General features: G+C 39.8%; 14 protein-coding genes and 1 long non-coding RNA gene across 24 annotated transcripts; 11 read left to right on the top strand and 4 right to left on the bottom strand.

Moving 5' to 3' along the window:
* Positions 1-21121: 21121 nt before the first annotated feature.
* ptdss1a (phosphatidylserine synthase 1a) lies at positions 21122-34195 on the top strand. The gene is made up of 13 exons (XM_022215072.2): positions 21122-21517; positions 23072-23163; positions 23460-23504; positions 23596-23720; positions 23829-23987; positions 24221-24372; positions 25511-25652; positions 28987-29099; positions 29215-29280; positions 29653-29752; positions 29930-29998; positions 32377-32443; positions 32591-34195. Exons 1-13 carry the CDS (start codon positions 21336-21338, stop codon positions 32683-32685), a joined length of 1407 nt encoding a protein of 468 aa, XP_022070764.1. The 5' UTR covers positions 21122-21335; the 3' UTR covers positions 32686-34195.
* A 406-nt stretch (positions 34196-34601) lies between these two features.
* LOC110966461 (E3 ubiquitin-protein ligase NHLRC1) lies at positions 34602-36676 on the top strand. Its single transcript, XM_022215830.2, has one exon. It carries the CDS (start codon positions 34849-34851, stop codon positions 36079-36081), a length of 1233 nt encoding a protein of 410 aa, XP_022071522.2. The 5' UTR covers positions 34602-34848; the 3' UTR covers positions 36082-36676.
* A 1136-nt stretch (positions 36677-37812) lies between these two features.
* Positions 37813-91492, top strand: kif13a (kinesin family member 13A). The gene is given in 41 exon segments (XM_022215823.2): positions 37813-38184; positions 38418-38508; positions 52806-52818; positions 55772-55832; positions 56609-56701; positions 60239-60419; positions 62845-62932; positions 63520-63547; positions 63550-63653; positions 63761-63873; positions 65281-65392; positions 65513-65725; positions 65814-65924; positions 66018-66152; positions 67499-67629; positions 67863-67949; positions 68032-68207; positions 69491-69710; positions 72083-72245; positions 72350-72493; positions 72580-72729; positions 73822-73986; positions 74088-74261; positions 74356-74507; positions 74594-74726; positions 74819-74965; positions 76114-76146; positions 77002-77101; positions 78485-78611; positions 78718-78773; positions 78849-78973; positions 81132-81308; positions 81391-81483; positions 81564-81716; positions 81840-81917; positions 82019-82069; positions 82774-82861; positions 82962-83113; positions 84893-85057; positions 87322-88510; positions 89990-91492. Coding segments are annotated over 41 exon segments (5961 nt in total). The 5' UTR covers positions 37813-38129; the 3' UTR covers positions 90124-91492.
* A 1540-nt stretch (positions 91493-93032) lies between these two features.
* On the top strand, positions 93033-99403 carry rbm24b (RNA binding motif protein 24b). The gene is made up of 4 exons (XM_022215814.2): positions 93033-93354; positions 94298-94421; positions 95136-95190; positions 97869-99403. Exons 1-4 carry the CDS (start codon positions 93184-93186, stop codon positions 98227-98229), a joined length of 711 nt encoding a protein of 236 aa, XP_022071506.1. The 5' UTR covers positions 93033-93183; the 3' UTR covers positions 98230-99403.
* A 4638-nt stretch (positions 99404-104041) lies between these two features.
* On the top strand, positions 104042-115212 carry grinab (glutamate receptor, ionotropic, N-methyl D-aspartate-associated protein 1b (glutamate binding)). Of its 2 annotated transcripts, none has more exons than XM_022215821.2 (7): positions 104042-104186; positions 104754-105092; positions 106174-106277; positions 107350-107550; positions 108395-108523; positions 108603-108746; positions 114256-115212. In XM_022215821.2, exons 2-7 carry the CDS (start codon positions 104795-104797, stop codon positions 114406-114408), a joined length of 1029 nt encoding a protein of 342 aa, XP_022071513.2. In that variant the 5' UTR covers positions 104042-104186; positions 104754-104794; the 3' UTR covers positions 114409-115212. The 2 variants fall into 2 exon arrangements, with proteins under 2 accessions (XP_022071513.2, XP_051812998.1); XM_051957038.1 differs by having other exon boundaries at positions 104049-104186; positions 104781-105092.
* Positions 115213-115324: 112 nt separating this feature from the next.
* Positions 115325-118698, top strand: LOC110966458 (speriolin-like protein). The gene is made up of 4 exons (XM_022215822.2): positions 115325-115484; positions 117037-117246; positions 117328-117452; positions 118135-118698. The coding sequence occupies exons 1-4, from the start codon at positions 115325-115327 to the stop codon at positions 118465-118467; spliced, it is 828 nt and encodes a 275-aa protein (XP_022071514.1). The 3' UTR covers positions 118468-118698.
* Positions 118699-121027: 2329 nt separating this feature from the next.
* On the top strand, positions 121028-128206 carry smpd5 (sphingomyelin phosphodiesterase 5). 2 transcript variants are annotated; one of them, XM_022215834.2, is made up of 9 exons: positions 121028-121226; positions 123595-124307; positions 124449-124814; positions 125964-126039; positions 126129-126269; positions 126364-126453; positions 126559-126622; positions 127495-127654; positions 127835-128206. In XM_022215834.2, exons 2-9 carry the CDS (start codon positions 123702-123704, stop codon positions 127940-127942), a joined length of 1611 nt encoding a protein of 536 aa, XP_022071526.1. In that variant the 5' UTR covers positions 121028-121226; positions 123595-123701; the 3' UTR covers positions 127943-128206. The 2 variants fall into 2 exon arrangements, with proteins under 2 accessions (XP_022071526.1, XP_022071523.1); XM_022215831.2 differs by having other exon boundaries at positions 123595-124814.
* A 2307-nt stretch (positions 128207-130513) lies between these two features.
* On the top strand, positions 130514-133649 carry malsu1 (mitochondrial assembly of ribosomal large subunit 1). 2 transcript variants are annotated; one of them, XM_022215836.2, is made up of 4 exons: positions 130514-130911; positions 132041-132216; positions 132308-132389; positions 132501-133649. In XM_022215836.2, the coding sequence occupies exons 1-4, from the start codon at positions 130587-130589 to the stop codon at positions 132653-132655; spliced, it is 738 nt and encodes a 245-aa protein (XP_022071528.2). In that variant the 5' UTR covers positions 130514-130586; the 3' UTR covers positions 132656-133649. The 2 variants fall into 2 exon arrangements, with proteins under 2 accessions (XP_022071528.2, XP_051813258.1); XM_051957298.1 differs by having other exon boundaries at positions 130793-130911; positions 132091-132216.
* Positions 133650-140644: 6995 nt separating this feature from the next.
* Positions 140645-141831, top strand: LOC110966463 (peptide YY-like). Its single transcript, XM_022215835.2, has 4 exons — positions 140645-140756; positions 140909-141090; positions 141294-141383; positions 141695-141831. The coding sequence occupies exons 2-4, from the start codon at positions 140927-140929 to the stop codon at positions 141717-141719; spliced, it is 279 nt and encodes a 92-aa protein (XP_022071527.1). The 5' UTR covers positions 140645-140756; positions 140909-140926; the 3' UTR covers positions 141720-141831.
* A 3333-nt stretch (positions 141832-145164) lies between these two features.
* On the top strand, positions 145165-164511 carry pals2a (protein associated with LIN7 2, MAGUK p55 family member a). Of its 4 annotated transcripts, XM_022215815.2 has the most exons (14): positions 145165-145325; positions 147813-147890; positions 148390-148514; positions 149254-149372; positions 152658-152810; positions 153425-153574; positions 153816-154043; positions 154970-155101; positions 156176-156278; positions 156399-156470; positions 156571-156732; positions 156818-157020; positions 158353-158481; positions 163415-164511. In XM_022215815.2, exons 3-14 carry the CDS (start codon positions 148484-148486, stop codon positions 163589-163591), a joined length of 1659 nt encoding a protein of 552 aa, XP_022071507.1. In that variant the 5' UTR covers positions 145165-145325; positions 147813-147890; positions 148390-148483; the 3' UTR covers positions 163592-164511. The 4 variants fall into 4 exon arrangements, with proteins under 4 accessions (XP_022071507.1, XP_022071511.1, XP_051812904.1 ...); XM_022215819.2 differs by lacking the exon at positions 148390-148514; XM_051956944.1 differs by lacking the exons at positions 145165-145325; positions 148390-148514 and having other exon boundaries at positions 147677-147890.
* Positions 164512-166321: 1810 nt separating this feature from the next.
* Positions 166322-180841, bottom strand: gsdmeb (gasdermin Eb). Its single transcript, XM_051956504.1, is given in 13 exon segments — positions 166322-166563; positions 166641-166714; positions 169425-169496; positions 169498-169546; positions 169548-169601; positions 169690-169817; positions 170146-170203; positions 172576-172694; positions 175874-175994; positions 177315-177489; positions 177831-178023; positions 178608-178830; positions 180627-180841. Coding segments are annotated over 12 exon segments (1377 nt in total). The 5' UTR covers positions 178813-178830; positions 180627-180841; the 3' UTR covers positions 166322-166434.
* Positions 180842-183066: 2225 nt separating this feature from the next.
* Positions 183067-241539, bottom strand: osbpl3b (oxysterol binding protein-like 3b). Of its 4 annotated transcripts, none has more exons than XM_022194486.2 (23): positions 241374-241538; positions 219947-220095; positions 214114-214230; positions 213401-213454; positions 213000-213113; positions 211511-211675; positions 211168-211291; positions 208042-208145; positions 207716-207808; positions 207481-207640; positions 204297-204427; positions 203626-203727; positions 198927-199064; positions 198172-198259; positions 197080-197324; positions 192814-192951; positions 192063-192126; positions 191863-191941; positions 190868-191012; positions 187124-187268; positions 186907-187033; positions 184901-185023; positions 183067-184773 (listed from the first exon to the last, which is right to left on the bottom strand). In XM_022194486.2, the coding sequence occupies exons 2-23, from the start codon at positions 220040-220042 to the stop codon at positions 184677-184679; spliced, it is 2649 nt and encodes an 882-aa protein (XP_022050178.2). In that variant the 5' UTR covers positions 220043-220095; positions 241374-241538; the 3' UTR covers positions 183067-184676. The 4 variants fall into 4 exon arrangements, with proteins under 4 accessions (XP_022050178.2, XP_051813000.1, XP_022050179.2 ...); XM_051957040.1 differs by lacking the exon at positions 241374-241538 and adding an exon at positions 231836-231972; XM_022194487.2 differs by lacking the exon at positions 241374-241538 and adding an exon at positions 231641-231755.
* A 2579-nt stretch (positions 241540-244118) lies between these two features.
* LOC110951425 (uncharacterized protein C7orf31) lies at positions 244119-248028 on the bottom strand. Its single transcript, XM_022194485.2, has 8 exons — positions 247929-248028; positions 247759-247830; positions 247654-247683; positions 247329-247519; positions 247172-247257; positions 245698-245872; positions 245453-245535; positions 244119-245370 (listed from the first exon to the last, which is right to left on the bottom strand). The coding sequence occupies exons 1-8, from the start codon at positions 248009-248011 to the stop codon at positions 244507-244509; spliced, it is 1584 nt and encodes a 527-aa protein (XP_022050177.2). The 5' UTR covers positions 248012-248028; the 3' UTR covers positions 244119-244506.
* A 6228-nt stretch (positions 248029-254256) lies between these two features.
* pde11al (phosphodiesterase 11a, like) lies at positions 254257-274338 on the top strand. Its single transcript, XM_022194489.2, has 20 exons — positions 254257-255448; positions 256322-256480; positions 257573-257662; positions 257882-258022; positions 258984-259048; positions 259481-259601; positions 259746-259821; positions 259907-259974; positions 260076-260168; positions 261826-261876; positions 262014-262160; positions 263932-264039; positions 267620-267729; positions 267811-267901; positions 268702-268802; positions 269012-269089; positions 269181-269244; positions 269850-269924; positions 270828-270911; positions 271375-274338. Exons 1-20 carry the CDS (start codon positions 254675-254677, stop codon positions 271699-271701), a joined length of 2823 nt encoding a protein of 940 aa, XP_022050181.2. The 5' UTR covers positions 254257-254674; the 3' UTR covers positions 271702-274338.
* LOC127536507 (uncharacterized) lies at positions 262080-266917 on the bottom strand. The gene is made up of 3 exons (XR_007945527.1): positions 266245-266917; positions 264568-264681; positions 262080-262181 (listed from the first exon to the last, which is right to left on the bottom strand). It is a non-coding gene; the product is annotated as an uncharacterized LOC127536507 (long non-coding RNA).
* Positions 274339-288358: the final 14020 nt, after the last annotated feature.

Here is a 288358-nt window from a genome sequence, read left to right as displayed (position 1 = left end):
CCACAACCCTGATGAAGGCAAAATTGGGAGATAAACATGATGTATTAGAGAGCAGTTGTGCAGTTGTTTTTTTCTCTGCTTAAAGGAGAAATTGAAATGATAGCAGCCAGACCATTATGTGCTACAGAATGGGATGGCTAAGGAAGACTAGGTTCCTAATGATGGTCCACAGTTCTGGCAGACATTCCAGCTCACTTGAATTCTCTGCTTCAAGATCTTCTCATTATTGCCTCAAATAAATAAATAAATAAATAAATAAAATAAAACACTGATAAAAGCAGACTTTGGGATGTACTTTTTAAAACATGCAGATGTGAAACAGAGCAGATAGTGATTTGTGGGTAAACCCTGGAGTCAGAATAGTCCACAATCAGCCTCAGTACATGACAGTAGTGAAACTGTCATTTATTATTTAATTGTCCATTGTGAGGACTGATTAAAGCAAAACTAGTTTCATTGATACTTTACCTGCTCTAATTTGGGGGAAAAGCACACTGAAAATGATAACGGCTTTGATTCAATGCAAAATACTACAGTTTTTGTGTAAGTGTTTAGTAAAGCATCTATGAATTTAAAAATGGTACCAAGTGTGCTTATACCTGATTTCCATCAGAGCTGCAGGAGTACCAAGCTCGAGAGTTTGTTAAACTCTACGTGTTTTCCCTATATTTTCTGTCATTGGTTATATGACTGTTGCTGCTTATCTGTTTATTTTAAAAAAGCATAACACTGTGAATGTTATGCCTTGTTAGTAGAATCAGCAAGAGATAACTCAACCTTGGTGACATGTAAACCAAAGGGGCAAACCGATTACTGAGAGCCACAAATGCAAACGAGTGCAGGGTGGTGTCTCGAAGTAGGGACATACTGGTGAGGAAAGTTTGACAAACCCTGTGTCTGTCTTATGTGTCTATGCTTCTGTGTTAAGAGGAAATCAGTCTTGAACAACTTACTTCTGAGCCTCAATGAGAACTATGACTTTTAAAGTAAAGCCTCAGGAATTAAAGATGTGATATTGGACTCAAAATAAAATGTCATCTGGATATAAAGAGATTGCATGCTTTGTGTTAATAATTTAAAGGTAAAGCTTGAATATGGAAGACTGCAGACACAGCAAGAGTAAGTAAGGTTTTGAAGCATGCAACCAAAAATACAGCTTTTTTTCTCAGGACTCCACACAAGGAGAACACATTGCCACATTGTCAAAACATCACGTTCAAAGGCAATATAGGCTATCATAAGATGAACACCGTGAAAATGCTCTCAGTTGGGCTTACAAAACAGATGGACAAGTGTACACAGATATGTTGCTGTCTCTGCAGTCTTCCACTAACCCGTCCATTATTCATCCCTTGTGGAACTTTTTTATTGCTTTCCAACAATAAATCCTGGTCAATATAATTAGAATTTGACCAACTTCCAGTCAGTATTTATTAGATGCACTTGCAGCACTGCATCTTTGTAGATAGGTCATAATTACACATCTGTCCATTGCAATTTTACCCCTTGTTTCTTAGCAAAACTTCTCAGGCTCTGTCATGTTGCACCGGAGTCATGACTGGAAAACACTTTTCAAGTCCAGCCACAGATTCTCAGTTGGATTGAGGACTGGGCTCCAACTTCACAACTCCAGAACATTCACTTTGTTGTCTTCAATCATTCCTGTGTAGCTTTGGCTGTATGCTTTCATTGGTGGGAAACATACTCTCCAAAGTCACAGTTCTCTATCTCTTTCTTCCTATACTTTGCTGCATTCATTTTTACCTCTACCTTTAAAAGCCTTCCACGGCTTGCTGCTGAGAAACATCTCCACATTATGATGCCGCCACCACCATGCTTCACTGTGGGGATAGTGTGTTTTTCACACTTCTGATGAGCTCTAGTCAAGCTTTAATGAGTTTTTTTTCAACTTTTATTTTTAAAATTTCTTGTCATATAAAGGTAAATTAGATTGACATCAATTCAGTATGAAAAAAGAATTAAAAGTGAAAACTTCCAGGTGGAGTGAATCATTTTTGTAGGCAGGTAGCCCATCCAACCATGTCATATGTAGGGAATGCAATGACTGGACAGTGCTACGGGCCGTAGTGTCTGTTGTTTTCGTTCACTGCTGCCTCTGTGCCTCCCTCATTTGCTGCTCATTTCCCTCTCGCAGCAGGCTATTGAGCACAGCTGTCTCCACATGCTCATCATCACTAGTGCCAGTGCGCCACACGGGAGCTATTCCAAACTATGTCCTGTCAGAGTTGAGAGACAAGCTTGGGTGTGGTTTACACCTGTATGGAAAGAGGGCATTTTGTATTTTACATTCTTTGTTGTTTGGATTTTTAGTTAATTCTTTTTCTTTACTAGGGGACTTCATTTATTTTGACTTTAATTGTCAGTAATTAAGTTAATTGTGTGAATAAAATAGTTCCTATCACTGGTCCTTTTCTCACAGTTAAAATATAATTGGTATGTCCCTCATTCTCTAGCCTCACAGGAAAGGAACAGACCAACTTTTTACAAGCCTGTGACTGCTGTAGATAACAAATTTTAATTTATTTTATTGTTAGACCACTTGATTTTTTTTTTACCAGGGCCCAACCCGGGGTTTTTTTGCCCTGTGGAGCAGTCGACCCTGAAATTTTTAACTGTGAGATCCTCTAAAACAGTTTAGTGTTTGATAGTTATCATATTTGCTATATGTATATGTTTTTAGATAGTTTAGCTTTTTGTGCAACAGGAAAACATTAAGTTTCAAAAGTCCTAAATTCTAGATGTACCATAAATGATCCAATCAGACACCTGATAAGATCTTGTATGAAAGTTAGTGTTGCCTCTGACGGTTTTGTATGATTGAGTTGAATATTGTTACATAGATATTTGTTAAACTCCTGTTTAATTGCAAATGGATCCATAGGTATAGATTTGGTGGGGCAGACTCAGTAGAGTGCCTAATAAATTCTGGAATCTGGTAGGAAAACAAATCCTCCTCAGCATCAAATGGTACGCCATCAGAGCTGGTTATAAATATGACGGTTATAGATGGTTTTCAGTATCAATAAATAGAAGCAAGCACTGTGACAAGACTGAATCAGAAACATGTGATATCTCATTCAGTGCTTTAATAAACTTCCTTTAAGCATGAGATGAAGTGGCAAGGCAAATTACAAAGGCAGGTTAAGATCAGTGATTTACTGCCAAAACAGAATCACACTGGCATGTTGTCAGATTCTGTTGAATTCAGCACTGCAGGCAAATACCATCATTTTCACTGCAGCTTCAGGTGGGCTTGTTCAGCGCTGTCGATGCCAGATGCCAGGAGAGCTCAGCAGTCACAGCTGGAGCAGACATGACTCAACAGTTCTTCAAAGCCAGGAGCAAACACAAAAACCACAATGGAACCTATTCAATCTGCACCCACTATGATACAATCTGAAGTGTGTATGGATTTGTGTGATGGGGTTTAATCTCCCTTACATAAAGACTGCATGCAGCGGGAAACAGCTATGCTGCATTGATGAAGTTCAAAAACACCCATGCCAGCTGCTCTGATGCTTACTGATTGCTTACTGAATGAAACAAATGACACATCTTCATATCTCTAGTTTATGAGCAAAGGAATGGAGAAAAAATGACAATGTGTGTTTATGGAGGAATTACATGCTGTTTCTTGGCACATAGCTGTCAAGCACAGTCACTTTGTGGAGTCAGGTCATTACAGGATGTTTTTGCTCATCTGCTTTTATACATATGTGCAATTAATGTATTTGAAAAACAAGAAAGGAAGCAGTCAAAATTCAAAACAAAGAGAAAAAAATGCATTTGACTGAAGTGTAAAAAAATTGCTGTGTGATAAAAATAAAACAGGCTGACAGACATAAGGAATCAGAATCAAAGGAAACAATCATTTTAGTTGTATTTTTTTTACGATCCCTGCTGCAGCCCCTATTCTTCTCCTTCCTCCTGTCATTCTCTCTCCCTGTTGTCTCTCTTTTCTTGTCTTGTGCCTCTGGCTCCCTCTGTTTGCGTCGGTTGGTCTCTGCATCTGTCTCCCTTCCTCCCTTGTCTCACTCACCTGCCTGAACTTTGCTGATTGCAGTGATGCACATGAGCTGCTGTAATTAGTTCACTCCATTCACCTGTTCTCTCCCTCACCTCCACCTGTTTAAGCTCTGTGCATTCACTCACTCCCTGCCAGACCATGGACTATCAGATCCCTACTTTTCACCAGATTTTGATCTCCACATGGACTCCATTTTGCCACCAGTCCCAGCTTGCCAAAACCTCACTTGGACTCTTGTCACCCACATCCCTGGATACCCACCGGTGCTCTCTCTGTCTTCAGAGACAGATGATGCATTGGGAGAACGAGAGGCTGAATATTTCCATGGACAGTGGTGCAAGCTGGTTGACACAGGTTTTCAGAACACGGCCTATTACACCGTCAGGTCCTGGAGCTCACGTCATGCTTTGTCACGGTATGCGTCTCCGCCAGGAAGGATCCTTGCCTCTTAACTGGGAATCTCAAAGCACATGTGGAATTTGTTCAGTTCATCGGCTGGAGAGATGTCAGCACTCATCATGGGAATTGGTGTTGCTTTATAGTCCGTCACAGTTCTTAGTCCCTGCCATAGTTCCCTGGTGTCCCTCTGCTGCAGCTGTGACTCCAGCTTCTCCCTGTTCCTCTGTTTAACCTCCCTCATGGCTTTGCGGATGCTGTACATAGCGGCCCGGTAAGGCAATGAGGCAAAGCAAGAACTACAAGCTTGTTGTGACTGCACAGACTGGTGTATTTCTGAAGCTGCCAACAACAGCCTGGATGATCTGAAAGAGAATGGAAGGGGAGCTGGTGGGGAGGGCTGCATGGAGAGGGAGGGATTTCATAGATCCAGACATTGTGGAAATTCTGGAAGAAACAGTGTAGGTCATAGAATAAAGATGGACAAACCCTCCATGTTATCACCCACAGGTTTCCTGAACAGGAGTCTTGATGCTCTGTGTGGTGGTTCTGACCATCTTGGCAGATCCAGAACCTGCCAAACTGCCGGCTCACACAAAAATGATCAACGAGGTGGAGTGTGAGTGGTGTGGACGGGCCACACAGCCAGGCCACCTGTTATGATCCCTGTTCCAGCCTCTGCCCTTCTTCCCCTTCTCCCTCTTTTTCTTTCTTTCTCCCTTGGTTCCTGATCTGTTTATCTGTTTTGACCCGTCTCTTTGGCTCCCTCTGTCTGTCACCTCTCCCTCCTGTCTGTCTCTCTCCCTGTTTACTCGCCCTCCTGCATTCAGCTGATAACTGCAGGTGACACACATTTCAGTAATCAGTTCACCTGCTCACTATTTAAACTCGGCTCATTCACTCACTCCCCATCGGTCCTTAAACTGTTGAATACCTGCTTCCCCACTTTTGGACTCTGTTTTCCCTCCCTGGATTTTCCCCGCATAGACTCTGTTCCCCACTTGGATTCTGTTCTCCCCACTAAGCCCCTGGTTTTGTAAGCACTCTGTTTCGTTGCCTGCTTCACTTTATCCCCGTTTGGTTTTTGGAGCTTAGCCATGGGTTTTTGTTGTGACTCATTTTAGTATAGATTTGGTTTAGTTTTCCTTTTCTGTATTGGTTAATTTCTGTTTTGTTTAAATTAAAAACTTATTTCCCTTTGACACCTGTCTGCCACTATCTGTTCCTGCGCCTGTGTTCTCCACCCCTCCCGTAACACCACCTACCTGCAAGTCAAAGTGCCCTCAACCTTAATTATGTATTAAGAAGATATTGAAAAAGTGTACAACACACTTGTGTTCTACCACAGAGCCAGAGCCATATTTGTTTAGCTTAAAAGGCAGGCTTTCATGAAAACCCCCTTTGATGCTTAACGTTTGAATGCTTGGCAAACTAAATGTAATCTACACGATCATGTCCTGCACGAGGAGACCATTTGGATGTCCAGAACATCCAGGAATAACTTGCAACACCTTTTGAAGGATGCATAGAGTGGACATTAAAGTTGTAGTAAATATGGCTACAGCTCCCCAGAAATGCAGACAAAACATTTCAGTTGTATCTATGATGCACTGTGCCCATCTCTTGCTGATGATGTGAGAGGTCTTGGTTAAAGCACAACCCTGATGAAGACAATGGTGGGAGATAAACATGGTGTATGAGAGAGCAGTTGTGAGGTTGCTTTTTTCTGGTTAACTTGAGTGTCTGGATGTGTTGCATTAATAAAGACACTCCAGACCAAATCATTCAAGTCAAGACAATTTTATTTGTAGAACACATTTCATACAGAGATAAACTCGGTGTACTATGCAATGAAACAGAGAAACATTAAACAGATGTGCTAGAAAATGCAATGAAATATGCCACATAAATACAATGCCTGTTCAGCCACCCATGCAACTCATAGATAATATCCAGTTTGTAAACCCCCTGTCCTGTTCCTACCACAGCATTCACACATGATCTACAACAGACTGCAGGACTGAGGTTGTCCATCAGCATAGGAATGATCTGATACGAAGCACGTTTACTTGAGTACTGCATTTAAGTGCTATCTTCATTTTCTTGTACTTTGAGTATTTACATTTGATGCTACTTCACAGCACACTTTCACTACATTTAGAGGGACATGTTTTATTTTCTACTTACTACATCTATTTGACAGTTTTAAGCACCTTTAAGATGGAATTTTACAAGATTGATTCTCTAACAAGCTTTTTTTAAAAAAAAAATTTAAACACATTGTAAAATCTTAAATCAGTGGTTTCTAACTTTTTTTTTACTTCTGCTTTCTTAAAACTCAGTGTGTGATGTAGGTGACACTTCAGATGACTGAGTTGTAAACAGCTCCACCAAATAGTAATTTTCTGTCTCACTAAAATTCTCACTTGATTTCATCTCTATAAATGCTAAAGTCATGCAATATCTCACCTAGAATGATTAGAGGAATGGAATGCAGACATGTAGAAGATTTGAATGATAGCTCGGTACAGACTGTTACCTGCTTTACATATCATTTGTATAAATTTGGACAGAGTTTGTCTTGGTCATCATCGTCCTCATCCTCTTTCTGCTGGGGGTTCTCACAGGAACTCTCCACTTTTTTCAAACTAAGTTTGAAGTTGGTCAGCCCTTTGGACAACATGTGGGTATGCAACTAGACAAAGTATTTAAAAAAAGGAAAAATATTGACTATGCTATTAGCATTGATGACAATATATATTGATGTGGAGAGTTTGCATTGTGTCTGTGTTGCTTACCTGCTGTAAAACCTGCTGCTGGATCTCTGAGTCCTTCATGTTCGCCATCGATTGGAACCTAATTTTAATAATCATTTTCTTTGTCACCGCTGCAATGTGAAAACACATATGTAAAATGGAAACATTAGCATTTTACATAACAATGGCATGATACAGCATTTGCATTTTCAACTTCACCTTTGGAACAGAAGAAGGGTTTTCTTTGACTGCACATTTCATCTGACCATTTCCCCGTGGCCAAACCAAATACTGCACAGAACTTGTTGGAGCCAGTGTTGTCAGGCTGATGAGTTCCCCAGTTGGTGAATGTAGAGGTGCTGTTGTCAGACCAGAAGGCCCACGGATCTCTGTAGAGACCGATCCATACATTGTCGTGCCCCGCTGCAATCAGAGTGCTCTGGATGTTGTTTTTCTCTTCTTCACTTCTTACACTGGCCAGGTCGTTGTGGTGCTGCCTGCAGTAGGACTGAGCTTCTGACCAAGAGAGTTGTGTGTCCACCAAGACATAAGCTGTTGGACTGTTGGCTTTGAAAAATGTAAGAGAGGAGTGATGGTCAAAACAGGCAGATAGTGAAAAATCAACTGTAGGGATAACTAATAATTTATTCATACCATCATAGCACAGGAAACGATGACGTCTTTCACAGTCATCATCAAACACAGCCTCTCCATAATAAACTCCAACACAATATTCCTTTCCATCACCATTGTCTGGGTCGTTAGTCGTCCAGGGCATAAATATCGCTTTCCAGTCAACATACAGATTCTTGTGGTCCATGGACCATTTCCACATCTTAATGTTGTCATGAAGCCCTATCCATGCCCCATCATCATTAATGTCATTTCTGTTTTGTACAGTTGACAGAAGCCTTTGGTTGTCGTCGCTGTTGTCGATGGTGGCCAGGTCAATGAATTTCTCTCTGCAGTAACTCTGAGCTTCAGTCCAGGTCATTTTTTGGTTCACAAAGTGGTACTCTTTGCTGAAGTGGGTGGAACAGGTGGAAAACCCTGATGAGACAAAGACGACAAGAAGCTTTGAGCCATGCAAATGGGCCTGTGTTTATCGAGTGCCTAAGAATACTACTTGAAGAACAATAATCTACAGTCATTTTACTGGTTATAAAGTTGTGGACAAAAGTTTACATATGATTGTAAAGACCATGTATATCATGGCATTCTTGAGCAGTAACGAGAAATAGTCAGAGAAACTGAACGACAGTAGTCAGACTTGTACTTTTCATTTCATGGCATGCTCTCTCATGATCACTTTTCTTTCTAACTTGTTAACTAATCTTGTAAGGCTCCCAACTGTGGATATTATAAAAAAACATTGGCTTCTAACTGTAGCTCATTTGCATTCATTTATTTTTGTGCACTTTTCTCTAAAATATCTTCTTAACATTGAGCAAATACGTGTGACCACATTACCCAAATAACATTAGAATATCTTTTACTTAATAAAACTGACCTGAGAGCAGCAGGATGACCAGCGTGGTTTCTTCCATACTTGACTTGATTCACTGTAATGGATGCAATCATCGTGATTATTATTTACTGTAACGATCATCACCAACATAGTAATAATTAAAGCATTCATTATGCAATTTAAGTCCAGTATTTAAATCAACTGATTATGTACTGAACTGAGAAAATGCTCTACTTTAACATTCAAATCAATCTCGTTTTAACATTAACCTCTGACAGCTAAAACCACAAAATATGATAATTATTTTTCCAATGTTCTAAACATATCAACCAAGTGAATAATGCAGAACGTACCTGACAAATCCTTCTGCTTTTCCCCTGGTGGCACAATATGTGGAACTGTCTTTGTGAAGCAGAATGTTAAGGGAGTGAGTGCTTCTGATTTTCTTTTCTTTTTTTTTTTCCTGCCAAATGAGGATGCACCTGATTGGGTGTGGCTAAGACGTATTTCCAAGTGTAATGACAGCAGCTGCAATGGCTTTAATTGTTGAAATTTTTATTTAGAGGTCATGGTAACAACAATATTTCAAGAATCGAACCGGGTAAATATAGGCTATTTGCACGAACAAGTAAATTGTAAAAACATACAAAATGAGTAAATAAAAATAAATATGAACTTAAATATGTAACTTTATCACTCTTACTTGTATCAAGTAAATCTATCTGAATAAATAATAGCAATGAATAAATAATGATACTAATAATGAATACTAATGGAATTCTATTGTCAAAAATATCATTTTAAAATGTTTTTTTAATCAATATGTGCTTTGTCATGTTTGTCACTCACGGGATATTCAAATGTGACTTTGACAAACATACAAAATGCAAAACAGAGGAAAAGTGGACTTAATGTTGAATGCTTTACCTAATTCAAAACACGCCTGTAGTCAAGACCATTTAGTAACAGTGAAAGCCATGTCGTGTCGAGAATTCCCCATCAGAATAGGTTCCAGGTTTGAACATGTATGGCTGAATTACTCCAGTATTAAAACTTGCTGTTGTGTAGAGTAGTTGTACAGTGTTCCAGCAGAATGGTAGAGGAGCTGGTGTGCTGGGAGTCAGAGACCCAGGCACAGACAGAGATTAAACTGGGATGTTTTTAGCCCAATCTTTAAAGTAAAGATTGGTGTGTGCCTCCCAAAGCCAAGCTGTGAGCTGATTCCACAACAGTGGAGCCTGATAAGTGAAAGCTTTGCCTCCCATTTTACTCCTGGAAACTCTGCGAACCACACACCTGCAGTTGGAGAGCAAAGGCCTCTGGGTCATTCCGTGTGGTTTCATCAGATGGTGGTTACCGCACCATTTTCAAATTAGTCCTAAATTTGCATGCCATTAGATAGTCGCAAAAGTATTTTCTATGCAAATTTGTAGGCCTGTAGCTCAAATAGTTTGAGTTGTGGGGGTCTGACATTTTAAGAATTTGGGCTATAAAAAGCTTCACCAGCGTTTTTTGCATCTTTAAATGGTTATTTCTCAGCATCTAGACATACCAGAGAGCTGTGAGTTGGTAAACAAGGCCTCTGCATGTAGCTAGTGACCCAAAACATCCTCAGGTGTTTCCCTACACTCTGCAGACCATGGGGGCTTGCTAAAAATGCTCAAAATTAAGAGATACCGACTCACGAGTGGGGTTTGGGACCTTAAAAGTACTAGAAATACTGCACAGAAGTGTTCTAACACCCCTGGGTTCCATTCTACACAAACTTGTGTGATAACTTAGCAAACTGGAGCTTTCTAGGTACCTCAGTTCGGAAAATATGAGTTCCCAAAGTTGGACGAGATTTTTAATTGGCTATTTTTGGTGGCAAAAATCTCAGTGTGGGACAGGTACCAGAGACCCCAAATTTTTCTAAAAGACAGTTCCATCTGTCTTCTATCACTGCACAAAAAAGCAGCACGGTCATATCTGTAGTTACTGAGATATTCTTACTCAAAATGGCATGTGTAATGTCAAAATCGTTTTTCGCTTTTCAGTACTTTATATTGGGATACAAGTATTAGTAGTCATTCCAATGGTAGTATTATGTATGTTTTGTTCTTTTTGAAATGTTAGTTGTTAAAGTTGACTACCTTCAAAAAGTGTAATGGTATAACTTAGGTATACCTGAGTTATAACTTAGGTATAGGTTCTTTTGCTTGTAACATGATATTGTACAATTAAATTTAACATGTTTAATCCCACTGCACTGATACTGTAAACTTCAACATGATTGTTGTATTTTTAAATTAATCAACCATAAAGTACTACAGAGCTCCCTGAATTCAAATTAGTACATGTAATTTGTATGTGTATGTTATAATCAGGCGTAAACTAACCGTGACGTCACCCATTGGTTTCAACGGCGAGAAAATGAAGCCCGGATTTTGCTACTTCCTGGTCGCCGTTTTGGATTTTTTGGAGCCAGTGACGTAAAAAGCGTCATCAAACAGACTGGACCGGAGAGCAACTAGGGGCAGGATTGGCTGAGAACTCTCTTATCCCGCCCACGTTTTGCCGCAGAGGCTTCTGTTGCTGTCTATCAAGTATAGCCACGCCCCCTGGCTCCGCCAACTTTAACGATTTATTTAAAATTCAGTTTTGATTTATTTTAAGATCGGCCACCTGATCTCTCATTTTGACCATGAAAACTAACAGGAAAAAAATCCTGAGCTGTAGAAAATCAGTCTATCAAATTTTATTTTTTCCAAAAATGAATTGGGGTCTATGGAGAAAAGGCTTTTTGGAGCCAACCCTAGCGGACGGTGTGATATTGCAAGTTTTTGACACTTCCAGGTTTGCTTCAATTCTGGAGCCAGATGCTACGTCCATTATATATACAGTCTATGGTTATAATTACATGTATGCATTGCAAATGGGTGTCAGATAAAGGAAGCTGTCCAACAAACATGTTTAATATGCGTGTTGAACGACATATCCTGATCAAAAATTACTCCAAGGTTTTTAACAATAGAACTGGAGGCTAAGGCAATTCCATCTCGAGTAACTGCAGTAAGTGTTTAGATAATGTGTTTCTGAGGTGTTTTGGGCCAAATACAGTAATCTCAGTTTTGTCCAAATTTTAATGAAGAAAACTAAAGGCCATCCGGGCCTTTACTGTTTGTCCTTCAGACATTCCTGGAGATTGAATAACTGATTGAATTTGGCTTCATAGACAAATATAGCTGGGTGTCATCTGCATAAAAATGGAAATATATGCAGTCCTTCTTAAAAATTTGCCAAAATAATATTGGTCATAACACAAAAAAATGTTGAACTCCATAGTGAACTCTGGTATGACCAGAAGTATCATCATTCACATGAACAAACTGGAATCCATCTGATAAATATGATTTAATCCAATTAGTTTTATTGATACCTTACCTGCTCTAATTTGGGGGAACAACACACTGAAAATGGTAACGGCTTTGATTCAATGCAAAATACTATAGTGTTTTTATAAATGTTTAGTAAAGCATCTATGAATTTAAAAATGGTACCAAGTGTACTTTTACCTGATTTTCATCAGAGCTGCAGGAGTATCGAGCTCAAGGGTTTGTTAAACTCTACGTGTTTTCACTTGGTTTTCTGTCTTTAGTTATATTACCATTGCTGCTTATCTGCTTATTTTAGCCTTGTGTTGTCTTTGGGTCATTTTTGACCCTGAGGACAAGGAAAGTTCACAGGATCTGAAGACAACACAAGGGTTAAAAAACGAACAAACAAACATTACACTGTGAATGTTATGCCTTGTTAGTAGAATCAGCAAGGGATAACTCAACCTTGGTGACATGCAAACCAAAGGGGCAAACCGATTACTGAGAGCCACAAATGCAAATGAGTGCAGGGTGGTTCGAAGTAGGGACATACTGGTGAGGAAAACTTGAAAAACCTGTGTTTGTCTTATGTGTCTATGCTTCTGAGTTTTTCCTTCTTTGTTAAGATGAAATCAGTCTTGAACAACTTACTTCTGAGCCTCAATGAGAACTATGACTTTTAAAGTAAAGCCTCAGGAATTAAAGATGTGATATTGGATTCAAAATGAAATGTCATCTGGATATAAAGGGATTGCATGCTTTGTGTTAATAATTAAAAGGTAAAGCTTGAATATGCAAGATTGCAGATGCAGCAAGAGTAAGCAAGGTTTTGAAGCATGCAACCAAAAATAGTCTCTTTTTTTTCAAGACTCCACACAAGTAGAACACATTGCCACATTGTCAAAACATCACGTTCGAAGGCAATATAGGCTATCATAAGATGAACACCGTGAAAATGCTCTTAGTTGGGCCTACAACACAGAACGACAAGTGTACACAGATATGATATAAAGCTATTCTGAGAAACTAAGGGAGGATGGAGCCCACAAAGAGCACTGAAAGATGCACAAACACACAAATGAGCATGATCATTGGACATGTTTAACTGATGTTGCAGATTAAAGTGGAAGCGTAAAATGTTGCTGCACTTTGTCATTCTTGTACTAATCTCCTTGTTAGTTCTCGTCATGCGTCCACCCAACCTTCTGGAGGACTTCAGTGATGCACAATAAGTGTACGAGCACAGTCCATGCAGGTACAGGGCTTCTAAAAAATATTCACCCCTTGTGGAAGTTTTCCTTTTTCTAGTGCTTTTCAACAATAAATCCTGGTCAGTATAACTAAAATTTCACCCACGATTCTGTTGAATTTTAGCCTAGCCACGCTAGACCCAGGTCTGAAGACGCAAGGGTCTAGGAACTCTCGACAGGGAGGGAGGCGGGCTAAAAGGTTGTCTTTCAAATCACTCTGCAGCAGTTGGGTACGTATACAACCAATCAGCGCAACGAATAGGCTGACGTAGTTCCTAGAGCGCCAGAAATCAGAGGATGCGGTAGTTCGGTGAAGCCTTATTTATACAGTCAATGGGTGAAGCTCAAGTGTATTACAGACATGTTAACAGAAAGATTATTCAGAGTCGGTGCTAATGGAGCTCAACGACTGTTGTCGTTTTTGTTGTAGACCCTGGCACAGAATTAAATTTGTTGCCATGGGTTGTCCAGCGCAGCTAGGGTAGTTGTTTCCGAATCCTCGCGCCTCTGTCGTCACTTAGTTACGCCCGCCTTCTGCCTCTACACTTCATGGTGATTCGTCGGCCAGTTTTAGGAGCATCCAACCTCGAGCCTTATGGAGGGTAACTAGACCCACCCTGGCAGAGAATTAAATTTGTTGCCGTGGGTTGTCTAGCGTGGCTCGGCTTGTTGAATTTAGCACTGCAGGCAAATACCATCATTTGCACTCCATTTGCTTGTTCAGTGCTGGTGATGCCAGATGCCAGGAGAGGTCAGCAGTCACAGCTGGAGCAGACATGACTCAACAGTTCTTCAAAGCCAGGAAAAAACACAAAACCCACAATGGAAAGTGGGAAGACTTAGCCTGAATTCAATCAGATGACATCGTTGGCGAGTTGCAGGTTGTTCAACCTGCACCCACTATGGAAACACAAGCTAATTGTGGCATTTGGAGAAGAAGACTGATACAATCTCAAGTTTGCATGGATTAGTGTGATGGGGATTAGTCCCTGTTGCATAAAGACTGCATGCAGCGGGAAACAGCTATGCTGCATTGATGAAGTTCAAAAACACTCATGCCAATAGTTCTGATGTTTACTAATAATTCAATTAAACAACTGACACATCTTAGTTTCTCTAGTTTATGTGCAAAAAAATGGAGAAAAAATGACTGTGCGGTTTCATGGAGGAATTACATGTTTTTTGGCATGTAACTATCAAGCACAGGCACTTTGTGGAGTCAGGTCATTACAGGATGTTTTTGGTCGTCTGCTTTTATGCACATGTTCAATTAATGCGTTTGAAAAACAAGAGTGGAAGCAGTCGAAATTCAAAACAAAGAGGAAAAAATGCATTTGACTTAAGTGTGAAAATTGATGTGTGATAAAAACAAAACGGACTGACAGACATAAGGAATCGGAATCAGGTAAAATAGCTATTTGAGTTGTATTTTCCCCATGGTTATACTGAGGCTGCTGCTGTCTGAGAGATCTGCAGCTCTGAAACTGTTTTCAGTGCAAAGACAACAAGAACCACAAAAGAATTTGCAATCATTCTTACCACAATTGGCCTCAGAAGAATCTACTCCACACTCTCAAACAACTGTCTCGGTCTTTGGGGAAATAATGAAGCACGAGGTCATCAGACACTTTAACTTCCCCCACCCTGTTTAACAGTCTCATGCCTCAGTGCCTCATTGCCATATGTCATATCTTACAGTATTTCAGATTCAATATGTAAAGCATTTATCTGGGCTACAGGCAGTGGTGGCCCCATGGTTAAGTCTCTGGGCTACTGTTTAGAAGGTCAGAGTATCAAACCCCAAGTGTTCCTCCTGCATCATGGCTGACCCTGCACTCTAACCCCAACTAGGATATGTGTAAACAACATTTTGCAATGCATTCATGACAAATGTTGGTTTGTTCTTCTTCATTTTGTGGTGAATTGGGTGGGATTGAGAAAAATCTCTTTCAAGACCAACAACATGTCCAAACGATGCCATAGCAAGAAATTTGGTTTGACACCAGGAAGTAAAAATCCATTTTGCTTCAGTATCCAAAGTAAACATTAAATTTAAAGTAAGAATTAAATATTGTATGTACTTTGTGAGATATTTCCAGTCAATACAGAGACACTGCTGCATGCTTTTATTACCTGCAAGACTGTAATGCTCTGCTTTATGGTCTCCACAAGAAGAATATATCTCTGTTACAACTGCTTCAAAATGCAGATACGTCTGAGCTGATTGTGTTGATTCAGACCAGAGGACACTACGTTCATTTTAAAGTCTCTGTACTAGCGACTTTCTGCTCAGAAAAGCCCTTTTTGTTAGTATCTATTTGCATAAAAAGTGCTATACAAATAAAGTCTGATTTATTGATACGGAATCCTATTACACCCACCCACACACACAAAAATTACACATATACATTTTGTACACATAAAATAATTTTGGTATTGCACAGTGTCCCAGTGTTCAAATGATATTTTTTTGGAGTCAGTTTAATGTAGCAGTGGCTCTGGGGTAAACACTATTCACTGAACAAAAGGTTCTTGTTTTGATTTGCCAGTAGCGCCTGCCTGAGGACTGCAGTTCAAATAGATGGTGAACAGGATGGGACGACTCTTTCATGATGTTTGCTGCCTTCTGGAGGCAGTGGGATGTATACAGTAGATGTTCTCAAGAGCAGGGAGGGGTGACTTTGTTATTTTTTTGTGCAGCTTTTGTCACCCTCTGCAGGGCCTTGTTGTCAGTTGCCGAGCTGCTGCCATACCACACCAGATTGCCGTATGTTAAAACACCTTCAACGGTACAGTGATAGAGGACAGTAACGGGTGTTTAAAAAAGTTGATTAACTGGTGCTGTGCTTTTTGTCAAGGCAGTTTCTATTTTGAGTCCATGTCAAGTCATCTAATGAAGTTTGTCACCCTTTCTACCATTTCCCCGTTTACCTCCAGAGGCTGATGTTCATTTTGAGTTCTCCTAAAGTCAGTTATTATCTCTTTTGTTTCCTTGTGTTCAAGACCAGGTTGTTCTCCTCCCCACTGATCAGCTCCACCACCGTTGTGCCATCTGCAAATCTGATGATGACATTGGTGTTGTGGAACGGTGCGCAGTCTTCTGTGTAGAGTGAGTACAGAAAGAGGTTGTACACAGGGATCCTTTGCTGAGGGTCAGTGTGGAGGAATGATAGGGGCCCATCCTGACAGATGGTGGTCATGGTCAGTTCGTTCAAAAGTCCCAAATCGAAAGTCATCAACATCAACAGTTGTTGTGATGGAGGACGAAGTCTGACATTTTCTGGAACAATCATAGACTGTATATATAGGGGACGTAGCATCTGGCTCCAGAATTGAAGCCAACCCGGAAGTGTCAAAAACTTGCAATATCACGCCGTCCGCTAGGGTTGGCTCCAAAAAGCTTTTGCTCCATAGACCCCAATTCATTTTTGGAAAAAATAAAATTTGATAGACTGATTTTCTACAGCTCAGGATTTTTCCCCCGTTAGTTTTCATGGTCAAAATGAGAGATCAGGTGGCCGATCTTAAAATAAATCAATACTGAATTTTAAATAAATTATTAAAGTTGGCGGAGCCAGGGGGCGTGGCCAAGGGCGTCAGTTTGTTTTTAAAAGTGGGGGGGACGGAGACCACAGCACTTTGAGAAAATGTCGAAGAACTGCGGCAAAATGCCACAAGCTGGGCTCAAACTCACAACCACTGCACCAAAGGCGGAGGCTCAAGCTGTTGAGCTATCGGTACATGGGGGTAGAGCAGTCTGTGGGCCGCTATAGTACTAATTCTCCCGGGCCGAAATTTTGCCCCTGCATGCCTCTGGTCGGAGCTTCCACTTGGCACAGGCGCAAATTTAGCATCTGCGTGTTTTTTTTTTGTTTTTTTTTAACCTCATAAAGGTGTGCTGCCTGTCTGTGCAACTCTCGGCCGAGTGCGGATGGTGCGTTCATGAGCGTGGGAATTTTCTATACTACTGAAAATAACTGGGTTTACAACGGCTTACATGTAAAGAATTTGAATGTGTTGGAGACAAAATGACCCCTGACAAAAAGTGGGGGGGACACGTCCCCACCGTCCCCCCCTAAACTGATGCCTATGGGCGTGGCTATACTTGATAGACAGCAACAGAAGCCTGTGCGGTAAAATGTGGGCGGGATAAGAGAGTCCTCAGCCAGTCCTGCCCCTAGTTGCTCTCCGGTCCAGTCTGTTTGATGACGCTTTTTACGTCACTGGCTCCAAAAAATCCAAAACGGCGACCAGGAAGTAGCAAAATCTGGGCTTCATTTTCTCGGCATTGAAACCAACGGGTGACGTCACGGTTAGTTTACGCCTGGGAACAATCTACAGAGGAGGAAAGTGTTGAAAGCTTAACTGTGATCTGCAAAGAGGCCTTTTGCTTGCTGCCACGATTTATTTGTTCAGTGGTAGTAAATAGATAGATAGATAGATTGATAGATGGCTGCCAACTCTCAGGCTTTGGCTATGAGACACACACAACTCAGTCCCTTCACACGCTCTCACGCCACACTCCAAATATCACACGGGCAAAGAAAAAAAAGTTCCACTTTGCTGTTATGGGAATATATAACCTTTGGGGAAATCCAGTTCGCGTTATTACTCCAGAGAACGCCATGTTTGTGAAAATCCGGTTCGCATTTTCCGTCCTACATGCTCCCCAGTCATTGTGCAGCTGTCAGGATGGCTGTCTCTGCGTGACCACCTGTGTTTGAAATCCTGTGTCTAGCGCTGCCCGGTCAGTGGTAGATCTTCCGTGGGGCAGTGCACCCCCACCCCCCACCCCCCATGATCTGATTGGCCACCCCGTGTGCCCCCCAAAATTTTTGTTGGAAATGTACATTACTGATACTACGATTTCCGATGCTCCTGATTGCAACTTCGTTGTCCGACTGCACCTGAATGCACCAATGACGTTAGTTTGATGTTTTGATTGTATTTCGTTTGGATTTGAAGAAGCTTTGAAGACATTTTTTGATGCCGGAGGAGAAGACGAGCAGCCTTGTACCTTTGCGGGAAGAAGACTGTGGCCGTTTCTCAGTAGGTAACCATCTGTACTTGCCTTCTCACGTACTCGTAAAACGTCATCATCGAGACTGCATCGGAACAGACTAGTGTGCATAGAAATGAATCAGTAGATAGATACATATCTATGGCTGCAGTTCCCAGTGAACAGGAGGGTTTTATTAGAGGAAGTCAGACACAGTCACACAGAGAAACATTAGAGCTCACACTGAAACGGAGCTACAGCTCTGTGTCTTGTAGAAGATTTATTTTTAAAGCTACATGTGTGATGGTAATAATCCGTGTCAGAGCAGACCTCATTAGCACTTGTGCTAGGTCGGCTAACTTCCGGTCACTCCATGGATGCTGTTGTCGGTAATGTAGCCAGAATATGGATTAATATTCAGAGTAAGTGGAGCAGCTAGCTAACGCTTATTACAGTTTGATTTACATTTTCAAAGTCACATTTTTGAAGTCATGTAATTTTTCCGTAAAACAAATCACGGCCAGGGTCATCCTACACACCACCATCCTATGCTGTCTGGCTACGCTCTCACCTACCACTACTTTGCAATCACTGATCTCCTTCAGATTACACCATCTACACAAGATGTAGTCTACCTGTGTGCTCCTACCTCCACTCTTATAGTTCACCCTATGTTCCTGCCTCTTCTGGAAGAAAGTATTCACTACAGCCATTTCCATCCTTTTTGCAAAGTCAACCACCATCTGTCCTTCTGCGTTCCTCTCCTGGATACCAAACCTGCCCATGACCTCCTCATCATTTCTGTTTCCTGCACCAACATGTCCATTGAAGTCTGCACCAATGACAACTCTCTCACTTCTAGGGATGCTCTGCATCACTTCATCAAGGTCCAACCAGAATTTCTGCTTCTCCTCCAGCTCACATCCTACCTGTGGAGCATACCCACTAACAACACTGAACATCACACCTTCGATTTCTAGCTTCAGGCTCATCACTCGATCTGACACTCTTTTTACCTCCAGGACATTCCTAACAAACTCCTCCTTCAAGATAACTCCTACTCCATTTCTCTTCCTATCTACACCATGATAGAACAACTTGAACCCTGCTCCTAAACTTCTACTACCTTTCCACCTGGAAAGGTAGTAAAGGTTAAAATGAAATGATGCAGAAAAAATCACAAAGTCTGTCTTTAGTTCAGCTGAAAATATTAGTTTTTGTCTTTTTTATTGACCAAACTTTTCAGGAACTAGATGAAGAATAATTAAAGGTCTCATGTAGAAGTCAAACTTATTTTCGATCCTTGCGGAGAGTTTAGTCTTAGAGTTTGTAAAGCTGTTGAGTTTTAGAGTCACATGGATTGTTTTGACATTTAATAGAGAGTTTAGTGTCTGACTGTAATCCTGTTCATCCATCCATCCATTTATCCTCACTAGGGTCACGGGGGGTGCTGGAGCCTATCCCAGCTGACTCAGACAAAGGCAGGGGACACCCTGGACAGGTCGCCAGTCTGTCGCAAGGCTACATATACAGACAAACAATCACACTCACATTCACACCTACGGGCAATTTAGAGTTATCAATTCACCTCAGCATATTTTTAGACTGTGGGAGGAAGCCGGAGTACCCGGAGAAAACCCACGCATACACAGGGAGAACATGCAAACTCCATGCAGAAAGATCCCAGGATTCCAGGGATCTTCTTGCTGCAAGGCGAAAGTGCTAACCACTACATCAGTGTCCAGCCCATAATCCTGTTCAGTGAATGGATAATTTAAGTTATGAAGTTATGTTTTGTTTTTATTGTTTAGTTTGCTGATGTGGTCAACTTGAAGCTGTTGAGTGTGTGCATTAAAATCCTCCAAGACAAATGTTACAAAGTGGTTGCTGGAGTTATTTCAATTATGCATGTAGTTATGGAAAATACTGAAATGTGTTGTGCACATCCAGCCACAGAACTTTCATCCATATTTGACATGAAGAACCTTTTTCAATACTGCCTGCCCTTGCTCTGTTTTTTTTTCTATTTTTTTTAAGCTCAATTTTTCTGTATTATCCCTTAATGTTATCTCTATAATAAGATTTTAACAGGCAAAATGCTCTTAAATTACACCAGAATGCAGGAAATAGGATGAATAATTTTCAAAATTTTCTGGGTGGAGGGCCCCCAGAGACCAATGTCAGCATCCCACATAAACCAAATCTCACTCTCAGGCCTGGTCACAAGCTGGCAGCCCTGTAGATAGATAGATAGATAGATAGATAGATAGATAGATAGATAGATAGATAGAAGGTGCCTAAAATTCTGCTATTTACATAATGTGCATAAATTGTTAGTATCGGCAATAATGTGCATAAAATAAAGTATTAAGGCTGTGAGTATAAAGGCATGCAAGCTTAATGTTATTGTAGTGTTAAGAGGAAGAGCTAGGTATGAAAGAAACATACATCTTTCTGCACGTCTCTGCAGAAAATAACATCATTGCAAATCTGTAGAAAATTGGTGGGAGGACTTTGATGCTGTCCTATGAAAAATGACAGGAGGAGCCACAAGAGGGAGATGAACACACATCAAATCACACCAAGTAAATTCACCATTCGGTGAGAGCTGAATTCTAGGAAATGCATTCATTTGATACTGAAATAGCTGCGTGTTCGTGCTACGCTCAGGTTTCCAAAGCCTGCACGAGCTGCTAATAGCTTCTTGATAGTTTAAATAGTTCAGTCAGTCTTCGTAAATGTGTTATGCTTCGACGTCCTTGCATGGAAGTCACGCTAAAAACAATGCGCACATGATGAAGGGGAGCTCTTCCGCCTTGGACCACGCCCCAGTAAACATGTCAACCAATCAAAATCAAAAGTTAACAATTTCCCTAAAACTCTTTCCCCCTCCTGTTTAACCCTCTGCAGCTTGCCTCTGCTGCTTGCGAGTTATGTAACTTTAAATATTTATTCGGGCTGTTTCGGTGTGTTTTGGTCGGCGGTTGCTGCCGGGAGATGGATCACTTTCTCCTGTGAGAAGCTGCTGCTGCTGCTCCTCTCCTGGCTGCCTGCGTCCCGCTATGGCGTCCGTGTATAGCGGGTCCCATACCTTGAGCAAGGATGATGTGAACTATAGAATGCATTTCCGAATGATAAACGAGCAGCAGGTTGAGGATATCACCATCGAATTCTTCTACCGGCCGCACACCATCACGCTGCTGACATGCACGGTGCTCAGTCTCATGTATTTCGCGTTTACAAGGTGAGTCCTCTTCGCGGCTAACGCTAGCTAGCTTCGGGGGTGTTAGCTTAGCTCGGCTAGCAGCAGCAGCAGTGATGCTCAGGCAGGTACACAGGGAGGTTAGCTAACTGGCTTTACACCTCTTCATTGGCTTTTCTGGCTTATGGGAACCAACTTTCCTAATCCCTACTGTCATTAAAAGTCAACCTAAGCTACTGAAAACGTGTAATATAAGTTATACAACGTTAATGCTGTAGTGAACACCTTTTCCTGAGCTCACATTAGCTAAAACAACGTACAATTTAACTCAAAATCGTACACACCCATGTCAAGTTTTGATTTAAAGTGAATTTTTATTTGACCAATAAGTTTCTTCTAGCTGGAAATGATGCTTTAAAATGACAAAACGCAGTACAAGATTGTGTTTGTTAGCTGTTATTCGAAACACGTGTAATTGTTTCAAATTGTTGAGTAAGTGTAGCTTCTATACATTTTCTAAAGCATTTAATGCTCTGTAGTAATCTGAGAGCAGCTGATGCAGTAGTTCTCTAGTCAGTTACTAGTCAATTACAAGTCTTCGTTCTAACCAAAGATCTTACTGAGCTTGCTAGAAGATATATCAGTGAAATAGAGTTGACGTTTAAAAGCTATAAATTAATACTGAAGTGGTTCCAAGGTCCAGCGGCCACAGAACAAATCATTAAAAAGTTACACACTGTGTAAAAGCTCCAAGGGTGTGGTAGGAAGTGAAAGTTGACCATGTGCTGGCAACAAAGAAAAGAGGCCAAGAAGAATCCAAGGATCAGCAACCAAGAGCATCCAAATAAATCTGTACAATTCTGATAACAAGATTAGAATGCAGAGACTCCAGTATACACTGAACAAGATAGGACAAAGAAGAATGCATTTCGTCATTAGGTCTGTGGTCAGATTAGATAAAAGTTGTTTGGACACAGGGACGTGGCTTTCATTTGAGGTAAGAAAGGACACGCAATCAGCCCCAATAGCACCATTCCCACAGTCAAATGTGTGTTTCTCAGGCAGCCTTGTCAATGTAAAGGACATCATGAGAAAAGAGGATAATGGAGGAAAACATCGGGGAAATCTTGTCCTTGGACAGCATTGGAGCTTTAAACAAGACAATGATGTGAAATATAGAGCTGAAATGGTTAAGAAAAAGCAATGTCCAGACCTGAATCCATCCAGAATCTGTGGAGGAAGTGGAGATGAGTGATTGCAAAGAAGTAGAACTAGTTAAAATTGATAATTGAAATAAGGTCTTATCAACTTTTTTCGTCTGTTTATGTCATTTCCAGCAAGACGAAACCTGTTGGTTGAATAAAAATGCACTTTAAATCAAAATTTGGCATGGGTATGAGTGATTTTGGGCTTTAACTGTAGTGACAAAGGAAATCATCTGTTTCACAAAATGTTATTTATCAGTTGTGTTTTGAAGCTTGAGGATTTGTGAGGCTCTTGGCCACCACTACACTTGTACAGGGCATGTAAAGCTGTTCAGGACACCTCAGTATTACTAACTGGTCATTGAGAATTTTTTTCTGTTTTCCTCTACAGAGATGATGGAAATCCCGACAGTAACCTCTGGGTGGGACTCATTCTGGTCATCTCCTTCTTCCTTGTCATCAGTGTTTTGGCGTTTCCTAATGGTGAGCAAACGCCGGACAGGATATTTATTGCTTTGTTAAACTTAGTCAAGCATATTTAAATGGACTTTAATTCCAGTTAGCCTGTAGGCGCTACACAAGAAGTCAGGTTTTGTAACAGTAAATAATAAAACCCGCTTTACACAAGTGCCTCATTATGAGAGGGATATAGGAACTGAGCTAAATCTGAAACTGAGGGTGTCAGCATGGTGTGATGGTGTTATTTTCGGTCACTATTGTTAGCCAGATGTTCAGGGAGTCCATTCCGTGACTCATATGCTTGATATGCCTCATTTTAGGTCCATTCACAAGACCTCATCCAGCAATATGGCGAATAGTTTTTGGTGAGTATTTGCAAAAACTCTCAAGAGGATGGCAGCTTTTGTTTAGGTGTTTGTTTTCCATTTCTGAATGTTGTGCCCTTCTTCCCTTCAGGTCTGAGTGTCCTCTACTTCCTGTTCCTGGTTTTCATCATCTTCCTCAACTGGCAGCAGGTGAAGCAACTCATGTACTGGCTGGATCCAAATCTGCGCTATGCCAAGAGGGAGGCAGACATAATGGTGAGTGATTCAAAAAAAAAATAATTCCCTCCATTGATTTACATGCACCAGTTGCTATCAGGGGATTATCAATCACTGTAATGAGGCTCTCTGTGCTGCTGCCTGCAGGAATATGCTGTGAACTGCCATGTCATCACCTGGGAGAGAATCCTGAGCCATTTTGACATTTTCGCGTTCAGCCATTTCTGGGGCTGGGGGATGAAGGCCCTTCTCATTCGAAGCTACGGCCTGTGTTGGACCATCAGTATTACCTGGGAGCTTACTGAGGTACAGATTAGGACGCTTGGCATCCTGTCACTTTCTCTCTGCCTGCCTGCCTCTTTTCTCTTTATAATGGAGAGTTTTTAAGCTGGTGATGTAAGTGGTTTATCCAGTCAAGAAAAGATGGGTTTTGGCCGTTCTCTATAATTTTACATAACACACATTAAATATTTCAGGCTAAAGTGAAACCAGTTGATGTAGTTATGGTGTCCACTCTCATTGCATTCTCTTCTCCGTAGCTTTTCTTCATGCATCTGTTGCCTAACTTTGCTGAGTGCTGGTGGGACCAAGTGATTCTGGACATTCTGCTGTGTAATGGAGGGGGAATCTGGCTTGGCATGACTGTCTGCCGCTTTTTGGAGATGAGGACCTACCACTGGGCCAGTATTAAGTATGAATTTATGGTCTGGAAATTTGATCAAAGCTGTGTTTTAAATTTTATCCAGTTTTGTGTTCGTCTTTAGCTTGTATAAGTAATACTAACCCGGCTATTTTGGTTGCCTTTTCAGTGGTATTAACTGTAAGAAAACTGAATGGGGATTTATATTGTAGCCTGGTGCATGAATTCAATAATAGTACACCTCATATACTGCAAGTAATGCACTATCAGCATGTATATGTTACCACAACTCTGAGCCTAAAAACTAGGCATAACCCTATGAACTCCAAACCGTTTTTGAGGGCCTTTTGCTCATTTTTTTACTGCTATATAAAATCGTCTACCTCTATAGAAGCAGCACAACAATGACTAGAAGACAAGAAACCTCAAAATGCCTTGTTTTTTGTAGTATAACAGTTTAATTATTAGAAATCATTAAAAAAAAGTTGAGTGTCTTTGATTAATATATATTATTATTTTAGAGAAATTGAAAAAAATCAGTCACCACATGTACATTTTTTAAAATTTGATTAGTGCAACTGCTTTATTTATGGTGAATTTTTAAATGAGACTTGCAGAATGAAGAAATTTTGATTAAATGTTGGGATTTTTAAGCCTAGATGAGTAGTTCATGGACCGTTACAGATTCTTTCTATTTTTATGGTTTCTTTCTGTGATCAAGTTTGGTGATTTTAAAGATAAAAATGTCAGAAGGTTTTGGAATTTTAAGGATTTACTTTTTACTTTTACATTTTTTTTTTTACCTCTATGCTTTTTAATTGGTTAAACGAGGGTGTCATTGTCAGCCAGATGAAAGACAGATTCTCATGTTTCATGTTTTGTGTAAGAAGATCAAAAAAATGTAGCTAAGAATAAATAAAATATGACAAAAAAGCACAGTGTATTTGCTTTGATACTTAGCAATATTATAATAGAATCTATTCCGGTCTAGCAAGGCATTTTCTATACAACCTAAAGCTGAAATAGTTTTTTGGGAAAATCATCCCACGTCTTCATCAGCGAGGAGTGGACTTGAATGATTTATGTGATGGCGTTGCTTTCATCTGGCTTTGTCTACTGCACTAACATAATACTTACTGTAAATCTATCTGCAAGTCTTTGTAATCCTCCGTCTGTGCTTCCCAAACAGGGACATCCACACCACCACGGGGAAGATCAAGCGAGCCGTGCTGCAGTTCACCCCAGCCAGCTGGATTTATGTGCGCTGGCTTGACCCGAAGTCTTCCCTGCAGCGGGTCATGGGCGTCTATCTGTTCATGATCATCTGGCAGGTGGGTCAAATCCTCTCTCGCCTCCTCACGGTGACCAAGTGCTGACTAGTCGGAGATCATCCGATGTGCTCTGCGTGCTAAGTCCCGGCTAATCTAATTGGCTGCTCAGTTCCCGAAACCCAAAACCCGTCCCACATGGATGCTTATAATGAGCGAGTGTCCTGCTGTGTGCATATTAACAGCTAATCCCATAAGAGTGAGACGGGCTGGATTACTTGGGAGCAATTTATGGTAATGAGAAAACCATGGATGGAGAACTTGAGTAAGCTCTGCTGCTCTCCACTGGAGAGTCAACTTTCTGCTGCTAGAGTTTCTAGCCACAGGCTGCCATGGTGATGAAAGCTAAAGGCTGGTGTTTCTCCTGATTTTTGTTTGGTGATGAAACGCCACCAGCCTCCCCTCTTCCTCACTCAGGCAGTTGACAAGTCTCTCGAGGCCTTAAATAGTAATTACCAGCCTTTGAGAGTCAGTTGAAGTGATGGGGGATGGCTCGGCTCTGCTCAGCGTGACGACACTCTAGCTGCTCTTCACGGAGTTCAACCACTCGGGCTTTGGGCCAAATGAGTGAATAACATTGCTGCAGACCTCCCCCTCATTATCTCTGTGTGGATGAATGGGACTTTGACAAAGTCCCCAACAAATACACTGCTGTTATTGTTTTCAACAGGTTTATCCAAATCTGACTTGCATTGAAAGAGAATCTTGTTTGTGTCCCAACTTCAACTCAAATAGATATAAATAGGTGTCACATTTTTGTATGCTGTGGTCAGTGTAAAGGTGCAAAACATTCTACAAGCAATTCAACCCTGCCTTTGACCTGTTTTTATTCATTGTTTGCTCATGAGAAGTAGCACAAACAAGGCTAGAAGCAGAGAGAACTCAGACGTGTTTTATGCCATATGACACCGTTAAAATGCTTTAAATCGGTTCAATTTCTTCTTTATTTTACCAAAAGTGCCCACAGATGGTACCAATACTGGGAAAATGGAGACTTTAGACTATAAATGTCTTAGTAGTTGTGTTTTTAATTCATTTTTTATACTTGCTTTGCATAAACACAGCCTGCAGTTCAGCCGAATAGCTCCTGAATTTTAGTCCTGCGATTGTTGGTTGTAACTGAGTCAGGCTCCTCAGTTGTACCGTAGAGAGCAGAATTTTTAGTTTTTTCAGAATCTGGTGCTTTTTTTGAGGCATGTAGAAGAAAGTGATTTTGATTATATTTCAAAGCTTCGATTTGGTTCTTGTTCCCAACAAAAAATTGTCGTAAAATTGCAAATCTAGCAGTCGTTTCTGTGGTGTAACTGGTGTAATTTTGGTGATATTTCAAAACACGACATACCTTTCAAATCTGTGTGCGGGCTGTTGGGTTTGGAGCGTTCATCATTATAAATACCATAAAACCATCAGATTTCTGCCTTCATTTTGCTGTAAATGACCTTGATGTAGGATAAAAACAGTCAGCTATCACTGTTTAAAATATGAAATTGCGACAGACGACATTTTATACATTCCTATCCGATCACAATTGTCTTATGTTTTCTAAGTACACAACAATAACAATGGCTGCATTCCTGTTATGTTTGCCAGTTTCAGCGCCCTTCTTTTGTGCACTCAGTCCTACTGGCAGTGGAACAGAGACCTCGTTAAATGTTATTCACAACACCTGTGCTTGTCCTGCATGGCTGCTGTGCAAAGATTTATAGTCCCTAAAAACAAAGACTGGCATATGGTGGAACAATAAGTCAGCTCATGACAAGAGAAGATGCAATAGTTTGAAGAAACGTGCCAGAATATGAAAGATATTGTTAAATGAATTGAGAATAAACTGTCTAGTCCATTACAGTACATATTAACATAAACCTAAAGTACATATACTACCAAAAATTCTGTATTTACAACTATACCCAGCTCATTTTCTGCTTCAGCGGTATTTTTTATTAGGAAGTGTTCAACTTTAAATACGCGTGACTGTATGTGGAAGCACCATTACAGAATAATGAGTTCCTTTTCATGCAAAAAAAAAAATGTATGTGCATTGTTAAGCAGCAATGAAGTACACATTTTAATGAACCATAGTAAAAAAAAAAAAAAAAAAAAAAAAAAGCACAGGTTTTGCAAAAACTGTTAAAAAAGGCTCCATTCTGTTCAGTTGTCCCAGTAAGCTTTGAAACTGAGCCAGCATGCATAATAGCAAGAGCCTGAAACTAGAGCATCTTAAGTGGAATGCAGAAATAATTCACCCACTACTGTCTTACTCAGAACATCCCTGTTGTGTTTACTGTAACACAGTTGGCTTGAATTTAAAGAGTTCTGAAACTGAAATGTGTGACTGTCAAGTCTGAGGGCGTTTGAGCGCATTTGTGATGTTTAAACAGTAAAATAAGTGTTTGTTTCTCTTCCTGGATGGATGACTACAAAAACTAGAGAACTACTACAGGCATCTATCAGTCCTTATAGTGGGTGTCAATATGCGTAAAACAATTGCGTGTAATTGTTTCTGAACCTTAAAAGTTGTTAGTAGATGACAGTCATCATTAAAAAAAACGCTAGAGCTACACCATTTAGCAGAGCAAGAAGCTGTAAAAATGGAAATAATGATGGGATTTTCAATTCAATTCAATTCAATTCAATTCAATATACTTTATTGTCCCACTTGGGAAAATTTGTGTTGGACTTAAAGCTGTGCTACCAGTCTTGCACAAAAAACACATAAAAACAATATTGTGCATAAAAACACATAAAAGCAGTATTGCACATAACTTTCATGTGGTCCTTGAACTACTCATGAGTTGTCTAATCTAAACTTAAAATCATGATGCCTTAAATATTTGACAGCAAGTCCTCTAAAATCAAAGCAAAATAAGTGTAAAGCAGTGTGATGAGCTGCCCAGCTTGTCGAGGTTTCAATAACTTGTAGAATATCTTTAGCACGCAGGGCCACAATTATTTTATCCACTTTTGGTAAAACACTACTTTGAATATATTTTCTAAGTTGTCGGGTTTTTAGTAGTTTTTAGAAAATTACTTTACTTCAGTTTTTTGTATTTTTTCAGTGATTCATGGTGTCATAACTTTGCCTTACTGTACAGAAGACATTTTTGATTTCTTTCTACTTCTAGTCATTGATGTGCTGCAGGACTTCATATTGCTGTATGAAATGAGCCCACAGTCATGTTTGAGGGATTATATATCAAATGCAATTTTTAGTTTTTATTCTGTTTAAATGCAAAGCAAACACAAGTATTGTTCTGCCCTAGTAATTACAGACTGTAAGTGTACCTATAGCTTTCTATAATAATCTTTATTGTTTTCTGTTTTTTTTTTTCTTTCACAGCTAACAGAGTTGAACACATTCTTCCTCAAGCACATTTTCGTCTTTCCTGCGAGCCACGCTCTGAGCTGGTGTCGAATCCTGTTCGTCGGTATCATCACAGCTCCGACTGTCAGGTACCGTTTTCCATGTTTCCACAGCCTGACAGACAGGTTCGTGGTGAGGCCAGAAAGTAAGCGGGACTGCTGGTGGGATTTTCTTACGGTTGCACTGTGTTTGTTTTTGCTTCAGGCAGTACTACGCCTACCTTACAGACACACAGTGCAAGAGAGTTGGGACCCAGTGCTGGGTGTTTGGGTAAGTTAAACCTGTTTGTACACCTGAGTCAGTTCTACTACACCTTCTATTTACATGAAAACAGCGGCGTATCGTATACACATAACGTGACAGAAACAGGCAGCGATGGCAGATAAAAGAGGCGAACTGTAAGAACGTTAACTGATCTGGCAGGTGGTGTAAACAGGGGTATTTGTTCGGGCATTTCACAGCTTCAGTCAAGGTCTGAGCTGTCAGTCCGTTGACCTACATCAGGAATGCCGTTATACAAAAACAGTAGTACGTTACCCCAGCTGCTCTCGGGTAACACCGACGTATTTGTCATGTTCCCGGTTAAATTTTTCCCTGCATGTGGGTCAGAGGTGTATCTGTTTTTTCTCCCCTTATTCACAGGGCAATAGCCTTTCTGGAGGCCTTGGCATGTATTAAGTTTGGACAGGACTTGTTCTCCAAAACACAGATCCTCTACGTGATCCTCTGGCTCTTGTGTTTGGTAAGATCTGCTGTTAGTTAGACGGGCTGTCGTGTTTTTAAAATATACAAAATCTTGTGCCTTAACCACCAACACACTGTCATTTTTTTAGCATCAAAAGTTCTCCTTGCTGTAAGCTTTTGATTTTGCGTTCTCCATGAATCTTTGAACAGTCTGCCACCTTTGATCTGTTTTTAGGCCTTCATTACATTCCTGTGTCTGTATGGAATGGTTTGGTATGCAGAGACGTATGGTCCAAGGGAAAAGGTATGTTTATTGCTCCGTCGGACTCCTGCAGACTTGGCAATATTTACCAAGCAAAAGTAAATGTGCGCAGATGACTTGTTTGCCTCCCTATGATCACATCCACGAGATTCTTCTTTAGAATTTCCTGTGAAAATATTTTTCCTCTTGCGCTGTGGGGGACGACATTGTGAGTGTCCAGAAAAACATTTCACATGCCACGTGTGAAACCTAACGTATCCCACCAGTGGCGCCTCCAGGAAGGGGCCACGGTCACCCTTGAAATCTTATTGGCCACATCTAATCAGATAGGTCAAGGTCATTCGCTGAAACTCCGACGTCCAAGTTTCAGTGAGTGCAAGTGAAAGCAGCAATAAATGCCTGTAATGATGTGTAGCTACAACAAGAATGCATGATTTTCTGGCATTTCTGACCCACAATCCTCTGTGCATTTACGTCACATACAGACAGATAACAGCTGATTTTGCACTGCTGACTGCGTTTAAGATGCATTATTATGTAGACGGGGTTTCTGCAGGGCATTACAAAGCATTAATAGTCATTAAGTTGATTCTGCAAAAATTAAGGCCTTAAATGGCATCAAAAATCATTAGATTTGATTCTCATTGGCATTAAAAATTCTTTCTACGGTTTTCAAGAAAAATATTTGACAATAATATATAATTATAGACTGCAGTTTGTTGGATATGTGCATCCGCGTAAACATGCTGAAGAATTGCGATGATTGTTCCGACTGGTCGGGTCCTATTGCCAAAAGCTGCTGGGAAAGGGTCGAAATGCAAATTCTAGCAAAAATGGCTAGAAAATGTGGATTTCAGAGAATGACTGCAGCCCGTGGGTGGTCAGGTGTGGTTTCCAGATTCAGAAATAGTGAAATGTAGGGACAGATTTCATATAAAAATCATCTTTTACAAAAAAATAAACCCGTGTGATTTGTTGAGTTCGTGGTCGCGCCATTAAAATTTTTACAGTATAACATTGAAATGGCATTAAAAAGCATTAAAATTGACTGGCTGATTTGTGCAGAAACCCTGGTAGAAGTAGGATGTTCTAGTTGTATACATACTGCATGAAATACTTTGTTAGGACAGCTGGAATACAGACTGAAAGTAATAAAGAAAAAATGTGTGATGGAAATGCACAAAGACCTCAAAGCATTTACAGGAGCTGAACTTAAACATGTTGTTTCCAGCTGCTTGGAGGAGTCTTTGCACTGATTTTTATTAAATACTTGCAGGAACAGAAAGCAGCAGGATCCATACAAGCGTCTGCAAAGAGAGAAAGTTGTGCACATTTATGCACAACACAATGTTCTCTTCAATAATTAATAAGTTTTCCTCAACGCGGAGGCCAGATCGATCAGGATCTAACGGCAAAGGACAATGCGTACTTGTCTTCACTTGACAGCACTGTAGAAGGCTAATCCATTTACTGTGGTCAGTATATTTTTCTGTCATGTCTTGGAGAGTTTTCTCTTAAGACATTAATGTGTATATGGAGGCGTTAGAGAACAACTTACTCCAACTATTAAAGTAAAACTATGAAACGTGAGTAAAACTAACATAAAAATATGTCAACAGGTAGTTAAGTAACAATGAAAACACATTTTATTGCTGTAGTTGGATAAATGATCAGGACACATGCATAGAATTTTCAATGTTAAAATCATAAATATACAATATGTCCACTGAAAGGATCTCTTATCCTGGGTTATTCTCAACAGTTGTTGCCCAAATAATGTATTAGTCTGTGCACATCTGGTAAACCGTAACATTCACTGTGAAATAAGAAACCAAAGTGTGTCAGAATGTGATTTCATTTCTCTCATACTGACACACTTTTCATCCAGCCTCTGTGCTACAACTACCACAGCAGAATTCCTCGTCATGATCACTCGCGGTTTTTGTGTGCTTTTCACAATCTTCCACCTATAAATACTTTCATGTTGTTATTCTTGGTATTATTTCTCTATTTGATTAACTGGAAATAAGATTGATGAAAAGTTTTTATGGAAGTGTCGTCCCTCAAGCTCAGGACGGTCCGTTAATTACCCCAAAATAAGTTTCCAAATCCGTCACTGTGGCAGGTTGTGAGAGAACAGAAACGGCAGGGACATTTTTCACAAGCTGGTGGCTTCCTATAACAGTCTCGTCACGTCTAAATAAAGCTGTGACAAACTGACACCTATTTTTGAAAAACAAGCCGCGTCTGTGTCCAAACACTCACATCAGCAGATGCTCAGTGAGTGTGAACTCCCAGGGTTTTTCCCTTTACTGATTCTTATCAGTCGCTGCTCTGGGAAAGTTGCAAAGGGTCAGTTAGCTGTTCAGTTCAAGGTATGTGTGTCATGTGTCTAAACCCCCCTTTTTATCCTCTCGCAGAGCTTCTCAGAATGCGAGGACAGCAATTACACAGAGTTTGCTGACCACGTGTCCGAGGGATTTAAAGGTACGGTGACTTTACTCCAATTAGCCACACACTCATAAAAGTCTGCATGGATTTTTTTATCCGTTTATGTTGTAAAGGGGCGACATCTAGTGTTTGGAATGGTGTTTTACTACTATACACTCAGTTTGAAAACATTTGATGTTTCAGGAGAGACAGATGTGGACGGCGACAGCCCCACAGCCAGACGAAGAGGGAGGGGCTCAGGAAAGAGCAAATCCATTAACGGCCTCGACGGCCAGTAGGAACTGGAGCCGGTTGGCTGTGTGTGCTGGGTGGCTCCTGAACTCACTCCGAAGTGTGAAGGATTACAGGTTGAGAAGGGAGGGCTGAAAGATGAAGAAACGACCACTTCCGGCTGTAATTGAAGTCTAGAAAGGCCCCCCCCTACGGCAGAGGAAGCGCAGACAGCAGAGACTTAGGTGGATGAACGTGTCCACGCAGTGTTATTAGAGCGCACAGTGGCTCAGGCTGCAGAGACGCACAAGAGAAACTGTGCTGTGGTCGTTAAAAAAAAAAAGAAGAAAAAAAAAGCTCCTAAACCACTGATCACAGGTTTCTTTGTGTGTGAAAGAGAGTAAGGAAGAGTGGTAGTTTGCGTGAGTGTGTGTCTGGCAATAAAAACTGCCTATTGTAGGTGTGACTGCATGATCACTGTAGCTGAAAAACTATAATTTACAAACATTTATCCGATGATACAGTATCATTATTGATGTACAGTTTTAACTCCAGTATGTTGGTTCGACACATTTCTATGTTAAAAAGCCATTATGTAGAATTTATCACTTCGATCGGAGCCTCTATGTTTATAGCACAGAGAAGTCTTTTTTTTTTTTTTTCTTTTTAAATATCTGTCATTGATTGTCTAGTTCCATCCTAGATGTTCACTGTTTGGTGTTTTTAACTTGAATGTGGGCATGACTTCGATGCAGTACAGCTTTTGCTCGATAGAAACGTTGACTGAGGTTTTTGTGTTTGACCTGTAACACAGCAAAGCACACAGTTGAAGCACTTTGCAGAATGTTTTCTCTTGAAAATACTGTACATTTTTGTAATGTTGCGAGTATTTCGTGAATCGTCGTGACCTTGAGTGATTTTACTCCCCCTGTCCATCTGTGGCTGCTATTATTTTTTAATTTTTTTTACTGTACTCATAAGAGAGGGCAGTTCTTCAGATTCCTGCATGTGTCGTCGGGTTCTCCCTGGTCCGCGTGTGCAGGTGGCTTTTCTTTTACCGTTCTTGTGGTTACTGCATTTGCATGGCTGTGTCAAATCAAATGTTTTTGTAGAAAAAAGGTTACAAAAGTAGTGAAAAGAATATTGCACCACACAGCAGGACACCAGTATTGTTCAGTTTCAGTCATAGTAACATTTTAATTCACCCCATGTGCCTGTTTGCATGTTCTTTTTATTATTTTAAATCTCAGTTTGTAAGAGATTAAATCTGAGCTTTTTTGTGTTTGATTCTTCTGGCCTCGAGTGCTTTATCGATGGTTTATTTTCATTTGCTCCGCCGGCATCGTCTCAGTATAAATATATCCCTCATAATCCTTGACAATCCAGACATCGACCTCTGTGAAAAGGACCAGCTTCCAGTGCAACATTACACACTGTAAATGGTACATTGTCTCCGGATTTAGATGTCATTTGCCAAAAAAAACAATTCAGCTTAAAAAAAAAAAGAAACGACTTGTGCTGTTCTTTTTCACTGTGAATTCTGAAAACATATTAAAAATGTTTTACATTTCCTCTTAATCGTGTGTTTTTGCTCTTGCTTTCAACACTAAATGCCTTCAAATGCCTCGTTCACAATAGCAGGAGGCTGTTTCTTAAAAACGGCAAGTCCTGGGTGACCTTGTTCGACCTCTGAAGAGTGTCCTGCAGCAGCAAAGGAGTGCTGGATTGGCTGACTCAAGCACTGCCCATGTCGGGTCAGATTTCACTCCGTCTGCACGCCATGAAACCCAGACGGAAATAGCTGCCTCATGCTGACCTATGACAAGATGCATTTGAAGGTGCATTCGCTTCTTCTTTGGAAAATGGCAAATTATCCTAAACGTGAGCCGAGAGGGAAGTTTTCCAGATTCGAATCAAATTAAACATGTTTCTATTTTATCATCTAACACACATGTAAGGATTAGTTTTGCTACTACTTGCTTCTCCAATGTGTGTGAGCTGATTTCCAAAGGAGGGCAGCAGAGAGCCTCAGTGCTGTGGAACACGTCACGTGATTTTCTCGGCCTAAAATCACAGGACATGGCTGTACACACAAAACTGTTTCGGTTCTGTGCTTTAACACCGACTCTTCAGCTCATTTATATCACCAGTGTTACATTTCTGGTTTCCTGAGCTTCCTACAGAGTACATCCACTGCCTGACTTTCTCAGTAGGTTGAGGATATTTTGGTCATGGCCGAGAGTCCTGGTCTGGCACGCCGTGGCTGCCTGAGTCCTGAGGGGATCCTGAGAGAGATCCAGATCAACCTGCTGGAGTGTAAAGTCTGCTTCGAGATGTTTAATACTCAGCAGAGGGAGCGCAGGCCGCAGAACCTTTCCTGTGGCCATGTTCTGTGTCTGGAATGCATCACGGCTTTGTCCCACCCTCTCCTCAGGAAGCTGGAGTGCCCGTTCTGTCGGCATCTGTGCACTGTTGACAGCACCTCCCACTGCCAGGTTCTTGGTGACCTGCAGGAGCTTCTGTTGTCTCGGGTTCCTCCTCCTGCATCTCCTCCTCACAGGTCAAGAGGAGGATTTACGTTGGCTGCAGGCCCGACATGCACAACTCTGCACCTCCATGCTGCTTTTGGTGGATGGGGGACTCTTATTAACCCCACTGGGATTGCAGTTTTGGGGTCTTCTGGGTCGATAGTCGTGGTGCATGATGGAAAAAAAAGAGTGGTGGTGTTTAATCTACAGGGGAGGAAGCTGCAGAGTTTTGGGCAAAAAGGAAAAGCCAACGGGGAGATCTGTTACCCGATAGACGTGGCTGTGACTCCCAGTGGGCACGTGGTGGTGACGGATGCAGGGGATAGAGCTGTGAAGGTTTTCACCTCCAGGGGCAATCACATGGTGACCGTGAAGGATTCCTTCCAGCTGCCCTGGGGTGTGGACACTGACAGCTGTGGGCAGATTCTGGTCTCAGACGTCCAGGCCGGCACACTGTCCCAGGTGAAAGTGGACTACAATCATCCAGGAGTCATTCTGGAGCGTCAAACACCCATTTCGGATCTTCAGTGTCCCAAAGCCGTGGCCTGCTGTCGGCTAACCGGGAACACAGCAGTGATGGAGCATGGAGCAACAGAGCGGCACCAATACAGAAGGCTGAGAGTGTTTTCTAAAGACTTCCACCTCCTTTACCAGACTGACAGTTTCAGCTTGGCCCTGCAGTCTACGATGAAGCTGAACATGTCAGGAGTCGCGTTCGACAGAGATGGAGATGTGATTGTGATCGACTCTAATCAGGGGATGATTTGTAGTTTGGGGAAGCTCCAGAATGGCCCAGTTTTAACTCCACTTATAGCAGATCATCTTATCCGCCCCGTTGGGTTGGTGCTACTGAACAACACGCTCATCACCCTGGACAGTGGAGACCATTCAGTGAAGGTTTATTCTGCTACATCTGACACTGGACCCCTGGTGTAGATTATGCATGAGCAAACACAAAGCTGGAGTAAATTAATAGGCGATATTTACTATATGTTTCTGAGTTTCTTTATTTCTAAATGCAAGTTTAGTTTTACACGAAATGTGATAAATGAAATGAAAACACTGGTTTAGTTTGTAAATGTCAAGAAAACAGATGCTGGATTGTATTTTTCTTATGCAGACAGTGAAGTCAGTACACGGATAATATTGTGTTAAGTCTGCAATTATGTTATATGTCATAGTGTCTGAAAATAAAACATTATTTAATAAAATGTTCCGTCTGTGCCTGAGATCCCACCAAAGTAAATGTCAGAGCTCACGAGGTAATGAGGTTACAAGGAAAAGAACGCAAAAGTGAAACTATTTGAGAAGCAAAATGCACTCAAAGTTTCAACAACGTGTCCACACATAAGGCCTGACACCTGCAGGGTCACAGGTCAACATATGTTTTCAAAAATTTGAGGATCAGAGTTTCCTGTGATTGAGTTTAAATTCCACAACTCACGCAGACACTTTCTGGTTTCTTTCTTTTCTTAGTTTTGTGGAAATGGGAAAAACAAATCTATCAAATAAAAGTAAAGATTTTGTGAAATTGTTGATTTTTTTTTTAGAGTGTGGCACATAAAACAGCTCTTCATAAGTGTGCATTATCATTATTGTTATTGTTATTATTATCATACATGTAAATTCACACTATTTTTATAATTACATTGATATTTGTGTGTTTGCAGAAAAAAAAGTGACATTAAAAGGAAAAACCTATAAAATATTTTTCTTACTGCGTAGCATGTATTACAGTTCTTCTTTTTCTTTCTTTTTCATACCAATAATATTAAAAACTACAACTTTTTGTAAAATTACAGATGTTGTTTTTACAGTGTAGCCTATAATATAGCTCTTTTTATGAATTAATTTATTTGTATATTATTAATAACATTATTATACAATAATATTTAAATTTACTTTCTGTTTCTACAATTTTATTAATATTTTCTTGTATGTCAAAAATACACAAAAAATCATTTTTTATGTTTTAAAATTATTGTTTATAATAATAATAGTAATTATAATAATTTTCATTAGTCATGTACATTTAATGTATTATTTTTGTAATTTTCTAGATATGTCAAAAACAGGAAAAAAAAATCTAAAATAAATTTAGAAATCTGTAAAATTAGATAGCTCACAGTAAGGCTTATTTATCTATTTTCTTATCACACATAAAATTCACTATCTATTTCTTTAATTTTATTGATATTACAAAAATATGGGAAAAATCAACAAAATAAAAGATAAAACTCCACAAAAGTATAGATTTTTTTACAGTGTAGCACAGCTCATTATGATCCCAGCAATACATTATTGTTATTATTAGTATTATTATATGAATTTCTAAGATATTTTTTGATGTTTTTGCACACAATACAGTTATTTATAGTTGTTTTTAAATTATTATTATTGTTGTTGCAGTTTTTCATAATGACAAACAAAAATAACAGACAAAGTAGTTCACTGTGTCTGTGTGTTATATGAGAGCTGACCACCAGCTGGTCATATGTTAGATTTTAAAACTTACTGAAGCCTTTTTGTGCTTCACTTTCACCTCCTCAGACTTAAATCTTACCGTCTCTGTCTGGGATCTAACTTGTCAGCCAACCAGAGCCACGCTTTTCCTCGTCCTTCGGTTCCCCCTCCGGTAAGCGGCGCGGTGCGTAAATCCGTTCCCCCCCGTTTGGCACAGCCTCTCCAGTCCGCCAGAGGAGGGAGAGCAGTCGTGCTCCCAGTGGAAGATGGCGGTGGGGATGCTGTCTGGGGCTGGAGCAGAGCGCTGGATTTGCACAAGAACCGAACCCAGATGGATATAAAGCAAAAAATGAACATTTTCCCCGCAGTTCTCCTCGAAGTCTGGACGCTTTTTGGGCTTGTTTGACGCGCCGTTGCCCCTTTTTTTCCGGCACAAATCCGGGCTTCTTGTCGGGGGATCCTCAGACTATACATTGATAGCTCGGCGCATAGGCAGGGTGGGAGTGAAAAAGTGGACGAAAATGTCGGATACAAAGGTAAAAGTTGCAGTGAGAGTCCGGCCCATGAACCGCAGGGGTAAGTGCTTTAACGACGCTTTTGTCTTTGCGTTATTTTCTGTTTTCTCGGAATCACGCCACATTATCATAAAGTTTTTTCCATGCTTTCTTCGCCATTGCTGCTTTCAGTTTGAGTTATGAGGGTTGAAGTGAGTTATAAAGACGGTCCGAGCAGTTTTTTTTTGTCTTTTTTTGCACTCCTCACACCCCCGCAATTGTGCTTTTACTGTCCCAACAAACTTCTCTCTGCAGAAATTGAACTGAACACAAAATGCGTCGTGGACATGGAGGACAACCAAACAGTTCTGCACCCACCACCCTCCAATGCAAAGGGAGAGAACAGGTAAACAAAGCTGAACTGCTGCCAAGAAGTGTGTGTTTGCAGATGAAGAGAGGAACAGGAGTGGAGGAGGATTGTTCAGGCATCTGTTAGTGCATCGAAGTAACAGTGTTTGCAGTGCAGAGCAGGAAAAAGACACGATTTCACTCTCCAGTCCTGATTAGCACATCTATCCAGGGAGCTCCTGCACCAAAAATCCCCCCAAAACAGCACCTGCGTGATCCTGGGGTTGAAGCTGCATTGATCTTTAAATTCTCAACAAATCACGTCAATATTGCCAGTAAATGTGGTGTAACTGGGGATACTGCACTGCAGAGGACGTGGTGTCTGTCACCCCACCTGCTTGCAACTCGATATTCCGTTATGCAATTCATGTGAACTTTCCAATACCTCCCAATCATCTCAGCACAATCGCACCAACCTGATATTTTAGCACATCCGGCGGAGGCGAGGTTGGAGGTCGAAGCCTGTTTGGCGTGAAGACGTTCTTGAGATTGTTGTGTTGGCCTCAGGGCATCGGTGTAAATCTCCAGAGTCAGGCGTAATTTGTGTTTGGAACAAGGCCGAATGATGTGGAGGGAAATGTGTAATTGTGATTTTTATAACAGGTGTTGACAAGATATGGTTTAATAATCACCGTGAAGTTCATGTAAAGCATGTGATGGATGGGATAAGCGTCAAGAGTGCGACTATGACACAAGGGGGACGTCATGAAGATGCACGATTTATATCCCAGACTGCATTTGTGAGTTGCGAGTTGCATTGTTTAAAATTGCAGTTGTGCAGCTCTAGTTCAAGTTGCTATTTTTGCTGCACACTTAGCTGAGCTAAAAAGTGATGAAATCCAAAAGGAGACGTGCATATCCCAAATTAACAGCCTTTGTGATTTGATAATCGCATTACAATTGCGCAACTTTTGCTCAAAGTCGTGTTCAACCAGCGTTGCATTTTTGCTCCAGAAGTTCTCATGCTAAAGATCAGTGAAGAAAAGCTCAGATAGCTTATTTGGTGTATTAAGAACCATACAAGGTACAATACAAGGTGCATGAGGTGCAAAAAGTGTAGATATGCATCCTTTATGGTTTCAGGCACTATCTGCGCTGAAGGTCACCAGAGATCTCCGTTCCGAGGAGATGTCTACAGTCAGAAGCCAGATTTGTTAAATTTAATGCCCGTTTTCAATAGTGAGAGATGTTTCTTTTCACCCAGGGCTTCTGTACAGTTTTGGTTCGTTAGCTCTCCTCCGCATCACACATGATTAGACGGCTGACCTGATTACCCACAGGCGCAAAAATAAATCTAGAAGCATGCTCATTTAGATGAAAAACAGTGCTTTGCTGTGATTTATCATTCATTTAATTCCATTTCAGACGTACAAACAGCTCTGCAGGCCGCATCTGAAGATGAAGTCACAGAAGGTGAATAGATGTAAGGCGGTTGAGGCTTTTCTCATGACCCACATCCACTCCTGTAACACTTTCTCTGCTGCAACTAGCATGAAATGGCAAATGAGCTCAGTCCTCGTCTTCCTCCTCCTCCCCTCCAGCAGCAGCAGCAGCAGCAGCAGCAGCTCGTGTCCAAACATTAACCTGTATTTAAGGCAATTATCAGCACAGAAATTGCCACACAATGGCTGCTTTCCAGGCAATTAAGCAGAAAGGCGCACAAAGCGAACGTATGTGGAACAGAACGCTTAACAACTACAACAAGCTGTTGTGAGCGGAAAGGTCAGTCGGATGCAGGATGGCTACAGATTCTCTGTTGATTCTGTGTGTTTCCACTCCTACCTGTTGCCATGATGATGACTGAGACACAAACGCGTTTCACATTCTCATGCAGCGGAAGATTCCATATCTGATTTAGATGCAGTATCGCTCCTTCAGAGATTAGTGGATTCATTCAGTTCCACCCTTTCAAAGCTGTAAAGTGACCCTGACCTTCAGCGGCTCTGATTCACTCTGGCTTTATTATGTCACATTTCTCCTTCTATAGCGGTGTCCAGGCATATAATTACTTGTTAACGTTTGAGTGCCGGTGCTGTGTGTGTTTTGGGTCTCTGTGTTTAGGCTGCCATGGTTTTCTTAAACCATATAATTTTCCTTTCTGCTGCGTGTGGAGCCGCAGAACGGGGATACCCTGATCGCTGGAGCCTTGTTTTGAAGACACCTGTTCCTATGTGTTGGAAATGTGTCAGATTTAGTGGGTATTAGCAGACCAAATATGGCTGCAGGGGCGGAGATCATGGGAACTTATTTCTCTTTCTCTCGTGGGAATGTTCAGGCGCAGGCTCGGAAAGGGAGCAGCAGTAACGGATATTTTTGTGGACTAACTGTCTATATCTGTGTGTTTTACCGAGAAATTCTAAATATGCCTTCAAATTTTGGGCTGATTCCACACTGGATCATCAATTAGGCCTCCAGAACTCAACAGATTGTGCTTAATCGGGCTGATCAGACAGCCTAAAACATGTGAGTCGCATAAAGACATAAAGAATTTGAAGAAATATAAATGATTTCCTTTGAAGGCTCATTCTCTGCACCACGGAGCATTATGGCTCCACTCGTGACCTCCACCCTCCTCTCCGATTTCTCTGAGAAACGAACAATAATCTCAGACGAACGAAACATTGGATTGTGACTTCGGGGCGAGAGGTTAAGTTTCCCCCTAGTTTCGTCTTTCATCTGCCTGTTAAGCTGGCACCAACGGCACATTTGAAACGGGAATCTGGGAACAAGGTTTTCGGTTTTCACGCGCCACTCTTGCTCTGCTTTCGGCGTTTTAGACACAATCAAGGTGGGGGCGGAGAGGCGGGGAAATACCTGAGGCTGGTGTCTGCGTGGGGGGATGAGTGGTGGAGAATCTCGACAAGAAAATAACCTTCGACTCAACACAATGGGGCCGTATTACATCCATCATGCCCCAGCATGTCCGTCAACAACCGAATACACAGTCGCAGACTGCTGGCTTTACTGTGCATTTCACTGCAGTTACACAGAATTGCTGCAAAAGCCTCAAGAACCAACTCTTTAGAGCGTCAGAGGAAGTCTTTTGCCTTGTTCAAGCCATTTATCTCACTAAGAATTTGTCTTTATAGAGTTGACTTTCATCTCCTGCTACTGTCGCTTTCCGTATTTCAAGACGCTCACCGGAAATATGTCTTTATCTGGTAATGTCGGTGTCCAAGCTTGTAATTTCCCCTCTAATCTCTTCTTATCACTGATGGCTACAAGAGCTCAATTGGGTTTATCTCCAGCAGCCTGTGTTATCTTGCTTACTTGGGGTTTTGTAATGTGTGTGTGGTGTGGAGTGGAGCTGCAATTATGAGATCCACTAGGAGGAGGCTGCTTGTCCTGTCCTTCACCGTCCTGGAGTTATTTTATAGTTAGATGAGTGTTTTGGTCCTCAGTGTATTTTTCTTCAACCTAATGTTTGAAGGAATTCGGTTTAAAGGAACAGTAAATATATTTATTTCTAAGTACCGAAGAGGTGGATGAAATGTTTACCACTCTCCATGTTTGTGCAGTAGATAACAGCTGAATATGATACGAAATAATATGCTTTATTGCCCCTTTTATGGGATTTTTGAGACTAGTATTTCTACATGTCATGTACGGAACACATTACATTCAGAAGACTTATTTTTATCTGTCGGACAGTTAGATAACAAAGTTAATGCCACTCACTATGTCTGTGCAGTAAATGACAGCCAGTAGCTGATTATGATATGATGCAGTTTATCATCTTCCCAGGAACTTTTTTCTTGGACTCATCTTACTGCATTAAACATACATTTTACTCATGAGAACATAGAAAAGTTTCTACTGGTAGCGAGTCAGATGAGACGATTTTTAACCTTCTCCATGTCCAGCAGCCAGTTACAATATGTTACGGTACAATATAGTATATTTCCCCTCAGAAAAAAGCAATTGTGGGACTTTTTGTATCATAGTTTACATTTTTACTGTTTTCAGGCCTAAAATCAACATGGCCGCCTATAACCAAACACCACATGGCATTTTTAGAAAAGATTCTTCTAAATAGTATATATACAATTAAGTAAAATTAAAATTGAAAGTTATTTATAAGGATATTCTAGTAAACTTGTTGACATGTGATAAATCCACACTAGACTCACACACTACTTTATATTTAACTTTATATTAAATCACTCAGAAAGCCTTGGAGTCTTTCAGTCTTTTCTTCAGGAGGAAATGACATCATGTGGAGCAGGTCATGTGATCTGGAATTAACACATTTCCTTGAGAGGTGTTTTTGTAACGGGGAACTTAGTTGACAGTGATTTCTTGGCGCAATTTTTCATTTTCCATGTAAAATTTTATACATTACCAAAAAAGTAATATCTGTCATGATTATCTCAACTTAATAAAAAGAACACAATCAAAACAGTTTGTGAATAAGCTCATTTTATTAATGTTTAGCTGATTGGAAGGTGGCTGGACGGTTATTTAGTGATATCCAGTCATTTTTTATTATTAGTAAGTGACTGTTACATAATAAATAATTATGGAATTTGTAAAGACATGATCATAATGAACATAAAACACATTGGCGTTCTTACTTTTAATAAAAATGTATGCAAGATGTATCCCATGGACTTCAAAAGTCCCTCAATTTTATATTGGCTCCAATAGTTTTGGGCTTGTCTTGGTGCGTTTTGCATATATTTTACATACACAGACGTTTTTCTATCTACGGAAGAGTTACAGAAGAAGACAGCCAGCAGTTAAGATATGATACAATGTGATACAGTATACTTTATTGTCCCCAAAGGAAAGTTTTTCTTGAGCTAGTGTTGCTACCTTTGACATATTTTCTATGCAGATAACATAGACATGTAACAACCACATGCAAGTGTACAATGCATTCATGTGCTGTTGGTAGAAATGAGCAAAACATCTTGTAGTCAGACATACTGCATGATTTATTGTTGCACGTCTTAAACCATATGATTAGCTGAGCTGGAAACAGAGGAACACAAATGAGAAATGCAGAATTTGCCTCCCGACACCTCTTAACTTCTCCAATAAACAGGTTTTTTATCTCAAATGTTAAAAAAACAAAGCAGAAAATTGCCAGTTTGGTTTGACCACTGCTTGAGTGGGATCTTCCCTGGTTAGGACTTAATGAGATGCAAAACAAATTAAAAAGTCATATTTTGATTATTTTTGACGGATATTGCAGTATGACTCAGTTTTAGTGGGACTTTTCCACAAATAAAAAAGAATAGATGGTGTGATTTTTGGCTGCAGTCTGCACCAAAGCAAGCATGTTCTGTTATTTGTAGCACCACAGACTTCATTTATATCGGTATGTTGTGACAGACTGTGCCTTGAGCCAAAAAAAAAGCAGATTTTCCTTCGATTTGGGTATCACATTTGCCCATTTTGCGATAATATTTTTGATGAATTGTGCAGCCCTACCACTTGTTGCTTGACAACCGCTTGTTGTCACATAACCACCTGTAGAACTGTATTTGTGCTTATTAAACTGGATATAATGTGTTTATTAGTCAGCTTTTCTTTGGAAAGGCACACATTAGCTGTTTCCAGCTTCTGGGATTAGCTTCATATTCACCACCCAGACATGAGACTGATTCATTTTCTCATCTAACTTTTCCAAAACTTCTCCTTTAAATCAGGTCGACACAGAAAAACACGACACTTTCTGTGTCAAATAAAGCTGCTGGGTCAACCTGACAGTCTCCCATGTTGTTGTACTTTTACAGATTGGTCACATTTTCTGATCGGTCACACATGACCAAGTGTCATCGTGAATTCCAAAACAAACCTTTTGCTAAATGACAAAGCCGCCTTGTCCGGTGACTGGCCTCAGGAATGCTCTCTTTGTCTTTCCGTTTCGCTCCCTTATGCGCCAGTAATCAACCTTTTCCATTCGGTGAGATCTCGCTGGCCTGAGTCGCGCTCTATCACCTCACTTTCAGCTTATGTTCACGCTATAAGGAGAAAGTGCTGATGAAACGGTTGCATTCCCCTGAGAACTGTTGGCTGTTTGTTTAGTGGGTGGGACATTGTTTACATCTTGATCCGGAATTGGGAAAAGATGGCGCCCTCCCTCTTTGTCAAGCCTGCGCCTCATTAATCTCAGATGTGGCTTCTCATTCTGAAGGCAGCATATGTAAAAATCCAGACATTTCTCAGTTTTTTCTTTCTTTTCTTTGCATGATTCTCTCAGATGCGGCCCTTTTGAAGTGGTGTTTACATGAGTTCACTTTCAAGGACTCCCTTTGAGAGGAAGTGGAGCCATTTTTCTGCAATTTTCAGCTCGGTGCATTTAATTACGCTGGAAATATACATTCCTCTGTGCTGTTAATGACGTTTGTTTTGCACTTCATGCTTGCTCTGGCCTTTGTTGACTATTATCCTCAGCAGATCTATTCAGATAAGTGACATCCAGCAGGCAGACGGGGTCACGGGAGGTGTGTCCTGGTAGTAAATGTGTCACTTCATTTTCCCCTGGAAGAAGACGCTTCAACCATATTGAACTAATTGATGAACTTCACCTCTGTCTGGCTTGTTTGTCGCCTTTGAAACCCACCAGATTTAAGACTTCGCAGCAGATGTGGTCGGCGTCGCTCTCTACGTTTGAGCACACAGTTAACCGGCAGCCTGCTGGCCCAGCTTGTGGCGGCGGTGTCAGAAATGCCAGAGAGGATTAAATTAGCCTCAGCCTGCATCATATGTTGTGTTGTTAACATTTGTTATGGAAACTTCGAGGGTCCCTGTGCAGACGCTGGTATGAGCGTGATGCGTTGCTGCTGCTGCTCGGTGCTCTTCGTTAAGGCTGTTTTTGAGATCCAGAGTTTGGCTTTCTTATTGGAACTTTGACTCATGAGGCTGGTAGGTTGTCTCGCCTCCGTGTTTACCGCCGTTGCTTAGCAACAGCCGACGCAAGATACAGAAAAGTCCTGCAGTTAAGTTGATGACCTAATGAGTGATATCCCCCAGCCACTCCAAATATTTTCATAGGAAACTAATTTTAGAGCAATGACCCATGGGCTCAGTTGTTTTGGACTTTCACAAGTGGAATGCAACTAAACACATTAACTGCAATACTTTACATGGGTGTTTACATTTTTTGCCCCTTTTTTTTGACTTGTTAAAAACCCACATTGCCATGTTTTGTGTTTCTGGGATGTGAAAAAAAATACAGGGATTACCGCCAGATGATTCGGATAAGTCTGTTTGGAAAGAATTAATCATTTTAGAATGATTGTTGTGATTTTGCAGTGGAGCGCGTCAACCTCTAAAATAAAAAATGAACTGTATAAAACTGAAAATGTCCATGCTGCTCCCATGGTGTAACGCTGGCACGTGGATTGCTGTGGATGGCAAACAGATCTGGTTTTGCGCTCGTCATACAGAGCTTTGTTAAGCTGGTTTAAATGGTCCAGCAAATGACTTGTGTTGCATTTGCTTTGGCAACTACATCTTCCTTTTTTGTGTGTTTCCGTCTTGTTATGGTGCCATTTTGCTGTGAACATGTGCAGCCTGCATGTCAACAAACACTGTGTCTCTTAAGTAAAGCGAAAAAGGAAAGACTTGGGGAAAAAAGCAAAGGTTAATTTGCCGAAGATGACATTGCACGACCTGCGATTGCACATCAGCGTGTCGATGCTGAAACACGAGCCTTACTTGTTACTGTTCGTCTGCTCCGAATCAGAGAGAAGAATTCTGCCTTTTATGGCACATTGCATTTATCTGGCAGATGTAGTTACTAGTGATGTTTCAGATTAAAGTTTAACACAGAATTACACAGTGGTTCCCAATATTTTGGGCTGGGAGCTCCTTGTCATGTTTGAAATACTGCAGCTCAGATTAGAATAGATTGGATTCAACTTTATTGTCATTGCACATGCCACAAAAAGCAGCTTACATCCAACCAGAAGGGCATAAGAAGTAACAATATACAGAAGTTTATAATTTAAATGTGGATAATATACAATATGTACAGTGATGCAAATAGAGAAATCTTTAACAGACTATAAGCTGCATCACTGCCAAAATCTAATCACTTGGTCCTTGAGTCATTTCTGACCTTCCCTAAAAATATTTCATCCAAATCCGTTAGTCTGTTTTTGAGGAATGTTGCACACAGACAGACAAACGGACAAACCAACGCTGATTATCATATAACTCTACCATGTTTCTTGGCGGAGTAATAACGATCCTCTCTGTTTTCATAGTTCCTGGATCTGATAAATGGTGTAATTTTTTTTCTTCTTAAGTTTTGGGATCTAGGAGGTTAAATGCTACATATTCGTGTACATTATACATCCATGCGTTGCTAAGATCAACTGAAGTTTATTCTAAGGACCAGCTAAAGTCCCGATTTGCATTAGTATCCTGGATTTGTTTATTCAAATCATTACTGGTAAGATAAAGTATTGCAGCAAGCAATGGCTAAAATTTCAGTGCAGCTTCATTCCATTCATAAAAACATGCCCCACATTCAGGAACAGAAGTTTCTCTGTCTGTGATGAGTTATTTTTTTCCTTGTTAAATGAGGCCACTTTTCTGTCCCAGACACCACAACAGCACAAATATGGCTCGAAGCAAAGAAAACTGACAAATATCTTCTGTGTGGTATGACACAGTTTCAATGCCATAAATTATCTATAAAAAGGAAAAAATGAAAGTTGAGTTTTTTTTGATTATTTTACAAAACATTAAAAACTGGCATTTTCCCAAAAGCCAACAGGTGTTACCAATAATGGACACAACATGGCGGCTTTTAAATTATACATGTTATACTATTTACATTTTTACAACTTCTACAAACTCAGCATTACATCGGCTCTAGAAATACTTCACCATGCTGAATGTATCTTCCAACAGCTTGGTCCTCTGTGCACAGGTGTTTTTGAACCATGCTGCATTCATTTTATGTTCTATTTCTGTTTTATTTTCCAACTCGTAAACACTGCCTGCAGTTCAGCCAAAAGGTCAGTGAATATTTGTCGCATGACTGTTGAGTGCAGCTTAGTGAGAATGACTTCTAACTTTTTTTGTAACATATGATTAGTTCAAGGACCACGGGAATCCAAAAAATCTTACAAATATTTCTTTTTTTACAGTTTGTAGCTCTACTAAAGGGTGTAATATTGGCGGTATTTTTTTAAAGATCTCATCTTTTGAAACCCATGTTTTTTGGGTTTCACGGGGTTAAATGTAGGCGTTTTAATTGCAGCAGAGCTTTTATACGTTGCGGTGTTGGTAACAGATCTGCGTTCTAATTCCACCACTGGCCTAGATGTTGCATATTTACAGTAGACTTGTTATGTAATAAAGCCGAAGACGTTCCAGAAGTTGTTTCTGTAACGGGAGTTTTAACTGTCGCAGCAACTTGGATCGATGTCAGAGGTCTGTTTTTGTCATCAGCCAACGAACTTCCTCCTTGGAAATATTTAAAAACGTCCAACATGTAAACCTGTGACTTCACCCACTTGTCGAGTTTACTTTTAGATGCTTATAAAACTAACAACCTGGTTAATTTCGCTTTCGTCTGCGTGCTTCCTCGGCCCTTTCTTTGGTGTAACTGGTCATACTGTGACTCTGCTCGGTGCGGCAGGATGACCTCTGCTTCGAGTGGGTGTGTTCTGTTCCAAACATACTTGGAGGCTATTTGAAATGCTAGCTCGTAGCCCGTGAGAGCCCGGCGCGCTGTAACCCAACACTGGAACGCACACACAGCCGTCTGAACATTGTGTTTGACTCTGGAGCTCGTTGAGTCCTAATTGTCTTAAAGCATGTCGGCCTGCTAAACGGGGGAAAGAGTCATGAGCGTGGAAGTTAAAAGAGCAGGGGAGGTGCAGCTTAAACAACAGATTAGTGGGAGGAATTTTAAGAAATGTGATGGGGAGTGCCGGAGAAATATGTGGAGAGTGTGTGCATGGGACCGATAAATGTTTTGCCTCTCCAAAGAGGGGATGAACCTCTCCCATGTGATTTGCATATTCCATTTGAACAGCAGGATTATGTCATCAGAAATTCTTGCAAAGCCTGCTAAATCACACAGGAATCTGATAATGTAGTCTTCATTCAGTAGCAAATATGTGCATGTTTGGAGACTTCATCTCCTTTGGTTGGTGATTTGATGCGTTAGTTGAATGCAGCTTAGATTAAACCACACATAAATCTAATTGTAATATCTATTATGTCTAATACTTCTGTGACCTCGGCCATGCCATGTAATTTTTTTAAGAGATCGATGCTTCAGTGGGTGGATGATACAGTAGATTAATCCGGTGTTTTGCCTACTGGGCAAGAAGAGTGCATTTTTCAGTGGCATAATAACCCAGTGGCCTTAATCCTGCTCCATAACCACGGGGGGGGGGGGGGGGGGATTCCACTGCTGCTCGCCTGCTTTTTATGCCTTCCTTTCGGGCACCACCACACATGGATCTGGCACAGAGATATCCCATGTATGATCACAGTCTGGCACCGAGGAGATGTTTCTTACTGAGCGATTAGAAATTTAAAAGGAAAAAGATCAAAATTTGCCCCTCTAATCTGTCTGACTCCACACGCAACCACAGGGAGAGTCACAGCAGCGTGAGAGGCCGGCCTTCTTCACCCTTGGCCAAGTTAAAATCATTCATGGGTGCCTTGGCATCAGGTAGCCGGAGGCCTGAGAGTCTGAGTGTGCCCTTGATGGCACACCAACCTGTCCCCGGTGGGAGTTTTAGGCTTCAGCTGAGGCTGCAGTGGCCGAGTCCATCTGCCTCTGAGGGGGTAAGAAGCTGATGCTGGCTGGCACTTCTGTGTCATACATGTGTGGCTCACATTTGTACTGTTCAGCCACAACACAGCCTTTAATAAGCCGCCGAGACGTGACTTGACATGCGTGCTGATTAGTAAGCAAATGACCTCTGGGCTTCATGGTTGAATAATAACAATTGTGACCAAGCTGCCACTGGTAGCATTTCATAACTGGAATGATGTGGATGAAGATATTTTCCTTTCTTTGTCTCTTGCTATAATAAGCTGAAAATACTACAGTTTCCATTGTCAGCTATTTGAATACATTAGGTTTGAAACTGTTGTCTTGGGAAATCATGACCAATACTTTTCTATATTTTATGAACCGAGTTATTCATCAATTAACTCTCAAGCTGTTTCTGCTCCTGTCGCATTGTCACATTTTTACCCACTGTAAACAAATTTTTCAAGGCAACATAAACTCCCGCAGCTTTATGGAAACAGCACAACAATGGCGGGAAGTAGAGAGAGCACAAAAATGTCTTGTGTGTCGCTTCAATGTGGTAAAACATTTAAAAGAAAAAGAAAATCAAATTTCTTTGATTGTTTAATTTACAAAAAAAAACAATGAAATCAAGTGTTAATAGTACTGGAAAAATAAATAGCCATTGTTGCTTTTTAATTTGTTTCTATGTCCATGTCTAATAACTGCTCTGGGTAAACACAGCCTGCAGTTCATCCAAAAAGTCCCTGAATTGTTGCTATGTGACTGTTGCTCACAGCTGAATCAGTCTTTGCTTTCCGGTTGTGGTGAGGTGTGCAGAATTTTTGGTTTTTACACAATCTGGTAAGAGAAAATACTTTATTTTTGGTGAATTTTTAAATGAGACATTCAGAATACAGATGTTTTGATGAAATATCACCATTCTACACTTAGATGTGGTTAATTTTCCAATAGAATGTCACGTCACAGATGAGCAGTTCAAGGACAGTCAGAAAGTTGAAAATCCAATGATTCTTTCTGTTTCTGGCTCTGATAAAGGTGTAATTCTGACTGATTTTTAAAAGATAGCATACCTTTCAAACCCTAGCTAATACATCCGTCCACAATCATCTCAGAAAAGTCAGAATTTTAGCAAAAAGACAAAATGTTGTGTTGTTATCAGTAAAGAAATAAGGTGTTTCCACCACCAAGTATACATTATTAATTCACTGACAGAGCTGAGGGGGTACAGCTTCTAAAAGCTCAGTACGAATAATCTAAGGAGGACACAGATTTCTGGGGAGATTAGAGAGATTATGTCTGAAGTAGAGTGGGAGAACTGGAGCCTAATGTACTTAAACATATTTAGGGGGAGGTCTTAATGTTGTGATAGGGGGAGGAGGAGGCTAAAGCGTTGAATCCAGGTCTTAAACGAAGTCGGTTTTTTGGAGTCGAGTAAATGTCGTACAGTATGAGAGTTTATGAGGAAGTAATAGCCCAATGTAATCCTAAATATAGCCGGTTAGAAACAGTTCCCCCCATTGTCTTTTGGGCATTCCCAGCATGCCAGAACTGTGTGCATTAACTGTACGTAGTTTACATGACACAAGAGCAAGAACCATTGTAGAGATCACGCTGTAGAGTTTTATTTTATTACAGCATGTCTCAAGATTCAGACATTATAAAAAGAGCAATTCTTCAAAGAACTATAAAAAAATTAGAAAAAGCTCATAATGTCATAAACAATGCAGAAGTAGAGATCTTAATACTAAAGATTTCTGTCTCTCAAAGCCCGTTTCATGTCTTTATCATTAATTGTGTGTCTCTGGTTTTCCCTTTTAATCCCCTGACTGCTGTCTTTTTGTTGGTTATACTGATATGAAGAACAAATCTTATCAATCTCACAGAGAGCAGTCTTTGTCCACCGGCTGCTGCCGTTTAAGCCACAAAACTGGAAGCACTATTCGATTCTAACCTTTAAATCACAGATCAAAAAAGTTATTCAGTCCGCAATCCTTCAGTGAAGAAGCATCTCCAGAATTACACCAATTCTCTTGAACTCCAATCTGCAAAAAGTCTTACTTTTTCAAGACTAGTAAGTCGATCACCTCCAATGAATTTAGCTCAACTTTTGTTGGTTTTACACGAAATCGCATCACTCTAGTCTTGTCTTCTCTCCACCTGGCTCCCTATTTGTTTTAGAATTTGATTTGAAGATGTTTCTGATCACTTTTAAAGCTAGTCTGGGTCTGGCCCCGAGCGCCATAGCGGAAATGTTGACCTCACATGTCCTGGATCTTCATGTTTGTCCAAACTTAGATATAAAGGTGACCACGTGTTTGCCATCAGGGCCTTTGTTATCATGATTCCCCAATGTATTACTGGTATATTTTTGACATCTCTGTCTTTGTAGTAACTCTGAAGTTTGAAGAAGTTGCTTTTTTTTACCGTTCATGTTAAGATACTTTAAATCCTGGTCAGCAGTTGGCCTGTTGGAAGAGCAGATACCTCAACTGTATTAGCTCTGATTGAGTCTCAGTTATTGTCAGTGCCCCAGTTTAGATTCAGGGCTCTTTTATTCTCCTCTACCCACACACTTCCTTTTTCTGTCCTTTGTTATTATGAGCTTGAGTACAGTTAATGGAAAGGAAATCATTGTAGTTTAACGGCAGTCACCTTGCTTTTTTATTTTCTCTGTCACTCTAAAACTTGGGAACAAAAGATTTGAAAAGAAAGACTTTTTTGGGTTGGGTGTGTGCTTTTTGTCGTGCAGCTCTTCTGTTGTCGGTGACTCAGCTCCGTTTGTGTGAGACGCTGTGGTGCAGAGTTTCATTCCTCCTAAAGCAGCCTGCCCTGTATTATGTGAAGGTGATGCCCACCTCTGTCACGGTGCCAGGAGACGTCTGCAGGAGGGATCTGCTGACTGCTGAAGGACAGCAATAGATGGCTGTTTTCTACCCGCTGCTCGCATGTCGCAATTCTCAACCACAGTGTGCCATCGCGTCTTCTGCTTTAGGGAGTTCCCTCTCTGGTTAGGAGGAATAATCCTGCATAACTGAGGACTACATATACTATCCTTTTGTGTTTAGTTCCGGCAGCTGGTAATGCTGAGTGCAGCTTCCCCAAACTGGCCTCCGTGTTAAGTCCACAGGCATAAGAGCTATTTATTCAACAGAGTCAGTGGGACATTGAATCCTAAATCTCTTCCCTTCCTCACGCTCCACTGGCCCAATTATGAACCCAATCACAGCAGCACCTACCACCAGGAAATGCCACTGTGTGTGGAAGTGAATGAATGAGTGGATAAATGGGGGAAGGAGTGAATGAAGAAGTCACAGAGGGATTGTTAGAGTGTACAAAGATTGAAAGAAACCAGAGCTTTTAGGGAAATGAAGTATTTTTGCGAGTTTAATAGTTTCTACTTGTCAACAAAAACATTTGGAAGATTCCTGCTGAGAGAGGAATTCTATTGGGTTTGAACCTGTTTTGACTGTTAAATTATGCCAATTCTAACCATGTTATTTCTTCTGCTTCTCTGTTTCTTCCATTTATGATGGATTGCTCTTCAACTCCGACAGGAAACAGCCTAAGGTGCGTATGTTTCAGTTGCTTCTTTTTCTGCAAAAAATACTGTCTTGCATGCCATTTTGTTGTAACTTCTTCGGCTGGAATCATCCGGGACGAGCAGCTCTGAGAAGCATCGCACACAGGTCGATCCGCTGTTGTGACATTGTTTCTAGGCGCCGTGATTGAGAGCGTTTTAGTAGTTTGGTTGGTCAGCAGGAGCCGGATAGATGTCCGTGTGAATGTGTCAGCGCTCGAAGATCTCGTGAACACCCACAAAGGGCCCTACAATGCGAGAGGGATGAGCGCGGACACTGGGGCAGTGTGTGTGCACATTCAAAGCTGCATTGTTGGAGTGCACCCCCACTTCCCCCCTTGACAACACGCTGGTGACTAGCTCAGAGATGTTTCACACACCAGGGACGGGGCAGCTTTGTGCTCGCTGCGCTCGGCCCCCGGCTGGAACCGGAGGGGAGCGCTGGTCGGGGCCACGGGCGTGCACGGTCTCCAGGGGCCCTGTGAACCTGAGCTACCCCTGTAATACCCTTCAGCTAGACAAGCACGTGGCTGTCTGCTAAGCAATAGTGGTGCTCAAATTAGTCTCCCTGCATTCTAAAACCAAACGGAGGCTCAAATCCAATCGCTTTCAACCAGTGTGTGTGTGGGTTTTTTTTAATCCTATGTAGAAATGACAAAAAGGGCTTTGTGCATTTCGGCTTCATCAGTATTTGCACTGCTGATTAATAGTAATTGTCCAATCAGGAACAATTTGTTGTGCAGTCACACCCTCAGGCTCGGACTAGAAGAGATTGAAGCCCCCAGTTCCCAAAGCTGCCCTAATTGAGAATGATGGCACTTTTGTTCCTTTGAATGGCACCCACTCACTCGTCTGAAGTCACAAGAGGAGGTCTTGCTTTCAAAGCAGTCAGTGATCTCAGTGCTTCCCATGCTGACTCTGCAACCACTGCTTCCTTGGCCACCAGCCCCTATTATGATTAACAGGGAGTTCAATTATTTTGGGGTATTTGCGTTGGGGAAAGCGCTTTTGGCAAGAGCGGCAGCAGCGCCCTGAAAGCCAGGAGTAGTAGCATGTGCAGCAGCGCTGTGCTTGCAGTGCACAATAACAGTGTTGGGGCATTTGGGAAGAAAAACAGAAGTTAAAAAAGGTCACATTATTGTGCCCTTGCCAAGGTTGGCAGTAATTGCATTGAGCTGCGGAACAAAATGAGAAAAATAACATCAAATATTCCATTAAATCTGAAACGACCTGAGTGACACCTTAAAACAAACCAAAATCTTCCTTAAATTAATGAATAAAGGACAAATACTGCCATTTTACATCTAAATGCGGCAGCTTGAAGGTAGAAGGAGGAAGAGGCAAACGTGAAACTATTTTCTATTTTAGTACAGACTATTGAAACTTGTATCTTTTCTTTTTTCACAGAAAACGTCTATATTATACCTCTAAACCTAAGCTGTTTCTGAACGTTTTTTGCTCACATTTCTCACATTTTTTGTCACCGTGACCTAATTTTTCACTGCAGTATAAAGTCCTGCACCTCATTGGAAACAGCACAACCATGACTGAAAGAAGAGAGAACTCAGAAATAGGTTTTGTGTAATATGATGCTGTTAAAATGCCATAAATAATTTAAAAAGAAATAAGCTAAAGTTGGATTTCTTTGTTCGTTCATTTTATAGTGATTGAAAAAACATGGAATCAATATGTACTACATTTTCCCAAGTGTCCACAGATGTTACCAATAGTTTTAAAAAAGTTGGCTCTGCGTGCTATAAATCTTTTACTACATACATTTTTAATTTGTTTCCATTCTTGTCTCCTCTCTGCTCTGTGCGAACACAGCCTGCATTTCAGCTGAAAAGTATCGGAATTTTTGTCATGTGACTGTTGATCGCAGCGGAGTCACCAACAGTTTTCTATTTGCACCTTGAAGCCCAGAATTTTTAGCTTTTTACAGATTCTGGTTCCAACAAATAGATTATTTTTGACAATTTTTTTTAAATGAATGAAAAAAAAAATCGATTTTGATGTTTTCCAACAGAACAGCTGGTGGCAGATGGATAGTTCAAGCACTGTCGGTTTTTACAGTTTCTGGCTCTGATAAATGGTGTATTTTAGTGATCTCTGAAGGGTTTTGGGGCTCTGAGGCTTAAATACTGCATATTATTGTATATTGTGCAGCTACATGTTGCTCAAAACTACTAAACTTTATTTTAAGTGCTTGCGTGTGCCCTGATTTGCAGTGAATTTGAATATTCAAAGCAGCACTGTTGTGATAAAACCTTTAGAAATCGTTCAAACAAACAGAATAAAATCAAATTTAGGCTTCGTTAAACTGAAATTTAAGGGCAGCATCAGATACATTTAAGTGAATATGCAGCATTTTCAGCAACAGGAGCCGTTTCTGTCTGTGAGGAGTTGTTGTCTTCGGTAAATAAGGCCACTGCTCTTTCCCAGAGACCATCCTCTCTCTGTGTGTTGTCCACCAAGAGCCCATGCAGGTGCCTGGGGGAGGATACAAGGGCTTTCTGCTTGCAGAAGTCTGCGTTTTCAGAGCCGCCACTGAGGGCTACGAGCCAGCCAGCACCGCCGGGAAACAGCGCCGGCCCCGTTTCCTTGGAGATGAGGGTCACCGGGTGTTGGAATTTCTTCTGGGGAGCGCTGACCCTGATTTATGAATTCATTTAACTCCGGCCGCTGTGACAGAAACTCGGGGGCGGCTAACGGTGGATTTGGCGCGGCCTTAACGAGCATTACCGCGAACAATGCTCGATTTGGCTCCGCCGCTCAGACAAGCCCGGTCCTGCTGATTTAGCGCACAGTGCTGCACAATAATCCCGTGTTTGCGCCTTAAGAAAGACCACTACTTAGGAGCATCGGGTGGTGTTGAAGTGTACATGCTTGGACAGGTGTGAGGAGGAGTTTGTGCTGACACTCCCTGTGCTGTCTCCTCTGCAGGTGTTCGCTTTCGACCACTGTTTCTGGTCCATGGATGAGGCCAACGTTCCCAAATATGCTGGTGAGTCACGAGGCTGAATCTGATCCTTCACTCAGCCAATGAGGCGCCATGTAGAGCTCAGTGTTGCCACTGTAAGGGCAGGGAAACTCCCCACATGCAAAACAGAGCACAGTGTGGATATATGATCATTTGCACGAATTAAATCCATAGAACAGTAGCTATGTGGAATCATGGTGCGATATAAGCTCAGATTGTGCAGCTGCTCTTATTTTCCTTTCAAATTATGCTTATATAATCCATCCACCCACATGGTAAATTCAGCTACCATTCATTTCTCTAATGATGGCCCTGCAGAAAAGGTTACTGCTACAGTTTTTGTAACACCTACTGTATAAAAAACGAGGTCACGCAGATTTCCGTAATCATTGTCGATACTTTTCTCGTCATATCGCTCTCGTTTTCTGATGGAAATGCAACGCATGCATCTGCTTTGTGCTGAGAGCGACAAGGCAATCTGCTCAGTGAAGGGCCGCCTCAAGCACCAGAGCCGAGGCTTTATTTAGCTCATTAAACAGCTGTCCCATTCAGCGGGGGCACGACAGTGAGCAACGCAAAGGGATTTCTCCGCACAGCTTGGCATTTTCCACACCACCAGACAAGAATCTGCCACCTTCCATGAATCTTATGCCTTGTTTCGTGGCCCGTCGTGTCATCGTGAATACATCTCTCTGTACTAATTTTACCTTCCAGACAGTAGCGGGTCACAGCACTTATATGACTCGATTGTTCATGTGTTTACCGTCATCTCCATGGTGACCGATTCTTTTCTCCAAAAGGTCAAGAGGTGGTGTTCAAGTGCCTTGGAGAGGGAATACTTGAAAATGCATTCCAGGGATATAATGCCTGCATATTTGCCTATGGACAAACAGGTAAAGGAGAATCCAGTTGAAATTTGCAGTCAGTCATTCGTGCTTTTTGTTCGATCTGTTTTCCCACGCAGTCTTTGAAGAATTCATAATCAACTGCCTCTATTACGCTCAATGTGAAGGCCAGACATGAGAGGTGAAAAGGTTAAAAAGAAATGCTAGTTAGATTAGTTAGATTTCAGCGTGACATCTCCGGCTGATTACTTATATTAAGACATTACTAACACTTTGCTTTTTGAAACTTTGTGCTTACTCCCAAAAATCGCGCCAAATTACATGATTAATCAGAGCTAGAGAATGTAAAAACAGGGAGATATCAGTGGTTTTTACAGCTTTAAAGCTGTCTTTGACATAATTATGGTAAAAATATGTTTCTGCATAAAGTTGGGATATTCAGTTAAAAAGTCCTTTTCTCATTTCAGTATTTTGAACATTAAATATAAGACAAAAAAATCTGTGGTCTTTGGCACAACTGAGAAGCCATCAGTGAGTCACATTACAAAAATTCACAGCCTTTTCAACTGAACTGCAGGCAGTGTTTACACAGAGCAGAGAGTAGACTGAGTAATTATGGGACAAAAACATTGTAAGTAGCAAATGTGTATTAATTTAGTTTTTTCATTTTCTGTGATTATGGCGTTGTAACTAGATCATACTGCACAAATGGCATTTTTGAGTTCTATCTACTTCTGTTAATGGTTGTGCTGTTTTCCATAGAGATGAAATAGAGAGAGACATGAAGTAAAAATATGATAGGAGGAAAAAAAATGCTCCAGAACTTCTCAGATTTCAGAAGGTTGACTATTCACTAATTTAAATGGATTTCTAAAAACAAAAATCTAAACTTTACGTGAAGCCAGGCTTGAAGTTCCTGTTTCGTTTTGTTTTAAAGTTTAGACTCAAAGGTTACTACTCAGGGGATTTTGGGTATCTCTTGTTATTGCTCCTTAAACACTGTCAAATAAACTCAACAAAAATATAAACGCAACACTTTTGTTTTTCCTCCCATTTTTTATGAGATGAACTCAAAGATGTAAAACTTTTTCCACATACACAATATCACCATTTCTCTCAAATACTGTTCACAACTCTGTCTAAATCTGTGATAGTGAGCACTTCTCCTTTGCTGAGATAATCCATCCCGCCTCACAGGTGTGCCATATCAAGATGCTGATTAGACACCATGATTAGTGCACAGGTGCACATTCTTGGAAGCTGAAAACGTCCCAGTTCTTGCATGGCCGGCATACTCACCGGACATGTCACCCATTGAGCATGTTTGGGATGCTCTGGATCGGCGTATACGACAGCGTGTACCAGTTCCCGCCAATATCCAGCAACTTCGCACAGCCATTGAAGAGGAGTGGACCCCCCACCCCCCAATGAAACAAAACTGCACCTGTCAGAGTGGCCTTTTATTGTGGGCAGTCTAAGGCACACCTGTGCACTAATCATGGTGTCTAATCAGCATCTTGATATGGCACACCTGTGAGGCGGGATGGATTATCTCAGCAAAGGAGAAGTGCTCACTATCACAGATTTAGACAGATTTGTGAACAATATTTGAGAGAAATGGCGATATTGTGTATGTGGAAAAAGTTTTACATCTTTGAGTTCATCTCATAACAAATGGGAGCAAAAACAAAGTGTTGCGTTTATATTTTTGTTGAGTGTATTAACTATTTTAGTCAGAGTTTTAGGTATAAAATGTTTATAAATCAGTCTGTGACAGATGATATGAACGAAATTGCTCTGTAAGCACCTATAGAATATCACTAAGGGGGAAATAAAGGAAAATTTGTTGTATGTTGTGGTGCTGAAGTGAAAATTTTTGGCTCAGAGTTTAAAAGCCTTTAAAGATATGAATGTAATGTGGACAATGTGTTATGAAATAAACAGCTATATGTATATTCGGAGCTTTTTCTTTCCAATAGTCAGGAAAAAAAGACAAGTTGCAGAAGCAAAGTCGCCCAAAATTAATAATAAAATCAGGACAGTGTATAAAAAGACAGCACAATCCATATCTTGCCTTAAGCCTCTACTGTAGGTGTATTTGCAGGCTGAGTTGTTTCCAGGTGTGTCCTTAGAAAGCTTAAAGAAACAGGAAGATTTGCATTTCTGGCCATACTGATGAATCACTTCACTTCCTTCCTGACCCCGAATCAAATTAGCTTTTTTGTTCCACGTCCGGTCTTAGAGGGTGCACACCTACTCAACAGTCTGAACCCAGGAACACAAATACATTCTCTTATCTTCCAAGCATGTAATGTGTCAAAAAGAAAAGTATTTTTCATGCTGCAAGAAGCTTTTTAGTCATGATGGGAACTAGAGGACCTCGTGGTGTTTGGTTTGGCATTTCTAGGCAGTCTTAGTTTAATAAGAACACACATTTTATGGGATTCTAGCAGCAGTCAGTCCAGCACTTTGCTCCAAACTGGAATAAATCCTCAAATTTTTGTGGCAATCCATCTATTCAGTTTGTCTAATACTAGTGAAATTCGCATCAGCTTCTACTTGTGTTTAACAGCCTGAAACCAAAACGTAAAAAACATCTCCAAAATTTTAGCATTTAGCAGAGCCAGAAACTGTTAACACAGAAAAAAAAATAGTTCCAGTGACCTTTTAAAACATCACATGTGAGAAATTAACCAAATGGAACCTTAAAATCATGATATTCAATCAAATTTATTTTATTTTACATGTCTCCTTTAAGAATTTGCCAAAAGTAAATCATTTGACGTAACCAGATTCTGTAAAAGACCAAAAAATTCTGTGCTCCTCACCCCAAACAAGAAGCCAAGTTTGACTCTTTCAGGTGAACTGTAGGCGGTGTTTATACAGGGCAGATACCAGAGACAAATAAGGGACAAATTAGCGACATTCAAAAGAAAATAAAGCATAATTAAACAATAAAATAAAGGCAGCATTGCTCAGAAACGGTATACCGAGGAGCAAAGTGACACATCTTTTCTAGAGTTGATTTGCAGAGATTTTTTCTCTTTCTTTTTAGGGATTTATGGTATTATAGCTTTGTTATCCTGAACAAAACACCTTTTTTGAGTTGTGTCTACTAAAAACCATAATTGTGCTGTTTTCATGGAGGTGCAAGACTTTATATTGTGGTTAAAAATGAGCCTACAGTGAGTAGAAATGTGACAACAGGAACAAAAAAAAACGCCCAGAAACCGCTTGGAGTTTCTGAGTAACCTACTGCACATCAGCAAATATTTGCATGAAAATGATAAAGATTCCTGCCAGTAGATAATTAGCATTATCGCTCCAAATCTGTTAGCATTTAGCTCAAAGCATCACTGTGGCCTCACACAGTGTGCAGAACTCTTTGTCTGCGTGTTGCAACATGCAGGGAATTTGTTACAACATGATCGGGGCGGCCAGTTCCCTCCAGATGGGCTCAGTTAAGATGCTTCTAAAATCACACTATTTATGTGAAAGTAGAGACCGAAATTAAGCCTCATTACCATTAGTGTGTGACTTTCTTCCTGGAGCTGATTCGCTCATGTGCGACTGTTGTGCATCCAGGTTCAGGCAAGTCCTTTTCCATGATGGGGAACGGGGAGCAGCCGGGTTTGATCCCTCGACTCTGCTGCTCGCTGTTCGAGAGGGTCCACAGGGAGGCCAACGAGGCCCATTCGTTTAAGGTGGAGGTGTCCTACATGGAGATCTACAACGAGAAGGTTCGCGACCTGCTGGATCCCAAAGGGTGAGTCTCTGACGTGTGGTGTTGCTCTTGTGACTTGTAAAGCTCTGGACTCTGAGGTGACAGACAGACTGCGAGTTTCACAGACTTGCTCCAACTCCAGTCCGTCAGCTCCCACTCTTTGCTGGTTTTGCGTCTCATATTGTAGCTCTGTTGTGTCTGGTGGCCTGAACGTGGGGACGGCGACAGAATGATGCGAGTAGGAAGCCTAACCCAGTCATTTCCTGCAGAGCGGCAGCCAGCGTCGTCCTCTGACACTGCTGCATTCTTCGGCTCTGTGGTCTGATGTGGGTTGGCAGACAGACTGCTGGGAAGGCCGAGCTGTGAATGGGTGAATCTGTTGGCGGTGCTCGGTGCAGGAGAGGGGCTACACTGCGCTGCTCTGTCTGCTGCAGATGTCTGAAGATGCGGCCAGACTCGCTCCGATGGAGACTTCCTCCTGCTTATGTGTCGAGCCGCTCTGGATCTTCACACCTAACTGCCTGTGTGATTCTTAGCAGTAAACATTAGCTGTGGATATTAGGTGTAAATAGGCTCTCACTATGACTTGGAAGCCAGCCACGGTCTTTGCAGTGGTTGTATTTTCTTGTTTGCCGCCATGGATGGTGGAATACTAGAGTGAGAAACAGGGAGCCTTGTTTCTGTAAATCTCAGTGACTCTGAAGCTGCTTTTAGACATGGGTTTTGTAACACTGCTGCTCCAATAAAAGGTTAAACTGACATTTTTAATGTTGCTCATGGCTTCATTCAGACAAAACCACCATCAAACATTGCTCATATATGTCAGATTAGACAGAATATACAGTACAGGACAACAAATATGTGCAACTTTCTCTCTTTGGAGATGCTCAAATGGCTCCTGCTGCTGTCTGAAGCTGCAGGTATTTAATAAACTCACAGGAAATACTTCTACAAACACCTGGAGGTAACAAACTAAACTTCAGCTTCTGTTCATGTTCTCTTTTCATGGCAGTAAAGTTCTATTTTTATGAACCTTTCAGTTTGTATTAGATGTGAAATTGTAGGAAAAGTGAGAGAGGAAGGAGCACAAATTGTGGGTTTCACTGTCTGTAATGTTTTTAGAACAGTATTGGTGCTGAAATGTGGGAGAAGTGATTCCAAAAATCTCATAACTTGAAGTACATGAAATAGTCTTGTGCATGCCTGTCCTCTGAGGGATTGCATGTAGTTTAGACTTGGCCTGTAGTGATACAGAAATGCTACCAGGTCCGGCCTAGGAGCAATTCAGTGACTTTTTATGGCAAACTGAACAAGACGCTCATTCAGACTTGAGTCCAACGTGTTCAGATGTTCCTATTAACGGAAAACAAATGGATTTATTGTATTTCATCTGAAGTGGAACAGTTTACTGACCTGTGTCATCTTATGAAACAACTCGCTATCCTTAATTTGTGTCACATGCCGCAACAAAGTCATTTTTATTTTACTTTCAAGATTTAGTTTGGGGACTTTTTGGTCGTTATTTGATTGGGACGGTGAAGAGAGACGGGAAACTGGGAGTGAAAGCTGACAATGATGGTCCGTCCTGCTGGGATTTTACCCGCTTTGTGCATTTCCTTGTAAGACAGTTAGCAAATGCTAGAAAACAACATCCTGAGTTTGTGAAATCTATCCCTTATCTCTATTGAACAAATCGATGCTACTAATAAGTGTTGTTTGTTTTTCCAGAACCTCATATACTATCTTTGACCTTTATCGTTGCCTAAAAACACCTAAATGGTTTTATTTTTGTGCAAACAACGTGCACCTGTGCTGCGCTAAGTACCCAGTAGCGCACTAAACGTTACACTAATGCCAAGGAAGCCACCACTTCCTCCATGACCACAGCCTATCCTCATGTGGTATTTAATTTCCTTGATTTAGTTAGGTTTTACTGTTCATGTCCGTGTTTAAAAAGAGGGATTAGGTCAACAGAATTCTGGTTGCCGCTCCGGTCCTTTTTGCTCGGCTCCGGTGCCACTGTGTTTCAGGATGTTTAGCCTTCTTCTAGGAACAGATGGACTGGAGACCTAGAGGCGCAGAAAGGGCAGAAAACTTGAGTTGAAAAATGAATTACTGCAGTGTTCATTTTGTGATATTTGTTGGCAAAAAAACAAACTAATTTAATTGTAGTGCTTTCTCGCGAAGAGTTTAGGATATCTGAGATAAAACGTTCCATGAAATACCAAGAGGAGTCTTTTCCAACTTTCCCAGAAAATGAAGTTAAACACCAAATACGTCATACAAGCTTCTCAAATCCCTGAATCATTCATCCAATCTAATCAAGATTTCAAGGTCTCTGAAAAGATTAAGTGATCACATCAAACGGATTCTTTTGCACATTTGTCCCTGATTGGAAGCAATAAATATTCCACCCCGTCGTCTTCTTTTTATTTTACTAATTGTCTTCTCTTCTCGATGTTTTTAGGAGCCGACAGTCCCTGAAAGTTCGGGAACACAAAGTGCTGGGTCCATACGTGGATGGTCTGTCTCAGCTGGCTGTGACCAGCTTTGAGGTGTGTCTTTTATTCTTTTCTCATCGCACTGCGACCAGAAACCGGGTCTGAATCCACCCTAGATCATGAACCAGAGGGCTTCATTTTTCACACAAACATAGACGTGATTTACGACATCGAGGAGGAAAAAAAAGCATTTTTATCACATCCCCACTTGTTGAAGCCGCTGATTTACATTTGGAACAACCATGTAGGTTAAAATCCACCCAAGTGCAGAAACTCCAATGACACATATTCCTGATGTGGGATGCAGTCATGGGGTTTCATGCAGTTTATGTGCCAAGGCTTGGCAGAGTCTTCCTTAATTAAGTTTAAAACATCTCCACCCTGTTCCTGTGCGCTCGGCTCAACTCTGCCTGATATTAGTCCAGTGGATTTCCCACAGCCTTGGCCCGCTGCCTGTTGTGACCCAGCTAAATCACATGGCACGCAGCCATGTGTGAATACCTCCCTGCTTTACTGTAATCATAAACGATCGTTTGCGAGCTTTGCCTAAATCCAAAGACGACCAACGAAAACATATTAAACGCAACAGTGGCTAACAGCACCGGCTCTTTCTCCGCTGACCTTCCTCTTTATCTTTGTAGGACATCGAGGTGTTGATGTCAGAGGGGAACAATCTCGAACAGTTGCAGCCACAAACATGAACGAGGAGAGCAGTCGATCACACGCCGTCTTCAGCATCATCGTCACGCAGACGCTCTACGACCTGCAGTCTGGAGTCAGTCTGCTTTTTTTGCTTTCACACTTCTTTACCAAAATTTTTCCCATGATTAAACATGTTTTTACCTTGAATGTGTTTGTCTTGGCTGTTGTGATTGTGAACAGAATTCAGGGGAGAAAGTGAGCAAGATGAGTCTGGTCGACTTGGCCGGAAGTGAACGAGTGTCCAAGACTGGAGCTGCTGGAGAGAGGCTCAAAGAAGGCAGCAACATAAACAAGTCAGTATTTTCTCTCAGAAGTGAGAACATCCCATGCACTTAAATGTATAATGATTCCAAATTGCATCACTTTAAAGTAGCTGCATTATGACTTTAAGTTCAAAAGCCGAGCTGATTTACTCCCATGAGCAATCAAATCAACCTCTTTAGGAAGACTATATTGAAAATGCAAACCCCAAAATGCAAAAAAAAAGGGAATACATCTGTGATCACTGATCCACATGTTAGAAAAGCTGTGTTCACTGAAGCAAAATTGAGAACAAATGTGATTTCCTATTAGTCTAACTGCAGGAACATGGTTATAAAGTGACCAGAACTATGGGTTCATATCTACATCATGGCTCCACGAGGAAAACCATTTCCAGGGTTAGACTGAGGGGCTTTACAATGATGGAAAAGGATGCAGGAAAGTCAGCAAGCCAAAAATCGATGGAAACAAAGCAGCAGCAGTAATTAGGATGAACTCAACTTTTCCAGTTTTGAATCTGTGGACTGCATCTATCTGCATGTCTGCATCATGGCTTCACATGGGCAAGAACTAAAAAGGTAAAAAGCCTCAAAAAGATGGAATAGAACGCTGGAATATTGATTACCAGCTAAAAATCTGTGGAAACCAAGAAGAAGCAGTAATCAGGAGGCATAGACCGAGCCATAGCGCCACTAATCAGAGCTGCACTGATCATCCTCCTAAAATAACGCCACCGCCCTATTTGCTTAGTCTGGCTCTGAACAACAGACAAGCAGCTGTTTCAGACTTGGCAAATAAAAAATGAAAGGGGTTGTCATTGGAAATCAGAGTTTCTGTGGCAGCTCAGTGTGAAGGATATTGCAAAACGTCAACCTCTATGGAAGGTATTCAGGAAGTAGTCCTTGCTTGCTCTTTAAAACAAATCTGCAAGATTAAACTTTACGAACAAACAGCGACAAGAAGCCTAATTAATATGAGAGCACATTTTTTAGTCAGATGAGAGCAAGATAAATTTGTTCTGTTCAGTTGGGGTCCAGCATGTTTAGTATGAACCTGACCAGGACTACCACAGTGAATGCATAGTCCTGACAGTGAAGCACAGATATGGGAATGTGATGATATGGAACTGCATGAGTGCAAAAGGTGTTGGGGAGATTAAATGTATAGATGGCACCCTGAATACCTGTGGATATATCATCCTGTCTTTTGTTGCACTGAGCTCCTAATTTGGGCCTGTGTTTTTCATATAGTAAATCTAAATATTTTCATTTTGCATAACCGTAAACACTCTGCTGTTCAACCTGAAAATAATGCAGTTACTGGTGATACAATTTAGAATAGTCATTCGGTTGAATACTTTATTTGAAAGTTACATGAATGTCTGAAGTTTAGTCATTCAACATGTTAACACAGGTGGTCTTCAAATGTCTTTTTTTTAGGTCTCTCACCACTTTAGGCTGTGTGATTTCTGCTCTGGCTGATCAGTCTGCAGGAAAGGGGAAGGCCAAGTTTGTGCCTTACAGAGACTCAGTTCTCACCTGGCTGCTGAAGGTTTGAAATTACAAACCTTTATGGTTGCTACTGTGTAATGTTTGAGTTGGGCTGAAATTTTTGTGCCATACATACGTTTTTGCAGCTCTGCTTCATTGTAATATGTCGTCTGGTCTTCAGGACAACCTCGGTGGCAACAGCAAGACAGCCATGATAGCCACCGTGAGTCCAGCTGCTGATAACTACGAGGAGACTCTGTCCACGCTCCGTTACGCCGACAGGGCCAAGAGAATCGTCAACCATGCCGTGGTCAACGAAGACCCCAACGCTCGGATCATCAGGGAGCTCAGGGAAGAGGTGGAGAAGCTCAAAGTTCAGCTCTCTCAGGCTGAAGTAAGTCGAAAAGTTGGACCACAGAGGTTGACAAATTGTGACAAATTCATGCCAGATTTACCACTAAACACATGATTTTAATTCTCAGTCCATGAAGGCTCCTGAGCTGCAGGAGAAACTGCAGGAATCAGAGAAACTCATTCAGGACATGACCATCACCTGGGAGGAGAAGCTGAGAAAGACAGAGGAGATTGCAACTGTACGTACATTAGTAATAAAACCTCTTTAACCTCAGCTTTAATTTAGCAGATTTATACATACAGCTACACTCTGTTATTGTGTTTGTTTACAGGAGCGGCAGAAGCAGCTGGAGAGCATGGGCATCTCCCTGGAAACCTCTGGGATCAAAGTAGGGGAAGACAAGTGTTTCCTGGTCAATCTGAATGCTGACCCTGCCCTCAACGAGCTGCTGGTTTACTACCTGAAGGTAAAACCAGTTTTTTCTAACTACAGTGCCTCTAGTGCTAAAAATATTTCCTTTCTGCCTCTTTGGCTTTATCATTGGCACAGTGGAATCAATACTATACAGTAAACTATATGCCTATTGCTAATTTAACATAAGCATTTAATTTTTATAATATTTGTTGATCTCATAACCCGCCCCTGTCCCACACGTTTCCACTACTGGAAACCGATTTTTACAATCTCTGCTAACTAGTTGTGGGTCACGCTATTCTGCACATGAAGAGAGATGTTTCACCTTGCTGCTGAATTTATCTTTTAACAGCTTGCCCCTCTGTATACTGCTGCTGAGTCGAGCTGTATTTATTTTGCTGCTTGTGCAAACACAGCCTGCAGTTCAGTCCAAAAAAATGCCTGAAATTTTTCATGTGATTGTTGGTCATAGCTGAGTCAGTTGTGGCTTCTTGGTTGGGCCTTGGAGCTTCGATTTTTTATTTTTTTTTTACAGAATTTGTTTGAGTTTAGTGTAATTTTTTCCTTTTATGGTTAAATGTAGAAAATTACAGATTTTTGATGTAAACTGTTGTTTTGTTGTTTTTAAGGTCAACATGTTAGTTTAAAGTGATTTTTCAAGTTATTATCTCTGACAAAACACAGGAAATCAAAAACATAACAGTAAAATTTCCCCCCCAAAAAATACAGTTAAAAATAAAAGCATATTTTTTTACAGTGTATCTTTAACCGAGGCCCTGAAAGCAGCACACATAGAATCCAGATGGCTGTGCTTGACCGGGTTTCTCTCTACATTATTCTAAAGTCTTGACCTGACTTTGTGAAATGCCCTGAGGTTACTTATGTTGTGAAGTTTGGCGATATAGGCAACACCGGATTGAACTGAAGAGAGGATTCCAGTGAAGTCTGGACTTTTGAAGTAGAACAACCACCCATCCAGCTGGACCTGTAAGAGCGGAGGCATGTGAGAAAGCAGCCTGCACGGCTTACAGAACAACAGGCCTTTGTCTGGCTTCTGCCGGCCGGCCTGGCATATCAGTGTGGAATGACTATGGTTATGTGAAATGGGTTAGCTCGCTGCAGGGAAGGACATCCTCTCGAAGCCGGGATGTTTGTTTAACAACGCCCCCTCTGCACACAAGCTTTTTCACTCAGGCTCAATTTTGCTTCAGATTTTCCTGAAATTGAAGTGTTCCTGCGTGGATGCTTTTGCAACACGCTTCTGCAAATCGGTCCAATAAATAAAATATTGCAGGTTTTCAGGGTTGCGACCAAAAATGTTTGAATAAAAAGGCTGGGTGTAGTTGGATTCAGATCTGTCGGTGTAGTTCTTTTAATACGTCCTCCACCTGTGTGTAGGAGCACACGCGTGTGGGTGCAGACACGTCTCAGGACATCCAGCTCTTCGGCATCGGGATCCAGGCGGAACACTGCGTCCTGGAGCTCTGCCCGGACGGCGACGTCACCCTGCTGCCCGTCAGAAACGCCAGGTGAGCTGCTAGACAAACACTCCCATCATGCTCTCTGTCTGACTCCCCGTTGTCTCGCCGTCATGCATGACTGGACCTCAGAGTTTCACATGACCTCACCGTACAGGAATCTCATGATGAGAGCTCCTCGCTTTGATATCAGAGCCACGTCTCCCTCCCGCTACAAAAGAACCGTTTCTTCTCAATTGGTCAAGTTTTAAAGCTGAAGATTTCAATTGATGTTTTATCTGCAGAACCTGTGTGAACGGCACAATGATCGACTCCTTGGTTCACTTGTGGCACGGGGATCGCATCTTATGGGGAAACAATCACTTCTTCAGGTATGAGCCCATTTGTGTTGCCAAATTTAAGCATGTCAAGAAGCTAAAAAGTCACCGATTTGAACTCGTGTCGCTCTGTAAGGATAAATCTGCCTAAACGAAAGCGGCGGGACCGCTTGAAGGAGCTGGAGAGAGCGTCCCCCAGAGAGAGCTTCGTCGAGGCAGATGTGGAGACGGCCAGCGAGGCCTCGTCAGAGCAGGACTACAGCTACGAGTTCGCCCAGATGGAGGTCATAATGAAGACTCTTGGAAACAATGGTCTGAATTTTAATAATCTGCCTCCTCCAATCTGCATGATGCTTTCGGCTTCCAGGCCACAGCTGTGTTCAGTCAGTGTGTATACTAGTCAGGCTTCTGAACCGCCAGTTTACCACAGTAATATTTACTGTATCATAACATCTTTTAGAAATGCCAATACTGCGGTTTTAAATGTAGAAAACCAACCCAAATGTTTTCAATTTCTTGCTAGATGTGATGAATATGGTGTAGGAAACAAAGAAAAGAACCAACTCTCTTGTTTGTCTCAACCTCAAAGCTCCCCGGTGAAATGAAAAACTAAACAAATCACCAAAATTACTCCGTTTATCAGTCATTAAAAACAGAGAATGAAGAGATTGTTAATTCTGAAACAATCTTTGGACTAATCAAGTGTGACATGCTGTTCAGTTGGAAAAATTAACCAAAATCAATCCTAAAATCATGGCATTTTATCAAATCAATTTATTCTACATGTCTCATTTAAAACGCCACAAAAAAAGACCGTTTACATGAACCACATTCTGTAAAAAAACAAAAAATTCTGGGCTCCTCTCTGTAACTATGAAGCCATTAGTGATTTTGCTTTGATTTACAGTCATATGCTAAAAATTCTGAGACTTTTTGGTCGAACTGCAGCCGAGGCTATGTGTACACAGGGCAGATAGACAAGCACAGAAACAAATTAAAATCTAAGCCGTAAAATCTTTATATTATGTAGTCAAATCTTGTTTCCCATTCTTCCAAAAAATGCCAAACTTGAACTACAAATGTGTTATGTGTGTTTCCATTTGAAAAAAACTAACCAAATCTTATCTTAAAAATCAAGGCAAAATCATTTTGTTCAAAATGTCTCATGTGAAAATACAGCGTTTGCATGACAATCTGTCATAACATGCCTGTAGGCACTTGTGAAATTATACTCATTGATATATATATTACTGATTGTAAAATAAACAAAGAAATCCCACTTTTGTTTTATTTATGATTTGAGCCTTTATAGTTGTGTTATACGGCACAGAAAACATTTCTGAATTCCACAGAGGTGCAGGCCTTTAGATTGTAGTAAAAAATGAGCCCAAAGTGAGAGGGAAAAAAAAGTGACAGGAGAATAAAAAACACTTAGGAACTGCTTGGGGTTTGTATGGTTTAATAATCAAAACTAATAATTGTATCATAATTAAATGTGTGCTCTGAAGCTCAGGTTGAAGAATTTTCCGTTTATCCTGTTGGTTAAAGTTAAGACGTGTGATTGACTGAAAAATGTGTCGTTTTGTGTTCTGTAGACCCCATGCAGAACGTGGTCCAGGTGTTGGAGAAGCAGTACCTGGAGGAGAAGCGAACGGCTCTGGAGGAGCAGAGGATGATGTATGAGCGAGAGCTGGAGTCGCTACGGCAACAGCTGTCCCCGGAGAAAACGCCGCAGCACCACCGCAGCAGCAGCGAGCGCCTCACGTTCCCGACGCACACACCGCACGGCAAGCTGCGACTGTGGACAGAGGAGCGGTGAGTGGACGCACACACACACACACACGCACACACACACACACACACACACACACACACACACACACACACACACACACACACACACACACACAGAACTCCAGTGCACAGTTTGTTCCGCTAAGTGCTGTTTGTGAAAATAACAGAAAAGGAGCCAAAAGACAGCACTCACATGAGAAGCTGGTGAATGGGACTTAGGCTGGATGTGCACTGCAGATAGCTGTAATTCAATTCCTTTCAGTCAAGAAGGTCATCGCACATCTCCACTGTGACATTCTTCCAGGACAGATGACGTGTCTGAGGTTTCTTTGATCCATTTGATCATTGAGTAGTTTCAGTTCCAGTTTCAGATATCTACAGTTTAATTCTGATTAGTTATAATTCTAGTTTAAGATGTCTTTACTTTCCTTAATACCATTTGTACATTTTTTTTTTAGTTAGCAGTTAAACTCAAACTAGTCAGAATGGAGGTGTGCAAATCTTGAACTGGAATTAGGACTAATCAAAATGTAATTGCAGGTGTTTTGAATTAGAGTCTGTCTGCAGTTAACATCAAAAGCTTCGGCAATTATGAAGCAAATTAAGGTGCTGCAACCAGGGTGAAAACCCGACATTTTCCCCTAATGTTACTGCAGAAGAGGAGCTCAGTCTTCTGAGCCCATCTGGACTTTGTCGTAAGTCCACCAAAAAATTTACAATGCGCAGCCCAAATTTACAGTGTATTGTAAATTTCAACCACAAGTCTTTAATGAAAGAAGCTCTTAGTCTCCACAAAGTCAACAGTAATGAGCTCTTTCTATTTCACAGCATTTTCTAACAATGTTTACCACCATTACTGCTGCTAACAGTGTTGAATTGCTTTGCTGGACCGACATCCAATTTGAAGCCTCACATGACTATCATTCTGCTCAACAATTAGGACTAGTCTTTTTGACATTTGCAATATCTGCAGCTGTTATTGTGGCAATTCTAAACTAAATTACAGAGACTTTCTATTGTGGTTTTGACCAGTCAGAATGACATTCCAGATATCTAGAATTTAAACTCTAATTAAGGACAGACTTTTCAAAATGATGTTGTTGATATCTGTCATTTTAATTTTGAATTATTAAACTCTATTAAATTTAAAAATGTCTCGGCTTGGTGTATCTAATTACATGATTTGTGGCATCAGCAGTGAGCTTGAAAGCCACTGCTGGTCCAGTTGGTAAACTCCAGTCTGCATTGCACATACATTGAGATGCAGTGACGCAGGAGACATTGTGTGTCGAGTAGAACTGTATTTTTTGGCCTTTTGTTGGCCTTATTAGACAGGTTAGTAGACAGGCAGACAGGAAAGTTGGGAGAAGAATGAGGGGGATAACCTGCAGCAAAGGGCCATGAGTGGGAATCAAACCCAGGCCCTGTAGCTCCTGTTCATGAGTCGCCTGCTAAACCAGTTGAGCCATCTGGGAGCCTGAATAGAACTGTATTTACATGTGTTATAGCTGTTACTAGGACTGGGCGATAAATCAAATTAATTTGATTAATTCGCCTTTTTAAAACCTGACGATTTGAAAATTTGCCAAATCGTAAAATCGAGGCGAGCTTAAATATATAACAATACAGATTCTAATTCTGCCTTTCACGACTTGTGCACTGGCGTTCGCTTCCGCCTCTCATCTCCTTCCGCCAAAACACTCACACCCCCGTCACGCTGGACAGAACAGCGGACGAAGAGTTGGTCGCGAGAAAAGGGCCTCATGTTACATCGATTATATGGAAGTGGTTCGGCTTTGACAAGACTGACCCAGAGCAAACTACAGTCATGTGCAAGGTTTGCAAAAGTACTGTGAAAACGAAGCGTAGCAGCACAACTAACCTCTTTCAGCACCTCCGGCAGAGGCATCCTAAAGAATGGGAAAAGTGCCCACAGCTACGGGAGTGCGGTATGGCTAGCACTAGCCATAGCAAACAGACCGCAAAGAAACAACAAAAATCGATTGAAATCGTAATCGTCCAAGATGACTAAAAAATTGAGATTTTATTTTTTGGCCATTTCGCCCAGCCCTAGCACCCAGAAGAATGTCTGTTTTTTGGGGCAGTGTTAGGTGATGTTTATGCCTTTCTTTCATAGGGATTGTATAGCAAAACAGGAAATTTAGGTAAAGAGAGCAGGGGGAATGACAGGTAGGAACTGAACCCGGGACTCGCTGATCAAAGTATTATGGCACTTGTGGTATTTTTGGAAAAGACATGTCTCAAATGGAGCAAAACTGGTATTCAAAAAGTACTATTTTTATCAGTCTTTTAGGAGATGTATCTAAACAGACTTGATATCTCCATCTTTACGAAGGACTGATGCCTCTGTTGTGTCTTTGTGTGGCCGACAGGGATGAACTGTTCCGTCAGAGTCTCTCTCGGCTCAGAGAGCAGGTCGTCAAAGCCAACACTTTGGTGCGAGAGGCCAACTTTCTGGCCGAGGAGATGAACAAACTCACCGACTATCAGGTCACGCTTCAGATTCCTGCAGCCAACCTCAGCGCCAACCGCAAGGTCAGACACCTGAACCCGAAAACAGCAGCACAACTAGTAAGAGGAAGAATAAGTGGCGATCTGTAGTCGTAACCACATCAACGTGTGTCTCCATTTTTACGTAGCGTGGAGCAATAGTGAGCGAGCCGGCCATTCAGGTGAGGAGGAAAGGGAAGGGGACGCAGGTGTGGACCATCGAGAAGCTGGAGAACAAACTGGTGGACATGAGAGACCACTACCGAGACTGGAAAGAAGGCACAGAGGAAACGGTGAGACACAGAGGACCAAAAACAGAAAAAAGATCAGCAGAAGAGTTAATAAATGTGTTACTGACATTGTTTCTTTGTGTTTTTAGTATAACAAAGCCAACAGTAAGCAGTGCGATCCGTTCTATGAGGCGCAGGAGAACCACAACCTGATAGGAGTGTCCAACATTTTTCTAGAGTGCCTTTTCCATGACGTCAAACTGCAGTACGCTGTCCCCATCATCAGCCAGCAGGGAGAGGTAAGAGTGAACCAAGACTAGTATTTTACTAATCCAAATGTATGATTAGGAATAGTAAATAAAGTTCACATCTACAGAAAGCTCACATAAAGTTTTCAGATATATACAGGTCATTTTAAGATATGCGTTATACCTTTTAATTTCCAAGATATTTTCTGCATTTTGGCTCTTTTTTGTTGTTGTTTCTGTTATTATTAAACCGATCACACCTGCCCTGATCGCTTTTCAGCAAAAGTTGGGGCAGTAATCTTACTTAGTCGGACCTGCTAACATTTCCGTCTCACTTTTAACTACTTCTAGTTGGGTGAGGCAATGTAGAGAAGACTTTACCCACATGTTAGCATTCACTTTCTGATTTCACATTTAGTACAAACTGAAATGTTCAGAAAAATAAAACATTACTATGATGAAAAAAGAGCAGAACAAATTAATGAGACTCACCAATATTCAGTGTAATCTAGATTTTGACAAACTGTTGAAGCTAAAGTTTAGTTTGTTTCTTCCAGCTGTTTGTAGGAGTTTTTCCCTCTGAGTTTATTAAATACCTGCACGATCCATATGAGCAACGCCCAAGAGAGACAGTTTTACACATTTATTCATTGCTTATAGTTGTAAGTTATCCCCAACATGGATGAATCAGGATCTGACAGCAGGTCACACTGTGAACTTCTTGGCACCTTTAGACAGGTGAAATATCTGAAACAAAGTCACAGTTTATCAGCTGCAGTTTAATTATTTGTTGAGTCCTGAGCTCCATCACAGCTGTTGGTATATTTTATTGTACGGTTCATAAAGTAGAAATTAGATTATCATAGAAGTCCTAAATAAAAAAGGCAGTTGGTTAATTGGGCGATGCAATAAGCTGCTATTAGTTTAGACTTAGTTTTCTGTTTGTTCGTGAATTATTAGTTGTTATATATCACTGGATCTACTGTCCAATCTCACTTAAATGACAAATGTTGTACCATGGCTCTGTCTTCAACTGTGGTGTTCGATAGAAACCCAAATGTTATCATGATCTGAATGACAGAATGCCGTCACCGTTGCGTATTCCTTTCCTGAAAAGAGCTTTTCTTCTGCTTGTGTGTTCAGGTAGCAGGCAGGTTGCACGTCGAGCTGATGCGAGTTAGCGGAGCTGTACCTGAACGTCTCTGTGGAGGAGACGACTCTTCAGAAAACTCCAGTGAGAGCAGCTGCTACGAGGTCATGGACACCAACGGAGAGATCGTCCACATGGCCAAGAGGCTCACCTGCAGGGTACCAGTGGATTCTATCAGAGATTTCAAATTCTGTTTACTTTGTTCTCAGATTAGCGGCGTCCATTATTCTTATTGTGTCTGCGTGTGTTGTTGCTGCAGGTGCGGATCAGGGAGGCCACTGGGCTGCCGCTCAACCTGTCCAACTTTGTCTTCTGTCAGTACACCTTCTGGGAGCATGGCGAGCCCACGGTGGCTCCTCCCATGGTCAGCCCAGACAGACCCTCCCCTCGAAGCCCAGATGCTCAGTTCACTGTCCAGTTTGATCACTGCAAGGTAAAGAAAGAGAGCCACTTTTTGTTTCAGCTTGAGATTATTACCGCCTTACTTTTGTTGCTAACTCTATACCCCCTTTCTTCTCTTTGTCCAGGACTATGTTGTGCATGTAACAGATGAGTTTTTAGAGTTTATATCCGATGGAGCGTTGGCCATAGAAGTGTGGGGTCACCGCTGTGCAGGAAACGGCCGTTCCCTCTGGGAGTTAGATGCACTGGAGGCCAAGACTCAGACGCTCCGAGACAGGTCCGATGTCTCACATGTTGCTCTGTGACTTCATGGACCCTCACTGACATGTCACACCTCACTAATCCTGGCTGTCGCATGTTTAGGTGGAGTGAGGTGTCTCGCAGGATCGAGCTGTGGATCTCCATCCAGGAGCTGAACGAGCAGGGAGAGTACTCGTCCGTGGAGATGCATCCTGGGAAAGACATCAGCACAGGGGGAGTCTTTCAGCTCCGACAGGTCGGAGAAAAACCGATTAAGTTTCCTTTTAGCCCTACAGCAAACCACAATGAGCTAATGACGTAATTATGAGTCATGATTTGCTCCATCAGGGTCACTCCAGGAGGCTGCAGGTGTGTGTGAAGCCGGTCCAGAACTCGGGCACGCTGCCTCTGCTGGTGGAGGCCGTGCTGTCCGTCTCCATCGGCTGCGTGTCGGCTCGCTGCACCAAACTGCAGAGACCGCTGGACAGCTACCAGGTCTGCAAAACGCACACATGCAGCTCGGACTGTGAATATATCATGCCGACATCAATAGGAGGATGATTTGCATGCACGTGATAATGTGTTTTGGAAACTGTAAGCTCATTTCATGCCAGACATATACGAGATAAAGCCGATCCAGCCGAAGTATGTTTAGCCTTTCTCGGGTTTCGTCCATCTGAGTAGCTGACAGTCGGTCTGAAGGAAGCCGTGTGATATATGAAGTCATAAGCACTTTTGTGTCCTGGTGTAGGATGCAAGATGGAGCAGTTTGTTCATTCCGAATTGTCAAAAAAATCCACATTTATGATAGTGAACCCTCTGAACCCCAAATAGCCACATTTTTCACTGCAATATACGTAAAGCCCTGCACCTCTATAGAAACAGGATAATGCTGGATAGAAGTAGAGAGAGTATTTTGTGGAGTGTAAAAAAGTTAAAATGCCATAAATCACATCATAGAGAAAAAACAAAAGTTACATGTTTCTAATTATTCATTTTATAAAAATAGAAAAAGACTGAAATCAACATTGCCATCATTTTTCCAGGTGCACACAATTGTTACCAATACTGAAAAAAGAATAACAGTGCTACATATTGTAGATATTTTTCCAGTCTTACGTTTTTTGTTTTCATGCTTTCATCCTATATGCTTTGTATGAACACAGCCTGCAGTTCAACTGAAAAGTCCCTGAATTTCTGTCATGTGACTATTCATTACAGCTTAGTCTGTCATTACTTTTTAGCTGCGCAGAGGAGTGCAGAATTTTTTGTTTTTTACAGAATCTGGATAGCGCAAACAGTCTATTTTTCACAAATTTGTAAATGCAACATGTCGAAGAAAGGGATTTTTAATTAATGTCATGATTTTAGGCTAAAGTTGAGTTGAGAGTACTTTAAGACTGTTGGAAAGTTGAATATCCAATTATTCTTTCTCTGATTTTCTGTTTTGGTGTTCTGAGGGTGGTACCAAAAAATGCGGCCTGTTTTTTCATCTTGAAGAAAGTTACTCAAAAGCATGCAAACACGGACTTAAACCGTTCTTTCACATCACTGAGATTCCCAGAAAGTTACACGAGCAGTCAGTTTCCTCTGAGCTGTCGTGTCAAAGCCCACGTTTGACTGAGTGTCTTCTCTCCTCCCAGAGAGAGGCGGAGGACGATATGGATAGTTATCAGGTACCCTCCAAGTCTCCCCCTGCTGCTGCTCCCCCTGTAGTTCACTCTGCAGCATGAAGAAAACCCACTGATCATGTGTTTGTGACTAGGCCTTTTTTTTTTTTCGCTGAGGGCATGTGAGGCAGGAGGCACAGGGCTGCGCCTCGACCGACTAAAGAAGCGCTTTATTAAAACGGCAACTTGCACATGTGGATGATTTGCAGTGCTGTAATTACGAATCGCACCAGCCAGAGCGCAGTTCCACCCGTGGCCGAGCTCCCAGCCGGCGGCGTGCCTGCCAGGGTCTCGTCCTGCTCTCTCTTGCCTTTCCCCTCAGGTTTCACACACTAATGCTACTGTTTGCTTGTCACTGCTGGAGAGCCGCACAAGTAATGAGCTTCACTTCATCACATGGGCATCGCATGGCTGCATGATTTACAGTCTTTGCATGATGAGAGTGTGAAAAGCATAATCAGGCTGGCTTTAAGGTCTGTCTTGGATGTTGCAGAGGGGAATCTGCTCTGCATTCAGGTAGGAGTTTTTAGCAGAACTGCATGCAAGTGAATGAATGTGTGACGTTTGTGAATTGCAAAAGGGTTAAAGGCAAGTTTTGTGTGTTTGTGTGTTCTAAAAATTAATCAGAATTGTGTTTAGAGTTAAAAATTACAAACCTTAAGGCTTCAGTTTTTAACATCTTGGGTTGGGAGCAACTTCTCCAGAATGTTAGCGGTAGTAAGGAGCAGTTGCAGTAATCCGACAGACAGATGAGCCCTGTGCAAACTCACCATCCACTGGTAACACTCCACAGCGCCCTGCTGCTCATCCTCTGCCTCGCTGAGCCAGCTGGCATTGATTCTCGTATCTCTCTGCTTCCAGGAAGAGGATCTTAACTGCGTTAGAGAGCGCTGGTCAGATGCCCTGATCAAACGTCGGGAGTATCTCGATGAGCAAATCAAGAAAATCATCAACAAGCACGGTGAGTTCCAGACTCAGTACAGCTAAAAAGGACTTTAACCTTCTGAACCCCAAGCAGTTTCTGAATGTTTTTCTGTTCCTTTTTTTATGTTTTTACTCACTGTTGGCTCATTTTTCACTTCAATAAAAAGTCCTGCACCTTTATCGAAACGGCACAACTATGACTAGAAGTGGAGTGAACTATATAGTATACAGTACAACCCGGTCTCACGGGGATTCGTGAAACTGTTTTTGTTTCGGTTTCGTGCGCACCAACACGATTTCGTCATGTTTTTCGTGCCGCTCACCACGAAATGTTTTTCGTGTTGCTCACAACGAAACCCGCTGTGGTAATCACATCTGAAAGTGGTTTATACCGGCGGATTCATGACGATCTAAGCTGTCCATCGGCGTATACTGCTTGTGTGATCGCGTTTGCGGCCGTCGGACATTCTTTAAATTCCTATGCAAATTGGTAAGTGTCCCACCGGGTTATGGTTAGGGTTATGGTTAGGGTTATGGTTAGGGACGATGTCATGCAAAATATAGCGTTGGATTCGCCGCGGTTTTACATTAAAAATATAATATACCCATTCGTTTGAAATACGTTCTGAGTGGCACGAAAAGTCCGCCGTTTAAAATACATTGGTGCGCATTTCGTGGTGAGCGGCACGAAAAACATGACGAAATCGTGTTGGTGCGCACGAAACCGAAACAAAAATTTACGTGACAGTTTCACGAATCCTCGTGAGATCGGGCTGTACAGTAACAGTATAACACTATTATTATGCCATAAATCATAAAAAAGAAAAAACTAACATGAAAAAAACATGCAATTAATATGTTCAACAGTTTTCCAAGTATCCAAAGGTGTTACCAATACTGGAAAACACACTGGTGGCTCTAGTTATTGTAGATGAAATGAAACTTAGTTTCATACTTTGTCTCCTATCTGCTCTGTGCAAAAAGTCTGCAGTTCAACCAAAAAGTCCCTCATTTTTTCCCCATGACTTTTAGTCACAGCTGACTCACTCATGGCTTTTCCGTTAATAGATGAACACAGATTATTTTAGTTTTATACAGAATCTTATGACACAAACGGTTTAGTTTTGGCACATTTTTAAATGAGGCTGAGGTTTTGGTTAAATATCTCAATTTTTAGTTTAGATTTGGTTTTTTTCTTCTCATGAAATTGCAAGTCACGTGATTGTGCCATCAGAAAGTTGAAAATCCAGTGTTTCTTGGTGTGTAATTGTGATGATTTTTAAACAAAATAATTTGCATTTCAAACGCACTGGCAGGTTTGGGGGTTCACAGAGTTAATATTCACTTCAGTTTTGAATTTTTGCTCATTTTTTAGTCTGTTGTAACTATAATATGTCTCCTCCTCATTGTGTGCATGCAGAAAAGTCAGAGGAGGATGTTGAACGTGAAGCTCGGCTGGTGGAGCAGTGGGTCGGCCTGACTGAGGAGAGAAATGCAGTGCTGGTTCCTGCACCTGGTAGCGGCATCCCAGGAGCTCCTGCAGACTGGTACAAAAAAAACAAAAACATAAACACGCCACCAAATGCCTCACATTCGCTTTACTAATGTCTCTTTGCTGTCTTCGCCAATAAACTCACTCTGAACTGCTCTCAGGACTCCACCTGCAGGGATGGAAGCTCACATTCCTGTGCTCTTCCTGGATTTAAACGGTGAGGCAGACGCACGCTTTATTTCAGTGGCTCCTCTCTGGCTTTAAAAATACTAACTGCCTTTTATGCCACCAGCGGATAATCTGACAGTGAATGAGCAGCTGACCGGCCCACATGCTGCAGGCGTTAACTCCATCCTGCCCAAAGAGCACGGCAGCCAGTTCTTCTATCTGCCCATCATCAGGCACAGCGACGAGGAGGTGGGTAGCTGCTGTGACTTTACTGCCCCCCAGTGGAAAACACACTGGAGAAGGAAGCGTTTCCTTTATTTCTGCCTCTGTAGGAATGACACGAGCCCTTTTCAGACATGATATGCATAACACTGCTGCTTCATCAGTCTGTTAAAGTGACGCATTCTGTCAGTGAGACGTAGGCCACTTATAATGTTCCTCAGTTTCATTCACACAGAGACGCTGTGCTGTATTTGTGTTTGTCAAGTATGCAAGATTGGACAGAACGACAAATGATGGCTAAAACATAATAAAGCACAGATAAAAAAAGGACTAAATCTAAACTAATAGCAACTTATTAAAATTCTGTCCATGTGTGATGATAATTACTCTGCCAAGGCATGCGGTGAAGTTATGTGACGTTTGTCTGTCCGTCTGTTTTTCTGTCTGTGTGCAACATCACTCAGAAACGGACTCATGGATTTGGATGAAATTTTCTCACCACCTGCTACACATTTAGGGCGCATGATTCAGTGTCTGTACGTAACATACACATGCCTGTGTTCAGTGCAAGATCATTTTGTTTGTGGGTAGATCTATAGTAAGTGGCCACATTCTACGGTGCTGCAATTTCTGATCATCAGTAACTAATAAACAAATACTGCATATCTGACAATGCCATATGGGGAATGAACAGCCTTGGTGGAGTACTGCGCTCTTTGAGTGCTTTTCTTGTTTCACTCCTGCTTTACGAGCAGTAAAATAAAAGTTTCCGACAGCTGTGACGGAGCTCAGGACTCTACATAAACTGTAGCTCATAAACTGTAACTCTCGGTCCTGTCTCCATGTCGGGGATAATTTGTAATATTGAATAATGAATGAAGTTACGGATTGGTTCTATGTGCATAAATGCAAGCAACTGTCTGCTTTTTGGGATGTTTATATGGATCCTGCTGTCTGATGCTGCAGATGCTTAATAAACTTAAAAGAAGACCAACAAACCCACTTGTCAACACTAGTAAAAAGCTGGTCTTCATGGCAGTAACATTTAATTTTTGTGGATGTTTCAGTTTGTAGTAGATGTGAAACTGTAAGGCAATGCAAATGAGTTAGTGTTTTGTGATTTGACAGCAAACTGTGTCTTTTGCGCTCAAAAAATGTCACTTTTGGACCAAAATGGGGGCTGAAATGTGCAAAAATTCTTTTCCAAATCACTTTGCACACCTCACAGCCCATTGCAGTAGAGCAAGATGAACAAGAAAGGTGTTCTGCTTTGGGATTTTTTTTGACCGAAATCTGTATCTTTTGTCGTGTTTTTTAACCAATATTTCTGGCTGAATTGCGGAAAAAACATTCTCCAAATCACATAGCTCAAACTACATCGCTTGTGTATGTTTATTCATTATGTGGCTGCACACAGTTTAGACTTTTATTAACTGAAATGTTACTCAGTCCCACCTAGCAAGATTGCCTTTGCGATTTTTATGGAAAAGTGAGCAGCATTCAGACGTGAAGCCGACATGTTTAAATGCTGTTAGATTAACAGAAAGGAGTGCACATCTTTAACGCGTTTATTGGGAAAAGCCCGTGTGTACAACTGTGTTTGTAACTAGAGTGGGTGATGCTTTAAGACCTCATGGTTTTAGTGGCTGTATTTCCAGAGATGTCTACTTTGTAGTTTGTCATATAACCTCATCCTCTACCAAACTATATGTAAACTTAGAGTATTCATTCTTCCATTGTTTCTTCATCTAGTAATTGTGGTGTTTTTGTTACAATGTACTCATGTTTTTGTGTTAGTGGTTTTACAATGGCTCCATGCTGAATTATCTTCATTTTATATTCATGTTTTGTCACATTATCTCTCTCTCACACACACAAGAGCATTTTAGGGCAACATCTTTTTTTTCCTACAATTACGTGCATAATGGAATAATTGTGCATAATTGCACGAGAGCGGGCATTTAAAAGACAAGCCGTCTTAATGTCTTTTTTCTTTGATGGTGAGCAGCAGCTCCAACCATGCAGTAATCCCTTCCCTCTTAACTGAGCTGAACTGTCATGAAATGGTAATTATCCGAACCCAAAGCTGCAGCCCACCAACATCCGTGTCTGAGAGCACAGATTTTCTCTCTATAGATGAATTTGGAGCCGCATGAACCAAACCCAGCTTTTTTAAATTCCCCAGGTGTCGGCCGTGTGCTCCTGGGATTCGTCCATCCACGATTCTGTGCACCTCAACCGGGTGACGTCGCCCAACGAACGCATCTACCTGATTATTAAAGCCACGGTGCAGCTCAGCCACCCGGCGTCCATGGAGCTGGTGCTCCGCAAGAGGATCGCCGTCAACATCTACAACAAGCAGGTCGGTAATAGAAGATTTAGACCCAAAGATAACAACAGTCGATTGTTTTTTTTACTCATCAGCTGGGATTTGTTTCACACAGAGCTTCACTCAGAGTCTCAAGAGGCGAATGTCCCTGAAGAACACGCTTTACTCCTGTGGCGTCAGTTATGAGATCGTTTCCAACATACCAAAGGTACAGCTCTGGTTCTGTGCCAAAACAACGTGCTAATAACAAGTTTGAAGTTTATTAGCTCATTCTGACTTTCTTTCCAGGCCTCAGAGGAGCCCGAGGAGAGGGAAACTTTGGCCCTCATGGCGGCTCGTGGAGACACCGAGGAGACTCAGGATGGAGAAACCTACATAGAGAAATACACAAGAGGAGTTCTGGAAGTGGAGAACATCCTGAGTCTGGAGAGGCTACGACAGGTATGAAACTCTAATCAACAGCTTTACTCGTATATGATGTTTCTGCAGTGATGAAATGTGATTTAGCGCATTAACAAGCGAGTGATTTATGAAGGTACACCTGTGTTTATTCATTCTCTGCAGGCTGTGACAGTGAAGGAGGCTCTGGCTGCTAAAGGGAGACACTTAAGAAGGAGTATCAGCACACCAAATGTACAGCATGTAATTAACACACCACTCACTGCCAACATGTGGAAAAAGCTGTCTTGCCACAAAATGGAGAAGTTTCGAAAACTAATATCGCTTTGTTTCTCGTTCTCCAGTCCTCATGTAGCAAAATAGACCTGACTGGTTGTGAGGATGACGACTGTAAGGTACGTCAGATTATTCTGTAACTGCAATGTAAAGCTTTTGCTTCAGTAATTTAACTTACTGAGAACTTTCTAAAGTTCTTAGGATTTCTATGGCAGCTGGACTTCTCTTTTAGGATTCTTGAAGCCCTTTCACCTCTCATCCAAGAGGCTTCTTCAGTCCCAGATATATACTGTCACCCCCAAGGAACTAACTGAAATTCTTAGGATTCCTTTGATCTGGACGACTGAGAATTTACGCTCACGTAATGCTTACCCTTAATACATGAGCTTGAAGTCTCACAGTGCTGTGGTGGTTTCAAAACCTGACGACACAACGATCCCAAAATGAAAGCTCGCTGTTTTATGTTTGCTTCAGGTGTAAGTCGGTAAAGGAGCTCATCTACACCACTATACATGTTCAGTGTAGCCATTTCAGGAAACATGCTGGTTGGAATTAGTCAGAGAATGCATGTTAATTCCGTTTATAGCCAAATATAAAAAGAGAAAATGAAAAACCATGTTGCTTTTGTGTATCAAACACTGAGTAAGAACATCTCTGACTGTTGAAGCCTTGTCAAAATTCATTGTGTTTTTAAAAAATGCATCTCAAGTTGACTTCAGGAGTGTCCTGTAGATAATTTATAGAAGGTGTTCCACAGTTTAAGAAAACCTCTTTGCAGCAGTAGATGTTTTGGAGCTGAATGAAGCTGTGTTTAACTGTCTAGGACCACTGTGATCCTGTGGACAACACCAACTGTAACCCGCAGGATGGCTCCCTCTGTTCCACACCCGTCAAAAACAAGGAGAACTCGGGTAAACCACAGAAATAAAACGTATCTAGAAGCTGCATTCTTCCGGGTGAGAAGAGTGTGATTCCATTAAAACTGGTTTGTCACTGACTGTTCCCGTGCAGGTTTGGTTCCAGAGAGTCCTACGTTTTTCGGCTCCAGCCCCTTTAAAGTCCTCTCACCTCAGCCACCGAAGTTCCTCAAGTCTCTGCTTCCTGTCAAAGAGGAGAACAAGGCGAAGAAAGTCCTGGAGGCCCGGCCGCTACTGGGACAAGAGGTGAGAAAGACGATGGAGTTAAATCCTCTTTCTCCCGCACTGGAAATGTTTTTGTTTTTGTCATTTTATTCTTCAGTCCCACATGTCCTCGTTTTGTCAGTCCACCGTCAAACCCAGTATTTGCATTTTACCATCTGTCATATCAAATGACATTTTCCAAAACATGATGAAGATGTTGACACTGACAGACATTACTAATTGTCGCCTGATGACATCACCCGCTTTGTTTATTTGTGTCACTGTGTTGAGCGGAAAGCGCATGACTCACCGGAGCATGACTTCAACCGAGGATAACCAAACCACTCAGCCTGACAAAGCCGTGCTGTCCAAGTGTCATGTCTGATCCTGTTTGGGATATTTGGATTGTGCAGATAGAGGCTGTTCCGACCATTTAAACTAACCTTGCATATTTGTTTTCTTGAAGTGGACTAAAAGAGGTGCAGGTACTCGTGAAAAGCAGTGAAATAGTGCAATAAGCAGCACGATTAGAGTAAAATATAGAGAAAAAGCTCTGCATGTTTAAATGCAGGGGTGCAGAAATAACTGCAGCAGTTAGCAATGTTGCTCTACTGTCTCAGATATTGTTCAGACTTTCCCTGTTTGTTTTTGGGAACCCAAAACTTCTGTAAGTTCTGGAAAATATTTTGGCTGAATTTGAACAATTTCATGTTTTCAGATCTGGGAGTTTTTGTATTTTTTACCCTTAAAAAAATCCTGTAACCTGGGAAGCCATTTAAAGAGTTCAGTATCTCCAGAAATTTTACTCCTACATATGTGAAATTTGGTGAGGATTAAGATAAAATTGTTTAGCAGCAGATCCAAGTGATTTAGTCACTCTTGCAGAGACCAAATTTTTAATTATTGACCCTTGAAAATGATTTTTTTTTAAATACAGCATTTTTAAATGAGGGTGGTATTGGGGCCTCTGAAAATTCAGTTAAGTGTATATATAGAGATACAATCAAGCCCAAATTTATTCATACCCCTAGCAAATTTTGAATTAAAGATACTTTTAAATGTAAATGAAAGCTGGGGAATTATTTTCTCCACAATGATGCCGCTTGTACATAATCTTAATATCTTCTGAGAAACGCCTGTGTCATTTCCAATCAAAAAAAAAAAACTTTCTGGTTGAATAAAAGTAACTACAAGACAGAAATTTCTAGGGGTATGAATAATTTCGGGTTTGACTGTATATCTTTATTTTTTTTACAAAAACGCAGTCTTTGGTTGACATTTCATTTGAGACCTTAACATCAGTAGAATTTGATGTTTGGCATATATGGCAAGAAACAATTCCACTTTTAGAAATAGACCGATAGACAGATGTATGGATCCTAATATCCTATTAAAAATACTGTTTGTATGGTTGAAATGGAACACCAATTATTTTGCCTTATAGAATATTCCCATACTTGGACTAGAAATGAACAGAACTCAAATATTCTCAAAATGAGCCAAATGAGCTGAGTTTATGGCTCCTATTAACACAGACTGAACAAAAACAGAGACAGTGCAGCAGCCAGTAGCAGGTGCTTAAATGTTTGCTACAGACTAAACTAGTGAGAAAACGAGGGGTCAAAATCAGATGAACCTGCTGCTCACAGTAAGCATTGTTGTAATTAAAAATACCGTTCCTCCTATTTAGGACACTTCAAGCTCTGTTTTTTTTTTGTGAAATGTCAAACTGCATGGCACTAACTGTGACTGGCCTGCCCAGCTCCATGCATGCTGTGTGTGAGTGTGAAGTGTGTGCTGTTGTTCTGACCCATCCTGCAGAGCATGCGCTCATGTGTGGACAGCCCTGCACTGCTCCCCTCTCCCTGCTCCTGGCGCCGACCCAGGGCAGGCAGCGAGGGCCACTGCAAGCCTTCCACCTCCACCTCCACCCCCACCTCCACCCCCACCAGCAGACAGCTCAGCCACACACTGCCACACGCCGCTGTAAGTGCGACGCACACCAGCACGCCACGCACGCCACGCACTGCGGGGTACTGTACTGACTTTTACACAAACTGCATACACACTGAGCCGATTGCCGCTGAGTCACACTGCTGTAAGTATCACACGTGTGGACACTTTGCTTGAACCCTCCTGTTGTCTTCATTTACGGGCACCAAAAAATATTGCTTCCTTGTCTGAAAAAAAAATCCAAAAATTCTGCAAAAAAATTCCCCAAATTTCAGAAAATTTGTAAAACCTTCAGGAAGAAAACTCCAACAATTCCTTAAGTTTTCCTTAAAAAAATTATTCCAAAAAATCCCCCAAAATTGGCAAGAAATTACTCATAAATATTTTCAAAAAATGAGTAAAAATCTTCCAAAAAATGAGTAAAATATCTAAAGTGATTACATGTATATCAGTAAAACTTGACATAAAAAGACATAAAAGATTTTTTGTCAATGTTAGGAAACATTTTTAACATTTCTTCTTTTCCACCAAAAAATGTTCAAAGATTTCCCAAAAATGTTGAAAATGTGGACATCAGAAGTTTCACTGTGAAAATATTTCTTCTTTTTCCACATTTTCAAACTTTAAAACGGGTCAATTTGACCCGCAGGACAACACGAGGGTTAAGGATTTCACATGGACCCCTTTTTAACCAGTTTCCGTGCTGGTTCCTGTACTGATATGAGTCACAAACCTTTTGACAAACTCTGGTTTTCTTAGTCACTCGTTTACAAGTTCCAACTGTAGAAACGGCAGTGAGGTTAGAGAATAGTGAAACGATGTGGTTGTTAATGATGCTGATTTCCTGATCAGCTGACTTTGATCATAGGTCTTGCACAAAATCCAACAAAAATATCTTTTTGCTGCATCATCCAGTGCCACTTTTTGATTGTAATTTTTGAACTTGGCATTGTACTGCTGAGAATAAATGAAATTGATTTGCATTTCAGCTTTTTGTACAAGTTAGCACAATTGGAAGTACTTTTCAGGCAAATGCCAAGCAGTGAATCAACAGGAGACTACTGCATATTATTACACTGCTTGGAGCAAATACAGCGCTATGTTCAGACATACATGGCCTTTCGCTCTTTTCTTGGTGGAGTTGTCGGGGAAAAGGGTTTGAAAAGGGTTGCAGAGCTGTACTGCAGTGTTTTGGAGTCACTATAAAGATTCAGTGAGCATATTTAACCCTCTGAATCCCAAAACCTACCAGAGTTTTTGAAACGCATGATGAGATAAAATGCCAAAATGAGACGATTTATCAGAGCCAGCAACTGAAACAATCGACTGATTTTCAGTTTTCAGTCAGTCATTGAACAAATCACATGATGTCCCTTTGAATCAGAAAAAAATAAAGAATTTTAAACATAAAATCGTCATTTTTCGTTAAAATCAATTCTTTTGCACATTTTCTAAAAAACAAACCAACAAAAACATTTTATTAAAATAAAAATTAAAAAAAAATCTGTGCTCCTCCTTCAACTGAGAAGCCATGACTGACTCAGTTATGTGACAAAAATTCAATGATTTTTGGGTGACCTGCAGACAGTGTAGTGTAGAGTACAAGTATTGAAAAAAATTAGAGAGATTAATCAGAAACCAAAATAAAAAATACTTGTAGTTTGACTCCATCATGGCATACAGAGGAGCAGTCTGTCTGCAAATTGTTGGAAGATACGTTCATTTTGAAGTATCTTTTTAGAGTTGAAGTGCAGAGTTTGTAGAGGTTGTAAAACTGCAGGTAGTAAAATATCTACAGCATGTGGAGCCCATGTGTTTTTCCAGTTTTGGTAACATCAACGGGAGCATAAAATGTTTCAAACATTGATTCCAGGTTTTTCCAAATTTTGTAACATAAATAATCATATTCAACTGTTTTTTTTTCCTTCCTTTTTATTAATAGTTCATGGCATTGTAACTGTCATATTGCCCAGAAGACACTGAGCTCTCTGTACTTGTAGTCATGGTTGTGATGTTTCCATTGAGATGCTGGAAATGTGACACGAGCAAAAAAAAAAAGATATCCAGAAATGACTTGGGGTTCAGAGTGTAAAGAACGTACATGTGTGCATTCATAGAGCAGCAAAGTACAACAAAGAAAAAAATGTCACAAAATTCATACATGTTCATGTTCCATTGTCACATTTTACACCATTTTCACTGTCTCCATCCTCTGTAAGCAGTGTTTGTATAGACCCCATACACGCTGACATCATGTCTGGTGTCTTTTGTCCTCCTGCTGTTGTTTTGATCAGCAGGACTCTGACGACGAGGAGACTGACGTGGACATGACCCTGAATCTAACTCGGGGCTCTCAGGACCAAAGCGGCTTCCAGCCTTACATCCCGGAGGACTTTGCAAACTTTGAGATCTACAACGCCACTCTGGAGAACCAGGAGGGGTTTCGCTCTGACCTGAAGGGAAGCCGGTGCGGAGCGGGGAGCGGAGAAAGAGAGGTGCCCCGAAGCCCCACGGCCAGCAGCTGCACCAGTGGCTACTTTTCACACAGTGCCTCCAACGCCACGCTGTCCGACATGCCTTTCAGCGCCAGCGAGAGCTCCGACCACCTCAGCTGCACCTCCAGAGACTCCCAGGACCCTCCTGCCTGCCCCGCCGGAAGAGGCTGCACCCAAACCAAAAGCGAAGGAGGCGACACCCAGCAGGCACCTCCTCCATCAACTGGAAGTCAGGACCTGCTCGTCCACTCGTCCTCCCCACCCGTCAGTATTCCTAATTGCACAGACAAGCAGCAGTCGTTCCCTCTGCCTCACAACTGTGTCCTCAGTGCCAGCCAGGAGTTCACTGACTTTAAAGGGGCAGACGACAGCATCGGAGAGGGGGATTTAGCACATTTTACAGAGGGATGGGAGCAGCAGGGGTCGGAGTTTTCTACAAACCAGCAGAAGAAATCGGAAAACGCAGAAACATGTGACACTGACAATCATATTCTCAAGACGTCTAATCCTGAAAATGCAATATGCAAATATCCTAATTCTGAGGACCCTGTTAGTGTAGCTGTGTCCTGCCCAAACACAGCAGCAGTTTGCACTTCAGTAAGAACTCCGATCTCTGCCCCAGCTCCCTCTCCAGCCGTAATAATTCCCTCTGCTTCAGTCCCGCCTCCAGCTTCACCATCCCAGGTGGCACGTTCATCCACAGCCCCACCCTCTGCTCCGGCTCTGAGAGCTGGAGGAGAGCCTCCGATCCAGGAGCCGGCCCAGGGAGACCTGCCCCACGGGAGCCCCTGTCCCAGCCCCAACCCCAGCAGCACCGAGCCCAGCGGGGACTCCAGCGGGGATGAGAGCACCCCGGTGGCTCAGCTTCCTGATTGGATGGCACCTGGAGAGCAGGTGTGGGTGGGGAAGAGGAGAGGAACGGTCCACTATGTAGGAGGGGTGGAGTTTGCAAAGGGGATCTGGATCGGTGTGAAGATGGACATGGCAGTGGGTGAGTTCTATTTTGGTGCAGCTTTACCTTCATGTATGTGAAAATGATTTTTATAAAGTGTTGCATTCAGAGTTGTGAGCTCTGACTAGTTGATTTTTATTGTTTTAAGAATAACGTTTTAGTAACACTTAGGAAAAAAAACGCAAATCAACAGAAACATAAATCCCTATTTGAGGAGCCATCAGTCAGTCAAATCATAGGTTCCTTTTTGTGTTAATGTTCCTCACAGCTTCATTCAGACATACATTGTGCAACAGGGCGTCAAGTGATGTATAATATATGATAATGCACTGATATACAAAAGTCTGAGAGTCCATGAGTGTGGAGTTTAGGCCTGCATTTTTGTTTCGATCCGAGTTTCTGCTGCCCTCAACTGGCCAGCTAGTGATGTAAAAGCTCAGAAAATAGAACAGTTTAGTCATCATTTTTGGTGTAGTAGCCATGAAGTCACCAACACATGATTTATTAGAAAATATGCAATTAATCACACCAAAATAAACAAAAATAAGTGAGTCTGGGTATGGGACTCCAAAACTCAGGATTGGTTAATCATCAGTATATTTTATTAGTCATGGTTCAAAACAAACTACAATAAACCCATATTACTAGTTTTTGGAATCTTCATCCTAATGTCTAAACACTAAACCTTCACAAAAGCACACACACACACACACACACACACACACACACACACACACACACACACACACACACACAGCTGTGATGCTTGAATGTGTGGGTTTCTGAGGATTTGAAATGGTATTCAAAGGTAGAATAGGACACACTAGTGTGATTCTAGAGGTTGCTTAGGGGAAAAATGTGTCACTTTTTTTGTGAATTTGTGTTTCATTTGCATTTTCATGAGCTGCTCACTTAATTATTCCCTATTTGTGTTTTTTCAATGTTTAGACATCTTTGCAAATGACCAAAAGTCAGAAAATTTCAAAAATCGTATGTGGATGTTTGAAAGTAAATAGAAAAAACAGTCCAAAAGTGCAATAAATAACCACAGCAGTGAGCAGATGCTGTTACTGACAGATAAACCTTGAAACAAATTTCTTCCCTGCATTACCTGTGCTAAGTTTCTGCACAAAATACGTCCACAACAGACTCTCGCACACAGTCTAGCCTGCAATTATAAATGTAATAATCCAACATTTCAGTGGTAGATCTTCATCAGACAAATAGTAAATGCTGTTTGGTTTGTACCTGTTGGATGTCCTCGTCCTTCTCCTACACACATGATGTCCAAAGAGTTCCCTTATACATATATTAACAATTTTTCTGTGAACTATGGTCAGGTCCCTCAGGAAAGTCTGCAGACTCACAAAAAAGCATCACAAGGTCCACATCAGAATCCTTAAACACTCTGAGTCTGGGAGTGTTTGGATTTGGACTGGGTTGTCAGATTGCACATCTTTTCCTCTATATGAAAATTCTAGATGTGGCTACAAAGGGTCCACTTTCTCCCTCCTGCAGGTAAGCACAATGGGACTGTCCAGGGCCGAGTGTACTTCCGCTGCCCGCCCGGCCACGGTGTTTTCGTGAAGCCGTCTCGCCTCACCAGAGGGCCGCCCTCCATGGACACAGAGCCCCAGACTCTGATCAGATAGGACCCAAAGACGGACCAGTTTTCTGAGAAACAGCAGCAGGGACCCCCTAAGGATGCTCCTCACATCCAGCGTGGCTCCCCTCCGACCACTCTGAGCTGTTCTATAGGAGCGTTTCCTGAAGCATAGCTCACCTGTGCATTTAATGAAGGTATATCTGAATTACTGTCCACTGAAAAGAAAACACTATGCACATATCTGAGTTTTCTAAATGGGGATATTTTTCACAGAGAACTTAACTTTTATGTGGGAGTCCTTACGGAATATGACCCATATACATTTTCTTACATTGATTCTGGACATTATATATCATATTTTTGTAAGACAACCCCCCTCTGAGGCTCATAATGGAGTAATCTGGGATATGAAGATTAAGAATGTACTACTGTTAATACACGTTGATATTTACATCAATATGATATGTCAGGGCTAACCAAAGAACTACGGTTCCATATCTGCTGTTATGAGTAATATGTTATTTTTCTATATGGAGGTTATTCGCTATAAATCGGTGTGTCCACGTAAAGCTTAGTGCCATATCTGTAGGAGTAATGCCACATACCCTGACAAGTCTGCAAAAGTTGTAAGTTTTGCAGTTGTAGATGATCCTGTTGACGTACTGTAACACTGTGGAGGACAATGATCCCCATCCAGCACGTGACTGTTTGCTGTTTGAACGCTTGCACTGGAAAGGATTCTTGGAGAGTTCGCCGACTGTCTTCCATGTTGGACTGATGACTGAAGAACTGTGTGTCCCTGCAGATAGGCTTCTGGATGCCTTATTGCCCTGTTTGCGTACAAAGAGGCACATAAACCCCTGACCGCTCACTGAACAAGTTCGCCGAGCTATAAACGGACCAGAAACCTGTATGTACATCACCAAGCCCAGAGGTGTTCAAAACGCCATCCTGCCTTGCTGACTGATTGATTGAATACCTTTTTAAACTGCATTTTATATGTTAACTGACTGATGTGTCACACTACATGTTAAAAGAAAAGGTACTCAATAATGCAATTTCTCCCTGGGAGGATTGGATGAATGGCTGATGGACGTCATCAGGTTAGAGCGAATGGTGCGAAACTAGTTTAGGTATGGAGAAGAGGTGTCCTGTTATTTTCTATGGAAGTGGCGAACTGTGGAACTCACTAGGAATAGTTCAATATTCAAGCTGTAATTTCGAGTAAATGAAAGAAACCCAAGACCTTACTTTAAAGAAGAGAACAAAGCTGCTCTCCCTAATAAGGAGTTGTAAATAGAAATGTATTTGAACATAGTATTTACAGTATTATAATGTACAGAATTGTATTTATAATGTATCTCAAACTGTTTTAATTGGTACAAAATGTTCTAGAATAGAACGTTTACAATCAATGTATGTGTTGACTCTTCATTTGGTTCATTCAAGCCGGCTTTTTTTTAAATATTTCAGTATGTTTTAGTAGTAAGGACATTCATTTATAATAGCATTGTACATAAACATTCACTGTACATCAATTTCATGCGTTTCAAAAAGGAACTGAAATACATACGGGCCTACAAATATTCTTTCACAGCAGCTATTATGAAACACTATTTGCATTTGCAGTATAGTCCCACTGACAAACCTGTTTCAAGGACATATTTTCAAATCTGCTCTAATCGAGATTACATTTGTAAGCCATTTTGAAATTTGTAGTAATTCTGAAGCAGCACGACTCACTGTTTCTGGTTTTAGTTTCCATCTTTATTGCAAAATTGGGAAAGATTTTCTTTTCTAAGGTCTAAGGCCTACAGGACCAAATGTTTAATGAGTAGCCTTCAAAAACAATTTCATGGAACTCAGTTGAAATGCTGGGGAATGATTTTACTGATCGTCAAAGTTTGATTTGGTAATTTCCTGTCATGTCAAATGTTTTATGAAAGAAATTTTGCTTTTTCATGCTTCACATCTCACCCACAGATGATTAATTTACCAAACTTACCAAATATGACTATAAGTAGCGAGATATCAATTAAAACCCATTTTATTTGTCATTGTAATTGGCAGTAGTTAAAGTAGTCATTTGGGTATTTATTTGGGGGATCAAGCTCTGGGACTTAATGGGTGAACTTTCTCCTGGACTATTTAAAGCGTCAGTGACCCACATTAGAAGTACAATAATATTTTCAAAAGCACAGCTGTACATCTCACTTTGATAGTAATGCGGGCTGAGCATAGAAAGAAAGTAGGATGGCTTTACTTTGCAGCTCAGTGTCTCTGAAATAACTTCAAATGGTGCAATTAGCCAGTAAAAAGCTGCACATTTCTGGGCTGGACGGAGCTTCAAATGTGTCAAAATCCCAACAATGACTCTGGCCTATTTTTCCAATTTAAAGTTGTGCCCATATATTTATACACCCTGGCAGAATTATGTACCATTCTTTAACGAAAACATGAATGATCCGAGCAAATACAATTGCGTGATAATAAATAGCTTTGTCTGACCACTAACCCAAAATGAAAAGAAATGTTTTTCTATGATCAAGCATATTTTCTTTAAAAAGGAATATATTTAGCAGGCATGATTTGCTCCGCTTTTGCTTTGGGTTCATATAAATTAACTTATAAACATCTGCACTTTGGAAATTATCCAAATTTCTGCTCATTTCCAAAACTTTCTTCACATTCAAAACATTAAATTTTGTATAATTTCAATAATATATAGCACATTTTAACAATGTTTGGACATACACATCGAATATTCAAAAAAAAACGTACATATGTCTCCATAAAATCCCTTTTTGAAGTTTGGTAACTGGTTTTGCGCACGGTGCGTCCTTGGCACTGTTTTAGCAGCTGTGCGTCGGTAGGTAGCCTGAACACGTTGCGGTGGTCTGGATCTGGGTGGAGTCAAGTATCTGTGTCACACACTGACAACTGGGAAACCTTCACAACAAACTAACAGGTGTCCTCCTCCTCCCGCTGCTGCTCGCCGTCCTGCTGCTCCTTCAGACGCACAGTCACCGCAGGGCCGCCTGTCCGCGCACTAGACGCTCTTCTCCACTTCATATCCTTTTAATTTAACTTTAACACACATCTACAAATGATGCACTCGGCTCAGAAAGACACCACCTTCACCAAGATCTTCGTGGGAGGTCTTCCTTATCACACGACCGACTCCAGCCTGAGAAAATACTTCGAGGTGTTTGGAGACATCGAGGAGGCTGTGGTGATCACCGACCGGCAAACAGGGAAATCCAGAGGTTATGGATTTGTAAGTAGCGAACCTGCTGTCATTTCTGAGCTGTTTAGAGCCGATAAGACACGTGGAGAGTCGAGGATCAGGTCGACTGAACAAGAGTCGACACATGTCAGGAGCAAATGTCCTTTTCTGAAAGAAACTTTGAGCTAAATACTATTGCAGGCAAGATTTGGAGTAAAATAAAAGTTGTTCTTAGAAATAATTTAGTGAAGAAAGATGATCTAATTAATTCTACTGAAAAATGACCTGGCTGCTTCTTATAAATATCAAATTACCTAGATTTTTTTAGATGCCAAAAGAACCCTAAAAAGTAATTCTAAGGACCCATACACACCTTCAGTTAAAAGGAAGGCTGCAAAAAAATGAAATGAAATAAAAATATAAGTTGCAAACATTGTTTTATTTTGAAAGGTCAGGTCGACATAGTCTTGCTGGTGATTGCATCAACTTAATATTGTGTGTAATTTAAACAAAAAAAAGTTGAATTCAAATTAAATTGAAGTTGAGATAACTTATTGAAATTGGCTAAATAACTAAATTTGTCATTTCAAGTTTCTTAACTTGCCTGAACAGTTTCAGGCAAACAGTGGTGGTGATTGCATCAACCTAATATTCTGTGTATTTTTGAACTCAAATTTCTGAGTCGGTCGAATTAAAACTGAATGCAATTTGTGGTAACTTAAGGAAATTGGCTTGATAATTTAGTTTTCCATCACCTTGAGTTCAGGATTTGAAGTCCACTCCTCTTTCTTAACATGAATGAACTTTTTGTGTCAAATTAAGACTAGTATTTGAAAATCCCGTTGGTTTTAGAGGACAAGCTATCATGTTGGTAGAACATTATATTTATGAGATGTTTCCAGAGCTAAAAAAAAAAAAAACATGATGCAAGCATGAGTTTCTGTAGACTGTAAACTGTCCACATGGTGAATGGAAAATGTGTTGTCTCTTTTAGGTGACCATGGCAGACCGGGCCTCTGCTGACCGGGCCTGCAAAGACCCCAACCCCATAATAGATGGAAGGAAAGCCAATGTGAACCTGGCCTATCTGGGAGCCAAACCCAGGGTCATTCAGCCCGGTGAGTGGACCACAGATTTAGTTTCAGAACCAAGGTGACATACAAAGACACCAGTCCAGATATCCACATGCTGGGACTGTCACATGCAAGTAATTTGCTGGAGGCGATACAAATCTCTTAAAATATAATCTCTTAATCCTTTATTCTGCACCTGAGCCAGGTTTAAAACAAAGGGGGACCATACTTCCACTGTTTAAGCTCCCCTTTACAGTCAGAACAGCTCAGTCACTGCCTCAGCTGAAAATCCCAACCATATAGATTTGCATAATATTTCATGTTTTACTGTCTTTTTTAAAATGTTTTGTTTCTGCTCTTTTCTGTTAAGCACCATGTAACCCCAGTTTTGAAAGGTGCTGTAGAAATAAAGTCCAAATTTGATAATTTCAGCCCCTAAAATGTGAATATTTTTCCAGTTTCTTTCCTTCTTTGTGACAGCAAACTGAATATCTTTGGGTTGTGGACAGAACAAGGCATTTGAAGATGTCATTTTGGACATTTTTCACTATTTTCTGGAATTTTAAGCCCAAACAACTGATAAGAACAATAAAAACAATCATTAACGCTACACATGACATATTCTTGGTTGCACTTTGGCTTCTTTTTTTGGGGCAAAGGATGGAAAATCTTGCAAAGAAGCTGCACACTTTCTTCAAAATCACGTTTCACAGAAGTAAAACAACGGTATTTTAAACCAAACTTTTGCTTTAATTCTAGGATTTGCGTTTGGCGTGCCTCAGATCCACCCAGCGTTCATCCAGAGACCTTATGGGTACGTTACGCTGCAGAACCTTCATCTCCTTCACAATATCTGTCCAAAAATGTCTTCACTGATGTCATGTATCCGTTTTATTTTGTTGTTTTTAAAGATGTATTTATTGTTGCCTCCACCTGTTTCCATCCTGAATGAGGACATGTGAGTGTTCATGTGTGCTCCTCTGCTTGAGGTTGACTGTGAAGGACGTGAGCGTCTGTCCACAGCCACTGCAGGACTCCTTGACTTCATGTTGTCTATCTCTCTCTGATCTGACAGGCTCGGTAACGGTTAAAATAGCTGATGAAGGGACAGGATGGTTTGAGGAATAGCTGAGTCTGCATTGGGCAGAGCGCTAAAGTGTTACCTGTATACTCTGACATACACAAACGAACTGAAATGGTGACTAGATGCATGGAAGTCTTCTGTTTTTTTTCCCAGTTTTCCATAGTACATAGATTGGTGTGTGCCTTGTTTTTCCAGTATGATGTGGTGTTCAGCTTAACTGTGTGCTTATTTCTACTTGCAGTGGGGGAAAGTGGGGTGGTGCAGGAGGTTTATTTTTCAAATTTTGTCCAGATTTTCATCCGTTTTGAGAGGGAGTTACAACTCTGCAATGGGGGTGTTGATTCCTTTAGCCTGTGGTTTACTTTTAAAATTTAATTTCTTTCATGGTTTTCTAGTTAACATCACGTCGATTGTGTTTTGTTGTCAAAGGGGGGCTGATGATGATCACTCACAGTGTGTCAATTTTTCCAAAATCGATCCCCTGCAACAAAACAAAACCCTGGCTTGCATGTGGGAGTTTCTTTTTCTGTTTCCTTACCCATGATGCTGTGTTTTTTTTATTTTATTTTATCATTAACCTGTTGCTTTCACTTGTAGCTTACATCTACAGGTACGCGGTACTGAGCTTATTTTTTATCTGATAAACCAAAAATTGCAAATATTATGGATTTTTTAAATCAATCTGTAATATTTCAATGTGAAGGGGAAACATTAAAGGATACAGGAGTATGTTTGGTTGTCCAAAAAGGCTCCAAATTAAAGCTGGGTGTGACTATTTAGCTTCAAAATGAATGTTCAAGATGGTATTTTTTATTAAGAGAGACAGTCCCAAATGGTTTCAGTACTATAGGCTGGAGACAGAGATCTTAGCCGGTCTCTTAGGCAGCAGCTGTCGGCTACAGTGATCTGCACGGCCTCTCAAATTCAGATGGAAAATGGGAGTCACTCAGCAGCGCTGTTAATAATGTATGGCACAGACAGGGCCGCTCGGCTGTGAACAACAGGTGGGCCGAGCCATGCGTCCGTGAAGCCTTTTGGTTATGTGCTGGGGATTACCCATGTGTCCTGGTGATTTACAAAGCACCTTTATTTAGCTCTCAACTTGCACAACGACAAAATGTTCATCCCCTCGCGTTCAAAAGAGGTGGCTGTGCCCTTTTAGCATTTAAACAGCTGATGTCGAAGCAAAGAAAGGACGCCAGAATGTCGGTTTCTGTCCTGCCGAGTTGAAAATTATAGATGTAATTTGATTTGTCACATTAAAAACAAGCATTGTAACTTTATCTGTCGTCATTATCCGGCTGTAGAATACAAAACTGTCAGAACAGATGGTCCAGCTTCCCACTTTGTAACAAGAACACTTCTTTTTTTTTTCTTATCAGCTGGGACACCTCAAGTCTGATAAGAAAGAACAAAAAAATTAAGAAAGAGTCGCTTAGTGCAGCAGAGGCAGGCGCTGCAGTTGACGAACGCTCTGCCATGTGTTACTGAAGGAGAAGCTCAGTTTGTGCTTTGGAGATGACAAGGGGAGCAAAAAATAGCAGCGTCCAGCCTCCACTGTCAGTCAAGTTGTCGTGTGTCTGTTTGTGTGGGGGTGTATGTCTGTTAAAGGGGGAGGGGGCTCTCGTCTGAGGACAGATATATTTCACACCTGCTCCTCAGTATATTTACTGAGGGTGACTTCAACACCGGTTTAAAGTGGGCACAAGATTACCCAGATACAAAGACTTGTATTTATCCATTTATACCCTGATCTATGCAGAGTTTTGCTCCTCAAATGGAGATTTTTTTTCTATATTTCAACCAAATAAAACCAGCAGTGCCTCTGCAGAATCTAATACTTGATCAGAAACATGGTATGGTTAATCCAGCAGCTATACTGACAGCTTTGTAATTCACTGCTTTCTTTTGTCGCTCTTTAAAGACACAAAAGGCCTTTTTTTCCTTTGTGTTTAAGGACCCATTAACATGTGTGGGCATGCCTGTATGTGTGGTGTTGTATGTGGACAGAGTCACTGTCCGTTCCTCGTACTGATATGTTGTGGTGTTTTGTTTTGTTTTTTTGCGAAAAGCTCGCATTTTGTCAAATATGGTTTTTCAGTGAAACACTGGGTGCAGAGCTTGGCTGTGTCTTCTCTTAATGCCTCACTGTGTTTCAGATTCAGGTGCTTTTTCAAATTAAAAGCTGCGCTTGTGTTTCCTTTTGTGGTTTTGCTGCTTTTTTAACTTTTCATTTCTAGGTAGGGTTTTTGTTTTTCAGTTGTTAATGAATGGATTTGCTGTGCTCTGAGGACTGGATTGACATATTTGGCGCCTGCTTCTCAGTTTTCCAGAGTTTAGCTGGAAAGCGTTGGAAAGACGACCAAGCGCCGCTCTGCTCTGAACCTGTGTACTTTTGTGTCCTGCAGGATCCCGGCCCACTACGTCTACCCTCAGGCCTTTGTGCAGCCCAGCGTGGTGATCCCTCACGTTCAACCTTCTGCTGCTACAGCCACAGCAGCTGCCGCCACCTCCCCGTACCTTGACTATACCGGAGCAGCTTATGCGCAGTACTCTGCAGCTGCTGCGACTGCTGCTGCCGCCGCTGCTGCATATGAGCAGTATCCATATGCAGCCTCGCCGGCACCGACCAGCTACATGACCACAGCAGGGTATGGATACACTGTCCAGCAGCCGCTCGCCACAGCTGCCACCCCCGGAGCTGCTGCTGCGGCTGCCGCCTTCAGCCAGTACCAACCTCAGCAGCTCCAGACAGATCGCATGCAGTAAAACCACAAAAAGCACCTGAATGAGGAGAGGATGGTTGTCACTTCCAAGTTTTAACTTAGCAGACCTTCTACCAAAGAGCCTGAAGAAAATATGGAGACAAATGGGGCAGTACTGTCTATTTTATTCAAGTGAGATCAGTATTTTGTCTAAATTGGATATATAAATATTTAATATTTATTCAGCACTAAAGTATTTAACTGTCTCGCTGGACCTCATGTCAACCATTGCTGAATTTTGTACATATATTGCAGTGGAATTTGTATTAAAATCCCCAGTGCATTCATGTCTTATGATCAGGTTTCTTCCACACTATTTTGAAAACCAACCAAAACACTTGCATATGTGTGAGAGCAGTATGCCACATCATGATGCAGTTTTCAGTATTTCAGTAGTTCTGGACCACGATATTGTTTGGTAAAGCTATGCAGACACTGATGGAGACGTCAGTGTTTTTATTAGGATTGATCTTTTTCATAAATGTTTGGAGTGAAATAGATTAGACACCCTCATTTAGTCCCTTTTAAAACGTCTTGTCTTGATACTGCATGAGACAAAAAAGCTGCGGTGAAAGCCGAAGCTGCAAAAGCACTCACTTTTCTTCCCTTTAAACAACACCTCAAGTACTACTCACCAAAAAGGGAAGAAATGCTGTTGAATGTGAATCTTTCGTTTTGATAAAATGTTTCATAATGTGCCTTTTAAATTATGGTATTTATGTATTTATTAAGAAGCCTTACAGCAATAAACCCTTTACTTGTTTCTGTATGTTAGTACGAAGCCTACCGTAGAACATGTTCACATGCGCTGCTGCATTTTTCATGATCAAGAGCACATGATGGATATTTCAACTTGGCTTGACAAAGAAGCTCTGCGCTCTGTATAAAGAACAAATAATGAGTGGAAAGGTAGCAATAAGTCCAAAGCTTTTTCTATTTTTCTCTAGATGTAATGTTGTCGTCTCTAATAGATTCTTAACTCTTTAATGTCGCTTTTTATACTTGACCATTTGATAAAGAATAGTGTGACAGCTGTTAGCTTTTTGAATTTATCACATTTCATGTCTTTTGACGTTGAATGTTTTCTAATGCAGGTGCATCGCCTGTTTCACCTTGTAATGCATGACTCAAAACAATGCAGATGTTTAATTTGCGAAATAAATGGAAATTTACCTTCAGCTTCTTTATTTGTCTGTTTTATCTGTTATGTCTATTTCTACTTGTCTGATGAAAGCGTGTCATAACAAAAAAACACTCGTGTCATCAAGTATTGTAGTTTATCCACAGACATTCATGGTGCATCTATAAATGTCATCCCCCAAACACTCACTTTTCCACTCATGCGGCCCCAAATCATGACACTTCCACCTCCGTGCTTCACTGTCAGGACTATGCATTCACTGTGGTAGTCCTGGTCAGGTTCACACCAAACATGCTGGACTCAATCTGAGAGCAACAAATTTATCTTGGTCTCATCTGACCAAAGAATGTGCTCCCAACATTCATCAGGCTTCTTTTTATGTTCTTTGGCAACCTTTCCTCTTGCAGTAACGTACCTAAGAGCTACCAAAGCTGTTTCTTCTTGATGTCATGTAGTGTTCTTCACACTGTCTGCTGTCACAGAAACTCTGTGACTGTGCCAAGCCTGAAGTACTGGCCCGTTTGCTTTTCAAAGTTATAGTGACATCAAGTTAGGAAGGTGGCCGGTGCAGCTCTGATTAGTGGTACTCGGAATCATTTTATAACTCCTGATTGCTCCTGCTGCTGCATTTCTACTGACTTTTAGTTGGACTCCAATCTTCTTGTATCATTTTCCACCTTTTTGAGGCCTTACAATCACATTTTTTTAGCTTCTTTGACAATTCTTGCCCATGTGGAGCCATGATGCAGACGTGATAGTCCCAGCAGAGAACACATAGTAGTGGTGTTTATAGCTCTTTTTTGTGAGACTCATTAGTAATCACAGATGCACTGAAGTTAGTTTCAGTGATCACAGGTTTTAGTGATCACAGCTGTGTTCACTTTTGTTGCATTGAGTTTCTACTTTGAGGCCTGAATTTTCTATATAGTCTTTCTAAAGTGTTTTTTTTTTTTCTGATTGTTCATAAGAGGAAGTGCTCCATTTACCAACTTTGAAATACTGAAATTATTGAGAGATAATACAATTTCAAATCATTTGACATTTAGGTGGTATTTCATAAGGGTGTACTCACTTCTCTTGTATGATGTAACTACAAAAAAGACTGCTTCTGTTTTGTGCTGTTCTCCTACACTGATGAAGCGATGCTATGTGACAGTCACATAATCTCCTAACCTCATGCCAAGAAATATTCTAGTTATTTTTCTTAACAGAAATAGAAACTCAAGTTGCAAAATACGCATCCCAGCGCGTCAGATGCTGTTTACATTACAAATCAACGCAGGTGTTTGTGTAACATGAATCCCTCTTTCCACAAAACACAACCATAAGCTGAAAGAGGCTGTTGACAAGGTGCTGTGAAATGAAAAACTCTAAAGGCCCTGAAACAGCTTAGGCATTTTGTTTGTTATTTTGCTATATATATATTTAAATAAATACTGATAAAAGAATAATTTACATCAGTGGGACCCTACTATCCATTTCCTTTTTCTGTTCACCTCCCAGGATGTTTCTATAAAGTTCTAATGAGACTTGGGATGTGACCCGCAGTACAATGAGGAGCAGATAGGCCGGATCTGGTATATCAAGACTCTATGCTTTAGTGAAATAAATGAGTCTCCCTGTTTACCCTTTTGGTTAAAGCTGCAGGATCCTGACACCTGCTGGTAAATGCAGGTTACTCCTTCTTGGAAAGCATCAACCGGCTAAAATACCCAGAGTATGAAGCTCTGTGTGTATGGGTCAATAATGGTATGTGAGCTTACAATAGATTAATTATTAAGCATTTTATAGTCATTAAAAGAGCTTTACAACAACATGAAATAACCCCCACATCTGCAAAGGTATCGTTGACAGGGAAGTGGTGCAGGCATGAATAATAGACAGGCAACATTTAAGACTCACCAGGAGCTGCACTGTAAAAAGTTCTTAATAGAATCGACTGTAATTATTTCAACAATTTATGGCTATTCTACAGACTTTTCATGTTTTTGTTAAACTACAAATAATTACTAATAAATTCACTGATTTTTATTTTATTACTTTAGATGTTAACTGTAAAACAAAAACAGTTCAAAATTAAGTGATGTAATGTCCACATCAAAAACTACACACTATTTTTGCTGTTTGAAAATCAGCAAAAAAATATTACTATGTAGATATTTTCTGCTATTTCAAAGAAAACATATGTATATTAGGAACTAAAAAAATGCAAAAAAAAAAAACAATTTGGAAATGTTTTGTGAAATGACAGATAATAATTAATAAATTCAAAGAAAAAAAATATTACTTTAGATGTTAAGTGTAAAAAAGAAAAAAGAAAAAAACAGGTCAAAACTGTAAGTAATGTTCATATCAAAAATCTGTAATTTTTAAAATGGCAATTCATTCATTTCCAACATTTGACAGTAAATTTATACTATTTTTACTGTCTTTAAATAAGCAAAAACATTTGTATTATGCATTTTCTTTGAAATAGAAAAAAATATGTACATTAGGAATTAAAGAACTGTAAATACCTTTAAACTGTTATTGTAGAGATGTTACATGTTTTGCTAAATAACATTAACAAAATTAAAAGAAAAAATCAAGTTACACGATGACTGATTTTTATTTTTTTTAAAAGAAGCCCAAACTGTGCGTAATGTCTGAAATCAAAAACCTACATTTTACAAATAGCAATTCAATATTTTACACAATGTGTGACTATGAAATCACATTGTTTACTCTGTTTAATGTTACACATATTTGCGGTTATTTATTTATTTTAACTTTTTTTTTTTTTTACAGTTTTTTAAATATTACACGACTACTGTTTTTAAATAATTATTTCTGGCGCTTTTACCACCAGATTTTCTCAATTATTGATTTATTTTTGACTATTTTAAACTTGAAGGGAAGAGAAAATACTTGAAATACCTCCAGTTAAGCGTTTGGGAGCTGTATAGGTAGCATGCTCGCACTAACATGATACAGAAGGTTTTCGATTTGCCACACATAATGCACACGGCTTTGACGTTCTATTAAAAACATCCTCAGCACTCAGCGTGAGAAGTTTGAGAACCTCAGACTAATCTGGCAAAGAGACGTGATGTTAGGAGACACGGCAGGATATACTGACACTAGATGGGCCACAAGAGACATCAGAAATTAATCGAACCACTATAAAATTACACACAGATACTATTATAGCCTACTCGTCTGATTATTTAGGATGGGCCTGATGTGGAAGGAGGCCAAAGTCAAATTTTACATGTAGTATAGTGTTGTGCGACCGTATTTGAAAGAAAATGTTGCCAAAACTTGGAGAGTGTGACATTAAAAAGAAAAAAAGGTCACCAAATCATACATTCTAGAAAGTAATTCAAGGCGACCTCTTCCCACCACTTAATTTTAGTTATTTTAATGGGTTGGATTGACATAATGATGTTGGTAATTGCATCAGCTTAATAATGTGTGTAATTTAAACCAAATTTTCTGTCCTGGTTAATTTGAAATTAAATTCAAATGTTCTTCACCCTGACCTCACAGATTCTTATCCCATCTCCTACCCACTGAAGCAACTTATTCAGTCGTGAAAGAATGACTCTTTACTTAAGTACAACAATGTAAAATTGCTCCATTACAAGCATGATAAATCCTACATAAACAAAAGTAAAGAAGTATTTGCAGCAAAATGCAGTTTAAGTATTAACGTCCTGGTTTGGTCCCTCTGACTACTTTATTATTATGAATGATTTCATTAGGCTTTTAATAGAGAAGCATCAGTTTGTCAGCAGCATGTTTCTGTTATAACAGCTGCAGGTTTAAACCGCTTAATATAAAATTTTGCATCCAGGGACTGAGATAAATGTGAAGGCTCCAAACTTGTTAATGGAAACTTAGAGAAGAATAAACAAAGTTCTGAGACACAAATGTGTTTTCAGCTGTTGGCCTTCAGCTCTCATGTTTGATTTTGTGGGAGATATTGGAACATTTTAATATTTATGAAATTAAGTAATATGAGAAGTCTCTAGCAGTGGTTGAGACAGAGAATGACCTTACCCCTGGTGTTTTTTTTTCTCTTATCATTCTCGCCTTATCATTTAGTTATGTAATAGGCAAGATCATAAAATCCTTCAGCTACAGCTAAACCTAATTCATACACCCTTAAATTGATGACAACATGTGCAGATTCTTCATTTACATCGAAAAAACAGGTGCGTGGACAGATTGTGACACTGATTCACCTTTACTTTTTTTTAACTTCGGATTTTACTGACGCATTTCGGGCGGAGCAAAAGCTATCTGAAAAATCAAAGGAAGGCGTGGTGCGTCCATAGTACGACGGATTTATCGTAATTTTGCATTTTTAATAAATGTAGGACTTTCAAAAAGGGGTAACGACCATATACGTGAGGTAAATACGACTACAAAAGTCAGAACAAGCTCTAATGACGAATTGATAATACGGAAGTGACTGGAAATTAAGTAAACGCGTTGTTATATTAGGGAAGGTGCACATTCAGGCAAAATAAAACTATAAATAGTGACTATAGGGTTTTATTGTTAGTAAGGTGTAATTTCAAATTGACATGGGTGGCTCAATAATCGCACAGCAATGACTTTCCTGTGAATTTAATGCCCACAAACTGCTCAAGAAACAGTAAACGTACGCATCTCTCCTCGTCATCCCACGGTCCCTAAACGCCTCACATTCCGCTTCGTGGGGGCCGTGGGAGAGCAGTTTCCTGGCAGTTAGGGTGCCTTAAAAAATCACGGAAACTGCGGTGGAATAGCCATAAACTATACAAGTGAAACTCCACTGGGATTATAAATTTGAAGTGAGTAGTATTTTAAGATTTCCGCCATGATAAGTGTGTTTATCTTTATTGCCTTTCTCGTGTTTTCCCCTTTCCGTTATGGAAAAAAAACATGGCCATATTATGTATTGAAATTTTACCGAAAAACGGTTCAACGGTTCCTTATGAGAATATAAAATACAGTCGTGTGTGTCGCTTTAGCTCGGGTAGCTTGTGGGGTGTGAAATATGTGGGCTAAAAGGTCATTTAATAACCGAAAGTGAGATCTGTGGCCTAAATTGCGAGTCTCGGGGGAAACTCGGCGGTTTTAAATGCAGCTAACTGGCATCAAACGTGACATTTAATTTAGGCTTCACGTTGGTTCCAGCTTCGATTGGAGGACACAAAACGGCCTGTAAAATGCATTAGAACAGCTGTTTTAATTTTAACAATTATAATTATTGATTACGATATCTACACGGAAGTCGCCATGGTCATGTGACTTTGTGGCGTTGCGACGTAACTTCATCTGTCAGCATCATGTTTATGAGTCCTTCTGATTATTTTTCGCCTAAATATCGCTCATCCTTTCCTTTTTCTGCTTTCCAGACTTCTTTACATCCGTCTTGTCTCCAGCCTCTGCGGCAGAGATGGCCACTGAGAAGACCGAGTACACCCCTGTGGAGGTGGGACCCGCTCAGCCGCCTCCCCCCGCGTATCCAGGCTTCCCCGTCGGGTTCGTCATGCCCCCCATGCCCACCATGCCCGGCCCAAACATGGCCTCCGGCCCTCCACCCGGCGGTTTGCCCTTCCCTCCACCGACTACCTTTGCACCGGGGGTCCCTGGAGCTTTCGGGATGGCCACCAACCCCCAGGGAGGCCCCGGATACACCAACCCCTGCTCCCCATATTCTCAACCAGGCCCAGGATTTGAGGGAAACTTCAGTGGTTAGTATTTCTAATTGCAATTAACAATCCTGACATATTTTTGTAAAGTGTACAAATGCATGAATTTGCACCAGATGACTCTATTTGTGAGATCAACCTTGAGCTACTTTGGTGGTTTTGTATGAGGGTGCATGTGCATCAAAAACAATAATAATATTTTAAAAAGAAGCTATAAAAAGCCCCATGGAAGCTCTCTCATATGGTATAACACTGGCAAAGGCATTCAAAATATTTTTTTTTGTACTTTGGATGACATTCAAATCTGGCTTTACAGAGCTTCAAACAAATTAGTTGTTGCCTTGGTGATGGCAACAAGTGCAAGACACTGCCGTCACAGTACGTGTTTTGCGTCAACATCGTCCTTCCTGTAGCCAAAATACAAGACAAACACACTCTTCCTACATCTATTTCATGAGACCGGTACATATGAGATTGCTTTTGGAAGATTTAGCACCAAAATATTGTTAATCGTTGTGTTTTTCGTGCTAGATTGGGTCTGAGACTTTTTAAAACCTGTGTAGCTAAAATATATGTTGCTGTGCGCATGTGGAGCCTGCTGTCCCCAAACTCTGTCTTGTAAATAAAGTTTTTCTTTTTTTTAACTTTGTTTATGCAAGAACCCTTGAATCAGTGTAAATTATTTATAGTTATAGTTTATAGTTCTGTCAGACAGACATATCTTCTATGTTAGTCATGAAAAATGAGCACTGTGTGTTTACTTTTTGTGTCGAGCAGCAAAAAAACATTGTTGCATAATAACACTGCTGATAAAATATTTTGTGAAGCCCTAATTTCTTTTATTTTTTTGGTCTTTGTGGCTTTATTTGATAGGTCATTGAAGAGACAGACAGGAAAGTGGGGAGAAGAATGGGGGAAGACATTAAGGGCACTAAAGGGCCGTGAGCAGGGATCGAACGCATTGCGTCGAGGATTGTAGCCCGTTCATGGGTCGTCAGCTCAACGAGTTGAGCTGTCTGAGCGCCCTTGCGCAGTGCTAATTGCTGACATATTTATTTTAGTGTGGAACTATATTTGTTGTGTAAATTACTCTATTGGATGTTTTTGGTTTTTGCCACCTCAGATGATGTCTACCGTAATGAGGAGGATCCGCCGGCCTTTCACGAGAATCAGGACTTTGATTTTGGATTGGATAACAAGAGCATAAGAAGAGCGTTTATTCGGAAGGTAACTGGACAGTGTAGTTAGGGGAAGTTCAAAGAAATACTGTCTTGTAGATAATTCTGCAAATCAGAGAGCCACAAATTAATTTTTTTTTAGCTGTCCAGTGAGATACATTTAAAATAATCGATGGTTTGTTTAGCAGCACTAGTATACAGCATATGTATTGATATAATAATATGAAATTACAGAAGTAGAAGTTTCAAATTTGATTTACTTTGCTGAAACTGTGGGTTTGATAGGCACCTTATGTTTTAAAAATGGACCAAAATGACAGAATTTATCAGAGTCAGAAACCGTGAAAACAGAGGGAATCATTAGATTTTTAACTTCCCGACAGTCCTTGAACTAGTCCTCTGTGGCATGTTATTCAATCAGTTTAACATCCTCTTTCCTCAAAACCAAGTTATTCTGTGTCTCATTCGAAAATTTGCCAAAAATGAACCATTTGCTTGAATTAGATTGTAGAAAATAAAAAAAAATCTCGGTCACAACCGAGAAGCCATTAGTGTGGAAGCTGTGACCAACAGTCAGGTGACAAAAATTTAGTGATTTTTCAACTGAACTGTGCTGAAGTGAAAGTAGTAAAATAGCTATAGTATTATCTCTGTTGTTTTTCCCAGTATTGGTCACACCTGTATGTACTTGGAAGAATGTTGCAAATGTTGATTCCCGTGTTTTTTTTTTTTTTAATTCGAGGAAATAAATATTGAAAAAAATGCAACTTTATGTACCTATTTATGGCATTACAACTGTGTCATTGTGCACAGAAGACATTTTTGAGTTCTCTGTACTTCTAGTTGTGGCTGTGCTTTTTACGTAGAGGTTCAGAACTTTACGTTGCAGTAAAAAATTATGAACATAAAGTAAAAATGTGATGGGAACAATAAATGCTCCGAAACTTATTGGGTTTCAGAGGTTTAAAGCAAAAATATGTTTGTAAATTCTAGACACCTGGCTTTACTTTACATTAAATTAAAATCAAGACTAACAAGCACCACATACAACAAATCGAGACGTGGACCACCTTAAATATCGTCTGTGCTCGCTGCCTGTAATAATCCACTTTTCCCTGCAGGTGTTCTTGGTGTTAACCGCTCAGCTGATGGTCACATTCGCCTTCGTGGCCGTCTTCACCTTCGTGGATCAAGTCAAGGTGTTCGTCAGGGTGAACACATGGACCTACCTGGTGTCCTACGTCGTTTTCTTCGTGTCCGTCTGCGTGATCAGTTGCTGCGGAAGCGTTCGCCGGAGACACCCTTGGAACCTGGTGGCGCTGGTAAGCCCGCTCAGCTGCTTTTTGTTTTTTTACGGATAGGAAGCAGAGGAAGGGAGGAGAGTTACAGCTCAGGAAGTCTACTGTCCAGTGGTATTTTATCCACATTATTGAATCGTTGCTGTGTTGGCCTCCGTGTTTCTGAATCAGTGCTGTCTTGGAAAAAAAAAAAATGCAGTTTCCATTTTTTGTTAGTGTTTACATGGTTAGATAGCAGGTCAGGCTGCGTCTGTGCTGGAAAAAGCGCTTCCACTTAGTATTTTATAGGTGAGAAGCCAACTGCTAGAATAAAAATCTTTCTATAGATAGATAGATACTTTATTTATTCTATTAAGAAAAACATTTAGAGAGATTGCCTTCAGATTGAGCTTCATCGATCACTGTTGTAAATAAAAAAATCAGAAAAAAAATCATTCCCAGTTCACATGGGACTTGTGCTGTCTGAGGACTTCTAGTAGTGTGTAATAATTGCAGAGGCAATAATCCAGTGCAAAATGCCTATTTATTTTTGAGCTCACTCTTTCTGTGAATGGGCCTCTGATCTGTGTCACAAAATGAGCCTGAATTTGCATCCAAAAGGCTCCAAACTTTCTTTTATAATAGCTGGTGTAGCTGTCAGAAGATGTTTAGATTGATGGCATGCATGACACTGTCTTTCAGTTATAGAGAGCAGCCTATTGATGCCACATGCAGGAATATTGTCAGGAAATTCATTTAAACCGCAGACTTTGCTTATCCTATGCAAATGCGCCTTCAAAACATAAACTTAGGGGTGTAATTTCTAAATCACACGAGGTCCCCAGGTAATACTGGTCTGATAAACCGTGTTTGTCTTTCTCGTTTCCAGTCCATCCTGACGCTCAGCATGTCCTACATGGTGGGAATGATCGCCAGCTTCCACGAAACTGAATCTGTGATCATGGCCGTGGGAATTACAGCGTTTGTGTGCTTCACGGTGGTCCTCTTCTCTTTGCAGGTTTGCATCTGTGGCTCGTTGACCTAGATATAGGTATCACTTTGATGTGGAAATAACCACCTTTATCTTCCCTCCACAGACCAAGTACGACTTCACTTCCTGCTACGGTGTGCTGTTTGTCTGTCTGATCGTCCTGATCGTCTTCGGTTTCCTCTGCATCTTCATCCGTGACAGGATTCTGCACATCGTGTATGCTGGACTGGGAGCATTGCTCTTCACCTGTGTAAGTCCTGAGACGGTCTGCTACTGCAGTTACTTCTTGGCACTGCTTTGTGGCGTTTGGTAACCTAATCTAAGTTCAGGTTTCAGACTAAAAAGCCTGAAGTCTAAACACAGGTACACCCAGCTGCATAAACCCAGCTACATATTCTACTGGCTGGGCCTTCACATTTTCCTATACACCATTATTTAGATGCACATTAGAAGGACGGTGATACTCGGATATTTCAAACCTTAAAATGCATTAAAGATGCCTTAGCATTTATTTGTGTGTCCACTTATCGCAAATTTATTTTATAAAAGGCATTCCCAGGACAATAAAACAAAATAAAGAGGTATATAGTCCCAGAAATATGAATAAGAGGCAATAAATATATTAAAATCGCACCTTTTGGATACTTTAGTTTCCAATTTCTTAACTGGACAGCATTGAATTTTCAATTTTAAACATTCAAATATGACAGTAACGTTTGTTTTCAGAAGCTGTATACTATTAATATGTAGCTAAGCTGCTTTTTTATCATTTAAAAAATATACCGAGAGTATGAGGTTTCTTGTCTCACGCGGTGAAACTTGTACATGTATTTTTTTTGTCTCTTAAAACCACAGCTAGTCCAAAATACCAAGTCCAGAGTCGTAACAAGAAAGAACAAATTTGATCAGATCCTTTTTGTTGCCACATTCCTGCACTGGCTAATGATTAGGTACAGAAATTTCACAGCAAAACTGTATTTCTTGTCGATAAAACTGTACAGTTGTGCTCCACAGCAGCTCCTGACTGTCCTTCATAATAGGAATCCACTGAAACTCCTAGTTCTTCTGGCTCTGTTAAAACAAAACTTGTTGAAACAGCTTTCGGTATTTGTATCTAAAAACATCCTGCTTTCTAATAGCTCCACTGTGTTTAAATTGATCTGCTTGGTTGACTGCGTGTTTTGTGTTTGACGAGAAGCACATCAAATCATAGGGGTGTGTTCTGAAACAGGTTTGACAGCCAGGCTTTCTTTGTGTAAACCAGCTCAATCAAAGTAAAACCCCAATCAGAGACAATACGTATCAGGGTAGCAGTTAGAGACTGTTAACGCTTCCATAAAAAGAGGTGCTTGTCGTGTCATCTGTCTTTCCTTCCACGCTAAGGGAACCAGTTGTGTACTGCCTACTTTTTCCAAGAATTGCAGGTTTTTATAATGTGAGGAAAATAAGAACTTTATTGCGGTTAAAAGTGCTGCCACTGCAAATGACGCAAGACAGAAGTACTGGTAGAGGATTAAATTTAACATCACAGTTTCATATTAGAGGTTTCAAACTCAAAACTTCAAAGTGCATCTAAGTCTGACATTGTCCCATAATGAAGGATAAATGGAAATCAATTGCGATTTAGACAAATTAAAGTGAAATTATAGCCTAGCTGCGCTAGACCCAGCTCTGAAGATGCAAGGGTCTAGGCACGCTCGACAGGGAGGGAGGCGGGCTAAAAGGTTGTCTATCAAATCCCTCTGCAGCAAGTAGGTAGGGATACAACCAATCAGTACAACGAATAGGCTCCTAGAGCGCTGGAAATCAGAGGATGCGGTAGTTCGGTGAAGCCTTATTTATACAGTCAATGGGTGAAGCTCAAGTATATTACAGACATGTTAACAGAAAGATTATTCAGAGTCGGTGCTAATGGAGCTCAACGACTGTTGTCGTTTTTGTTGTCGACCCTGACAGAGAATTAAATTCGTTGCCGTGGGTTGTCTAGCGTGGCTAGGCTAGTTGTTTCTGTCAGAATCGTCGCGCCTCTGTCGTCACTTAGCTACGCCCGCCTTCTGACTCTACACTTCATGGTGATTGGTCCGGCCAGTTTTAGGAGCATCCAACCTCGAGCCTTATGGAGGGTAACTAGACCCACTCTGGCAGAGAATTAAATTTGTTGCCGTGGGTTGTCTAGCGCGGCTAGGCTAGTGAAATTATGTTATTAATTGGAAATTCTCTCATCTCATGTCACCGTTCTAATCCGTGTTCCATCAGCTGCAGTACCAGCAGCATGAAGTGGACAAATCAATACCAGGCATAAAAACATACGTATGCATGTGTTGATTACCTCTGTAGTGTGTACACTTCATAGTACTGTAAGCGCATTATTAGTATTAATGTACGGCTCTATAGGTTTGCAGATAAAACCTCAGCTGAGGGTTTATATTGCTCAGAGAGAATAATGTTTTTTTTTTAAAGGATTTGTGAAACACAGATGCTTCCTACAGCCTGTGCAGCATCAGTTACCATGGTGATCTAGTAGTTTACACAGAGCCACCACATTAAAAACTCTGACTTCAGGCTCAACATATCTTGCTAACTCATTATTCTCACTTTGTAGTATGTGCCCTCTGGTTTTGAATGAAAAGTGCTATTTTGATTTGAAAAGCTGTGATTTCAACTAGCTTTTGCTCTGACTATGAGATCAGGACTAAGATTTTAATAGGATGGTGTTTCTGCAGAGATACACACGTGGACAAAATTGTTGGTACCCCTCAGTTAAAGAAGGAAAAACCCACAATTCTCACTGAAATCACTTGAAACTCACAAAAGTAACAATAAATAAAAATTTATTGAAAATTAAATAATCAAAAACAGCCATTACTTTTGAATTGTTGATTAACATAATTATTTAAAAAAACAAACTAATGAAACAGGCCTGGACAAAAATGATGGTACCTCTATAAAAGATTGAAAACTATTTGACCAGAGTGACATGATTAACTCAGGTGTGTCATTTAATTGACATCACAGGTGTTTCCAAACTCATAATCAGTCAGTCTGCCTATTTAAAGGAAGACAAGTAGTCACCCTGCTGTTTGGTGAAAAGGTGTGTACCACACTGAACATGGACAACAGAAAGCGAAGGAGAGAATTGTCCCAGGACATCCGAAAAAAATTATAGACAAACATCTTAAAGGTAAAGGCTATAAGACCATCTCTAAACAGCTTGAAGTTCCTGTGACAACAGTGGCTCATATTATTCAGAAGTTCAAGACCCACGGGACAGTAGCCAACCTCCCTGGACGTGGCCGCAAGAGGAAAATTGATGACAAATTGAAGAGACGGATCGTTGGAATTGTATCCAAAGAGCCCAGAGCAACCTCCAAAGAAATTAAAGGTGAACTCCAAGGCCAAGGTACATCAGTGTCAGATCGCACCATTCGTCGTTGTTTGAGCCAAAGTGGACTTCATGGGAGACGACCAAGGAGGACACCACTGCTGAAAAAAACTCATAAAAAAGCGAGACTGGAATTTGCAAAAATGCATGTTGACAAGCCACAAAGCTTCTGGGAGAATGTCCTTTGGACAGATGAGACCAAACTGGAGCTTTTTGGTAAGGCACATCAACTCTATGTTCATAGACTCAAAAACCAAGCATACGAAGAAAAGAACACTGTCCCTACGGTGAAACATGGAGGAGGCTCAGTAATGTTTTGGGGCTGCTTTGCTGCATCTGGCACAGGGTGTCTTGAAAGTGTGCAAGGTACGATGAAATCTGAAGACTATCAAGGCATTCTGGAGAGAAATGTGCTGCCTTGTGTCAGAAAGCTTGGTCTCAGTCGCAGGTCATGGGTCTTCCAACAGGACAACGATCCAAAACACACAGCCAAAAACACCCAAGAATGGCTGAGAGAAAAGCGTTGGACTATTCTAAAGTGGCCTTCTATGAGCCCAGATCTGAATCCCATTGAACATATGTGGAAGGAGCTGAAACATGCCATTTGGAGAAGACACCCATCAAACCTGAGACAACTGGAGCTGTTTGCTCATGAGGAGTGGGCCAAAATACCTGTTGACAGCTGCAGAACGCTCATTGACAAATACAGAAATCGTTTAATTGCAGTGATTGCCTCAAAAGGTTGAGCAACAAAATATTAAGTTATGGGTACCATCATTTTTGTCCAGCCCTATTTCATTAGTTTGTTTTTTTAAATAATTATGTTAATCAACAATTCAAAAGTAATGGCTGATTTTGATTATTTAATTTTCAATAAATTTTTATTTATTGTTACTTTTGTGAGTTTCAAGTGATTTCAGTGAGAATTGTGGGTTTTTCCTTCTTTAACCCTTTAAGCTTCAGTGTACCGCCGGCGGTACACCTACTAATTTGCATAGGAATTTCAAGAATGTCCGACGGCCGCAAACGCGCTTATATAAACACTATACACCGATGGAAAGCTTAGATTCTCATGAATCTGCCGGTATAAACCACTTTCAGATGCGATTACCACAGCGGGTGAGAAAAACACATTTGTCCGACAAAAACAAATATTCATCCATCCGTTCTCTATACACGGCTTCAACGCACACAGCGCGACTCACATTTCCGGGTTCATTATTATACACAAAAAAAAAGATTCCACAAAAAACGGTCATAATCCAACCTTTTACATCAGATGACACAAGCCAGGAAACTATTTTGTCCAAAACATGTCCTGAAGTCGGTATAAAATCCCCGAATCGGTCCTTTTCAAGAAAATGCACCTCGCGATGCCCGTCCAATATTCCCCGTATTTTTCGTAATTTTTTTTATTTAAAAATAGAATATTAGCGATTTTTTGTACTGAAAACGGCTGGAATTGACTGAAGCTTAAAGGGTTAACTGAGGGGTACCAACAATTTTGTCCACGTGTGTATGTTGTTTCTGTTGAGTTTCTACAATGTACATTTTAGGGATAAATGATTATCGGCCTCGTCAATTATCGGGGCCGATATTTGACATTGTTCTAATTATCGGTATTGCAATTTTTATTAATTATTTTTCAACTACATGCAGTGCTGTGAGTCTGAAACTGACTTTCTCTGTCTATAGACACTCTGTACTCTCGGCAGTGTCTCTCTAGCAGTGGCACAACTCGAAAAAACTGAACAGGAAACACCAACTGTTACCACAAACCAGGACATTAGCTACTTTCACAGACAGACTCCTATTGTTTGCATACTTTTTCACTTATAGTAGTGCTTTCAGTTTAAGACTCATTGTAAACGACAGGTTCTCTATCACTTACTGTTAAAATACAACATATAATGTATATATGTCTATCATTCTCACTTGAATGCCATTAAACTGCACTGATATCGACCCTAAACAAGAAAACATATCTGTCAAGTACTGCATATTTGATTATTTGCCACTGTAGTGTGATAGATGCAGAGATATTGGAGACAAATATCCCGGCTGTAAGGATAGCTAGGTACTTCTTGATGTGAGAAAAAAAATAATTTGGGTGTTCTACCCTTTAAAGCTGATCTATGCAGTACTGGTATTTCCAACCAGAGGAATTTGAGCAATCTGAACCAGTACTTATCTATGTTTTTGGTTTCTATTTTATTTTTCTACTGATCTATCCTAAATCTTTGCGCTATCCTCTTTGCTGCAGAGCAAATTTCCACACTGTGAGATTAATGAACGTTCATCATATCCTATCGTGATGTTACTCCACATTATCAACAGCCATTGACTGATTTTCTGTTCTGTTCTTTCTGCATTACAGTTCCTGGCCGTCGACACACAGCTGCTGCTTGGCAACAAGGAACTGGCTCTGAGTCCTGAGGAATACGTCTTCGCCGCCCTTAACCTGTACACGGACATCATCAACGTTTTCCTCTATATTCTGGCCATCATTGGAAGAGCAAGGGGAGGCTGAGCAGGAGGAGCGGCGCGTGAGGATTCACGCAGAAAATTTGTTTTCAGTAAACGTGTAGAAGTGAGTTCCCATAGTCACGATGTTTGATTTGCTTTGTAGTGTGTATTCACCACATAGTCGAAGACTGCTTTTGCTTCATCCAGTGTAAATGCTATATTTTTATGATACTTTAGGTAGATGGGTAAAGTGGAAGTTCCAGGTTTGCGGAGTTATTTATGAGGTGTATGACCTGTTGTACAAAAACTGTATTTCAGTTTAGAAAATTGTATCCTATGCCATACTAAATCATAAAACATGGCAGGTTTATTCCAGGGTTTTCAGCTTCATGTCAGTCTTCAGTGTTGCTCGGTTCAAATGGGGATACATTTGTTGACATTGAAGCGCACAAGACTCCTTGTCTGTGTTGGATTCTTTACCAGATGATGACTGTGTGAAGCTCTTTAAACCCTGAAACAACCACTCAGTGGACTTTGGGATTGGTTAGTCAAACAGTGACTTTCCCAGGGCCCAGAGTGGACTTTGATGCTTGACCAATAAACCAGCAGGGATGAAAAGGGCTAAAACAGTGCAGTGGATGATGATAAACTTAAGTATCAACTGATCTGTCTCCACGACAACCAAGCAAACTTCATCCACTGCTTAAAAATCTAAAAAGTTGTTACAAAGTGGACCTTGTGTTGGTTTCTTTTTTTCTTTCTTTTTGTCAAACTACTATTTCTACTTTCATGCTTTCAAGTATTGAGAAACTTTTTTAAACCTGATGTCTGTTCTTTGTATTCCAGTAAAAGAATCCTGATAAAACCACATCCCAGCAACAGAGTGTTCTGTTCTGTTGTCCAGTGTTTTGATATGATTTGATTTTGTTCAGAAAGCTTTTGGGTGTTTGTGGTTCAGCTGTGAAACTCTGAGCCTCAGGATGGACCTGGAGCAAGCCCGTGTGACTTTGCAGTCGCAGAATGAACGACTCAAGCAGGAAAACGATCAGCTGAAATCATTTCTGAGTGTAATGAAGGAGAACATAGACCTGAGAGCCAGAATGCAGAGCTTCAATAATGATACAATGGAGGATATTGCAGGTATTGTGCTTTTCTTTGCCACTAGGTGGTAGCAATAGTTAATTTTTAATATGTCAGTGTGGCTGGAAGGAACCACATTGGGTATAAAATTGATCCTGATGAGGTCAGTGTTGAGGCGTTTTAAATCAGAGTTGTTTTGAGTATTTCTTTAACAAAGTCATTTTTTTGTTGTTAAATACTATAAAATATAAGCATGTACAAAGAAAATTTTGCACAGTTGAACATTAAACCTCTTAATGGGTGTAACTTTAATTGTAGTTCCACTGATCCAAGCTGTTTTCTAGCAACACTCTTCCCCAGAAAACTGTATTGTGTTTACCACTAAACATGCTCGTCTTTTTATTTTAGTATTAAGAGTTTTCAAAACCAAAGTTATGAAGAGCCTTCAGCAGCTAATAAAGTTAAATACAATGTTCAATTAAGCTTTAAAATGTCTTTAAAATGTTAATTTAAATAAAATCTGTTATCCTGAAGTGCTACGAGATGAAAACAGAAAAATTCAAGAAAAATCAGGTGAAAGCTTTAAGAAGAAGAGCTTTTTTTGCTGAAAGGCAGCACATTCAACACGTAATAAAATCAAGTGTAATGTCTAATCCATTGATGAATTAGGAATAACTTCAATATATCAAATCAGAATAAAATACAATATTTTAACCTGAAATGCTAATGGATAAAGACGTACAGACAATTCAAATAAAATTGGGCAGAAGAGCCCATTCCAGACCCCTGAGGCTCTATAATATGTAGGTTCAGATATTCAGTCAGGACTCGGGAATGGACGCATTTTATTGGTGAATTTAGAATAAATATAAAAAAAGACACTTTCAGTATTTTATTGGTAAATCTGTAATAAAGAAACAGGACAATTTCTGCATTGTAATCATGTATGTGTAACAAAAAATAGACAATTTCTGTATTTATTTTTAAAAATAGAAATCTATATTTTAATTGTGTATTTATGGTTAAAAGAAAAGAGATAATAATAAAAGAAATGCTGGACATTTTCCATAGATGTAAAAAACTAAAGTAGAAAAAAACATTTTTTGCATTTTCTTGGTAAATCTGTAATTTTTTTGTATTAATATTAAATGTATAAATATTAAATTAAAAAAAACAATTGATTTTCCATACTTTAGTAGTGCATATCTATAGTGAAAAATAGGTAAAGTTCTGTCATTTAATTGTATGTGTACAGCATAAAAACTACAAATGTTACAAGAAAAAAAAAACAATCGAAGCTTGTTTCCAAGACTTTGTCCTGTAACTAAAATATTGTCATTTTCTGTAACCTCATGGTTCACTTACTCTAAGAAAAGACATTTTTTTGCTAATATTATACATAAAACAACAAAGAACTCAACTTTTTCTCAATTAATGATATACCTATAGTGATAATAACTCTAAATGAAAAATTCAACCAAATCACCTGTGATACAAAATACTCAACCAAAACTTATAAATACACAGATATTATATAAAATGTCTGGTCTGTGTGTGTAGAGTACCTGCTCTGCTTGTCATTAATAACTTTTGTTTTTTCCCATTCGCACAGCCTCACAGCTGAAGACAACCACAGAGTGGCAAAACACCTTGACTGAAAGGCAGTTCAGAAACGAGATGCAGCAAACAAAAGTCAAGCAAGAGCAACGAACGTCGTCTCCCGTCGACTTCAAGACTCTCATCCAAAGCTCCATGAACACAGACACTGATGTGAAAGGGGCGCCTCAGAGCAGCCAGGATGAGAGTCCTCCTGACGCCGAAGGTGACTGTTACTGGACATGTAAGCATTTTAGAGCAGCATTTTTAGTAGTTTCACACTTAAATTCTGATAATTTAATCACAGGTCCAGATAGGCTGTTTGGAGAGATTTCCTTCCAGCTGGACAGGAGGATTCTGTCCTTTGTTTTCCAGGGCCAGAAGAGGCTCTATGGTTTCACAGTGCTCAACATAGCAGATAAAGTCACCGAGGTAAGAAATCTCTCAGACTTGTATTCCTTTATTACCAAGCTGGCTTCCCTTTTAATGTGGCAGTGCTCAGATAAGAGCTCACCTCATTTAGAAACTGTAAAATTCCCTTTAACCCTCCTATTGCCCTCATTTACGGGCACCAAAAAAAAAATGTTCCCTTGTCTGAAAAAATCCAAAAATTCAGCAAAAACAAATTCCTAAAAAAAAAAAAAAGAAATTTGCACAATCTTCAAGAAGAAAATTCAAAAAAATTCCTTAAAAATTTCCCTTGAAAGTTTTATTTTTAAAAAAAAAAATCCTAACATTTGACAAGAAACTAAAATTTTAAAAATAAAATAAATAAATAAATAAAAATTGTAAATATTTTAAAAAAATGAATAAAAATCTTCCAAAAAATCCTAAAATTATCTAATGTGATTACATATCTATCAGTAAAAGTTCTAATATTTTGTTTAAGAAAATTCAGAAAAAATCAACAAACTTTTTTTAATATTTCTTTTATTTCCGCCAAAAAATTTTCAAAAATTTCCCAAAAATGTTGAAAATGTGGATGTTTTCACTGTGAAAATATTTTTTCCCCCCCACATTTTCAAACTTTAAAATTGGTCAGTTTGACCCGCACGACCACACAAGGGTTAAAAGACACAAAACAAAGTCTGCAACCTTCTTTTCTGTGCTGCAGGTCTGCACACACCCGCTGACGGGGAAGGTGGATGAAGGCTATCGGCTTTATCTCACGCAGAGGTTTGCAGGCCTCATGGACAGGCTGACCCAGCTCGGGTACAAAATGACACTTCACCCTATTTTCACCGAATTCATCGTCAACAGCTACGGCATCCTGAAGGAGAGGCCTGAGAAAAACAGTGCCCAGGAGCAGGATTACAATAACCCAGACTTTCTGAAGAAGCAGATACTGACATCGGCGCCCAGGCAACTTCAGAAGGACCTGCTGCTTGTGCTCAACTGCCTCTGCAGCATGGCGGAGATGGATGGAAAGCCTCTCTTTCTGTGGTAGAAAACACTGAATTTGGAGGTTAAGGAATGCTAAAATAAATAAAAAGTTAAAATAAATCACATATTTGCTTATTCATTTGCACTTTTCATTAAACAAACTGGAAAAGCTGTTTTATTCAAGCCACAAAAGCATAATTTACTCTTGGGTTTTTAAGCAGTTTCTAACAAAAATGTATGTAGTAACAGACTGGAGCATCTTCTAAGCATAAAGGATGCACTGTATTACTCATGAGATGCTGCATGAGTGAGTTTGTCATGGATCTAACCTGATAATCAGTTAGACATGAAATATGTGGGCAGTAATGTAGAGGTTCTGAGCTTTATTTGGGGAGAAAATGCTGATTATTTGACAAGTGGTTGGCTGAGATCATTTCTCACATTGAAGAGGCACAACTTCTTTGTTTTAGTAAAATGTTGTTGGCTAAATAGTCTTTTGTTTCATTCACTTCAACATTCACTCAGGCAGGCAAGACAGCCAATTGAAGTGCACACGTATGCAGTAAAATAAGCTTTTTTTCTGTTAGTCACAGCTGATTAAAACCTTCAACGGCTGCTCAAGTTATGCTCTTTATTGCTGATTGCTCCTAAGATGATTATGGTTTAAATTCCAGTAGATTACATGACACTCTTATGTCCAAAGCGTCCTTGTTCTGCTCAGGACTCCCTCCTACGTCACATAGTCAGTACAGCCCTTTTTTGTTTCTGTCTTTTGTGCTGCAGCTTCTAGCTCAGTCTTGCATTGTTTGGCTGTTTTTGTCATTTGTTTCAGGAGCTCGACAAAGTAGGTTTCATCTTAAATGAAATCCACCGCTTAGCCTAAATCATACCCACTTTGGCTAATAAACACATGTATAGATTCTTTATTTACAAAGAAAAGCAGACTAATTTTTGTACAGGCTAGACAGAGTGAACATTTCCTGGTTGGTCAGAGCTGCTTGATTGTATGTAGTTGAATGAGAGGTAACAATAGAAGAACAGTTCTGGATGTAACTCTGGTTCTATTTAAGCAGCTCTATTGGTTGTGTGGGGGACCAGACTTTAGTTTACAATAGCTGTCACCCCCTGAACTCTGTCCCTGCATTGACGAACATGTTTTGAGGACAGAGCTATAATATCAGGGGATTTTATGTCCCTTTCGGTTTTGTCAGTATTTTTAATACTACAATATTCTTCCAGATGAATAAGAATTGAGTTTATGCTCCACATGCGGCAGTTTGATCCACAGTAGTGCAGTCATTAAGTCTGGAAGTCCAAGGCCCCCGAATTTAATAAAGTTGGTTTTTGCAAATGTAGAAATGATCATGTTTAGATCAGATTTGTTGCCCTTAACTGCATTTAGATTGTGGCCTCAGTAATGAAGAAATTAACCATCAAAATATGACACATTTCATTGCTTTATTGTAAGTTTCTGAAGAAAAGCTGTCTAATAATAGGCTAAGGATAGATTTATTTCTTTTTTGTCAGCAACACAGTAGATTTGCTGTGATTGTTGTAGTTTTTCATGTGGGGTATTACAGTGTGGAGTGTTTTCTTCTCACCAGCACCCATATCTCTTCTCCTACACTATTTCAACCCAAATTAGTATTAAATGAAATTAATATAAGCAGTCATTTTTAAGGCATGCCAATGTGTATGATATTAGCTCCGAATTAGTATAATTCCAAGCAACACAGTTTGAGAACTACCCTGCAGTAGCGAGATAAATATGTGAATTAAGCCTACTTTTCCGTGAACATGGTATCTTCCATTTTATGTTCAATTTACTCTGAAATTGTGCAATTATCAAGTTAGGATTTAAAGATTTGTGGGCTGCATTAAAACTAAATGTGTCCTAACAACGCCCGTTCCTGCATCCCCCCCATAATAATTTTAGTGTGGAATATGTGAACAAAATAATAAAAGACATAGATTAGTACTAGTTCAGATTGTTAAATTTCTTGTGATGTGGAAATAATATTGCACATATCAGTCATATTGCACTGATTCTTTCCTGACTAGAAATACTGATAGAGATATATTAATATTACAAAGATTTGCAGTATTGCATGCTATATTTTAAGTAGGAAAATACTGATACTGCACATATTCTTGTGCATATATAAAAACTGGTATTGCACACAGTTTTAAAATGTGCAAAATATTCCTAATGCACAAGTTTGAATGTGTTCCCTTTGCACCGAAATGAAGTATGGCAATTTTGAGAGGAGTGCTGGTTGTAGAGTCTGAAGAAAAACATTAATTTTACACTGGAATAACCCGAATATTCTGCAATTATCAAATTAAGATCTGAATATGTGTGGGCTTCTTTGCTCCACAGTGGACTTTACTGTACTGTCAAGCAGGAACCTTTCTTGTTATAACAACAGTTAATATTTAATTCATTGACAATAAATTAAAAAATAATACAAAAAATTGTATTAACCAATACAAAATATACAAACACGGAGCTTCAACACTGTTTAATGAGCTGAGGAAATGAATCAAACCCTTTGCTCCAGGCTGCAGGTGAGGTCACGTGTCGGCCTGTTCCCGGACTCCATGACAACGGCACAAGGGGCGTGGCTTAATAACGCCACGAGCCACTGAGAGCAGGGAGGGATTCTGTTCAAACGGACTTTACTGGGCTGCTTTTCTGCTTTCAAACTGCCAATTTCCGTTTTAGAATGAACATAAACTGATAAATAAATGTAAAAAATATTAACACACTATACCCGGCCGTTCGTTGTTTGGGCTTAGTAGGCGGACTGCCCCAGTTTTAAGGTAAGACCATCTGGGCTCCTTCTTTCACGTTAGCTGAGCGTTTTAAGCTAGCTGCGCAACATGACAGGTGACAGCTTCCATTTGGGATAATTAAAATGTGCCAAATACAGGCTGTGTGAAGCGTGTGTTGAGTGTGGCACTTCAGTGGCCACATGTTGAAATAACACGCCGACGTTTTACGGTCGTACACGTCAACGAAAAGGTGATTTCGAAAGTGTTGACAAGTGCTAGCGTACCTGCACACGGCCGCTGGTGAGATTCACCTCCGGCAGATTTACCTGTAGGAGTGTAAACAGAGAGCTCACATCACTTTACTGTGATAAGTACTGATGGGCTGCTTTAAACTGGGTCTTTGTATGCATAAGGAGGTATAAACTTCCTGATTGTACTACTTCAAAAAGGCACAAAAACCGAAAATCAGCAATGGGAGCATCTATGTACATATTAGGACACGCTTGATGTTCAATCCAACCTATAAATCTTTGAATTTTAACCTGATAATTACACCTTTTTCGTGTTACTTCAGTGGAAAATTTATTTGAAAAGTAGGGCAGTGTATTCTAGAAAAAATAAGCTTATTTCACAGATATTACTTTAACTAGATCACTACTTCTCAAACGGTGTTGCTTCAAATTAGTGCTATTTATGATGATTTCCAGGGCTGTTATCAAACATAAAGGTGTGCCTTGGAAATAATCAGTTTTATTTAATATTAATTTGAATGAGGGAGATGCAGGTCCTGGTGCCCTAAATACCCTGAATAAATAATAATCAGAGCTAATCTGCCGCCTATGCAGCTGGCAAAAAATAATCTGTCCATAGCTTAATGATTCAATATTCAGTCACAGCAGGTTGTAATAGGACAATAAAATGTGTTTAATTGTTACTCCACTTCCATTTTATTAGTTAATGTAGAGATTAGACATTTTATGTTTTATGTGTATTTATGGGTTATATTTTTTATTAGTGTCGATTAATGTGTTCATGATTGCTGACTAATTGATTAATTGTTTGGTCTAAAAATTGAAGAAAAGAAAAATGCTGATCAGTATCACATTCTCAAATGTCTTGTTTTGCCCACAACCTAAAAATATTCAGTTTGCGCTCACAGAGGAGTAAAGAAATGAGAAAATATTCACCTTTAAGATGCTGGAATCGGATTAATCGGTTATCAAAATAGTTGATAACAAATTCATCTGTTGACATTAATTGATTAATCCTTGCGGCTCTAGTGCACAATAATGTCACTGCTGCAAATATCCTGCTGAGAGACGGAAATGGAAAAGTCTAGTATTAAAACAATTGATGTAAAAGAAAAATATATTGACTTTTGGTAAACAAACCAAAATAGTATCCCAGTATTATGGTGTACTTGGCTGTATCATTAATGTTTTTGAGGTTTTTAACTTGTGATCAAAATGACAGATGAATATATCCACGGCTGTTTTTTTAATTCTTACTTGTAAAACTGCGGAGGATTTATACTTTGACTAAAGCTATTACAGTGATCATAGATACAACGATACAGATGCATGCAAAAGAGGAACAAACTAGTGTATAAAAATTCACCACAATGCAGAAACGGAAGTGTTACGGAGTCGAAATTTTTCTGAAGGACCTCCAGACCTTCCATCCAATGTGTCACACCCAGTGTTCAAACAAAACCTGTCCCCATTAGTAGGAGTGTTAAAGGACAGCTCCATAGTAATACAGAGTTTACTGTATGATCAGAATTTTTACTGTTGAGCGTACAACATAGTAGCATAGTTTATCTGTAGTTTGCTCACCAGACGAGAAGCAACAAAAACAGCATCCTGCCTGTCATTGCTTGCTTTTTGGAGAGTGTCCAGATTGAATTCCTGCCATTGTATCAGATATTGTGCATGTATTAAATGTGAGTTATCCATTTCAAACAAAAATGTGGCAGCTGAAGATTAGATAAATGTTTGTAGTGCGTTTTGCTGTTGACACACCCATTGACTTTAGATTGTATTTTTAGTCCGTAAATACACACAGAGGTGTGGTGTCCATGCAGACTTTTCGTTGCAGTCTCATTTTGTCGGTGGTTACCAACGCTGTGCAGATGGGGACAGCTGGATTAAAGGCTGTTTACACCATGTTTTTCTCTTTAAAAGTGATCATAATACATTGCATAAGCATGCAGTAAGCCGGTCTGATGTTCCCTGTGAACTTGACTGCACTGAATTCATGCCAGTGCAGCTGTCTGCTGCTTCATGTTTTCCACTGCTGCATGTACGGACATGAGCTCAAAAGACAGTTATTCCTCAGAGCCCACAATTTAAATGTTGACATGAGCTGCAATGACGAAGCCATTTCATAACATTTTAATTTCTTTCCCCTGCTCTAGTGTCCAGTGGAGCCCATGAAGGAGAGACTTTGCAGAGGAATGAGGCCAGAGCGAGAACTCCCTCGATGTTGTTCATCCTGATTGTTGTTTAGAGACGCTGCAGAGGCATGGCCCTGCAGGCATCCCCCTTTCCTAATGGGTTTGTTGCAGGTGTCCATGCCGTGGGATGGGCATTCATCCTGCCTTGTTTCTGGTTTCTGGATCGCCTCATTGCTGTGTGCAAGTCCACCACCTTGGAGCGAACCCAGAGACTGGAGCAGGAGTGCTACCTGCACCCGCTCAAGGTCTTCTTCGGCTCTATTATCTTCTTCATTCTGTTTCTCGCTACAGCCCCTTTGGCTTTCCTTGGCTTTCTGCTCTGGGCGCCGCTTCAGGCCTGCCGCCGGCCGTTTTACTACCACCGAGAGACGCCATCCTCACCAGAGAAGGAGATCCACAGAGGCTTTGAGCTGGTAGGAAGGGCATCGTTCAGCTTTGCTACAGCTAACCTGTGTCTGCTGCCCGACAGCTTGGCTCGCTTCAACAACCTCGGCCACACTCAGCTCAGGGCGTCTGCCATCGGCCAGCGCATTGTGCAGGGCGTGTGTCGACCGCATATTCGCATCTTTGTCGACTCCCCCAGCAGCTGCGGTACTCTCAGCCCCTCCAACAGCATCCTCCCCACAGTTAACTCGGCGACATATGGGGCAACAGACAGGCAGCCGCAACCCCCAGTAAGTCACCATCCTGACTCAGCCGTTCCCGCCTCAAAGTCCAGTAGCGATGTAGTTTGTGTGCCCTGTGATGACACAGAGGAAACGTCAGCTGAGTCATCTCCTCCGCTCCTCAATTCTAACCAGAACTCTAACCAGCAGGGCCGATCTGGTCACCGGAGTGCCCCCCGAGCTTTGCTCTCTCAGGGCCTCCGCCAGCAGGACGACGTGCCCTGGGAGGTGTCGTCTCTGTTTCCGGCCGACATCGACATACTGTGCCTAGAAGAGGTGTTTGATAAGAGGGCAGCGCGGAAGCTCACCGATGTGCTAAAACCCGTGTTTGGACACATTCTGTATGATATCGGTGCGTATGCCTGCCAGCCGCCGTGCAGATGTACCTCTTTCAAGTTCTTCAACAGTGGCCTCTTCCTCGCCAGTCGATTCCCTGTACTCGAGGCCCAGTACCACTGCTTTACCAACAGCCGTGGGGAAGACGCACTGGCTGCCAAGGGCCTCCTCTCTGCTAAGGTGACTTACTTAAACTTAAATGTATGTACTGATAGTGGAAAGTTCACCTTCAATTTGAGTTCAAGGCTTACGAACAGAATTTGGACGTAAAAAATTAGTTGAAAAGCCAGTTCTGGTCCTGATGTGGAAAGCTGCATTGCACATGCTATAAGAATGGAATAAAACACATTTTATATCCAGTAATTTTTTTCTATTTTTATTTAAAATCAGAATACTTTTACTTCTGTTGAAAAATAGCAAAATATATATATTATGCCACGTAAGATGTAAGAACAAATGAATTAACTACAACAAGAGCAGCTGGATGTAAAAAATTAAAAACCTGAATTGCCCAAAGATAAAAAAAAATGAGTCAGTTAAACTTAGATTCTAGATTTTTCAATGAGGGAGAAGGTGTAGATAATTCTTAGCGAGATTTTTTGATGAAAAAACATGCCAGACTCAACATACAGACATAGTATTTTGATATAACAGTGAGCGTAGCTGGAGGAAATCTCTAATATCATCTAAAAAGCCTCTAAACACCAAGTAGGTTCTGGATGTGTTTTCTCCCGACACATTTTTACTCACATTCCTGCAACTTTATGGAGACAGCACAACAGAGGTTAGAGGGAGAGAAAATACAGTATTGCCCTGTGTGTAGTATGCCATATGTGTAGCTTTATGAATTAAAACAACTTCCAATATCCTCTCTGCTCTGTGTAAACACTGCCTCCAGTTCTACTGAATATTCACAAAATGTTTCCCTTGTCACTGTGGAAGTCACTCATGGCTTTTAAGTTGAGCAAAGGAGCACAGAGTTTTTAGTTTTTGACTGAATTATTTATTTTTGGTTACATTTTTAAATGAGACATGTCGAATGAAGTGATTTTGATGAAATGTTGCAATTGTAAGTACAAATTTAGTTTGTTTGACAAAATTATGTCATATGTGATTAGTTCAAGGACCTTCGAAAAGTTGATAATCTGCCATTTCTTTCTGTTATAGTTTTCTGCTCTGATAAATAATTTAAAAAAAAAAAACATAACAGGCCTTTTATACTGGCCTGTGTTCAGAGGGCTGTGCAGTCAGCTTAGTTGTGTTGCAGAATTCGTACATAGAATGATAAATACTCTAATTTGATGCAATGCTTGTGCTTGAAATTCTCAGGTGCTAATCGGACAGAATCAGAAAGGGAAGCGTGTGGTTGGCTATTTTAACTGCACACATCTTCACGCTCCAGAAGGCAAGCCACAGGGATATGTTTGCTCAGATAACCTCAACATTCTCAAGGTAAGTCAGGGTTATGACGGCTATTCTGTGTTCCCTCATCAGGGGAAGGGGAAATTCGCTGTGAGCAGCTGAACATGGTAACCAAGTGGATCGGCGATTTTCAAGCTGCCAACTCGCTGCCCGACGAGGACGTCGTTTTTGATGTGCTCTGTGGCGATTTCAACTTTGACAACTGCTCACCTGGTGTGTCTTTGCCTCATACGGTTTGTTCTTATTTTGTGTTTTTCCAAAAAGCATCTTCGGCACATTTTTTCCTGCATTTTTTCTGTTTATCTAGACGACACCCTGGAACAAAATCACTGCCTGTTTGAGGAATACAGGGATCCTTGCAGGGCAGGGCCTGGAAAGGAGAAGCCCTGGGTCATTGGTTTGTACTATTTAAACCCAGTAAACTGCCTTAAATACTCCGATATGTGCAATATATGGCAAATGTTGTCAGTTCATGTGGCATTGCTGTGGTTTTCTTCTACAGGTACTTTACTGGAGCAGCCTACATTGTATGAAGACGACATAAACACTCCTGAAAATCTACAAAGGTACTTGAAGCTTTGCTGTCCTTTCAGGCATTACTCTTTTCATTTGATCTGACAGCATCTTAAAGTGTGAGGTTTTCTCGTCTGAATGGGCACCCTGCTTACTTGTCGAGTTATGAACAAATTGTGAAGGATTTTTCCATATTTCTGCTCCAAAATTGATCAAAAAAAAGAGAGCAAATGACACAGTTTTCCACCACAATCACTTAGCATCTTTATCACTTTGTTCTGCAAGCTCACAGCTCTTACAAACTGAATTTCCATAAAAATAACACTTTACAGTGGTGCAGCCAGAGTCTGTTTGAGATTAAGAAGACTTAGCAAGAAGTAATCAAATCTAGCTCTTGACAATATTCTAACAAGAGCTGAAATTTAGTTGGTTGCTTCCATGTGTTTGTAGGTTTTTTTCCTCTGAGTTTATTTATTACCTGCGGCATCAGACAGCAGCAGGATCCATGTGAACGTCTCCAGTCAGAGCGCTGCACATTAACAGCTTTCATCTCTTATAATTATCAAATATCCCAACTCAGACATGTGAACTTTCTTTTTTAGCTGCAGTTAATTATTTGTGAATAGCAGCCATCCTATCCCATTATTAATTTACTGTTGGTAAAGTAGTAATTTGATTACGTTTCAGTGTTTAGCTCGTCATGCATTAGAGTTATTAGTTATTTGGACAGTCTGATAGGCTTGTTTGTACAGTCTCACATGACTGTTGTCTGAATGACAGAATTCATCAATCATTTTAACAAACCGATGAAGCAGCAAAGTTACGTATCCCATGCTGGAAAAAGGCTTAAAATGATGAGAACATAATTCTTGTATTTGCTAAAATGATATGACAGCCTGAACTGTCTTTTTCGTGTCTTTTGTAGGACTTTGGAAAGCGATGAGCTGAGACAACAGTACATCTCTCCTCCCGTTCCTGCAATGGGAACACCGTTGGTTTACCCTGAGGCTGGCCAGCCGTGGATTGGACGTAGAATCGACTACATCCTCTACCGTGAAAACTCCATTGCAAAGCGCTGCCGAACAGTAAAAATGTTTTTCCTTTTCTCTCGTCAGTCTATCCATCCTTCTTTCTCAATTGCTTCTGTGTTGTTGAACCTTAAAGTTACTATTAGGTTGCCAAACATACAAATGATTCATAAAACCTTGGCAAATAAAGACAGTTTTTATTGTAAACCTCCACAAACTCTCCTTGTTTCCATGCAGGAAATTGAAGAGGTGACCTTTATAACCCAGCTGGCCGGCCTCACCGACCATATTCCTGTGGGCTTGAGACTGAATGTCTCTATGGACTCTGAGTCTGCAGACGATTGAGAAGTAATTCAAACAAAAAGGCCGCTTTTTCTCCGTACAAGCATGTTTGGATTACATACTTGAATTTGTAATTTCAGCAAATGTGTACTGACCAATGAGATTGTACCTCAGGTGGAATTTATATGAATTTATTGACGTTTTATAATATGTGCAATTTTAGCAATTTAATCTGTGCAAGCCAGTTGAATTAATTTTTGAAAACAATATATTTTTAGTATTTTTCACCCTGAACATTTTCCTACAGAAATAAATGCAAGGAATGAATATGTGGTGTATTTTGCCTTTAATTTTCTATCGATTATGATTATTTGACTTTACCTATCTGATGCAGTGAGACAGCAGGTTTCATTTACCGCATAAAGCGTCACAAAATGATTACAAAGTGAACAAAAGTGACAAAACATTATTCCTCAGAGGAACAATTTGCAAAGAATGATGATAAAAACATCCACTGAATGTTTGAAAAAGGCGGATATATTTCATTTTTAGCAGATAAAGTAATAGTGGGAAATATTTGGATGCATTTAATCAAGTACTGTTTTAAAGTACAGTTTTCATTTGCTTGACCTGAATATTTTTTTTTGCTGATTTGTGCTTCTACTTCGCTTCGATTCAGAAACAAATGTTGCACTTTTTACTAAATAACCTTTATTTGGGAACTGAATTTACTACAAACTTTGCAGATTCAGGTAAATACTACAGAATATAATCAACAAATAAATTGTAATATATGATTATAGGTAAATTTAGTTTTTATTTTCATTAAATTCTTGTTCTCAGTTTAATTTCAGTCAGATTCTACAGTGGGTTTGCTCATTTTAGTTTTTACTGTTGAAAAATGTTTCGCTTTTATTTTTGTTAATTCCAGTGTCTTTTTGAATTATACATGGTGAGTACTTCATCGGGGGCTAGATTTAAGAAGTTCAGAAAAGGTATTGCTGCACAAACAAAAATTTGTGAAGGCAAGTGATTCAAAGTCGTGTCGACATCTCGGTCTCAGAAAACATATATATTACACTGCTATTGACAAATTTGACCAAACTGACTTAGGACGACATTTTCTGCATACTTTTATTTTTGTAAGCTCACAATATTGATTTAGCAATATTTTTTCTCAAATCTAATTTTTAATTTATTTAGTTAATTTCAGCTAACATAAAAAGTTATTTCACACCTAGCTTTGTTTTTTAGTTTAGTTTTGTTAACCTTGCTCTGCTGCATATACAATAACAAAAAACAGTCCTTCAGCATTGCAGCATTTCCGTAATAATTCTGTAATATGCATAATATGAAATAGGACATCTGGTGAGTATTTCTTCCACATACCAAAGGAGAATGACTGCATCAGATGAAGGCAAAAGGACTTCTTTTTTGGTTCTGTAAAAAATTTCACCTCACATCCAAGTGACTTCTTCATTTTCCAGGTAAATACTTTCAGCCCTAAAATACATGGCTCAGTTCCTGTTATCAACTTAAAAATGACGTGACTTAAAGTGTTAATGGTTACGAAACTGTCTGCAGAGGGATGTTAGGGCTGCATTAAGTGCGTGATAAGTGGTGTCTTAAACCACCGTTTCTGTTTAGAGATTACTGTTCCAGTTTAATATGGATGGTTTACTTCACTCCTCTCCACAATTTCGACATTTCTGCCTTCAAAGTAGTGTCTCTTTTCCTTAAGATACAGGTAGACTACTGAGTCTAGTCCTTAGGAGCTGCTCAATAGTTGCTCAACTTGTGTTTTGGCTGTTTTACTCTCAGGATGAAACATGTTTTTGTTTGTTGTTGTTTCATGTCGTGTGTGGGTAAAATTCTTCTAAGATCCTCAGACACACCGGCCAAATAAGGCATGATGATGTTGTTCTACCGGTTCTTCTTTTGTTCTCTGTTTGACAGTGTGCTGTTTTTCCCACTTCTCTATTCAGTTGGAATAGCCAAAAGTTTTAAGTGCTTTCTTCACATGTGTGCTCCGTTTTTTCTTGAAATCCGAAGTAGCTTTATTGGCAATTAGGATTTCACATACAAGGAATTTGAGGTGTGATTTGGTGCTTTACAGTAAATGGTGACAAGCAGAGTATTTTTAAAGGAGGTCAAAAAGATTTAAAGAGAAAGCAAGTGTTGCAAGTCCATAGGAAGCGTCACAAGATAAATAAACAGCAAGAGAAGCAAATCCAGTGCATATAAAATAATAAAGAAAAGCAATAGAAATACTTACAATATGCAATTCTCTCTGTCTTAGTAGAGAAATTCTCAGTTCTACCCCACAGCTTATGTTTCAATGGGTTTTGGGATCAAACAGCAGACATTAGTCTTTGTGTGGAAAGTTAAAAAAAAAAGGCAGTTTTAGAATGAAAGACCGGCTTTGTGTTGCAGATTTAAACCAAATCACCAGTTAAGCCGAAGTCATAATCACAGGGCAGTTTCTAATCCTGCTTTTTGAAATCCACTGTACTGTATTCTGATTTACAACATCAGCAGAGTTCTGGGGACAATGCCTTCTTTGTTCGGTAGAGGGCGCCCCTTATTTAGTTAAAGCGCTGCTCAGACACCAACGAAGAAGCCGCACTGACCAATCACCAGCCAAGGACAGAAATCCCTTCCTGTTTTTAGCCCTCGTTAGACTTGTGGTTAGCGCTAGCTGCTGTTAATGCGAGTTAAAATCATGAATGTTCTCTGTCGTTCAAGGAAACTGGTGTCGTCGGTGTTTAGAAGTAACATTTTAGTGGACCAAACACAAGTTTTTGGAAGTTGGCTCTCTAAAGCTCGGTGCTCCAGTCTGTGTCAAAATCTGCCTCAACATTTTACAGCTAATTTAGCCTCATGTCAGCACAGGCATCACGCAGCGTCCTTCAGAAGTCATTTTCACACAAGAAGATGTTTTTCAGACAGAAATGAAGGCAGAAATTCAACGAGCACTGGCGTGTTTGAAGAGAAATCACACGAAATTGATGACAATAGCTTCCTCAGTCAGAGTGAGTAGCTTACTGTAATTCCTATAACACACTTGAGGAACACTTAATGAAGTTTTCAAGCAGAAATTATGACGTTTCTATAGTTTTAGTCTCCCAGATGTGATGATTTGTTCCTGTTCTTCATTGGTAGTGGAGGTGAATATAATAATTAACAAATAACCAGCAAATTCTTACATCTGAATGCCCTCAACCAATAAATGCATGTGTATTATTTGTTAATAGGCTTCAGATAGATTCTTGCACAGACTCTTATTTATTTTTTTAGGCCTTTGGGATTTACATAGCATTTTAAAAATTATGGTACCTCTTTAAATGTTTTGAAATGTCTTGTGGTCAGACAGAATAACCAGTTTGAAGGCATTACTTTGAGCTCTAAGTATACTTTAGGGCTAAAACCTATTTTCATTATCGAATAAATTGCTGATTACTTTCCATTTTCACTGATTCACTGATTGATAATAGATTGTTCTAGGTTTGTTGAATATGAAATGCTGCCACTCGAAAAGCAAATCATATTTCCATTGGTAGTATAGGAAGGCAGAAATCCTAAAGCATAATTTTACTGACAATTTTCAACAACATACAGAAAGTTAGAAAACACTTATAAATGTACCAGTTGTGTTGCTGTTGTTTGATTGTTGGTTTGTTTGTTGTTGTTTTTTTTTTTACATTAAATGCATACAATACTATGATGTGAATGCTTAAAACGTCCCAAAAAGTATAAACATCTCCCAAATGTCACATTAACAAAGAAAAACGTAAATTCACACATCTGAGAAGCTGCAACCAGCAAATGTCTGATATTTTTTTCTTGAAATTACTCACATGGTTAATACGTCATCAAAATATTTGCTGATGATTTGATTAACTGATCAATTACTTCTAGAAACTGTGATTGTTTTTGATTGAAAAAATCAAACAATGTTGTAAGTAATGAAAGAATAATAGACTAATTCAGAATAATGATAGCAGTTAAGCATTTTCAACCATTGGTTTACTTTGATTATTGCACATAACAATGTAAGTAGCATTTGAAGCTGCATGCAGTGACAGAGGATGCATCAAATCATACTGCAGAGATTCACCTACTGTTTGAATATTGTCAGACTGAATCCTTCTTTCTGTCCAGGTCCCTTAGAGACTTTTAATCTCGATGTGTTGGTGTCTCTGCTGCGTCAGGAAAACGCCGTGGACCTCTGTGTGATTAAAATACCAGAACATATCAAATACACCGAATACTTCATTGTCGTCAGCGGTGTGTCACCGAGACACCTCCGTGCTATGGCACTTTACGCCATCAAAGTGGTAACTGGCCTTCATTTACTCTTTGTCAGATGTCGGTATGTGCACCTGGTATTTGTTTTTCAAACTTACACAGACTATACTTTTCCTCCAGTACAAGTACCTGAAGAAAGATGGAGATCCAAATGTGAAGATTGAAGGGAAAGATGCGGAGGATTGGTTGTGTATTGACTTTGGTGGGTGAATGTTTGAGATCACATCTCCAAGAATCCAATTTATGCTGCTGTTTAAGTCAACTGTTTTTTGTTGTTTGGTTACTAGTGTCTATTTTTCTTTTTTTTTTTTAGGTAACATGGTTGTTCACTTCATGATGCCAGAGATCAGAGAAGTGTACGAACTGGAGAAACTCTGGACTTTGCGCGGCTATGACGAGCAGCTGAGGAGCATGCCTGATGAGACGCTACCAGAAGACTTTATGTTTGATGTTGAAACCACAAAGTGACAACACAAGACTGATCATCTTAAGCTGTACCCACACTCAAATGTCCCATGTTATACTCCTCCGTAACAAGTTAACGAAAGTCTCACGTGCCCCCATAATCTAGATTTCAAGTTTCAGCTTACTCAAAAGTTGCTGGAAGTGTCAAAGTGCTTCACAGATTGTTAATTTTACTGTGACTATAGCACCCCTGGCTTATGCCGTGTTTCAGAGTCTGTAGTTTTAAGTCTGACTGAGCCACTGCAACCCACATTTCTTTTAGGGAGAAGGCTGCAGACACATTTATCTCCGGTATCTCCGGAGTCTTCCCAGCAAACGCCCACGGACTAAAAACATACTATAATATAAACACACAAGAGTATAATCAAAGCTTAAGTGTGCAAGTATTCAGGTGGACCCCATTGTCCAGTTGTTACAATCTGTGGCAAAAAACAAAACAACATGTGGAGACTATACTGAATAGAATATAAAGTAATTTATTTAACTAATAAATGAATGAATATAACAAAACAAAGAATTAAGAGTCAATCAAACATATTCCACTAAACAAAAGATAAACCAGACCTATTCCTCTAAACAAAAGAAGAACCAAACATGCTTTTTGAAGCAAAAGAAAAACCCCAAACTAACACCAGGTGTGGGAGATCTGGCTGCCCTGAGCAGCACTTTGCAATCCCAGCCCAGTGGCCACACCCACTTCCTTCCAGGTGCGAGCAATTCTGCCTGATGATTCTTTCCGCAGCACCAGGGCTTGGAGGAACCTCCTCCATCCATCACACTAGTAGTGAAGTGCATAAGGGCTTTTAAGCTAACTTTCCACACTCTTATGACGTGTAAACATGATAGTCCTTCCTTCCATAAAATGTACACAAAGCAAGCATGGATGGTGATGGACATTATTTGTAAAAGATCAGTGTCTTTAAGTGATTTCTGAGCGTGCTAAAGAAAATGTATCATATTTTGTTGGTTAAAAATAAATTATTTTATTATCATTTTAGACATCTGTAATTATTATTTCTGTTTAATTTCAGGGCTTTTATTCAGTCACACATGGTGTAGAATTTGTATTTGGCTTTTCTAGATAAATGTGTGGTGCATTATGTTAACTATCAAAAGTTTAGATTACTTCTGACACATTTTTTGTGCCTGTAAGCACTACAAATATAAATATTTTGGATGAGTATGCATGTAATCCTCATATGCGTTTTTCAACATTGACCCACTAGCTGAACTTATTGTTAGAGTTTGTAATTATTCTTAACCTCTTTAGGTAGCTATGAGTCCGGTCAAAGGTGCTAAAACGCTGAAAAGAAGTTCTGTGGATTGTTTCAGTGACCTGAATATCAATTTCAAGAACTGAATTTGAATCGTGGCGGATTAATGTAGAGAGTTGAATTTTCAGTGTGGCCTAAATGCAGTTTCAGAGATAAATAATTCAAAATATTCCGTTCAGTTTCAATCTAATGAATTTCACATCATTCAAAATTCGATTTTTGTTGCAATTATTCAAGTTATTACAAATGCAAAGGATGTGATTCAAATTCAGTTTCTAATGGCACATATATATCTACCCAAAGTTAACCTACAAATCCAGTTTTTCCCTGGATTGGTGTCTGCTGCTGTTTGCAGTTGTGTCCATTGGAGGATGTGCAGCTCCAGACTGATGGTTGTTGGCATCTGAACCCACCAGCAGCACATTTTTAAGTACCATTTGAAATTGTATTGTGTAACACCCGTTTTACAAGACATTTTCTTTAGACATCTGTAAATATTTACCTCCAGGAAGTTGCAGACTCTCATGAAATCCAAAATTCAGAGTTGTCAGGAAGCACATTTCCGCAGAAAGTGGACCATTTCACTGGGCAATTTGTTGTCTGCAAAGAATATGTTTTAGGAAGACCAAAACAAGCCATTCAGGCTTCCGCTAAATCAAAAATACCAATTGATTCTTCCAGGAAACGAGAATTTGTCGGCCAAACTATTACTCCAGACATTCACTCTGCACTTACAAGCAGGAAAGGACTGATCAGTGAATTGGTAACATCCAGGTTGGTTGGTCAGTGTGTCAGAGTGTCTTCAGTCTGAACTAACAAAACCAGTCTGTGCTGTTGCAAAACTCATGCTGCCCCCATTGTTGAATCTGGTCTGTAGATTGTACGATTTTCCAACACTGTGCTTTCATTTTGTCACATTTCTGACATATGACGCAGGATAACAAATAACATTTTAAAGTAGAAACAAATATTAAAATTCTAAATACCTGCAGTAAAGAGAATCAAAGTTTGAAGTTAGAACCAAATCCGGATGACTCATGTTGATGTCTGTGGCTTAAATCTCTTAAATCAACCTGAAGAGTTGCGAATACTGACAACACTTAGAATAAAGGACTTCTTCAATACATTTTTCATTGCCAGAGGACCTCAAAAGTTCAAAAACTCCAACTGGCGGAAGGAAGGATGAGAGATTTTTGGCAAGATACCCATGGCCTTCTTCCTTTTGTTTTGATACAATCCTGGAAAGTTTAGTTTTAGATCTACAGGGAAAGTCTGCGACAGACTGGCGACCTGTCCAGGGTGTCCCCTGCCTTCACCCGAGTCAGCTGAGATAGGCTCCAGCACCCCCCGCGACCCTAATGAGGATAAAGCGGTGTATAGAGAATGGATGGATGTAATGGATCTACAGGGAAAGTGAAAGATTTAAATACTCTCAGCTAAAGTTTTGTGTAGTTTCTTGTGACTAATGCTGAAAAGTTTTCTAAGAAAATAAAATCACTGTCTTGAAATTAGTATTTTAATAGAAGCTCACCTGAAAATCTATGTGCCAAATAGAGGCTCATCAATTCATTGATTAATTGTCAATATTTGAATTAATTGCCAACTGGAACTCCCTCTCTGACCACCTCCACAGACAGTGGATGTTCTTTCTATTTAACAAAGCAGCCTGTTCTCACAGCGATCCCTCTGTGGGCGACTGTATTGATGTTGAGGTCAATGAGCCTCTTCAGGAGAATGTGTCTGAGCAGAAATCCATGAAAGGAAGCCCGGCACATCGTTTAGAAACTTTTTTTTAAACAATAATGAAGTCTGGCCTTAGTTTTTGATTTAAATGTCAAAAAACTCATCAAAATTACATATTTAGAAGTCAGTTCCATAAAAATACTCCCTACCTGCCATAAAACTGTTGACAAATCCTAATTCAAAGGGAATCCAAAGGACACTCTGGATCTCTTCCTGTATAACTTTGTCATTTCTTCATGAGTTGTGAGTTGGGCACTATATAAAAAAAAACTTAACTGAATGGAATAAAATTGAACTGACATGAAAAACATTAAATTAAATTAAATCTGTTGCCTGTGCGACCTGACCTTAGATAAGCAGAAGAAAATGGATGGAGGAACTGAATTTAACACAATTAAACTGATTACATTGTACTGAGTTGAATTGGGCCTAACTGTAACTCTACACCATTGCTTCCTCCTCGTCTGTTCAGATGCTGCAAAAGTACTTTATGCTATAAACTGACAAGTTGTAATTTTGGGATAATTTGGGCATTTAGATCCAACTTTAGAGAGTATACAAACGACTGGCCTCGCCTTCAGATCTGAAAAGTGAAGCGTGGAAGTGTCTTAAACCTGCGTTCTTCCTACCAGCCAGCAGGAGGCGACACCTCTGGTTGCTAAAAGAAGTCTGATTGCATTGACATGTATGAGAAAATTACCCTAATTCTTACTCAGTTTGCTACCTTATTAAATATTTTCCTCATAGGTTTGTGGTTTTAATCGCTAGTTCTAAATGTTTTTGAACAGTGTAAGGTAAAATAGATGATAAAGTAGGGCATGTTTTAGGTTGAGGCTACTTTGGGATTGACAATCAAGTTACTGACCTGAGCTGCTCGAGGTTTCTTCCCTGTTAAAAGGGTGTTTTTCCTTGCCACTGTCGCCTTTGGGCTTGCTCTGGGGGTCAGGCATATGGGTTCTGTAAAGCGTCTTGAGACGATTTGACTGTAATTGACGCTATATATATAAAATTGAATTGAATTGAATTGAATTGAATTGAATTGAATTGAATTGAGGCTGCTCAGTGGCGTAGTGGTTAGCACTTTCGCCTTGCAGCAAGAAGATCCCTGGTTCGAATCCCGGGGTGGGCCTGGGATCTTTCTGCATGGAGTTTGCATGTTCTCCCTGTGCATGCGTGGGTTTTCTCCGGGCACTCCGGCTTCCTCCCACAGTCCAAAAACATGCTGAGGTTAATTGAGTACTCTAAATTGTCTGTAGGCGTGAATGCGAGTGTGATTGTTCGTCTGTGTATGTAGTCCTGTGACAGACTGGCGACCTGTCCTGGGTGTCCCCTGCCTTCGCCCGAGTCAGCTGGGATAGGCTCCAGCACCCCCCGCGACCCTAATGAGGATAAAGCGGTGTATAGAGGATGGATGAATTGAATTGAGCTCACTCCACGGTTTTACACAGTATGGATATTATTGCAATAAGCTGGGAATCATTTGGCATACTTAGTCCTGGCTGTTTTGGCCTCACGCCTAATTACTGAGAATTTAAATGATTCTGTGCACGTGTCATAATACACACCGACACTTTACGAGTACATGCACACACTTAGACATACGATAGCCACATCACTTCCTAGCAAGTGACCATTAAGCTTCACCGATTTACGGTCAGAACATTAGCTAAATGTAAAAATGTAATGTAGCCTGAACAGACACTGACAGAACCTGGAGTTTGAGCTCTGGGCTGAGCTCTTTGTACTTAAATCATCTGAAAATAAAGGATGATTCATGCTAATGTTTAAACGGACAAAGATAACAGGGAATTTCACCTATATCAGCACAAGAAACACTGAATGTCAAGTAGGTGGGTGTTTATTAAACTTATAAAAAAGCAGTAAAATAACTACCTTAAATTGCAGTTTTTGCCTGTACTGTACAGTACACCAGTTAGTGAAATCCTTCTGTTAAATCTTACACCTTCTGTTCTCCAAATTCCACTAAATCTGCTTTGATTTTAGTGGATTAGCAAAGTGGCTCTTGAGAGAAAACTGAAATATGTAGTAAAACGAAAAGTTCAGCGTTTCACTCAAATGATGCCACTGTGGTTAATATTCTCATTAACCGCACAGCTGTTTTACTCACTGTTGTGTGGCCATTAAGGGCCGTAGCGCTACTCTTTGACAGATTCGATTATGAAGAAAAGGGAGATTAATTAGCTTTTGCAAACAGCAGTAGCAGAGTGTCTGTCTTGTGTGATTTATTGCTGCATTGAGCTGCTCATTTGGTTGTTTGAATGAATAAAGCTGACATATAGTCGACAAATAAGTGTTTTATTTTTGCACAAGCAGGCGACTAGTATGTGCATAGAAGGCTGCACAGAGAAAAGAGCGTATTAATCAGTAGCTGCTCATTACTTCCCAGTAAGAAACTGGATGAGAATGAATCATTTATCTCCTACAACCCCCAACCGAGGCAACAGCTTCAGTTCTCTCTTAAAAGGAGACCTGTCCTCTCTGCTGCTAGTTCTTCTTCTGATATGATGCTGTGTCCTGCAGGTGCTACGGCTTCCAGTTTCCTCCCGGTACACGGTGTTTATGAGGAACATTACAACAGAGCACATCAACTATATCAAACATGGCACTTGTGTTTTCTCCACCTGGTTCTCGTTTGTGACTGTAAACGAGGCTTTAATTACTGACCTCTCTCCATACAACACAGGTGGTATTTGTGAGGTGAAGAATGATTGTTTTAAGTATAAAAAAAGAAAAAAGTATAATAATACATGAGAGGTTTATTATATTCAGTTGTTTTTCATAGTAAGCATGCAATAACAGATGGAGAAATTATTACACAGCTTTGTAAATGATTATTACACCACTGTGATCGCTGTTTTCTGCCTTTTATTTGTGCTTTTTGGTGAAATCCCGCTGCGTTTTATTCTTAACATTCTAACGGACACTATTTTATTAATTCAAAGCTGGTTAGCGATGAGTGTCTTGGTGCATTCCTCTTCATTTAGCACCAAGATGGCTGTTTTCTTGTGATTTTGTCTTCTGTGAGACAATACTGAGTGATAATATAGCTTGGATGATTTACTGACTTTTACATATGCAGCATATACGCAAAATAGCAGTGACTGAAAAAATGTTTTCCATCATCTAGTGTGAATTGTAACATTTCCACACTTTCATTACATCATATTTTTGAACCTAATTTACTACCTGTCTTGTATAATTACAAGATTTTCCTCATGTCTTTTAGAAGATTGTGTAATTATTCAACCAGTATGTTTAAAATTCAAACAAAATGATCAAAGCTGAAGGCCTGTTGAGGAAACTGCGTAAAGAAAACAGCAGTTGGTCGAATAATTATTCACGAAGCTGTACAGTCCTCATTGCTTTGATCTAAACTGTCTGTGCTTTTATTCAACCTGTTTCCACTTTTATTCAATTAATTTTTATTAATTTATTTTTACTTTATTCTACATTTTATCTCTTAAATGCTTTAATTTTCCTTATTTCTTGTCTTTTTTTGGCTGTTTTAGTCAAGAAGTTTGAATAGTTTTAGAACTCTGTGTGAACTTTAATTGACTTTTTGGATTAATTGAATTGAATTAATTACCTTTTTCTTCTTTTTTGTGGTATATTGGTCTGTACGGCACTTTGAACAACCTTTGTGAATGATAAGATGCTACATAAACTTACTTGCTTGCATATCCAGTTTATTTTGAGCAGCTACTGTTATTGCACTTGAAACATTTACTAAGCGTCTTGAAAGTGACACTTTGTGCTCAGTACATACTTTTCCCCCTCATTCTGACATGCAATATCTGAATATTTGCTGTATCCATATTGTGAGGCTGAAAGTTTCAAGTTTTGATCCACTTTTCCTACAGGAACTGTGCTGTTGCTCTGGAATCAACTCCTTATATGACCATCATAGAAAACAACAGCGCCAATCTACTGTCAAATTTCAGCAGTGTGCTCTTCAGAGAAAATAGTCACCATTAAAGTCGTCCCACCACTTAGGGGCTGAAAGCTTTTTGTGCCCTCTATCAACTGGAATTGAAAGTTTGAGGGTTTGTGTGATTTACTGCCCCTTTTTTGTACGATTTAGTGTAATTTAGAGCTGGTTGGGCCCAAATTACTGTAGTTTTTGTCTTAAGGCAGCCGAAAGCCAGTCAGTGGGGTTTAACGTGGCGTTGTAGTGCCACTGTTTTGCATGAATGTGGACGAGATGCGAGAGAATCAACATTCATTAATGAGTTTGTGACTTCTGACTCTCACTTGAGATTAACTCCAAGACACTGTAGAAAGTAACACGTTATTCATAAGGTGATGAGAAGTCATAAGCAGTCAGTTCTAACCGCTTGAATGCACGTTTAAGATCACCAGTGTAGGATTTAATTGACATAAATTTCTCTGTCTTGACGCAAACAACCTCTGCAACATCATGGGGCATCTGGACATTTTTCAGCTTAATGTGAAAGCCACAGACTATCATCAGCCATTTAAAGTTACACATCATCAGTTTTATTAAAGCTTGCGGTTGTAAGTGGGGTGTCTGAATTAAAACAGATTTTTAGTCTCCTGTTGTGTCTCTACTTTGTTTTTGAACACACTGGAAACTGGCTGCGCTCAGGTGCTCTTTTCTACCCTTTAAACACCTTAGACCTGATTATATTATTATTATTATATAGTTCTACAAACTGGCATCAGTCCTTTATGTGGACCTCTATGAAGAATTGAACTTAAAGCTTGTTGCAAATTACTAGATTATGATGTAAAACACAAATTTGTGTAGATATAGTGCAGGAATAATTGATTCCTCAAAGCACATAGGTTTCTAGTTAGTTTCCCTGCACATGTACACCATCAAATCAGATAATATGTGTGTAATGATATGTGGCTGGGCATCTCCATTTTGCCTTTCACTGTTTAACTAATGAGACAAATGGTGTATCTCAGGAGTAGTCTGACAAGAGAATGAAGTTCCCCTCCCTCCCCATCCAGAGCACAGTGTATAAAACATGGACAATGTTGGGACTGTGACAGAGGTGCCTTGAACAGCGAGAAAAAAAATTACAGCAACATTTTCAAGTGTAAGGGGTTTCTTTTGTTTCACTTCTCACATTTTAAAGTCAGGTAGTTCTAGATTTGCAGCTTGTAAGGAGAATCTATCTAATATGGAGCTATTTCTGATTGTGGGCTTACTGATATTGTTGGATAATCGTTTTTTGACTTAATTTTCTAGGATTTCTCCAACGCTGTGATGTCGCTGAGCATCCTGGCTCTCTGCCTGCTGGTCTGTGTTCACTCTGGCGTAAATGCGTATCCAGTCAAGCCTGCCAGCCCCCGGGAAGGTGCACCACCTGAGGAGCTCGCCAGATATTACTCTGCACTAAGACACTACATCAACCTCATCACAAGACAGAGGTTAGTCTGTGAATTTTGCATCTAATTTTTTTTCTACCAGCACTATTTGCACATTACTTTGCATGCTCTTTTGCACATCAGTTTTCTAATTTTCTATCCATCCATGTATTGTGAATTTCTAGAATCTACTGCAGGTTCAGAAATTCATGATAGTAAGTGCAACTAAGTTCTAATGTGCTGCTCAAATCTTTTTTTGTGCATAGGTATGGAAAAAGAGACAGTCCAGACACTGAATTTTCAGATTTGTTGGTGAAGGACAGCACAGAGAGCATTCCAGGATCCACATATATCAAGTAAATTGTCTGAATGTTAATCAGCTGTATCATTTCTCATGCATGAAACACATGATAAAATGCATTTAGACTATTCTTGTGAAGCTGGTAATGTTAGATTTACACCATGTTAAAGAAGCATTGATTACACTTCATTGTTATTTATGAGATTATACTAAGTGTTGGTACTCTATTATATTAAATCTTATTGGGAGATGTTTCTACTAGACTGTCTAGTTGTGTATGAATACAAACAGGAAGTGCTTTTACATAGGTCTGAATATTTTAATCAGATTTTTTTTGTAACTTAACTTCTGTATATATTCATGCAGGTATAATGGGCTGCCATTGTGGTGATCCTGCTGGAGTTGTAACACTCAGGCTGTCTTCACTACATAAAGCTGCTACCATGTCTGTTCCTGACGTGAAATGAACTTGTGTTGCATGGAATAAACGCCGTGTAAAGACACTCCTCTGGTCTGTATTAACATGTTTTTCGTGTTGGGTCACTTGGCTTTACAAGCTACAAGTATTTCAGCTTAGTCTAATGTTTGTTGAGTGTTAGTTTCTGTGTCATTCACTAATGGAGTAACAGTGCACTCTCCTGGCCAGCTGACATCAAAGCATTTTAAAGTCTTCTAACTGGAGCAAACGGCTTTTAAAGCACATCTGCTGCAAGTGTCCTATTTAAAGAAGAGCCAGGAGTAAAACAGAAATGTTTTGTAAATGTGTTGCATCTTCTTATATCATGTCTGTCGAGATTTACCTGCAGCCTCAGTGAAAACAGATTAACAGTTTAATCCTATCAGGTGACCTGGATACATCTAAAGCAAATCACGTAACTGTACAGTGCAGGTTCTATGTAAATATGCATTGCAAGGAAATCTAAGCATCGATGAGTGGGGCATTCATGCCAGTGCTTTGTGCCGACCTGCTGACGGGCGGCACACATGAGATTATATGGATCCAGATGTGGGGATGTTGTATCGTCAGGGCCATTAATGATAGCAGCATGTACAGTCCTAACGGGGTAAGTGTGTCCTCAAAGTCTTGTTCTTTAAGGTGTTGTTTGCTGTGGCATAATGGTGAAAATATGTATGTTTCTCAAGATGAAGAGAATTAAATTTGTTATAAGTGATACAGTCCACCAATAATGGAAATGGTGGGAAATAGTCAATCTCTTTTTTGCACATTTTCAGCTTAAATAACTCCAGATTTTCAGCCTGATACATTGTCAGTAAATTACTGTAAAATCAGAAATAGTCAGCAGCTAATTTAGATTACTTTTTAGCCCGAAGCACATTGTTGTTGTGCAGGTTTTTCCTGAGATAAGAGAAATAACTGGGTCATCAGTATTGCACTCAACCAACAATGGAAGTTGTGGAAGATAGTCAGTAAAACTCTTTTTTTTTTTTTGTGGCAACAATTTTAAGGAAAATTATAGATTTTAAACCAAACAGCCACACTGCCAGTCACAAGGTTACTGTATAGTTAAATTTATAGTGACAGTCAATAAGTTAATTTAGATTTTTAATTGTATGCACACTGATAGTGCATGTCTGTTTTTGTTTACTTAGATATGAAAGAGAAATAAATCTGTTACTAGTAATAAATTCCACCGATGGTGGAATGGTGATGGTAACAGGATAAATACACCTATTATTAGTGACAAACTCCATTAATAACACAAATGAGATATTTCATAAAGTTCTTTTCTTGCAACTATTTTGTCACATAGTCTACTAAATACTGATTACCTTATTAACATACAATTCTGAATTTATAGTAAGAGCAATATCAATCAAGTATAGTTTGTGACTAAATTAGATTTTTGACTGTGCAAAAACTGACATTTTGCACATTTTCCCCCAATATAAGATTAATACACCAATTATTAGTGATACACTATTAGGAACAGAAGTGAGGAAATATTGCATAAAGGTCTCTTTTTACAACCATTTTTAAAACATTTTCACTACTTAACATTTTTTCTACTTAATAGTGATACACTATTAACAACAGAACTGAAAAGATATATTGTGTAAAGGTGTCTTTTATTAGCAACTATTTTCACCCATTTTAAAACTGTTATAGGGAAAACAAGAGAACCCAAGTGCAGACACACAGAACAATAATGAAAGAGTTTTATTTTAACTAAATAACAAAACCAATACATGAATGGAGAACTGAACTAGGGGAGGCAGAACAAAACCAAACTACACTAAATTCTATGAACTAACAGTAGGAATTCAAAAATGGAAGTCTACGAAACAAAACAGCTTTAACACGACAGAACTAAGGAGAGGTACTCACACAATGGGGAAACTGACAACTGAAGGGGCAAAACAGGCTGGGGAAAATCCAAAAGCAGACAGGAGCACAACAGAGTCAAAGAGGGGTGCCCTCTAAGAGGGGACCCCATGTAGTAGTCCAGAGATGGCAGGTTTGGTGGGGAAACAGCTTGTATGATCTGACGGAGACTGAGTGACTGAACGGGGTTTCAATAGTGAGGAGAGGTTGTGGACAGATGAGCTGAGTTTACTGATTACCGCAGCTGACAGTCATTAGGGTAATCAGCAGGTAGAGTGCAAGTAGAGCAGGAGGGCAAGTGGCAGGGAGAGAGAAAAACATGAGGGAGAGGTGACAGACAGGGAACCAAAAAGACAGGACAAGATCGAAACACATCAGGAAACAAGAAATGAGGAAAAAGTGGAAGAAAGGGGGAAGAAGGGCAGGGGCCAGAGCAAGATCCTAACAAAAACTACAAATTTTGAGCCTGATAGCTTGTCATTAATTTACTGAAAACATGAATTTATAGTAAAAACTATAAGAATCAAAGGCAGTCAGTGGTTAATTATAATTTTTAATTGTGCAAAACTGATATCTTGCATATCTTTTTTTAGTTCAAAAATATTAAGAGAAATAAACCTGTTAAGAATTTTACACTACTAGCAACAGAACAGAGAGGAAACATTTTGTAAAGGTCTCTTTTCTAACTATTTTTGGCACATTTTAAACTAAAAATTAGTGGTACCCTTGTTAAGTTACTGTCCATGTGAATTTATAGTAAAAACTGTACAAATCAAGGATAGCTAGTGGCTAATTCTGATTTTTAACTGTGCAAAACTGATATTTTCCATGTCTTTTTTTCAAAATGATAAGAGAAATATACCTATAAGTGATACACTCTTTTAACAACACAAAAGTGGGAAAATATTGTGTAATGGTCTCTTTTCTGCAACTATTTTGGCACATTTCAACTAAAAATTATAGATTGTCAGCATGATGGCCTTAATAAGTTGCCATAAATATGAGTTTATAGTAAAAACTGTACAAATCAAGGGCAGTTTGTGAGTAATTTGAATTTTTTAACGGTGCAAAAACTGATATGTGCATGATACTTCCAAAAATGATTAGAGAAACACACCTATTATCAGTAATACACTTCATTAACAACAGAAATTAGGAAAAATATTCAGTAAAGAAGGTTTTTTTGCGCTGTTTTTGGCATATTTTCAACTGAAAAACAATTTATTTTAAATCCCACAGCTGCCCAATAAGCTACTGTACATTTAAATTTATAGTGGCCACACAACACTCATAATAAAGCCTCATAATAAAGAGCATTATAGGTTAAAGATCAGAAGTACCCAGTGACCGTCTCACATTAAGCTGTCATTTACCTCCAAAACACGTCTCAGCTACTTACCTTTCACAGTATTTATTTCAGTGTAAAGTTAACAGTAACTGATACGGGCTGGCTGTGGAAGATCTGAATGGGCTGGATAGGATATATCTGGATGACATTAACCCTGAACTGAGAGAGGAGAGGCGCAGTCAGGGAGGCAGGACGGCGCACTGGAAAACGCACTAGCAAGTTACTATTGCGCAAGTTATCGGCGAATTATGAAACTCTGAACTTGCGGAAAGAATGAAAGCGTGACTGGAGCCCGATTAAATTAGGTAAAGTATCATTCATTCATTCATTCATTTTTTTTCAGCAGCGGTTTCGTGGTGGGACGCTCCGCTTTCACTGCACCACCGGCTAACGTTAGGTAGCCACATATCACCGTTAGCTACTAACTAGCTAGCTTAATAACTGGACTTGTTAGCGAAGTCCGCCGCGCTGCTTTAATAAAGCCACAAAGAGGGCGTTAACAAGCGAAGTTAGCCGGTTTAATTTTGCCTTCTTGTCTCTTATGAAGCGGTTATTTTTACTGTTATTTATGAGAGTGAATATATATGTTCAGCGAACGCCTGGATGTAGTTGCTAGCAATCCTTAGCATTGCTAACTTGCGTGCATATCAACTACAAACACGGGACGGGGCTGACGAACAAAATGCTAAGAAACAAATGGTAAAAATGACCTGACAGCTGAACGTTATAGTTAACCCAACTTTAAATAATGCGTAATAGTCGTGAGTTAACGTTGAAACGAGTGTTTATTACCGCTAATTAGCCACTAACGGCTAGTTACATTGGAAGTGGCTACACGTGCCCAGTACGCGTGTAGCTTGACAGCAGATTTAAAACACTGCAGCCAACACGTTTCGTGATTTTGTTTGTAAAAATTGTTTTTTATGTACTTGAAAACCACTAGTTACAGACTTGTCCGCCACTATGAACACACAGACTTCACTTCTATCCTGGTTGCTATTTCAGAAACAGACTGAGACTGTTTAACTCCACCAAGAAACTAGGTTTTTGGGGGTTTTTTTGTCACGGTTGGCCTTTAACTCTTAAGTGAATTAAAGTGGGTGCACAAGCAGCATACTGTTCTAAGTCAGACCGCTTAGTTGTCTCCAGTTTTTATACTCCTGTACATGCATACTTTGAAACCTAGAGCCACACAGTTTTATTATGCCATGAGGTGTTTATTTGACTTTCATTTTCTAACATAATACATTTCCTGCAGCTTGGTTTCATAATGAGTTTTCATTAGATTCAAAGGCTTTTATTGTCATGTGCTGCAATAAGGAAGCTGTAAAAGTAATGACATTTTCATTGCCGTGAGTGACCTATTTAGAGCATGTATATTGTTCAAAATTCAAATAACAGTGCAAAAGGAATACACAAAAACATTGTAAAAGAGCATTGTTTGTAGTACAAAAGGTCAAGATGTGCATATAGAGTAGTGCAGAGATTATATTGAGGAAGCATCTTATCTCCTTAGATATGAGTGTAACCATAAATCCAAGTACAATAACACAAACAAAACTTCCGTCTAATTTGTAGCAAAATATTTTCTTAATGAAAAGTGTGTGACAGTTAGAGTTGTGATGATTAATTGATTGTCAGCTATGAATGGAGTCCCCAGCTGCTATTTTGATTAACAGTCTTGACAAAAGAAAAGTCAAAATTCTCTGATTGCAGCTTCTGAATTTGAATGTTTACTGCTGTCTTCTTTGAGATGTGGACAAAATGACAAAAAGATGCATTTAGGAAACACTAGTCATTTTCTTTTTTTTATCATTTCCTGACATTTTATAGATGTATTGGTCGAGCTAATAACCAACAGATCAATCAGCTGTGAAAATACTCATTATTTGTAGCTCTAAATCACATTTGACTGTTTTACTATGTATTCACAGACAGGCCTTAAATTTGTATTCTTTCGTTAAATCAGTGCATAGATGCAAAGCTAACACCTAATGATATTTTAGCGAATTAAAAGGCATTTTCAAATGTTTGTTATTATCTGTAAACACTCACTTTCCCCCTGTATTTGTCATCTTTTGGAATCGGCAACCAAAAATAAGCATCTGTTCTAGCCATGGTATTCATGCTGCTCGGTTTTTCTGTTTAGTTGAAAGGATGATTTATTGTATTTGAACACCATTATCAGCAATGCATGGAAAGTTTGCTTAGCATCCATAAATCTGTAATTTTGGCCCCGCTTGATGATGTGGATTGCAGTCTCCTCAAAAAAAGGTTGCAGTTTCTTGATGTACTATTATTTTTCAGCCGTTGCCCTATTTAAATACTGAGCACATTGGCTTAATGAAACACCATTTTCTGACAACATGCATAAAATATCATGTGCGCAACACTAAGAACTGCTGATGCTGATGAAGACATGAACAATCTTCTTGTTAATTCAGCCAAATATACCACAAACATGTGCCCCATGTCAATAAAATAGTCCATTGTTGTTACAAGTTTGACTTTTTTATTTTTAAATCCACATAACTCCTCAGTCTTGCTGTTTTTTTGCTTTCAAATTTAAAATAAACTTTTTAAATGGACACAGGTCATGTGATTGACTTGGCCAATCAGATGGGCCGCATTAAATCGCTGCTGAGTGAACAGGAGAAGTGTGAACAATGAAGCCACCCTTGGGGGAAGAGAGTAGCTTCTCTGTCTGTTGTCGATTTGCTTTTATTGATACTTAGCAAGAGTTTAAGGAAACGATAAAAGCGGCAGGATTTTTATTTTTCCGCTCTTTTCAGTCCACAGATACCAGATGAGTGTTTTTTTAGAAAACACGGGGCTCAGTGCTGCACCGATGATTTGAACACAGATTGTAGGTGAGTTCTTCCATGTTTCCTTTTCACTCTGCATGATTTTTTTGTTGACACTGTGTAGATTTATGATGTTTAGACAATTCACAGTTTATGGCTCTGCAGGCCTGCTCACAGTTTAGTTTGTTGAACTTCATTCTAAAGCAGTGGCGGATCTGTTTTTGCTCCACTCTTGTTTGAAGAGCATGTTTGTACAGAAAGTCCTCAGGGGCCTCTCTGTGTGTGACTGGCACAACCTTTAGCCACGAGGATGGGGAGACTCATCCTCTTTTGTCATTCAATTGGCCTCTTTGTCATTCCCTTAATTCAAGAAGTGGCCTTTGTGCCAACATGCGCATTAGAAACACCAAGACTTACGCATGTTTCTCTGCTGTCTCACTCACACCGTTCTGTATCTGCACTTGTTTATCAGCAACACTTCAGTTCATTTCATGGCATGGCTTGCACACTATGGGGATCTTAGCGTATGTTCTACTAACTCGGGTGGATTTCCTACATTCTGCAGCTCTCCAGTTGCTCTGGTTTCTGTAAGCGGGCAGTTGGGTGGCTTTTGACCGTGTTTAGAGAGTTTCACCATCCTGAGCTGAGGAATAATAAACATGACGGTGGCCAACGCAAAGTCTGGCTCAGGTAAGCCGTCCCAGTCACAACTAGCATTTTGCAAAATGAACTGTTGCAATGTTGTGTGCCAGACTTGACCTTTAATTACCGTTTGAATGGATGTCGCGCCCACAGTCTAGAGATGAGTGGGTGCGTCTGCTGCTGCTTGGGCTTTGTGTATTTGTGGAAAGAATAATCACACATAGGAAAAAAAAAGATGTCTTAAACCACATGATGCATTTCAAAAACAACCAGATGTTTTGTTTTCATGACTGATTCTGTCAGGTTTCAATTTGTGTCAACTTCTGTTTGCAAACTGTCTGCGTCTTCCAGTAATAAACAAAAGGGAATTGTTGACAGGTTGGATTTAATGGAAAGATAATTACAGGGAAGCACAGAAAGAGAGATTTTTCATTTTACTCTGCTTAGTAGGCTTTAATTTCACTGTTAATTGGGTCTCATTTTTTAAAATTTGTCACAGCCACTACAAGACAGATCTGTTAGTAGAACAATTCCTTTGTGACTCTGCGTGCTTGTCGTTGCTGCAATGGAAATGAGGGGTGATCTGTGTGAATTGTCCCATTGATTCGCTCTCCGCTTGTTCTTGACTTGTAAGCTCTTATTATAGTGATTTTTTTTCTTTGTCAGTGTTTTCATTGGCTTGGAATTTTAATTCTATTCATTACCGCTGGAGATGAGCTTCGTTTGTCGCTAACATTTCTGCCTAGATTCACTCGACAGTTTTTGACGTGTATTTGCTCGCCTTCAGCCATGCAGCAGGTTCTGGACAACCTGAAAGAGCTGCCAACAGGCACAGGAGCCAAAGACATTGACCTCATCTTCCTCAGAGGCATCATGGAGAGCCCCATCGTCCGATCCCTTGCCAAGGTACGGTAATGCACACGCTCACTGATACTACTACTACCGTGTGCGTTTTGGACCTACGAATGCTTTTACACATACAGTAATCTGATTAGCTGGCCTTCTAGCTATACTTGAGAGGAGGAGCTTAGTGTGAGTCAAAGATAATTAAGGTGTATTTAACACAGCACTTCGAAGATCATGTTCAGCTCTTCCTGACAGTATTCACACACTGTGCATCTATTTGTGTGCTTTATGCAAGCATGCGTACCTGCTGTCAAACTGTGCTCACCCCGACATGAGCTAATCCTGCTGTGAGGGTTAAATTACATGCAGGAAATCTCCCCGTTACTGTAATGCATCACCCTGTCCGTCATCCGAGGAGTGAAATGAGCACGGGGTTGTAAAGCATGCCATGTGGTTTTCATTTATTTGCCAGATAATAATATCCATAACATCCCTCAAACTTGTGTTTATTGTGGCGCTTAAGTAGACAGAAAACCTCTTAACATCAGTGAAATCAACCTTACGCACAGCTAAAAGAGGCTGACAGCATGACGAACAAATGGCTTACATAACATTATCCAGAAAAAATCTCCCCTGCAGATTGAGGTCATCAAGTTCAACTAGCATGTCTATAAATAGAATGCTTTTTTTTATAGAAAACCTGTCACAAAGACAAGCTCTCGTCCTCATTTCTGACAGATTACAGCCTTGTCGAGGCGTTAGATTATTTCTGTAAGTGGGACCATGAATAAAATGTGGTCGTATTAACTGTAAATACTGTACTACTGTTCATTTTCTTTTCCGTTTTTGTGTCTCATAGTTGTGATTTGATTTAAAAGCCTTCATACAAAATGAACAATCGTGTTTTACCATAACAGAAACAATTGTTCTATAATTGATTGGAGGAATGGGAGGATGATCTACTCTACCATGCAATAGAACTAAACGAGTTAACCCCCTGAACCCAAAGCTGGGCTTTTTTTTTTTTTTTTTTTGCTGTAATATAGCATTTTGCATATCTATGGAAACAACATAGCCATGAATACAACTAGAGAAAACTCAGAAAATGTCTTTTGTGTAGTATAATGAAACAATTTTTAATCACAACTGTTGAGTCACTCATAGCTTCTCAGTTGCACTGAGAAATGCAAATTTTTTAGTTTTTTTATGAAATATATTTAGTGCAGGTGATATATTTTAGTTGAATTTTTAAACAACACGTGTAGAATAAAGGGATTTTAATGAAATATCACATTTTTAAGCATGGATTTAAATGCTTAAAAATGGTTGAAAAGTTGATCGGCCTTAACGGTTTCTTTTTGCAGTAAAATAAGATAGGTAGTGTCTACGGATACGGGTCCATGTCCGTAGCCCACAGGCTACGGATACGGCACTTTCCATTTGCCAGACAGATACGGACCCGTACGCGAGTCTCGCGAGTCAAGAAGCTGCTAACCACTGCAAACTGTTGAAAGGTAAGCAAAGGTTAAGGTTAGGGTTAGTGTTAGGGTCAGGTTTAGGGTCCATACCTGTCGTACCGATGCTACGGGTCCGTACAGCTAGCGTCTACCGGGAGTCACGTGACCAGATCTCGCGTATCTGATTGGCAAATGGCAAGTGCCGTATCCGTAGTCCACAGGCTACGGGTACGGGTCCGTACCTCTAGCAACAACCAATAAGATAACTTGCCTTTCAAAATTGCCGGCAGCTTTTGTGGTCCAGAGGTTTAAATTCCTTTCAACGTAACTATTTCTCAGCTGCTATACTTAGTCTGTATGGAGATGAAAAATGTTTGGTCTGACAAAACAGGACTAAGCCCACTCTGTGCTCAGTGTGGGTGGTGAAGGAATTTACTGAGAAGTGCTTTACATTTTTTGTGTTGTCTGGCAAGTTTTGGAGTCACTCAAATTTAATTTTTTTTTTAAAAAGTCACACCAGTGGGGTGGTAATAGAAAGAGAATAGATGTACTTCTTTGTTTCTTTTAAGTAAGATCAAGCTGTTTTAACATTTATTGGCGAAGATTGACTATCTCGAATATAAATTATAGATATCAACAGTCATTTTGAGTAGTCGTAATTATACCCTGACTAGTCAGAATTATTATTCGAGATATCCTTCACATCATTTGGACTAATCAATGCGACAGTTTGAACTACTGGAACTGCAGATATCTCAAACGCCATTATGATTTGTCTAAATTATTGTGTGTTGCTGCTCATGTGAGGCAACTGGATTTCGGTAGAGCAAAGAATACGAACAGTGTTAGCAGAAGTTATGGCGGTTGCTGCGGCGGACACGTTGAAAATGCCGTAAAATAAAAAGTGCTCATCGGTGAGGAGTTTGAAAAGAATGAGAGCTTTGTTCATCGCGAGTTGTGATTAAAATGTGTGCAAACTTTGGCCTCAGGCTCCTCTGATGTGGTGATAAAACAGCTTGTCATGTATGGTTGCTGTGGCATAGTACTTTAAAAAAGGAAAATGCCTCCGCCTCCAGGTTTCTGTAGCTTGTGACGTCACACTGCAGCAGCATTTCATCTAGTCATCACCCTAATTCAGGATATCTGATTACATTTTGACCAGGCAGAATCCAGTTTGAGACCTCTACAACCACATTCTGATTAGCTTTAACTTAATTTAAGATGCCTATAAAGGACAATGTAGATATGCTAAATTCAAGCAATTAAAGATATCTTGAATTACAATCAGAAGTAGTCAGAATTAAACTGTAGGCATCTGAAACTGGAATTTAAAAAGTCATAATTCACATAGCAAATATCTGCAGCTGAGTTGTAGGTATCTGTAATGAGAAACCCCTTACGCATGAATGGTGATAATGACGTCACTCGCCCCAGGAAGCATGGCATTGTGGCTCTGAAATGTTCTTTTGACTGGAAAAATGTATTTATAGATGTCTGCCATACATATCCAGTCTATCTTTGGAATGGGAAAACAGCTTGCTGTTCACACAAATCTGTTGTTTCATTTTCAAGATGGAATTATCCAATAAAACCACAATCACATTTGTGACTAACCAAATTTAGCCCATCCTTAATACAAATATTTACTTATGAAGAAGAAGTTGTCTTTATACAGAGTACACATACTGATGGGGGAAGCTGCCATGCAAGGCACTAACCACGGCTCATCAGGAGCAGTTATGGGTTCGTCTTGCTCAGGGACACCTCGACATGAGCTCTCCAGGCCAAGGATCGAACCGGTGACCCTCCGGTTACAAGACGGTCATTCTACCCATTGAGCCATGCCACCGTTCCTGTCATGCCCTCAATTTTTGGTTTGTGCCTTTAGGCTCATGAACGTCTCGAGGAAGTTAAGCTCCAAGCTGTCCGGGACGATAACGTTCAACTGGTCACAGAGATCTTGGATTCCCTCAACATCCTGCCTGAGAAAGATGCTGCCGCTGCTGAGCTCGCCAGAATCCTCCAGGAGCCTCACTTTAAGGTATGTTAGGCCTTATTAAGACCAGCGCAACTGTCCAAGCATGCGTTTTCCTCGTGGGAATGGATGTCCGAGCTTTTTACTCTACCGCTGACTAATTTTCTCTGAAGCGCCAGCTCTGCTTCCTTGTTACCCTTTATATTCTTAACAGCTCGCTTGCTGCAGCAACAGAGGGTGGGGGGGGTGTCTTTCCTTGGGCCAATAGCAGGCTGAGTTATGTGGGTAAAGTCACGGGGAGAAGACTGTCACACACAGTTTCAGAAAATCTTCACATTTGCTGATGCAGTTTGTAATTTCTAACCAGAGCTGACTGTATTTTGTGGCTGCCAGGGTAAGAACAAGTTATTTATCTTCTTTGTTTGTCAGTCCATCTTCTGTTGCTGCTGCCACGAAGGCGTCGCTGTATAAAGAAGTGATTTATGTCTTTGCTCTGTCACAGGGATTTATTAAATGCATGTTGCAATGCCAATCACTGTTTGTGGTATTTTGGAAGGGCGAATGACACAATGTGTGATTGTCATCAGGAAAAAATTTGTAAATTTACTACCATTTATTTTTAAAGTTAAAAAGTGAGCTTAATCTTCCTGTCTGCGTTTCTCTCTCCTGTTCTGTTTCAGTCTTTGATCGAGGCTCATGACAAAGTGGCTGCAAAGTGCTATGAAATGCCCAATGCTGCGGTTAACAGCAATTCATTGTTGACAAGTTCACTCATGCCAGCTGATGCCGTCAGGATGATCGGTATCCAGAAGAAAGCTGGAGAACCGCTGGTAAGTTGGCCAGGCATTTACACCAACTCCAGCTCTGCAGAGGAAACACGCCTGTAAAGCTCTAAAGCGCTTTACACATGTCCTCTTTTATTGACCATCTGTTAGAGCCCAGTTCTACATAGTAACTCAACATAGATGAGTTCTTTTGCAGCAACCGGACAGACCGACCCATGAAACAGGCCTCTTTTCTGATTTATGAAGTGTGGACGTTGGGTGCTTAATGGCCGCTACTCTCTTTCAGGGGGTGACGTTCCGGGTGGTGCAGGGAGAGATGGTGATCGCACGGATCCTGCACGGCAGCTCGATTGACAGGCAGGGCATGCTGCACACGGGGGACATAATCCGCGAGGTGAACGGTCGAGAGGTCGGCAGCAACCCCCACGAGCTCCAGGAGCTGCTGAGGGACTGCAGTGGCAGCATCACGCTCAAGGTTCTGCCGAGCTACAAGGACACGCCAGCACCGCCACAGGTAAGGAAACGGGAGGCTTTATTTGATGTTTTCTGTGAAGCTTTTTACCTCCGAGCAAGTAATAATCATGTTTAATTCGAAAATTCATTCAAAATTAGTCACTCAATCAGTCAGAGCCATAAATGTCAAGAATTTTTATTCAAGTGGTTAATTGGTATTTGGTATAGACGTGTACTGTACTTCTCAAGGATTGGGTGGGAGCTGCCTGACCTGGCCGATCTCAGAATGCCAGGCTTTTGAAAACTGAACCCACGGAGGCTCTATTAATAACACCCCACACACACTAACTAGGACATACGCCACTCTATTCAGCGGAGCAACCCCTCTCCTCCTTACTGTAACAGGCACACACAGCAGCTGACACTGAGCAGCATGTAAGGTTATGTCAGACACTGACCCTTGTGTGCTGAGGAGGATCGAATGAGCTCATTCTTCTGTTTTGCTACGTGCTCGTTGGTTTTCAGTTTTGATTGCTGACACTGATCTCTGGACTTTACCTTTTTAAAGTTGCATCTCGTCCACCTCGTTCAGCCCTCTGTCTTTGACAGTTCACAGCTAGAACCACACAGTACAAAATTCCTAACAGAAAGTTTAATCAGGGGAAAATAAAGACCTTGTTCTGAGAGCTGCTGGAGAATCAAGAAAGCAAAATGTGAGAAAATTACAGCACTTATGAAAGGGAAGTTACATAATTGAATCAAAGGTGTACAGATGAAAAGGACATTCAATTTTACACATTATATATGAACATGTACTTACTAATTGTTTAAAATGTTTGTTCTTCAATGTGATTATTTAAGAAAAAACACCTCTAAGTAATATCATGCTATTCACTTCAAAAGGTATTTAATGTACTGCCTAATACTGCTGTGAATGAATGTATACATTGATATTATCTGAAATCTTGTTTGAACCTTAAATTGCAGGTTTATCTTAAACCACACTTCAACTATAATCCAGCAACAGACAACTTGATCCCCTGTAAAGAGGCTGGTCTGGCCTTCTCCAAAGGCGACGTTCTTCATGTAGTCAACAAGGAGGACTCCAACTGGTGGCAGGTGAGTAGGCACATGATGCTCAGTGATGGTCAAGCACACCGTAGCTAGACTTTGGAGTAAGTTGGGAATACATATGTGTTTTCCATTTTATTTGACACATAAAAAAAGCAAGACAAACATATAACAAAGGCAAATAGTGCAGGAGATTAAAAAAACCCGTAAAACCTTATTATGGACGATAAAAGAATAATACAAAAGTCATGAATCCACAAAAAGTAAGCACACAAACAACCACAGATTAAAAGACAAGCAAAGCAAACAACACATGAATACAGTTCTGTAATGAGGGTGTATATGTTTTATATGCAACTGTGTGCATAAAAATGTGTATGTTTGTACGTGCAGGAGTCTGCACATATGTACTAAAGCACATTTGTCAGTTAAGGTCTGTTATATTCAGATATAATCATTTGAAACCGTTAAAGTTGATTCATCACACATCCTAAGCCTGTATTTGAATTTCTTAAGAGAAGTGAACTGAAATTTGAATATAACTGCTCCATTGCAGAGTCCCTTTATGCCTGATAGAGAAGTGACAGAACCCAGTAGAACATTGGAAACTCTTTGGTGTGTTATGTACATGATTGTGAGGCTGGAAACATTCTTTATTAGGCACACAAAGCAAAGCAGACAATTTTTAAATTTCGAGAATAAAAACAAAAAATTGATATTTTTATCTAAAATACTGATGGGATTTTGAGCTGAATAAAAAGGTAGGCTGAGTGGTCAGCTCTGCAAAACCTTTTTTTTTTTTTTTTGCAAAATATAAAGCTTGCTTAGGTGGATGGGATGAGTAGCAGCCCCAATGATATTGCAAGTACATAAGGTGCAGATTTATTAGGATGTAATAAAGAGTTAAACAATTCTGATAACCCAACCTTTGAAATGTGCAGATGATGTCAATATATATTGAACACAAAATATGACTCTTCCAGCTTAGAGTTTCATCAGTCAGGACTCTTGGAAGTCATATTATCTGTTGAAAACTGCAAGAGTCTGCTTGTTCCGTTTCTTTGTCAAATATTCAAACCAGTATCTCTTAAGCACTGCTCTACTACTCTGATTCCAATATAGGCTCGCAAAGTTGTTGGTGGTGCAACTGGTCTCATCCCCAGTCAGTTCTTGGAGGAGAAAAGGAAAGCTTTTGTGAGGAGAGACTGGGATGCCTCTGGTACAGGTCAGTACAACCATCTTCTCTTTCACTGTACCAGCTACCCTTGTTTAGTTCTCACAATAGTCAGAAATCTGTGGCCTTTAGCACCACCATGTGGTGTACTGACACTTTATGTGGTTTTAGGGATGCTCTGTGGAACTCGAAATGGAAAGAAAAAGAAGAAAAAAATGATGTACCTCACAGCCAAGAATGCAGGTGTGTATATCCACTGCTTCTAACTTTCCAACTAATGAGACTTTTGTCAAAAATGGCAATGATGATGATACTCATTCAGCCTGTGTGTTGCATTGAACAGAGTTTGACCGCTATGAGCTGCAGATCTATGAGGAGGTTGCCAAGATGCCCCCGTTCCAGAGGAAAACGCTGGTTCTGATAGGAGCTCAGGGAGTCGGGAGGAGAAGCCTGAAGAACAGACTTATCCTCTTGAATCCTCTGAGATATGGAACCACTGTCCCCTGTGAGTTTGTGAGACAGTCAGCAGAGGCAGTTGAACTGTCTGTACTTGGTTTCCTGTAACACCTTTCCTTACCTTTTATCCACAGTTACGTCACGCCGTCCCAGAGAAGAGGAGAAAGACGGCCAGAACTACTGTTTCGTGACGCGGGAAGAGATGGAGAAGGACATCAAGGAGAGCCGATACTTGGAACACGGCGAGTACGATGGCAACCTTTACGGCACCAAGATCGACTCTATTCATGAGGTGGTCCATGCTGGCCGTACCTGCATCCTGGACGTCAACCCTCAGGTCAGTTAAAGGCACATTAGGGCTGCACGATAGCGTTTCAGCATCGACATTGTGGTTGCAACTTTTTTCAGTATTTGATGCAAAAACAAATCTTGCATAGCTGCCATTTTCCAAGAAAAATCTCCAAGAGAAGTCTGCTTGATAAAACGTAGTTTAGTTTGATTAAAGGGTTCTTGGATACAACATATTGCTTGTTTTTTTAGCTTTTATTGACAAGGCAAAACTTGTTGGGATGAAGGCTCTGCACCTTTAAAGCAAAATGAGTCCAAAATAAGGATTTGGTGGCAAAAAACCAATGGAATGTCAGTTGTAGGGTGACACAATTAATAGAATGTTAATTATCCATGACAATCAACTGTAATTTTAACATTTGAAATGCTCCACTTGTAGAAAACAATCAATGTAGAAAGAAGCCACTTGGTTTAATTTGTAAATTCTAACTGTAACTGTAAATCAGACATTAGAACGCATGATTTCACTGTCTCAATATGCAATATTGGAGTGGAGGCTTGAAGCTTCTGTGTTCACGGAGCTGGCTTCTATCGTAGCCTGCATTTGAGGCGTTTGGGGGATATCAGTAAACCATCACATCTGTCAACAAGTAGATGTTCAACAAATGAGGTGTTTCGGGGTATAATTAATTCATATTGTACCTCTAGGAGATGCACTGAAGATTATTTAAAATGCAATTTTGATGCAGATTTGTACATTAACAGGAATGTAGCGCAACATGGAAGTGCAAAAGTGCAATAAAGATATTTTAAATTTAAAAATCAATTATTCATGTTGATACACAGGCTATTTCTGACCTCAGTATTAATCAAACTAATTCTAATTTTCATTTTGGCAATAATCATTTAGCTTTATTTAGTTGTATGGAAATATTTTGGCAACAGAAAGGATGATGTTGACCACAAACTCAACATGAGGCAACAATGAGGCTGTACATTCCACAACAATTTGTTTGACTATTTAAATCAGTACCACAAAGCTCTGTAGGATGAATCCAAAGTAAAACCTGAATGTCATCTAAAGCAAAAAACTATTTTGGATGCCTTTTGTCGCTGTTACACTATATGAGAAAAGTTCAAATGGCTATTCTCCAAAAAAATAAAGTGTAATCGATAGGGATGCACTCTCCTACAAAAATGGCATCCCAGTCATTCTAGTAAATAAATCTCCAAACATTTAAGTCACTGATATTTTAAAGAAAAATTACATCACAAGGTCAGTTTCTTCCAATAGCCCTTGGGTACACCGTCAGTATGTGGATCTGTATTTCCTAAAGCTATGGTTGTGACGTTACATTTACTTTTTTTTTTTTTAATCCAGGCCCTAAAAGTGTTGAAGACTGCTGAGTTTATGCCATTTGTGGTGTTTATTGCTGCTCCTGAACTGGACACATTAAGAGCTATGCACAAAGCTGTGGTAGATGCTGGACTTACGACCAAACTACTCACAGTAAGTTTTCAGAAGATTTTTTAATGCATTTACGAAAGTTTATGTACACTTGTAAGGGCCATGTATATAATGACTGTCTTTAGTTTCCAAAGATTTCTGTAGCTCCTAATTTTCACTCTTTTTAAACTATTTTAAACCATGACGTTTTTACCCTATTTTGGACGACATACTAAACTATGACGTTTTTGTGATATTTTGGACCACATACTAAACTATGACGTTTTTCACATATTTTGAAAGACATACTAAACTCTGACTTTTTTTTTGACACATTTTGGATGACATACTAAACTATGACGTTTTTAACCCATTTTGGACAACATACTAAACTATGACGTTTTTACCCCATTTTGGACGACATACTAAATTATGACTTTTTTCACACATTATGGACAACACACTAAACTGTGACATTTTTTCCATATTTTTGTCGACATACTAAACTATGACATTTTTTGTCCATGTTCGGACAAAAAAATGACTTTTTGTCCATTTTCGGGCGACAGACTAAAGTATGACTCATTTTTGTCCATTTTTCGGACAACATACTACACTATGACGTTTTTGGTCCATTTCTGGACAGAAAATGACTTTTTTTGTCTATTTTCGGATGACATACTAAACTATGACGTTTTTTTGTCCATTTGATCCAAAAACATCACAGTTTCGTTTGTCGTCCAAAAATGGACCAAAAGCGTCACAGATTAGTCTATCGTCCGAAAATGGACAAAAATCGTGATAGTTTAGTATGTCATCCGAAAATGGACAAAAAACGTCATTTTTTTGTCAGAAAATGGACAGGAACGTCATAGTTTAGTCTGTTGTCTGAAAATGGACAAAAAAATCTCATAGTTTAGTATGTCATCCGAAAATGGACAGAAGTGGTGCCCGTATAGCTCAATGGGTTAAGCGGGTGAACCACGTACAGGAGCTGGTGTCTGACGCAGTGGCCTGGGTTTGATTCTCGCTCGCGGCCGTTTGCTGCATGTCTTCTCCCCTGTTTCCTGGCACTCTCTCACTTAACCTGCCAAAAAAAGAAAATGGACCAAAAACATCACTTTTTTGTCCGAAAATGGAAAAAAAATGTCAGTTTAGTATCTCGTGCGAAAATGGACAACAAACGTCATCTTTTGTTCGAAAATGGACCAAAAACGTCATAGTTGCCTCCGCCAAGGAGGTTATGTGACACCTGGCGTTTGTGTGTCCGTCTCTCTGTCTGTTAGCAAGATTACTCAAAAACGCCTGACCAGATTCAGATGAAATTTTCAGGGGATGTAGACTATGGTAAGAGGAAGAGCTGATTTAATATTGGTGGCAATCTGGAAAGGATCCTGGATCACTTTGACAAAAACATCATAGGTTAGTATGTCGTCCAACAAGTTGGAACATGGTGTCCAGATAGCTCAACTGGTTAAGAAGGCGATTTATGAACAGAACTGTGTCAGAGACGCAGGTTCAATTCCAGCTCGTGATCCTTTACTGCATGGGTTTCCTGTTTTCCTCTCTCCCTGTTGATTAATTAAGAATGGAATAAAATTGTTCATGAAAATATATGTCTTATGTTTCCATGAAAATACAATACAATACTTCAATTTCTAAATCATACATAAACGTATGTGAATACAATGTTCCATGGGAATGTCAATATCCTTGGCGGAGGTCTGCGCTCTCTGAGTGCTTTTCTAGTTTAGTATGTTGTTCGAAAATGGACAACAGACGTCATCTTTTGTCCAAAAGTGCACCAAAAACGAGCATGTCGTCCGAAAAGGGACAAAAACGTAATTTTTTTTGTCAGAAAATGGACAGGAACATCATTTTTTGCTCAAACATGGACAAAAACGTCATAGTTTAGTATGTCGTTTGAAAACAGACAAAAGAGGTGCCCGTATAGCTCAATGGGTTAAGCGGGTGAACCACGTACAGGAGCTGGTGTCCGACGCAGCGGCCCGGGTTCGATTCCCGCTCGCAACCCTTTGCTGCATGTCTTCTTTCCTGTTACTCTCTCACTTAACCTGTCAAAGAAGGCCAAAAAACTCATACTTTACTCTGTCGTCCGAAAATGGACAACAAACATCATCTTTTGTCCGAAAATGGACCAAAAACGTCCGATGCAGCGGCCCTTTGCTGCATGTCTTCCCCCACTCTTCTCCCCTGTTTCCTGTCACTCTCTCACTTAACCTGCCAAAAAAAGAAAATGGACAAAAAAAAGTCATCTTTTTTCCAAAAACATCATTTTGTGTCCGAAAATGGACAAAAACGTCATAGTTTAGTCTGTCGTACAAAAATGGACAAAAAAGTCATAGTTTAGGCTGTCATACGAAAATGGACAAAAAAAGTCATACTTTACTCTGTTGCCCGAAAACGGGAAAAAACATCATCTTTTAGTATGTTGCCCGAAAATGGCCAAAAACATCATAGTTTATTATGTAGTGCGAAAATGGACAAAAAGTCTCTTTTTCGAAAATGGACAAAAACGTCATAGTTTAGTCTATCGTCCGAAAATGGACAAAAAACGTCATAGTTTAGTCTGTCGTCCAAAAATGGACAAAAAACGTCATAGTTTAGCATGTTGTCTGAAAATGGACAAAAACGCCATAGTTTATTATGTCGCCCGAAAATGGACAAAAACATCATCTTTAGTATGTCGCCCGAAAATGGCCAAAAACATCATAGTTTAGTATGCTGTCTGAAAATGGACAAAAAAACGTCATAGTTTAGTATGCTGTCTGAAAATGGACAAAAACGCCATAGTTTATTATGTCGCCCGAAAATGGACAAAAACATCATCTTTTAGTATGTCGCCCGAAAATGGCCAAAAACATCATAGTTTATTATGTAGTGTGAAAATGGACAAAAAGTCTCTTTTTCGAAAATGGACAAAAACGTCATAGTTTAGTATGCTGTCTGAAAATGGACAAAACGTCATAGTTTAGTATGCTGTCTGAAAATGGACAAAAAATGTCATAGTTTAGTACGTCGTCCGAAAATGGACAAAAACGTCATAGTTTAGTATGCTGTCTGAAAATGGACAAAAAACGTCATAGTTTAGTATGCTGTCTGAAAATGGACAAAAAAACGCCATAGTTTAGTATGCTGTCTGAAAATGGACAAAAACGCCATAGTTTAGTATGCTGTCTGAAAATGGACAAAAAAAGTCATAGTTTAGTATGCTGTCTGAAAATGGACAAAAAAACGTCATAGTTTAGTATGCTGTCTGAAAATGGACAAAAACGCCATAGTTTAGTATGCTGTCTGAAAATGGACAAAAACGTCATAGTTTAGTATGCTGTCTGAAAATGGACAAAAAAACGCCATAGTTTAGTATGCTGTCTGAAAATGGACAAAAAATGTCATAGTTTAGTACGTCGTCCGAAAATGGACAAAAAACGTCATAGTTTAGTCTGTCGTCCAAAAATGGACAAAAAACGTCATAGTTTAGTATGCTGTCTGAAAATGGACAAAAACGCCATAGTTTATTATGTCGCCCGAAAATGGACAAAAACATCATCTTTTAGTATGTCGCCCGAAAATGGCCAAAAACATCATAGTTTATTATGTAGTGCGAAAATGGACAAAAAGTCTCTTTTTCGAAAATGGACAAAAACGTCATAGTTTAGTATGCTGTCTGAAAATGGACAAAAACGTCATAGTTTAGTATGCTGTCTGAAAATGGACAAAAAATGTCATAGTTTAGTACGTCGTCCGAAAATGGACAAAAAACGTCATAGTTTAGTATGCTGTCTGAAAATGGACAAAAACGTCATAGTTTAGTATGCTGTCTGAAAATGGACAAAAACGCCATAGTTTAGTATGCTGTCTGAAAATGGACAAAAAAACGTCATAGTTTAGTATGCTGTCTGAAAATGGACAAAAAATGTCATAGTTTAGTACGTCGTCCGAAAATGGACAAAAAACGTCATAGTTTAGTCTGTCGTCCAAAAATGGACAAAAAACGTCATAGTTTAGTATGTTGTCTGAAAATGGACAAAAACGCCATAGTTTATTATGTCGCCCGAAAATGGACAAAAACATCATCTTTTAGTATGTCGCCCGAAAATGGCCAAAAACATCATAGTTTATTATGTAGTGCGAAAATGGACAAAAAGTCTCTTTTTCGAAAATGGACAAAAACGTCATAGTTTAGTATGCTGTCTGAAAATGGACAAAAACGTCATAGTTTAGTATGCTGTCTGAAAATGGACAAAAAATGTCATAGTTTAGTACGTCGTCCGAAAATGGACAAAAAAACGTCATAGTTTAGTATGTCGTCCGAAAATGGACAAAAAACGTCATAGTTTAGTATGTCGTCCGAAAATGGACAAAAAACGTCATAGTTTAGTGTGTTGTCTAAAATGTGTGAAAAAACTCATATTTTAGTTTGTCTCAACTCTGACATTTTAGTGAACTGAGCAGCCTTGGTCAAGTACTGCACTGTCTGAGTGCTACCCTCATTTTTTGATGAATCATTGAAACCCCAGCGTCTTCGTCTCAAAAAACAGTCATGCATTTTGATTCCATTTGAGTCTGACTGCATCAAATGGTACATATTTAAATTGGCTTAAGAGTCACCAGCTGTCGTCAATCAGAATCATAAAACATCACCTCTACTAATATTTCAAGTTGCTGTATGTATATTTTCTACCCAGCAGCAGATTGTCAGATTTCCAGAGAACCTATAATAAATCTATCAAAGAAACAAAATGCATTATTGTTTTTTTTGTGACAAAAACACATTTCAGTGATTCCATCATAGAAAAGTCTGAGTTGTAAAAGTCACTGTAAACTCAAAATTACCGTAATATGCACAGTTTTTACAAGTGTATGTAAACTTTTGTTCTTGAATATAAATGACAATGGGAGTTTAAGTGGTCATTACTCATGAATAACTGTTGCTTTAATGAAACTAATGGGTTGAACGCCTCGTCTTTGACAGGAGAACGATTTAAAAAAAACTGTGGACGAGAGTGCCAGGATCCGCCGGGCGTACAGCCACTACTTTGATCTAACAATTGTGAATGACAATCTGGACAAGGCCTTTGACAAGCTGCAGGAGACGGTGGAACGGTTATTCATCGAGCCACAGTGGGTTCCAGTCAGCTGGGTCTACTGATGGTTTACCCCCTACTGGACAGACACTGCTGTTGGAGCTGCCAGGCCCAGGATGAAAGGGGATTCAACACCGAGCTGCACACAGACAGACTGTTGGACATCGGCCCTGTGTGAATTGGGTCTCGCACAAAGCTGCATCAGTCACCTTGATCTGAATTGCCAGATTCCTTTCTAGCACACTATGCAACACACGGGAAGTGTACTTATTTATTGGCGAATATTTTTTAAAGAAAATTTTCTATTCAAACACATTGGAAGAAAACGCTGGCCCTCCGTGTCAGATTGTTCCGAAAAGCAAAACGCGGTCTTTTGCCATGTCCTGTTTTAATTTTACATCTGTATGTATGATAAGTAAATTGTATTTATTCTGAGAAAATGAGGGCTTGCTCATTGGAAAGGATGATACCTCAGTGTTACAGTTTACAGTACATATGTGTCCAGTACTTCATCTCATTTTGTCACTACAAATTTGTTGTCGTCATTCATGTAGATTAGTGTCATATTTGTCTTCCTGAAGACAACATTTATGCCCCTACGTCTTCTTAACCTCAACCTCATGAATGGAAAACTTATGTACAGGGAGAAAAAGTAATACTGTAGTGTTTACCCATTATTTCTCGTTCAGTCAAGCACAAGAGATATTGATTATGCTGATTGTTTGTCGGACCTTTGGATCATGTAACCGTTTCTGACTGTTAGACCGGTTAATTTGGTGCTGTGTTTGTGTCTGAACGAAAATCTTTCCACAGGACTCTCGACCAGGGTACTGCATCTCAGTGAACCATCCCTTTTGATGTGATAATACTAAAACTTAACAGTTTTAAGATAAAGTTGATATTTACTTATAAAAAAAGGTATATTTTACAAGATTTCAGATAAGATGTATTTTCAGATGTCAAATAAATAACTGGTGTTTTCTAACGATTGGCTTCGGGTTTTGTTTTCTGTCTGCAGAGTTGTGTTTCAGCTAATAGGGGGAAAAAAAGCTGCAACAATCAAAGGTGTGTTTTGGACATTATTTCTTTCATTTTGCATCATATAAATACAACTTAAGCTGAAATAGTTTACAAATGTCAACATTGATAACTGGGGCACAACAAAGCCAGTGACAACAAAAATGTAAATACTCAAACTAATTCGGATCAAGTTCAGAATGAGGTTTGTGGTTGGAACATAAAACCCTTCAGAAATCTAATCTCTATGGTGATGTGAAACATTACAGTTTCTAAAATCAATTATAGCATTATTTAACAGCAGAAGAAAACTGATATGGCCAGTTAATACAAGCCCCAAACAATAAAGGAGAACAAATCCTGCAGCTTTACAGTGGTGTGGGGCTTCAGGGCTTAGACCAGGGGTGTCAAACATGCGGCCCGTGGGCCAAAACCAGCCTGCCAGATGCTCCATTTCGGCCCATGGGACAACTTTGTAAAGTGTAAAAATTACAGTTAAGACAATAACTGTAAATTTTAAATAATTTCTTGACCATGACAGGTTATTTTTATCATAAAAGTAAAATCCTATATGGTTCAGTTCCAGATCGCTGACTAGATGTTTTGTTCCTTTGCAGATGAACTGTGATGCGTCAGTTGTAATTCATGTGTAAATGATAAACTGAGGCATAAAACTGTTGAAATTGAACTTGTTTTTGTTCAGAAATTTCAGGTTGATCATAAGGTTTTGTAAAAAGACAATTCATTAAATGTGAACAATTTCAGAATGTACTTTTTTGAACTAAAAACAAAGGGAAACCGTCGTGGTTATTTATAGGTTATTATGCTCTGATTTTACTGGTCCGGTCCATTGGAGATCAATTTTGGCTGAATGTGGCCCCTGAACTAACATGAGTTTAACACCCCTAGCTTAGACATTACATTAAAAAATTAGTTTACGTTACAAAGTGCAAGGTATGGGTTAAGTCTTTGTGACAATGAAACTATTATTTATACTGCTGACAAATGTTAATACATTAAAAATTACATTTGATGCTTCTCTGAGACACAAGGCACCTGCATGTTTTGTCGGTTGGGATGCAACTATTACTTTACAGTTTGTTGTATAAATAATTAGTTTTTTGATCTAGAAAATGTAGAAAAATGTCAATCAGTGTTTCCAAAGGTCATGATAGATGACATTCGCTTTAAAAAATTAAAAAAAAAAGGAGCAAAAAACCCAGAAAATATTCAAATTTATGAAGCTGAAATCAGGCATTTAGGATTTTTTTTCTCGAAAAAATTGCTAAACGGGAATATTAGAATAAAAATCTAAATATCACAAGGTATACAGATTAGTCTGTATATTGATGTTACGCACATGGTCCAATTTTTTTAAATTTTTACTTAGAAAATCAGAAATCCAGTCAACATGGTTATTTTATCCAAATCCAAAACTGATTGACAAAATTCATACAAATTTTGTTAAATGAGATATTTATATCTATAATATTTACCAATAATGAATAGAGGAAGGACTTTGATTGTCACGTTGTTTAGATTGAGGAGCTGTGCTATATTTTCTCTTAGTCCAAATGTTAGGTTTAAATTGCCCCTGTTGTTTTTGCAGCACCAGTGCATGCACTAAAAAAAAACAATAAAATCCCATTTTAAAAAAAAACAAAAAAACAAGACTTACTGCAGCTTTAAAAAAAAAAAAGTTAAAAAAAAAAAAAAAAGATAGTGTCTTATCTGTGTGGTCCCGTTTACCTCATGCTTGTGTGGCATTCAAGCTTCTGCTGGATGTAAAGTTGTCTTCTGTTCAAACGCGTGTGGGCCAATGAGGCGAGGCCCCTGACAGCGACGCACAGGACCAGAGGAAGATGTCCTGGCTGCTGGTTTATTTCCGTCTTCACCGCGTCCCCGCTCTCTTCAGGGACACGTTAGAGAGAGCAAACAGACGTTCAGTCTTTTCATAGACGTCCTCTGTCAGACCTGCGCTGCTCAGAGGCTCTTCTCCATCTCCACAGACAGTCTGCACCTGAACAGGAGGACAGAAACATTCATTTAAAATACCCACGGAACATGTTTTCGTTTTGTCCAAACAGGCTTACTCACCAGTAGCTCCAACGTTTGTAACACTGCAGGGCTGCAGCACGTTCCCAATGCAGCCAGGCAGTCGTTTGTCATCTCTGAAAGACCCAGATAAAGAATGAAAAAGAGCTTCGGGAAATTAGGTTTTCAGGACAGTGTGTCTGCAGAGGTAACACTGCAGTCACATATTCTCCTCCTGACCTCCAGATGATTTTATTTCATTTTATTTAGTCTGTCGTCCCAAAATGGACAAAAACGTCATAGTTTAGTCTGTCGTCCCAAAATGGACAAAAAGTCATAGTTTAATATGTCGTCCAAAAATGGAAAAAACGTCATAGTTTAGTCTGTCGTCCCAAAATGGACAAAAACGTCATAGTTTAGTAGGTCGTCCAAAAATGGACAAAAACGTCATAGTTAGTATGTCGTCCAAAAATGGACAAAAACGTCATAGTTTAGTAGGTCGTCCAAAAATGGACAAAACGTCATAGTTTAGTAGGTCGTCCAAAATGGACAAAACGTCATAGTTTAGTAGGTCGTTCCAAAAAGGACAAAACTCATAGTTATTGTCCTGTCATCCAAAAATGGACAAAAACGTCATAGTTTAGTATGTCGTCCAAAATGGACAAAAACGTCATGTTTAGTATGATCCGTCCGCAAAATGGACAAAAACGTCCATAGTTTAGTATGTCCGTCCAAAAATGGACAAAAACGTTCATAGTTTAGTATGTCAGTCCCAAATGGACAAAAACGTCATAGTTTAGTATGTCGTCCAAAAATGTCGACACAAAACGGTCATAGTTTAATATGTCGTCCAAAATGGACAAATAACGTCATAGTTTGGTCTGTCGTCCCAAACTGGACAAAAACGTCATAGTTAGTAGGTCGTCCCAAAAATGGACAACAAACGTCATAGGTTTAGAGTATGTCGTCCAAAAAATGGACAAAAACGTCATAGTAGTAGGTCGTCCAAAAATGGACAAAAACGGTCATAGTTTTAGTAGGTCGTCCAAAATGGACAAAACGTCATAGTTTAGTAGGGTCTCCAAAAATGGACAAAACGTCCACTAGTTTAGTAGGCTCGTCCAAAACATGGACAAAAACGTCATAGTTTAGTGGGTTCGTTCCAAAAACTGGACAAAACGTCATAGTTTAGTACTGTCGTCCCAAAATGGACAAAAAAAGTCATAGTTGAGTCTGTCGTCCAAAAATGGACAAAAACGTCATACTGTCGTCCCAAAATGGACAAAAAAAGTCATAGTTTAATATGTGTCCCAAAATGGACAAAAACGTCATAGTTTAGTCTGTCGTCCCAAAATGGACAAAAAAAGTACATAGTTTAATATGTCGTCCAAAAATGGACAAAAAACGTCATAGTTTAGTCTGTCGTCCCAAAATGGACAAAAAAAGTCATAGTTGAGTCTGTCGTCCCAAAATGGACAAAAAAAGTCATAGTTGAGTCTGTCGTCCAAAAATGGACAAAAACGTCATAGTTTAGTCTGTCGTCCCAAAATGGACAAAAAAAGTCATAGTTGAGTCTGTCGTCCAAAAATGGACAAAAACGTCATAGTTTAGTCTGTCGTCCCAAAATGGACAAAAAAGTCATAGTTTAATATGTCGTCCAAAATGGAAAAAAACGTCATAGTTTAGTCTGTCGTCCCAAAATGGACAAAAAAAGTCATAGTTGAGTCTGTCGTCCAAAAATGGACAAAAACGTTCATAGTTTAGTCTGTCGTCCAAAATGGACAAAAAGTCATAGTTTAATATGTCGTCCCAAAATGGAAAAAAACGTCATAGTTTAGTCTGTTCGTCCAAAATGGACAAAAAAAGTTCATAGTTTAATATGTCGTCCAAAAATGGACAAAAACGTCATAGTTTAGTCTGTCGTCCCAAATGGACAAAAACGTCATAGTTTAGTAGGTCGTCCAAAAATGGACAAAACGTCATAGTTTAGTATGTCGTCCAAAAATGGACAAAAACGTCATAGTAGTAGGTCGTCCAAAAATGGACAAAAACGTCATAGTTTAGTAGGTCGTCCAAAAATGGACAAAAACGTCATAGTTGAGTCTGTCGTCCCAAAATGGACAAAAAAAGTCATAGTTGAGTCTGTCGTCCCAAATGGACAAAAAAAGTCATAGTTGAGTCTGTCGTCAAAAATGGACAAAAACGTCATAGTTTAGTCTGTCGTCCAAAAATGGACAAAAACGTCATAGTTTAGTAGGTCGTCCAAAAATGGGACAAAAACGTCATAGTTTAGTATGTCGTCCAAAAATGGACAAAAACGTCATAGTTTAGTCTGTCGTCCCAAAAATGGACAAAAAAAGTCATAGTTGAGTCTGTCGTCCAAAAATGGACAAAAACGTCATAGTTTAGTCTGTCGTCCCAAAATGGACAAAAACGTCATAGTTTAATATGTCGTCCCAAAATAGACAAAAAACGTCATAGTTTAGTCTGTCGTCCCAAAATGGACAAAAAAAGTCATAGTTTAATATGTCGTTCCCAAAATGGACAAAAAAGTCATTAGTTTAGTCTGTCGTCCCAAAATGGACAAAAAAGTCATAGTTTAATATGTCGTCCCAAAATGGACAAAAACGTCATAGTTTAGTATGTCGTCCGAAAATGGACAAAAAAACGTCACAGTGTCGTATGTTGTCTGAAAAATGGACAAAACGTCAGTTTATTATGTCGTCCGAAAATGGACAAAAGTCTGCAGAGGGAACACTGCAGAGTCACATATTTCTCCTCCTGACCTCCAGATGATTTTATTTCAGACTGAGTAATAAAGGCGGCGCAGAAAATGACTTTTCTCACCATCTAAGGCGCTGGTAATGAGGTGAAGGGCTGTGAGGGTGGGTTGTGGACTGGCCTGATCCAACCTGATCACACTGCTCCAGAACATCCAGGATCACTTGGATGTTCTGCTGCTGAGACTCCGTTTGCTGTAACATCACTCAGGTTCAGTTTCTTACCCAGGCGCATGTGGTCCAGCTGAAACACAGAAAGACGGATTCAAGCTCTCACAACTCTTTATTATATTAGTGCATCTGCAGGGTTGAGAACTCTTTGTCCCACTCACCACATTCTCGAGTGCACTGATGGCTGCTTGGTCCTGCATAAGTTTGGTGATTTGCTCGAGCAGAGACAACCTGGTGGATGCAGGGAGAGCTGAAAGCAGCTGGAAGTGATCACCGAGTTGTTCCAGTTCTAAAAAACAAAACACAAAATAGACACATTTTGTCATCACTTCCCAAGATAAAACATTGAAAAGCATGTTGTCTTTACAGAATTATACATTTATCAGTGCAAGAAACTGAGAGAACCAGTAGATTTTAAACTGTCCGACAGTCCTTGAACTACTCATTTGGGATCTATTAGGAAAATTCAAGCTTAGAATTGTGATATTTCATTAAAATCACTTCATTCCACATGTCTCATTTACAAATTGGCAAAAAAACTAACCTTTTACACTCACTAGATTCTGTAAAAAGCACCAAAATCTCAAAAGCGAAGCCATTATTGACTCAGCTATGACCAAGAGTCACGTAACAAAAATTCAGAGACTTCCGGCTGAACTGCAGGCTGCGTTTACACTGAGCAGAGAGGAGACTATTACGGAAACAACCACATGTAAGCAGTGAAACATCGCTAGTGTGTCGCATCACCAGTTATTTTTCTAGTGTTTTTAGGACATATGGCCACTTAGAAACATCTTGTCCATGTTGGTTACTTTTTACATTTTTTTTAGAACAAATAATCAAAGGAATTCAACTTTTATTTTTCTATAAATTGTGTATTACAACTTTATTTTTGAGTTCTCACTGCTTCTAGCCATGGACGAGCAGGACTTCCTATTGCAGTGACAAATGAACCCACAGTGACTAAAATGTAACAAGAGCAGAAAATCCAGAAGCTACTGGAAGTTCAGAGAGTTAACGACAACATCAGGCAGCATGATCATGGAGTATACCAGAATCAACTGCTATAACAAGTCAAATCTAATTACTCTAAATGCATGATTTCAGCCTGAATCTTTCATTAATAATGCTTCCACAACTTATCAACACACAGACGCCTGCTGTTGCCACACAAAGACTTTCAGTGTCAAGACAATCACCACAAATCACTTTAAATAAGTTTAATCCTGATTAAACTCCACCAGAGCGAATATCTCTGTACTGGGAATCAGAGTGAGACCACAAATCTGTGAAGTGCGACTAAACATTTTCTTCGGCCCGCACCGGTGCACATGACATTTACGAAGCCTGTCTGTGTGAATTTAAATCATTTACCCACGTTTTACGCAACATCGAATCTTAGAGACGAACACAAAGTTTGTCTTTTTGGATATTTTGATGTCCTTTAAGCACTTCATTAAAATCTGGTAATGGTGCTTACTTGTATTTGCTGCTGTCACACTGAATTATCCAGTCTCATTTAATACGGCAGTTGTAAAAGAAGAAACTGTGTTGAAGTAAAATCCCGTGGAACGTCAGGATGGAAATTCTAAATGCACAGCTGACCAGTCGGTACTAAACTCACCAGAAATCCATACCCAGAGTCATGAAAATCTTCAGCCCTGTCATGAGACAGCTTCAGACAAAACCTTCAAGTATACATCATAGGCTTGCTTTTACATGGTTCAATGTAATTTACTGCTATCAGTTGCATTTGGTACTTTTATTATGACACTCATATTTTATTGTGTTATGTTTTATCACATATTTAATTTAAATGTCTTTTTTGATGTAAAACACTGAGTTGCACTTTATGCACAAATTCCACTATACATATTAAGTTATTGTTTATATAAATAATATTATGGGCTATTCTCCAGCTTACATGCCATTTTATTCTTTATTATTCGTTATTTTCAGAATAAAAGTGATCACATCCAACACATTTTGGAGAGTCTTGGCATTGCCTTCATAACAACACAACGTAGAAGATCATTAATCACACTTACTATCTTCTTCTAAGACATTTTTATAGACTTGCTTTTATGTGATGTCATCTATTTTTTTCTGAGTTTTTTCCCCCATTTAAATTGTATTTATTTATTATAATTATTATTTTTACCCTCGTATTTTTGGTTTTACTCTCCATTTTCTTTTTCCTACTTATTCTTTAATTTCATACGGAAATTTTGTTGATTTTATCATGATAATTGTATCCACTGGTGTTGATTATAATGATTTAATTTATTTAACATGTTTAGCTCTATTTTTCCCACTTCTGCTCCACCTGTTTTTCCTGACTGGTCTTTTGTTGTTTAGTCGTCTTCCTGAGTATTTGACTTTTTTGGTCTGTCAGTATAAAAGTTGAAGTAATAAGTTGTGGGTGTTAACAACATTATGTGCAAATTAGGCCAGTAGGGAACCTGATGTAAAAAATTAATCTGGAGCGCTGCTAAATAACTTGCATAACAAACTAAACAACAAACCACAGACATTAGGATTTAATAACAATAATAATAATGGAATAGATTTATATAGCGCTTTTCCGGGCACTCAAAGCACTTCACAATGGATCCATTCACTCACACATTCTCACTCTGGTGGTGGTAAGTTACATTTGTAGCCACAGCTGCCCTGGGGCAGACTGACGGAAGCGTGGCTGCCTATCCGCGCCTACGGCCCCTCCACCACCACCAACATTCATACACCACTGTGAGAGCAGCACTGGAGGCAAGGCAGGTAAAGTGTCTTGCCCAAGGACACAACAGCACATGACTAGGTCAGAGCGGGAATTGAACCGCCGACCCTTCGATCTACCACCTGAACCACAGCCTCCAGGTCAAGGCGCATGTTTACAATGTGTTCTAACATCATTCTGATAAGACAGGACACACCCTCCAATCTCTAGAGGCCCTTTATGACTCAACATACATTCCTCAACAACAATCTCTCGCTATGCGTTTTTTACTGCAGGGAAAAAAAGAGAGGAGGAGAAAACAGTAATTTACCTTGTCGAAGGTGGCTATTTCAGAAGAATGAGCCGGAGCTCTGCAGACACTCACGGATCCTTTCTTAGCAGGCCCGTCGACTTCAAAACCTCCATCCGTGTTTGACATGAGACACAGCTCTGAGGAAAATAAAACGCATCTTAAACACACACACATGAAAAGTAACTACAGTTAGTACCCATGCCAATGTTTGAATTATAGTAGATGTGAGTAGTAGATTTCTTCTGGCTAGAATAATGAAATAAACAAGTGACAAAACATTACAACAGAGCTGTTGTTCTTTTTAACTGTCTCAACATTTTTGAGGGGCTGAAGACTTCACTACAGACCCAAGACCAGGCATTTGAGACCTTTTACTGACAGCGTGTGAGCAAAAATTTCAAGTCATTGCACGCATTTGTATGATTTACACTTAAAAATGTGGCCTTCTTGTGAATACAGAGCACACCTACACACGTGGACAAAATTGTTGGTACCCCTCAGTTAAAGAAGGAAAAACCCACAATTCTCACTGAAATCACTTGAAACTCACAAAAGTAACAATACATAAAAATTTATTGAAAATTAAATAATCAAAATCAGCCATCACTTTTGAATTGTTGATTAACATAATTATTTAAAAAAACAAACTAATGAAATAGGGCTGGACAAAAATGATGGTACCCATAACTTAATATTTTGTTGCACAACCTTTTGAGGCAATCACTGCAATTAAACCATTTCTGTATTTGTCAATGAGCGTTCTGCAGCTGTCAACAGGTATTTTGGCCCACTCCTCATGAGCAAACAGCTCCAGTTGTCTCAGGTTTGATGGGTGTCTTCTCCAAATGGCATGTTTCAGCTCCTTCCACATATGTTCAATGGGATTCAGATCTGGGCTCATAGAAGGCCACTTTAGAATAGTCCAACGCTTTTCTCTCAGCCATTCTTGGGTGTTTTTGGCTGTGTGTTTTGGATCGTTGTCCTGTTGGAAGACCCATGACCTGCGACTGAGACCAAGCTTTCTGACACTAGGCAGCACATTTCTCTCCAGAATGCCTTGATAGTCTTCACATTTCATCGTACCTTGCACACTTTCAAGACACCCTGTGCCAGATGCAGCAAAGCAGCCCCAAACATTACTGAGCCTCCTCCATGTTTCACCGTAGGGACAGTGTTCTTTTCTTCGTATGCTTGGTTTTTGAGTCTATGAACATAGAGTTGATGTGCCTTACCAAAAAGCTCCAGTTTGGTCTCATCTGTCCAAAGGACATTCTCCCAGAAGCTTTGTGGCTTGTCAACATGCATTTTTGCAAATTCCAGTCTCGCTTTTTTATGAGTTTTTTTCAGCAGTGGTGTCCTCCTTGGTCATCTCCCATGAAGTCCACTTTGGCTCAAACAACGACGAATGGTGCGATCTGACACTGATGTACCTTGGCCTTGGAGTTCACCTTTAATTTCTTTGGAGGTTGCTCTGGGCTCTTTGGATACAATTCCAACGATCCGTCTCTTCAATTTGTCATCAATTTTCCTCTTGCGGCCACGTCCAGGGAGGTTGGCTACTGTCCCGTGGGTCTTGAACTTCTGAATAATATGAGCCACTGTTGTCACAGGAACTTCAAGCTGTTTAGAGATGGTCTTATAGCCTTTACCTTTAAGATGTTTGTCTATCATTTTTTTTCGGATGTCCTGGGACAATTCTCTCCTTCGCTTTCTGTTGTCCATGTTCAGTGTGGTACACACCTTTTCACCAAACAGCAGGGTGACTACTTGTCTTCCTTTAAATAGGCAGACTGACTGATTATGAGTTTGGAAACACCTGTGATGTCAATTAAATGACACACCTGAGTTAATCATGTCACTCTGGTCAAATAGTTTTCAATCTTTTATAGAGGTACCATCATTTTTGTCCAGGCCTGTTTCATTAGTTTGTTTTTTTAAATAATTATGTTAATCAACAATTCAAAAGTAATGGCTGTTTTTGAATATTTAATTTTCAAAAATTTTTTATTTATTGTTACTTTTGTGAGTTTCAAGTGATTTCAGTGAGAATTGTGGGTTTTTCCTTCTTTAACTGAGGGGTACCAACAATTTTGTCCACGTGTGTACATGCATTGTTTTATTCTGCTCATAATAAACAAAGTGGGGGAAAAAAATCATTTGGTTACATCTGGTAAAAATCTGACTACTGTGCTCGTTTCAAAGTAATTTGTGGTCACACACCTGTCTGAGGGCACCGCAGCCACCTGACAGCATCTACCGCAGCCTGCAATGTGGGGCGTTTAGGGAACATCGGGCAATTGTAGCATCTAACTACAGGCAGATGTTCAGCTAGTGAAATGTTTCAGCTGTGATAAAGTGGAAAGTGCGACCAAAGAAGAAAGCTGGTTGTACCGGTGCTACCAGTGAAAAAGTTAGTCTGGGGCTCTATTTTGTTTGTTTTTAACCGTTTTACTAAAAATACGTCGTTCAAAGTGATTCATCCCTCTTTAAATTGTTGCAAACTTAAAGGCATTAGAGGAGATTTAATTTCCTACGACTTTGAACGTAGCATGCGCACATACAACCTCTCCCTCACCCCCCTCTAACCTCCCCCCTCTTAACATTTACGAAGAAACGCCCCCCTCCAGAAACTTGCGTAGGACTCGTAAAGTTGTCTTTTACGGCTGGGTCCCCCTGGATCTTTATCTGCCCTTACGTTAAAAAAGATGAGCAAAACAAGTCGCCAGCTAACTACGAAGCTATACCAAAGCAACACATACAGAAAACACGTAAGTCCAAGGCGTACGTAATCTATGCAACTAGGCCTGAGCCGGAAGATTTTTGATTGACAGGAAAGGGAGCAAAGCAAACGCCTCGGTCCGAGCGCAATGATTGGCTGATGTTTTTCAGGTCCTGCCATGTCCACAGTTATTTTCTTTAATTTTCTATTTTTTAGAAACCATACATACAAGTCCACTAAAGGTCAGTATATTCATTTTATGTGAATCAGACAAATTAAACAAACAAACAAAAAAAACATCCTCCATAATGCCTTTAAGAGAAAATGTGCCTTCTATACCATCCCAAATGATCAAATCATTTTTTCCATCTTTTCGGGGATGGTATTATTAATACAAATATATATTTAAAAAAAAGATTTTCGCTACTTGTTTATGTAATTTTCAGGCAGAGGAAATCCATTGATCAAGCTAAAATTTTATGTAAATCAACATTTTTCAGCAGTATCAATAATTTTAACTGAGTTTAATCAGCTATTCTTGTCAAACTAGCAAAGGGTAAAAGAGTTAATGCATGAATTCAGAGAATGATTTCTCACCGTAGTGTCCATCATGTTTGATCTCCAGCTCTATAAGACCATAGGCAATGGTGGTGTTGATGGGAATCTCCATGGTGACGTTGCTGTCTTTACTCAAGCTCCCATTCTCCTTTAGTAAAAGCTGGAACAGTAAAAGAGCCAACTGAGACAAAACTCACCACTTCCAGCATGTTTTAAATAATAAAGCAACTCAAAGGCAATAATATTAAAGAATTTGTGGCCTTGTCTCATTCCAAAGGACGTAAAAACTGCGTTATGTGGCTACAATACAATTTAACATAAGAAACCATTTTCATCTCAGTTTTGATTTCAGCCTTGGAAAGAGCAAAAGCTTCTGTCTCTCTGGACCAAACAGTTCACACAAGCAACTGACTGTAACACAAAGAGGAACCAAATTAAGGAAGAAGAGATAAAACTACATTTTTCCACAAACAGCAAAAATAAGATTTTGTTGTATAATTAGAACAAATTCCACTTGACAAGATGTTATTCTATTTTTTCCCCACTTACACATTCAGTTCACAGTTGTGTTCATAACTGAGACTCCTTCTGGGAAAAGCTGCATGCCAATAAGTAGAGAGGAAATCCCAAAATCTATTTGTTGGAATTTAGCCACAACAGAAACGGAAATTATTTCATTAAAAAAATTACTTCTAGAGTAGAGAGGCTGAATTCTCATACAGACTAAAATGGAAAAAGATCTGAAAAATAACTTCAGTTCGATCACATTAACCTTCTGAACTCCATGCAGTTTCCAGGAGTTTTCACTCTACTACTCTACTTTTTTGTGCAGTTATAGGGTCATAAAACCCTAAAAACAAGAAATTAAAGTTCAATTTCTTTGACATATTAGTTATACAAAAATGTTAAAACTTGGAATCAGCACGTACAACATTTTTCCAAGTACCAACAGATGTCATCAACACTGGAAAAATAGTGATACTACATACTAGTACTTTAAATATTTTACATTTTTATCTGTTTCCATGCTTACACCTACACAGCCTGCAGTTCAGCTGAGAACGTTGATAATTTTTTGTCATGTGACTGGTGGTTGAAGCTGAGTCACCACTGGCTTCACAAATGCATCCAGGAGCACGAAACTTTTTTACAAAATCTGTTTGGAGCAAACACGAGATTTTTGGCATTTTTTTAAATGAGACACATAGAATAAACTGGTTTGGATTAAACATTCTAAGCTTAAACTTGGTTATGTTTCCAGATGAGTCACAGCTGAGTAGATACAGAATCCTCTTAAAGTTGGCCAATTCTTCCTGTTTCTACAGTTTCTGGCTCTGACAAATGCTGTGATTTGGGGAACTTTAAAAAAAAAACAAAACATGCCTTTCAAACCCACTGGCATGTTTTGGAGTTTAGAGAGTTAAAATAGAAACACTAATAGAATCATAAAGGCGAGTATTTCAGTGTTAAAAAACTCTACCTTAGAGCTCTTGGGGCCACAGACGCTCAAACTTCCTCCACACTGTCCACCTTGCTGCACCTCCTCTATGACCGAACAGGGCTGAGTGGTCACAATGCGCTCCTTCACAATCCCCAGAAGCTGTCGGGGCTTCTCCTTCGTCTGCTGGATCAGACCGTGGGACATGTCCAGGACCCTGATGCCAGAAATTCACAGAAAATCAGTGGTCAGTTTAACTGGGAATACTCTTATGTCTGAGTATGATTAAAACCTTAAATAGAAATATATTGCAAATATGAAATTTAGGAATTATTGTTTCTTTGTTTGGATTTAAAACCTTAATGTATGAAGTCCTACAGCAGCTTTTCTTGTGAGTGTTAACACACAACCGGGCCTCTAGTTTTGCTGGAAACTTTATGGTTGGACAAAGATCACTTCTGCTGTTTGACACCTTTTGTTTTAATCTTCAACAGACTTTATGTCAGGTGATATATACAATGATTACATTCCATTTAATGTACATTTACTGGTTCTAACCTGTCTTTGGAATCTCGCAGCAACTTCTGCACATCCACCTCCTCTTTCTTCAAACTTCCAAAGGACGACTGAAGTTTTGAGGAGTCTTTACCCCCTACGCTGGCGTTGGTACGGACAAGACTTGCTTCCAGCCCTCCTTCAATGTTGCCACCGAACGTCCCGGTGTATTTGATGAAGTCTGTGACGACCACAACTGTGAAAAGTGGAACATTTAAGTTTTCTACGATCTTAAAAGAATTAAGTGCAACAATGTATATTGCTGTAGATGCAGTTGGATCCACAAATATTTGGGCAGTGGAACAGTTTTTGTAGTTTTGCCTCTGTACACTGCCACAATGGATTTACAATGTAGCAATCAAGATGTAACTGAAGTGTAGAAAGTATTGCATTAAGTGTTTAGGAATTCATAAATACACATGTAACACTTGGAATCAACTCCAGATCTTTAATCTTGGGCATTTCTGATGAACTAAGAAGGAAAAAAAAAAAACACATCCGTCTGTAAAACTACACATTAGACAACTTTCAGTCACCGTTGAGTCCGTATTGCTTTAATTGTTAAACAGTTAACTCAAAATTTATCTTAAAACCCTTTAATCAAAGCTGGAAATCTACACTTAAAATCAGGTCTCAATAAATTTTATTTAAAATTCACTGTAGTGGTGTGCAGATTCAAAAATCACAAAAAGTGCATCACTGTCCACATAGTTGTAAACCTGGCTGTATTTAAATGCCATTAGAGAAAATGCATTCACTACACAGGGATTGGGCGCATACCTGGCTTTATAGGTGCGTCTCCTGTCAGTAGATCATTGAGGTTAAAATCAGTGGGGTGATACTTGTGCTTCTGCCAGAACCAGAATCGTTTGCGCTTCAACACCACCGTCAGAGGAGCGATGGAGTCGTTCAGGCCGGACACCGGGATCAGTAAACCTCCGTGATCCACCTCCTCCACAAAGTTTCTGGCAGCGTTGGCAAACATCTTACAGCTGGGTTAAACCTGTGAGGGTGATAAGGAAGCCACTGTTAATCACTACATGCTAACATAAGTCTTGAAATCTGCTTTCAGACCCTGTTGTGCACCAAATGTCTTCTTTTCTATTACTTTACCAAACAGTTGTTGCATTAAACAGCAGCAGGATCCAAGCTCACGACTAATTCATAGAAGGGTGGTGCACAATTTACTCACGAGGCACAGCAGCAGTAATTTTGTTAATTATTTACATCTTCCGATGTGTCATTGTGATTGTGCGTAGCTTTACTCTCTTAAATGCTTTTACTGCACAACAGACAGAGCTGTGGTGAACAGATCCGCAGTTTTCACACTGAAATAATGTGAAACAAAGCAGTTGTGTATTAAAGACGAACCAGCAGCATCAGCGCTGTCGCTACATTTTCATTTTCAGCAAAAGCTCAAATATCGTTTCACCTAGAGAATCACATGATTTTTTTCTGGCGTATAAAGTGGATTATTGCAAGAAGTATTCAGTTTTGTTGCTTAAATACAATATAAGTAACAAAAAGTAGTGGAAATATGTCAAGAATGTAACTATCTTTGCACATAATACAACAATGACGCAACAGATGAAAACACAGTTTCTCGTGCTCAGTCTAGAAGCTACTGATACGTTTGTTGTCCCTGTCTGTTGGCAAGTATGGAAGGAAAGTCAGTGTTAACCATCAGTCACATCCAAATATTATTAAAATAATACTGTAAACATTTTTAAAAACAGTCTGTCTGTTGGGGATGTTCCATTTTTCTGTTTGGCAACATGGCAAGCGAAAAACCGAGCTTTTTCCTCATGAAATTCATTTTAAACGTTGCATCGTCATACTTAACAACATGAACACAAAGCAGATAAATTAGATGAGACAAAACTGAAAAATCTTAGTGGTAACTGTCAATTCAGAAAGCGAGGTTTCATTTGAGACATCCGATTCTGAAATTTCACTGATACAATATAGGTGAAAGAAAGTTATTTTGTTTTTAAAAATGGCATTTAGAGGACAACAGCAGCTCTGATTGTTTGTACTTTGGCTTGTTGTGTACCTCCTGATTACTGCTGCATCTGTGTTACCACAGTTTTTAGCATGCTTACTAACCTTTATGTATTTTTCTTCATATTTGGGAAGTCTCTCAATCAGAATTCTTTTCAATATGGAGCCACAACTGAGATAGTTGCAGAATTCACACAGCTGCTTTTAAAGCCATGCAATTAGGCTGATTGGAAATCACAGGTGTACTGAGGACTTCTTTCACTATCTTTTGCATCAGATCTCTACTTTTGGGGCCTGTGTCTCCAGTGATTGTTTTTGATTGCCGATGAATGGCAGCACTATTTTGTGCAACTTAAAGACAACGCAAACATCAACAGGTAATGCAATCTTGAATTATTTGACATTCTACTGATTTTTTTCACTGGGATGTGCTCACTTTTGTTGAAGACAGTCAGCTCACAGACAAGGGATTCCTCCTAACAAAAATAACGCCTGCTAAAAGGAAGACAGTCCCACCCATGCGAGCTCTTCCTCAGGCTAAAAACCGACTAGCTTGTTTACACAATGTTCCTTCCTTTGTTCTCCTGTCTAAAAACTCTAGATAACAAAGTACAGCTTCAGTTAGTGAACTTTTATGAAGGGAAAAGGCACCCTGCAAACATTTTTTTTAACCTTAAAAACTAGCTAAAACTAGCTAGTAGCATCAACAAGCGCACTGATTTGTTGTGATCGTAATCTGACGTTCGCTTGTTTGTACAGCAAAAAAACTAAAGCAAATGTAAATGCAAAGCGTGTTACCGTTTCTCTAACGTCCTCAATTTGGCGAAGAACCACACGAGAAACTTTCTTTGAAGACTGCGTTTTCCCCTGCACCGGCTTTTGGTCTGTCGTGTTTCTGTTTGGGTACAACAAAACACTCACAGTTGCTCCGCCCTTCAAAATAAAGACAGAGGCGGAACCAGATGTTTTCATGAAGGGTGGCCAAGCTTCTGCAGCTGCGTCATCTTGTCAACCAGCAGTTAGGTATGTCCACATGGTGCACCTATAAACATTATCTCAACAGCACCTTTTGCACTCATGCAGCGCCATATCATCAAACTCCCACCTCTGTACTTCACTGTCAGGACTATGCATGCACTGTGGTAGTCCTGGTACAATGTCTCCTTAATTTTTGGCAAATCACTGTAAACAACATAGTCATTTTTGCCATTCAATCTTGATTTAAGATAATTACAATTTCAATTACATATTCTCAGTGTATTTGAGACACTTTTGGCACGTGTCCTTGTTCTGCTCAGCACTTATGCCAAGATGCCACGCTACCTAACAGAAAACCACATTAATTTCAGATGTGTATGTGTGGTTTTGCCCTGATGGACATGTGATTTTGTGAAATATGTACTTTTCACACGGGAAGCATAATTATGAAACATCTGTGTGGTGTGTGTGTGTTTATGTAAAACCCACACAAATGCCCATATGAAAACTATGTGAAACCTGTTCAGGTACATGCAGAAACTGTGGGATTATTTGTTAAGCCAACAGGGCTACATGCAAAAACTATGGGATCACATGTGAAACCTATAGCGCCACGTGCATGCTGTGGTAGAATCGGGAGTGATTATGCTGTTGCATCTGGGAATAATAGCGTTTGCTTCCAGAAAAAAAGCCAGGAAATGAGTAGTTACTGGATGTGACTTCAGTTCTATGACTCTATCCTCTACCAGTCCATTGTCTTTTACCGTGTTCCATTCATAGCCTACTGTTGCCACCTAGTGGCTGTTTATCATTAACCGTTCACTATATGTTTAACCCATGTTCTCTGGTTTATATAAAATATAAACAGAATGTCAGGAAGCACCAGCTTAAGGTGGAGATTAATCATCCGTGTGCTTTGTTTTTAGCTTCCTTTATTTATTGTTATAATTCTAATATCTAAAGGCAGCATTGTGCATCATCTTAGTTCATTTGTTTGATTAGTAAACATCAACTGCTAAAAGCCATCATCTGTCTCTTTTGCAGAGGGCTCTATAATTTATATATTATCCATGAACTGTAGTTATTGTGCAGTAGAATGAGCAGCTAGTCATAGATAGATATTATCATTACTATACATTGTGAGCTTTTTACTGTCAGTGCATAAATATGGAAGACAGGAAGAGGGAAATCTCAACTCATAACATATTTATGATGTGAGGAGCTCAAAAACCGCAGCTGTGAACAAGAATGATATACTGTCACAGCTTCACCTTTGTCGTATACCCAAAGAAAACACAGCTGAGGATGCTGTAAAGACTCACCTTAAGGATTTGTTATGTCATGTGATTATTGTGTGCAGCTGTGAGACAAGCAAGGCTTGCTAATGAGACTTTTAAGATAATTATGCCTTCATACTCACTGAACTTTGCAGGTATTGTGCCAAAATGCTTTTAATGGCCTCTTAAGAGCAACAGGGTTATATTCAAGGAGTTTTTCTGTGATTGGAAGGACAAGACAAGAGCTGCTCTGAATCCATAAAATGAACTTCCGGCTTTGTGGATTAATGGAATTTAAAGCTGATGGTTTTGCTGTTAATCAACATTTATGCTGTTACCGCCCTGACAAGTCATCCTCTGAAGTAATAGTCCAAGTGATCTGTGAAAATGATGTTCACATTTTCATAAAAGCATGGAAGTTGGTGCACTTTTACAATTTGAGGTCTTGAATATTTTCAGAAATTGAGAAAAATTGCCCTGTGGCGGCTGCACCATATCTCCTGAACAAAACACTGTAACACAGAAAATGTGATGTCTGGCAATATACCTATATTTTTCAAGTAAATCTTTATGTTTGTCACAGAAGGAGTAAGTTTCAAAATTCTAGAAAAGATGTTACTATGAAGTCTAGTCTAGATTCTTACAATGTCTTTAAATTGACCTCTAACTATTCACCTGAACAGTTTATGATGCTGTGTATGGCATTATTATAATCCCTGACCATTAAAGCACCAGATTAGTCATCACCTTATCCTCTTTGGTTCAGGAGATATAACTTTCATGTATGCCAAAAGGTAAAGTACCATTTTTACCATGTCTCCATATCTGAAAATGTGTTGGACTCTAGACTGCAAAGGTGTGCCAAGTCTTATTAGAAAACGCAAACATATCACCTCAAATTTGGCACAAGACGACCGGAAATTATGGTAGTGGTCTAACTTTGAACAAACAGCCACAAATGACCCGACAAAAAAAAAAAAAAAGAAAGAATCAGAAATTTTATTTGAGCTCATGGAGCAAAGATTTGGACACTTTTGGTCCCACAGCCCAGGGTCCATGTAGACAATGGTGTGATGGATGAAGTGGAAATAAAAATGGCTGAATGACTTGATATTTGCTACAGCTGCTCATAGTTGCACAATCATTCACACAGTCATAGCGGAAAGCAGTAATTACTGTTATGAGACAGAAAGACAAGTTCAGCTCAGTAAAGGATTTAAAGGTCGAGTCTGCGATTCTTGGATGAAGTAAGCGGTCACTGTGTGAAGTTTCTGAATCTGGTTTGCATATGAAGACATTTCCTTGGAGCAAACTTTGTGGGGACATCACCAAAAGAATAACCACAACTTTTTACCAGAGACCTGAAATTTTTGTAAGAGAAAAGATATTTGAACATATTTAAATAACTTGCATGAGCCAGATTAAAAGCTGATTCATTCTTTCTATATCCACATATCTGCATGGGGTGAGATAATGTAAATTTTGTCATTTACCCAAGTCTGCCAGGATTCCTCTGCAAACCTCCAAAATTTGGGACTGTGCTGGATGCTCATCAGAAATGTTAAGAGGAGAGACTGCGTAAGGAGATTCTCCATCATCCACATCTTCATAATTCATCATTAGAGGCCTTATAACTGAAGTAGTTGCTGCATCATTTTGGAGCCCAAACACAATGTAAAGTCCTAAGTTCTCCAGATATCCTGTGCTATGTCCACCCACTGTGCTCGCTACACCTCAGGAATAATCACATTGACACAGTGCTACAGTCCAGTTTGGAAACAGCTGCTAAATCCAGTAAAAACTGCAAAGTCACACCTTTTCAGTGACATAGAGTTCATTATAGGGGCCAATGTGACTGTCTGCATAGCTACCTGACTTGTATCTGTTGTAGTATGAATAGAACTGCAAGCTCTCAAAGTCAAAATCTGCCATGCAAAACCTCATATTGACCTTACAGAGCTTTGGCTGTGCATGAACATTGGATTTTTTTCCCTACCCCACACACACAGAGCAGAGTATTAGAATAGAATCGCTGACTCTACCTTTAACGATTGTTTGAACAATTCTTGCTTGTTCTCTACAAAACATAGATTTTTCATTGCAACAAAAATAAATTAAACATGAGTACAACCAGTAAGGCATCAGGCAGATGCAGAATAAATATCGGATGTGTACACTTAGTCAATGGCATATCAAGGCTAGTTTATCTCAGAGGTAGAAAATGTCCATGATAAGACGACAACTGAAGTTGTTCCGTACATTTTAAGCTAGTGTAGATAAACCATGAAAAGGACTGTCATCCTTTACACCAAGCAGTTTTCCTCTTCTCAGTTTAAATGGTTTCGCACAACATAACAGGTGGAAACGTCGGCTAAAACTGCCTAAATTTATGAACATTCTTATAATATACTTGCATAAACATGTTTACACAACTCAGATAAGCACTTGCTATTAAGGCAATAACTTTGATGGACTGCAATACAGAAGAACAGTACTCAATGTGGATGGTAAGACTGGGTTACAGACATCATCAGAACCAGCCTGGATCACAGTAGAGGCTGTGCAAATGTGTGTGATCTGCAGCTCGGGGGGGTCACCACAGTGTCGGGAAATCTATGTGGGTGAAGCCGGGGTCCTTCCTCAGCTCCCAGTATGTGCTGTTGTTCACCCAGGTGTCGTCCTTGGACTTTCTGCAGAGACACAAAAAAGTCAGACAGCATGAGAGACAAGCTCCATATAACACTGCAAAGAGCTCAGACACTTTCCCATATGTGACTTTCATGGTGACAGACGGATGAGCCTCGACATTCAGGCTACCTGAAGAATTTCGGTTGATGTGTCGCGTTGTTCTCCTCCAGGACTCTCCGTCTGTCTCTCTGCAGCTGTTCAAGCCTCTGCTTCTGCTCCTCTGCAGCCTCCATGCTTCCCTCCTCCAGCAACCTGCCACATTCATTATGCAAACATCATCAAACATTCATCTTCTATATTCAAATCCAATCTTCACCCCTGGTTTTAGGTTTTGAGTCATCAGTGTGAGAGTAACAGAACTGCGTAGAAATCGGAAAACGCATAACTCGTGAGATAAAAGGCTTGAAGTGGTGTCATTTTTTACTTTGATTGCAAAATGGCGACGCTTCCTTTTTTCAGTGGCGCCTCAGGGCAGCAGCGTTTAGTTTACAGACTTTCAGATCCTAAAAATGTGAGCTAAACATAGCTTGATGAATCTGAAAGCATCTGAACTTGCCTGCTATTCTTATCATGAATATTGACGCAGGCTATTTTTGTGCTATTTTGATCACAACGAAGTGTGCACTTTTCCAGATAGCATGTCAAGATAAAATCGCTGAGATCCATCATGTCAGATTATAAAAGGTGCGTTGCTCAGATACTCTCTGGCAGTGAGCTGATGTTTTTTTTGTCAATTTTCTACTTTATCCAACCTTTTGTCCCTACTTAATAACTGTGTTTCTCATTTACATTTGGGAAAATAGGACAGTACTTAAGCTCCCACTTCAATCACTGATTAAACTCCTAAAACTCATCTCCTTTTATTTCATGAAAATTCAAGTTTTTACCATTACATTTATTCCTCATGCCTTGAAATAGCTTATAGCTTTGCACCTTTTCCTCCTTTAATATGCATGAATCTAATATCCCTACCTCTTTCTCATTCACTTGCCCCTAGAGTTTCACATTTATTTCAGATTTAGTGTAACTGAAACTGATCAGATTAATCGGATTTACCATTAATGAATGTAATCTAGATGTTGACTAACGGTATCTGAGGTTTAGTTTGTTGCTTCTGGTTGTTTGTAGGAGTCATTCCTCCGAGTTTCTTAAACAGCTGCAGCATCAGACAACCGCAGGATCCATATGAACGTCTCTAAATGGAGAAAGTTGCATGCATTGATGCACGTGGAACAACAGCAGTAACTTCATTAATCACTGACATGGAGGCACGATCGATCAAGATCTAACAGCAGGTCACACAGTCACAGTTTATTAGCTGCAGGTAAATCATTATTTACATAGTAGCCATTCTCATGCGGAGTCCTGAGCGCCACTACAGCTGTTGGGATATTTTTATTTTACTGCTGGTAATGTAGTACTTAGATTATCATCACACGAGGACAACATTTTCAGCATTTAGAAAATCACAAATAAACTATATTATTAGCTGATGGGTGTTGTACAGTGATGCTGAGAGGAAATCAAAAGAAAATGTTAAATTTATTGGGTTTTTCTGTGTCATTTTTTAAGGTTCTCCACTTTGAGATGAGAAATTGTGTTTAATTGAATAGTTATTAGTTAATTAATAATTGACAGATGAATTTCCTGTTAGTTTTGATTCAGTCTTCATCCATACGTATCATACATCTGACATGTATGACACATGTAACAGCATTGCTCTCTTTCTCACTGTGGTAGGTTTGTCCGAATGAAGAAATGACTTTGACAGCAATGTTATGCATCCCACTTCTGAAAAGGGCTGAAAACTTCTCTACACTACACTATAGCATGTTGTTTTATTGGATTTAAGCAAACTTGTTTAAACAGGAAACCAGCACTGAACAAAAAAAGATTTAAAAAGCTCCACGCTGCAAGTTAGCAGGATTGGTTCATCAGATTTGTTGCATATGAAACCCCAAAAATCTGAACTCGTGTTTGTGGGACTCTTATTAACACACTGCAGGTTCAAGGTTGACAGATTAGGAATGATAAAAACATGACATGGACATGCCAACAAAAAAACACCTAAATTTTCATTGGCGAGTGCCTTTAAGTGCATGTAAATACACTAACAGGTTTTGTTTTCCTCTCACCTTTGGTCTACTCGTAGTCGGGTATCTGTTGGTGGTAGCAGCAGTTTAAGGGAAGGTTCCAACTCATTCAGCTCAATCGCAAACTTTGTAAAACCGTAGTACTGCTCATGGTCCACTGGCATTGCATCTACATTGAACACAAACAACGTCAGCTGCAGCAGGCACACAAATACACACATTATAGAAGCATTTTTCATGTGGAAGATGCTTGTCGTACTTGCTCTCCAGATGCATTTAGCTGAAGGCGGGTCTCCACAGAAAACTGCTTCGTGCCACTTTCCAAAGAGCTTGTGGATGACCTTTCCTTTATTATCTGTGATCGCTCCCTCTATCTCATTCACACTTGAGTTCCAGTATTTGGCCTGTGAGAAAACAAGAGCAGTATAGAAGAGTAGGTGAGCATGCTGAGATCATGATGATGCCCTTTTGCCGTCAGCAGATGTTGCTGTTGCGTCAACAATTCTGATCCCCGGCTGCTGTGCATAATGAGAGTGCAGGATGCATAATGAGCTCTGACATGTCTGACGTGCTGTCCTGCACAGCTTCAGGTAGTCTTTCAAGTGGCTTACGCTAAAGCAATTAACCTTCTCCTCTTGGCAACAGCCTCCATATATCAGACGCTAAAAACGTGCAGGGGTTCTTGCTGGTATGCAGGTGAAGAGCAACCTCTGTGTAGGAGCGGTGGGGACTAATGAAGGGAAAACAGCATTTATTGTGAGAAAACTCCCTGCAGGGTCATAGAGAAATATCTACTGAGACAAACATACAGTGAAACAGAGGATATATTTCAATTTTTATCATGTATGCATCACTATATTTTACAGTTTTGATCATTTTTGACTTTAGGTCACGGTGAATTCTACATCACGAAAGCTGAAGAAATCATACTTTCTTTCAGAAATGATACATTTTGTGATCCAGCATAGTTATCTTCAGTGAAAATCTGCTTATTCCTTCGACTATTTGTGTTATAGATTACTTTGAGTATATGAAAAATGTAAGACGTTGACTGAAAATGCATTACAAATTCATCAGGTGTTGTGAAAAATACAGCAACAGTCAAAGGTCAAATCCTCTGCAGAACTACAAATCAATTCAAAGCATGGAGAGCATAAAAGACGCAGCTGCACTTCAAACCGCCTTTGTGTTTTAACAACCTAAGTAGTTTCTTTTTTTGCTCCGATACCATGTTTACTCACTGTGGGCACAATTTTCACTACAATCTAAAGTACTGCACCTGTGTGGAAACAGCACGATCACGGCTAGCAGGAGAGAAAACTCAAAAATGACTTTTGTGCAGAAAAACAAAATTGTAATGACTAATAAAATGCCCAAAAAGAAATCTTCAGTGAAGAAAAAAACAAAATGTAATTTCTTTACTTGTTTTACCAAAAATTTAAAAAAATATATTGACTCAATACCCACAAGTGTTATGATCATTTGAAAAAAAATATGACTTTATATACTATAGACTGTACATCTTTATTAATTTCCTTGCTTTTTCCTATCTGCTGTGGGTAATCCCAGTCTGTCCCTGAATCTCTGTTGGTTGATGCTGAGTCAGACATGACCTATCAATTGTAGCGAGGAGCACGGATTTTTTTTTCTTTTTTTTACAGAATCTGATGCAAACAGTTTGCTTTAGCTGTTTCTCAAAATGTCACATGTAGAATAAAATGATCAATGATTGATGATATATCATGATTTTAAGCTTAGATTTGTTTAATATTCCAGACAGAACTGCACACTGCTCACAATAAGTTCAAAGACCAACTGGAGGTAAAAAAAAAAAAATCTGCTCATTCTTTCTGTTTTAACAGCTCGTGGTTCTGATAAATTGTGCAGATTGGTGAATTTATTTAGAGATAGTGGGCCTCTAAAGCCTGCTGGTGAACTTTGTGGCTCAGAGGGTTATGTATAAATGAAGTTGCAGGGTAACTTTTTATATTCTATATCATTTTCCACTAAGCTTGGGAAAACACCTAATCATTGTTACTCTACTGAATGTGTTTTTGTTGTTTTCTGTAGAGTTGTTTGGCTGCCTGTGTAAATAGATCAAATAGTAAGTAATATAATTCAAAATATACATATATAAATAATATTAAGATGCTGCAATATCTTTCAGTTTGTCATCATACTTTAGTGCAGCTGTAAGACTGAATTCTATGTTGCACTAAATCGGTCTTTGAAAGTCTTAAATTTAACTCTGTGATGGTTTTAAATCGATTTTACGCCTGTTTGAAGAGCAGATTCCCATTAAGAGGTAGAAAAACTTGCATGGAAGTGTCTTAAGGAATTACACGTCCCTCGTTTATGTTTGGAAAATATAGATGGGTGACATAAAAAAGGAAAAGCCTCCCCACTGAGGGTACGTGGTGGCTCTGTTCTGCTGTGAGGGTGTTTTGATGGCATGGTTTGGGAACACTTGTCCCTTCAGGGAACATGGGGTCACTGATGACTTTGATAAATATGAAAAGGATGTGAATCATATGCTATGGCCTTCACACTCAGCACTTCTCAAACCATTTTAACACCTGTAGAAGAGTTGGACTGACGTGTGAAACAGCCACCACAATCATCATCAACACACCAAATGAGAGGATATCTTTTAGAAAACTGGTGTTCAGTCAATCCAGTAGAGTTCTGGAGACTTGAAGAATCAATGCAAAGGTCACACTGAAGCTGTTCATGTTGTTTTTTTTAGGAGCGAGTAGAATAGAATAGAATTGACGCTGCTAAACTGCCTTTTGTTAGCCTAGCCATGCTACACCCATGTTTCTGACGGCACAAGGGTCTAGGGAAGCTCGACAGGGAGGCAGGCGGGCTAAAAGGTTGTCTATCAAATCCCTCTGCAGCAATTGGGTAGGTATACAACCAATCGACGCAACGAATAGGCTGACGTAGTTCCGAGAGCACCGGCGGATTGTGGCTAAGTTCCATTAGCTTCGCAACCAGCGGAGCCGCGGAGCCAACTGGTATATTAAGGATTTGCCATATCCCGTCGGCATAAGTCCAAATACGTCTTTCTTCTCAATGAAACACTTAAGTGCCGTCCTTTGTTTATCTTTCAAGTTGAATTTTAGCTTCAAATCTTTAAGGGCTGTGGCCAAAGCCGAGTCGAAAGATAACTGTTTATTGTGCACTGGTTGTTTCTGTCAGAATCGTCGCGCCTCTGTCGTCACTTCGTTACGCCCGCCTTCTGACTCTGCACTTCATGGTGATTGGTCCGGCCAGTTTTAGGAGAATCCAGCCTCGAGCCTTATGGAGGGTAACTAGACCCACCCTGGCAGAGAATTAAATTCGTTGCCGTGGGTTGTCTAGCGCGGCTAAGTTAGCCTTTTGTTGCTGTGTAACAATCACAATAAAGATCTATTCTATTGTAGTCTATTTTTATTCTATTCTTGCTTTAATTTACCAAATGTCTGTAAGTATTTCTCATTCTGATTCATGTTTTATGTCAACAGTCATGGCTCATTGCCATAATTGCTCATGCTTATATCGTTTTCCTTTTTTGTGAATGAGTGCAGCAGACTGTGAAAGCACAATAGCTGCTGGTAAGAAAAAAATGTGATCAAGACTTCAGTCACTGCTGAAAAAGCCTTTTGTAAAGCCAAAAACAATGAAGATTTTTTTTAAAATCTCAGAGGAAATCTTGTCACAGGTTCCACAGGTTACCCCAAAAAACATGTTTTACCATATAAAATTCAGCTTTACAAGCCAAATTTACATTTAAAAAAATGAACCAAGTTGTTGTACATGGAAATTCATGAGGCTTCAACATACATTGGCGTTTTGATTATTGTGTAAATGGGCCCACTTCTCTCAAAGAAATCTCTGTTTTTCAAAGAAAGAATGACTTTTGCATTGCAGCACATTGTTTGTGGTGGTAATGAAGGTTGGATGGATGGTTATATCCCTGCATACAGATGTAGCATTTTTATTTTTTGCTTTCTCGCCTCACCTTAACAAAAGTGATCTTGCACTGACAAACATCACTGTTGGAGTTTCTGATGGATATTTCCCCATAGTGCTCGATCCAGCGCTGCCCACTGAGGATGTTGTGGATGCAGGACGTCACCTTGTTCCACTCGTAGTGGTCTCCACATCTGGAGCGGGGAATCGGAACAATAACGCAAAGATTTTATCTGTAACTGTATGTTTTTCTGTCACAAAGATGTCTGTAATTGTTGTCTACAGCCAGTTACACTACAGGTCAAAAGTTTGGAAGCAATATCAAATTTGTACAAAAAAGGATAACTGGTATAGTTTGCAACAAAATAAGCATGATTATTTTAAAAAGAGTCACTCATCAGAATACATTTTTACTATAATTATCAGGTATTTGTATCTGTACTCTTGCTTAATAACTTAGCTGTTTCTTTCAGTGGTTGTTATAGAAATATAGACACAGTGAAGGTTTACTAGGATTTCTGTATGAAATCACTCGAAAGTCAAATAGCTGCAGTGAATAATGCAAACTATAATTTGTTTTTTTACTTTTGTACTGAAGTTGTGACACTTGCAAATCTTCTCAACTCTAAAACTAAGCCCTTATTTTCTTTGAACTTTTACTCAGCAATTGCCTGGTAACATTCATGTATATGTGGAGATAAACTTAGGAAAATTATGCAAATAAATGAAAAGCAAAGCCATCCCAAAAATCCATAGAGTTCATGCTGGTGTTTAAGAAAGACATTGTGAACAGAAACTTGAAGCTGCTTCCAAATGTTCGGCCTGTAGTGTATGCTTCTTGTTGCTTAGCTGCCAACAACTTTTTTTAGCAGATTTTTTAACCTTGTTCCTAAAAACCTCAAATAATAAAGTATAATTTGTATTTCAAAAATAGTCTAAACTAATATCAGTTTTGCATTGAGCAACACTGCATGGAGGTTGTGTAATGCTGGCAAGCCCGGGCGTCTGTCCAGCGCTGGTGTACATGAGGCTGAAGAGACTCACCCTGGCAGAGTGACATGAGTGGTACCCACAGGAACGATCTCCATGGACTTTCCCCAGAACTTGTTCTTACACCTCACGTCTGCAGAATCAGGCAGAGAAAAGCAGCAGTCCAAATTAGCATTTATACTGCTCAACCAGCTGCTATTGTGATATTTGCAGGCTTTGACAATAGATTTGCAAATGTATTTATTTTCCAGTACCTTGCCAGAACACAAAGTTTTTGGACTCTGCATGGCAAGCTGAGATTGGTGGGTGATGGCTGACCTGGTGTTGTAAAGGAGAACAAACATATTGGTTCGTTTATATGGCTATATGTAAAATTGCTGCTTTACTCATTTCAGAGGAAAGACTCAAACAGCTGGAAGCAACAAACTAATCTTCAGCTCCTGCCAATGTTTGGTTTGAGAATCATTAATCTGATGGCTACAAACTCTGTCCTCACGGCAATAAAGTCTGATTTGTATGCTCATTTCAGTTTGTGATAGATGTGAAATTGTAGGCTGAAGTGAAAAAGAGATGTTTTCTAATTTTAGCAGAAAACTGTGTCAATTATGCAATGTTTCTGGTGCATATTGGTGCTGAAATGTGGGGGAAAAAAACTCAAATCGCTTCACACAACTTAAATTATTTGCTTGTCTTGGCCTACAAGACAAGAGCTGACTTAACTTGACTATTCATTAATGAAATCAGCCATTGTTTTGTGCTAAAATTACTCAGAAATGTCACAAGGTCCAACAAAGTGTGCATTCAGACAGACAAAAGAGTGCATGTCAGAAAGGGGCTATATAGTCCTTTATATTGCCTTGCTTTTTTAAAGGTGCCATACAAACAAACCTGCCTCACCTTAAATTGACTCGGTGAGTAAATTCAGTGCAATCAATCATTTAAATTAGACAGAACACTGTGATTGCTTTACTGTTGATCAATTCAAACACCAAAACTCCTGCATACCTGCTCTGCAACAAATCGAAAGCCTTTATCTGGCCGGTCACATTCGTACGTCTCTCCTAGGACGGGATTAAAAGGCTTTCCTCCGGTTCTGTAGTAGCTGGACGCGTAGCCGGATACAACAAACGTAGCCATATAAATCTAGAAAAACCGAAAAAGGGAAACAAGTACAGCAAATAGCTCATTGTTATTACAGAATAATGAGTTATATGGGCAAATATCCATGTTAGTGCCTTCACATTAATGCTTCATAATGAATGCCACATCCCATTTTGATTCTCCTCAGTTCAAATTTCTTATCCTGTTTGCTGTAATGAACAGAGAAACTGTCTGTCTGAATCCTCCTCCAACATCGAGCCAAGAGAGTGCTGGTAATTACTCCACCTCATTATGAGAGGCCACAGACTGGAGCTTTCACTGTCCCTGCAGTGGTAGATGGATGTCTGATCTGATCTATTTTATTGGTATTTATTGAGTTTATTTATGGATTTCGGTTTTTTTTACAGAGGTTTCGCTTTTTATCCCCCACACGACTCCCTTTGTATCACTTATTTGTCTGCTTGTGTTGTTTTACAGCGAGCCGCTGCCAACAAATTGCCCCTTGTGGGACTAATAAAGTTGTTTCTGTTTGTACCGCATCGACATCAACCGCTTTCCATTTCACTTTTTCTCATTCATGTTCCTGTTTCCTGTGTGACTCCTCGGGCTGCATCTCGACACCTCCCACGCAAAATGAGCAAATTTTAACCAAGGAAATGACTTGAAGGTTGGTCAGCACAAACGTCAAAGCCGAAAAGAACGGAAAGCTGTCTGAATCATGCCTTCTTCCTGCTGAAAATCTCAAAGGTGGATCAGAATTTCTTCCGCGTAAAGCTTAATGAGCCGGGCTGGTACAAGCTTTAGCTCTAGATAAACCCTCTGACAGGAGACTGCCTGACTCCTTGGTGTAGAGGGAGGCAACAGCTCTCTTTGATAGTCACTTAAGTCAGTCTCAGCTTACTGTAATTGCCACGTCTATGCTTGAAATACACGCTTTATTCTCTTTTGTACTGGTGACCTTTGCTTTGACTGCATAGTTTTGGGAAAGTACACTAGGGTGACCATATTCTGTTTCTCTGAAAAGAGGACACACTTCCAGCTTGCGCGTGAAAAATTTTCAGTCCCCCCACCCCCACCCCCACCCCCACCCCCCCATTTTTAGGGGTTTTCCATGGGTTAGGGGGCTTTCTGTGCTTCAAACTCAGTTCAACAGATATTCTGAATTCCCCAGAAAAGAACACTTTACCTGAATATACAGAAAAATAGCCCAAAAAACTCAAACAGTTGCTTTATAAATAATATATTTATTAATTTAAAGCAATTCTCCTAAACAATATAATCAGTCACATACAAATATGGCATGCTCTAGTCTTTAATAATTATTGACTCAAGTTGTGTAGGAACACATGTATTCAGATGTTTAACAAAATAAGAAATAATCATCTCTAAGTCTGACACTTACACCTTAGTTAGGAAAAGTGACGTAGAGTACCATTCTTCAAAATAACCTCCCAATTATCAATTATGTAAAAATAGAAATAATGCCTCAAAATATTAAACAAAAAGAAAAAAAGAGAGGTAGCCTATTCTTCAATGTTCAGTTAGCCCATTCTTCAAAATAATGTGTCTAATGGCAAATGAAAAAAATATAGAAATAATGCCTCAAGTCAACAGTCTTTTTTTCCTTCTTTCTCCTTTTCTTATTAGCTACAGAGACATAAGTCCCAGCTTTGCAGACTGTACATTCTGCCTCCCATTTGACACGACCTGGACGAAAACAGGGGTACTTTTTTTCGCATTTCATCAGTGAAATGACATTTGCGTTTCGCTATTTTCTTTCGGTTCGAGTGTTCTCTCGCAGTGGCCTATCTGCCTGTCAGCCTGCGAGGAGTGAGTGAGTGTGGAGCGTTCCGGGGTTCGGCTCAAACTCCGCCTCTCAGAGCGTGTTTCCAAAGGAACCATTCAAAGTGAATGATAAATACACTGGTCTGTGACGCGCTCAAGCTAGGCAAGATCAAAAACCCGGACATTTGAAGGACTTTATAAACGCCGGCCGGACAGCCTCTCAAAAGAGGACATGTCCGGGCAAAAGAGGACGTATGGTCACCCTAAAGTACACTTACACCTACACTTTCTAGCTGGGAGTTAAACGAGATGCAGTAAATATGAAGCAGGAAACAACACACAATTAAGTCCTTTTCAGACATGGGATACATAAAATTTCTGCTTCACTATTCAGTCATAGGTCGCTTTTAGAATTACTGTTCCACATGGTTACATTCAAACAGAGCCGCCACAGTGACGGAAAGAGACACAACACATGCATTTGTTGTTTATTCAACACTGGACGGTACATTTATAATTTCTAAACACTAACAACTCTATTCATGCGTGAATAAAAATATCTTGACAGATGTGATGATGCAGCAAATGATTAAACCGCAGCGGATAAACTGTGACCTTGTGTGAGACACTGTGACCTGCTGTTAGATCCTGATCGATCCTTTATCCATGTTGGGGATTATTTATAATTCAGAATAATTAATGAAGTAACTGCTGTTGCTTCACATGTGTAAATGTGCATAATTCAGTTGGTTTGGAGGCGCTCATATGGATCTGCTGCCGTCGGATGCTGTAGATATTTAATAAACTCTGAGGAAAGACTACTACAAACATCTGGAAGCAATTAACTAAACCTAATCTCCTGTTAATGTTTTGACATAAACGTTACATTTATTGTGGTGTATCTTGTTATTATGGATGCTTAATATCATCTTTATCACAGTAAAGCCTCAGTTTTTGCAGTCCGTGATGTTTTTGGACCAATATTAGGGCTGAAATGTGGGAAAAGCTTCCTCAAATTGCTTCTGTTAACGTGATGGCATACTGTCTCGCTTACATAGATGTTCAAGTTCCACATGGCTGCATTTAGACTGAATCACCACAGAGACAGAGAGAACCACAGTACACGCTGTACTACACTCTGACTGCACAGCACATCAAATAATGCATAATACAGACAAATGCAATAATAAACAAAAGACGGATTCTAAACCAAAAACTAGGAGTAATACTCTTAGAGTAACACTCATGTGAACCATGCTGCGGTCTGATGCTGCAGGTATTTAATAAATTCAGAGGAAAGACTCCTAAAAACAGCTCGAGGCAACAAACTAAACTTCAGCTCCGTTTTAGATTACATCCATTTTAAGTGAATCTGAGCGGTTAGTCTCTGTTTTCATTGAAGTGAAGTTTTTGTGGACATTTCAGTTTGTAGTGAACAGTTTTGAAATTATAGAGCAAAATAATTAGGATTATTTTTCATGAATTTGGCAGTCAAATATACATTTTGCTCTGTGTGATGTTTTTAGATCAACATTGTTTCTGGAAAAAAAAAAGTGTATCGCTTGTGCATGCCTTTAATGTTAATGTGACTGCATACAGTTTAGACTTGTGCCGTGCTAAAAGTGATACAGAAAGGTCATTAGATCTGACCTAGTAAGGCTGCTGTTGTGACTTTTTCAGAAAAGTGAGCAGGATGCTTAATCAGACGTGAGGCTGATACACTGAGATACCGTCAAATTGATGGAAAAGAGTCAGTGTCTGAAAACGACTTTAGTTTAAGTCAGTATACAATTAGTGACGGGAAAAGTGTTGCACTGGCTGTCCAAAGTTTATAGAAAGTGTTTCTATAGGGATTAAACAAACAGTATACTATGTCAGTTAGCGAGCTTTAAACTTGTTGGCAGACTTTTTGATAAAATTGGGCAAAGCTACATTAGCTTATTTCCACTGTATGCAGTGTTTATGGTCAGCTAAGCTTACCGTCACCTGGCTATAGTGTCATATTTAGTGAATAATTGCAATATTAGGTGAATAATTTTCACATCTAACTGCAAGAACAAGCATGCTGAATTATTCCTTTAACACTGTAAAGATGCCAAGTTTCTTTTTGCTTCCCCTTTGTTTCATTTGAACTCAACATATCACACAAACAGACAGTACAAACACCTGGGCTGAGATGTGACGAATAGTTTGCACTCACTGCTACCTACAAAAAAAAAATCTAAGTCTCTTTCATAAAACTCCTGTCAAGGCTGTCACATTAGTTCCAACAAGAGCAACTGCTTTCCTCAGAAGAGACCCACTGAGTCCTGAAAGCAAACAAGCGCTCTGAACAATGAGAAATTGCCCACACACTCAGAAAGAAAACAGAATCTGCCATCTCACCATGCGTTCAAAGGGGTCCTGTGTGTTCGCGGCTCTGTCTAGCAGCTCGCTGTACTCCAGCTCCTCACACAGTCTCTGCAGGGTGTTGAGTGGCTCATTAAGCTGCACCGGCATCGCCACCTTTGACAGGTCTTTGCCGATGTTGTTCCTGAGGATGTGCCACAGGCTGATGGTGCTGTTGTTGGGGCTGGGCGTGGGCAGGCAGGACCGACGCTGACAAATCACAGTGCCTTCTTCCACCGAGCCTGAGAGGAAAACATATAAGGGACCAGGTAAGGTGCAGCGTGTGTGATAAAAGCCACTAGAAAGACGCTTTTATAGGAGTTGCTAGATACGTTTTAGGAATCCTGTTATGCTGTCACAATATAGAGGCTTGTTGAAAGTTTACATATGTCTATAAGAGACTTAAGGAGTCAGATGCTGAGCACTAAGTTTTTACAATTAATGACACCAACAATTTTATATGCATGAACTAACGTAGTACTTTTTGGTTATTACGGTGACTATTATTCAAAATAACTTCAGAGAAAGGATGCTGTGGAGCATTTAAAGAGGAAAATTCACCTGCAGACAAGAATTTAAGAGTTTATTTATGATTCCAACACTGAAAATGTTGTCTATATATGATGATAATTTCTCTAACTACACCAACATATGGTACAATATAGTGTGTTCTCATTGTGGCTGTGCTCCTTGCTGCCATGTTTTGGCATTTACTGATTCGAGTTTGCTTTCTATAATGCATGAACCTGCACAATAATGTCACTGCAGCAAATACTCTTTTGCAAAACTGACAAATCTCTTTAATCTAAAAAAAAAAAAAAAAGACTTGAAATGACCAGTAAAACAATCTCCAGCTGTCATGGAGCACAGAAAAAAATCAGTGAATAAACAGTGACTCTGCTTTGTGACAGTTTATCTGTCTGAGGTAAAGAAAAGTAAACGATATAACTTGCACTTAGATCCTGATTGATCCTGTCTCCACATCAGGGATAGTTTGATATTAAATCGTAACTAATAAGGTTACTGCTGTGTTGTGTTGTGCACAAATGTCTGCCATTCACACTGAGGTCAGAGCCGTGTTTAGCTTGCCTGAGTTTGGTCTTTCACTTTCGTTGCTGAAGTTGTCCATGGAGATGTTGTCACTAATGTCACTGATGTATGAGTCATCCTCCGATACCTTAAAAAACAGAACTAAAGGTACATTTCTAATATCACAGACAGAGAGGGGCTGGGCAGGTCTCTTTCAACATCCTGTCACGTCAGCAGGAGATCTATTACACTGGAGAAGAAGGCTCTCTGAGGACCTGGTGGCAGAGTTGTACCTCATCTTGCTGTATTTTTAGATTAAAGTAATTAACTTCCATTTTCACATTGCTTCCGCTCAAGCTGCTATCTCATCAGGCCTGCCGCATGAACACTGAAGGAAGAGGAGAATGAAGTAATCGAGGGAATATTTGTTTTTGCACATGAGGCATAAAAACATTTATTTAAGACTTTAAAATACCTGCTCTGATGACGTTAAGTTTAACACTTCTCTCTATTTTGTCTTGTGACACAGTGCTTAAAAACTGAACACAATTTGCAGACAGAGAAGGGCAGAGAAATGAGGAAATCTTGAGTGTAGGCAATAAAGAAATGAAAAACCTCGGGCGGTGAATTAGACCCTGGATTAGTGTTTCTCTCAATTTCTCAAAGCTTTTCTTGTCAGACAATAGCTGCTGCAGAGCTGGCATTAAGGTTTTGGTAGTAAACAAGACAAATTACTCAGCAGTAATGATAATTCCATTATTTAGCTCTGAGCGTCAGGCACAAGAAGCATCCGATGGTAAGAGCTTTGCAATTACCTCGTTTTCAGAAGAACTCGCCGAAAGCAGAACTTCTTGTGCATCGAAGAACTCGGACAAAGACTCTGCTATTGAAGCTCTGCTCTCATTGGACACTTGGTGCACAAGAGGATGGGATTCGTCTACAGAGTCCTGTTTCTAAAAAAAAAACAAAAACATTGGCAGTTATAAAAGAAAGGTCAACACCACCACAGCATAACCCTAAACATTTTATAACAGCAGACTTCAGTCCTGTCTTATGTACAACCGCATGTTGCTGCCACATTCGAAGAAGAAAAATAGATCAGTGTCCTGTTAAAAACACGAAAAGTGTATTTTTTTATTAGAGATAATACTACAGGTCATTCCAACTAATTAGAGTATGACATTAGAACAATAAAGTGTATTTTTTACAATAATAAATGCATTAATTTGTGAAACATTTAAACGTGATGACTTCTGCTCAGTAAAACTCATGTTTGAATCAGGAGACTGTTTTAAAATTAGATCAATTGAAGAATTTGGCTCATATACACAATTTTATTCCATTTTACTTCATAGTCGGTTGAGATATGTTAAGATTCTGCAGTTTTTGAGCGCTGCGGGTGATAGTGTGTGCATTTTGATAATAGATTAAATGGTTTGAGCAATTTTTCACAGAATAATAGGCAACATTCTTTGATTCTAGCTTCGTACATGTGAATATTTCCTGGTTTCTTTCTTACTAATTTATCTCCAGTCTCAGATGGGCTGATCACATCTTATATGCACAATGTTTCTCTGCTTTAACATCAATAATATACATAATACACATGCATGTATTAGAGCTGCAACAATTTTAATCGATTAGCTGTCAGGTACTAAATAAATCACCAGTTATTCTGATAGTCAGTTATTAGCTTTGAGCCATTTTCAAAGAAAATTCTCTGATTCTTCTGTATGAATACTTTCTGGTTTCTCTTCGCCTCTATGACAGTAAACTGAATTTCTTCGGGTTGATGACACTAACCAACATTTTTCACCTGTTTCTGATCTTTTATAGCCAGAACTATTCAATTAATTGAGGAAATAACCGCTAGTGGCAGCGCTTGTAAGTATGTGTACAAAAAGAAGAAATTTAAAAGAGGAAAAAAAGAGGAAAGCATGTGTGCGACCATTTGGAGGCAACGTTTTTCTCATTGATCAGCTGGAGGGCCACAAAAGATACATGACCTATCAGAGTAACAGACCAACAAAGCTCAATAACAGAACAATCTTGCCTTGTTTAGACCAAAGCATGAAGCAGAAATTGGTCAAACTGCATCAGAGGAAAGAAAACGCATCAGTATCACACTATGATGCAATGCATAACAAGGATTTTTGCATTTTAAGACTGTTATGATGATGTGCTAATTTATCATGTCATACTAGAAACTTTTCCCGTTAAAGTAACACTACTTTTCATTCTTATGTGGTAACTTATATTGTTATCAGGTAAAATTTAGGTTTGAATTGGGAAACAGCGTGCAGAGAACAAAAAAATAGGATTATGGCTCATTTGCATGATTTGTGGGGCTGGAGGTAGTCTTATTTCTCGCTGATCAGGTGGTGAGGCACAGAAGGCTCCATGGATACATAATTTATTCCAAAATCATGCTCATCACGCTCAATAACAGGAAAATCTGGCAATGTGTCAAACCAGGCATGAAGCAGAACTTAATCAAATTGTGTAAATGAGCCATATTCCGAAAATAATTTGTTCTCCACTCTCAAACAAGCTTCAGGTTAACAGTACATTGTTAGAGCAAGAAAGGTCTGTAATGTTGATAAGATGGTATGACATAATAACGTGAAAGTGTTTTGTTAGAACAAAGATTTTCCAAACACTGATCTGTTTTTCTTCTCTAGTGTGGCAGCTTCTGTACATAAACCACATTTCTTCACTGTATTATGGAACACAAATCAATATTCACACACAACTGAGTTGAAACATTATGCAGTAAAATGCAAATGTTTAATTTAATGTGCCAATCACCTGCATTTCTACAGACTGTGTTACAATACACTTTATCGCCGCTTCAGTTGCTATATCTGTGATACACACGTGGACAAAATTGTTGGTACCCCTCAGTTAAAGAAGGAAAAACCCACAATTCTCACTGAAATCACTTGAAACTCACAAAAGTAACAATAAATAAAAATTTATTGAAAATTAAATAATCAAAAACAGCCATCACTTTTGAATTGTTGATTAACATAATTATTTAAAAAAACAAACTAATGAAACAGGCCTGGACAAAAATGATGGTACCTCTATAAAAGATTGAAAACTATTTGACCAGAGTGACATGATTAACTCAGGTGTGTCATTTAATTGACATCACAGGTGTTTCCAAACTCATAATCAGTCAGTCTGCCTATTTAAAGGGAGACAAGTAGTCACCCTGCTGTTTGGTGAAAAGGTGTGTACCACACTGAACATGGACAACAGAAAGCGAAGGAGAGAATTGTCCCAGGACATCCGAAAAAAAATGATAGACAAACATCTTAAAGGTAAAGGCTATAAGACCATCTCTAAACAGCTTGAAGTTCCTGTGACAACAGTGGCTGATATTATTCAGAAGTTCAAGACCCACGGGACAGTAGCCAACCTCCCTGGACGTGGCCGCAAGAGGAAAATTGATGACAAATTGAAGAGACGGATCGTTGGAATTGTATCCAAAGAGCCCAGAGCAACCTCCAAAGAAATTAAAGGTGAACTCCAAGGCCAAGGTACATCAGTGTCAGATCGCACCATTCGTCGTTGTTTGAGCCAAAGTGGACTTCATGGGAGACGACCAAGGAGGACACCACTGCTGAAAAAAACTCATAAAAAAGCCAGACTGGAATTTGCAAAAATGCATGTTGACAAGCCACAAAGCTTCTGGGAGAATGTCCTTTGGACAGATGAGACCAAACTGGAGCTTTTTGGTAAGGCACATCAACTCTATGTTCATAGACTCAAAAACCAAGCATACGAAGAAAAGAACACTGTCCCTACGGTGAAACATGGAGGAGGCTCAGTAATGTTTTGGGGCTGCTTTGCTGCATCTGGCACAGGGTGTCTTGAAAGTGTGCAAGGTACGATGAAATCTGAAGACTATCAAGGCATTCTGGAGAGAAATGTGCTGCCTAGTGTCAGAAAGCTTGGTCTCAGTCGCAGGTCATGGGTCTTCCAACAGGACAACCATCCAAAACACACAGCCAAAAACACCCAAGAATGGCTGAGAGAAAAGCGTTGGACTATTCTAAAGTGGCCTTCTATGAGCCCAGATCTGAATCCCATTGAACATATGTGGAAGGAGCTGAAACATGCCATTTGGAGAAGACACCCATCAAACCTGAGACAACTGGAGCTGTTTGCTCATGAGGAGTGGGCCAAAATACCTGTTGACAGCTGCAGAACGCTCATTGACAAATACAGAAATGGTTTAATTGCAGTGATTGCCTCAAAAGGTTGTGCAACAAAATATTAAGTTATGGGTACCATCATTTTTGTCCAGCCCTATTTCATTAGTTTGTTTTTTTAAATAATTATGTTAATCAACAATTCAAAAGTGATGGCTGATTTTGATTATTTAATTTTCAATAAATTTTTATTTATTGTTACTTTTGTGAGTTTCAAGTGATTTCAGTGAGAATTGTGGGTTTTTCCTTCTTTAACTGAGGGGTACCAACAATTTTGTCCACGTGTGTATCTGATGCAAATTAGAAGAACTTTGCAATCAAATCTGCCTTCACAAAACTTTTACATTTTCAGTTTCTGTCGAGGTTGTCAAAAATGGGGATAATTTTGCTTAATGTTTAGCACTGACATCATCGTAGGTGGTGGAAATGTACTGGACTGCATTATATTTAAGTGTTTCAAGCTTCCAGCCTGCTGCACTGTGTGTTACTGGGGTGGACAAAATACCAGGAACACATTAAAAGTGATGCAAAATCATCACATTTTGGGCAATATCAGAAAAAAAATAATAATGCAAAAGTTTCTTAAAGGCAGAATTTATGTCACAGCAGCTAATAAAGTGGCAGGTGAGTGTATTTTACTGCTTTAATTAAAGTTTAAGTGATGAATGTTTGCAACAAGTGTGCACTCGTGCTCTTTTGACAGCAAAAAAAGATGCACACATCTTTGAAAACAAGCAAAAGCGACATGCAACCAATTACAAACACATAGAAGCGAGGACACCCATCTATCCATTGTTACTGCCAAAGCTGATTAATTAACCCGCAGATAATCTCAGGAGGGGCAGCTTAGCTTAGGCTTAGCTTTGCACTGTGAGTTCAACAAATTTCCCAGGGACACGATTAAGTAAATCAGCTCACATTGTCCGGTCAGCAAATCTGATTAAACGAGCACGGAGCTTCTTGAGAAGACGATAATATGGGGGAAGACTTCTTCCTCTGAGCCGTGTTAAAGCGAGACGTGCGCGGTGGCAAGACTCAGAGGAAGCACAGAAATACAATCTACGTGAGGAGACCCCCGGATTGTTGCAGAAAAGAAAATTACAGGCCCGTTTCTTTCCTGTAACCCAGTGTGAGTCGAGTGAGGGGGTGAGAGGATGGATGGGAGGTAAAGGACAGCTCATGCATTCTGTGGCAAATTCTAGACTACGTGGGATGAAAATAAAGACAGAGATAATAATAATCATCACGGTGGTGGTGGGGGAATTCATTCGAGCCACTGCATTCCTGCACCCACCTGCACAGGGGCAGTGAGATTTATTAGTGTGGGCTCTACGATGTGGGACTCGGCATGAATCTTGCACAGGCGCTCTCTCAGCTCAGAGTTCTGGGCTACAGCCTGGAAAAATAACCAATGTAAACATTTTATATTGCACACAGTAAACCAGTAATACCTTGAACACTGAAAGCTGAAGAGAATTCCTTGTTCTGAAATGAAAATGCTACACGGATCAGGCTGCAAATATGACATTCATCTTCACACTGAGGATGTGTGTTATCACCTGTTAGCAGCTCTATGTGAAGCAGGAAGAAAAGCCGACACGGAGCAGGGCATCTAAAGTCAAAGAAATGTGTTGGCGGCGAGAACATACAACTTCTAAATGACTTCTTTCGCCACATTAGGACTTGCACGCTCTCTACGCCAACACTTTTCTTTGACAGAAAATAGAAAAAATGCCTCCGGGTGGGAGGCAGCAACAGCAGGAAACATAACTGTTGAATGTTCAGGTGGGCAGACTAGTAATCCCTCTAAAGGGCTCGTCAATGTGTCACAGCAGACGAGAGGTGTGGGAGGACACGTAATCGGAGGGGAGCGTAAGAGCTGAGAAGAAGGTGGTCTACCTACAGTAACCCAGGTCTGCTGTCTGAAAGCTTCCCTCTGACCTGTGTGTGTGTTGTTTCACGTACCGACGCCAGCGCGTTCTTCAAACTGACGACCTGTGGCGAAGTCGGGGGACATGTTTCGTGATCCAGACACTGTTTTAATCTCTCCCTCTCAGATGTTAGCGAAGTCAGCGCTGACTTCATGACCGTGTGGACTGCAGAAACAGGAGAAAAAGAGAAGAGCTTTAGCTGAAATCTGGATTTATTTCAGGACTTTGTAGATGCAGTACACTACTTGTAACTGACTCAGTTCTTTGTTCAGTTCTCACCGTGGCTGCACAATATATTGTTTCAGCACTGACAGTATGATGTGTAGGAATTAAAGACAAATTCACTCAAACACAGCAACTTTTCTTGTCGTTTGACGCACAAGAAACTCATTTAAAAACAGTTTTTCATGCCTAATGTACAAGTCAAGTTTATCTGATGGAACCTAATTTCAGAATTAAACCCTTTTGGATTCACAGTTTTTATTTCTTTTTACTTTATTTAAAATACAAAGTTTGTCGACATGCAGGCTCCACATTTTCACAGCAAAATGAGGGAGGGACAGGAGATAAAAAAAGATCATTTGGTTGGAAAAATAAATCATCCGTAAGCAAATATTTCGGCAGCTGAAAGGATGGTGTTGACCATAAAGTGTGTAAATGCAAAAAAAATAAATAAAAAATTCGGAGGCCATACTGCGATAGCTATATTTATATATATCGCAGAATAAACTACGTTGCTTTTTATAATCATTGTGCAGCCCTGATTTCCAGTATCAAAATAAATCAAGTTAAAAATGGATTTAGAGGTTTCCATTTTGTCTCCATTACTTCACAAACAGATGATTGTCTCTCAGCTTGTTTTTTAATTATTCACCTTTGTGCTGGTGCTTCACAATTAGATATTTTGACACAAATAAATGATGACTCATTACTGTAAGTTTCCCTTACTGTGGCTTGCACTTGAGGTTGAATTGCATCATTATTGTTCAGGTGAATAAGGTAGATTTTATCAACTACATTAGGAGACTGTCCTCCTTGAAAAAACGACCACACAGGTCGTCTGTACGCGCCCGTATTACGACCGAGTGTTACGTTTTGAAGTTAAGCGACCTGTAGCAGTTGAGTAAATATCGACACTCCGGTGTCTCAGCTGAAACGTCACCATGAACAAACATTGCCCTAACACTAACCCTAACCCTAAACCCGTCTTGCGAAAGTGAGGGAAAAGCCGTTTCGCAAAATAAATCCCGTAATGCCTTCCTGTCCCCTGTAGGGGTGCTAACCTAAATACGCTCTCATGGGTCATATTCAGGGGCACGGTACATACGACCTGTGTGGTCGTATGAGTTTGAGGGCTTGTTGCATAAACTTGGAGGTGTAGAACAAAAGATATAAAGAGATTTACTGCTGCCATTCCTTGTGCAACTCCACTAGTTGGCCTCACCAAGCAAGTAATAATTCAACTCAGGTGCATCTAACTAACCCGCTGAAATGTACAGGGAGTTTTCCTTCAGAAGGATGCAGGAACAGCAGAGGTTCATTGGTTTTTATAGCAAAACAGCTCATTTTGAACGGAGCTTAAACCCGAGATTATACAATTGTGGTAAAATGAACCATCTCTGCAGTATTTCAAGCTGAAAAACTCAGACACACTGTTAGACTTTGATTAATTTTGAGAAAAAAGGGCAAAATAATGGACCTTCAAAGTGAATAGACATTGCCGTCCACTATTATTTGTTATGTGCGTGACTGCTGCATTGCATTGTGGGAGTGTCTAGTGCTTGCATGCTGTGATTTTCTCCTGGAAATAGTGTGAACTTTGCAAACTATATCAACTTTGTGCACTATTAGCACTGTGTGAAATTTCAGACAGTGTTTGAGCAATGTTTTATTTTTGTTTAAAAATCCTATTCTGAAACAGCAAACCCAACGTGACATGAAAAGAAGGATTATTCATTTGTAAAGCTGCAAAAAAAAATGGATAATTAGTTTTCAAACTCATTTTTCATTTGATTCAAGTTCTAACATGGCAAATTACTTCTTCTTTTGCCACCTTAGAAGTTGTGTGTTCTCTATACACACAATTTGATTCTTTGTGATGGTGCAAATTAAACAAAGAAGCTGAAAGCATTACATGGCCCGGTGCATCCACTGATAGTCTATCACACCGTGTTTCCAAGACAGCGTGAAATTTTGATGAGTTTACAACACTCAACTTACTTATTACAACATTCATTTTCACCACACACTTCATAGTTGCTGCATTGGAAGCTAAATTATTGAACAGCACTGGCATTACTAATGGATGAACGTTTTAGATGAAGCCATCGTACATTCTGAGCTTCAGGATTTTGACTCTGCATAAATTTGACAATTTAAATGCCAACTATTCCCTGGAGTAAGTTTAAAATTGAACACGAATTATGTAAAACACATATCATTACCATTAGTCCATGTCAAGCATCCATCATCTGATTATAAATTCCAATGAGAACAGACAAAAAACTACATTTTGTCCTCTTTGTGGCAATCTCCTGTTTACAGAATAGTGAGTATTGGAGCCATTTCAGTTGGTAACCAGCAAGGGGTGCTGTGACTCGTTACCTGTGTATTTAAAGGCCACACTAATTGCCACAGGTGTGGCGCAAAGAAGAGGTGAATTGTTTTTGACCGTGACGTGGCGTGACATGACAGACTGTTTGTTTTAAAGGCTTTGCTCTTAAGTTTGATGAACTCCAGAAGGTAAATAAATTGATGAATCTGTTCATAATTGTGAGTTTGGACAATGACTTTTTTTGAATAGACTCTACTGGTGTTATTTTTGGACTACGAGGGAGTACAAGAGCATGTCAGAGTGGCCAGAAAGCCACACGTTCTTAACAGAACCAAGTTGGCGTCATCAGTGAGAATAGTTTAGAATATGAAACAGTTTACTCAGTAAGTGCAATTGGAAGCGCTGTCTGGACACATGATGAATGTCCTAATGAAGGAATAATGAGGCAAAGTGTTTGTTATTACCAGCTGCTATTGTTGTATCATTGTCACGTCCACCAGCACACCAATCCCATCTTACTTGCAAATAAGGCTGGCAGACAGATTTGTTGAAAGCGACCAAGGCATCTGACAAATGTGCACTTGTTTGCAAAATACCATCTTGAAAACCCTGCGAGCATCTGCCTCAGACTATTCAACAAACTGTCCACGCAGCTTTCACTCACAGTTGGCGGCGACGCGGCAGAAATCCTCCTGCAGCTTGGCCACATCGAAGGGGGAATCCAGGGATTCGGGGTCGACTTTGTCATTGGCGAGTGCAGCGGTGGAGAGGTTGGGGTTCGAGGCGTGGAGGCGGATGGAGCCGGAGGAGATGCAGCTGGGTACCTACGCAAGAGGAGCAGAAAGTGAAGAGCCTCACAGCAAATAAAATACCAAGCATGATTTATTCATGTTGCCTACCTGCAGAGTTGTTTTGACATCTTTATTGTAGTTCTTCGAGCGCCATTTCCGCGGAAGTCTCTTTTCTTTTTTGGGGCTGTCAAATGTAGACGCCTAGTGAACATAAGAGACAATAGCGATGGTCATGACAGTGTTTTTTATTAGATGAAAGGCTTTTTATAGCAAACTGGCAGCACAAAGCACAAGCTGCAATACGGTCTATATTTAGTAGCGGATGAAGGCAACAAAAATGATTGATGGAGAGAAGTGATTTAATGACAAAACGAGCCTCTGCATAAAATTCTGGTGCTGTGGATAGATGATTTACAGCGTCTAATCTTGCTGACCTGCAGTGCCTGAATAGATGGAGCAGAATAGGTCCGGTGGAGGACTTCCATGCTCTGAAGCAGGTGGTTAAGCTCCAGCAGGTAGGCCTCACATACTGACAAGTCTGCAGAGAAGAAGGAAGTGTAATAAAATAAATAGACAGATAAAAGAATAAACCTGGAAAAAGGAACATCACAGTGTTTTTTTTTAATTAATGCAGACCCAGCAAATATACTACCGCTCAAAAGCTTGGGTTCACCAAGACAATTTTATGTTTTCCATGAAAACTCACACTTTTATTCATGTGCTAACATCATTGCACAAGGGTTTTTTAATCATCAGTTAGCCTTTAACATGATTAGCTAACACAATGCAGCATTAGAACACAGCAGTGATGGTTGCTGGAAATGTTCCTCTGTACCCCTATGGAGATATTCTATTAAAAATCAGTCGTTTCCAGCTAGAATAGTCATTTACCACATTAACAACGTCTAGACTGTATTTCTGACTAATTTAATGTTATCTTCATTGAAACAAAAGCTTTTCTTTCAAAAATAAGGACTTCATGATCGTCCTTGGGGTAACTTTCTAAGTTACCCCAAACTTTTGGACGGTAGTGTACTTTCTGTACAGACAGAATAAAAGCCTAACATTTACCTGCCATCAGTAAATGCCCCAGGGCAACAAAGTTAGCAGGCTCCAAACAGAACTAGATTGACAACATGTCCTTTGTTCAAATATATTTTTTAGGTTTAAGCTGTCAGTGCTAAAATCAGGCTCACATTAATAATAACAACAAAACATTGCAGGAGTTTGAAATAAAACTGCATGAAGCATGAAAGGAGAAATGTCACAGATTTTGCTCTGTCTATATTTCAGACTTGCACACATAAGATTTACAAATATTGCTGCATCAAGTACTCCAGGATATTACTGAGCAGTGTATGACTTCACATTATCTCATGGGGAAACAGACAAAAACAAAACGGACATTGCAGTGCAACATTTTCCTGTAACAATAACCATACTCTGCAGTTATAAAAAACACTAAAACAGATGACTAAAAGACTCTGGATGAGACACTATTTGGGAGATGCAGTTACAACATTTAGTTTATTCTTCAGTGAGAACTAAAGGTGAGGTTTTATTAATCTGTTTTAATATCTCGGATGCAGAGAGAAGAATGTTTAGTGATGCTTGGCAATGGTGTCGGTAGTGTGACAAACCATGTACGGTAGATTTTCATTAATAAATGTCAAACATGTTTCATATTATTGGGACAGCCCCGAAAAGTGATGAGAGAACAGTTTGGGCGTTTCAGGACTGGATCTGTAAACTCCCCACGTTAACAAACAATCTGGGCCAAACACCAGTTTGGACAATAGATCCCAGACCAGATTTCTCCTCTTATTGTCAACAGGGGTGAAACAGGGGTAAATGAGACTGAATCTGGGGCAGTGTGAGCCAGGCTTTAAAGGTTTATTTGTCTTGCCTCGACATGGATCTCTCCTCCTGCTTCCTTCTCGAGTTGCACCAGGCGGGCGAAGATATCCTACCGCAGTCTGAAAAGGCTTCTCACAATACCACAAACTAGACCACAACTTCCAACTCTGTCTGTCTCAGAAAGAGGAGAAGCTGAGTGAAATACAAGAGAGGATCCATTTGGACTGATAAAGACGTTGGTGTTCGTAGCCGAGCAGCTTAGATGGACCAGCAGGACACTGACTAGCTTCAACTGGAACAAAGCCCAGCACACACCCAACAGCCACACTTTTAAAACCACTGGCAAGTAACAAGTGTAAGATGATTTTGTTACAATTCAATCTTCTGCCCGCAAACTTTGGATCCTGACATTAAGGTGGATGATATGACATGAACCACCCATCTAAACATTGTTGTAAACCGAGCACACCTTACCACAGCAACCAGCAAGACCACAAAAACAGCTCAGGAATGGCTCAAAGAACACAAAAAAAGACCTCAAGACATCCAAATCACTCAGATCCCAATCTACCAGCAAGACAATGCAGCCAGCCACACCACAAAAACTATCCCAAGAATGGCCCAAGGAACAACAAAAAGACCTCAGGACATCCAAATTCCTCAGATCCCAATCAGATCTGGAATGCACCGGAACAAGCCTGACTCGTGGAGACTTCATCCCACAACCCACAGCTCCCAAAGGATCCTCTGCCAACATTCTGGCGCCAGAAACCACAAGACACCCCTATGTGTCCTATTTTCATACCTTAATGGATTAGAGCTATTTTGGTGGCACAAAAGGGGTCTACACAATATTGGACATTTAGTTTTAGTGTTCTGGGTTAACGCTAGCAAGTCCCACCTTGAACTGGCATTGTTTCAGAGGAAAGATGATGAAACAAAAGTGTAGTTATCTAAACTTCATTAGAAATGGCCACCAGCTAAATAAGAGGGAATTCTAATGCAACTATGAGGTACTAATTTGTTTATTAATCCATGGTCAAGCTGTGGGTAATTTTTCCAGTATTTTTAGCGTTAAAAATCTTCACTTCTCGTTCTACAGCAAAGTGTTGACAGCGCATCAACAGAATCCTAATGAATGAAAACTGAGACAAACAAGTGCCTCAGCAATCAATAGCTCCATTTTTGTATAAACACCACCCTGCTGGTCTCATCTAACTTGCAAATAAAATAGCAGGCAGAGACAGTTATCGGAACTCGCACAACATAAAAAGTAGTGTGAATGAAAAGGCTTGCTTCACTAAGGTTAGATTGGCAATTTTTCTATAACTAGGATGTTCTGAATAGATCATTGACCTTCATGAAGATTGTTTTTCTTCGTTTGGAAGCTGCAGCATCTATATGGTTTTATCTGTGATTATTTTTCTTGGCTTGGTTTTTTTTAAGAAGATGGCGATCATAAAGGGGGTTTAGCTTCCAACTTGAATATTACCACATGTCTAATTTTTCCACCAGCACATCAGTGTGTCTTATAGTTTCAATAAAAGTGCAAATTACTGCAACTTGAATTTAAGAAATGTGTCTTAGAGCCTCAAAATGTCAGCCAAATCAGTTAAGATTTTATTATTTTACTAAGGAACAGACAACTACTTTAAAGTGTTGAGAAATTTCACGAATCACAAAACACAGCTCTACTGTCTCACCTTTGGAGCATTTGTCCATGTCGTCCGATGACTGCAGCCAGGCAGCTACCTTGGCCTGGCTGTTGGAGCTTAAAGGGAAGGCACCTGCAGAAGGCACCGTGGACTGCCTCCGTACAGGCATGCACTGCAGCAGCAAACACACTCAAAGGTCAGTCCAATAACAATTTGCCTCCTTCATAACATCAGACAGCAGAGGGATTTTCCCTTCTGAAAATACTGTAGATGAGCTAATGATGCTCGTTATGAAAAACACGGGGGGAAATGTGAAAGATTGAGTGAGTTATTACTTCAAACAGACCACTCAGTTTTCAGTGACAGTGTGCTGTGTGTTGTGCAGCTTTACCTTTCTAATAGAGGCACCGTCAGACATGTTGGGGGAGTTGGGGGAGGGGTAGTGGGGGTAGTAGAAGGACTTCTCGTTAGGGTACATGGCAATCTCATTTTGCCGATAGAGCCGATGATGACGCAGCTTGGACACCCATTCATCAAACAGCTCCTGTGACTTAATCTGCAGAGCAGATACCACAATCAGAAATAAACTCAAGGACAAGTAAGGTGGAGGAGGTGTGTCGGAGGAAAAACACACTTGCAGGTACAGCAAGAGCAGTAATTCTCTCTCCAACAGACATATGTACAACACATAAGGTCCTTTTATTTTCAGTGTCTGTTCCAGGAATTAACTCTCTGAACAACAAAACACACCTGCAGGTATGAAGGAAATGTCCTCTTTAAAAAAATCAGCAAAATAGCGCCATTTATCAGAGTGCAATACCGTAAAAATGGACTGAAATGTCAGATTTTTAACTTTCTGACACTCTTTCAACTTCTCATGTGTGATGTGCAGTTTTGCTGGGAAACTTAACCAAATGTCAGCTTAAAAAAATTACTGTTTCTAAACTGTTTGCAGTCGTAAGATTCTGTAAAACACAAAAATTCCGTGTACCTCAGTGCAAAAAAAGAAGTAATTAATTACGTTCCTGTGACCAAATGACTGGCTATTAGGTGAACTGCAGATTGTGTCCATACAGAACAGACTGCAGACAAAAATACACCATGCATCAGACCCAGAAACTTTAAAAACAGAAAGATTTAGTGGATTTTCAACATTCTGATACTCCTCAAACTATTCAGCAGTGACGTGCAACTCGTTCCACAAAATTAGTCAGATTTAAGCGTAATCATAATTCGGCAAAATCCCTTAATTCAATATGTTTCTTTTAAAAATAAATGAAAATGTGGCAAAAAATTTTACAGTTTTCAGTAATCACCTTTGTTAAAAAAGAAAAAAATTCACTGTGCGTCCAAGAAGCAATTAAACATTTTCCTGAGACTGACAATGTGACAAAAATTTGGCAACTACTCGGCTTTGCTCAGCTGAACTGCAGGCTGTGTATACATAGAACAGATATTAAAATTATGAATAGTAAAATCTTTAAAGTATGCGGAGCCACCATTTGCTAACAACCATCACCACTTACAAAAATGTTGATTCCATTTTTTTGGTCTCATTTTTGTAAAATAAATAGAGAAATTCAACATTTATTTTGATTCCTTTTCATGGGTTGTGCCATTATAACTTTATCATGTGTGAAGACACATTTCAGCTATTTTTAATTTTACTCATGGGTCTGCTGTTTCCAAAGAGGTGCAGGCAATTTATACTACAGTGAAAAATGAGCCCGCAGTGAGTAAAAATGTTGCATGAGCAAAAAATACTGAGACTACGTGGAGGTCAGAGGGTTAAAAAGGAATACTGGGAGTAATCCATGCTCTGCTGTACCTTCCTGTAGGCCTGTGGGGATTCCCTTGTATTCATTAGCCTTGTGGTTTACCTTCAGGTGATAGATGTTTTCCTCGGCATCGAGATCGATGCACTTGGCTTTCTTCTTAATGGCCATGACGGAGAGGCCCACGTCAATGCAGCCGTGCAGTTTCCCTTTCTCAATCTGCAAGACCCGGAGTGTTATGAATTCAGCGCATGAGACCGATGTTCAGTTTTAAAATGAAATAATAATCCCTTTATTGGCTCTGACAAACCGAGTTACTGCATGGCTGATGAATAATTATGTGAGATTGGCAGGTAAAATGCGTACAGGGATTCTCATCACTGATGAGGGAATTAGGGGCCTTTTGTGTGTACAGGCACAGGTAGATATTTGAGAAGAGATGATTAGCAGTGCGGCAAGAACATTACGAAAGACACAGTATACAGGCAGTGGCCTCTTGTACTCACGTCAGCGCTGCACTTGCCATATTTAAGGACACCCTTGTCCAGGAAAAAGTATCTCTGCGGGGAGAAAGCAGGACAATAAAATGCAGGCGGAATGATATGCGGCATCCCTGACAGCAAGACTGAAGTCACTGTTATGACTCTGCGATCATGACAGAGTCAGAGTCTTGTTAATGTATGTCGTTAAAGTCTCTGCAGTGAGAGGTTTGTCATCCGAGGCTCTCGTTGTGTGTCTGTCTGCCTTTATTACTCTCCCTCTCATTCAGCTGCTCTCCTTCACTCTATTTGTAAATGCAATTCTTGGTGCTTTTACTGTACAGAATCAAACTGTTGAAAGCACGGAGACCTGAAAAGCTCTGACTGTAAGTCAATACTAAATGTATACAGCTCTAGTAACCAACAGGCCATCAGCTAATGCATCTGAGAGGAGAAACACCAAGATATCTAGGCATTATCATCCCCAGGAAAAGCTTTCAGACAGAGTGTAAACAGGCACTGACCAGAGTCGCATGTGACCCGACTGCATAAGCTCATTCAATTAGTTTAAAACACAAATGAGTCATGTCAGCACATTGTAAAGGGAAAGTGTGGGGTGAAACCAGGAAATCGAGATGACGTTTAGTCATCAAGGCTTAAAATATATCATGAAATCGATCGTTCTGAGAGGTGAGTAAGCAATGCGATGTAATGTGGTTCATCTATGTGTTGTTTTATACCTTATGCCAGCCCTTCATAGGCCACTTTCTCCTCTTTAACATGAAGCCCTCCTGTTTCTGCGGCTCCAGAACGCTGCTGAAGCCTCCACGCAGTCCCTCCACTATTTCCCAGCTGTCCTGCAGGCACATACGGTTTATGAGCGATGACAGATATATCGTTGGAAAACACTCACTCACATGCAGATCAAAGTCTACGCCGCAACATAAATCGAAAAAATCAACCACAAAGCAAAAGACAGGATCAGAATCAAAAAGCATATCGTCATCTGTGGCTGCTGATGTGGTTTTTAGATTTGCTGCCTCATTTCCATTCAGTGTCAGTCAGCCAGCAGGAGGCTCTGAAAGCAGGAGATGACATTGCTACAGCCGTATGAAGTTGATGTCCAGCGTGGTGCTTTGCGGACTACTTTCACCTCATGTTCCCATTTACAAAATTAGCTTACCTGTCTAATCTCACTCCTCACAATAATCATTTCCTGACTGAGATTAGAACGGTCAAGTCCAAATCCCCTGCAAATACAGAGATTAAGATGATATTTCATCATGAAGTAATCCACATAGCTGTGCCGTGTACTTCAGCAGTGAGAATTCCAGGAAGGCGGGATAAACAGCATAAACAGACAGTTTTGCAATATCTTTGTGGACACAGAAAATGCTGCAAATTTGTGGTTTATATTGCTTTTTGGGCATATCGGTGCTGAAACATTTAGACGATTAGAAAACTGGTGTGTCGTTTAATCGCTCACTCCACCAGGTTTACACATAAACACTGGTTTACTCATCATAAGTATCATAAACCAGCTTGGGTAAACAGCTTTATAATGGATATTTATCCAGAAAGAACAACTTCCAGGAGCAGCGCTGAGCTTTGACGTAGTTTTGACACGGTGACCACGATCGACACTTGTAGGCCTGAAAGGACTTTGTCCAATACACAACCACAAGAAAAGATTCAAGAATATTTTAAGAGTGGTTTTGTACTATTTAATGGATAGACCGTATATAGCAGAACACTGTAGAATGTCAAATAAATGTCAAATGATTGAAAATTGCATCACCTCTCAATAACTGGAAATCAAGTATTTTCTTGCAAGAAAAATCTGAAACAAATACTTTCAAAAGGTCATATTAAAAATACAGCTGTTAAAGTAGAAACTCAAAGCAACAAAGGGGAATACAGCTGTGAGAAGTTAGAAAAGCTGTGATCACTCCAGTTGGTGTAACTGCATAAACCAGGTTGTAAAATGAGCTGTGAACACAAGAACTTTCCTCAGTTTTTCACCGATGAGCTTTGTCTATCTGCATGTCTGCATCATGGCTCCACATGGAGAAGAACTGTAAGATAAACTAAAAAAAAAAAAAAAGATTGTGAGCAGAGATTGCAGCAATCAAGAGGTGCATAATCATTTATAGTATCACTAATCAGAGCTGCAGTGGGTGTCGGTGTGAAGAACTAAAAAGAATTCTGCCAACCTCTATGGATGCTGTTTAAGAAAAAGAAACCTGGCTTACACTATGGAGCAAAACTAAGATTAAAAGACATGAAAGGAAGCTTGATGAATACTGGGAGGACATTTTTGGGTCAGATGAAACCAAGATAAGTTTGTTCAGCTCAGATGGGTTCCAGCATGTCTAGCATCCAGGCTAGGACTCCCACAGTGAATGCACCGTCCTGACAGTGAAGCACAGAGGTAGAAGTGTGATGATACGGGGCTGCATGAGTTAAAAATGTACTGAGGAGATGACATTTAGAGATGAATATTTGTGGATAAACCAAAACATTGGCTGACAAGATGGCTCCCAGTCTGCAGAAGTCTGGCAGAAGAGAAACATTCCAACTTGACAACAATCCAAGGACACTGCTGAAATCACACAAAAGTTTTCAAAGAAGAAATAGTTCAAACTACGAGTCTGAAGTAAAAAATAAGAAAAACATCTTTGGGGTATTTGAAAGAGAAAGTTAGAGCAACACAAGTGCTCAGGCAAAGGGCAGCTGAAAAAAAACCTTTTAGAAGTATGAATTTCTACTGTGGGGCTTCTATTTTTTAATAAACTGCTAGTTATATTTTATATATATGTGAGGAAATACTCTACCGTTCACCTTAGAAGTCAGGCAATTACTATAAGGTCGCACAGTGTTGAATCATTTGACATTTAGGAGATATTGCACAGGTGTGTACTCATTTCTGTTGTATTCTGTGATAATAAGACATCAGCTTATATTCTTGGATATTATAAAGGACACTTTGCACTTTTTACCGACACTTTGTGAGCAACTAGTAAAAAATATTAAGCATCAGATTAACTGGCAACGAAAACAAACACAAAGCACAGCAAGTGTGTTCAAGGATTATACTTTCAACTTCATAAAGTTATTCAACAGGGTCAAAAACTCGAGCACAAATGATGTTCACGTCACAGCTGTCCACGGGGACTTTGGGTTCTTGGCAGAGGTTTGAGGTGACTCTCAATTTGTTGTCTCAGTGCGTCCCTGACTGTTCCAGCACACAGCAGCTCTGGCTTAACAAACTGTATCAGTCAGAGAGGCTGAATGCTGGAGGTGAGACCATCTAAAATAAACCCTCATATCTGATGGGGGATGGACAAGGGCGTGACTTGGGGGCTGCTCTTCCAGTCGCCCGGAGACCGCGTCATGACGGCCTCCTCTGACACAACCGCACAGTGACTCGCTGTCACACATCGCCTGGACGCTTTTCTTCAAGGTCAAGAGACACTTTCAGAAGGAAAAGCAGAGACACAAGCACAAAGAGGACAGTGTTTACAGGGATAGCTCTCAGCAGAGAAAATGTAAATCCAGAATGTTGGCAAACTTGTCCGACATCCTCCAAATCCAACTGCACTTTGAGGTTGTTGTCAGAGGAGACTCTGGGGGGAGACTTGTGCTTTCAAATCAACTCAATTCTTTTCCAGGTTCAAGACATTTAAAAAGGAAAATAGTATGGGAATAGTTTGATGTTGGGGGAAATGCACTGATTTGCTTTCTAGCCTCGAGTTAGATGAGAAGATTCATTCCACTCTCCTGTTCACATGGTAAATACAAAGCTACTGCAAGCAAGTCACAGTTGAATTTAGCACAAAAAAATAGAAACTAGTAGAAATTGCTAACCCGCCTTTTTCTCTCTGTATATACTGCAGTATAAAAAAAATAGTAATTTTACCAAATGACGTGAACTACCCTATCTAGAACTGTTCATTCTGTAATGATTATTTTTGTAAGAGTGCAAAGTGATGGAAATAAATAAAAATAACAGTCATTTAACAAAACCTAAAAAGACATTTACAATATTTTTTGTTAAGCACAGTGAAAAAAAATGTAAAAAGAAGTACAAATAATGCAGCAAGAGTGGCACAGAAACGATGTTAAAAAAAATGGTGGAATAGTGTAATGCTCAAAAACTGCAAATTAAAAAGAAATAATAGCAGCAAATACCTGTAAGACAATGATAGTTTTAACAGATTTAAATATTGTAATTTTATGGTCAAATTTAAAAAATAAACTAAAAACATTTCTAAAAATACAAGAGAAAGGGGTTGAGACAGTTAAAAAATAGTGTGCCAGTTTTCAGTCCCAAATGTGCAAACATTTTCTTGCAAGAGATGGAAAATATGTGTAAAATAATGACATTTTTAATGGATTCAAATACAGGAAAAAGAAATAGTGTGACTTCACAGTTAAATGTTGTAAAAGCACAAATTTATACATTTATACAGATTATATAACTCATTTTTTTTATTTACAGTTTTGGCCCTGTTTATTTAAAGTTAGCAAGTTAAGTGATTTTCACTAATCCATATTTTGATTTTTTTTTTAAAAAAAGGAATATAAAATGCAAAATAACAGTAAATTGTTAACAAAGAATATATGGTCACTCATCATATAGAGCTTTCTGCTGATTTAATAGTCAAACTAATTAGTTTTGTTGCTTCTTGTAGTGGCAATAATTGCAAAACACTGTCAGTAGAGTACCTGCTATTTGTTCAGAATCATCCTATCTTATCTGTAACCTAAATATTTCCATAAAACTGACAATGAATTCCTTTTTGCAAACGAATCCAGTTCCTCTCCTGTTTCACATTAACTTTGCTCTTCACATGTGGAGCCCGAAACAAACTTCTTGTCTTGTAAATAATAAAATCATCAAACCTGCATCCAAAAATCCTTAAATATGAGACAGACTTCTCTTGTAAATTAGTCAAGGAAAATAATTAATGTCTGAGTTTAGATTTTCATAGCAAGGGCAAAAAAAGTGTTGCAGCGTGGTGTGTTTAAGTTAATTTGTCTCTTTCACGTTGCTCTTCCTGTCCTGTGACTACTGCACATGTGCACATCGCAATGCTGATGCTGAAACAACGTCTTGTATACAAATTCACCTACCAGCACCAACACTAATCAGTCACCAATTAAGACAGTATATTCCATTTGTCTAATGTGTACAAAGAGCATGTGTGTAAAATTGACAAGTTGTGGTTTATAAGAGGTTGGGGGTTAAAACTTATTTAAGTCACTGCTCCTCATCAAGAAATAGCCAGTTAATTAGTGAGGCTTACAACGGACTGGGAAGTGAATTCTGTTCGCTTTAGGAAGGCTAATGCTGGCTGTTTTTCCCATTTCCCAGAGAGAGTGGTATTATTCATATTAATTCATTCATATATTCATTCAACACACTGAGATTTACTTTCTTGAATAATAAAAAAAAATCCTGTTGATTAGACATGGAAAACTGATCAGCAGAGTATTTTTTAATTTCTCAGTGGAGGTGTGTTTTCAGTGGTGTTTTTCCAGTTTATTTGTCTGCCAGCAAGATTTCACAGAAGCTGCTCAGCTGAATTTGATGAAATGTGGTTGAGAGGTGGAACAGGGCAACAAGAAGAAACCATTAACTTCTAGTGCACGTTCTTTAAAATTGCGAGAAAGGGTATTGACCTTGGAGGAGGACTGTGCTTTCTGAGTGTTCTTCTAGTTTTGTAATTTGATCAGATCCACATTTATCCTCTGGCAAGTATAAAACTGACTGCATAGGCTAGTCAGTATGCATGAAACTATATATACATTACTATTTAAGTTTAGCAGAGTCAACATAACAAGATAGTCTTACTGGATTTGAAGCTAAAAAGTGTCTTCCCTTTTCTGGTGATACTAAACTAATCATAATGGAAGCCGATGAGATCTGAAACAGAAACTTATCACTAAAGGATATTGCAGAATATTTGCTTGTGTGGTGCTAATGAAAATGCCCTTTACAGTTCCTGTATTTGTCGTTTGTCCAAAGAAGAATCCGAAGAGTCTTGTTTGTGCTGTGTGCAGTACGAGAGTGAAACTTTATTACTCTCATTTCCAAAACGGAAAAAGCTGTTGCGGGTAATGAAAAATTAATGAGTCTGCCGCCGGCAGATAAACGCTCAAGGCAAATGCAAAAACAGTTTGTTCGTGGTGCTATTATCTTCTCTGCGTTGGGCGTGAGAGAATTACCTTCGAGGGAGTTGCTGTGAGATTGCATTTTAGCAATTCAGGTCACTCGAAAATGTTCCACACTTGTAGAAAATGCTGCTGTCTGATACTGAGGAAGAGATGAGGGCTTTCTAATAGAAAATGTCACTCAGGTTGGTAGTTTTTAGTTCTTGCTGAATAAGATCTATAATGCAGACACGCAGCTCGATCTAGTCACTGAAGTTTTTGTGCTTACGGCTTTTATTTCCTCCCTGATGACGTCTTCTCAGCTGATACTTTCTGCACAAACTACACGATGAGGAAAAACAGTTTCTCTTTCTATACACGCAGGGAAATGATCTGTCAGCGCAGCATGAGTGTTACCTGTCGGCTGTCATGTTTGGACGAGGAGCTGCTGTTGCTGCGTGACATGGAGGAGATCTTCTGCGACATGGCTGAGCTGCGCTCCTCCGAGCTCATTTTGCTGCAGATCGGCCACTGCAGGCTACAGCTGGACTTTCAGGAACATTCCTCTGTTAAAAGAAGAAGAAGACAGGTTAGAGATTAGGTCAGGCGGTGGAGAGAAAGATGGTTGGCATGAACAAGTCCTCTAAAAGCTTTTTAGCTCTCACCGAGCAGCGCATTAAGTCATTTTGAGCGATTAGCCTTTCCGCCGTCACGCAGCAGAAATATGCAACATAATGACAAAAGATGCACACAGTTCTCAACATCAGCAAACAAAGTTGACAGAGGACTGGAGGACATCAATTTGACTGCAAATAGAGGGGCCGCAGGTTTAAATAATTCATATCTTGCCCTTTAAGGAAGTGATGGATAGTCAGCATTTGAGGATAATATAAATCTAACCCGGCCACTTGAACTACATTTGCACAGTAGCATCGGAAAATACTGTATATTCAGGGAAAGGACAGACGTTTTATCAGCAGTAGACACACTTTTGATGCAAAATGCCCAATTTAAGGTTGCTTTATAGTTCCTAAATGATTAACTAATCAGTTAATGGAAAATTAATTGCCAGAAGTATCTGGACAGCAACTCAGTTTTCATAATTTTCTGTACACCACCACAATAGGATTGAAAATGAAGCAAAAATGTAATTAAAGTGTAATTTTATATCTTTAATTCGAGGGGTTTAATAAAAGTCTGAGTGTTCAGGCATCACAGGCGTTTTTTTACACAGTTGCTCCAATTGTAATTGGACAAGCTTTCATATATTTATGGATGATTTTTAATCATATGTTGTCAGTGAAACCCTGAAGTCCTGAACCCATCAGCAGCACCAAATGCAGCGTTTCCATGTTTTGCCAGGCCCTCACTGCAGCTGCCTTCAGTTTTGTTTTTTTATTAAAAGCATGTCTAATTGAGTTGCGATCAGGTCGGCACGGCCACTTGAGAACATTTCATTGCTTTGCCTTAAGAAGCTCTTGGGCTGCTCACGGTGCGTTTTGGGTCATTATCCATCTGTACTGTGAAGCATGGTACAATTAGTTTGGCTGCATTCGACTAAATCACTAAATCTGAGGAGAAAATACAGCTCTGAATATTTCTGAATTCATCTTTTATCAGCAAGCACCTCATCAGTTAACACCAGTGAGAGTAAGTTGACTGAAAAACTGCCTCCACCATTTTTAACAGATCATGTCGTCTACTTCCTTCCCTTCTCCAAACTTCTGTTCTTCTTTAAAATGCTATGTTTTAATCTGGCCTTTCTGTTCTTGATCATTACCAGCGGTTTGCATCTTGAAGGTGTCTTCTGATTGCAGACTTTGACGATGATACGACTTCCTTCTGTGATCTTGTGAGTGTTTTTTGATTTGGATCAATGTTGAAAGGATTGTTTCTTAACCACCGAAAGATTACTGTTCATATTCACTGGTCTTCCAGGAGTTTTGGTGTTGTTGGGTTCACCAGCACATTCCTTCTTTTACAGAATGTACCGAACTGTTGATTTGACCAGTCTAACTAAAGTTTCTTCACTTGCATTGATACTGCTTTGGGCTGTATGTTGAGAGTTTCCATGAGAAGCTAACAAATGCAGATTCACCACTGTCAGTCTGGGATCAACTCCAGACCTTTAATCTCTTTAATCTGTCTTGAAATAATGAGGAAACAGACTACAGCTGCTCATGAAACTGCTTATCAGTCAGTATTACTTTAGAGCCTGGGAAAACTGAGGGACGCGTAGAAATGGCTGTAATTCCTAAAGAGTTAATAAAATATTTCTGTTAAACCCCTTGAATGAAAGCTATATATGCAGTAGTGCAATAGTGGAAATAAACAACAAGCTCCTACAAGATGGAGGTTAAAATGTAACAAAATCCAAACAAAGCCCTGATTAGTGTTTGAATAAATGGTTGCGGCTGATGTCACTCAATGATGAGGGAATTAAAAGGCAAATGTCACACGTAAAGACGCACTGAGATGTGACATTATCAACGAAATGTAATATCATCACTTCAACAGAGTGTGAAAATAATTAGGTCTCTTTCGGAAATGGCAACCTTCAGTCAACATGTCATCTAATTAACACGATGTGCCTGGACGACCACGTCAGCATGTAAAGCCGTATCCTGTTAATGGAATGTGAGGGACAGTTTCTGATAGTATGGACGGCTGGTCAACCACCAGGCGCAGAGTGTTGCTGTAAATCTTGTCGTCCACTCAGGATCAGGTCATTAGGTTACTGAGGATGTGCAGCAGTACTGACTGTGTGGACCATTAGGCCTGAGTTCATCGCTGCGTTGAGAGGCCATTTGTGACATACTGCCTCAGACACAAGCAATTCATTTTAAGATGTCAAATTTTCTTGTGTTTTATGGAGTCCAATGTATGTAAACTGCTTGTTTTCTCAACAGTACCCTTTAAAAATGACAATGAATCAGAAAAAAAAAGCAAATCCTTATATCATCTTATATAAATGTTAAGTTTAACATTATTTTTGATTCATTTCCTGTCAACTGACCAACCGAATAATCAAATAACTGTGTTCGCACTAGATTAGTAAACTGAATGGTGTTCAACGGCACTGCATTATAAGCCTAAAAAAAATATTCTCGTGACATTTTACATTATGAAAAGTGTTTCTTGCTAATGAAACCATTCAGAACTCATTAGGCAGCCGGATTTTGTTAACACAATGACTCTGATTACACTGATTTTTGATAATGTCACAGTTCTACAGCAAGATTAAAAAATACTAATGATCACCCAGCTCTCATTTTGAGTTAGAACATTCAATGAAATTAGACTCTGGGGTAGACCCAGAACTCGCTGCAGAAATTATATATCTTATCTGGCCTGAGAATGACTTCAGATCTACCGGGTGAAATGGAAAACATTACTATGAAGAGGGAGGTCTGAAAGGTCCTGTTTAGCCTGCTGTCAATGGATGGATGGATGGATGGTACTTAAGCAGATAAAGGCCACAAACTGTGGTAAAAAAGCTCTTCAAAAAGTGGATTCTGTGATTTACTTTCTAATTTTTTCCTCAAACCAGCTCTTCAATAACAGTGAAACCTGCTGGGTGTTTAAACAACCGACGCCTCTTGGGCTTCACGTGTTGAATTTGAGGCAGCAGCAGCAAGGTTAATCACATTATCTGCTCTGCATCCGCAAGCTTTGCGCTGTGTAATGGCCACAGCCTATCGTGTTGGACAGACAAAAGACTGGTCATCTGAAACCTCTGTCCTTTGGCCAAGCCTAAACCACCCCTGACAGAGCGAGGTGCCAAAAACAAAGCCACAACAATGGATCAAAGTGGCTGGACACACAAAAAAGACCCCCCCCAACAGCAGGACAGCACATCTTGCGGCTCAATTAGTGCCGCATTCTATTAACCAAAGGAGGACAGAAACAGACTGAGCTACAGACAGCCATGATTTATAAGACACTAAATGTAATCTATCTATCTATCTATCTATCTATCCAATACTCCCTCACAGTCTTGTATGATTTATTCATCCACTTTCCACTGATCACACCAGCTATGTGCAGGTCTGTAACACGGTCACCCTTCAGGCCACCCTTTCATCTTATACAACACCACTTCTCAGGCTTTCATCAAGGTGACAGCAGCGTTGGACGCCAGCGCTCCGGTAATTACCCGTTTTCACCGAAGAACACAAGCGAAATTATGGCAATGAAGAAATACATTTGAGTGATTGCGATAAAACCGTATGTGTCAGGGGTAAAGGGCACAATTAGTAAGGATTTTTACTTCACTTGACAGTCTTTGGTGCTCATTTACAGAGTGAGAAACACAAATGAACTCATGAGAATATGCAAGAAAGTAGACACAGGAAGGCAGGGGGTCAGTCTAATGTTATGTAGTCATGCTTGACACCGCAGATTAGTTAAAAAAAAAAAAAAAAAAAAAAAAAGGGAGATTCTGAGTGTATCCAGTGTGTCGGGGGCAAAGAAATCTAGGGGATCACATGATCACCAACAGCTACAGAGGACAAAAGATTAACACAGGGCACACGGAAAGTTCCACTCTGTCCCTTATGCATACAAATGCATGAGCACGAAAAGACACACAAACATGCGCAGTGTACACGCACACAAACACAAACATGCACAGAAAATTTGAGGTTTTGAAACTAGCAGAAGCGATTTCTCGTCAAGGCCTGGTGAAGATAAAATAAAAAATGTTGCTTTTTGCGTAATTCATTTGCATTTAAATCTTTGATTAAGATGGCACTGACCTTTATAAAGGGTTTTAGGGATTCATGCATTTAATTAAAGTCAATATATACTAAGCAGCATGTACAGATTTACATCATAATGCACATCTCAACAGTGATAAGTTGAAAAATCAGAAATGAAAAAAGTCTACTTCATATTGCTCTCGCAAGGCAGCTACATTTGTGTAGCACATTTCATATACAAGAGCAAACCAATGTGCTTTACATTAAAACGATAAAAACATTGGAAACATTTACACAAGTATAAAAGCACAATTAAAACTAGAAAAGCACTCAGAGAGTGCAGACCTTCGCCAAGGATAGAGAGGAAAACAGGAAACCCATGCAGTAAAGGATCATGAGCTGGAATCAAACCAGCGTCTCTGACACAGTTCTGTTTATGAATCACCTTCTTAACCAGTTGAGCTATCTGGACACCTTGCTCCAATTTGTTGGACGACATACTAACCTATGATGTTTTTGTCATATTTTGGACCACATACTAAACCACATACTAAAAAATTCAAAGTGATCCAGAATCCAGGATCCTTTCCAGATTGCCACCAAAATTAAATCAGCTCTTCCTCTTACCATAGTCTACATCCCCTGAAAATTTCATGTGAATCTGACCAGGCATTTTTGAGTTACCTTGCTAACAGACAGACAGACAGACAGACAGACAGACACACAAACGCCGGGTGTCACATAACCTCCTTGGCGGAGGTAATGATGAATATAATAAAACATACAAACATGAAGGGAACATGATCAGATGAAGTCGAATTAAGATAAAAGACATAAAATCTCGTAGTTGGACTTGGTAGCGCTAGTTTTGTTTTTCCTCTAAGCTAATTTTTTCTCTCTCCCTTTTACTCTCAACTCAACAGGTCGAGGCAGATTGTCCTCCCTGAGCCTGGTTCTCAGGGTTTCTTTTTTTCTGTTAAAAGGCGGTTTTGCTTTTCCACTGCTGTACGAATCACTGGGCTTTTCTACATCCTGTAATAGTCTTGAGATGACTATATGTACGCGCTTTATGTCTCTTTAAGTCATTTAAATGACCTTTTCCCTCAAACAGAAACCACTTCCAGTCAACTCCTGTTGTTCAAAATGTGCTATATAAATAACTGTGACCTTACTTCATGACCCCAGTGAAGTGTTTACCTCTACTTCCACTCAAAGAATGACTGCTGATTGCATTCAAGATTGTAAAAACAAGTACTATGACGTCAACTCCTTACATTAAGCAAACTGGTATGGCATGTTTTAGCAGGAAACATTGAAATAATTGAAAATTACAAATATACAGAATATTTTTTTAATATTAGTAGTAATACATCTAACTATATTATTTAATGTATTGCTTGGACATATCTCAGTCACCCACATCTGTAAATGAGAATTAATAAGTAGAATGGGAAGATAATTTCTATGTTGGATGATGTTAAACAGAAAGCATCGCCATTCATCATTTCAGAGTCCCTGCATACTAAATAAAAGTAAAGCTGTAATTTCTCTAAGTGACAAAATGGGTCTACCAGAGGGTCAGTGTACTTGCAGAATAACATAAGCAGTCATGTTCATTATTGCAGGCAATACTTTACACTATAAAGGAGCAAATATGTGATACGTGCAGATGTTCTTTTGAGAGTGTCGCACAAAACAAAAGGCTAAATGGTTCCCGTGGAGAGGTGACCGACATCGCTTGAATATTCCAGTAAAGTGTGGGTGGATGGTGCCTACAATTGTTCGATAATGAGAAACCAGCATGACACTTGGATGAGAGAGATGCGCAGCTAGCGGGAGCCTGAAATTTAAAATTTACACTGGCCGTCCTGATTTTCTCCCACAGCGGTATTTTCATCTTCAACCAGAGAGCCTTCCATCCATCCATCCAGCCTCGCACAGCCTCAACAGATTAATCTGGTTTAATATGTTTTGGGACTGTTTTTCCTCTTGTTAGTTAGTATGCAGGACAGAGCAGCAAGAAGATATTGTGGAGAAGAAAGAAAAGGTGGCATAAGTTGGGCTGCAACCAACACTTATTTTCATTATTTGGGCTTAAAATGCCAGAAAATAGAGAAAAATGTCTTTGAATGGCTTCTTTGGATAGCTATAACGCTTAAACAGTCACACAAGGCGCAGTAAAGCAGTCAATACTTGCAAGTGAAGTCCCACAAACTAATTAACATTTGGCATTTTTGCTTGAAAAATTACTTGGTTGTTAATTCATTTTCCTTTGATCAACTAATTGTTTCTGCTCTGCTGCCAAGGCCCCAGCTTGGACTTATAGACACAGACCTGTGTCAGTGCTGGAGAATGGTCTGGCTTCACTGCACACCGGGGCGCGAGGTGTCAAATAAAATGGTTAATTAATTGAAAGAACCAAGAAAGCCAGCTTTACTGCCAAGTATTCTTCAAAGCCTACCATTTTCATTGGGCAGATCACCGCCTGGAGGATGTTTGCATTATGCATTACATACATGTATGCTTAGGAAAAGCATATTTTATTAGGGATGCTCCTATTCTGATCCTAAAATCCCTAAATTGGGATCAGGATTAACCAGCTCAAATTTTAACTGATCGTTATCGGCATGAACAAAAGCCCAACCCTTTAAGTCTGCTGTCACACATGTCTAAAAACTACCATGAAAACTCACAATGATAACACAAAGTTTGGTTGCATAACAAACTACAACGCCTCTTGATGATAAGGCTCCTTCACCTTCACTGTCTCTATGGCATCTGTACAGGTCTCCCAAGGCATGCTAGTCTGCAGCCACCCAGGCTTCCCCTGGTAGAGGTTGTAGTCGGTGGAGACAGACTTAGTGGTCTAAAAAACCCTCTGTCCGTGAACATTACCACATTTATGAGCGACACATTCCAGGCGGCCTGACAAAATTGACATTAGGGAAGTGTGGAACCTTCGTCTGGTGAAACCTGGTCCTACTAGGAACCTGAACCTAAGTGCAATGTGGCAGCTTTGCCTTCTGGGTTTTCTTTTCTTTATTTATTTAATATGCATAAACGTTATTGTTCCTTTATCTTAATTTATGATTCATGTGGCTAATTTATTTGTGTGTGTTTTTCTTTGTTGTGTTAAAATCAAATAGGCTAAGTTGATTCAATTCTAATGAAATCTCTTTACTCCGGGTCTTTAGAAAAAAAGAATAGGTCAATACAACATTTAATTGTGGTAAAATCTGAACAATGCTTCCCAGTCCTAGTTAAAAGCATTATCCAATTAAGCAAAAATAACCATAAATGCCAACAAGCACCTTTCACAATCTCAACCTCACCAGCTGTTTCTGCCTTTCAAAGCCAAAGCACACTGTTACAGAACCCAGACTCTCCCAGTTGAAGGCGGACCAGAGATCTGTCAACAAGTCCTCGGTCTGCTGTAGATCTCAGTTGAAGCTACAAATGGCTTAATGTCCCTTTAAGCTGCACTAACTACATTGACAGAAGCTGAGAGCCCTCTATTACATCTCATCTGCAGTTCATGTTGCAGATGTTCCTCTGTCCTTCCACCGTCTCCAGAGTCTGCCAAAGGGGCTGACAAGCATAACAGGCTCCCAGCCATCATTAGGAAGTGACTCACCAGAATAAACGTCTCATGCTTGAACCCCCACAGTGCAGCTTTCTTAGGATATAGAGTCATGTTTGCAAAAATGACAGCACTTAAGCACCCATTGGCAGCTGATGCATCACGATAATTCAAAGAGGCTGGGTGGAGATGGACTCCCACTTCGCTGAAATATGAAGTGAAAGTAGCGAGAAACATTACTGCTGGTGTTCAGTAATGACTAGTGAGAGAAGTGTGCCAGGCATGGAGGTATGAGCATGGCCCATGTGAGAGATCAGTCATGATTAAAAAACACACATAGAAAACGGACTTATTTAAATAACCTTTATACATATAGGTTTGCATAATATCCTTTTATATGCAAAACTCAGCTGTGACAGTTGGATTTAATTCCATTTTGAAGCCATAAAAAAGCACTTGCTCCACATAGCTAGGAGGTCTATGTTTATAAAATAGCACATGTTTATGTATAAAGCAAACAGAACCTCAGGGCAGACTGTAGATTAAAAAATAATTCCTATTCTATTAGATAAAAAGAAAGGCTTCCCAGCTTGGATTGAATCTTCCGGTTTCTCGTGTGAGGGGTTGGTCAGATGAAACAGAATTATCTAAATAGAGGAAATCAATGTTAATTTAGCATTGCTGTGAGGGCTCCGAGCTCCTCTCCGGTCTTTTTCAGTTCGGAAACAATCTGTCTAAAGGCGACAAAACAAACGACCTCTGTCTGCACTTAACACGACTGCAGAAACCACCTTATCTCTGCAGTCCACCACCGTCATTCTGACAGCTCACCCTTCTCAATTTAAAGCTCTTTTAGCAACAAAAGCAAAAATCTGGTAATTCTGGTGAGTCAATCCTTTATTGTTGTCCATCTATCTGTATGACTAAACTTGTAAGTCGCAATCCCTTTGCTTTACTTTGATTTCCCTCCGCGGGATAAACTCGTAAGAATCTGCTTTGTAATGAGCACACAGTCTATTCTCCCTGTTTGTTTTTGCACATTGAACATTTTCTGAGCGTTTAAGGAGACACGCTGGTGCTGGCTCTGATTTGCTGCATCTAAAAGTTACCACTTTAATAACAGTAATCTTATTACAGTCGTGCATTACGGTGATGGGATGATGCCACTTCGTCTTTGTTATCTCATTATTGAAATGCACAACAAGGAATCTTTGGAAGAAATTCTGACATACAAGGAGCAAAAGAAAGGCTGCGTCTCAAACAGCAGTGAACACTTGTTTGTGACACAGAAAGTACTATGATTAATCAGCGCAATACATCAGCTTTTTACTACACCTTTCCCTTTAATTACCTGCTTTAGTCACAATCTCTTATATCATTACTATAATAAAAAATTAAATCTCATCAAAATCAAAGATGAACTGATTCATTGGCAACTGTTCCATTTATTGCCAACTATTTTGATAATTGATTAATCAGTTCGAGCACTATTTTATGGGGACAAAAAGACACATTCTTTGAATTAAGCTTCTTAAATGTGAATATTTTGTGGTTTCTTTCCTCATCTGTGACAGTAAAAACAAAACAAGGCATTTAAAGACGTCATCTTTGACTTTGGGAAACAACGTTTTCACATTTGTTTTCATTTTCTGACATTTCAAAGACCAAGCTAATCAAATCATAGAGAAAATAACTGTCAGATTAATGGACAATGAAATATTTGTTTGCTGCAGCCTCTGCAAAAGCAAAAGTAGAATATTTTCTTGAAAAATGTTTGACATTTAGCTTATGTATGCATTGAAAAAATGCAATTATAGTTATGGGTCAACCAAATATTGGCCTGGCCAGTTATTGGATGCCCTATTCAGCAGTTTTCCAATTATTGGTATCATTTTTTTTTTAAACACTGAGTACTAATAAAATACATTCATTAAAAAACATGGCTTTGGCACTGATGCAGTGAAATGTTAAAAAGTTTAACTTTTAATGTGCAAAACATAAACGAACTAAAGCTATTTTGAAACAAGTTTCGCGTTGGATTTTAATGTTATTCTGAATTTTGATACCAACGTCTTTTTTTTTTACTGCAACATATCTATCATTCCCAAATGTCAGTCATCAGTCTTCTTGTTTATTAAAAATCAGCACTGGCTCTGAAGAAAAACATGATTTAAACTTTAATTTCAGGTGAATTTGTGAACATTTGGGGAGACTGTGGCTTCCTGTTGACCCTATTTCCAGTCGTTACCCTCAGCTAACACAACCTGTTGCTGGAAGCAGCTTCATACTGAGTGTGTAAACGTTACACAGATATACATCTTTTCATCTGACACTTCGGTATATGGCATATTTTAAAAAAAACGTTAATCAGGGGCTTGAAAACTGAATGCATCTCAAACATCCAAGCATTCTTTCTTGCTGTGTTTTTTATTTGTCAGAGCTCAGAGCACTTGTGCACTTCTTCACTACTTCACAGAAAGAACACATTGTCTTAAAATATTCGTCTCACATCTTCAGAATGAAAAAGCTCCTTATTTTCCTATTTGTGGTTTATCATACTGTTTACAAGGGGTCGACTATAATAGGTTTTTTCAGGGCCGATGCCAATTGTAAGTAAGCAAGGAGGCAGAAAATCAATATTTGGAACCAATAAATAGTTAAGAATCTGATTCAGTTTTATTGCCAAGGAGGTTTTTCACATGCAGTGATTTTGACTTTTTTAAAGAAGGATTAAAAGTTTTAAAAAATGCAATTGTTGCCAGACAGCAGACAGTAAATGATACAAGATAAATAAGGAGAAACTGTTACAAGCCAAATCAATAACAAGTGGAGCAAATCCAAGGAATTATAGAAGTAATAAACATATATCCAGTGTGCAGGAATGTACAAGGTTAAATAGTATATACATAAACGACTTTAAATGTGCAAAATTAGCTGCAGTGGAGCTGAAAATCGTGGTGTCAAAACATAGTTTAGCACAAACTTCAATGTCTTGAAATGTCTTTGTCAATTTATGTTATATGTATTGACAGGCTATTAGTCATGATAGTACTGTGAGTGGGACGTTGCTCAAAACTGGTGACTACAGATAGAGAGAGGCGTCTGCATCAGAGCCAAAGTAGCACAATCGGCTTATAAATTAAAAATAATGAAGAAAATGCCGAATATCAGATCCAATAACTGGTCCAGCCCTACTGTTTAGCATGCAATGAAAGGAAGATGACACCATCAACAAAGTGAGGCTTTGTTTAGGGGCAGCACGAGAGAAGAAAATAAGTCATTCAGAACTGAAGGCGACATTTCATAGATTGTGTGACAAAAACTGTGATTAGAAGGTCCTTCAAGAGGCTGCAATCAGTCGAAGAGCAGAACTCGTGTCTCACTCTGAACCAGCCGCACATCCAAACTAGAAGAGCTGTTGGTGTGAATGTAACATGCACAACTGCACAGAGAGTATGAGAGTTTCTCTATTTCCCTCCATAAAAGACTGTGACTTTTATAAGATGCATTAATTAATCGCCTTCTCCAGACGTTACTTCTGCAATCTATCTTTTCCCTGAGCAGTGTGAATGGAATTAGGGCAGAAGGAGTCTCTCTTCTGAGACCAATCAGCAGAACAAGAGCTCCACGGAAGATTTCTTCCTTCTTAAAATATATTCTTCAGACAGTATCACAGGTCATCATGGCAGCACCCAGGAAGCCATTAGCCCAGAGGACTGACACGGAGACAAAACTGGCCTCGTCCCAACACAAGATCTATTATTCATTAGGTCGTTTCCTGACCAAGCGGGCGAACGTTCGCTAGCCCATGTGTGTGTATGTGAGCCACACCTTTTCTGAAAGAGATGCGCAGATGGTGACGCCCGCCTCCCCTGATCTGCTTAAGGCGTCACGGCGACGGCCTGCCAAGGTCCGAGGGAGCTCCTCCAAAAAATGGGATCACAAAGCTTAAAGCGGCTCCTTCCACTATCAGTAATCTCACATCTTCACGAGTATGAAATAGAGTTTGAAGCTCATCGTACTCACCCTGAGAGGAGAAAGAATGGAGAGCTGTGTTCTTACTGATGAGTGAGAGACTCTTTCATGACTTGCACAGTACGTCTTTCCATTCATGTCTAAAACCGTCTGACGTGTGACAGGCTGTGTATCACACACGCTAAACCGCATCCTGTTAATCAACCACATCCTCCACCTCCAAAAGCCCCCCACACACACTCCCTCACTCTCTCTTTCTCTTTCTGTTGCAGAGTGTGGCAGAGGTCCTCTCCTTTGTTATTCACAGTGTGGGAGAGCCTGACAGCCTCATAACTCAACGCCAGCTCATTAGGATACTGAGGAGTTGTAGCTTAGTTCAACAGTAACAAAAGAGTGGGGGGGGGGAACACGAATGTGCTCAGTTTTAGGGCGTCAGGTTCAGTTTAGCACATGAATCGACTTGCATGACAGACGATCCAGCTGTTGTTTTCCCAATTAAAGATCACAGCGCTCATCACTTAAGCTCTCCTCGGATTGGGATGCGATAGCAGCATCTCAACATACATCCTCATTCAGAGATTTGCATGCTGATGCTCTCTCGGAAGAATATTTTGGGGACTAAAAAGAAGAAAATCACAGAAAAAGCGGAAAGAACATCTGCACTGCCAAAAGCAATCTCTAAGTCCTTGGAGTGGAGATATATTTAGACGTGGCATCGTCTTCCATTACCTTCCATTTATGGACAGACAGAGATGAAGCGTCTGACTGAGAAGAGTTGCCGCATTTCCAGAGATTTACTCTCACAGCTGACTGAAACAGTAGCATCCCTAAAGTGACAGAAGGGTGGAGAGCCAACACAAAGCAGCGCTGCTCTAACAAGCTTGTGTTTCTGTTGTTTGACTGTAGCCGTGCTTTGGTGGATTTTATTTGCATTGTGTGGTGTTAAAGTTTCGGTGTGCCCACATCTTACTTACAGATCTACAAAGATGGTCTACTTTTTTTTATGTGCACAGTTCAATCACCTGATTTACTGCCTTTTCTGATGTTCTGTAGGGTAAAAAGAACACATAATCCCCAGATTAAATTATACAGGAGACAAAAAACTACTTATTTTTTTGCTTGGTACAACAAACCGAATCATCTAAAAACTGCAGTGCGCCACACAAGCAGCTCTGTGAGCATAGACATAGATTTCAGGAGGATGCACAAGACACACTCTCAGGGCTGCCAGCTTGTGACCAGGCCTGAGAGTGAGATTTGGTTTGTGTGGGATGCTGACGGGGGGTCTGGGGGCCCTCCACCTGGAAAATTTTGAAAATTATTGATCCTATTTCCTGTATTCTGGTGTAATTTAAGAGCATTTTGCCTGTTAAAATCTTATTATAGGGATAACACTAAGGGATAATTTAAAAAAAACAACATTGAGCTTAAAAATAATCAGGAAAAAAAAACAGAGCAAGGGCAGGCTGTGTTGAAAATGGTTCTTCGTGTACAATAGGGATGAAAGTTCTGGGGCTGGATGTGCACAACACATTTCAGTATTTTCCATAAATATCTGCATAACTGAAATAACTCCAGCAACCACTTTGTAACATTTGTCTTGGAGGATTTTAATGCACTCAAAAGCTTGAAGTTGACCACATCAGCCAACTAAGCAATAAAAAGTGCTTAAGCAAAAACAAAACATAACTTCATAACTTAAATTATCCATTCACTGAACAGAATTACAGTCAGACACTAAACTCTCTATTCAATGTCAAAACAATCCATGTGACCCTAAAAACTCAACAGCTTTACTAAACTCTCCACAAGGATCCAAAAGAAGTTGGACTTCTACATGAGAGCTTTAATTATTCTTCATCTACTTCCTGAAAAGTTTGGTCAGTAACAAAGACGAAAACTAATATTTTCAGCTGAACTAAAGACAGACTTTGTGATTTTTCTGCTTAAATGTTGTGTTGTTGTAAACTTACTCTTTCAAATAAATAACCTCCGAACCCCCTGGAAACCAGCGTTCTGTCCTGTTTTTGTGCCGGTCCTCGGCGACCCCAGACAGCCGGTCGTAATGTTTTTTGAGCAACACACCATACTATGACATTTTTACAGTGAAGGTTCCACTATGAAACCAGTTTGACATGTTCAGAGGTTCTACGTGTGAAAAATCAGAGATTTCAGGTATCAGAAGATGGTTTTCAACTTTCTCTGTTAACTTTCTGCTTTAACTTTAAACTGAATTCACTTCACTAAGCCAGCCCTCTGGACTTCCAGGAAGCTGTGTTCCTATTGGCTGTCCTGGTGGCTGCTTGGTGTTATCAGGAACACCTGAACAGCTCAGCGTCTTCCTGCTTTATGTCTGCAGTCAAACATTTCCTCTGCTTCTCTTCACAGGACCGGGTTTGGCTACGTTGCTTTAGTTTGTTCTTTAGGCGTTGGCTTGCAGCTTCCAGGAGTAAAATCCTTTTTAATGTGTTTCTCAGTGTGTTTTAGGGCTTTGTACTGTATAGTTGTCTTGGTAAATGTGGTTCTTTAACCACAGTAAGCACATGGTGCTATTGTGTGCAGTGATTAGTGGATTTGGTGCAGCTGAGTTGTGTCTTTATCTCGGCTGTAGTGAGTCTTTAGAGGTTTTTGGTCAGACACATTCTGTGTTCTTGTTTGTGAGCCAACGTTGGTTGTCCAGAAGGTAAGAGTTCCTGTCCTCATTCTCTGTTTAAAGAGGTTCTCTGGCAGGCTGCAGGAGACTTTAGAGTTTGGGTTGTGCTAGTTTGATTTTTGTACGGTTTCATTTGGATGACTATCTTGAGGCCCCTCCATGTGGTTTAGTGAGGTTTTCTGTAACAGTTCTACAAAGCAACCTGCAGCAGAAGAGACTTTGAGAGTTTTTAGGAAGTTCTGTCCTACACTCCCCAGTCATTGTGCAGCTGTCAGAGTGACCACCTGTGTTTGATAGACACAAACCTGGCGTTCTCTGGAGTAAAAACACGAACTGGATTTCCCCAAAGGTTACATATTCCCATGACAGCAAAGTGGAACTTTTTTTCTTTGCTCCTGTGATATTTGGAGTGTGCCGTGAGGGCGTGTGAAGGGACTGAGTTGCATGTGTCTCATGTAGGGTGACGAAAACGGGTACTTTTTTCGCATTTCATCCGTGAAATGACATTTGCGTTTCGGTGTGCCTACCTGCCTGTCAGCCTGCGAGGAGTGAGTGAGTGTGGAGCTCCTCTGTACTGCTTTGTGATCTGGGGTTTGGCTCAAACTCCGCCTCTCAGAGCGTGTTTCCAAAGGAACCATTCAACGTGAATGATAAATACACTGGTCTGTGACGCGCTCAAGCTAGGCAAGATCAAAAACCCGGACATTTGAAGAACTTTATAAACGCCGGCCGGACAGGCCAGACAGCCTCTCAAAAGAGGACATGTCCGGGCAAAAGAGGACGTATGGTCACCCTAGTCTCATGGCCAAAGCCTGAGAGTTGGCAGCCCTGCCCTCTGCTCAATAAAAACAAAAAGAAGCAAAACCTTCAACTTTAATCATTACACATCATTTCTTTGTTTTTCCTCACACAAGTGAAGACATTTCCACCATAAATGAATGCAGAAAAGGCACAAATAGGTGCCAGCAGGAAACAAAATGCTTGATGCTCATAGTTTCCTGGGGGATGATGTGCAGACCCCTTGCTGTGTAATGCTGCCCTGCTAATGCTCAAATGAAATTTACGCCCATGTGTGTTAGGATGCACTTAAGAACAGCGAGGAAAGTTCTGAGCTCAAAGCTTATTCAGTCAGCCTGCTGACATGCTAACAGTGGCATGTGTAGCAGGCTATATTTAAACGTTTCACTTCATCTTAGCTTCGCCTGTTAGCATGCTAGCATGAACCAATCAGTACTGAACTGAAGGCAGTGCTGACAGCAATGGGGACACCATTGCTTTTCCAGTTTTCTGGTCATTCATCAAAGCACTGGGAAAATTTAAATCGTTTTAATTTGATCTGATGATGGAGATAGACAGGTGGTCACCAAAGTATGTAGGATTCATCTTCACTGATTTGTGAATAGGTGTCATGAAGACATCTAACGTTTCTGAATTTGGGTATGTAATATATTATTAAAATTCATACAATGTGGGTACTTTAACAGGCTTAAACTGTCAAAAAAATGCTAATTAAAGCTAGAAAAGGCTGTATTTTGTGCCATTGGGCAAAAGATCCATTTATATCATTCAGCAAAATGTGTTTTGAAAGGAAACTAGATTTCTGCACCTCCTCTTGGCTGTTATCAGGCTTTAGAAAATATAACTGTTGATGAGAAACTTTGGCCAATTAGCTCTTTTTAGACTTGATCAGGTGAGATATTGTCTTTTATAGTCAGTCCATTCTGCAGTGTTGACTCAGCCCTGCGTAGAATGGTGTCGCCACACCTCATTGTAACGCTACTGTAGGGGGAAAAAAAAAATCTGTCTTGTGCTTCTTTAAATCAAGTGTGATCATTTTAAGTGGGGCTATGAACAGGTTGCAGTGATGGTGCCCCCTCAAAAAGGGTGACAAGACTTTTTTCAGTTGAACATTTGCATGCAGAGAGGCAAAAACTGCCTTCAAAGTAAATACTCCGTTTCATTGCAGATTTTTCACAAAAGCAGGCAGTCAGTGGAAAGGAAGAAGAAAGCAACATGATAAAAAGGAAACCCAGATGCAAATACAAATCTCAGACTGACAGGAAATTTGTTCACAACTGAAAAAAAACTACAAAGGAACAAAAGAAGAGCCGCGACTACATGAAAGTAAAACAAACCAAACTAAACTATACTGGCACTTAGCTAGCAGCGTTCTAGTAGGCCGAAGCCTGATCTACCATTAAGAGGCTGGAATAGGAACAGCGCTTAAGCACTTGGAGACAAATACAAACAAACTAAACAATGGAATTACTGTTTGGCCAAAAACTCAGGGATAACTGCTAGACTCTCTATCTAGAAAAACAGCAAACAACAAACAGGAAAGCTGAGCCACAAAAGCAGATAGTCAGGGAGTAGCGACCTGACAGCCAGACTGGTTGTGAGAGTATAAAAAGCGACAAAGGCTCCTGTGGGAGTAGGATATGGTGAATGAATGATTAAAGACCGATTCATGCTTTTCTCGTTGGGTTCGAAAGAGTATTTCATGACATAAATTTTATTATCCACCTAAGTCTGCCAGAGTCCAAGCAGAGTGTTGGGACTGCAAACGCGCCAACTGCACATGTGCCAGGAAAATAAATACTTGTTTTGAGTAGAGATGGTGTGAAGAGATTCTCCATCATTCACACCTTATGTAATTCATTAATAACTGACTGTAACTCAAGTAGCTGCTGTTGGACTCTTCATTGATGCAGCTCAAACACAGTGGGAAGTTCTAAACTCTCCAGATATCCTGTGTTGTGGTTAGCATCAGGAATAATCCCATTGAAACAGCGCAGCAGTCTGGAACAAACTGCTATATCCTGAGAAAGTGACAGCCTTTGAGAAACATCCATGTGAACCTTGTGTGCTTTTCTGTGTTTGATATTAGCAACGACGCAACAACATGCAATGCAGACTGACACCTATAGTAGTAAGAACCACATGTGTGTCTGCTGTCCTCTTTAGCAAACCACATCAGTCATGTTTAAAACATGAATCGGTCTTTAAACAAAGGACTTTCCTCAGGAAAACAAGGTTTAAGTCCCATGTGAAGCTGAACATGAGGTATCAACTCTTGGCTTGACGGCTAGAACCATGTGCATGTCACCATATTTCTGACTACTGCAGCTTTAAAAGAACTCTCTCAAAAATAAGTTCTTCATCATGTTGATATTTACTGAGCTGCTGATCATTTATCAACACAAAGCCAATGCCAAATTACGTCTATAACATTTACCCAAATGGAAACCAACGACAAGCTGGAAAAAATGATGTCAAGACTCAAAGCCTACATTATTTAGTATACAGGAATTGGTATTGGTTAAGATGGTCAAAAGTCTGAATAATTCATTCATACAAAGTCTGAGGATGACCTCAAATGTATGAAGGAGTTCGCTGGAAACATGTCTCTGCTCCTGGACGGAGCTATTGTTTTTAAGTTAAAAGTATCTGCTGGTGCCGCCCTCGTTAAAATTTCATGCCGATATCTGGCAGACGCCGAGATAGTTATGAAATCAGCCTTCGAGCTTTTAAAGCGTCTCTGATGCCTTGAAGAGGAGGCTGAAGACAAGAGCAGCAACCTGCCATTTAAAAAACATGGCAGTGTTTGAAAGAATAATTACAGACGAGATGATATAACAGCAAAACAGCTACTGATGATCTGATTTTTATTATACAAATATTACTACATTTTTTTTCCTATTCAGAAACAGAGCTGCAACTAACATTTATCTCTATTGTTGATTATTGTTATTTTGTCTATAAAATGTTAGAAAATGGTGAAAAATGTCCATCAGTGTTTGCCAAAGCCCAAGGTGATGTCTTGTTTCATCCAAATCCCAAAGAAATGCAGTTTACTATCATAAAGTAGGAGAGAAACCAGAAAAAATGCAGATTTTACAGGCAGGAATCACAGAATTTAGATTTTTTTTTTCCCTTAAAAATGGTTTAGTGTAATGGTTTGTTTAATATAAGTAAAAATCAATTATATAAGGTAGGATTATCTCCATTGTTGATGAGTTTCTTGATTCATTGATTAGTTATTTGATTTATAAAATGTCAGAAAATGATGAAAAATGTTGATCAGTGTTCTCCAAAGCACAAGATGACGTCTTGTTTTAATCAGTACCCATAGATAATCAGTTTACTATCACAGAGGAGGAAAGAAACCAGAAAGTATTTAATTATTAGATGCTCTAATCTGAAAATGTTGAGTTTTTTTCCCCTTAAGTACTGCTCTTAACTGTTCCTCACTTCAAGTTAGATTTGAAAAGTGATAATGCTGATTTCTCCACTGGTTATTTTCTCAATTAATCAAGTAGTTGTTTGATAAAATGTCACAAAAGGTCGAAAAACATCAATCAATCTTTCCCAAAGCCTAAGATGACGTCTTGTTTTGCCGAAAACGCAGAGATATTCAGTTTACTGTCATAGTGGAGAAAACAAACCAGAAAATCTTCAAATTTAAGAAGCTCAAATCTAATAATTAAGACTTTTTTTCTTCTAAGAATTACTCTTAAGTAAAAGCCACTAATTTTGAAAGTAGTAGTCAAAATAAAACAGCAAAACAGCTACTGATCATTTGACTTTTGAAGAATTTCTCATAACTTCAAGCTTGATCTGAAAAGTGATAATTATCTTCACTGTTTATTATTTTGGAGAATAATTGGTTGTTTGGTATTGAAAATGTCAGAAAATGGTGAAAAATGTCTATCGATGTTTCTCAAAGCACAAGATGATGTCTTCTTTTGTCTCAAATCCACAAATTTACTGTTTTAGTGGAGAAAAGAAACCAGAAAATAATCACATTTTATAAGCTGGAATCTGACAATTTAGACATTTTCCCCTAAGAATTGCTCACCTAATTTGGAAAGCAATTAGATTAACAAAACTGCGTAACAGCAACACAGCTGCTGACGATCTGATTTGTTAAATACAAGTACAGACAAACTGTAGTTTTTTTCCACTGCAGGTCTAAAACAGCATCTACCTGTTTACATATGAAACCACTTGAATTATTTACGTAGGCTCACTGCCCACACAAAATGATGGCAAACACCTGCCACATGCTCGCAACAGCTGCTTTGCTGGTTCTCTTTATTCAATCCCTACATTATTCACCTGTTGGTAAGTGGATATTCAAAAGCACAGACCCTGGAGTACTGCTACACGTGTCAGTAAATGACTTATAATAATACTGCATGTGGGAACATTTACAGCTGTATCCTCATTGGTGCTAATCACTGCAATGGATTTACTGACTGCTTTCAGACTGTGCAATATGACGTTACATGACGGGCAGCAGGTGACCTAGAAAACTGCACAAACCCTTGCTGTAATGTAAAGAATGAATGATGAACACCGTGGAAGCTGCTAGATTATAGGTTGTCTATTCAAACAGTCAGCGGAGTCACCGTGGAGGTCGCTTCATGCAATGCAGAGCCCCACTGCTGTTTCTATTTAACTGCACGCCGTTCACAGGCGAAGATTTTTAGTCTTTCCTGCTGCTGCATTCCACAGATTCTATTGATTCCTCTCCTTCACAGCCTCCCTGTGTTTGACTACAATCACTGGATAGAGTGTGATAGAAGCAGAAAAAACAACTCCAGAGCTGCAATTAGCCACTAAACAACCAAACAGCCAGCAGTGAGCACACTACATAAAGAGACTTTTTCTACTTGTGTGACCTTGATTTTGCCCTTCACCTGTGCATCAATCTGAGGTGGGATCTGCACACCATCCACCTTCCTTTTTCCAACTCATGACAGACAGTTTTTTTTTAACAGGAATTTCCCGGTAGCCTGCATGGAGCCTCGCACATGTTTGAACACACACACGCACTGCAAGGGCAACACCTGAAAAGCGTCCTCTGTTGCACTGTTGACACAACAGCACTGAAAGCTGAGAGGACGCCGGTGTACGTCATGAAATTATCGCTGCTCTGCATGAAACAAAACAGCTTTCACTCTGTTTTTTTAAAGGATTTCCACGCACACTGAGTGGAAAGTTGTGCTGCAAGTTCTGCACAGTGACAGAAACAAATTAAAATCATCCGTAATCTTGTTTTGTTTTTTTTTTTTTTTTTTGCTCCGCAGAGGGAGATGCTGAACTCTGATTAAATTTGGATTGTATCTGCGCTCACTGATGCACACACACACCTACATCCACTCAGCATGAGACATGCAAACACTCACACAGGTGCATTATTCTCAGTTTTGGCTGAATTGTGGCTGGGCGTAACTGGAAGCATGGCAGAGACGGCAGACCATCCTCTCCAACTTGTCTTGAGGAAGAGTAAGGGGCTCAGAGTTACCATGGAGACTAAAATGATCTACTGCTGTCTGATTCACATATTACACTCACACCTTCACATGCTGGGAAACACGACTGCAACAAACAATTATCTCCATTGTTGACTGTTTTCTCGATTAACTGATTAGTTGTTTAGTTTATAAAATGTCAAAAAATGGTGAAAGATGTTGATCAGTGTTTCCCAAAGCCCAAACTGACATCTTGTCTGGTGCAAAACCCCAAAATATTCACTTTACTGTCACAGAAAATATTCACATTTTAGAAGCTCAAAGCTGATAATTTAGACTTTCTTTTAAAGTGATAAATCAAGTATCAAAACAGTTGCTGATTCCCTTAACAGTTAATCAGTTAATCATTGCAGCTCTACTTGGAAAACTCCTTTGGCCTTTAAGCCAAGGATGAGTGCTCCTTAACTCGAAAAATAAATGCAGTTTCTGGATATTTTGTTTAACTTTAAAGGTTTATAGTGAGATTTCTTACAGTTGTTAGTTGAACTGTTGCTTCATAAAGCTTATTTATAGCATGATCCAAGTGTTAAATCACAGAAGAATATTTAAAACTGCAATTAACAGAATTAAAACAGAATTATTTTGCATGCAAAAGGACAAATAAAAGAAATAGACTCACCTTGAGCTTGCAGATGGAAACAGACAGTGAACAGATGATCTGAGTTTTATCTACTGAAGAGAAAAGAGCCACTGAATAGATGTTTTAAATTACTGCCTGTCTGCTCTACAACATGTACCCACATGCAGCAGCTACACTCTGCGCGCTCCGAAAGGCATCAATTCCTCCACCGCTGTATGGAGGAGGGAGAAGCTGCTTGACTGACCAGTGCAGCATCCAATTGGAACGCAGCACTGAGGCTACGTCATCTTCGAGAGGCGGGGCTCGCGTCATTGACAGCATCTTTTCCGTGACGTAACGAGGAGGACCCCAAAAGCAAGGACAAACTGTCAGAGAAACAGTCAAAACTCATCACTTTGCGTGAAAGTCACTTAACACTGAATGAATTTAATTATTATTTTGTTAAAAAAAATACATTTATTGATGTGGTTTAATGTTACAATTCAGTGTCCAAGTGTAGATGAGGAGTGTTCTTCCACTGGTTTTAGTGACTCTATAAAGCAGAAAAATGATGCTGAAATCATAAGAATGACATGACAACTGTTACCAGAAGCAAAAGTAAAGTTGGAAGAATAAATGATTAAAAATGATGACATACCGCCATCTACTGGATGCACTCCTGAATCACAGTGCTGCTCAAGAAATGATGCATCTGCAAAAACAGACAGTAAAACACTAACACATAACAAATGACTCATGAAGCTGATTCTTATTCTCAATATATATTTAGATACAACCTGAAATGTGACACAAGGGCAAGTTTATTGCACATAACACAAAGTTGAATGCATGTGCATTAAATCAAACACAAGCAAAAACAATTCCAAAACAACAAACTAGTTATATCTTAACAAAAAGCTCCTGAGAAATAACTTGGCAAACTGACATTTCTTGCAGAATCCAGCAAGCACACTGTCCATTTTGCAGCGTGAGCCATTCTGATTTCTTTCTGGGCACTTCAATGAGAGGCCGTTATATCACTCAAGGCCGCACAGGCTTGCCGCTCAAGGACTCACTGCCACAAAGGAACCTTTCACGCAAGTCAGCCTGACTGCAACAGATTACGTGCAAAAGGGCTTTTTTTTTTTTCCTCTCCCCTTTTCATTGTACCGGGCTGGAAGGTTACTGCAGCACCCAGAATACAGAGAGCTGGATTCCATTACACAGGAACAATGGTCTGAGGTGCCCTCCAAGTTACAATGTTTTTGGAGGGGGGAGAAATAAGCTTGATAGTAATTTTTCTTTCAGTAGAATTAGAAAGGTTGCAGCAAAAACCAAAGTATTCATTTGTGCAGCATTATGAATGTAGTGCTGCTGAATTTTTCCCTCTGTGTGCTCTCTGTGCAGGCGGACTGAAGTCACACAAGAGCTTTGAAGGCTGTTTCTTTTATTCCTTTTACTCTTACAGTCAGGCTGCGGCTTATGTGAGAACAGTATTACATCCTGAACTCCGATGAATGCTGCGAATGAAACGCGTGGAAACAAAGAGCAAATGAACTATAATTGCAAAGTGGCTTAGCTATTTACTACGCTTACAGTATCAAATAGATAGTCAGGGAGGAAGGCAATGAGTCACAGATTTACACACTTACAGAGAGGAATCTTACAGAATAAGGTGCATGGAATGTAATTAGGTTTTAGTGGTCAGTCTGTGCTTAATGCCAATCAGGCTTTGGTGTGGATGTTGTGGAAAGTAAGCCATAATTACATGCCTGTATACCATGGAAAAAAAAACATTTCAAAATTAAACAGTATCAGATTCAATGGCCAAGTACATATACAACATACAATTAATTTGGTTTGTTGGTGTTATTCTAGAAATAAGGAAAAGAGAATAATAAAATAACTACAGGAAAAAATATATAGATATTTCCACATCTAGAAAAGAATATAAATATACACAGTTGTGCAAAATGACAGTTTCTAAAGTAAGAAGAGTGCAAAAAGCAAAATGTGTTTTTTTCAGCATTTTTGAAATATGTGAAAATATCACAAAAATTACAAATAACAAGCAGTATATTATCATATCTAATATAAAATTACATTAAAAACCTGCAAATCTGAAAACCACACAGTCACAATTCTTAAAATAATTTAAATTAGTTGATGTCTAAAGACCTCAATTTGCAAATCTATCACAATTTCACAAATATTTACTTTTATTTAACAGATGAAACTGAAAATTCAAGTCGAATACTCCTAATGTAGTTGTAGAATTGTAATCAATGACAACTAAAAGAAAAAGAAGCATTGGTTCTGTAATTTTATCTAAATTTGTTTGTTAAATGAGCAACATCTTGTATAATTACAGACATTTTCACTACAAAAATGTTGTATGAATGCGTTTGCGTTAGTGTATAACATCTGTATACACGTCAAAGATGACATACAGTGAAATTAGGAGTTTATTTTGCACTATTTTCCTGGGTTTTGTTTGTTTGTTTTGACAAACCATCTGCTGGAATCTTGTTTTTTAGTGTCAATTTCACTATAGTGTTAAAATTAAATACCCCCTTCAAGGAAAATCTATTTTTTTTACCTTTTCATGTCCATATGGTTCCTTATTTATATTCTAAGAAAACATCACAAGCCCGAGCATTTTCAAGATGGTTTCATACATAACAAACCTTAAAAAATAAATCCTAGGTGGGAATCTCGGTATCATTATTCTTCTTCTGAAGAAACATGCATACCCGAATTGCATTAATATTACAATTTGCTATTTTGTAGTGTATTTTTACAGTGTGTTTAAGCAGAGTTGCAGTAGATCTGCTAATTCTAGAGGGAGCAACAATGTAGAGATACATCTCAATGATTTTGAGGCAGGAAGGTGTAATTTTCATGGAAATGCTTATACCGTATGTATGGTATATGATATGGAAATGAATTTTTAAGGATTTAATCGATGACAAGTGAAGGACTTTGAAACCTCTGGATCGATTTTATTGAAAAATCTCACATTTCAATTTCAAAGAGTGAATTTCAAACCTCATACATGTACATGAGAATTTTTGAAGTCAAATATACTATACAATTAAGCTTTTAGTGAATTATAATTGGGTATTCAGTCTCTTCTTGGATTCAGATTGCTGTTTTCTGATTCCCTGAGCTGTTAAAGTTCATGTTCCTGAGTTTATCCATGGATGTAGTTGCAGTTGATCCCGTAGAAGTCGTGTTTTCTCCCTCTGACCACGTTGTCTCTCAGGTCCACAGCAGCTCGTGTGATGGAGCTGTTGAAGTTTCGGTGGGCTTCGGTCTTACTGAATGAATCTTGAAGGTCCAGGAGGCTTTGAGCTGCTTCTCCTCTTCGAACATTCCCATATGTGTGCACCGGGCGAATGCTTGGCAGGACAGGAGGCCTTGGCAGGATGCTCGGATTAGAGATACCGTGCAGCAGCTCCTGTCCTGCAGATGTCCTTGATAATAACTCAGCATGCGATTTAACACGGCGAGGTTGATCCTCTTTTTTGCTACTCGGTGCATCTTTTCCACACAGCTCCATCAGGCTTTTCTTTATGTCGGCTTCTATCTCTCCCTGGGAATGTGGGCGGCTGTACAGGTCCTGGGGTCGCTCCGTGTTTGAGATCTGGGCAGCGTTAGCCTCTTGGCTGCTCTGCGACACAGATCCTCGCATAAAACTTTCATCAAACTGGACTTTGCAGCGCTCTCTCTCTATCTCTATGCCCTCGTGCGCTGAGCCTTTGCTGTGAGTTTGCTGCTGTTTGTGTGAGATCGCCTGGGACGGCGTGGTGTGCTGAGCTTCTGTGGAGCTGTACTCTGATTGACTCTGACCCATTTGGTGTGGATCTGGTGCCTCATTATACGTAGCCCTGATCTCTCGTGGCCCATGCTGGTTCACGGTAGCCGAGGCAGAGCTTCGGTTTAGAGCTGCTTTTAGGAGTTCAGCAGCAGAGGGACTGAAGGTGCTCCTCCCCTGTCTTCTTTTACATCCTTGTTTGGGTTTGGAGGGAACAAATTCAGGATGGGAACGTTCTTGCTGCAAAGAAAAGAATCATTATTATTCCTATCTCACCCTGTAAATATCACTGTAATTGCGTATATTGTTTTTTTTTTTTTACCAATGGTGCAGTGTGTGAAAGAATCCCAGTGATCATTTTATCCTTGAAATCATCCATCTTTAAAGGATTTGCTGGTCCCAATCCTTTAAACAATAACAAACATTAAAGCTATAGTACTGATAATTAACTTCAAAATTGCAACTGCTGCATTATATGAGTTTGCAAAGTGGTTTCTTAGCGGTACTCTGTGTTAATGTTTTTCCAGGGTGCTGCCAACAGATCTTTACAGTGTTTTGGCTTCTTACCTGTGTAGTGCATTTGGTAAGAGGTGACCCAAAGTGCCCTCTCCAAGTTTTTCAGCATGTTGCTCGTCCGCTCCGACAATGAAAAATCCCAGTCACGAATTTTAGGGTTTGGCAGGACCGTCTTTGGAGGCGTAGGGTAGAAAACTTGGTTCTCTCCCTTCAGTAGTTTTGTTTTCTGGTGGAGGAAGGTGTTGTGAAGAATCTTATTATTTGGTTAATCCAAAATGACTCACACGTGCCCAATTTAGATTTATGTTGAATTTTATTTGATCAATAGGTTTCTTCTGACTGGAAATAAGATAAACGAGTGACAAAAGAGAGTGAAGTGTTGTGTAAGAGATGTCTATAATGCATTTCATCTGTTTCTCCATTTCCCCCCTATTTTAACTAAAAGCGGCATGTCCAAAATTAGTCATATTTGTTGACAAAGTTGCCAATTTTTGAGAGAATTGCAGCTTCAATGCAATTCTACCATGTTCAAGAAGGAAAAAGCATTCAACCATAAGAACACCATCAACACAGTGGTGGGAATGTGATGCTTTGGAGCTGTTTTTTAGTTGATGGAAAATGGCATCCAACGGCATCATGAGAAAAGAGGAAACACTGAGATAGTGGAGGAAAACATCAGGAAGCCGGCAGAAGAACAACTCCTTGGGCAGCATTGGAGCTTCCAACAAGACAATGATGTGAAACATGGAGCCAGAGTGATGAAGAAATGGTGAAGAGAAAACAATGAGAAGATGTTGGAGCGGCCCAGCCAGAGTCCAGACCTGAATCCATCCAGAATCTGTGGAGGAAGTGAAGAGCAGAGTGACGGAGAGGAAGCCTTTTAAAATAAAAGATCTGGAGATGGACATTTGGAGGAACAAAATCCCAGTGGAGACATGTAGACCAACTGTAGACACTAGAAAAACTGCTTGATTTATGCGGTGGAAAGACTTTGACTGTGATTTCTGTTTCCAACATGGAATTTCTTCAGTAAAAATGCACAAAAAAACACAGAAATGATTAAAAATGATCATGAACATTTCTAACATCATGTTTTGCTGAATTTTCTCACTTTTTTATGACATTTATAGCCAGAACAAACCTATTGGTTAAATAAGAAATCGCCTCAGATCAAAATTTGACATTGCTATAAATGACTTGAGGCTTAAATGCACACGTGAACCATGAAAGAAACGACTCTAAAAACATTACTGTCGGCTTGATTGTTTCCCTTTCCTAAATTTACACAAGGAAAGTCACTCAAATAATGTTTTCACAGTCAATCAAATGCTGGATTTGATTAATTTCTGACAGATTTTGTGCAACAATGTATTTTTTTTTTTTTAAAAACTGACATGTCAAATTTATCACCATCATTTTGAACACAATGTCCTATTTTCTTTTGTCACTTGTTCATGGAATTTCCAGCCAGGATAAACCTATTGGTTCATTAAAAAAAATAGAGTATACTATATTTTATACTCACATCATAGAAGCCATGCTCTCCTGTCCATTTAACAGTCTTCTTGGTTTTAACTGGTGTCTCTATGATCTCATGTCTATGTGGAGCACCTGTGCATGGATGAAAAAAAGACATTGTAAACTTCTAGAGACTTTTTACCACAATATCTGTCCTCTCTCACCTTTAGTTTTGCTCAGCAGGCTGATGTCCGGTGCACCGTGTGGCATAATGAGGCTGAGGAAAGGCTGGGAAGCAGCTCGGACTCCTGTTTCCGGGTCGTCTGGAGAACGGAAGGACGGGAACATTGCAAATCGAGAGATGTGAGATGAATAGGGATGCTCTTTTGGAGTGGCAATCTGGATCATTTTCTCCCTGTACAAAAGGCACAAGGACATTAAATGAAGACAAAGCGTATTAACAGTCACAAGAAACAGCAAATAAAAGAGCAGAGCTTAGTGCAAAAGAAATTAGTCTGTTATCTGTTTGTGTGCTGAAAAAGTACTCACCCTAGATTTATGTCAGTTGGTTTTGGTATGCTGGGAAAAGATAATACAGTGAATATACTGATAGTGAATCATGACTATGTTTGTAATAAATCAGTGGCTACTTACAGCTGGTCATTGAGGCGGATTTTACTTGTTTTTCTGCCGGTATTGTTATAACATTTTTGGCTGGTGATGTGCCTGTGAAAAGTAAAATCAGGCAGATAATTACACCATAGCTAATAAATTACATTATTATTCTGCAGCTATCATTCTATGTAGGGAACCTCTACACTTACAGAGGTATAGCTCCTCCGTAACCCCAGGGATGATCTCCAAAATCATTTGGGATGTTGTGGGTTAGTGAAGACTTCGGCTCCATGTGGCAGTTGGATACTTGACCCATAATGAAGGAATGTGTGTGTGTGTGTGTGTGTGTGGGGGGGGGGGGGGGGGGGGAGGATATAAATACAGAATCATGCCGCATCTTTAAAGAAATCAACAATGCTGATTTATTATGAAGGTCATGGACGCTGGAATGGTGAGAAAAAAAAAGAAAAACAGTCTTTCAATCATCTTATTACATTGAGCGGCCAGCGTGTTTACAAGACCAAAGCAACAATTAAATTAATCGCCAACTTTTTTTTGCTAATAAATTAATCATTTAGAGTTATTTTGGAAGAAAACGTTGAACGTCTTGGATTACACCTTCACAAATGTGAATATTATCTGATTTCTTTCCTTCTCTTTGACATGAAACTGAATATTTTTGGGTTGTGAATATAAGACTTTTGTCAGATTGAGCTTTGGGAAACACTGATTGACATTTTACACCAAACGACGAATCAGTGAATAGAAAAATTGATCAACAGATCAGTGTACAATGGAAATAACTGGAAGTCATCAGCCTGGTTTTGGACAGTTGGTTCAAACAGAGGCAGACATCTGAAAATGTTCCACTTATAGTACTGTATTTAAATAGTTTTCCTCAATTGGCTTTCAATGATTTATCAACATGTCAATTAGCTGTAAACTAATAAATTCATCTATTCATCTTCAAATACTCTGACGATTTAATTGGTTTGCAGTAAATAAAGTCTTTTTTTTTTAAAAATTCTAGCTCTTTAATATTGAATATGTTGTTGGTTTCTTTCCTTCTGAGTGACAGTAAACCGAATATCTTTTGTGGGCATTAGATATTTGTCATCTTTGGTTTTGGGTGACACTGATCAACATTTGTCACCATTTTCTGACATTTAGCAGAATAAACTAATCTAATAAAGCAATCTATTCATTGAGAAAATAATTTAAATGATTAATCAGCAATGAAAAATCTAATTATTTGCAGCCCTTGTTTACTAAATGTCATAGCAATAAATTATATTGTAGATTAAACTGCAAACATGAGAAATGAAACAATATTTCATGAACCAGCATAAAGGCTGACACTGTGATCTTATCTAATGAGTCTTCTGCTATGTCATTCTTACAGTTTTAACTGCTAATGACCACAATAATTGCAAATTATGCTGTTACGTTCACTTACCTGGGCTGTGGTAGCTGAGGAAGAAATCCAGAGAGGTTTCTACTATGCCTTACTTTTGAAGAAGTCGCATTAAAAGTAGGAACACAGAAGCTCTTAAACAGGATTCCCTCCTGTTTGCTTGTGATCAGTGAGGTGGGTTTAGGTTCCTGGGACATCCAGAGTGACGGTGCTACAACAAACAGTAGGATCACAGTGACTGTCACCCAATCCAGCCCACAGAATAGAGTGTACAACAGAGGTGTCATTTAAAAAGCCTTTCTAGGACTAAACTCACTAAACACTGAAACAATGTCTTCCAACTACGTAGCTTGCATCACGTCCATGTACATAATATCCTGTTCCACTATTTGGAACAGGATAATATCAGCTTAAAAGAGTAATTTCTAATCTCCGCGATGCAGCCATCAACATGTGCTGATGTTTCGTACTAATACTTTTCTAGCAGCAGGCAATCACTGCTCAGGATCATGCAGTCATCAAGTGCGGATCTGATAATATTACACATTCACAGTTTGGTGAGCTCGTACAACTGAGAATGGGGTGGAATGAAAATCAAGCCGGCTCTAAGCAGCACAAGCCGACACCAGATACAAGCTGTGTGCGAGCAGGATTTGGTTACAGGAGTCAGGTTTCATCGTCTCCGTTCGTATGCAGCATAAAGAGCAAGAAGAGCCCACCTATACACCCCACAGTGAATGGAACAAAACCCGCTCAAAGGGAATCTAAATTACTCCAGCAGATCATTTCCACCTGACAATCACTTCGTCTTAGGTGGATTTACAATGCGTGTGTACATTTTGTTGAACATCTCCTTGGATTTAATGGATTTTGAGATGTAAGCTCCATGTGTCCATTATTCGGGCTGTCAGTCTGATAAATAAGTCTAATACATGAAAGATTGAGAAGTGACTAGAAATTAACATAACACATTTTGAAAAAACTATGTTTCTAAATCCGTGTTTAATGAACTTTTAACCTCCTGTGCAACTTAATCTGAAATGGAATTAAGTGTTTAATGATTCAGAACACATTTAAACATCTATTGTTCAGTTGATTTAGCTTGTTAAATATTAATAAATGGAAACAATATTTTTTCCTTGTCCACATTTTGGCTAAACAAATATCATTTGTGTATAAATAAACATATAGAATATAGACTTTTTTTAAATCTGAAAATAATATTTCAACCATTAAAGCCTTTAAAAACTTAAGTTTGACGTACATTGTAAAAGAAGTGAGTACATTATTGTGTCTCTTCAAACTGCATTATTTCACACAGTTTTGTAAATTTGTGATCACTGAGACCAGGGAACACCAAAACTTTCTCAGTTTTGAACCTTAGGCTTGTATTTTTTTTGCATGTCTGCATCATTGCTCCACACGGAAAAGAAATTTGAAGATCATCCATCCATCCATTCTCTATACACCGCTTTATCCTCACTAGGGTCGCGGGGGGTGCTGGAGTCTATCCCAGCTGACTCGGGCGAAGGCAGGGGACACCCTGGACAGGTCGCCAGTCTGTCGCAGGGCTACATACACAGACGAACAATCACACTTGCATTCACACCTACGGACAATTTAGAGTAGTCAATCAACCTCAGCATATTTTTGGACTGTGGGAGGAAGCCGGAGTGCCCGGAGGAAACCCACGCATGCACAGGGAGAACATGCAAACTCCATGCAGAAAGATCCCAGGCCCACCCCGGGATTCGAACCAGGGATCTTCTTGCTGCAAGGCGAAAGTAACCACTGCGCCGCTGAGCAGCCCAATCTGAAGATCAGCAGTCAGGAAAAAAAAATCAAAGGAAACAAAGGTGCAGCAGTAATCAGGAGGTACAGCATGAGACATAGTACCAATTATCAGAGCTGTGGTGGTCTCCCTCCTAAAATGATGCCATGGACCATGCACTACTTTCACTATCTAGCTTTGAAAAAACAGACGGGCAGGCAAGTACCTCAGACTTCTCATTTTGGATATAAATGAAAATTTAGCTTTGGTGAAAACTTAGTGCTCTCTTGGACCTCAATGGACAGTCCAGAAAAAAAACCCTTGCTTGTTCTTCAGCACAAAACTGTAGCATTAAACTTTGGTAAAATCCATGGAATGATGTCTTATGAACACATTTTTGGTCAGAAGAGATCAAGATACATTTGTTTGGCTCAGATTGGGTCCAGCATGTTTGGCGTGAACCTGACCAGGCCTACCACCGTGAATGCACAGTCCTGACAGTGAAGCACGGAGGTTGGAGAGTCATGATATGGGATACAAAAGGCATTGAGAGGATGAATAAATACACCAATGCATCTGTTGATAGACCAAAATACTCACTGGCTGAAGAGATGCCACCCAGCTTTGAGAAACATGTGAGCATGAAAACCATCCAAAACACAAAATCACACAAGAGTTTCTAAAGGAGAAAAACTGAAAACTATGACCTGGACAAATGTGTCCCCTGAATAGAATCCATTTGTACTTTAAAGAGAAAGGCAGAGCATCCCAACCCCTCCAGCAAACAGCAGCGAAGAAAAAATTCTGAAGAACATCTCTCCAGAAATTTGGTATCCTCCATGCCAAAGACACTGAGTAAAGTTGGAGACTCAAAGTATTGAAAAAAAAAAATAAAGCTTTGTGCTTCAGTATTGACTTTTCATGCACTGAGTTCCTACTGTGCAACCAAATCTGAATAGTCAGTTTTAAATTTTAAATTAGAGCAAACTTTTTAATTTAGAAGTAACACTATTATTTTGAAGTGTTGCACTTTTGTATCATTTGACATTTAAACTCTATTATACAGAGGTGTACTCACTTCTGTTGTATACTGCATAACAATAAATATTAATGACCGAAAAAGCAACAGTCGAGATGTTTAAAAATGGAATTATTTATGAAGAACTGAAGTGGTTCTATCCAATTTTAGTGACAATGACTTAAAAATGGCAAAATCAGATGTGACAAAATTCTGATTTTTGGATTGAAGTATGCAACACACACAACCTGCAAAAAGGTGCAAGGAACACTTGTGATATCAAATGCAGATATCACATTATGACACACAACCAAACATGTTCTTCTGCAGGTAAGATGCTCATGTGGGGTTTCATTACAGACATTAAGCGGCTGATTGGAAAGAAATACATCTTCGGTGCCTTTAAATAGGACAACATGCTTGACTTACTCCCCATCAGAAACCTGAAAACTGCCTCTACACACCAGTTCTCAATCAGCACATATAATGAATGCAGCTACCTCTCCTTGCACATGACATGGACTGCTTTCCAAGCAGGAGACCTTGCCTTGTTTGTCAGTTCACAAGACCCATATTCTGCATTCTGCTTTTTAATTGGGATTCTCAGGAGACCTTGTCCAAAGTCTTAGCAAAACACCCAAGTCCTATCAAGCAGCCTAAGCTAAGTCCAGTAACCAATTATCCAGCTCTGCCCCAGCAGAGCCGCTGCTCTCCGGATTACATTTCCTGCCGCTGCATTACAAATGTGCCAGAGCCTGCAGTGATTTCTCTAATATTAAGTTATTGTGCAGATGCAAGCTGATGGTTAACCCCTGCAGGATTTCACCCACAAATAGGAATTCAACTTAATCTGCGCCTTTTACAGAACTTCATACCCCAGTAACCTCCAAAACACAGCGAGAAATTAATTCACCTCTCTCTAGAGGAAAACATTAATTATTTACTCCATTCAGATAGCAAACTGCAAGCATAACACCCAGTGGTCAAAAAGCTGCTTGAGGTGGCCCCTGAAGCCAACTGATACTCCTGAAATGTATCCTCCGACATACAGGTTTGTTGTACGGTTTGGTAATTGTTTTTAAAGGCTTTATTTATGCATATTTACAATCCATTGTTCATACCTGGGGGCTTGACTTTGTCCAAGCTGACACAGGGGTCCAACCAGGCGCGCTCACACTCACCTAAAGCCAGTTTAGACTCACAAATTAACCTACTGTGTATGTCTTTGGCCTGTCTGAGGACGCCGGAGCATTGGGAAGAAGCCCACGCAGGTACAGGGAGAACGTGTGTGCTTCATGCAACCAGAAAGACCCCAGGTGGTGAGGGGGATCGAACCCAGAACCTTCAAACTCCACAGTTGCTATGTGAGCACAATGCAACAGAATGAATTACAATGAAAAGATCTCTGACGCAGCATTTTTACACTGTTTAGCTACTAATATATTTAAGACTGAGTTAGGTTTTGGTGACTGAAACCACTTGTTTGAGGTAAGGAGAGATTGTGTTTAAAAGACACCAATGTTGCAGCAGTCTGATCTCATACGTGCAGCCAGTCGCCCTCATCCTATGACCAGGGGACCTCAGCCAGCTGCCTTCATTGAACACCTCGCATCCATCCCGGCCTCCTCGGGGGACTCACAAGCTTCCTGAAAGACTTTTTATGGAGACATTCATGATGTTTCTTTCATGTGAGCCGAGAATGAAAGAATAAAAGATGAAACTGTGAACTTGCACTTCAAAGCTCACAGCTCTGGAGAATATTTCATTAATTTCATGTTTCAAGAAAACACATTTCACTGCTACAGAGGTACAGCCAGTGTGTGGGCGTTAGTATGTGTGTGACTCCAAGGTAACACACGCGTGTTTTAGTGTACAATGGGAAATGTTTTCAGACAAATCACATCCATGACAACAGTGTTTTTGTTTTGCTTCTTCTTTTTTTTTTTATTCAGCTGCATGTGACTCAGGGCATAAATTGTTGCAAAATAACACATTTTCTTTGAGTGTTTTCACGTTCTTTCTCCATCTATTCAGTCACATTCTGTTAGCTGGGAGACAGGTGCCCTTGAGTTATTCAGAGCTGCTCATAAGGCAAGGTAGTCAGAGCTGCTTTTATACCTTTACACCCACTCTATCTATCTATCTATCTATCTATCTATCCATCTTGCATGGAATAACTTTAATTTTCTCTCCTCCTCCAAACTGTTTCATTGTTGACTTAAACTGTTTTTCACCTCATCACTCCAAGGGTACACAGAAGAAAACTGTTTCTTCCTGCACGTTTTAAATGTAAATGAAACATCCGATCTGTTCTGTTTTAATAGGAGCCCTGCACACAAGGTCTCTGGTGGTATACAATAAAAGAGAGCGACTGAACAGGCTGCCCCTGCATTTTTTTTTCATTTTCCAGGGAGAATATATATAGGAGCCATGCTTTTCTGCACCTCTGCATACTATTGAACAGAACCCCCCCCCCCCCCAGAGAGCAGCTCCATCTCTGGTTTGACTGACAGCTGTAGCTCCTCTCTCAGGCGTCATCACTTCGCTCTCAGATAAAGTGGATCTTGACCACTTCTGCTCCCAGTGGTTCAGGGAAGAGTGCGCAATGGACTGGCTCCTGCTAGGGATGAAGGAGCAACTGCTTTGAGGACATCTCTTCTCTGAGAAGCTCGGCTGTAGTCGCCTCACCCTCTCATCCACTCGCCTAAACTCTAGTTCCATCACATTTCAGAGTCTCCTTCCAGCTTTCACCATGACTGCGTTCGACTTCTCGGATATAGAGGCGTTTCTGGACTGCCACCCGGACCTGTTCGAGGAGTACCTGGTTCGGAAAGCCAAGTGTGACCAGGTGAGCAGGTGGCTGAAGGAGCATCAGCCGTCGAAAGTGTCCGCGGCGGAGGAGAAGCGCGGCGCCTCCACGGACCCGCTCTGGCCGACCAACGCCGACGGGCTCCGGCGCAGATCGTCCCACATGGAGCTGCGGCGGAACTTCGCCCGGTCCAAAGCCACCACCGCGCACCGCACCTACGACGAGCATGTGAGCCTCAGCGAACACGAGTCCCAGTCCAGCATGAGGCGCCGTGCGCTCCTGCGTAAAGCCAGCTCCCTGCCTCCGACCACGGCGCACATCCTGAGCGCCCTGCTGGAGTCCCGGGTCAACGTGCCCCAGTACGCGTCCAGCGCCATCGACTACAAGTACAGACTCAAAGAAACCAACGAGAGGGAGTTCTTCTTGGAGTTAGTGAAGGACATCTCCAATGATCTGGACCTGACAAACCTGAGTTATAAGATCCTGATCAACGTGTGTATCCTGGTGGATGCGGACAGGTGCTCGCTTTTCCTGGTTGAGGGACCCGCTCACAAGAGGACTCTGGTGTCCAAGTTCTTTGATGTGCACTCCGGCACCACAGTCAGACCATCATCCAGCACCCTGAACTCCAATGAGGTGCAGGTGCCATGGGGGAAAGGCATCATAGGATATGTGGCAGAGCATGGAGAGACCGTAAACATCTCAAATGCATATGAGGTAAAAGTCTGTGTGGTTCTAATTATATGTTCTATTTATATTTTTTTCACTCAGACAAAAGTTAATTCAGACGTGTTTGGAGTAAATTAAGATTTTGAACATTAATATATGACTAGTTGGGGTATCAAAACTCTATTTTTTTAAATTGCACTCAGAAAAATATGACCACAGATAACCCCAAAGTTACAGGAGATGCACCTTTGGCCATATTACTGCATGAAAAGTCCCCACAAATGTTTTTTTTAAAGAGAAAGAAAGAAAGAAACCCATTTTAATTAGCTGTTTTTGAAGTTTCCTTCCTGCCAGAGGACAGTGTTCAGTGGCTAGAAACATCGCCCCACCCCTCGAGATAAAACTTTTGCGCATGCCGAGCAGCTCAACTGGAGACTCAGTGAAGCCCAGTGAGGACTCTGGTTAATTAGCTCAATTACGTCAGAATAAAGAGGGGGGGAAATCTTAGTGTATAGTCGTCAAAGAAAAAGGCAGGAAAATCGAGCCAATAAGTCTCGCAGATTCCCACAAGCTCCAGTCATGAGCTACCAGTTGCGCACCACATCATTATATCATGGCCCTGGGCTGCTTGGGAACCTAACGTGATGATACGCTTCCCCCTGCGGTCTATTAATGCAATACTATAGATATGTGCCAGTGAGGGGCATTATAGTTTCTCTGCTGATTGTGAAAACAATCGATTGCTGCAGAGTTGTGAATATAAATGTGCAAAAATCACACTGAGCAGGCACATACAAACCAAATCTTATGGAGAGGTGAGGCCATGAGGTCAAATGTGCTGTCATTTTACTGACTACACTGGGGTGTATATTTACATTTATTTGGTATTATTTTTCATTTTTCTTTATGACTACATTGCAGGATCACCGCTTCAGCGATGAGATTGACAAGTTAACCGGCTACAAGACTCAGTCCATCCTCTGCATGGCCATCTGCAACAGTGATGGAGAGGTTATTGGTGTTGTCCAAGCGATTAATAAAAACCCAATAGGCACCCCATTTACTGAGGATGATGAGAAGGTGAGATTAAAATAAAAACATGCAACGCGCGGGTGAGTCGATCATCTTCAGTATTCCCGTCAACATTTGTACCATTAAGGACGTTTTAAAGATGGAGGTAAAATTGGATTGTGCACCCCAAACCACACACACACACACTTGCACAGTAGTACTGAAGCTGTGCAGCACTGTTTGTACTGTGAATCTTCTTAATGGCTGAGGAGAAGAGGCAAAGTGATCCCTTGGAAGCAAAACAGCAGAAAAATGAGGAGAAGAGGTCAAGCTTTTGCTCAAGTGCACATTAAATATGTCTGGTTGTGTAATACACACACACACAAACGCGCACACACACATACTTAGGAAACATGCTTTGAGTTAATACACTTCCAGTAGCTCCCTGAGCTATCCACTTGAAATAGGTTTGCAGTTTCATTTACAGCTCCGCAGCTCATGATTACAATCTCATTCTCCCAGTTTGCTGATGAAAAAATCATATATTGTGCATCTTGCGGAAGCGAAAAGTGTTGCGTCTTGTTTAAGTGAGCGGTCGGTGCAATAAAAAGGCAAAAGTGTTGGATTCACTTTATGTAAACAAGTGTTTTTAATAAGTAGTTTGCAAAAATCTACCAAACTGCACCGAGAAGCAACAGTTTGTCCACAAGGTGGCAGAATAAAGTTGTGGAAACCCATTTATTCTGACATCATACAGTCTGCTCTCTCACTTCAGCTTCAAAGAAATCAAGTTGGTCATCATTTTTAAATGATTTCTTTTTGGAATCCAAAGCAAAACACTAAATATAGCAATGTCAGAAACTATTTTCAGCACCAAAGACGGTGAAAATAGAAGAAAAACGTCATCCGTCAGCTTATCCAGACATTTTAGGGCCACTGATGTCTCTCTAAACCTCTGAATCAATACTTCATTAACAGGGTATCTATTGAGAGGAATAAGTGCTGAGAAGAGGCTGACTCCATCATGACTTTCTACCAGCATCACCTCATATTCTCTCTGTTTCTCTCACCCAGTTTAATGTCCTTTAGTTTAGCATACAGAGAGCTAACATTTATAGATTATATAGGCTGTTAACAACATTTTTTTGTGCTTTCACTCAGGTGCTGCAGATGTATCTACCATTCTGTGGAATATCGATTTCTAATGCCAAGTTATTCTCAGAGTCCCGCAAGGAGTATGAAAGGAGTCGGGTAAGAAGTTGTAACCATGTGCAAAATAAGCTTGATCTTTTCTCAGATGATGTATTAAACCTATTTAGAATAAAATATACATCACTCACTGTAAAGACATCAACACAATGAAACTGCACATGGGATTTTACGCTGCTGTGGCACATAAAATTACCTTCAATAACATGATAATTGTAAATTTGAAGCTGTCAGTCACAATGTGTATTCTCGCCTCCACAGGCTTTGCTAGAGGTGGTCAATGACCTGTTTGAGGAGCAGACCGACCTGGAGAAGATTGTCAGGAAGATCATGCAGCGAGCGTTGACCTTACTACAGTGTGAACGCTGCTCTGTGCTTCTTCTGGAGGACATCGACTCACCTGTGAGACCTGTTTTTGCTTGTACTTTTTGTCCTTTTTCTTGCCTCGAGATACATGTACAGCACCTACCCAAGTTTAGTTGAAATGTTTCATTGATCCTCTGAACCCCAAAGCCTGCTGATATGTTATTTTTTTTGTTTAAATCTCCAGAATTATACTATTTATCAGAGCCAGAAACTGCAAAAACTAAAAGAACTGTTATGCAGCATCTGGCTCCTTTGAAAAAATTGACCGCATAACAAGTCAGAATCATGATATTTCATCAAACTCAGTTTGTTCTACATGTCCGATTTAGAAAAATAAATAAAAAATTAAGTGAAATATTTTCTGCGACTGGATTCTGGAAAATTTTAAAAAATCTCTGTCCCTTTTTGCAAAGCGACCAACATTTGTGGGTCAAAAATTCAGAGACTTTTCGACTGAACTGCAGGCCGTGTTTACATAGAGCAGAGAGGACACAAGAAGAGATATTGAGATGAAAAAATAAACTAAAAGCAGCATGGCTTAAAAACAGTATACAGAGGAGCAAGTTGTCAGCAAATTATTGGAAGGTACATTCTGCATGGTGAAACATCTTTCTAGAGTTGAGATGCAGGGTAGTGTGAAAAAAGGTAAACCGTAAAATATGTCTAGCATGCGGGGGTCACCATTTGTTTCCAGTATTGGTAACAGTGCTTATAGGCTCTTGGAAAAAGTTATACATGTTGGTTTGAATTTTGCAAATGAACATTTTTGAATTCTCTCTACTTCTATACATGGTTGTGCTGTTTCTATAGAGGTGCAGGACTTTACATTCAAGTGAAAAATGGGCCCACAGTGAGCAAAAATGAGCAAAAAAGTACTCATAAACTGCTTGGGGTTCAGACGGTTAAACTGTGTGTCATTTTTGTGCAAACTTCTCCTACCATTGTTGCTAAATTAAGCTGCTGCTTCTGGTTGTTTTGATACATGCCTTTCTCACAGGTTGTGAAGTTCTCCAAGACGTTTGAGCTCATGTCTCCTTTGTGCAACATTGACCGAGATATCAGGTGAAAGCAACACTATGAAAAAAAGACACTGATGACAGACATTTGTCACGGCAGACAATTGTGTACAGCAGGGATATTATTACTAATTATAGCTGCATTCCAATTAGTGGAGTCATGCTTCTGTGCACACTGGTTAATAATTATATTTATCAGGTATAATAGGCATTTTTAATTCCATATGCAATTTCAGTACAGTGACAAGCAAGAGTATCCGCTGTGAAAAAGCTGTTATCTATTCCAGATGTAGGTCACTACAACAGAAACATGTGTGCACAGCGTTCACACAAACCCACAACGTGCTGATGCATTCTAGCATGACAAAGCTAGTCATGCTGGAATTAGCCCGCTCAATGTTTACTCTCAGTATTTACTGCTGTTGTTTTGGATGTGTAAGTGCCTGTTGTTTCCTCTTTGTGCTATTGGCCACGTCAGCATGGAGAAGTTGTCCTGCTCCGACTGGCTGATCAATAACAGCATTGCTGAGCTGGTGGCTTCCACGGGACTGCCCGTTAACATCAGCGACGTGTGTCAGGACCCACGCTTTGATGCTGAGGTGTGGACACAGCGGCATCTTTATCGCACCTATTAGAGCCTACATTAAACCTTTATTTAACACCCAGTCTAAGAAAAGAAATGTAGGCCACAGACACATTTTGTAAAACTAATACATACAAGCTGTCTGATTCTGTCTTTGCAGGCAGATCAGGCCTCAGGATTCCACATCAGATCAGTGTTGTGCGTCCCCATCTGGAATCGAACCCACCAGATAATCGGTAGGTTGACCAGAAATAATCAATATTATCCCACTGGAAACCTATTTTCATTTCACAGCTAATTATTTTTGTGTATCTTATGCAGGAGTCGCACAGATTCTGAACCGTCTGGACAGAAAGACTTTCAATGATGCAGATCAGAGACTCTTTGAGGTGAACTGCTTAAAATTATCATGATATCCTAAGTAGAAAGATTTTGATTGTGCATACAACTGAAAATCTCATGTTTTGTGTGTGTGTGTGTGTGTGTGCAGGCATTTGTGATATTCTGTGGGCTTGGAATCAACAACACTATGATGTACAATCAAGTAAAGAAGACATGGGCCAAACAGTCTGTAGCACTGGATGTAAGCATGATGATTAAACCGCACCCAAAAGACATTTACATGTATATTTACTTGCACATGATACGTTCTTTTTAAATCTTTGGCTAAATTTGCTGCTATCTTCTCATTAATTCCATATAAAATTAGTCTCCAAAGTATTCATAACCATGCCAAGTTCATGTTTTTTTCAGCCAAAAATGGCATAAAACCTGACTAAATATGGCCAATGATGAATTCCAACTGTTTCTGGTTTTTTTTTTTTCCTACATTTTTACTGAAAGTGGAATGTCTACAATTATTCATACCCCCTTTTAGGAGTCAATGGCAAAACCTTTAATTGCCACCGCATCAATTAAGCGGTTCTGCCACTTGCTAACAAGCTGTCTTCATTGGGATTTAGGCCCACTCCTCAGTGTGCAACTCTTTGCAGTTTTTAATGATGCCTTGCACTGTGGCCACTGGTGCTTGAAAACACTCAGATATAACTTTATGGCCTTTCCAGGACGTGCAGCTCTCTCTCAGTGTTGCACCGTAACAGCCACTCTTCGGCTGTAGCCATGACTTACAAGTGACTAGTAGCTGACTAAAGAACTCCTGCTCTCAGTTTATAGTGTATTAAACTGTTGTAGAACACGGAAGAACTTCAAGGAGCATTTGGAATCGTATAGAAGCTTTAATTTCTCTAAAACTGGTGACAATTTCAAGGGATAAGCATAATTTTGGACAAGATATTTGTAGTAAAAATGCATAAAAACTACCAAAAACTAATTAAAATCTATCGATAACATATGTTTCACAATGCCATGCTGTATTTTGTCACTATAAATCAACATCTGGCACACATTTGGACCCAAATGTATAACATTTCCTAATATTAATGATAGTAATTCTCATTTTTATAATACTAATCCAATATAACTCCATTTGCAAACTGAGCGATGTTGATAAAAAACAAGTCTCAATACAGATAAATCCAAGTTTTTATAGACATTAAAATCATGATTTTCATAGATTGTCATAAATAAGTTCCCAATTTAGATGAAAAATAAATTCACATGAACTGTTCTTAAATAAAATACTTCACTATGAAGACAGATGTTTACTGCACGCTTTGAAATCATTTCAGGCTTGATGCATGAGAAATTATTAACTGTAGGCGAATGTGATGTCACTGATTAATGCTAATTGCAGCAGCAGGTCTTTACATTCATTAGTGTCTCCATCTGTGTTCTGCTCCACTGCCCGCTATCTAACCTGAGCAGTCACATTATCCTCAGAAAACATGGTTCTGCGTCTTGACCATAAATATTTCAGCTGCTTTCAATAATTCATGATAAATACGTGTGCCAGTCTGCTCACCTCTCATCAAAGGCAACGCACACCGCTGTATTTGTCACATAATCTTTGCTCTTTCTTTAATCACCTGATGGATTTTTTAAAAAGATTTTTTTTTTCTTTCCTGTTCGGAGACATGAAACATAGCAAACAAATAGGCTTTAAAAGCAGAGATGTACTTTCTTTGATCCTGTTTATGTAAGAACACAAGTAGGCCACACTGAAATTCTCAGAAAATATTGATTATCTTGTGTGGTTATCTCTCCAAGAGTTGTTCTTATCTACTCAAGTCATTGTCTCAAAAAAACGTCTCACTATTTTGCACGACTTCTGCGTTTTTCAGATGTTGTCCTACCATGCTACCTGCTCCAAGGTGGAAGTTGACAGACTTAAGGTGACGAGCAAACATTCACATATGCATGAAGCCACCATATTCTGACTTCGTGTGGAATGTGTGAGTGGTTAAGGGTGACATATAATTGGAAACCTGCATGCTGAGTGACTGGCAGCTCTGTCCTCTTCCCCCCTAAGGCTGCCAAGATCCCCCTGAGCAGTGAGTTAGGCATCGATGAGTTTCACTTCAACGACTTCTCTCTGGACAATGACGCAATGATCACCGCATCGCTCAGGATGTTTCTGGAACTTGGTGTCGTCCAAAAGTTTAAAATAGACTATGAGGTAAGGCTCTCGAATTTAGTCCTGTAATAAAAACATATGCAACTGAAGTGAGTACACCCCATGTCCAATATCATTTAAATGTCACATATTTCCTCTTACAAACAACTGAAAAATACTTTATAAAGACTATATTGAAAAGACAGAACCCAATGTAGAAACTCACAGCGACAAAAGCGAATACAGCTGTGAACGCTGACACACAAGGTAGAAACAAAACTGAGTATTTCATCATTTTCAGTCTGCCTAAATGCACGAACATGGCTATAAAATGAGCTGTGAACACCAGATGGCTCCACATGGAAAGGAATTGCCAGAAGAACGGAGAAATGTAATTGGAAGATTTCACAAGGGTGGGAAAGGATCGGTCGGCAGCTAAAAATGAGTGGAAACACAGTTGAAGCAGTAATCAGGAGGTGCAGAATGAGCCATAATACCGCTAATCAGAGCTGCTGTGGTTGTTTTCCTAAAATGACGCCACAGAGAGTGTGCTACTTTCACATTCAAGCTCTAAAAAGCAGATGCGCTTCAGGCTCTTTGGTTCTTAATGGAAATCAGTTTCCGTGACAGCTCAGACAGTGTGAAGGACATTGCGTAACATCAAACTCTATGGTTGACATTTAAAAAAAAAAACCTTCGATCAAAAAATTATGATGAACTTTAAAACCATGAAAAGAAGCCTGATGACTGCTGGCAGCATATTCTTTAGTCCGATGACACCAAAATACATTTGTGTGGCTCAGATGGTGTCCAGCATGTTTGGCATGAACTTAACCAGGACTATCACAGTGAATGCATAGTTCTGACAGTGAAGCACAGAGGTGGGAGTTTGATGATATGGGGCAAAAGCGCAAAAGGTGGCAAGGAGATGGAATTTATACATGCACCTTGAATGTCTGTGGATAAACCAAAATACTGGCTGACAAGAAGAAGTTTGTCAGAAGAGGAATATGTTGACATGATAATGATCCAACGCATGCAAAAAGATTTCCTAAAGAAGGAGAATTGACGATAACCTAGCCAAGTTTGTCATCTCACTTTAATCCAACAGACGGGTTCATTTGGGAGGATTTTAAAACAACACAACCCCTTTTGGAAAGAATAATAGTTACTGACAAATGACTGAACATCTCTGCAGAAGCTTGTGCAACGCTGCTATCCACTATGATGAGGAGGGTTGATTCTGTATTCAGAAATAAATGTTGACATACAAAGTATTGAAAAAAAAATAAAGATCTGAATCTGAGCAATGAGACTGACTTTTGTTGCGCTGAGTTAGTACTGTGAGATCTGTATTTTTAATTTAGTAAATCTAAAGTGCTAGGTTTGAATTTGACATAAAGACCCCACTGTTCAACTTGAAAATAACGCAATTATAACAAGAAGTTTTACCAAACGTGGACCGCGACAAAGATGACCCCTGTGACCTTGAAAATGAGGTCACGGTCACCAAATTCGAACTTGACCTGTGTCTTAGTATGGTACACCTGTGTACCAAATATGGTGAGGCTACATCAATATTTTATCGAGTTATCACGTGGAAACCAAATTGTTACAGACAAACAAGCAACCAACCAACCAACCAAGACCATGCAGCTCAAAACAATACCTTCCGGAAAACGCAGTTTTGCCGGGCGGTAATAAGGCGATTCAAACCTGACACATTTGGAATTAAAGTGATATACTTCTGTTGTAAAGTGTTGTGTGTTTATCAGTCCACAGTGTATATACAATGTACTGTAAATATGCCATCTGTATGTCTGTCTCCTTGCAGGTTTTGTGTCGCTGGCTTCTGACTGTGAGGAAGAACTATCGAACTGTTGCATATCATAACTGGAGACACGCTTTCAATGTGTCGCAGTGCATGTTCGTGATGATCACAGTAAGTTTCAATACAGATTCAGCGAAGTCAGATTAAAGCCAATTAGAGCAATGGAGTAAGGCTGATTTACATGCCCACAAAGAAAATAATACCCAGCTTTCTAAGAGGCATATCTCCAAGTCTTGTTTCATATATTGCCTGGTTCAGTCTGTATTTACTAAGTTTTTGGTTTCACTCCACACTATAAAACTGTCTATACAGTGGAAGCTTAATTCCAACAAAAGTCAGCATTCAAAATTAGACCCTTAATGGTTCAAACAAGTTAAAAGCCAGCCTTGAGAAAGAAAAAAAAACTTCATTACCATTAAATTAATCAACAACCAGTCACTAAATAAAAGATCATTAGGAGGAAACATCACAGGGGGAAACATCATTAAGATAAAATTCTAAGCAGGACTCTCTGAGGTAAAGCCTTGAAGAGAATGATCAACTTTCCAGGATGATCACAGGCCTGGACTACAAAGCAGGATTTGGTGTTAATGAGGTAACTCCAGGTTTAACTCTGAGCTTTTAGGGCTCATTTCTTACCTGGGTCCATCATCATAGTAAGTTTGGCTCCAGAGAAGGTTATGTTCTCATGGAAGATGCCATCATCATTCCTGGAAGATCTCATGGAGTTCATTATGCAGAGTGAGAGGGTCTCTGAGGAAGGCAAGAGAAGGCCATATCATATGCAGAAATCATGCAAACATCAATAAGCAAACGATCACATTTCCCTGCTGAGGCCTTTATAATGAAGCAAGATCAACATACCCAGGATTTGTTTTTGTTACCTGGTTTATCAAAGCCAAACAGCCGCACTCACAGAAAGCTGGTTATCAATTTGTTAAGTCAATCCAGGGTTTCTAAACCAGACTAATAGCTCTAGTGTCGCAAACTGTAACTACTCAGGTCTAATATAATGAAGGCCACACATCATACACATGTCTTTTAACATTTATTTTTCTCATCAATCAGCTCATACCATAAAAAAATCTGAAAAAAACATTCATGCCTTTCAAATACATATACACGAAAGTTAGACAGATTCCCAAAATAACTCTTTCAAGCTAGTAAAAACACACAGCAGAAACAGAATACAGCTTCTACAGCCAAAGCAGGAAAAAAAAGTCACCTGCATCAGAAATAAGTAAAGAACAAACACCAAAATATGATTAGAACTGGTAGGTAGGATTACTGCGAATCTAATAAGGTCAACAAGTACAAGGCTTCAGTGCTTTAATGAGTCTCTGTTTTAATATTATACCACAATAAAACTATTGAATAATTGTTTAGAAGCCAACAGGGGGAAAAGAAAGAAAGAAGGATCTTAGCTCTACCCATAGCCTGTGTGTCATAACTTTGCTTGTCAAAGAAAGCCAAAGGCTTTATGCAGTCTCTACAGGATTTTGTACAAATGTTGGTTTTTCAAGACTGTTCAGAAGGAGCTGTTTTTAGAAGTGCTGATCTGTATATATCCTGCTCCAGAACCTCAAGTTAACTTTGTAGTAACAGCCTGTGATCAGTCACATCTTACTCCATCCTATTAAATCCCATTAGTAGCAGTATTCCCTCAAGTGTGTTATCTTAACTAGTCCTGCTTTAGTGTTTTATTGCTAGTTATGTTGGTCCTGGTGCTGGAAGATGGCCCCGATATTTTTCTATTCCCCTTCATAAATTCAAACATTTCTTTTATTTGAGCTGATTTCTTATAGGCTCGTTTTTTTTGTTTTTGTTTTTACAGATTGTGCTGTTATAGATCCACAAGGGGAATGTTTTATACCGTCTGTTGTTTTTTTTCAGTTCATCTTATCCCATCACACCCTATCATACATCCATATCCTGTGTTAGCCTATTATAGCCCACCCACTTAATTCCAATTTTGATATAGTATCGGTCTTATGCACCCCTGTAGGCCTGATACACTCTTTTCCAATGGAGGTGAATTGATGAGAGCAAAAAAAATGTAAACTTGGGAACACATAAATTCCTAGTGCACGACTGTAACCAAGATGCAAAGAGAGAAATCGCTGTTGCTATTGCAAGGTTTTACCATTACATGAATGACATGAATAAACATCAAAATACAAACATTCAATGCAGCAATATAACAATATTTAGTTAACAACCTAAACATAAAATAATAAATAATACCCAGGGTTTTGTAACGCAGTTTCTGCTGGAGCTCATTTTAAACCCCTTAAGGGAAAGTTTGTCTGTACTCACTGCTCCTTGGAAATGCAGGAAGCTGTTACTAACAGTCCCTTCTAAACCTCTGTGCATTGGTTAGCCGAGCTATGAAGAAAATCTATCCTCAGGCTTGTTCTCTGTGTAAAAAAGCAGCTTTCAGTAGCGGCAGCAGCAGCAACACTTCAATAAAAGCTCTGGCTCATACTTATATTAAATACAACTGAGCACGGTTTAATGAAGTTAAAAACCATGTTTAAGAGCTTTCTGTTTCTCACCTGCATCTGTGTTTTCCCTCCTGGTTGTGTCCAAACATTCTTGGCCCTGATTGGCTGATTCTAACAGTCACACCTGCTTCCGGTCACACCAATAGTGACAGGAGATGTTCAAGGTCTGCTGGGAAATTTTAACACCCACCCAAAATATGCAGTTTGGAACAAAAGCTTCATACACTTGTGAAGACCATATGTATCATGGCAGCTAAGTTTCCAGTGACTCCTATAACTCTATATTTTCTGTGATGGAAACATTGAAACACATGCATCTTTCTCATAAAAAATATGCATTTGGTTCATTCATAGATTTATTATAGGCTTTCTGGAAATATGACCACATCTACTTGGTCAAAAATATACATACAGCAATGTGAATATCTGGTTAAACATCCTTTGGCCATTTTCACCTCAACTTGTCACTTTTGGTAGCCCTCCACATCCACAAGCTACCGATTGTATCTTTGATCACTCTTTGCTGCAATTCAGCTATATTTGTTGACTTTTTGGCACAGATTTGTTTCTGTATCACATTCTACATGACCTTGATGGTGTTTAAGTCAAGACTACAGGAATAGAAGACCAGTCTAAAATCTTGATTCTAGCCTGAGTTAAACCGTTTCTTTATCACCTTTGATGAGTGTTTGGACTCATTATCACATTGACACATCCAACGGCATTTAAGAACTAAACTTCATGCTGTCGATTTTAGATTTTCCTGAAGAATGTGGAGGTTATACTCCGTCTTTATTATATTTCTTACTTTGTGTAAAGCACCAGTTTCACTGGCAACCGAACAGCCACACAGCATGATACTGCCACCACCACCATGCTTGACAGTAGATTTGGTGTTCTTGGGGTTAAAGACCATGAAACTTTTCACCAGAAGGCTTTTTTTTATTGTCCATGTGATGACCAATCAAGCTCATATGAAACATACACAGTGCAAGAACTGAACTCAAATGCAAATCAAAAGGAAACAATATGCAAACAAAATGAGTAGGGTACTATCCTATCCTATTTTACCCTATGTAACGCATGCATATGTATAGATAAGTAAATAACTGTGCAAAATGAATGGAAAATGGTTGATGCTCCTATGTAAATGCTAAGAATGTTCTTGTTTGCTTTGCTTTGTGCAGACAGCCAGTTTCCAGGATGTCCTGTCCGAGGCAGAGATTCTGGCTCTGATGGTCGGCTGTTTGTGCCATGACTTGGACCATCGAGGCACCAACAACGCGTTTCAAGCCAAGTAAGTCACGTGACTGAGGTGTGAGGAAAACCTATATTACTGTTTCTGCCTGAAAGTATCACTTGTTTGAATTTCCTGCAGGACAGGCTCCGCTCTGGCTCTGCTTTACGGAACATCAGCCACTCTGGAGCATCATCACTTCAACCACGCAGTCATGATCCTGCAAAGTGAGGTAAGACCAACATTTTTATGCGATTAGCATAGGATCATGTATTCTTTTGTGGTATTTGTTTCCTGCAACATGAAGTGATAAAATACTGGAAGAAAAGCACCAAATACAATGTTGAATAGCTTTAATGTCACATGACATCAGTTTAGGAGCTTTCAGGGACTTTGTCAGATTTTCCTTCTTTGCATTTTCCTCGTACTAGCTCATTTGAAAATGGCACAAACAACTATAAAGGTGAAACAACTCAGCCACAGACATTACAGTACTTTCTTTATCTGTGCAGTCATAGGTCAAGTCCCCCTGGCACACCTTAAGCTAGTTTGCAACGTCTGTCCCAAATCCATCAGCTCAACAAGAAAACACATGCAAAACAATACAAAACCCAAATGCACCATAAAAATACCACGAAAGCCCAATAAAAGCCTCCTTAATTGCATTTCTAAACCCCTAAAAATGTTTCAACATGGCTCTGAGACCACTGCTGCGCAATCTGGGATGGTGCTGGAGGCACAGACTGCTGGTAGGCAACAGCAGAGACCACTACTGACGTCAGGAGGCTACTTTGTCTCAGGTGTATATCAGTTTGATCAGCGGGAATTGTGTTCTCTATTGATTTCTTTTAACAGAGGACAGAGAAAGTCCATACACATTACTAATTAACATAGCTAATGGGAGCTTCATTTGACAGTGAGCGATGACTTTACCAATGCCCTGGACTTAAGGAGATATTTTAGTCGCTATTACTCATCCCCGCTTGCTTTTTTGTGTGTACCTATTGCATACTGTTGTGTTTTCTCTCACAGGGTCACAATATCTTTGCAAACCTCTGCTCTAAGGAGTATAGCAACATGATGCAACTATTGAAGCAGGCTATTCTCTCCACAGACCTTACTTTGCACTTTGAGTAAGTGGGCTTTTTAGTACATTCAGTGCTGAAGGGAGTTCAGGATTGATAATACGTAATACTGGGGAAAAAAATTATTGCAGATTTTTCGATGCATTTTTACAAGCAATCAGAGGAATTCACATTTAGATTCCTGTTGTATTATAAAGTGTCCGCATGATCTCGCTTAACATTGTTTTTTATCCTTGACTGTCTGTTTGAATTGTAAGGCGCAGAACCAAATTCTTTGAGTGTGTTCTGTCTGGAGAATTCAGCTGGACAGATGAAGGACACAGAGAAGTTCTCAGGTTTGTACATTTTTGCTAAATAAAACAAAAATCCCTTTAACTGTGAAAAGCAAAATGATGTGCCAGAATCGAGCTTTAATGTCATCAACAGGTCTATGCTGATGACCGCTTGTGATCTGGGCGCGGTCACTCGACCATGGAAGATATCCAAACAGGTTTGATCACAAATTTTTTGCTCAAATGGAATGCTAGCAGTTCAAAAATCCACTGAATATAGTACCTTAAACACTTTTTTTTGGTTTCTTTAGTTGCCAAAAGGAGCAAAATAGGACTTCATCAAAGTAGAGAAAAAGAAACAAGAATTATTTTTTAACAAATGTATTCCCCTGAGTCTCTCTGTATTGGCTAAAGACATAAGCCTCCTAAAGCTTTCTAAATGAACTTCAATTAAGCTTGTTTGCTTTGCCGGGAAGTCTCCCAGTTAGTTCACTAATCCACTTACTCCCTTGTAGTTAGACACGCAGACGTGTTTGATTTATGTACAACTGACGTTTATTTGCTTAACGCTTAAAGAGGATTGCGCTGCTTGTCCCAGTTTATGCTCCTTTCCCAGTTGTTTTTTTAAATTGCACAAGGCAGGTGGAGAGTTAACGCAACCCGTTTCCAGAGTAGTACGTTATACTACTTTAAGTAAATGAAGCACAAAAATATAACAGAATGCTTGCGCCCTTTAGCTCTCGGTGCAAATTATGATATTAAAATGCTACACTATGTTAGAGGAAAATAATGAAGTAATGATTGTTTTCATTGATGTCCTAAGGTGGCAGAGCTGGTGACGAGTGAATTCTTTGAACAAGGTGACAGAGAGAGGTCTGAGCTGAAGCTAACCCCAGCAGTAAGTAAGATACATGCAGTCCTTTTCATTAATCGTATGGCAACTAAAACTTGTAACATTTCTGTTTCAGTTTCAATACAAGACAGTACTTGTGTGAAGCAATTTGAGGAATCTTTTCTTTCCACATTTCAACACCAGCGCTGTTCCAAAATCACATTTCTCATTCACATTGTCCTACAAAATTGCATATATTACAAACTGAAACTTTTTAACTCTACTGCAATGAAGCCAGAGACTGTAACAATTCAGAGTAATGAGACTTGCTAAAAATTAATATAATCGGAGGTTTGACAAAATGTCCACAGTAGATGAAGTTCAGTTGTTGCTTGCAAGTTTGTAGGAGTCTTTCCTCTGAGTTTAGTAAATACCAGCAGCATCAGACAGCAGCAAGATCCATGTGAGTGTCTGCAAGCTGATAGAGAGTTGCACATCACATATATAACAGTGATTACTTAGAATTATAGATACACCCTGATATGGGGACAGGATTGATAAGGACCCTAACCTTTAAGGACACCATGAATAAGATAGATTACTAGTTGTTTGGAACAGTTTGATAAGCTGCTAGTAGTTCAGATTTAGTCTTTCGTTTGTTGGTACACTAAGTGGGTGTACCGTTCAGTATAGAAGACAAAATAGGGCAAGTATTGTATGTGCACTGCAGCTTTCTTTGTCACCGTGGTGAAACAGTCTGAATCAAGCATGAGGAATAATATTATGAAACGGACGTACGCATGTATGACAAAATGCTTTAAGAGATTGATAGAGCTGCAATGGTATGAATCCCATGTCTGAAAAGGGCTAGAGTCTCATCTTTCACTGGGATGTTGACCAGATTTTTGTTCGATGGTTATAATGAATGTCTTTGATCAAGGATAACTGAAGACTATTGTCTTTCTGTAGGCCATCTTTGACCGCAATCGCAAAGACGAACTACCTGCCTTACAGCGAGAATGGATCGATGGGATCTGTAAACCTCTTTACCAGGTAGATAACACTTGATCAGTTAAGCTACACATTTGCAATAATAGTGCAATAATAACCAGTGCGAGCCAGTTGTTTGTGCATAATAATGTCAGAACACTGAATGTTGTTATTAGAAATTTTATTTTTAAGTTCTCTAAGCGACTCATGGATTCTGATAATAAAGTTATTCAAGCCTTTGTCAAACCTGGGCAGAGCAGTGTCCGGTACACTTCTGTGCTCTGGAGACACCGGAGAGACTGTTTATATAGTTTACATGTGTAGTGGTTTTTGTTTTGTTTTTTGGGGTTTTTTTGGTTGTTGTTGTTGTTTTTTTTGTTTTGTTACTGTTTTTTTTTTTTTTAATTTGTATTTGTATGTAATTTTATGGACCATTTTGAGTCTGGAATAAAGATTATGATGAATAAAAATCATCCTTTTGGATTTTGGAAATTACCTGAACTCTCTGTATCTGTGACTCTCTTAGGCGCTGCTGAAGCTCAATAGGAAATTACAGCCAATGGTGGACGGAATAGATGCCAATCGACAGAAGTGGCAGGACCTCTGCTCGTCTTATCAGCAGACACGTAGAGCCTCAGTGTCCAACCCGAGTGCTGAACCAGGTCAGAATATCGAGTTCAGTGAAGATACAGAAACCAGTGAACGCCCCAAGACTGCAGCGACTGTGAAACTAGATGAAAACAAAAAGTTAAAGTCTAAATGCAGGCAGGATCTAAAGTGGAGATTAAACCAACAACCCTGCGATGATGAAGAAGCATCAGCTGGTATTGTCACACCTGCAGGAAATAAATAAAGCAAGCTCAGTGATAAGGTTTACCCATAAAACGGCACACATGGGACTCTTCAAATGTCCTGTGATTTTCTTACACATGCACTACCCGACACTATCTGGGTAAATGAAGTGCAGTTTTCATCTGCAGCACATATTGCTTCTCCTAAGCATCACTGTATTAAACTCAGGGGTGGGATTGATTCCCCTCGGTCAACCTCGAAAGGGCAGTTTCCCTGTTTGTGTGTATCTGAAAGCTGTTCATCAATGAGATGAATCAGAACCAGAGAGTTATTAAAACCAAAGAGGGCCACTAATTACTACATTGTTTTTACTGGTAACTGTCCTAAAATCACGAGCCCACATTGGAATGCCTTTACACAACAACAAGGAATCACTGTGACACATCTCGTAAATTGCCATTCTGAATGTAGACTGGAGCATGATCTTGTTCCTGAATGTTATTTTCAGTGTTTATAGGTTAACTGAGCTGCTTTACCAGCAGCTTGTTCTGTGCATTGCATGTATATATCATATCAAAACTATACATTGCTACACTTTGATTTAAAACTGTCAGAAAAGTGGTAAATGTTCATCATTGTTGTACTGATTCTGTAAAGAAGGTCACTGATAAAATCCAAGCTCCATAGGCTGATTTTGTGTTTGAGCGTGTTTACACAAAGGAATATAAATGGTTTGAAACTGTGTTATGAGTTTGAAACAAATTTTTAGACAAGCAGAATAGGTTTTTGTAACATACTGTAACTCTTTGTGACTCACCCGAGTGAGACAAACGCATGAATGTGTGTCTGCATTTGTGTGTTCTGTTCAAAGTCGGATCCACTTTCTCTTTACATGTGCCCACATGTAACTCTTAACAGTTATTTCCAGGTAGTCTGACTCACTGAACGTAGACTTCAGATATAAGTCTACCACTTCCTCCATACATTTCATGCAGCTTTTTCCACCCCTTCTGTTATCTGTATGTAACAACTTTAAAAAATGTCCTTATCTACAGGAAACAACAGCAACTTCTGAGCAAGAACCTATGTCAACTTTTACTGATTATTTTGATCGCGCAATAAGTTGCTGCGAGGTCCTTTTGCTGAATCAGCCATTTTAACAATAGTGCTCACCTACAGCAGGCAAATGTTCAACCAACACAATCTCCCTGTCACTATTTCGAGAGGACACAGCTGCTGCATCTTGGGCCTAACTAAACCCAAGACAAATGTAGTTGGTTCAAAGAAATACAAACAAGCCAGAGCATTGTCACCCTATAGCAGAATGCTATTGAGGTGCAGTCAGACCATTCTGCAGCACAGAACTATATGAGGGTGGTTGTATTTCTTTTAACCAATCATAATTGTTTGGGTGGGCTAACCCTAAGATGCAGTGTTGGGGAAATTGCTTTGGTGGAACATTCACATGCAGAGAGACACCAAGACACAATGCAGACATAAAAACAGATGATTCACTAAAAGAACCAAGCCGACTAAACTGCTAGGAGGTTGTTGTTGTTCCTTACAGTGGCAAAGGGAGTTTTGAAAACAGTGACACAGACAGCAGAAGGGAAGGAGAAAGCAGTATGAAATGTGCAGCAGAGAAGGCTAGCTTATACCTAAACTCTACGTCCAGTGAGTGTGAGTACCAAGAAGCCAACAACAAGGCTTGTGAAAACCAGCCCAAAGATCACTTCACAGATAAATTGTTTTAGCGAGGCTCCTTCGCATGTTGGAGAGAATTAAGGTGGCCCTGGCAATGGTAATTATAACTTATTTGCGAATTTAGCAACACTAATGTATCACCTCACTGTCATACAAACAAATGTAATGTGATAACAGTGCTGTGTTACCCCAAGTTGCTAGGCAACCATCTGGTTGTGGTTGATGCACTTGCTGAGCAAAGTTATGCTAATTTTCCTGTTCACTGTGTCTAAACTTCACAAAGCAGCATGAAAAACATCCATGAGTCCGTTTCACTCTGGGTCAGAAGGAAAACTTCTCAGAAAACTGAACTATGCCTTTAGAAAATTTCCGTATTGTGTATATGTAATATGTAAAGATACCTGGATAGAGGTTTTAACATTTTCGTAAAGCAGGATGTGTACATATGTATCCATTTGTTTGCTGATGCATGACGATTAAGTTGAAACTGCATGCATCATGTTTGATGTTGACACTGGATGTTATCTCGATGCCTTTGACTGCCCTATGAGATTTGCTTTGCATGAAAGTACTGTCGTTTCAAAAGTGTTGTTACGTAAGAATATTGCTACTGCACTGTTGTTGCTGAGAAAAGAAACAGATTTCTATTTTCGATCACAGACTATACCAAAATTATACATTTATTATTTTTCATACACCAGGCTCTATATTTATAATTCTCCCCTAAAAATACATTCTTAGAGAGGACAAGAAAGCACTTAAGTTCAGATAAAAGTGGGAGGCAAGACTCCTCATGGTATTGTGAATAAAATGCTGGGGCATTTGTTGTTATGAAGTCATGTAACAGTTATTTTTCAGTGATGGAGAAAGCAGAGGATACCTAACAAAGCTGTGACATAAATATACGGATGCAGAAGGGAAAAGATCCATCATGGTGTGAATACACTGAACTGTCACAAAGTTATCAAGAAAATAAATAAAAAACATGAATGAATATATGAATATTTGACTAAATTCTGCACCTTATGGGAGATGAACACAAGTCAATTTCAGAGGACGGTTTTGATTCAACAATACGCTGAGAGCTTTGATCATAATGTCAGTTTCCAGTCCCTCATTTCATATGTAGCCACAGAAGCATTCATTCACCGAAGCGCACTGACGTATCAGATACAGATGTGCATTTGAAAGATGATCAATCAAATGCAGATAGGAGATGTGACACATAAAGGTTATTTGCACCATTTACACAACAAATATTTAACATCACTGATGTCTTCTCAATGTATGTGAGCAAATTTGCAATTTACTGATGGAATGATTTGCAATTTACTGATTTACTCGATGGAATTCATTTCTTATATCCTTCACCTGATGTAGGATAAGGCTGATGCAAAGCTGACCTGCTTTTATTGAACTTGATTTTCTGTGCATCTGGATATTAATAGATTTTTGTGACTGAAACAGACAGTATTTGCATTGCTGACGCTCTGCAGGCCTGTGGTTGCACCATCTGCTTAGAACAGCTAAAGAACAGAGTTCAGAGTGAAAAAAATCTTTTATCTTTACTTTCATGCAACTGCCACTTTACATATCATCTCATTATAGAGCTAAAAGAGCAATGTGAGAATAAAAGGAAAAAAAAGGTTGACTCATCCACGAAGCATCAAAACACAAGCACGGCCTCGCAGAGGGCACATTGTACAGAGAGTCTGTACATATTCATACAGTCTCTTTTAAATCCTGTTATTCATCTGCTGTGGATGATGTTGATTTTGATAATGTGGCGAGGTGAGGCAACAGTAGAGGCAGCAGCAGTGTGTGAAAAACTCAGTGCAGCTCGCATCCAGCCGCCAGCTGCCAACACCACAGCCAGAGCTGGGCCTTAATCTATAATTTAACATGGATTGAGTTTATTCTCCTCAGGGTCGATGATCAGAGGAGAACCGGATGGAGAGAGGAGGGAGAGCCTTCCAACCTCATTTCTGATACAGGGCCTGGCTCCATCACAGTCTTTGATCTCACTCTTCCTCTCTGTTCTGTGCTTTCTGTTTTATCTCCCTCACATGCGGAAACAACGTCTCCTGTTCAGGCCGACATACTGTACTATAGGCACACACTGACTAAGAAACAAAAAAAAGAGCACAAATGGACGCGTGAAGAACAAACACATCGAAGAGACTCGTGTAATGTTTAATAACCTCTAAGATATTCATATGCCTGTCTCGTATCCTGAATCATTTCTTATGAGGCTGAGAATAGAAAGCAAACAACCTGCGATAACCTCTGAATATGAGTTACAGTAAAGGTTTTAAACAGCGTGTGAGCGTAAACGCGGTAATGAGATCACTCTTTACTGCTGCTTGGTGAATCTAGAGGAAATGTCCTACATCCATTTTTAGAAACTAGATTGCCATGCAAATGCAATAGTGTGAAGTACACTATAAATATTAATACACACTCTCGGTACTAATGGTAATGCACTAGAAATAGCTTTGTTCGCCTCATGATTATATATTTCATTACATGCATTTATTTTTTATGATACAACACTGGAGCGCTATTATGAGTTTGGAAACAGATGGCACTGGTACATATCAGTGATGGCTTCAATAATCACATATTCAACAGCACATCATTAAGGTTAAAGTTTCAACAGCAGTCAGGAGGAAACTTTAGGACGTAAAAAAAAAAATCCAACATTTGAATGACTGTAAGACACTATTTGAGTGGCTTTCCTTGCCTACATCTAGAAAAGTACATTTTTGGGTGTTTCAAATGTACTTTTAAGCCCCAAAATATTAATACCCATGCAAAATTTAATTTACAATAAGTTTTTATTTGACCAATAGGTAAAATAAAATATGGCAAGACATTCTGTTAGGGGCTGTAATGCAATTTTTAAACCAATGTTTCTTCTTTCAACTTCCACTAAAATCACAGTAAAGGGAATAAGATACTTACTTCAGCCCCAAATTGCTCTTACCCATGCTACCTTTTCCTTTATTGCAGAGTTTTATAAGAACAAAAAAAAAAAATCAAAAATAGCATTAAAAAGTGGCAAAAGATGGCTATGGGTGATTTTTTTTCAACTGAAAATGCCATGTCCACAATTATTATCAATGGCAATCAGTCAGTAAATGGCAAACTATTTCTTTTTTTCCACATTAGTCAAACAGTTATTCTTGTGTCTGACAGTCCTTCTGCATGTCTCCACTGGGATTTAGTTCCTCCAAGTGTTCATCTTTAGATCTTTGAGCTTGAAGGCTTCCTGTCCATCACTCTGCATCACTTCAGTTCCTCCACAGATTCTGGATGGATTCAGGTCTGGACTCTGGCTGGGCCTCTCCAACACCTTCTCATTGTTTTCTCTTTACCATTTAGCTCCATGGTTCACATTATTGTCTTGGTGGAAGCTCCAATGTTGCCCAAGGAGCAGTTTTTCTTCTGCAGACTATCTGATGTTTTCCTTCACAATCTCAATATTTCCTTTAGACATGACTTGTAATTGACCAATAACTGCTGCAGGTCCAGCTGAGTTTTAATGTGTCTGTCTTGGAGAAGTGGAGCCCTCCTTGGTCAGATCCATGGAGACCAACCTTTTCACCATTTCTTCACCCCTTTAGATCTAAGTTTTACATCATTGTCGACCAAACTAAAGCCACATTCATGTGTCCAGAACAACTCCATTTTTATTGTTTCTGACCACAGAACTGATGACCAAAACTGTTTTCTTTGTCCAGCTGAGCTTTTGTGTGTCTCTCTTGTAGAAATAGAATTCTCTTTTAGTCTAGCCTTGGTGCTGATCCTTGAATTCTTCTTGGCCTCTATCATTCTTGCCAGCATTAGAGTCACTTTTATCTTCATAGCAGCCTTTGAGATGTTTCACAATGTGGAACTCCTTGTCCCTTCTCGTGAGCCTTTGCACTGTGGCCACTGGATGTTGAAAACACTTGGATATGGCTTTATAGCCTTTAAGCATCATGTGAGCAGCCACAATGTGCATATCGCTCAATGATGGACCCTAACAGCTGAATGAGCTCTTTGATTTAGCCATGACTTGAGAATTACTGAATCAACTGTTCCCAATTTATAGTCTATTAGAACACTGTAGAACATGATAGAAATGATAAAAGCCATTTAGAAAGATTTAGAAGCTACATACTCTCAAAAATCTTTACAATTTCCAGCCAAAAGAACACCAATGTTCAAATAGAAATTCATTATAAATGACAATTCTGCATGGTTTTGAAAAATTAATGATGTCTTATTTTATCATCACCACATCCTTCATTAAAATCGGACTTTGTTAAATATCAAAGCAAAATTTAGAGTTGGGATATCTCATATTAGCAAAGTCGTATTTCAGAAATTACTCATCAGAAACAGCAACTGACAGCAAAAGATTATCCACACATACAGTATAAATACAATATGTGAATAAATTCTGCCATAAATTTTATATATTGTCTCAATATGTGTGGTTGAAGCGATGAGGCTCCACTATAGATAAAACTGTCAGCGTTTTTTTTTGTTTGTTTGTTTTTTAATATTGGGAGATGAAATTGTGGAGACTGCACTGTTTGAAAGAAAACAGGCATCTGGTTCCAATCATGGTGACATGAGAATTAATCACCAAACCATGGAGCCCAGATGGAGCTTAACAGAGTCTTAACAGAACATGCACCAAAGAAGTGAAGGAGGCAGTTTCACAATGAAGTATGGTGAGCGTTAACCTCATGTTTGAGATGGATAGAGCCGTTCTTCACCTGCCTTCAAAACAAGCCTCTGAACCTTTCACAACTTATCATCTTTTCATTCTTTCTCTGACTTTTGGGTCATCACATAAGCTGTCCAGAACAGATGCTCATCTTGCACAGATAAATTAAGCTGTACGGTTCGGTTTAACCTCTGAACCGGCCACTATTCAGTCAGTCTTGATGAGGGCTTCGAGAAATAAAACATGTGTGAAACACATCTTGATGAAGACGAGGAAATATATCTTAACTCTATGCCTGCCCTGGACTGACCGCTTCATTGTGAATCCCTCGTGGACAGACCCACAGACACCGTGTGGAACAGGCTTGTGTTGACTCCCCCTAAAAGTGCCGAGGGCTGTTTCTAAAACAAAGCACTCTCGAGTCCAGCAGAGAAACATCTTATTTGAAGGTCCTCTCCCTTGGCGGTCACATGATGCAGCCTCAGACTTGGTGGAGATTGGTGCGTGTTCACTCTGCAGCTGCCTTGTCTGGCTGTCTGTCACAATCAAAGCATCCTCAGTGTTATGACATGGAGATGAATAATTGATTCATGCAGGCTGCTCACTGGTTATGCAATTGTAGAATCAGTGAAGCATCAGAGAGCGCTCTAGTCTGAAACTGTGCTGCAAGTAGAGACAGAAATGTTACAGCAGCTTGTTGATATTTACTGTGTGTGTGCTTAAATGAACAGAATTTGTCAGCAGGGGTGAATATGAATCACATTTTTTTATCTTTTCTTAATCAGAATACAACCATTTTTCCTTTGTTAGTGTGGAAAAAACATAACATCAAATGGCACATTTACCCCTTAAAGGGTTTTAAGCTTTCACTGGAGGGGAATTAAAAGAAAGAAGCATCAAATTATGTCATCCAAGTTCGCAGTTTATGTAAATTTTGCAAATTTGTGAGCATTTCTGTGCATAAAGTATGTAAATGTGATTAAATGTTTCAACTGTGCTGCAACTCAGTTTTACATTTCCTTTAGTTTTGCCTCCCTCAAGTGGTGAATAAGAGCACTGACGTTATGTTGGCACGACAAAATAAATGTGAAAAAATGAAGTTACATGGTAAATTTAAAATAACAAGGCCTTAAATGTAAATAGTAAAACTTCACAAAGCGATGCAATGCCTCACAACTTTCCTGGATGCAGTAGTGACATTAGATAAATTAGATGACTATTAAGGAATAGAGAAAGAGAGAGAGAGAGAGAAGGCGGAGCATGTGCTCTTGACCAATGCCATGGATTTGACCAGAGGCTTTGAAAAAAGAGAAAAGACGAGCCGAGGGGAGGTACCAGAGCATCCCCCCCGGTCCTGCTGACAGCTGGGAACGCCCCTCCCTGATGACAGACCAGAACTGGATTCCTTCAATGAAAAGCCCTTTGATTGTTGGCAGGAACTCCTCTGGTTTGGCTGAATGGCTGTCAGCTCTGTCAGGGTGATGGACGGGCGGCTGTTTCACCCCTGCTAGAAACAAGCCCCTTCCAGCGAGCTGCTAACTCTCAGAGAGCAGGACCTCTGCCAGTCAACTCCTAACCTCTCTCCAAGCAGATGGAAACAACCATAAGCTGAGATGGAGGAGCGTATAAGTGATGCAGAGTCGGCCAGTATATGAGGACATTTTTACCAACACTTTGAGAATGTCTCTCGAACAAAATGTGCAAACAGGCCTTGTCTGCTCAAGGAGATCAATATGGAGTTGAATAAGCTTATGCAGGGAGTTACCTGCTCTAAAGGCAATCATTCCATTATTCAGCAAGGCCAGAAAGTCTTGTTTTTGCCTTGCTACCTTTATATATCGACTAGAACATGTTTTTCTTTATATGGCTGGCTATGGGTAGAGGGAGGGGACACAGCTCAGTGGGTAGAGGGTTGCCGGTTCGATCCTCGGCCCTTCATGTCAAGGTGTCCCTGAGCAAGACACCGAACCCCTAACTGCTCCTGGTGGGTCGTGGTCAGCGCCCTGCATGGCAGCTTCCGCCATCTGTGTGTGAATGTAAAGCGCTTTGGGTACCTTTCAGGTATAGTAAAGCACTATATAAATCAAGTCAAGTTTCAGCAGAAAGGTCAGAGATTGTTTTAAAAATAGAAGGGAAAATGTTTCCCCATTGCTGCAGCACTGTTGAGCTTTACTTGCATGAACTGCAGCCCCTTAACGCACCATTATCATTCCATGTTCCATGACTGGGCACACAGGAGTCCCTCGGCAGAGCAGCTCCCTACACTGAATCATCCCCATTTTTTTTCCTGTGAGAAGAAAATCACTGCAAACATGTACACGGAGCTCAAATCCCAGCTCAGGCAGACGGTAGTATTTCTCTTTTGTCTCTCTTCACCACATCTCTGACTCACGGACACACATTCAGAGTACATCAATTCAGCTGTAATTGTTTATACTGACTTTAACTTAGCCCTGAGCTGCGCGCCATGAATCACTGCTCACCGCCGCCGTTGCAGGCCTTCACACCGAGGTGGTCCTTCAGATCGGAGAGGAGCAGCGGTGGGTTTGTGTGGGCTTCCAGCCAGCGCTGACCTTCGAACATGTGAAGGCAAACAGGAAACCTGTGACTGCATCCGTGACTACATGAGCTTGTCATCCTCAACTAAAATGTTACCACTGAAAATTCTGGCTTTTCACAATTTGCAATCCTGGTATTGATATAAAAATGAATCAATTCAATTCTACTTAATTAAATCATTATTTCACAAAAGACCCAAAGCTGTTATAAGTGATTTAATAAACCTACCGTATTTCTATGCACATGTTCGGCCCAAAAATGTGCATAGAAAGCAAATTATGTGCTCAAGTAAAGTCTGAGCTTTATTATTCCAAAAAGAAATACACTAAAGTATGACAACTCGTTCTGAAGAGGAAAATGCCTTTAATTAATTCATAGAAAAAAAGTTGTCTTCCCTGAATTGATTTAAACTATTCTCACAGCTATATGTTTAAAACTAACTGTGACATAACACGAGAATTAAAATACAACTGTATAAATCCCGAGCAAGGATTTATACAGTTGTGAAGAATAAACCAATTCTAATATAACTAAAATTTGTCAAGTTGGAGCTTTAATCTAAGGGGAAATCTTCAAACTTAAAGATGGAGGACATGTACAAATTTTACTTTGAACAATCATTTATACCACATATATATAGTTTTTTGGTTGTGTTGAGGTTTTCTTTTTTAAAAAAAAAAAAAAAAAAAAAGGGTCAATTGTTACTTTGCAGATTCTAAAAATTGTAATCACCCCATACCAACTTTGCAAATATTGATAATTTCAAAACTTTAACTCAAATTTTAACTTGACATTTTACTATAAAGTCCAATTGAAGACTTCATTTGCAAAAACAGATAACTCCCTTTTGATAAATTTTCAGAAAACTTTTTTTATTGATTACTTGAGATACTATCAATCAAACTGAAGTTGAGTGTATTTGACTCAGTAGTAAAATATATGACAAAATAGAGAAAAAATAAATTATTAGTGTTATTGTTATTATTATCTCAAGTAAACAATAAAAAAATAGTTTTCTGAAAACGGAGTTACCTGTTTTTGCAAATGAACTCTTCAATTATCTGTGTATATGAACTGGAGGTGTTGACCATTAAAGGGAATTTAGGCAATGACTGGCTGCCAAACTAATTGCAACGTTAAAAAAGCAGGTTGAATAGAGATAAGCACAGAGAAACATGTAAGCTTCTGCAGCCTTAAACTTTGCTCATACAATCATCATTCAGAGTCTTCAAATGGTGAAAAATAAAACAGGTTTTTGAGCATAGACGCACTTCTCTCCTAATACCTTTTCTTTGCTTCAATGTGACGTCTTTATTTCAGATTCCTACAGAATTCCGGTTCAGCCAGAACTTTTACAAAAAAAATGTTTCTTTTGCACTGTCTTTGCTTGCAGCTGTGACACTTTATTCATCGCTCCGAGTCAAGGTGAAACTTGAAACGTTCCGTCAGGGTCCCAGTGTAACAACAGTCATCATCTTTGAGGTCCTTTTGAAATATGGCCATGTGGGTTGTTTAGCTTTTTAGTCTCTTCATGCTGGTGAGTTATGCACTGTTCCTTTCAGAATATACTGGAGTATTTGGGATGAGAAGTGTGGGAGTTAAGTGTGTAAATTTTGGCATGATATTTACAGTTAACAAAACTAAATTAATTATAATCACAGTGAAAAATGTTCTTAAAATTCATCCAAGGTTGTCCTTTGGTAATAGTTAAAGGTATCTTTTGCCGTGGGTTTAAAAAAACCAACAACGAGATGAACAACAACCAAAAATCAAACTCCAACAACACAAAACATAGATATAAAAGTAAGAAAATCCAAAAGATGATAGAAATTTCTACAAAATAAAAAGTTTCAAAACTATTTTCCTGTGAAAATCTCAAGCTAGTGTATATAAAAATTTGTAAAATCACATGTTCAGCAGCTTAAAAAAGGTCAAACTATCAAAGAAACAAATATATCAATACAAATTCCATCCTAAAGACATTTGGAACTGGCTATGAGTTTCATCAGTTAAGCATAAGTTAGAGAAGTCTTATCCTTTGCCTGCACATAAATTTATCTCAGTTCGTTCACATCACAACCATTAACTTTGCCCAGAGACGTGGGGGGTGGAGGTAGGGAGAATCTGGAGGTCTGAGAAACTCAAGACCTCGTAGCAACAAACCACTCAGCCATCACGGGCACTTAACGTCTTAAAAACGCTGCAGCGTTGTTTACTATTGGCTCTGTGGGAACAAAAGCTGGAGCCCCGGCGTCTCGGCGCTAACAAGGCCCATCTGAAAGCAGGAGGGGAAATACAAGCCGGCCTGTGCTCGACCACTTCATTTCCTGGCTGGTAAAGAGCTCGTTTCCTGTGCATCAGCCCAAACATGGCGTTTCACGGGAGGGACTTCGCCACTTGTCCCCCCCGAGTCCCTCCTCCTCTACTTTTGACTCTCAGCTGCAAACAATCTATTCTCACTGAGTAAAAGTTTCCAGATTAGTCTCTGATATGACTCAAATTGAAAGTGACATTTTGGAGGGGGGACAATGTAAATCAGCTTCATGTTTTGTCAGGCCCGAGGCACTGGTTCAAACCAAGCGCGTCACTGTGGTTTTCAGTGCTCGTTACCAACTAGTGAAACGCAAGCTATGGAAACAAATTTTCACACCCAGGAACTGTTTCAAAGCGAGGACAGAGCCGTCTACCCGAGGAAGAGCTGTCTTGCCGGCAAACAGGCGTGGCAGTGATTTCAATGAACTCAGACTTGTGTGCTGCACATGTCTGACAAATGTTGCACATCTTACTTTTCAACCCCATGGATTTAGAATGCTTAAAGGATGACATAAAAGTGTTTATCGTTGTTCAGAAAGGGCATGCACAAAGATAATGCTTTTGACAGTCTTTCCTGCTCAATGTTTTAAGCTTTGATTACCGTCCAGGAGTGGGATTTTTAGGTTGTCAGATTTGAAGTTACAGCCATTGTTTTACAGAACTCTCTCATTTCTCATAGTATGTATGTGGAAGAAAGAAGACAGCTTTTAACTGCAGGAACATACGGACCATTTTAGGGTGTCCTGAACATTTGTGCATGTTTAGTTTGCAAGAATTGTCCATCTGGAACCTCTTTTGTTGAGGAAGAAAACGCTACCTTCCCCAGAGAAAGTACTTCTGTGCAGATGTGATAAAATGTTGAGCTTGACTTAACATTGGTTGGTTAAATTTGAAGAAGACAAATGATAATTGATTAAGCTAAATGTTTCTGCCCCTTTAGTGTCTTCTCCCGTCTCGTGTCATCATCAACAATGAAAAATTTAGCATATATGCTAACAACAAACCTCCATTGTTCCATTTCCTGTGTCCTCAAAGAACTTGAATTATGTCCAGTAGCTATTTGTCATTTTTGTTGGGCATTTTGTTGATATCACAGTCAAAGGTGTGGAAAAAGAAAGGCTAAAAGATTCTTATTCTGCTCTTCTGTTGGGCCTTTAGCTTAGCTTAGCTCAAAGACTAGATAAAGGGCACAAAGGTAAAAAACCAAGTCTTTTCGGTACCTCTAAAACTCTCTAAAAAAAAAAAAAAGGTTTGTTGTCCTTACTGAAAAGGATACAACCGTGCTTCCCTTAGAAACACCACTTGACCTTTATACACTTTGTTTTTTGACACATATTTAGGCTATTTTCCGAGCTTTTGAAGTCCTGGTAGATGGATTTTATTTTACCTTTAGCATGAGTCAGGCTGCCATTTTCTGCCTGTATGTCTTTATGCTAAGCTCACACCTGGTGCACATGTTTAAGAGTGTTATCGATCTTTACATCTAACTCTTGGCACAAATTTGACAAGCATTTTTCCCAAAATGCCAAAGTTTCTCTGCGCTTTTGTCCATATAACTTTGAATGTGTTTTCTATCATACAAACGAGTATGAAATGTGTCCACGTGTCCAGGCGCACAGAAATGATCAAAAACACAGGCGGTGGACCTTCTCTTCTACTCTACCTCATCAAAAACAGATTTAAAAAAGAATCTGAAAACTGACTTCAGTGTCTAAAGCCAAGAAATTTCACTGCTTGGAACTGATCAGATGCTGTAGTCTGTCTTCATCAGTTATCCAGATCTGTGACTTTGTTCAGGGTTTTTGCAGGGTAATTACTGGCAGGACCTGCTGTAATTTTCCAGATGGCAAGCAGGCAGGACCGAGGAGCTGGTTTGGTCCCACCATGTGCTCATGCTGGAGCCCATACAGGATCACTTCAGATGGCACGGAGCTGCTGCAGGCCTGACCGAGCTAAAACGGCTGAAGAATAAAAAAGCTTCTACAGAGAGCAAACGCTTTGTATTTGCGGGAGAAAACCTCACATCCAGACCCACGGCGAACCAGACGCGGGGTTTGATTTCAGATGGACAAGTTTCCTGCTGCCAGAATCGGAGGGGACGTGGTGTTTAAGGGGTTGAATCCTGATTGGATGTGGGGAAGATCTAGACTTCAAAGCGTACAGCTGTGAGAGAGGGAAGGAGTGAAAGGTCAACAGACTGGATTCGGTGGTTTGTGAGACTGTGCACTCAATGAGAGCAGACAGTCAGCAGCTGCACAGTGACAAGGAGATTTACCAAGGCAAAGGTCTTCTCAGCACTCCAGGATAAGATACTACTCAGCTGTCTACTTGCTGAAAAGCGCTCTGAGAGTCTGGGGGTTGTTTTTCATATTCATGGGTTAAATACATAGAATACACTTACAGTAGATGCCAGTCACTGAAGGTTAGAGATGATTTTCTGGAACAAGCAGCAGCTATAAATAATAAAACACCACATGTTGACTTGTTGCAGCCACCAGATTGCATGCGGATTCAAATAAAGCATCATCTGTGCTGACTATCCTTGTCATCAAGTCGAGCCAATCCATTCTACTTCTTTCTTCTGTGTCTCCATCTGAATTCCCTTTTTAGATTCGCTGGATGTTGATGAACAGCTGTGAAGGGGAACACTTGCAGAAACTCAAAAGGGAGTGGATGTGTGACAAAGACAGACTATGAGAATGCAAACTGTCTCTTTGCAGAGTAATGATTCTCTCAATTTTGGTGGATATTTTAAATGTCTTCGCCGAAAATTGATCACAAAAATGCCTCCGGGTCCAATTTCAGCACAGCATTTGTAGCTAAAACAAACAAAGAAAATATCCAAGTTTGCAGTTGCTGAACAATATCAATTTCAGGATGCTGAAAGGAGTTGATAATTACATTTTCTCTCTAAAAATCCCCTCATGACGAAAATAGTGACGGATAGCCCCATGTCCCTCTGAAAGGACTTCATTCAGCTTCGCTCACATTTCGCTCTGCACTGAGTCAGCTTGCTCCATCAGCTTGAAAACTCAGGAGAACAAAAACCCTGCAGCATAGAAAAGTAGAAGAAGAAGGGGGGAAATAGTCTTTTTTAGGTTCAAAGGCGATCTTTCTCCCTTCCACTCTTGTCCATTCGCTTTGTGCCACATTGGCCCCTGGGGGAATGGGAGCTGCTTGTCACCGTTCCCATTCAGCCGTCAATCACAGCGTTACTGGATCCGATGGGCTCCACACTGCGCAGCGGAAACCCCCGGCCAAGAGGCACATGGGGATGAAGTCAGCACCTGTTTACGCTGGCAACAAAACTACCTCCACTGCTCTGAAACATCTTCTTCTTAGAAGGGTCAGCTGATCCAACAACTGATTTACTTTCTGACACTTGGAGAACTGCTGTCTGTATCTTTGATGCTTAATGGAAATCGAAAAGATGAGCCATCATTCATAAAAAGATTGAACTTGTTTGTTAAATCAACTTATTCAGTTGTTTTGCTGTTTGAATAAAATGAGAACTTTCTCCACATTCACTCTGGTAGACATGGACTCTTATTTTTGGCATGATGGGGTTTAGAAAATGAACAGACACTAACCTACTGAAAAAAAGCAGCTTCTGTCTTTTTTTTTTTTTGCTACTGCCATATTTCTACTCATTGTCAGCTCTTTTTTTCACAACAACATAAAGTCCTGCACCTCTAAGGAAACAGCACAACCATGACAGCAAGTAGAGAGAACTCAAAAAGATTTCTGTGCAGTATGACACATGTATAATATCATAAAACAAAGGAAAAGTTGGATTGCTTTGATCGTGTATTTTACAAAAATTTAGAACTGTAGCAAACATGTAATTTTTTTTCTGAATGACCACAGATGTTAATAGTGGAAAAATTAGTTCTCCACATGCTATAGATATTTTAACATTTACATTTTTGAAGCTTCTACAGATTTTTCACAATTGTGCACATCAATTCTACAAAGATGTTTCACCATGCTGAATGTATGTCCCATCAACTCACTGACAACTTACTCCTCTGTATACAATTTTCGAGCCATGTTGCATTTATTTTAATCAATAATTCTGTTTGTATTTTCTCCAAATCTCCGTTTTGTGAAATGTAACAATTTTAAGCTTATTGTTGACCACTTTTTCAGACTTAAGCACGCATAATGCACCATACATTAGAAAGCTACAAAGCCGACGATTCTTCATTTTCAGAATCCTGCCATCGGGACAAAGCACCCGACCATAACGCAAAAACTGCCACAGAAGAGCTCGAGGAACACGACAAAGAGCTCAAGATGTCGACCCAGTAGTAACTCTGTTGGGTGCTGATCCACGGAGGCTCTACCAAAGAGCCCACAGAACCCACTGCAAACATCCTGGTACCAGATAACAGGACGCACCAAAGATGTTTGGGCAGCAAATAAACAAGACAGGTGGTTTTGATATTGTGTATATGTTGTAGTTACTGTATACAGTAGGTTGCATACTTTTTAAATGTGTCCATTTTGGACTACTTTATCAATCTGCACCACTATATTTAGTATTTTAAAAGTGAGGCTTTTCTATAAAGTGTAATCAAGCCTGTTTTTTTGTTGAGATTATGGTGGTCTGTTCCTTCAGTTATATTAGGCAATTAGTTCTGGAGACAATAGCAATGCTATGTGCATGTCTAAAATGTGTACTTTTTATACTTTACTCCTTTAAAATGTTAAACATATGTAACATTTTTTACCAGTTTTGCAGCAGAAAATCTGAATTCAAGCCCCACATTTCATCGGATAGTAGTTAAACTCAAGAATATTCTCTGCACATGTGAGATTATCATTCTTCAGTTTAACAATTTTTTAAAAATAATCCAGAGCCAAAAGAATACTTTACCTTAGTGATTTAAGTGCATACATTTATTCTAAATTGGTGTCTTCTTGCCTAATTAAAAGCTGTGTTGAAACAGAGACTCTAAAGATGCATTATATCCATCCTCACCAACTCCATTCACACAAAGATTAGTAACAACTGCACCGTCCCATGCCAGGTATAGAATAACACTGAGGAAATTATCTGGGGGCACTGTAAATGCTCTGAAACAGGAGACAGATTTCCGCAAGCAAACCCAGGTGTTCTGCTGTCCCACGTCATCTGTTCCTCATGAAAAGTCCCCTTTTCTTTCTGTCCACTGCTGGACGCAAAAAGAGAACATAAACTGCAACGTAGCCCGTCGCTGGGGACCCCGATTGATTTAGTATGCGACTCAGAATACGATCTGAAGACAGTTTGTGGAGCTGATAAAGGTGCCGAGGGCTCCTGCAGTGGTGGGCCGAGCTGGTGACAGTAAAACATCTCAGCCCTCATACTGCTGCTTGTGTACGTCTGCAGGAAGGATCTCCAAGATATTGCTTTTGTAAATACACAGTCAGTCAATCA

This window comes from Acanthochromis polyacanthus, chromosome 12, assembly GCF_021347895.1.
Source record: "Acanthochromis polyacanthus isolate Apoly-LR-REF ecotype Palm Island chromosome 12, KAUST_Apoly_ChrSc, whole genome shotgun sequence".
Taxonomy (NCBI): domain Eukaryota; kingdom Metazoa; phylum Chordata; class Actinopteri; family Pomacentridae; genus Acanthochromis; species Acanthochromis polyacanthus.
This window is presented reverse-complemented; position numbering and strand designations above follow the sequence as displayed.

Bases quoted from the DNA above. Each gene is read 5' to 3' on its own strand.
- pals2a (XM_022215815.2), top strand. From the start codon at position 148,484: ATGACGGTGGCCAACGCAAAGTCTGGCTCAG. The intron at 148,515-149,253 runs GTAAGCCGTCCC...GCTCGCCTTCAG, and splicing joins CAACGCAAAGTCTGGCTCAG to CCATGCAGCAGGTTCTGGAC. The intron at 156,733-156,817 runs GTGAGTTTGTGA...TTTTATCCACAG, and splicing joins ATATGGAACCACTGTCCCCT to TTACGTCACGCCGTCCCAGA.
- osbpl3b (XM_022194486.2), bottom strand. From the start codon at position 220,042: ATGAGCTCGGAGGAGCGCAGCTCAGCCATGTCGCAGAAGATCTCCTCC. The intron at 197,325-198,171 runs GCAAGCTAAACA...TTTTCCTCTCAG, and splicing joins AAGTGAAAGACCAAACTCAG to GCTCGGTGGAAGAAGGCACT. The intron at 191,942-192,062 runs GTACTGGAAAAT...CTGATTCTGCAG, and splicing joins AAACTTTGTGTTCTGGCAAG to ACGTGAGGTGTAAGAACAAG.
- ptdss1a (XM_022215072.2), top strand. From the start codon at position 21,336: ATGGCGTCCGTGTATAGCGGGTCCCATACCTTGAGCAAGGATGATGTG. The intron at 21,518-23,071 runs GTGAGTCCTCTT...TTTCCTCTACAG, and splicing joins ATGTATTTCGCGTTTACAAG to AGATGATGGAAATCCCGACA. The intron at 23,164-23,459 runs GTGAGCAAACGC...GCCTCATTTTAG, and splicing joins TGTTTTGGCGTTTCCTAATG to GTCCATTCACAAGACCTCAT.
- LOC110951425 (XM_022194485.2), bottom strand. From the start codon at position 248,011: ATGGAGCCGAAGTCTTCACTAACCCACAACATCCCAAATGATTTTGGA. The intron at 247,520-247,653 runs GTGAGTACTTTT...CCTTTTGTACAG, and splicing joins CCAACTGACATAAATCTAGG to GGAGAAAATGATCCAGATTG. The intron at 245,873-247,171 runs GTGAGTATAAAA...TTCCTCCACCAG, and splicing joins GAGAGCATGGCTTCTATGAT to AAAACAAAACTACTGAAGGG.
- smpd5 (XM_022215831.2), top strand. From the start codon at position 123,702: ATGGCCCTGCAGGCATCCCCCTTTCCTAATGGGTTTGTTGCAGGTGTC. The intron at 124,815-125,963 runs GTGACTTACTTA...TGAAATTCTCAG, and splicing joins AGGGCCTCCTCTCTGCTAAG to GTGCTAATCGGACAGAATCA. The intron at 126,270-126,363 runs GTGTGTCTTTGC...CTGTTTATCTAG, and splicing joins CTTTGACAACTGCTCACCTG to ACGACACCCTGGAACAAAAT.
- LOC110966461 (XM_022215830.2), top strand. From the start codon at position 34,849: ATGGCCGAGAGTCCTGGTCTGGCACGCCGTGGCTGCCTGAGTCCTGAG.
- malsu1 (XM_022215836.2), top strand. From the start codon at position 130,587: ATGCGAGTTAAAATCATGAATGTTCTCTGTCGTTCAAGGAAACTGGTG. The intron at 130,912-132,040 runs GTGAGTAGCTTA...CTTTCTGTCCAG, and splicing joins CAATAGCTTCCTCAGTCAGA to GTCCCTTAGAGACTTTTAAT. The intron at 132,217-132,307 runs GTAACTGGCCTT...CTTTTCCTCCAG, and splicing joins CACTTTACGCCATCAAAGTG to TACAAGTACCTGAAGAAAGA.
- grinab (XM_022215821.2), top strand. From the start codon at position 104,795: ATGGCCACTGAGAAGACCGAGTACACCCCTGTGGAGGTGGGACCCGCT. The intron at 108,524-108,602 runs GTTTGCATCTGT...TTCCCTCCACAG, and splicing joins TGGTCCTCTTCTCTTTGCAG to ACCAAGTACGACTTCACTTC. The intron at 108,747-114,255 runs GTAAGTCCTGAG...TCTGCATTACAG, and splicing joins GAGCATTGCTCTTCACCTGT to TTCCTGGCCGTCGACACACA.
- pde11al (XM_022194489.2), top strand. From the start codon at position 254,675: ATGACTGCGTTCGACTTCTCGGATATAGAGGCGTTTCTGGACTGCCAC. The intron at 260,169-261,825 runs GTAAGCATGATG...TGCGTTTTTCAG, and splicing joins AACAGTCTGTAGCACTGGAT to ATGTTGTCCTACCATGCTAC. The intron at 268,803-269,011 runs GTAAGTGGGCTT...TTGAATTGTAAG, and splicing joins GACCTTACTTTGCACTTTGA to GCGCAGAACCAAATTCTTTG.
- LOC110966458 (XM_022215822.2), top strand. From the start codon at position 115,325: ATGGACCTGGAGCAAGCCCGTGTGACTTTGCAGTCGCAGAATGAACGA. The intron at 115,485-117,036 runs GTATTGTGCTTT...CCATTCGCACAG, and splicing joins TACAATGGAGGATATTGCAG to CCTCACAGCTGAAGACAACC. The intron at 117,247-117,327 runs GTGACTGTTACT...ATTTAATCACAG, and splicing joins GAGTCCTCCTGACGCCGAAG to GTCCAGATAGGCTGTTTGGA.
- LOC110966463 (XM_022215835.2), top strand. From the start codon at position 140,927: ATGTCGCTGAGCATCCTGGCTCTCTGCCTGCTGGTCTGTGTTCACTCT. The intron at 141,091-141,293 runs GTTAGTCTGTGA...TTTTGTGCATAG, and splicing joins AACCTCATCACAAGACAGAG to GTATGGAAAAAGAGACAGTC. The intron at 141,384-141,694 runs GTAAATTGTCTG...ATATTCATGCAG, and splicing joins CCAGGATCCACATATATCAA to GTATAATGGGCTGCCATTGT.
- rbm24b (XM_022215814.2), top strand. From the start codon at position 93,184: ATGATGCACTCGGCTCAGAAAGACACCACCTTCACCAAGATCTTCGTG. The intron at 93,355-94,297 runs GTAAGTAGCGAA...TGTCTCTTTTAG, and splicing joins AATCCAGAGGTTATGGATTT to GTGACCATGGCAGACCGGGC. The intron at 94,422-95,135 runs GTGAGTGGACCA...CTTTAATTCTAG, and splicing joins ACCCAGGGTCATTCAGCCCG to GATTTGCGTTTGGCGTGCCT.